Raw genomic sequence first — 227,239 nt, 5'->3', positions numbered from 1 at the left:
GTTATAACGAACTCCAAGAGACCGGAGAAATCAGTTCGTTATAAAGGAATTCCAGGTTTTTGTATTGTTTCTATGTGACTTTATCTGGTGGATTAGAAAAGTGCTCATTGAAACGAGTTTTTCGCTATAACGGTATTCGTTAAAACGGAATTCGACTGTATAATTACCGGATTGATCATATTTACCGTAACATATACTTTGTTCTGATAATTTTTACGGTACTTGAGACATGGTCTCATATTTCCATCATATTATAAACTTAAAAGCTCCGTTATCAAACGATTAAATAATTAGAATAGTTGCTTCAGTTCCAGCTAACTTTAGTTATAAAAAAAATACTTTTTTTATACCGAGTCCTACCGCCATGAGCAATTTACTACCGAATGAGTTATTCCACCAAAAGTTTGAGTGTGTATAGCTTTATACCCAACAGCTTGAGAGTGTATCTTGTGTTGTGTCTGATTTTTCGTTGCTGCCATCTACATTTCAGATTGTGAGTGAAATGTAATGATTGAATATTTGTAGCATTTCATGGTTGCTGTCTCTGGCGAAATCTTTTTAACGGGAAGATCGGCTTGAATTTGGGAGCCACAGAAATATAACTTCGGCCGACCACCACTGCGTCTCCAGTGGGGTTCGAACCCTGGTCCTCGCAATGCGAGCCCGTCACTATGACTACTCGACCATCAGAGCAGTGAATACTTCAACTGAAAAGTTGGAAAGTTTGTTCAACTGTTTCAGTGACAATGACGCGATATTTCGCCCCCTTAAAATCCTCATTTCGGCGATAGGATAAGTCCCAGATGTTTTCGTATAACGACTATCCTATGTGTCTTTCCTTCGACATGATGACCACCCGATATTACGTCGGTTTTCAATGGAACTATGAAGAGTCGTAATAACGAGCGTCGAGTTTATCAACGGATAGCATTATCATCAAACATCCCCAAATTTATGCTATTGCTGGCGTCTCTTCTAAAATGGCGTTGTTATTATACCGTGAAATGATTTATTCGATACAAAAAAATTCTAATTAATTTGTGTGTTGATTCATAAAATTAATTTAGTTGTTTCACATGTTGTAAAGTGGTTTGCTGTGTGATACTTTTATGTACTACACAAAAAGTAGCTATGCGGCACCCTCGAAAGATAAAAAAAACTAGTGAGGAATTTGAAAACATATTTTAAGGTGATTTTGAGCGAAATATAAAAAATATTGTTGTAGCACTTTCAAAATCTTTTATCCACCTTGCTGGACGATTCGCCTGTTGCGGCCTTTGTGTTTGTATTTGAAAATTTATCGTTGTAGAGGGATTTAACGCGTAGTAGAAATGATATAGTTGTATCGAGAGGAGTTTAACATTAGACTATAGGCAATTCCAAGCGAGATTAGATTAGAAAAATATCGCTGTAAAGGGTTTTATCGTTATATCGAGTATCGTTGAGGCGAGGTTTTACTGCATTAAGGTTTGATATGAATGTGATTTCGGGAAAAAGTTTAGATTGGCTATAAACGAAATTAATGAATGTAGTTTCCAGTGAGGTTTCATGATAAATGGTGAAACTTCCCTCCGAAAATCTCGGCATGAGTGGGGAAAAAAAAGCCATAAATAATTTTTGTTTGATGAAGCGTAATGCCACTTGGATTATTATAAAAAATGTGATAGGATTTTTGTGACTCAAAAAACTTATCTGCGGGTGTTCCCATGTTTTGTTCGTGAGGGCGTTATTGCATTCATTAATCAACTTTGCAACCGAAAAAAAAAATATGTAGAATAAATCACCAAAATACTAAATATTTTTTTTCATTTATTTCATTTCACTTTTACTTAAAATAAATTTTCATTCGTTCGCATTAGAAAAAAAAAATTCTTTCAACCATTTCTCTTGATAAAAAAAACTTCCAAAAGACGAAACAGCAGAATTTAATTAACTGAAATAAATATAAGCTCGTTTGCGTGAAGAAAAAAATAAATTTATACTCAAGATTCATTTTTCTGAGTTGCGAACACGGAAACAGAGTAAACACGAATTACCAATAAAAACCCATAATACAAACACCGATGTCCTGATTTCTCTTAAATTTCGTATAGTTCATTTCGGGGTTTGCTAATTTTTTCGTATTCAGTCACTGCTCTTAAAATTCATTTCAGGCGAATGGCGTTCTTTAAAAGCAAATAAGCACCCCCTTTCTCGGAAAACGAGTAAAGTAGAAGGGAGAAAAAAAATATGTTCCAAAAGTGCCGTTTGCTTACGGAAATAACTACATGTACATAGCTAATGAGCTATTATTTCAGACTTACCACATCATTTTAGGGTAGTAAACAAACCATCTTAATGATATCCGCAAGAATATAACGCTAGAAAAAAATTTGGAAATTGGGTTGTTGTTTTTTTTCTTCTTTTTTCGGCAAACTTGACGATGTTATTTGCGTTATAATTTCTATTTTAATTGCTTGCTTAGCATTATAAGATTTTTTTCCACCCGTATCGGACATTAGCGAGACTCTTAAAACCATAAAAAATAATTTCCACTGTCAGAACTAGTAAAAAAATATTGGTATGCACAACTTTTACAGTCAGCAATAGGAAAAGTATGGAACTAATCTCGGAAAATAAATTGAGTTGGAAGATGAAAAATAAAATTTAAAAAAAAAAAAAAAACACTGGTGACTTTTGAGCATAAAAAATAAACGTAAGTATGAACAATCGTCGTTGGAACGTGCGTTGTTTTTTAGACGTTCTCAAAGTATGGAGTTGAACACGCACTTAAGAGTGTTTTTATGGTGACGAAATTTCATTTTTCACATTTAAAAACCAAGTGATTTTGTTCCTTGAAAAAATAAATAAAAATTGCACACAAATAATTGTTCACAAAAAAGTACACGTCAAATAAAAAAACCATTTTTTTTAGAAAATTTATTTTTTTTATTTAAAAATTGTATGTATTCTTTCAAAAAAGAAAAAGGTTACGATAGTGAAGATGAAAAACTGAAACTTTCATATATTGTCACGCGATTCCGTAAATAAATTGAGTGCGATGGTAATCCTTTTTTTTATTTCTTTTTTTATTCCTTTACTTCTTTTTCAGTTTAATAATATTATCGAGAATTAATGATGGAATATTTCGATTTATTGAGTTGTAGTTTGTCATTCCATGTTCCCTACTGTGAAAATATGGAGGTGATAAATTTATTTTCCTTTGAAACCCAAAATTTACTGAGTTTTTAATTTACAGAATAATTTACTAAACTTGGGTGTTTTGTATTCCATGAAAGGGCACGGCAGAGATTATGCTTCCAGAAGCAGCAAGCTTAATAAAGCTAGTAGTTCAAAATATAACTATAAGAAATTAATCATAGAAAGAAGAGCTACTTAACCTTTGATACGATTTTAGGTCCATTAATATTGGAACTTTTAAGTATCTCTCAGTTCATCGAATTTCTAACTCACTCAAGATTTGGAATAATTATTAACTATTTATACTAAGCATTTCATAAATATGCATATATTTTTTAACAAATGCAAAAATGAAGAAAAATGTTATATTCAGATTTTTCCATATCTTTCTTGATCCTTTATCTTCTTTTCTTATTTATATTATATTTTATTTTATTTTCCAGTCACCTTGTCGAATAATTTACCTGTTGTAGCTTCAGATTTTTGTAATTTTATTTGTACGTATATAGTCAAACTCGGTTGTAATGACAACGGCTGTAATGACAACTTGGCTATAACGTCAATAATTAGCACTCCGGACCGATCCCCATAAACCAGGATCTCCACCTCGGATATAACAAAACAAATTCCGTCACTTTTGTTTCCGTTTCAATGACGTTTTCGCAAGAAATTCTTAAGATTAGAGATGATCACCAATTCCAGAGAATGCTGTGTCTGTTTTATTCACTTAACGTTGAAAATAAATTTAATTACATGTTTGACGCTCCGACTAGCTCATTGACATGACCCCACAATGCAAAGCATTTCCTCCCCAACTTTTCTCATAAAAATGTCCTGATATTTCCACGAATCTTGATTCGATTCCAAATCTTTACTAGAATCAGGAATGCGGGTAATTTGCGTCTTACAAATTGTGTAAAAACGAATATGACTATAAATATTCGTCTCGCTTATTTGCAAAGTTTCATTTTTCTTCCCCGTGAAATACATTTTAACAGACTTGTTGTAGCACTGTATTTCTCATCAATGGTTATTTATGAGCAATATTTGGCAATATCGCCAATAATAATTGGCACTATCGTCGACAATAATTGGCAGCAAGTTGAGCGAGAATCGGACATGTCCTGTACTAATTACGCCAATTTACAGCATTTTTCTCGATAAAATATCGTCACCTTAATCATAAGGAGATTAAAACAGTATTTGATTGCCTCTGATTGTATTTTTAGATGAAAAAGTCTTAAAAACATCAACCTCGGATATAACGACAGAATTTCGTGAAATCTTCAATGTCGCTATAACCGAGTTTGACTTTATCTGTTTAAAAAATGAGAATATATTTATCTTTAATATGGTATATATATTTTTTCTTAGTAGCCAAGTATGGCTTTTCCTTTATTTAAGATTTTTAAAACACAGTTGCAGAACATTTAGTGTGTGTATATATATATATAAATATATAATATATATATATATATATAAATATATAATATATATATATATATATAAATATATAATATATATATATATATACACACACACACGCACACACAAGGGGACCTCCTAAATCCGCGGACAACTTTTTTCCGACTGGGGACTTCTAATGTCTTTTCTTTACTTAAATTCTGTTTTGGCCATTTCTATAATACAGTGGTCATTTTATTTCTTTTTTTTGTACCACGTATCGTTGGTATCCAGTGCGATTTTTATCTTCTGGGAAACAATGATGGCTACTGTGTGTCTTTATAAATGTAATTAGTCAGTTTTTTCTTTCTTCATTTCATTTCTCCGAACTGTACAATTAACCTTGGTGTTTTAGAACTTGTCCAACGCTCTATTTTTTTCTGTTGAATTTCAAAGTTGATTTCTGAACGTGCCGAAAACATCAAGTGATGTGGCAGTCACAAACTTCAAACGGAAACATCATGCTTTATGTACTATATGAAACTTTTGAAAAGCTAGAATACAAGTACGAATATTGTGTGGAAAACATGAAATATCGGAAAATCTGTCATTTACGATCTTCTGAAAGAGAAAAAATATCATTCATTTCTTTTTTTCTTTTCGGATCCGAGCAATGACTGCAAAGATGTTTGAGAAGAATAAGATTTTTCCCCTATTTATAACAAGTAATGGTACGTAAATTATAGAAATAATGGTTTTAATTAAATTATCTATTACTTTACGCATATATTTTGCTTTATTAATTTCTTTTTCGAAGGAAAATATGATTCCAAATGCTGAAAGAGGTACATTACTACTTTAAATATGAAAACTTGGGAAATAAACAAAAATGGATTCATAATCCGGAATCACCAAGGTCCCGAGAAGTCCGGATTTGAGTGTGGTCCTACTGTATAACATTTATTTAATCATATTTGATGCTTTTATCGGCAAGATGTTTATGCTGATAGAGTGCTTTTTTCGATAAAAAGTCGCAAAATGAATGATAATGGTAATATTTTTAATTACTTTTTATGGCATTTTAACGCTTTTTATGGCATTTCGTGTTCATACTCACACGTTGTCGTTGTGATGAGTGAGCTTTTCCTCAAAATACCGGTCTACAATGTGTTCAGCTTAAAATATTCTATGATAAAAGATTTTAAAAAATTCAAACTCAAGAAAGGGATCGTGGGGTTTATTTTCACTTTTCCGCGCGAATAAATTGAAATTGAATTTTAAAGAACAAATTTCTTTCTTCTTCAAAGCATATATATGTTCGAGTAAAGGCTAGAAAAAAAAATTGGTCGCTCGTGGCACGTAACCTATCTATTACTGCTGAAAACCACCCCGAGGAGTATTCTCTTCAGTAGAATAACTACTACTGCTACTTAACTGTACATGCAACTCGTACATATTCCTCTGCGGAATTTCTAAAATCGGCACATGCCGGAATTCGTGTTCTGAGTGCATGTGTGGCCCCTAAGGTATTTATGTTGTTGAGTTACGCTTGTTTATTGTTCATGCTGCAATCTGTCTTCCATTTTCTGAAGTAAAGATGGAAATGCTTGTATTTTCATGTTATACTAGTATCGTGTTGTAGGTCTGCCTGCTCTCTGCGGAGAGACTTTTTCAAATAGGAGACCTTTCATTCGCACCTCGAAGCTGGAAAACCGCAGAAAATCAACTTCAGTCGACCACCGCCTTCAACGGGGTTCGAACCTGGATCCTCAGGACGATGTCCAGTACGATGCCCATACGACCGCACAGCGGCCAGTAGAATAACTGACAAAGAATGAAAAATTGATGCTTGGTCTACAGTAAAAGTGTTGTTTTCGTTTTATTAAATGAAACTGTATATCAGACATCCAACTTTCAGTAATATGGCGCCTAAACATGATTTTAGAACTCTGAATAAAATGAAAATTCATTCCAAAATATATGTGTATGTGTATATATTCAATCTTCCTTTTGAATATATTTTCTCACCAGTCTCATAAACCTGAAGCATATGAAACTGCTACATATATATTCCAAAGACCAAAGCAAAAAAAAGAAAAATGTTCTGCGGTCGAATGAAGTTAACCGCGGGAAGCAAAAGCAAATAGACTTTATAAATTGCCATACACTGCTATATAAAGAAATATAATAAAACAATTTTTGAAATTTAGATTGAACTGTCACTGACATGCAGCGAAAAATATATAGTACGAGAGGATTTTTTTTAAAGTATACATTTTTAGGTGAACAGTGTTCATGGGTTATATATAGTCAAGAATATGCTACCTGATCTGAAAAATGGATTTCTATAGAAGACGAACTCCTTTTTTTTAAGGATTATATGTATATAAATAGACTATTATTTTTCTTTCGGTAAAGGAGGTTACGAACACGACGGAATATCCCGTGTTAATATTTTGCTATCCCTTGATCTAATAACGGGAATAAATGTTTGTCAACATAGTCGAAGAAAACGGTCCCGTATCAATAAATCCATTTCTTTCAAAAGATGCATCCAAGCAGAAATAGGACACTGAACTATTTTCTGAGATAGCATTGTATACGATTAAATGATTATATATTTTTATTCTCGATGTAACAGACTGTCTCATATATTTGCACAACAGATATCTCTGCAACCGTTGACTTTGGAAACATACTTTCAATTACAAAAAAGTTTTTAAATATGACGTGCAGCTACTTAAAATCTCAAAATTTGTTTGAGGGTTCGTATGCATAAAAGAAATAAATTAATTAATTTTTTATAATATAGTTCCCTGTATAAAAAGTTACTACTCCCTTGTACTAAGAGTTCCGGTTATTTTAATGTCATCTGCAAAAAAATTCATATTTTTAAAATCAGTATTATCGAGATATTAAATGCATAAAATCACTATGTGCTGGCAAGTTTTCATTGGCTCAAAAGTTGCCATATTTAAGGATTTTCAACAGAATGAACTAAACCATTTTATTTTTCTATTCACAGTAAATTTTTTAAAAACAAATTTGAAATTACCGAATTTTTACAACTTAGAATTTAGCTTATATTTCACAAACTGTGAACCGCACCCTCAGTCATTGGTGATAAATGCTGAAAATATCAGTCAAATATCTCAGTTGATATTACATTTAAAAATATGCAATTTTTTGTAAATGACTTGTAAAGAACCACATTTACATTTCACTTATTAAAAGTTTTAGAACACGGGGTCTGCATAAAAAATTAATTTTATATTTTTTTTATTTATACGTCCCCTTGGGAAATTTAAGACATTTTAAGTAACCGCACGGCATTTGAAAACTTCTTGTAATTGAAAGTATGTTCCTCAAGTCAACGGTTGTAGTGATATCCGCTGTGCAAACAATTTAGCCTGTATACAGTGATTGGAAAAACCTAAGGGGTCACGCCAAAAATTACGATTGAAAAATATACAATTCAGAATATTTTTTCAAAACTTTCTTCAGAGATGAGGAATACAAGATGAAACATAATAATTGAAAAAAATCATACGACATTTCAAGATAACATTAAAAGTTTCTAAATGTCCCACCAGGTGACGCTCTAACCTTTCTTATGTGGTGCGTACTGGTATTGTTATACCACTACGCTGCTTTCACGATTCTATTAGCCATATTCCAGGAGCTGTTCAGTATTATGTGATATTTCCAATATTCTTTATTTCTCTCATATTATCCTTTTGCTCCCAGGCATCCCAAAACGATTCTTCGATGTTGAAACGATTGGAAGAGGCTGCGCATATGTCATTGTATACGGGATCTTTAAGTGGTAATAACTTTTGAACGGATGAAGATAGAGCGATGGAAGAAGTGTCTAGGTATTCTAAATCGCACATATATGAGCAACACGATAATAATAATCGAAATGCCACCTGGTGGAAAATTCTTAATCTTTTTTATCTTGTTGTGACAAATCAACGGAGCTTTGAATAAAATTACAGCTTAAAAAATTTGTGAAAATTGAACCATGAATAGACAAGAGCCACGGGTGAGAAAAGTTTGGGAATCACTGTGTTACGGGATGAATTTCTATCGGTTTTAAATTGAGAGTTGAAAATTTAATCAATCTGCATTTTTGACTGTGAATTGCATAAAATCTTTGATTTTCAAGTTTCTTCAAGTTATTACTTCAAAGAGGTAACACTATTACAACTGAATCAAAGTTGATAATTTTGCATATGTATTTTCAATTCTGGAATTCCAGATTTTAGTAACTTTTGGACACTCACTAAACCTCTTTTATAATACGTAAGTACATAATTGCTGCACTGTTACTGTAATATCAAGATTATATTGGGTAGAGGAATGATTGCGGCACCGTGGACAACATTTTGATACACATACAGGGCCGACAGCATCACGTAGAGACCCCGGGCAAAGAGATGTTTTAAACTCCCTTCCAACGTCAAATGATTTGAGGTACCACCGACCAATTCACACATTTCTTGAAAATCAGAGCCAAATTCATGAGAATCCTTTGTGTACCTGACAATCCCCTCCATGGCAGCATAAGTTGAAATCAAAATGACTCATATTTCTTGGGACCTTATGCACTGTCTCCCAATTTTGGCCATCCCGACTTCTTTTCGAAAACGTCTCATATTTTCAACGAAGCTCACTCTCGTAAATTTTATTCTTCACTGAAGTCAAAGATTGTTTTCATAAGTTCAATGAAATTTTTATATTAATGTGATAAGTATTATGACTGTGAATACGAATGTTTATCGGTTAGAGGAAACTTTGCCTACGACGTTTCTTCCCCGGCATTTGGGGCGTCCAAGTATTACGTTAGCAAATTTTTAGCCATTTTTGACCCCCACCCCTGACAGCAAAAGTCAGCAAAACGCTGACGCCCCCCCCCCTTGTCAGCAAAATTTCGTCATCAGCTCTGCCCCTCTGAATCCTAACGCATATTGGTGGGATCAGAGACGTACACAGAAGGTGGGCATAGGGCCCCGCCCAACGATCAAAAATTAATTTTTTTTAATGAAAAAAAAAAATTTTTTTTTGAATTGAAATTTCGGAAGAAAATATTTTTTATGTTATTATGATCAATTTCTGTTAATTTCAGTGCTAATTGAGAATGCTATGAAAACAAAATTTATATTTAATAAATTCAGGGCGATCCACCTTCTAAGCCATAGATAGACACCTTCTACCCATACATAGTAAATCGCATAAAGGCCTTCCTTGGCCCGCGACCAACATATTTATTTATATATCTGATGCATCCTGCTCTCATCAAACCTAATTTTGTAAAAATTAACTAAGCGGCACATTTACAGATCGCTTAAGTTACTCGTGGTACAATTCCAGAGCATTTGAGCGGCCCGTGGCACATTTTCAGATCACTTAAATGACCCTGGACACAGTTCCAGAACACTTAAGCGATCCGTGACACAGAGATCACTTGAGTTATGCGTGGCACAGTTCCAGAGCACTTAAGCGGCCCGGACACATTTCCAGATCACTTGAATCCGCGATACATTTAGAGATCACTAAAGTGGATCTGCAGAGCACTTATCAATAGGGGGAATGTTACTTCAAGTGCCCAAAAACTATCGAAAGGTTTTTCCCGTTTTTGGCGCACCGAGTAAGATGAAATTAAGAATACAGTCAAACCTCGTTAGTTCGTCACCCGGTTAAAACGTCACTCCGCTTACCGAGTCACTTTTTGAAACTCCCAATTTTCCTCAGGCAGGAATTGGCACAGCTATGGCTTACTCCGTTTAACGAGTCACTCCGCTTACTAAGTCATATTTTTGCTCTCCCAAGAGTGACTCATTAACGAGGTTTGACTGTATTTCACATTTTCATAGAGTGGTTGATGATGATGACTTTTGATGACAATTGTCATCAATAGTTAGTAAATCGGAAACACCCCCTCCCCTCATCGATGCTAACGTAATACTTGAATGGCCCTTTTCGTCCCTGGCATTTTGCCCGCCCTGAAAGTACGAGTGATCAAGTGGGGGGGGATGAGGAGGGATTTCGTCTTTACTGACACTCGACCACTCACTATGTCAATCGTTCAATCACACACCTACTAACTTTATCATTAATATGATTACTCACTCACTTTGTCACTCATACGGTCACTCACTTACTTATTTGGTGTCTCATATACCCTCTCACTCGTTCACTCAAACAGTCACTCACTCACGCACTCAGTCACACACACAGTAACTCACTCCCTGAGTGATACGGTTGCTCATTAACTTGGTCACTCATATGGTCACTCACTTGATCATTCATATAGTCATTTACTCAACCATACAGTCACTCCCTTAGTCACTCATACGGTCATTCACCTAATGACCACGCGCATGGTCACTCATGGCAGGTGAAATGTTCGGGACGAAACTTTGAGGTCGAAATTTCAGGATCCCATATTTATCTCACATTTGTGATGGTGAAACTTTCTTTTTTTGTGGAATTCATTTTAATCGACTGCGATTCACAATTGCAGGTGTGCAGTGGTGTCGAAAAAGTGTTTTGAAACCGTTGGTGCTTGGCTTGAGTTTCATGTGGGATATTCTGATTTCTAAATTAGTTCTGGGGATTCCCGAACCCGTTCTACAAATTTCAGCGAGTGCTCAAGCTCCCCCGTCTCCGACGCCACTGCAAAAGTGCCTCATTTCCCACAAATACAGTATCCCGTCTTCCCCCCCCCCTCCCTTTTTTTTTCCAAAGAGATATGGTCAACTTCTTTATTGTCCACTTCTTCGATAGTTGATGTGACTGCCAATAGGTAGCGCAAACAACGTTTCAAAAGAAATCAGGGAAATGACAATTTGGAAAGAGTTGATGTAATCGTTTTTGGCAACAGCCGGGCGGTGCAAGCTGTCGTGTACATTATTTTGTTGTCATACTGGATGTGAATAATCTTGTTTTGCTTCTCCCGAAACGTTAGTTCATTCTTTCGCTTCGTAATTAATGCGATCTAGTTATTGTAATTTGTCAAAAAATTCCGTATTATTCATCCAAATATTTATTTGTTGGTTATGAAATAGGGGAGTCTAAAATGTTAATAATATATGTTGAATATGCCGGATTGAATTTGATCTTTGTTTATTTCACTAATCTTAAATCCATAAAATAATTCAGTGTTTGCTTTGATGTATTCATGTGCATGAAGAGCAATAAATTCCCCATTGGGCCTTCCCACCAGGCCTACAATTAAGCGGGTCTGGTACCCCGGGCGCTGGACTGTGGGGCGCCGAATTCATCCTTTAACTGCCCTTTCCACATTTCAACGGGGTGTCAAAATGAGTTTTCCTCGGGTACCTAAGTATTTAGTTGTGCCCCCCCCCATCCCGGGCCCGGGTGCCAATGTTGATAAGTTACATCATAAATTTGCTTTTGAGAAGCCCATGAAAAATCCTGGCCTAGTGGCCCACAAAATATTCCAGCCAGGGACCTCTGATTTCCCCTCATTGTGTGATATATTACATTTACATAATTTATTATGTCACTTATTGATCACAATTTTTTTGTGGCCGAATGCAGTAGGCTCTCGCTGATCTGGCACATATCAAACCTCCTGATGGAATCATGATCCCCCCCCCCCCACTCTGCAGGGATCTGTCCAGGCATTTTATGTAGGGTCCTGTTTTTGTGACGAGAATTTTTTTTACTTTTGTGAAATGATCATTAGTTTTGTGGAAAGTGAAGCAGCCTATTTAATTGGCGATAGTCCAGATTTGTGCTCTGTTTAAAAGAAAGTCTATTTAATTTGTCGCCAAAGAAATGAAATGCCATATTTATGGTTTGGTTAATTCGTATTTTGTGAAAGGTTTGTTTCTGTGATTTTGGTGAAGGGTCTGGAAAAGGGATCCAAATTTCGTCTGGACAGCCCCCGGCTCTGTCTCAATGGAGAAATATATGCAAACAGGTCAGACCAGGGTTGCTAGAATGGGAATAGCTATAGTAAAATCTGTTTCATCAATTTTTTTGTGAGAGAAACACCTGAAAGCATGATGAGAAATCAAGAGTGAAATTAGTTACAAGCCCAGAGCTCTCGCTCAAGACAGCTTCTCTTCTCCTCCCAGGAAGTTGAATCGTGTCAGAAAGCATCTTCTATTTATTCAACAAAGCGAAACAATTATATACAATCTGTAGAAACAATCCATTAGAGAACATTCAACACAATAAAAGCAGGATTAACATAAAAGAAAAAATAAAACAACCTAAGGGAATATTACCAAAGACTAATTTATTATACATGTCCAATTTACCTCTAGCTGCTATAATTGGGATGTGGGGATCTCCATGGAAGGAAAGGCTGTGCCAGAGTTTAGCCACGCATGTCGTCTCAAGACTTACTATAAAACTACTCTTACTGATGTTCCAGTGCAGAACATTTTCAAATCCATTATAAGCCATAATCTTGTTTTCAATAAGCAGCTAGTAACATTTAATGTCTGATATGTTGTAGTTTTGGTTTTTGACATGTGTATTGGTTATTAACCCCTTCTCTTATAAGCAAATTGACAAGAAATTTGAATACTCTATATTTGACAAATCAGCAATAAATATAATAACCTTGTCATAACTGAACCGCATATTAGAAAAAGAAAAAACACAAATAAAAGAGTAAGACATTATAAAAGATAAGATGATAAGCATATAGATACAAAGTTAGATTTCTTTTCACCCTCACCCCACCTATTATCTTTCACTCTTATAAGAAAGGTACATCATATGTGAAGAAAAAATCACTATCAGGTATACGAAAAACCAAAAGGAAAAATATTGCAAGGTTACAACAAAGCTTCAAGATGATCAGGAGAGAGAGGGAAAAAAGCAAAGTGAACTTGCCTGAATTCATTCCACTGGCATTTGGATGCAATATTATTCTCTTTGATCGTAAAGTGGTTAAATGGCAATTGATCAACGTTCATAATAGCTCATTTCTAAGAACCATTATTCAAGGTGTCAGATCAGCCTGACTATCATGCACACTGGAAGGGCTGCCTGAATAGATTTTCACCTATTCCTGCGTCTTGTGATCATTGGATGTTGGCTGGGAATTCTCGTCTTGGTTCTGAAGTGGAATATTCAGAGTCATTGAATTCAAGTCATCATTCCAGTTATTCAGCCATCTGAATTCTTTTTTTGCAAGTTTTAAGATTTTTCACAAGTTTGATTATGGTTATCAAACTTTTGATGATGCATCGTTTCCAGAGTATCAGCTTGTTGATTAATCTTGAGCACTCTGAAATGAAATGAAGGTTGTTTCCCTTTTTTTCGCAGAGGCAAAGACTACTATTCTGAATTTCAAATCTTACCAGATAGGCCGGGAATGGTCTGTGTTCTATGAAGAAAATGGTGATATTCTCTCCCTCCCCCGGGCCATGGCATGTGGTGTGTACTGACTTTCGGTAGAATTTCATGAATCTTGCTCCCCATACTTTTGGTGTCCCATCTTTCTTGCCAGTTTTGTGGCATTCGTTGTGTCAATATTAGTGAAATGAACATGTTAACAATATTCAAAAAATTCCCATTGAATGTGAATATTTTGATAAGGGAGTATCTCTGGAATTTATTAGCATTTGTTTTCAGTGGTGCCTCTTGGCAATAAGCCACATTATGCTTTGTAACAACTGTGAAACACCTATAACAATACTGAAGCTAAAGGGACTGGAGAAACACATGGTTATAAAGGAGTTTTTGTTAGAATATAGATGGAATACACATTAAAACCACAAAAAGTGCATCGGGACCAAAGAGTAATATTGTTATATGATCAATTATCATTATAGAGAATATCCTTATATAGGATTCTTCACAGCATTGAAAAAGTATTTAAATTTTTTAATTCAAAATTTTTTTTTAAATATTGTTTTGAATTATCATCTATTTTTGTAGGAACAAGATGAGTGCTGCTGAGCAGATATCTTATACGTTGATCGCGGCTCCTAGTGACACTGAACAGCCGAGTGAAATGCAGCTGAAAACCGAGCTTGGTGAGTTGATTGTGTTTACATATGGGTCATTCTCACAAAACCAGCAGTTTACATTAAATATTTTTGACAAAGAAAATTTTTTCTTATTTTCTATTTATATTACAATTTCTAAAATGTTGCCACTCAAATGTTTATAGTCAAATGAAGACTTTTCCCCCAGCTTCCCCCCATTTGTGACACTTGGAAAACATTGGTTCGTGTCCTACAAAACCAGTTGCCACCTATCAAATTTTGTGTTGAGAAGGTTAAGGAGAATGTAGCCATAGCTTGAACCTCCTTTTAAATCAAATTTAAATTAATTCACAAACTAGGTTTATTCAGGGAAAAAAAGAAGCAAGTGCTTTTATTAAATGTCCTTCTCCTGATTACTTTTTTTGTGAGAAATATACAGGATTTTCTGTTAATGAACCGACAAACTCAGGAACTCAGGAGTGTTAGTAGACATCAAGAGGAGCAAGATTTACAGAGAAATGGATTAATGATTATTTAAAGGTGAAAATGACATAATACATGGTAAAAAAAAATCACTATTTACACATAATTTTTGTAAATACCATTACTAGAAAAAATGACCTTTTAAAGAGTTCATTTGTATGTCTTGTTGAAATATTTTGTAAAAAACAAATGATAATTGGCCCAACAATTTCACATACACACACACACACATTAATTTTCCTAAAATTTATGTGTTACTTTTTTTTTCAGAAAAAGGTGATGTTCGAGCCAAAATTGAAGCTCTGAAAAAGACTATACACTTGATCTTAAATGGGGAGAAGTTCCCATCTTTGTTGATGACCATAATCCGTTTTGTATTGCCATTACAAGATCACACCATCAAAAAGTTGTTGCTTATATTCTGGGAAATTGTACCAAAGACTACACCTGATGGGAAACTTATGCAAGAAATGATTCTTGTGTGTGATGCTTACAGAAAAGTGAGTTTGTCATCCAATATGCTTCTTATGTTTCCTTTTAAGGGCAATAACCAAAATTATTACAAAGGAAATTCGCTTAAAATGTTCCATGTTTTTGTGATGTTTTCCCATTATCATCAATGGAAAAAAATTTCATCAAAAGTTTTTATTTTTAACTCGAATGTTAATTCTTCTGAAACTCTTTTCAAAGGATCTTCAACACCCTAACGAATTTATTCGTGGATCAACTCTGAGATTCTTGTGCAAGCTGAAAGAGCCTGAATTACTTGAACCTCTTATGCCTGCTATTCGTAGCTGCCTCGAGCATCGTCATTCTTATGTTCGTAGAAATGCTGTGCTGGCCATTTTCACTATCTACAAGTAAAATTTGAGATTTATTGTTATTTATTAAATTTTTATGTCTCCATCTTTGGTTTCAACTATTATCATTATCTGTGTTCATTTGCTATAAAAGATAATAATAGAAGTGAAATTACATTCAAGTAATTGGTAGCTATTGAGCATAAAAGGCTTTTCACAGCCATCCTCCATATCATAGCAAACATTCTTAGATTTTCGGATTTGAACCAAGTGTGAATGAAAAAGGTATGAATATAGGTGTGGTTGCTGGTTCTCATAGTTCTATTTGATGCTTGTCATTTAAAGGATGGAATATCCAGAGGAAAACCAACAATCACAATATACGGAACAATTTTTTCAATTCAAGATGCTGTCTTGAATGAGTTTCTTTTACCAAGTAGTCATTGTCATCTTTTGTAATAATTTTATATACTACTTTTTCGTAAGGTGTTAACCATAAGTAATTTTGATGTTATCATTTTAAACAGGAATTTTGACTTTCTGATACCAGATGCCCCTGAACTGGTTGCTAATTTTCTGGAGACTGAACAAGATATGTCTTGCAAGCGTAATGCTTTCATGATGTTGATCCACGTGGACCAAGAACGTGCTCTCAACTATTTATGCTCATGCATGGATCAAGTTCATAGTTTCGGAGACATTCTGCAATTGGTCATAGTTGAACTCATTTACAAAGTTAGTATGAATCAAATGTAAACAAATATTGCAAATTATATTGCAATACAGTGGACTCACTGATCTGGCACATATCAGATCAGGGTGTCAGATTACCAAAATCGCCAGCTTACTGGAAAATTAATTGAAAAAGCCTATTTAAATATAAACTGCTCAGAGACATGCAGTGGCACATTTTCCTCTTCTATACTAAAAAATGCCGGGTCAGCTCACGATTGGATTATTGAGAATCTACTGAATTTGCAAATGCAAATATTTTGTAACAGGATGTTTTCATTTATTTTGTGTAAGATATGATACTTGAGACATTGACTTGAGATATACTTGAAACATTCAATCCTAAATCAATATTTAAGTTTTTAGTTCAAGAACACATAAAACACCAGCTTACGTTTCTTTAAAAATTTTTATTCAGATTGATATATTCACCATTTTGTGTTTTATCCAGTTGAATCACTTTGTAATGGCCTGTTGAATCAATCAAAGCTGAAACTGTAGAAAGCGAGCACTATCTCTATTACTGAATATATAAACTGTATACCATTCTGATCTATCACTTACTTTATATTGCTAATAGTGCATGCAGAAATTCATGTTTTGAAATATTTAATTTAAAAAAGCCTATAGAATTTATTTAAATATACATCAAGCTCTGTTTTCTTTATGAAACATTTCAGGAGAAATGTGAATCAATAAAGCTACTGTTTCACAGTTTTGCCGACTGGTAGTTTTACAAAAATCATCTCCTTGCAGGGCCATTTAGTTGCTATTGGGAAATCTACTCCTTTTTGAAATTTTCTTGTGTAGTTGCAGTCTAGTTTTATTTTTCCAATAATGTGTATCTTAATATGGTAATTTATTGCTCTTGAAACTTATATTTTATATAATTTTCTGTGATTCCAAGTTTGGGATCTTCAGTCACCATATATACTTGTGTATAAGCAGAGATTTTTCATTCAAAAGTCTGTTCCTATATTTGGGGGGGGGGGGGGAGAGGAAGTTGACTTATACAAATGAGTATATAGGTAGTTAAAACTCTGAACACAAGTTTTATTTTTTTTTACCATAATTAAATTATTGGTTCACTGTTTTATTCCACAACAAATTTTTCAGGTGTGCCATAATAATCCCTCGGAGCGATCACGTTTTATTCGATGCATTTATAACTTGTTGAACTCAAGTAGCCCTTCAGTGCGATATGAAGCTGCTGGGACCCTTGTGACTTTGTCTAGTGCCCCAACAGCTATCAAGGTTTGTTATTCTGATTTTAATTTATATTTTACACAGTTTGTGAATTTTTCAGTTATCTAACATTATATTGGTAGAATAATTGGTTATAATAACTTAATGCCATTATAGCTGTACATGAAAAACTAATTAAGTCATTATGACATGAATGTCGCTCTCCACTTGTTAATACAAGATATATAGAAGACTGGATGTTGTGAAGATATTTATTATTTGAGATGTTACTTTTTTAAGGAAGGAAAAAACTCATCTCTGCCTCTACCGGGAGTCGAACCCGGGTCCCTCGATTGTCGGACGAGTGCTCTGACCACTAAGCTACAGAGGAGATAGAGATTTTCCTTCGCTAGAGCGTATATATGCCGAACGGAACCGTGCAATGGACGGTGAAACCAATCAGCTAATAGCTCATGGACGACGAGCCACCAGAGGGCTATATATATGACATGAATGTCGCTCTCCACTTGTTAATACAAGATATATAGAAGACTGGATGTTGTGAAGATATTTATTATTTGAGATGTTACTTTTTTAAGGAAGGAAAAAACTCATCTCTGCCTCTACCGGGAGTCGAACCCGGGTCCCTCGATTGCCGGACGAGTGCTCTGACCACTAAGCTACAGAGGAGATAGAGATTTTCCTTCGCTAGAGCGTATATATGCCGAACGGAACCGTGCAATGGACGGTGAAACCAATCAGCTAATAGCTCATGGACGACGAGCCACCAGAGGGCTATATATATGACATGAATGTCGCTCTCCACTTGTTAATACAAGATATATAGAAGACTCCTAATCGAGGGACCCGGGTTCGACTCCCGGTAGAGGCAGAGATGAGTTTTTTCCTTCCTTAAAAAAGTAACATCTCAAATAATAAATATCTTCACAACATCCAGTCTTCTATATATCTTGTACTAACAAGTGGAAAGCGACATTCATGTCATATATATAGCCCTCTGGTGGCTCGTCGTCCATGAGCTATTAGCTGATTGGTTTCACCGTCCATTGCACGGTTCCGTTCGGCATATATACGCTCTAGCGAAGGAAAATCTCTATCTCCTCTGTAGCTTAGTGGTCAGAGTACTCGTCCGGCAATCGAGGGACCCGGGTTCGACTCCCGGTAGAGGCAGAGATGAGTTTTTTCCTTCCTTAAAAAAGTAACATCTCAAATAATAAATATCTTCACAACATCCAGTCTTCTATATATCTTGAATTAAGTCATTATCTTTATTATATGTTAGTATTTTGACTATTTTTTCCATGAAATCTAATGTCTGTTTTAAATTCAACCATTTTTAAATATTCATATTCAATCTTAAGTTTTCTAGCTATGAATACAAAAAAAAACTTTTGATGTAAGTATATTTTATTTCATTAATATATGCATCGTTATTAGTGCACATCAAAACTTCAGCTTAAAATGGTTTAGAAAAACAGTATAACAAATTGGTAGGTGAAAGAGTTCAATTTAATATTTATATTTTAAAATCTTTCAAGATATCACTTTTTTTTTGCTGAAAGATAATCAAAACACTCAAGTAATGGATATTATAGTACTTAAGTGAAGGTTTAAGTAAGATTTAATTTCTTTTTACATATCAAAATCTTCTGTAATTTATGTGGGGTTTTTTTTTCATATCATGTTTCAATTTCTCATATTCAGGCTGCAGCAAGCTGCTACATAGAATTGATTGTGAAAGAGAGTGATAACAATGTAAAGCTCATTGTTTTGGATCGTTTAATAGCTCTGAAAGAGGTTCCAGCACACGAGCGAGTTCTTCAGGTCTATTAAAATATTGCTTTTCCTAATTTTTTTTTTTAAATTTTTGTGTCTTTGTGTGAAGAGATATTGAATTAAAGCTGCATTAAAGGAATAGCAACCCCCCCCCCCACACGTGTTGAAAGCAATTTTATACATAGGATAATTATTTCAATTATAGCTTCAATATTCAATAAGACATGCTTATTATTTTGCTTTTCATTCATGCTTTCATTTTTTTATGGTTTTGCATGGTTAGAAATTGCTATATGTATAACTTTCAAGGTTTGTCTTTTGTCTCTCGTATGCCATGGCTAATTTATTGAATTCTTTTCATTGGTATTCTGTCATATATCTGTCCTTTTAGGCAATGTACTCCTGGCAAACCCTCGCATAAGTGTCAATATTCAGTATTGGAAAGTTTTGCAAAAAAAATGGTAATGGCCAGCAAACACCTCAAAGTAACTTCCATCGTGCAAGCACTCAAAAGTTAACATTAGATATCTCCTGGATACATCTTATATTTTTTCTCTTAAATGAGTTATCACGTAATAAAAAAAAAATTAATTAATTTAAACTCTGGGTAAAAGAAGGTGAATTATGTAAGTGTAACAACAGCTGGCATCCATTATATTCATACTTCTTTTATGAATAACATTCTGGAAGCAAATGATTCAATTAAAATTCAAACCTTTTTTTATCAATAAAACAATTATAATTTTTATGAAGACAATAAATAAGCATATTATTGGCATATTTTTTTTTGTTTTGTGGTATTTTACCAATGTTTTATTTATTTTTCTTACCTAAGGATCTTGTGATGGACATTCTCAGAGTCGTAGCAGCATCTGATTTGGAAGTGCGCCGAAAAACATTGAGTTTATCTTTGGATCTAGTGTCATCTCGTAATGTAGAAGAGGTAAGAAAAAATTTTTGTTAAAATTTTTTTTATTGAAATTACTGTGATTAAAAAGTCATGTAAACAGTTTATTGTTCTTTTAGAATTGGCTGTATGTACAGAAGCAAATTTAAATTATTTATTTAGATGGTGCTTGTGTTAAAAAAAGAAGTAACAAAGACTCATAATACTGTAGAACATGAGGATACTGGAAAATATCGTCAACTGCTTGTACGTACACTCCACTCTTGTTGTGTTCGATTCCCTGATGTCTCATCAGCCATTGTTCCAGTTGTAAGTATAGTTCTTATTTGTGAGAGAATATTTAATAAAATACTGATAATCATTTCTGACAAGCCTTGGTATGTAAAAAAATAGTTTTGTCTTAAAGAAGATATGAAAAAATCTTTTGATGATTTCAAAAATTTTGGGTATTGATGTTTTTTCTGTAGCTTTTGGATTTCTTATCTGACAATAATGAACAAGCAGCTGCTGATGTGTTAACTTTCATCAGAGAAGCAATGCAAAGATTTGAACAGCTGAGATCACTGATATTGACAAAACTTCTGGAGGTGTTCTCTTCCATTAAGGCATCAAAGTAAGATTAATTTCAAGCTAAAATGACATTTCTTAACTTTTTGCTATATACCAGAATTTATATGTTTGTATATAATGCAATTCATATACATGTGTATAGTTCTGAATTCCATCTGGTAATGTTCCTGCAATTCTAATAATTTTTTTTTAATTTTTCAAAAATCTTAGATTAATGTGTTTCTATGCATGCATTAATGTGTTCCCATAGACTCATTGAGGTGTTCTTAATGCAAGAAAGTTTATACTTTATACATATTAGATGAATTAATTAGTGAAAGATTTTTTTTTATAGATTTTTGCATTTTATAAATTTTTATTTACATTTTTATTGCCTGAATAATATAATAACATTAAAATTAGAAGCGATGTTTCGTCCAGCATTGTTTTCAAACATGTTGAAAATCATGTCATTTCATTAAGAAAATCATTGAAGATCATAAGAATTTATTTTATTATTTGCTGTTAACCCCCTAGTCCCTGGCAACCAAATGTAGCATTTCACATATTACATAAAATTCCACAGGTAGACTATTATTGTATTTTATATATAGTTTTCAGTATATTTAAGCATCAGGAAACATTTTCCTGTTGAATGTATTTTATTTTGAAAAGTGTCAGAGTTGTTTTTTTCCCCCATTTCATCCTGGATCCTACATCTTGTCTACAGAAAGATTTGATGAGTATTGCCATCTCATCTAACAGTCTCCATTCAATTCATTTATTATTTTCCAAAAACTTTACACAAGACTTAAAAGATATTTTTGGGGGATTTAGAATAGACATTATTGAAGGGATTTTTGTGAAAAATATCTACAAAACGTCCCGTGATGCGTGCAGGGAGATATAAAAACAAGATTGGTAGAAAAGCACTTTATATCCTACATTCCTCCAAATCCAATCAAAAAGTAACAAAGATATGCAGATGGAATGAAAATACGGAGAGAAACAAGAATCTGGTGTGAGGATTGCAATGTTAATTTGTGTATGGAACCTTGCTTCAAGTTCTGCATCATTGTACGCTAAATGTTAATTAAAATACAAGTCTGTACTTCATTTTGTTTTATATTACATGAATATAATCTGTATAACTATTAAAATTAGCAGATAAAAATGCTGCACATTTTATAAAAAAAAAGAAATTCAAAAACCGCCTGTGGCAGGAGGATTAATTAAATTTATATAAATATTTCTTAAATTTATTATACAATTAATTAGTGGCAGATTTTATACAATTTCCATTCAAACTTTTATTATTCATACAAATAACAAATATACATTCTTGCACTTGTATTGTTTTCATTTTCTGAAACCATCATTTCCTTATATAGCTTTGAAACTAAATTTTTAGCATTGTATTCAATAACTTTTTTTTGTGGATATTCTGACTAAAGGATTCTGACAAATTTTTATCACATTTTTTTATGTATTTGCTTTTAATACAGCTTTTAAAACTAATTTTTTATTTATTGCTAAATTCTCACAGAAAACTTAGAACATTAAATATACTTAACATATAAGGCATATAAAGATTAACATGTGGAATTATTTCAGCTAAATGTAGGTGTTTTTTTCAGTTCCTAAATGAAAATTAACTGCAGGGTATATAAAGATAAAGCTCATAAATTGTTGCATCATATCCATGAAAGGCTATTTACTAGAAATGGTACTTAATTTTAGATCTATTTCCTCTTTTATTTTCAGGATTCATCGCAGCGCTCTATGGATTTTGGGTGAATATTGTTGTAGCATGGAAGATATTCAAAGTGTAATGACCGAGCTGAGACAAAGCTTGGGAGAAGTAAGAAGTTGCTTAAATTCATTGCAAATGTTTTTTTGTTGTGAAGTATTTAGGAGTGAAAGTATGAATTTTATAGAAAAGTGCTGTCTCTTGGTAAAAGCATAGACCTATTTTTTTTGTCTAAAGATTTAAAAATGAGTGTATGAAAGAAAAAACATCGATGATTATTATGAGAATTTATTTCTTAGTGACAAAAAATCATTGACTTATTCCTAAAGTATGATTTTTGTTCATATTGTTCTCACTATTAGTGTTTTTTGAATTCAAGATCCCAATAGTTGATGATGAAATGCGAAAGGCTGCAGGTGACACCAAAGACAACAAAGAAAATGATGCAGCCATGTTAGCACCAGTGCAGAAGTTGGTTACAGCAGATGGCACTTACGCTACTCAGAGTGTCTATAGTACAGCTGCAATTGCTGCAAAAAGTTTGTAATTTTTGTAACTTTTTAGTGCAGTTTCTACATACACAAGCAATACCATGAATGTTAATTTTATAAACTTTTGTAATAATGCTGCAGAAGCAGGCCTCACAGCGCTCCTATTTTTCATACTTTTCTTATTTTTTAGAAATATCTTCCTATTTTCCTACTGATTAATTAATTTATTTTTAGTTGTGCTATTTACATTGTTTTTGTGTAATCCCACATTCTGTGGAAATGAAAGATTTTTAAACTTGTTAAAACTTGAGTTTCTTGAAATATTAATAGTTAATACTATAATTCAAATATATAAGGTGTAAATCTCTCAATGGCACAACATTTTTAATGCTATGCTAATTTCAGAATTCCATTTTTTTTTCCCTACTATTTTTTTCCTATTTTTGTCAATGGTGTTCCTATTTATCTGATTTTTTTTTCAAATTTTCACTTCTAAGCCTGCTGAAGCATATTTATAGCCTATTTAAATTTTTAAAGAAATCTTCATTTATATGCAGACTTGAGGTTATTTTTTACATAAAATTTTGCATCATATTATTTTGGTTTTATGACAAAATTTTGTCGTTGGTTTGCACATAGACTTAATTGTACTAAAATGTGCAAATGTTTTTAATTTATTGTATTTGAATATCTACTGTTAACACTTTGTTCTTTTTTTCTCCCTTCAGAAGATCAGAGGCCTCCTCTTCGCGGTTATTTAATGGATGGGGATTTCTTTATTGGAGCTGCATTAGCATCTGTACTAACAAAGCTGGCTTTGCGGTACATGTCTTTGACTTCAGATTCTAAAAAACAAAATGTGAGTATCAAATTAAGATATTTAATAAAACCAAAGTAATACAACTACCAATGTCATTTATTTTTCTGGTTTTCATCTGAATAGAGGATATTAAAATACCAAATTTAATCATTAAACTATCAATTATTGCTGAAATTATCTCATCAGTAATATATATATATTGTTAAATGTATAAAGTCATAGACATCTCCTGAATTTCTTACCATGTATGAATTTTTTTTTTTTGTTTAGCGAATAGTGCAAAAAAACCAGTTTATTTCATCTTAGTTCATGACTAGTGTTTAGGGGGGCTATGTTGATGTTTGTGTAATTTATTTTCAGGCTTTTATAGCTGAATCCATGCTTATAGTTGCTTCAGTAATGCATCTCGGAAAATCAGGTCTATCATCAAAAGTGAGTGATATGAATTTTGTGGGTTTTTTCTTTTTTAAATTAAAATGTAAAAAAAATGTTTTATTGCATTTTATATTTTTTTTATTTCCTTGATACAATCCAAACATTGATATAGCTAATATATGTATTTTTAATTGTTTTTCAGCATATTAATGATGACGACTTTGAAAGAATGGCTCTTTGTCTGAAAGTATTAGCTCATAGATCACCTGTCATGGTTGATGTGTTCAATAGAGAATGCCGGAAGTCTCTTGCTGCAATGTTGGCTGCTAAACAAGAGGAAGAGCAAGAAAATGTTAAGGTAGTAGTTTAAAATGTCCAAAATAATTTGCATGAAAAATAAGTCATTTAAGCATAACTTTGTATTGTGAGGGTGATGATCACTCTGTCAATTGATAAAACAAATTGTATGTTTGTTAGGAGAAAGAAAAATGTGTCACGGTTCATGCTGATGCTCCTATCACATTTGGGCAGCTAGTTGCCAAGAGTGATTCTACTGGAACTGAAGTAAGTTATTTTTCTTTCAAACAGTCTAGTGATTTGCTGCCTGTAAATTATTGGCAAATTACCGTGCATGAAAGTTTGTGCACATGAACTATTTTTGCCATGAAATCATGAGCTAAAGTTTCATTGGTTTAATTAGGTATATCCCTGTATCATGTTTTATGACCAATTAAAATGTTTTCATACTAATTATTTTGCTGATTCTCATAATTGTTTAAATTCATTTCTTCTTATTTCCTAGGATGAGCTTATTATTTTTTCCCTTCTTTCGTTGAAAAATCTAATACAAGAATGTTAATGATTTTTGTGAAACTTTTTTGAACAACTCAGTTTTTGTTGTAATTATATTTTAACCTTTTAAGTCTATATGTGACTGTATCATATTCTGAATTCCTTCTTTGTCTTTCTTTTATCTCTTTTTAAAATGCACCATATTGTATATTCAAATAAACTCTAGTAGCGAAGTACAAAAAGTTGACAGTTTTACACTTTTTTATACTTAAGAAATTTGGGGGGAGGGAATCCTTAAGACGAAATCGATATTCTCAAATTTACAGATTTATTCATTAAGTTTTTTTTAATCAAGTGCATCAAAAATATTTTAAAATGAAATTTTTTTTTTTTTTTCAGAACATGTTTGAACTTAGTCTTTCACAAGCAATGGGAATGACAAAAAAAGAATCTGGAGCTGATTTGTCATCATCAAAGCTCAGCAAAGTAACACAATTAACTGGATTTTCAGATCCTGTTTATGCTGAAGCTTATGTTCATGTCAACCAATATGATATTGTCTTGGATGTGCTGGTTGTCAATCAAACTGCAGATACTTTGCAAAATTGTACTCTTGAGTTAGCAACACTTGGTAAGTGAAGTAATATTTTGTATCAAATCCTATATATATATGTGTGTGTTTAATTACATTTTTTCGCATTATTATTATTATTATTATATGCATTTTCTTTATTTAAGGTTTCCTCTCATATGTATATAAAGGGAAAATAAAAGTTCCTGCTCCCATCATATTTTTTTCAAAGCAATTCTACATTTCTTTAATGCATCATATGCACGAATCAAATTCAATTAATCAAAAACTTTGGTCAAAATGATAAATTTGTATGATAAAAAACAGGGGGAAGCTATGATCTTGATTATACAGTAAAACCTCCCCATAACTGCCTCCTTTGAACAATAGTAACTTCTGAACATTATTAACTTCTGAATTGATATTATGTACAGGTGATTTAAAATTGGTAGAAAAGCCATCTCCTGTTGTTTTGGCGCCTCATGATTTTTGCAATATTAAGGCAAGTGTTAAAGTTGCTTCAACAGAAAATGGCATCATTTTTGGAAACATAGGTAAGTAAGTTTTCATTTGTCAAAGAAATGGCAAGAGTGTTGCAATAACTTATAATCTAAATTTTTTTAACTTATCTCGATTATTATTTCCTCATATGCAGTTACGTTAATATTATGAACAAAATTTTTGTTTTTTCTTTGTTATTTCAGTTTACGACATCAGTGGATCAGCTAGCGATAGAAGCGTTGTTGTTTTAAATGACATTCATATTGACATTATGGATTATATTGTGCCAGCAAGTTGTACAGATCAGGAATTCAGACAGATGTGGGCTGAATTTGAATGGGAAAATAAGGTGAAGTGAATAGCAACTGAAATATCAACCTAAAAAAATATTTTTTTAGGTTGATATTTTGTAAGTAAAACTCATTATATTACTTCGTGCATCATTTGCAGTTATTAACTTCATCTTTTGAGCTTTTTCCTGTTTTGTAACTAATAGAAATCAAACATCAAAATTGAATACTTAAAACATTGTTTCTTCCTAAGGTCCATGTGAATACACCAATCAATGATCTACATGGGTATCTAAAGCATCTTATCAATTTTACAAACATGAGATGTCTCACTCCAGAAAAGGTAAAGACTTGTTCATTTTGGATAATTCAAATCTGTTTAGTTAGCCAAAAGTTATCAATAATGTATTTTATGGTATGGAAGTTTCATTTTTTTTTTTTATAAAATAAATTTGTATGCCAAATTATTAAAACTTGTGTTTAATTACCTCAAGCATTTAATGGGTTTTTTCTTGCAAAACAGGCAAAAAAAAGTTAATTTTATTTTTAATGTTAGAAACACTGTTATACCTACACTGGTGAAATAAATTAAGAGAATTTGCATATTTTATCAAATTTCATGAAAAGAACTGAACTGAATGTAAAACCACTGCTTCAAGACAAAAATGCATCTTGTACGTCAAATACGTAAGCGTACACATGTGTAGGCAGAGCCAGTAGAGAAACAGGCTTTATAAACGCAGGCGCATTTCGTTCGCTAGCACACCTCGGCTAATTTCTTGGTGTTATTTTGCAGCAATCGGTTAATTTCAAATTGTAACAGTAAAAATGAGTAACCACCAACGTTTAGATGATGGAATGAGGTGGTGAATTGTGAGGAGGATAGAAGCAGGCCAATCTCAAGTCCAGATTTGTATAGAGTTCAATTTAACGCCCAGCGTCATGTGTAACTTATGGAAACTGATCAGGATATCGGATCCATCGAGAGAAAGCCTGGGCAAGGTCGTCCAAGAGCCACGATGGCCAGAGAAGATCGCCATTTGTCGATTATAGCGAGGCGTAACAGGAGTGCTACAGCTTCTCAGCTCTCTCGTGACTTGTATGCAGCCACAGGAACCCGTGTATCAAGGGTGACTGTTTCCAAAAGACTTCATGAGAGAGGGTTGTTTGCAAGAAGACCTGCTGTTTGCTTCCCGCTCACTTGTATGGACAGGAGAATCCGTTTATCATGGTGCAGAGAGCATAGAGATTGGAGTATGGATCAATGGGCGACCGTTCTCTTCACTGATGAGTCCGGTTCAGCCTAAGCGCCGATTCTCGCCGTACGTTCAGATGGAGAGAACCAGGAACCCGCTACCTATCCTCCAATGTCCGCGAAATCAACCATTATGGAGGAGGAGGTTTAATGGTCTGGGCAGGCATCATGTTGGATGACCGCACACCTCTCCATGTCTTTGAAAGAGGCTTTGTGACTGGTGTGAGGTATAGGGATGAGGTCTTGGAGCCCTATGTTCACCTTTTCAGGGGTGCAGTTGGCCTGAGTTCATTTTAATGGACGATAACGCGAGGCCACGTAGAGCTCTTCTGCTCGACGATTTTCTAGAGAGTGAGGATATTCGCCGGATGGATTGGCCAGCCAGATCTCCAGACCTTAACCCTATAGAGCATGTCTGGGACGCTCTGGAGATGGCAATTGCAACTCGCAACCCCCCTCCGGGAACCATCCAGGGAATGAAAACAGCGTTGCTGAACGAGTGGGACCAATTGCCACAGGAAATGATAAACTGCCTTATTTCAAGTATGAAATCACGCTGCGAGACCTGTATATCTGTAAGAGGGGACCATACCCCCTATTAACCCTTTTGTTGTTTATTCTGCAACCGCTGTTTCATACCTTCCTACTCCAACGAGTGTTACGCATGGTCATCCGTGTGTATTACAATTATTGAATGGTTATTTGTTTTGTTTTGTATTGTATCGATGTATGTACATATCAAATTTCATTAAAATCGGTACAGTAGTTCTAGAGATAATCAACCAAGTTTGCAAATTCTCTTAATTTCCTACACCGGCGTAGTAGTCACTGTATATTTCAGTACATTTTAATTTTGAAGCTATCCAAGTCACTATCTAGTATGAGCATTAAAATGTTGCATTTATGCTGTATAATTGAAAAATAATTTGGTAAATCAAAAAACAATTGATAAACAATTACAGTGTATTCTTCTTATAACACTTATAAAAAAACTATTATGAAAAATGTTGTGCCTGGGAAAATGCTTTGAATGGAAAATCTCTGAGTATCAGTAAAATATGGGACCAAGAAAATGAGTCGTGCTAAGAGGTGGAAAACATTCTAAGAAGGATCTACTGTAATCATAATGATATTGGTAACCATAATGAAATGTTTTCTTATGAGAAAGTGTGGGAAAAATATATATAAAATACATATATCCGAATACACTAATAACTTGGCTAACTAACATGATTTGTTCCGGAATCACATTTGTTAGCCAAAATCATTGTTAACCAAAACATGATTTTCCTTAGGTTTCTATGGAAAAAATTTTTTTTTTCCATTCAAGCTCTTGCATGAAATTTAGAGATAAGTTTTCTGAAACACTAAGGAATGCTGTAAAGAAAGACAAAAGCTGATTAAAGGCTAAAATGAAAAGCTGCAAAATTGGATAAATAAGAATCTACAGGAAGATGAGAAATGTTGAAGATCTTTGTATTTCCAGGATGTACACAACCAACACCAACTTTAGTGATGGTGTTGACACAACCCAACTGAGTTTGAAGGTTTCCCCGTCCATTTGTGATTTGGTCAGCTCATTTTTGTGTCTGATATATGCAGAGAGAAAAGATGAGTTCCTAGAGAATGTCCAGACTATGTTCAGTTTCAAACTCTAAAAGAAAGGCACCCTCTGAAAACACAAGCTCTATTTTTAGCCAATGCATTTTTTATTAGCTTACATCAAATGGTTCAAAAACTTTCAGAAAGAGAAGTGGTTGTACATCTGGAAAAAGATTGAGGTGAAAAAGAATTAACAAAATAGTAACTTTATAAAAAAAAGAGTTATTAGAATTTTTAGCAAGCAATTACATCACTCCCACAAATGAACTTCTTCAATTAAACATTTTTCCTTTAAGACATTCATACTTTTCGGATCCATACTTATAATAAAAAAACCAATTCTCTTTACCTCTGAACTTGTCAAGAACATCCAATAGACATAATTTTATATACGGGATGCCCCTTACTTCATAAAACTATTCTCAAAAAACATTTTAGCTTTCTCATTTCTAAATTGTATAGACCAGCGGTTCTCAACCTTTTTTGACTCATGGAGCCCTTTTCAGTACATAATTTTTATATTGGAGCCCTATTTGACTCGAGGAGTCCTTTTTGTATATAATTTTTATGACAGAACCCCATAGGCCTCTTTTTTTCATTTATCTGTCAAATTTACTCAGTTATTTTATTTTCCTTGAGTCACAGCAGAGCCCCTGAGAAGTGCACATGGAGCACCGGTTGAGAACCGTTGGTATAGACGTTTTAAATTTTAAAAAAAATATCTTAAACAACACATGCTGCAAATTTTCAATATTAAAAATTACTTTTGATTTCATGCTCAGATTCACAATCACTCTTTTTTTACTGTCTTTCCTCCTCCCCAATAAAATTCTTAGGGGTCATTCAAGTATTATCTCAGCATCGATGGGGGAGGGGGTTTCGGGTTTGCTGACTTTTGATGAAAAAGGGGGGAAAGGGGCGATTTGAATAATGCTTACGTCATCAACCACTCTTTATAAAAAATATGAGACATTTTTAATGGCATCTTATTTAGTGTATCAAAAACTAGAAGAACCTTTCGCTAGTTTGTGGGTACCTGAACTAACATTCTTCCTATTGATAAGTCCTTTGTGGAACCACTTCAGCAATCTCTAAATGTCCAGCGGGTAACTTGAGTGATGCAGAACTGCACTGCGGGCCACTTAAGTGCTCCAAAATTGTGCCGCATTCCACATCAGATGTCTAAATGTGCCACAGACAATTTAAGTGTTCTGTAACTGTGCCGTGGGTCATTCAAGGGATCTATAGATTTGTCATGGGTCACTTAAGTGATCTGTGAATGTGCTACAAGTCTTTCTTGAGTGATCTGAAAATGTATCACAGGCCACTTAAATACTCTGGAATTGTGCCACGAATCACTAAGTGATCTGTAAATGTGCCGCTTAGTTCATTTTCACCAAAATTAGGTTTGAGGTGGCAGACCACATCAGATATCTCACAGGGCCACAAGTTTGGTATTTGTGGCTTAGAGAGTGGGTCGCAATGAATTTCTTAAAGAAAAAATTTTGTCTTCTTAGCTTTCAAATAGCATTGAAGTTAACAAATTGATTATAATAACATATAAGGTATTTTCTTCCCAAATTAAATATTTTTTGCATCAAAAGTTTTTTTAATTTTATCATCGGGAGGGTGGCATGAGGCCTACTATGCCCCCCCCCCACGCATACATATCTGATTCTAATATGCGTTAGGAGGTGGGGGGCTGCTGACGAAAATTTTCTGACCGGGGGGGGGGGGTTCAAAAATGGCTGAAATTCTGCTGACATAATACTTGAATGACCCCTTAATTAAAAATACCCTTGTTGTCAACTCTGCTCTGTCAGTCCAATTCATGCATAATCTTATGTTGATTTATATATATATTTTTAATAATCTTGCTAAAGCATTTCCCTTCCCCCCCTTGTTGCATTAGTATTATTATATATAGATTTTTTTTTAATATTATTTTATGTATAACATGTGTTGATGTGATTGCCCCACACACAATTCCCTTTCTATTTCAATTTCCTTTCATAATTTTTTGTTTTTTGTTCTCAAGAATTGCTAAATAATGAAATTTTATTTTATATTGTATGGAAATTCAAATGATATTGTGTTATTCACAGCACATAAGATTTGGTTTAATTACAATCACACACACAAAGTTATATACATTATTGCATAGGTTAATTCATTCTTGTCCACAGAGTAGAGATTTTCATTTGTATGATAATGCGCGCTGTTAGTAGCAGACTTCTAGTGAGTGAGTGTGTGTGTGTGTGTGTGTGTGTGTGTGTGTGTGTGTGTGTGTGTGAGAGATATATATATAAAACGGCTCTTGGCAAGTGCCAGGTTGCCATGGTGACTAGAAAATCTATATAGGCACCTAGAATGTTTTACATGTGATTGCTAAATTAGTCTAAGGATGACATGAAATTATCTGGTTTCATGACAGTGCAGTTTTTAATGGAGAGAAGATTAAGTTCTAGTTAATGGGAAAAAAAACAATTTAGGACCATTTCTCTGTAGCAAAAACCATACTTGGCTCCTAAAAAATCTGACTGGCACCTAAATTTTTTTTATATTTGTCAAACTCTGACGTAAAACTGTAACAGATTCTCTTGGTGAAACTAGATAAATTGAAAATTATGCTACTTATTTTCAAGGCTCTTTCTGGTGAATGTGGTTTCATGGCTGCAAATCTTTATGCACGATCAATATTTGGAGAATGTGCTTTGGCGAATGTGAGTATTGAGAAAAATCCCATGAATCCAGATGCACCTGTAACTGGACACATAAGAATAAGGGCGAAGAGTCAGGTATGAATTGCTTGTTCAATTATATAGCTGTGTATTTGTTACATTGGCCTACTCTTTTGACTAAAATAAGTTGTGTTTCCTATTTTTAATATTTTGTGATTTTTTTTTCTTATATATATAAATTCTTTAGGGTATGGCTTTGAGTTTGGGTGACAAGATAAATCTGACGCAGAAGTCTGTGGTTAAAGCTGGCGCATGAAAATTGTGCAAATAAGAACTATACTTTTTATATGTGTATCATTGATTCTCTATTCAAATTGAATTCGGTTTACTATGAACTTTTTGTTAATCTGTAGGTATAATTTTTTTTGTGTCTCATTTTAAAATGCATTGTTCAATAAAAAACAAAAGGAAATTTACTTGCACTTATTATTTGTACCTTCGGTTTTTGACAACTAAATTTTTGTCCTCCCAAAAGGCTAAACAAATATGCCTATTGATAAAGCTGTATTGCTTGCTCAGAGCTTTAGTAATCTTCATCACAAAACTTCGCCGAACCGGTCACAAGACCAAAAATGGTAAACGCAGTAAGTTCCAAAAAAAAAAAATTTCTACACCAAAAACAGTAAATTCCAAGATTGTAAATCTGGGAAACGATATGTGTCCAACTTGCTCTAAGTATGTGAAAAATGTATTGATAGAGATGTCGCTTAACACATTGGTCTATGGCGCCTGAAACTTGTTTTCTGTTCTCGTAAAATTTGTGATTTGGCACTTATTGGTCTTCACTTGTTGAGACACTTTGAGTCAAATGTTTTGTTTTTTATTTCAAAGAGGTGGCAGCCAAATGATTGATTCCAGCCCCTATTAGCGGGATTCCTATGGCTTTGTCTTTGGTGTACTGAAGGATATAAGCAGATACAGGCCCGTCAAACGAGAATGGTGAATCACTGAGAGTGTGTAGTGGGGAGGGGCGAATATCCAACTCCACCCTCCCGCCTATGCCAACAATGCAATTTTTTTGCTGAATGAGGGGAATCGCTCTTTTTGCCCTTCTGCTGTATGTGCTCCGTGGCTCGATTTTTCAGTGTTCCTTGCTAGTGAAATTGGTTATTTAAGTGAATTGGCTCAGACCTAACTATTGAGATGAAGGCAATAAAAAAAAACAACAGATAAGGTTTCCAGAGCCATATCAGTCTCCCTTAGGAGGTGGGGCATAACTTAGTTCAGCCATTAAATGATCTCTTCTCCCCCCCCCCCATGAGAAAATCCTGCATACGCTACTGTATATACATATTAGATATTAGATAAACCACACATGTTGGGAGTGGTATTGTTCCTCCCCATCTCGTTCTCCACCATGCCAAAAATAATGAAAAACCATAATAAATTAAGGGCATGCGCTAAATAAATTAAAGACAAGAATTCATCAGAAAACTGAAAATATTTTATATAGATTTTATAGAAAGAAAGATTCTAAACAATTTTGAGACTCAAATGTATATAGGCATAAAGTTATTGGAAAAGGCTCAGAAATATTGAGGGGCTCAGATCTAACTATTGAGATGAAGGCAATGTGTTGGGGGGTCGTATACGGGTTTATGCCTATGGAAATCTTTCCACTATAAACAAAGCATATGAGACCCCCCCCCCCCCATGGGTGGAGATTGAAAGGGGAGAGGCATTCCCCCCCCCCCCCGAACAAAAGATGTATACGGGTAATCTGTATACAGTGAAACTTCGATGTAATGATATTCTGTGGGCCAAGAAAAAAAAAATTGAGAGATTATCATTAAATCAAGGGGCAGAGAAGTTTAACATTAATATCCAAACGGCTCTGACTCATACAGAGAAAAATATCCTATGCTGGGAATTTGCTGCCATCTATGGCTCAAAAACAGTACTAGTTTGTTTTTGTCCTATTTCTTCTGCTTATGATCTATTAATGAAGTTCTCAAGTTTTCGAATAGATGGCAGCAAAAGCTGCAGTATATTAGAGTTGCCAGATTGGCGGTTTTCCCGCCAAATTGGGCTGGTTTGAAAACGGTTCGGCGGGAAATTTTTGGCGTTGGCGGGTGGCGGTTTTTCCAAAATTGTTCATAGCGAATTTCTCCCTATTTTTCTTTGCTTGAAGGAAAGAAGTTTTTCTTTTTCCCTTCAGTCCCCACTTCATGTTGTGTTTTCTTCCTGACAAGGCAGAAGGGGGTAAGGGGCATCTCACCCAACTATGGAAAGCAAGAACTTTCAACCATAATGCCTTTGCCACCCAATAATTGAAGGGACCGTAAAACAAAAACTTGGGAAATTGTCCTAGGCCCTAGATCAGTGGTTTTCAACCTTTACCACGGCCAATCGGTTATAATATATAAAGGAAGTAGTATATCCAACATTATAAGGGGAATGGGAGACTTCAGTGACGTCACGAGCTTCGTGCGGAGGCCTTCTGCTATAGAAGGTGTTGCTCCGGCCCGACGGTTGGGAAACACAGTATCTAGACCCATGCCCCCCCCCCCATCCTGAAGCAGGACCCCGGGCTGCGAGCTTTTGCGGGGTCCCTGACAACACTTCCACGGGCCCCCTTTATGATGAATTTATAGCGTGAAAAAAAAAAAATGTTGAAAATCCCGGGAACCAGTTCTGTCTTAACACATGAGCCCGGGGGCCTCAAGAGAAGAGGGGCCTCAGAAAATCGAGAGGTAGTTGTATTTTTCGGGGATTTTCCATGTAGGGAATCATAAAAATATTGGCCATGATGTTCTTAAAACGACCCTGCACCCAGAAGAGTTCTTAACTTTTTTTGTTTACTAGACCGTGAAAAATCTGGTCTGGGACCCATACCTAATATTTAAAATCATTGTACCAAATTTCGTAGACACCAATGCACGAAGGGAGGCAGTGCCGTCTTGACGCATGGGCCAACCCGGGGGCACGTCACGGAGGCCTTGAATGAAGAGCGACGGGGGGGGGGGGAATTAAAAACGAGATATGGTTAAGATTTGCGAGATTAAGCATGTGAATTGGTAAGTAGGCATTTGCAGTGTGGATAGAGGGCTGAGCAGAATCAATTTGCCCAGGGGGACCATGATGCTTTTAAGACGGCCGCGACTCCAGGCCATCTCTGGGCCGTTTTTCCAGGAGAGAAAATGTGTAGCCCTGACTTTCGCAAATTTTCAAAATCAATTTATTCGGTAAAAAAAAAACATATTTTTTACGAAAAAGTGAAAAGTGGGGGGGGGGGGGGGTAATGACTGTAACAAGAAAAGAGCTATAAGCCACACCTTTTCAGGCTAGAATATCGTGAAACTGTAGCTCGCTTGTTGCTTCATAGATGGCAGCACGAGTTCAAATATTTTGGGCTATTTTTTGGCTACTTTTGAAGAGGATTTTGGCTGGGAATTTTTGAAGGACCTGGCAACTCTGCAGTATATAGACGGATTTCGAACACTGAGCTATAAGCTCACTGGGGGTCCCAGTCCTTTTGCTGGCTAATGGCCCTCATTTATAGGGCCAGACACCATCGTAAAATTCTGAGTCTGGTCTGAGCTATAAGTAAAGTAATAAATAACCATATAGCTATAAGTAGAGCTATAGCTCAGTGGCAGTGATGGTAACTCGTGGGAAATTTCCCATATTCGTGGGAAAAATTGGCCAAAATTGGTCCATATGGGAAATTTCTTGGCGTTTGTGGGAAATTTTGAAATTTGGTCAAACAAAAGAATTTCTGTTGAAAAAAAATATATAAATGCCAAACAATGCTTTTCTAGTGTAAAATAATTGACTACATATTTCCACCGATAGATGGCAGCAAAAACTTCGGAATGTGTGGGAAAAATTTAGTCAAAAGGGAAATTTTTGAGGGAAATTTTGCTTGACGAGGTTACCATCACTGAGTCAGTGGCTATAAGTAACCATATTTACTTATAGCTCAATGATTTCGAATTGCATTAGTACAAATCTGACCATATTAAGTTCAAATATTTCGGGTTTTCTTTTTGGCAAAGACTTTTGGCAACACTGTAGCGTAGCGATGTTTGGAGGTGATTGTTTTAGTGATGGGCAAAACGGTTCTTTTCCGTGAGCGGCTCTGAACCGCTCACTCACCAAAATGAACCGCAGCTCTTACACGGCTCTTTTGAAGAGTTGATCAAGAGCGCCATCTAGCGAAGGATTTTATAAACTCTTGTGATTTACCTTCCTTCTCCCCCCCCCCCCCCGCAAACAATATCTAGATTTTTTTTTTCAATTACAGCACACTGCGTTTACGCTGCAGTTGATGGACACGCGTTTCGTTTCAATTAAAAAATCAACCAGAGAAATATGCAAAAAGTCAAGCTTTTGTCTCTCCCTCTCATTCCAAAAATAATAATAATAAACTTTTTCCATTGACATTGATATAACGTGTCGGTTGGGGTCCCGGAAGCCACTGTGGTAGTGGTCCATACCCCCTTCATCATTTCTCCACCATCTGTGTAGCGGTTAAAGCGAGTAGCCATAGCGTTGTTACAGATTAATTATATATAAAGTTGTTCTCCTTATGAGAACTGGCGCCCCCTAGCGGAGGATTACAACGTTCAGAATGTTAGTTTCATCTTACAGCGTGGACAGTGTGGACTAATATAGCAGTGGTTGTTTGCCATGATCGTTGGTTTTTTGCCTGATTCCGTCGCCCTTAGCGAGGGGTGGGGGGGGGGGTAGCTTTCCCGAGTCGTGACCTTCCTTAGGAAAAATAAAAACGGGTGCTTCTAAGGGCCCAGGTGTTATACACCTGTTTGATCTTGTTCATTTGCGGTCGTTCATTTGAGTTCATTTATATCAATATTTTATTTACAACATTATTCCCACCACCAGGGTATATATGTTACAATCGATGGATACAAGAGAAATTCAAATTCAATGATTAGGTAGAAATATATTGCGAGTATTTACAAATTATTTACTATAAAATTCCCGTCACCTATAGTTTCAAATATATTTACATTATTTATAATTTATGTACACCGACTTACGTCGGGGGGTTCTAGCAGGGGGGGGGGGAGGGAGAGAAGAGTTCTCCTCTGCTCTCTTTCCTTCCCTTTCAAGAGTATATAGGCCGTTCCTAATCTCGCCCAGTGGGTGGGAGATGGGGAAGGGGGCCCTGTTATCAGTTGTTCTTTAACACTTCTCCTTTTGTGTATCTTCTATTGCTCCTATTGTCTGGTGCCGCGCTGCTCCTATTGTTGGGATGCGATTTGCTCCTATTGAAGCGTGAGCCTCGCTCCTTATCTAATGCTCTTCTTTACCCTTCTCTTTACCCTTCTCTTCTCAGATTTGTGAGTTTTCTTTCCTCTCCTCCTGTGCAATCGCAGAGTTGGTGAGGGGGGGGGGGAGGTAGTTTCGTTTTCGGGTGCGAAGCAGAGTTCGGTTCCTGGGTCTCTTGTTTACAGACCCGGAAGTTCGGGCCTTGTCATGTTCAGGATATTCTTGGGTCGTCTCCTGACCAGAAATTCTGCACTGTCGTAGTCAGAAATTTGTGCTAAATGCTGGTGCTCGGAGTTTTCCAGCGAGTCGAAGAATTTTGTGGCCAGTCTTTGGTTGTAGTCAAATATGGTCTCAAGTTTTATGTCGTCCCTGATGTTACGATTCCTGACATACCAGGGGGCTTTTAGTGCTTTTCGGATAAATTTATTTTGTTCCCGTTCTATTTTTATAATGATAGAATCCCGGTTATAAAACCAACATATGGATCCGTAGGTCATTACTGGTCGAATGGCCATTTTATAAAGTAAAATCTTATTCTTGGTCGATAGAGCAATTTTGTGGCGGATGATCTTGTTCATGTCGCTAATCGTACGAGTGGCCCTTCTGATCGCTTCGTTGCAATGGTGCGTAAATCTGAGGTTTTTGTCGAGGACAATTCCAAGGTATTTGGCCCTTGAGGACGGTTCAATTTGAGTGCCGCTGACGGTTAAAACTGCGCCCTGTGGCAAGTTTTCGGGGCGTACTCCTGTGATCCAGAGGAAAATCGTTTTTGATGCGTTCAGCTTGGTTCTGCTGTTAATGCACCATCTTTCTATCTCTCTCGTCTCCTCCTGAAGGGCTTCCAATGCCTTCAATGGGTTCCAGTGGCACTGGGCGACCGCGCTGTCATCAGCGTAAAGAGCCGTGAGTCCCGTGGGACTTACGGGGAAGTCGTTCATGTGATAATTGTGAAGTGCCGGTCCGAGAACGCTTCCTTGGGCAATTGATGCCCTTAATGGTCGCTCGGACGAGTAAGTTTCATTAATTTGGACTTTGAAGGTTCTTCCTTCAAGATAATTTTTTGTGAAATTAATTAAGCTGCGGGGTAAATCCATACCAATCAGCTTGTGCAATAGCCCATTATGCCAGACCTTGTCGAAACTTTTTGATAAATCGAACATGGCTATTGCAGCGGTTTTACGATGCATTCGGACCCATTGAAGGTATTCGATGACCCTCAGGAGCTGTGTCGTGGTTGAGTGCCCACTTCTAAAGCCATGCTGTTCTGGGATGATGATGTTTCGATCCTCGTTGAATTTGTGGTATCTTTTTATTACTATTCGTTCGAACACTTTGCTCAGGCAACTGAGCAAAGATATCGGACGCCAGTTGGATGCGAAGACCAGGTCCTGCCCAGCTTTGGGGATCAGCCTGATTACGGCAAATTTCCAGGACGTGGGGTAGTATTGATGGCGTAACATTTCGTTAAAAAGTCTCGTTAGGGTGTATACGAAATTTGGCGGAAGCTCTTTTATTGCACGGTTAGTGATCGTATCGTAGCCAGGTGCTTTCTTAGTTTTCAGACCTTTGATTATTTTCTTTACCTCTTCTTCATCTGTTGGGTACAGCGCTGTGCCATACTCGAAGTTGGCTGAGGCAAAGTATCTATCGACGCTTCTATTGATCTTAAGTACCCTTTGCATAGGGGTATTATCGTTCGGGCTGAACTGGTCCTCAAGGGAGTCCGCAAATACCTCGGCCCTGTCCTCGTCAGAAACAACCAGACCGTTGGGGCCGTGTATTGCTCTCATTGATTCGGCCTTTGGCTTACAAATTTTATACACTTTGAAGAAAGAGCCGTCTTCGCAGTTGGCCTCTTCGATGAAGTTTCGGTACCGTTCTTGTACAAAGTTTCGTATTTCTTTAGTCACTTCTTTTTTCAGTTTCGTATAGTCTCTGTAGTTTTGTCGTGTTCGGGCATTTTGCCAAGTTCTACGCTTTCTATTCTTTTCTTTGATCATGTGTTTCAGCCAGTGGGGCAGAGCCAGTGGGTTTCCGACTCGGGAGGGGATCTGCGATGCGTTATCAACGGCATTTTTTATGGTTTCTGTAATGTTGTCCACAGCTGTGTCAAGTTCTTGGGGGGTTCGGAACCAGCAGTCTGGCCCGGGGAGGAGCGCAAGTTGGCGCTTATATACCTCCCAGTTTGTGCGTTTCTTCGGTTTGTGGCCGTCGGGCAAAAGAAAGTCGATCTCCATGATGATCGGGATATGATCCGAGGACAAAATATCCTTAACCTCGATCGACATTGCTACGTTGAGATTTTTCGTGAGGGCAATGTCGAGTGTGTCGGAATACATTCTACGATTTTCCGGGTGGTACGTGTGGGCGACTGTGCCAAAGGGGCGAATATTTTTGCTTTTGCAGTATCTTTCCAGAATCTTGCCGTGTTTGTTATAACCTCTACTATTCCAAAACTTCGACTTGCAATTGTAGTCACCCGCTAAGATGGCTGGGTGTCTACAGTTGAAGAAGGTATCGAGGGGGACAAAGTCCAAACTGTTTTGCGGGGGCTTATATACTGCTCCGAGTCTGATCACTTTGCGGTCTTTACAGTGGATGTCCACGGCAAGGGTTTCGATGTGGGTGGAGTCCGGGAGATCGACAACTGTGTAGGCCAAATGCCGTTTGATAATTATCGCGACCCCTCCCCCGTGTCCGGAGACTCTATCCTTACGGATAATATCACAATTGGCAACTCTGATTGTGTCGTGGGGGCGAAGCCAAGTCTCGTTTACTAACAAGACGTCGATGTTTAATTGCTCTATCGACTCTCGAACCTCGACCATGTCGTTTTTTATACTGCGGGCGTTCCACGCCATTATCGTAAGGTTTTTAAAATTTTGTATGTTTCTATTGGCCATTAAATAAAATTTTTTGGATTTCTACTAGGAATATGTTGAAGAAAATATTAATTTTTTCTTCTTTTGACTTTGCGAGTGCGATCTTTAAGAGACAGTTTGAAACTGTGGTCATTAGGGACCCGATGGGGAAATCGTCGGCTTTTCCCGTTGTGGCGCTGGCGTCGATTTGTTTGTCGGCACTGGCCTTATCGCTAGGATCGGTTACTATGGTAACTTCGATTTCTTTTTCCTTCCTGACAGCAGGAGGAGGCGGGCTCTTATCTGCTCCGGTGTCTTGGGCAGTGGCTGCTGGTTGCCAGGCAACCGTTCTGGCGGAGCGCGCCGGGAGGGGAGGAGGCGAAGAGGAAGAAGAAGTCGAAGTCGAGGGGAGGGGAGATGCTATTGTTTGGTGCTGTTCGCACTCTATTGTCTCCTTATCGCTGTTTCTCTCTCTCTCCCTCTTTCCCTCACCTCTCCCCCTCGCGGGGGCTCGGTTCTTTTCTCCCAACTGTTTCGCGCCAAGGGTTGCTCCCTCTGGGTTTCTTGGCGCTTTTTCCCTTAGGGGTCATTCAAGTATTACGTCAGCATCGAGAGGGAGGGTTTCGGATTTGCTGACTTTTGATGACAAGGGGGGAGGGGGGTTTGAAGGTTACTTACGTCATCAACCACCCGTTTCTGAAGATATGGGGGTGGGTCAGTGTTTTGCGACTTTTGCTGACAAATGGTGGGGGGGGGGGGAGTCAAAAATGGCTAAAAATCTGCTTACGTAATACTTGAATGGCCCCTTATAGAAGATGGTTTCGTGCACTAAACCAGACACGTAAGATGGTCAGTGCCGTCTCAAGGCATGGGCCCACCCGGGGGTCTCAGGAGAAAAAAAGCCTCAGAAAAGTCATTTGGCCCGGGGGCCCATGTTGCTCTTAAGACGGCCCTCAAGATGGTGAGAAAAAAATCTCCATATTACTGTATTTGCATGAACATCCATGTTCTCATTTACGTAACAATCGATAAACGATTTGTATTCATCTCCTGTGTCGTCTTCATGGGCGGAGATACGGGAGGCGTGGGGGGGGGCATTGCTCTTCCCCAGCGTCAAAGATAGAGTCGACTGATCTAATGTATAAATGTATATGTGAATTGACATCATCATCATCGTGCCGCCCTCCCCCCTCCAGACTTCCAAGTCTATCTTTGCCTATGGTCGTCTTTTTTAATACGCCGGACAGCTTTTGATGTAGATTTTCGAGACATCTCACATAAAAATAAGCAATCACCGTTTTTTTTCTCTCGCACAAAAGTCATTTTGTAAGGAGTCGCGGAAGGTTCTCGTACGGAATACAGCCTTTATACCTAGCTAGGATATAAGATCTTTCAAACGGTTGTGGAGTTCGTCGAAGGACGACACAGACATTCTAAAATAATTGAAGAATTTGTTTTCATCTGCTCTTAATTCTGAAAACAATGTGGTGAATATGCCCACCACATCTCTCCTTTGATTGATTGGGTGCACCCAGTGAGCACGGTTGTATCGTTTTCTATACCGTATACGACGGTATAAGAGCCACATCGCTATAACACGCTTCTTCCGATCCATGATAAAACTGAAAACTAAATGAAAAAAAGAAAGAAATTCTTCGGTGCAAACAACCCGTCCGGCAGGAAATCGGGGTGTGTGAAAGGAACGAATGGACGACACGATTTTTGGACGACACGACAAAATCGTTGCGTGTGAAAGGGGCCTAAAGGTGTAGACTACGACACATTAGGAAAAAAATACTTCGAGAGTGCGGGTTGGGTTCACAAGGGGTTACGTTGATAAACTTGAGTGATAACAACTCCCCCTCCAGTTCACAAAAAAAATGTATTGGTACAGGCCATTGTTCCCACCCTTTTTTTGTCCCAACGGCCCCTTCTTCAGAAATTTTGTTCTCCCATCCCCCGACAGACCAGTCACGACCCAGGCTCTGTCCCTCCCGGGATATAAGCCTTTTACCCTTGCGGGTTGGGTCGCGCTGGGGAGTCTCCCATCCCCCCCCCCCCCAACGCAATCTAAGCCATAGGATCCTATGTTATACCCGTAGCTTCTACCGCCCCCGGAACATTCCATCGCCCACGTTGGGAATCACTGGTATAGTCGCAAAGGAAGAGGTCGACAATCGTCCCCCCCCCCATTTTCTTTTATTCATTATAATAACGACTGAAATTACATACGAAATTTTAATTGAAAAAATCACAACTGAAACAACAAATTACATTGCGGTTGAAAGTTATGAATGCAGGGGCGACTGTTCAGCCGCGTGATCCGTACGTTCACATGGGATATCGCAGTTAGAGAGATTAAAAAGCAAAAAAAAAAATCTTATGCACCCAAAAAAATTAGAGAAATGGTGTCTGTCCGCTCTAGGTGGGGTGCTAAATCCATGATGAAAGGGCAAAAACAAATATTATTGACCAAAAAAAAATTAGGGTAAATGATTTGTCTGCTCGTAGGAAAGACATCAAATCTGAAGTGAAAAGTCGAAAAAAAATTAGGGGACATGATTTCCGTCCACTGTAGGAAGGGGTTGGGGCAAATTTGTCACGATAGGGCAGAAAAAATTTATTGACCAAAAAAACAATTGGGGAAAATGATTTTTGCTGGAAGCCAAATCCGACGTTGAAGAGCTAAAAAAAATTTATACTGGTCAAGAAAAGAAAAATTAGGAAAACGATTTCTGTCATCTCTAGGAGTAGCACCCCCCCCCCCCCACCAATCCAGGGATACGCACCTAGATACTTTTTAAGCCGGAACAAACTTGCATTTCTGTGCCCCGTATAATGTAGAAGGAGCAGTTAAAAGAGGTGCATTCCTCTCCCCCACTAGTCCAGCGCCCGAGCCCCAGACCCCCCCCCCCCTAGTTGTGGCTCTTCTCTATCTGGCTAAAAATTACTGCCGATCAATTCAAAGTACTCCGAATCTTGGAAATTTGAACATCTTATTTTCAGGAGATCTGCCTCTTCTACACCTCTCCTCCCCGCGGACGTGCACTGGTGAGTAGACCAAATAACAATAATAATAACAACGAGAATGAGATTCCTTCCCCTTCAAGAGATGCATTCAATCCGAGGTAAAAGAGCAAAAAATAATAGTAAATAAAAAAGAACGCAGCGAAAGGGGGATTGTAAAAGCCTTTTGTGCAAAAAAAACCTTGCAAAAGGGGGAAAAAGAAAGCGTGGCCAACGTCTTCTTAGAAGGGAGGGTGGGGACTTGGGAAGAGACTAGTTGTTAAGTTCTGCAGAACAGTGGCAAGCGAAGCGGCTCCCGGAGGCCTTTTAAAAGGACACGGCTCATTTGAATTTCTGCGGCTCGCGGCTCGTCACGGTTCATTTGTAGCCAATAGGAGCAGGCAACACAAGCGAAAAAAGAAGCGATTCACGGCTCATTTTCGACCAATTACAGGAGGCGTTTTAACAGGCAACGGTTCACTTTCATTTCTGCGGCTCACGGCTCTTCACGGTTCATTTGTAGCCAACAGGAGCAGGCAACACAAGTGAAAAAAGAAGCGATTCACGGCTCATTTTCGACCAATTACAGGAGGCGTTTTAACAGGCAACGGTTCACTTTCATTTCTGCGGCTCTCGGCTTGTCACGGTTCATTTGTAGCTGAAAGGAGCCTGCAATATGAGCGAAAAGTTCGTATTCCGCCACTCCCCCACTGGGAAAGGGCTGAGTTCGCAGTTATTCTTACCCGGACCGTAACTAGAGGGGGGCAGGGTGGAGGGTGACGGTCCCGGGCGGCAGAATTTAGGGGGCAGTAGTTTTAGGCGGGGCAGGGGCGTAGCCAGAAATTTCGTTCGGGGGGGGGGGGGGAACCACTTTCATTTCGGGGGGGGGGGAACCAAAGTGACAGAACAATGGATTTGGCCATCTTTTTCCCCTTTTTTCGGTCATTTTCTCACATTTCGGGGGGGGGGGGGACCAGACCCCCAAGTCCCCTCCCCTCACTACGCCCTTGAGGCGGGGGTACAAAGAACACCATTACAAGATAGTCGAATTTTATCATTATAAATCGTTGTCTGGCACCGAAAATGATGTTTGCCCCGGACGGCATAAATCCTAGTTACGGCCCTGATTCTTAGTTTTCTACTTTCTAACACTATAAATTAACTATAGAGGGGGCCTTGAAAAGTCCCGGTCGGGGGGCTTGCTACAGGATGGGGGGGGGTCAGGATGATAGACAGATTTATGGTTTTTGACACCCTTTTTTCCCCAATCTTTTCATACTTCCAATCTCCCAGTTTTGAAGCCCATTTGATGAATACGTATAATCAGGGCCGTCGGAAGTGTTTCGAACCTGTGGGTGCCCGTCTTGAGATTCATGTAGGAAATTTCGATTTTTGAATCAATTCTGTGGGTGCTCGAACCCGTTCTACAAACTTCCGGGGGTGCTGTGGGTGCTCGAGCACCCACAGCACCCCCGGCTCCGACGCCACTGCGTATAATGTATAATTCGTGTCTGAAACTTCTTTTGGTCTGGGCCGATTTCTGCATTGACGAGAGGGTTTGCCCAGAGCCCCTTAATTATGTTGGGCCTCAGAAAAACCACTTGGCCCAGGGTCCCATGAAGCTCTTAAGACGGCCGGCCCTGTTAACGAGTACAGGCATCCTGGAAAGTTAGAATAGCCAAAGTTTTTAATGAACCACGCCTTTATAATTCCTAATATATCATGCTATCATTTTTATAATATATAATAATAATAATTTTAAAATCAATAACGCGACGACCATGTGAAAACCATGTAACTGACATAAAATGTGCGGAAAGCCATTGTTAAAACCAAGATGATAAGCATACTATCGGGGCGTAGCCAGAAATTTCGTTCGGGGGGGGGGAACTACTTTCATTTCGGGGGGGGGACCAAAGTGACAGAACAATGGATTTGGCCATCTTTTTCCCCTTTTTTCGGTCATTTTCTCACATTTCGGGGGGGGGGGGACCAGACCCCCAAGTCCCCTCCCCTCACTACGCCCTTGAGGCGGGGGTACAAAGAACACCATTACAAGATAGTCGAATTTTATCATTATAAATCGTTGTCTGGCACCGAAAATGATGTTTGCCCCGGACGGCATAAATCCTAGTTACGGCCCTGATTCTTAGTTTTCTACTTTCTAACACTATAAATTAACTATAGAGGGGGCCTTGAAAAGTCCCGGTCGGGGGGCTTGCTACAGGATGGGGGGGGGTCAGGATGATAGACAGATTTATGGTTTTTGACACCCTTTTTTCCCCAATCTTTTCATACTTCCAATCTCCCAGTTTTGAAGCCCATTTGATGAATACGTATAATCAGGGCCGTCGGAAGTGTTTCGAACCTGTGGGTGCCCGTCTTGAGATTCATGTAGGAAATTTCGATTTTTGAATCAATTCTGTGGGTGCTCGAACCCGTTCTACAAACTTCCGGGGGTGCTGTGGGTGCTCGAGCACCCACAGCACCCCCGGCTCCGACGCCACTGCGTATAATGTATAATTCGTGTCTGAAACTTCTTTTGGTCTGGGCCGATTTCTGCATTGACGAGAGGGTTTGCCCAGAGCCCCTTAATTATGTTGGGCCTCAGAAAAACCACTTGGCCCAGGGTCCCATGAAGCTCTTAAGACGGCCGGCCCTGTTAACGAGTACAGGCATCCTGGAAAGTTAGAATAGCCAAAGTTTTTAATGAACCACGCCTTTATAATTCCTAATATATCATGCTATCATTTTTATAATATATAATAATAATAATTTTAAAATCAATAACGCGACGACCATGTGAAAACCATGTAACTGACATAAAATGTGCGGAAAGCCATTGTTAAAACCAAGATGATAAGCATACTATCGGGGCGTAGCCAGAAATTTCGTTCGGGGGGGGGGGGAACTACTTTCATTTCGGGGGGGGGACCAAAGTGACAGAACAATGGATTTGGCCATCTTTTTCCCTTTTTTCGGTAATTTTCTCACATTTCGGGGGGGGGGACCAGACCCCCAAGTCCCCTCTCGCTTCGCCCTTGCATACTATGCTGCATTATTATTATTACTTTTTTGACATTTTCGGCAATTCTATCTTTCAAGTTGAGTCTTGTTTTGGTACATGAAAAATTAGTCAATCATTAGAAAAATGTGAACACCAACGAAAACACAACACACACACACACTCCATAGCCTTTTTTTTCTATACATTTATTTACAGAAGTTGTGGGCAATCGGCAAACTTTTTTCTCATAATTCATAAATAAAAAATACATAAAAATGAAATGAAATACATGGAGGAACAAACCCCTGCTTGCGAACTAATCTAGCTCACTTGAAAAAAATGTACCCATGAATTTCGAAATAAAACATTATAATTTGAGAAATTATGCATTACCAAGTGAGGTCGAAGAATGTGTTCGGAATAGAATCATGTTATGCATTATACATTTTGTTGCGATTACAACCGTGAAGAATTTAAGTCAGTACGACATCATCATAGGCGTAAAATAATAGGAAATGTCGGGAGCAGTAAATAGTGGTTGGGGAGGGGTGTTCAAAACTCAATATTTGTGTAGAAAATTTAGGAATCACGGAGATGCAATAAATTTAGAAAGGGCCGTGACAGGTGGTTTGGACTGCTGCAGAGAGCTGAGAAGAAAAATTAAGGTGTGAAGAAATAATGCTTTTATATTGACTATACACTTGCAGAATCCAACGAAACCAGGGCCGTCTTAGGGCATGGACTCACCCGGGCCTCACCCCCCACACTTTGCAGCAGGTTCCCTAGGATGGGGTTTTTCGCAGGCCTCCGGCTACATTTTTCACAGACCCCCCCTCTCTATATTAAATTTAGTGGGAAAAACAAAAAATGATGAAAACCATATCAGGCCCTGGGATGCAGCTCTGTCAGTCCCACTGTTGTGAGGGTTCATGCCCGGGGGTCTCATGTACACAAGTGACTCCACCTTATGATATTTTGTATAGTGCAATAAATTTTTAAAATAAGTAGGAAATATGTAGGCTGTTTATTTCCTGCTAAGTATAGGACTACCATAGCATCACTTTGCCTGAGGGGCCCATGATGTTGATACGGTCCTGAATAGAATTCGGATTAGTGGGCAGCTCAATAAATTCTAAGCCAGTGGTCTGGAGGCCAATTTTATTTGCAAAAATTTTCATTCAGTATAAATTCACTGAAAAAATCAAATCAATACGTATAAACGATCTTGCTTCTAGATGAGGGTCGAAGACTCAGGGGCGCCACGAGAAAAAAAATATTCGAAGGGGGCGACGGGCAAAAAAAAAGGAAAGAGAAACGCTGCTTTATATCATAACATGCGCACAAAAAGTGCTTAACTAGTTCTTTTGTGTAGCTTATAGAGTGTAGAAAGAAAGAGTAGCTTTTTGTTTGCAGGCCTTTATGTTTTTTGTTAAGTTTTTTGCAGTTCACCACGACAACTTTACTCACAACAGAACCATTCAGTGCTTAACAACAGTTTTAATTGTCCGAAATACACGAACGATGTTGTTTGTTCACTACATCTTTACCGCGGGATATGTGATTGTGGTATTTCTCGGACACAAAACTAAACGCATGGAAACGGAAAGGTGTCAAAAAAGAAAAAAAAACCGCTCTTCTGTGCCTGCCACCCGTGTTTTTGTGCACTCATTCGCCATATGAATATGCATCTTCTTTGCGTCGTCATATTCCCACAATAAGCCGGAGAGCTTTCATGTCATTTTCTTCGTCCCCACATAAGTAGTTAAATATACTGTGTCAAGTATCTCATCACAATAGTTAACAAATCCCTGGGAACCTTTCATTCTTCAACTAGGGAACTTCAACGCTAGTCTAGACTAGCGTCCCTCAGTCGGCATCCACACAAGCACCCCATGTTAAAACCTCGATAGGATAAAGAACTACTGAAGGTAGGACACAAAAGCAAATATTTACAATGGCTCCGTACCCGGGACCATTCCTATGCTCTTTCCCCCTTTGAAGCCAGTTTTTGATTTTTAAAAGGCTTCGAGTTGGAGTCTGCTGGTCGGTTCCCCAAGGGTTTTCGTCGATTAACTTGTCTCGAGAGAACTCCCAAAATATAAACGTCTTGATCAGAAATTTAAGCTCATCTGTCTCTAAGTAAAAAAATACATTAAACCAATATGCAGTGTCTGTTAGGGTAAATTTCATCTATGCGTTGATTATGCATAATCGCCGACCATTTTGATGAGTTTGATAAATTTCGTTCAAACATGTATTCCGAATTTATCACATTCACCGTAACACATACATACTGTAATATTTTAACTTTAAACGTTCCTATTTAGCACGGATGGAATATATTAGAATTCTACATCAACAACAATCAATACAGTGTACTCAGTACACGCATACTTAGAAATAATCAAAATATTAAGAAACTAGTAGGCAGCAGTGCCAATTGAGTCACTGTTCATTTCGAAGTAGATTTTAGCAGGAGGCAAAGAAGACCGGGAAGGGGGGACTAAAAGGGAGTCACCAATGAAATTCTTGTGGGGGGAGGTGGAATTAAACAGTAAAGAAAACTTCTGAAGAATTTCTTTTTGCGATCCAAGCAACGTCTATATAAAACCCTTAAGCCAGTGGTTCTCTAAAGCTTTTTTTCGCCTTCGACTCCGACTCAGTGTCTATCCGCGACTTCTCAAAGCAGTCTGAGAATCGCTTCGAAGCACTTAACAAGTACACATCAATAGCACACCAGCTTTCCGCGGCGCCCACTTTGAGAACCACTACCTTAAGCAAATGATTCGTTTTTCTTTTAGTCACCTGAAAAATCAAAAATAAGTGACGCACATTACATTTCCTTCCGTGGTAAGTTGGTATGATTGTCAATTGCTTCAGCATAGTCTCCCCACGTTTTTTCTTTTACCGCCCTCGTCTCAGAGAGAAAACTTTCCTCACTGATCCTGAAACTCCTCACAGAGCGAAATTCACTATTAGAAAAAATAATTCTATACAAATCCATTTTTTCGACCCACAATGCTTTACGTCTCATCGGTGTTCGCCCACGAACGCAAACTAAATATAAAAACCCTGCAAGTGAGACAAAATAAAATCCTTCGACAGCTAATAAAAGCACTGGTTCCTTCGTTACATCAACATATGAACGGACCTTCAACTCTCCCATATTTGGTCATCCGTACAAGAATTAAACCTCAATCAATTTGACAGAATGGGCAACTCACAACACCAACATATAAGAGACGTTGGGGACTACGACATGATGAGATTTGGAAATTTCGAAGGCCCAAACAAATTTTGGACCTCCCTTGGAACGAACTCTAATTCAGTTCCACTGAACACAAAATTGCAAATAAATGTGTTCAATCAAGAAATACATTTTTAATCAAACAAAAACAATTCTTTTAATCGTCAACCCTCTAACACAGGAGTTCTCAGCCTTTTTTGACTTGCGGAGCCCTTCTCAGTATATAATTTTTATTGCGGAGCCCTGTATGACTTGAGGAGCCAGATTTATATATAATTTTTTATGGCGGAACCCTTTATGCCTCTTTTTTTCATGTATCAATCTAATTTACTGATTTATTTTATTTTCTTTGAGTCACCGCGGAGCACCGGTTGAGAAACGCTGCTCTAACAAAAAGAGGGTAGCCAACAAAAACAGCTGTCTACATATAAAAAGCCCCAACTGAAGGTACGAAATTTTTGAAAAAAAAAATCCATTTAAAAGAAATAATAATAACAAAAAAGTAACGCACTTGCTGACAACAGGAGAATAGCACTTCGCTCGTTGTCAGCGGATCATCGCCCATGAATTCTTCCTCAACAAAGGGAGCGGATGATCGGATCGCAGAGACAAATTTATTATTATTAGTTTACAATACAACATTATTTAGTTTACAGTACAACAATAGTATCGATGGCTTTCCCTCGATGCACCAAAAAAGGCTTAAGTAAAAAGGCTTAAGTTGTAATGTTGTCATCCGTGGATGGCTCTCCCACCGAGACCAACAATTCAAGCACTCTTCCGCGTCAGAGGGCCCTGCAGAATGAGAAAGAGTTCTCTCCTATTGTAAATATATGCTTAATCAAGTTTGAAATTATTTTACCCAGGAATTTGTTGAACTTTGCTCAACATGTATATAAAATTTTTTATTGTGTCAACAACAATATTGCCCCAAAAGGCCGACATCATTGAACCATGATATCATAAATTGCTACTTCATTAAATATTTTTGAAGCAAAAGCGCATAATTTTTTGTTACGTTTGATTTGTCACTGGCAAAATTTTCACCCCCTCCCTTGACATCATCTTCCCCCACTAACAATAACTAACCAAATTTTCCTCCTATATATTCACCCACCTCCCACTTTTTCTTCTATTTCCTGAAAATGACCAGAAAAAAAAACTTGTCGAAGCTCGCATTAGTGAGTACATGATGGAAACTTTCTCCAATTGTCTTTTCGACACCTTTTTTTCTCTATTCTCTTCCAAGTGTAAACATTTTTAATAGAAGGTTGGGGAGCGTTTTATCTGCAAAATTGTGTTAAAAAGTGACAGTACCAGACAGTTACCCGGATTTGACAAAATCTTTCTCTTTTACACAACCGCACTCACATAATACACACACACACACGCAAATACTCACTTGCCTTTCTCCTCACACGTAGTCTCCACGAGGCTACAATTTGTAAGCCCACAGTTGACCCGTAAGGGCCAGTACCAGGAGGCAAAATTTCATTCTGGTTAGGTCTGAAACGTTTGGAACGACCCCACAGAAAATATTCTCCATCGCAGTTTTTTTCAACCTTCCTGAAAACAAGGACCAGTAAAATGTCCGAAACAAATTTACGGACCAATTGTGTCCCGTATTACACACACACAGTGTTTTCATTATATTACACTACATTACGATAATTATGGAAAAAACTTGTAAATATTTATCTGGCATATTTGTCAGGTTTATACATAAAAGGCCAGTATTACACTATAAAAGTTTTGTCAAAGTGCTTGTATAAAACTTGAAAAATGCGACCAATAAACTGATCGATTGCATTTGCTCGAATGTAATCGATCAGCTTATTCGTTGTATTTTTCGAGTTTTATACAAGCACTTTTACAAAACGTTTATAGTGTAATGCCGACATAAAACAATTGATGATGTCCCGTTTTATACAGATTATTATTTAAGATGCCAGTTTATACCGAATTTTATTTTTCTCAATGAAATATGATCATCAGGTCATATTTGAATATTTTTTTCGTGAAATACATTTTTGTTTACTGTGATTTGCAGTAGCCCTTTATTTCCACACCATTCAGCAATTTTAGCAGTAATTAGCAAATTACACTTGAAGCAATGAATTGCGACTTTCGACTAAATGTAGTGATATCTCGTGTTCATGATTGCAATTTTGTTGCATTCCCCCTCGATGATGTGAGGAACCTCGGTACAAAGGTATAATTTTATTTGAAGCCGTATTGTAATTATTAACGTCTATTTCAAAGGGTGAATAATTTTATCGAGTGTCCATGCTGACCACTTATGCCATCGTCGCGGACCAGAGGTTCAGAAATATTGCTATATTGTATTCGTAGCTATGAACGCCCCACTAATACGTTTCATAACCCCCCACCCCACCCCCCGTCATTTCATGGGAAGGGGATATCACCCACTCATGGAGAAACTGGTCAAAAATGCCAACAAAAATAAGAATAAAATTCTTATTTTTGTTGGCATTTTATTGCGGAAAAATTCCTGAATAAAAAAATGCAGTCGATCCCGCTTATAACATTCCAACTTACAATTTTCTACCGCTTCGTACGACTTATTTTCGTGGTATCAACATTAAGTAATTCCCGTGAAGATTTTTCCTGTTTAAAGCGTTTCTTCACTTACAACGTTTTCTCATGACAATTTTTTGAAAAACGTTATAAGCGGGATCCACTGTAAAAACAAATTCTGAATGATTTGACGACTTGTAAAATGGAGTAAAATTCAAGTTATGAGGGAAATTTCAATAGAAAAAAACAAATATGTGAGATATTGTAGGGGTGAAATGGGATATTGTGTTAAACTGTAATTTTAAAAATTGTGAGTGAAATATAAGTATAATTAAGCATGAAACTTGAAGACGACAGAAATTTCAATGAAAATTATATGTGGAATTGTGACTAAAAAAATTATGAGTATGAAATTATAATATAAATTATATATATATATGCATGTGAAATTTCAATAAAAAAAATCACGATTAAAATTTCAATTAAAAAATCACGATTAAAATTTCAATTAAAAAATCACGATTAAAATTTCAATTAAAAATTATGCAAGGGCCGCTGGGTTGCACAACCGTACGACCACAGGAGGCGCCGCTCTAAGAGGACGCCAAATCAGAGGTGAGAGAGCGAAAAATATTTATATTGATCAAGAGAAAAATTAGGGAAAACGATTTCTGTCAGCTCTCTAAGAGGGGCAATAAATCCGAGGTGAAGAGCAGGGCCGTTTTGAGAGCATCTTGGTACTCCCACCCCAATGCAGAGCAGTAACTAGATACCTTTTGAGCCGGGACAAGCTTACATTTCTGTGCCTCCGTGTAATGTGGAAGGAGCAGTTAAAAGGTGGATTCGGCTTCCCCACTAATCTAGCACCCGGGTACCGCACCCGCCTACTCCCCCTCCCCTTTGTTGCGGCCCTTCTCCATCTGGCTAAAAATTTAGGCCTACCTCTTGCCTACGTCTACTATTAAAAAATGTAACATCTAATTTTCATGAGACTTCCTCTGAGGGACCTCACGAACACCCCCCCCCCCCTCGGGGACGTTCCCGGGTAGGCCCGTGCGTAAGACTGCACTGGTGAATAGGCAAATAATAATAAGGAAAAAGATTTCGTGTTCCCTCCAAAAGGCGCACCATATCCAAGGTGAAAGAGGGAATATTTTAAAAAAAACAAAAAAGAAGAAAATGATCTCTGTCCACTCTAGGAGGGGCGCCGAAATCGTGAAGAAAGAGCAAAAAAAAGTTTATTGACTGCAAAAAAAATTAGGGAAAATTGTTTCTGTTCGCTTAGGAGGGGCACCAAATCCGAGGTGCAAGGGTGCAATTTTAAAGAACGACGCAAAAAATTTGGGAAATGATTTCTGTCCGCTGTAAGGGGAGGGGGGGGGGGAGACAAGACCGAGGTGGAAGAGCTAAAAAAAATTAATATCGATCAAAAGGAAGAAAAATTGGGTAAAATGATTTCCATCAGCTCAAGAAGGGTAACAAATCCGAGGTGAACAGCAGGGCCGTATTGACAGCAATCCTGGGACCCACCCCCCCCCCCAATCCAGGGACGCAATTAGAACTTTTTGAGCCGGGTCAAGCTCGCATTTCTGCGCCCCCGTGTAATGTAGAAGGAGCAGTTAAAAGGGTGCATCCGACTCCCTCACTAGTCCAGCGTCCGGGCACCAGACCCACCTACTCCCCCCCCCCCGCCTAGTTGCGGCCCGGGTTTATCGGGCTAAAAATTCCGCAAAACTTTTGCAAATATTATTATCTCATTCTCACGAGGCCTCTACATCTGAGATCCTCCGGGGATCGCCTCATAAGACTGCACTGGTTAACAATTAAAATAACAATAATAATAAGGAAAATAATTCCGTCCCCTCTCCAACAGGTGCACCCAGTCCGAGGTGAAAGAGCAAAAAAAGAAAAACGTAAAAAAATAAAAATATATGTAACAAGCAAAAGGGGAAGGGGAGAAAGAGTGGCCAACGCGTTCTTACTTCTTAGAGGGGAAGGTGTGGGACATGGGAAGAAACCAGTTCTAACAATCACAGAAGGCCTTTTAACAAGATACAGCTCATTTGAATTTCCACGGTTCATTTGTAGCCAATAGGAGCAGGCAACACAAGCGAAAAAAGAAGCGATTCACGGCTCATTTTCGACCAATTACAGGAGGCGTTTTAACGGGCAACGGTTCACTTTCATTTCTGCGGCTCACGGCTCTTCACGGTTCATTTGTAGCCAATAGGAGCAGGCAACACAAACGAAAAAAGAAGCGATTCACGGGTCATTTCTGACCAATTACAAGAAGCGTTTCAACGGGAAACGGTTCACTTTCATTTCTGCGGCTCTCGGCTTGTCACGGTTCGTTTGTAGCCAATAGGAGTCGGCAATATGAGCCGTCTGCCGTCACGGTTCTTTTCATAACGTTTTCAAAAGCCTGCTTGTTCTTGGTAGTTTCTTGTATGCGATGGAAGTGTAAGAGCCGCGGTTCTTTTTTCAAGAACCGTGGCTCACTCACTCTTTGAAAAGAGCCGCTCTTCTAGACGGTTCATGAGCGGATCGCCCATCACTAGATTGTTTACTGAATTACAACGAACGTGCAAGTTGATTGCGTAAGTTTGATCAAAAATAAAACTCGCCCCCACGGGTTAGGAAATAGTGCATTAAATTCGTCGTGTCCATAGAGGTGAGTTTCGAGGTGCTCATTGTGATTGTGGTTTTGTCGACAAGTAATATTTTTCGTAATTAAGGCGTAATTGTAACAACTTTGTTTCCAGAGAAAGTCGTTCACGTCGGAGACAACAACGACCGATCGCGAAGATGAATATCCTCCCGAAGAAGAGTTGGCATGTCCGCACCAAGAAGAACATCGAACGGGTCCGCAGAGACGAAGCCGAAGCACTCGATAAAGAACGGAAGGAGAAGAAAAGGAGCCAAGCTGCCGAAAGGGAAGCCAGGATCGAGCTGCTGAGGAATAAAAGGTTCAAGGACGTCGATGGAAGCCAACGAGACGCCAATGTATTAGGCGACTTGGAGAAAAGTTTGAGCGGCGCCAACAAAGAGCACGAAGAAGAATGTAAAGCCGAGAAGGAAAAATTCGAGAAGAATATCGGGTTACTCACATATCTTGGCCAGAGCGCCTCAAGCTCAGCGAAAGCATGGTACTTGGACTCCCATGAAAAAAGAATGGGCAAAGTCGATGAAAAATCAAATGCGAAGGACGACGCATCTAAATCACGATTGGATCCGTTGTATAAAATGAACAAGTATGTAGCAATAAAGAACAAAGATTCCATTCCAAACGAGGGCGCTACTAAAAAGAATGCTGCGAAAAGGACTCATCTGGGAACGAAATCGATCGAGGACTTGCGAGCAGAGAGATTGGAGAGGGAGCGAATAGAGCGTGAAAGAGCCAAATCGTTAATGAAGAGGTTGTCATCTTCTAAGAACTGAAAACCGCGAATTTTTTGTGAAAATATTTCAAACTCCTTGTCACGGTGTGAAGATATTTTCTTTCAAACACAATATTACGTCATTTCATGTTCGCATTAATGCTGTCGAGTCTGAGGACAACACAATTTTTAGTAAATTCCCAATATACGGTATACCATGATTTGGCTACTTTTTTATCACTAAACCCGCTTTGGCACTAGAGTTACTGCCCCAATACCAAAAAACGATTAAAACTTTGTGAAAATAAAAAATGTATGTAAGGGGCCATTCAAATATTACGTAAGCAGATTTTTTGCCATTTTTGACCCCCCCCCCCCCCCTGCAAATTTTCAATTTGCAAAATTTCATCAGCAGCTTAGAATATTTCATATTTTCAAAAAGGGGTGGTTGATGATGTAAGCAACCTTCAAACCCCATCCCCCCGTCGATGCTGACGTAATACTTGAATGACCCCTAATATATTATAATAATAGTTATTTAATCAATAAAAATCATTAAACACCTGTAGGCCATATATCGTACGGCGCATGCCTGGGATGCTTAAACAGCTTTGCATCGATGAGAGGGCCCAGACCCAAAATATTGACTTCGGACCATCACAACACTATGTCAACGTACTATGCACTAGGGCAGCGGTTCTCAACCGGTGCTCCGAGGAACCCTTGGGGCTCCATGTGCACTCTCCAGGGGCACGCCCAATCGAGAAAAAAAACAGTAAAATTAAAAAAATAATTATAAATGCTTTTATATAAGTAGTGTGAAAATAAATCAATAACTTCAATGAATAATTAAGAAATGGACCAACGGGGCTCCGCCGTAGAATGTTTTTACTAAAACGGGCTCTGCGAGTCAAAAAAGGTTGAGAACCGCTGCGCTAGGGTTACTGCCTGGCCCATCTTCATACAGAAGTCTATAACACTTCTCTGCCCTCCAAATTCTGGCCGATGCAGATACATTAAATCTGCACAATCAATCATAACACTTAAAAAAAGCAGGAAATAGTGTGAAAAGAAACGGCACTGAAAAAGCGAAGCCAGCTTTGAGCAAAAAGGATAAGTAAAATGAAATGGCAACAATAAGCTGGACAAGAAAATTGGGTGCAGTGGTGCTATCTATGTTTTAGGACATGGAAGAATTATATTAGCACATACAAAAATTTGGCGACAAAACGGTATACAGTATATTAGGAATTGGCCAGGTTTTTTTGAATTTATGTAAGTGTATCACAGGGATGGAACAGCTGTCATATAATCCAGAGATTGGCTACTTTTTTCGGCGCCAAACATGATCGGCCAAAAGTCGCCAAGGTCGTAACTGAAGCTACAGATGCCGAAAAAATTGCTAGTATAATAATAGAAATATCAATTTCTAGACAACATCAAAAGGACCTAAGGTCTGTTTACTTTTAAATAAATAACGGTCCTTAATAAGGAAGGTTATAACCTTATAAGGAATAAATAAATATATTCAGTATATAAAACAATTAAACCCAGATTCTATTTTTAAAGAATAAACTAATATGACAATAAAAAAATTATATATAAGAACAATACAACCTAAGCGACAGGAAAATAATGCTCAGCTACTGATGCACTGGAAAACTAATGATGAAACGGCTATTTCAAATATTAATTCTTGAATACTGACTCTATGTTTCTGAAATGTAGACGTATAGGCAGTTAACATAGATTTTATTTTAGTTAGTATTCAAGGCTTAAACAAAGAGGAACCTATTTCAAAAGCCGCCTGAAATTGACCATTCTAGAAAGCAAGAGAGGAAACAACGACTAGCACCAGCTGGGTAGAAAGATTTATACGGCAACTCAGTGCCATTACGTCAGTCTTTCGCCTAGTGCCTGAGTGGTGCAGTGGTAAAGATGCTCATCTTCCACTATGAAGGTTACCATCAAGGTCCATGGGTTCGAATCCAGGCATAGAACATCAGAAGCAAGTTTTTTAACTACCGAGCCTAGGGCGACCACCTATAGATGGAGCCTTCATTTCCCAACCAATTCCACTGGTTGGAAATTGCTGTATGCCGATATATATGACCGGAGTTGGTGTGCGGTAACGTAGTCTTTCACCAAGAGAATATCTGGATTATGCTTTTCTTCCTAGTCTGTGATGGTCAGCCATTTTCTTTGTTTGTTTCCCCCCCCCCCCAGCTTTTATTATTATTCCTTTGGCTTCTGGGGTTGCTGTTTTTTTCCCCTATTAGATATTGTCTGAAGGTGATGTCACCTTTAGAGGTCGCTTGTAATGATATGCTTTTGTATAGTGCCTCATTTGAATTGAGTACATTAGCATTTTAGATATTTTTTATTTGTTCATTAATATGTTGTATCATATATACTGTTTTCCCAGCATCTCAATCCTTTATTTAGTCTAAGAATGTCGTTTTGTTATTTTTTAATTTCAACAGTCATAGTGTTATACCATTTTGGCGATGTGTTGGCAGTTTTTTCTTTGGCAAGAATGATGTCTGAAAGCATGACTGTTTCACTGTTGGCAACTTCTTGTCATGCTTTCGAGTGTTTTTCCAGCCAAAAAAAAAAAAAAACTCTAAGGCAGTGGTTCTCAACTGGTGCTCCGCGGAGCCCTTAGGAGTCAAAAAAGGTTGAGAACCGCTGCTCTAAGGGATTATACTATAGCTGTTCCTTTATATAAGTGTATCTCAGTGATTGACATATCCTAGGTGCCAGGTCACCATTGTGACTAAGTTAGTTAGGATGCAAAATTTTTCATGGGTGATAACTTATTGGAGTCTGAGGAGATCTTGTTTTCTCGGAAAAAAAAATTTAGCTCCTGAAAAATTGTTTTGGTGCCTAGATTTATTTGTGAATTGCCAAGTATATATATGCTATACTTTGTATCGATATTTTTCAAAATATAAAATCAAGTCTTAATTGCTGTCAACAAATCTAAAATATTTTTTTAATTCAGTTTTTCTTGAACTTGATTTGTCAGTACTATCATGAAATATCCATAGATGACATTACTCTCTACTATTAATGCAAAGCTGAATTCAGGAAAAAAAAAACAACTGAATCTGCGTTGTATGAACCCACATCCTCTCGCTTGCTGAGTGAGTGTGCTAGAACATTACACTACAAAGGCAACCGCTGGTTCTCTGCAGAGACAGTTGAATTTTCTTTCTAGAATGAATTTTCACATAAGCCAGCTTTTGAAACCTTCGTAATAAATGTGGAGAGTGATGTCATGTACATATAAGTCGCCATCTGGGGGCAGTGTGAGCAATTGTGAGCTTTGGCCTGAGTTAGGTCTGACTGTCCATGTACCCTACACTCCCATTCTGCGCACAGGAGCTCTAAGGAAATAGGTTGTGTTGCCTTTGTAGCATAGTGGTCTAGCACGTTCACCCAGCAAGTGACAGGATGTGGGTTCATTTCCTCGCAGAGGCAGTTGAATTTTCTTTCCTCAATTCATCTTTGTATCGGCAAGCTGTTGCAACCTTCGCATCATGAAATATCCCGAAATCGTCATCATTTTGTCATTTTAAGTCCCTGCAATTATATTGATTCCCCCAACCCAGTAGTTCTCAATCATTTTTCACCTGCAACATTCTTTGACTTGATCTGCATTTATCCATGTCCCCCCCCTCCCCAGAATAATCTTACAATGAACCTTCCAAACAGCCAAACACGAATGCTGTAACAGTATTCGTCAATATGCATCTAGATCATAGTTTCCCAAACTTTTTGTTCCATTGCTCCCAACTCAAGTGAACCCATAGGATCCTATGTTAAATTCTTAACTTCTATCGCCCCCCCCCAACTCAAGCTAACCCATAGGATCCTGTACAAAACTGAAAGATTCTACCGTCCCCCCTGGACCATTACATCGCCCCCCCAGGGAGCAATATTGCCCACTTCAGGAAACAATGATCTACAAAGCAGAATGTGCCAAAATCTGTGATGTATGTCGCAGAACAATTTGGAAGAATTTTAAGAAAAAAGTGCAAAAAAAAACATGTACTGCAGAACATTTTCAGTCAGCTGAGGGCTCGTTGCAGAACAGTGCTAAACATTCGGCTTCGGGGCAATAATCTAGATCAGTGATTCCCAACAGGGGTGTTGATGCCCCTTGGAGGGCGATGGAATATTCCAGGGTGATGGTAGAAGCTATGGGTACCCATAGGATACCCAATATTCCATACATGGAATCTGCTTTGTGAAGTAGAATTATTTTCCCCCCAGCCACATGGGAAGGTGAGGTGTCTATATGTTTTAAATTCTCCTTAAACGTGAAAAAATGAGACATGGCCCTTTTTTACATTCAGCGATTCATATAAAACTGGTTGAATTTTTTTCTCCCAAAAAGCACCCATATATAGGCCACGGCTTAACAAATCCCAGGCTGCAGGTTGCGATACCAAAAAAATTGCCATACTGATATATTATATTGGTATTGGTGCCCAAAATTTTACATGTGTGATCACTAGCTCGGGCAAAAGAAATACTCTATGCTCCTAAAAATATTTGATTGGCACCTGGATTTTTTCTCAATTTGCCAAACACAGATATAATCCGATCCCCACCTAATATAGAAGAAAATTTTTTTACCAAAAAAAAACCCTGGTTTATGTACATGAGTAATAGAGTGGCCCTTACTTTTCAACTTTTTAAAAGTTTAGCTCCCACACTCCCCTCCCCACCTTGTTTCAATCAATCAACAAAAAAAACTATCTGTGCAAAATTTTAGCTCAATTGGACAACTGCTAGGCAACCCTCAAAAGTGTTGAACATAGTAAATGAATTGTATTGGGGCAGTTTTTCTTTGGGGGGGGGGGGGATTTAATTTAGAATGCTTTTATACAATTGCTGGGGTTGCCTGGATTTATCCTCATAAATTTCTTTAAGAAGGGGAAATATGGTCGAGTTAGGGAAAAGTATATTGGTTTCCAAGAGAGAGAATTAATCACATGATGCATATAGGGAATTAACATTGCTTACTATGTTCCAACTTCAAGGCATTTGAGGATCATCTAGCAGTTGTCCGGTTGAGCTACAATTTTGCACTGGTAGTTTTTTTTTTTGAATGGAACAGGATTGGGAGTAGGAGCAGCAAAATTTTAACGTTTGGAAAATTACCTATAGCTTATGGCCACCCTAAGAAATATATATGGCAAGGCTTGACAAATCTGAAAAAAAAAAAGTTAGGCGCCAACAAAATTTTATAGTTGTCCAGTAATTTTTTTTCCCTGACAAAATCGGTCCAAATTAGTATTTTTTGGCTTGTCCAGGATTTGCGGACCACTTAATATGCTAGCAGACAGGCTCTTCATTAATTTCCAATAATTTTGTGCTGTACTCAAATTCAATTTAGTGGTACATAAAAAATATTAGGTGCCAATTCCAATTTTTTAGTCAACCTGGCACCTGGAATTTGTTCAACCCTGATATACAGTAATTCAAAGTTGTATTATTTGTGTTTCGATTGTGTTTGCTGTGTATGGAGCACATGAATAAGTTAACTATTTGCATGCTATACAAGAAATGCTTGTTTATTTTAATCTCTAATTACATTATTGTGATCATTTTTTGTATGATATCATAACATTAAGAAATGTTTCTTTTATTTTATATTGTTTCTGGAAGTTTTCCCATTTTCTGTGTTTTCTTTTATGTAGATGAGAATTTGTTAGATGATGGAAGCGACAGATATATGCAAGTCGGCTTGGTTGAAAGCGTCCACTGACAATGAACGTTTTGCTGCTCTCTTTGTCATCATTAAATTATTGAAGTCATCTGGAATCACTGATGTGCATCGTAGAGAGATATTCGAAACTATCGGTTTTAACTTTTTGCGCAGGCTTTTAGAATCAGAATCACCAGAAAGATGCCCTCCAAACATTCTGAAAACTGTGTCGGTATCCATTTTATCTTGCTTCTGTGCTGATGCAGAGATAGCTGCCAACAGTAAGTTGGAGGACTTCGTTGATCCTTTGAAGCGTATTTTAGAAAAAAATTCAGCAGCTTCAGAAGACGAACCCATGGTTGTTGAAACATTGAATTGCCTCAATGGATTGATTGTTCATGAATACCACAGAAAAAGAATGGTTGAAAGAGGAATGTTGAAAACACTAACTGAACACTATTGCAATGGATTCTTTGGTTCTTCTCAGACTGTTCATATTCTAATCCCTTTAATCATGCAAACGGATATAGAACTTACATTGGAGAATTCGGGCGCTATAAATAAGATGTTGACAAAAATGTCCAATGAGTTCAAGATCGACAACACAATTAAAAAGTTTGAATTATGCGAACAAATATTGCTAATGTTGATTAAGTACAACGAGCTTCAAATTAATGATTCCTGTGGCGTTCACATAAGGGAAGCAGTGACAGACATTTTGCAAAACAAGTTGATCCGAGAACATAGGGACACTGCGATCAAGTTGGCAAGCTTGCTCATAGACAAGTTCTGGTCGCAGTGGCTCTCGGACGATGACGAAGGATCGCAGAAGTTCTTTGTGGTACTCGTGCAGATAATCTGCGTGGAAGTGAGAATGCTTTTAGAAGATAAGTCCATAGATGATCTGGCTGGTGATGCTTTCCTTCTTACTGCGTGCTATCGGATACTAGAGTCTGTAATATCTACCATGATAAACGAAAGCTGGTACGAATCCAACCGTGAATATGCGTCACAATTGTTGAACTCGTTGAAGATGGCCATGGAAGCAATATTAGATTTTGTACAAAATTTGTCAGAAAAACTGCAATCACTCAATTTTCTCTCGTGTTTGAGATCAGATCAGTTCAGTAACGAGCAAATAGTTCTGGCTTCAATCAGGATTCTTTGTTTTTGGCTTGCCGAAGAAACTGCTGCTTTTCGAGATAAAGTTCATAAAATTTTACCGTTTTTAATTCATGTATGTGCAGAGTGGTTCAAGCAAACACATACAATGGATGTCAACTATGACTTGGATCCGGTATACTTTTTCATACCACCTCTATGTCACTTCACCACCGATAACGAATCAAGGAAAGTCCTCCTGGACAATAACATTATGGGTGTTCTCTTTAAATTCATGGAACATAATTGGAACAGATTCGATAAGGGCAGGCGCTTTGACATTGAAATTCACTTGATATCAATGTGCGGTGTGTTTCTAAATCTTGTAATGTATGAACCACTTGCTGTTGCCGAGAAGGAAGAATTTTTTGCTTTGTTGAAATTACTCATAAATGCCTTGCCCGTTCTGTCAACTGGTACAGACCACCTTATTTTGAGAGCTAATTTCTCAGTCTTAGGTTTATATATCACCAAACAGTGTCATAAAAAAGTGGAATCGTGTGAAACGAGCTTCTATCGCTTTCTGTCGGCAAGCATCAAGTTCTTATGGGATGCACATCATGTAGAGAGAGAGAATGATATTGCTGTGTTTGTTGTTGCTAGACCCTATCGGGAAGTGTGGAGTGACATCATGGAGCAGTGGTTTCTTGGAATGGAAATGCTCTCTTCTCTCTTGCCACTCATGCCATGGATCGCTGGGTTTCTAGCTGAAACTGGATGGGTGAAGATAATTATCGACGCTTTAGAGGCTGTCAGTCCAAATGAAATAGATGAAAACATCAAATTGTCATATCAAGCACTTCTATGCCCTTTGGTAGAGATGAGTAATGATGTAGCTCTTGCTGTCAATGAACATAATGGTGTAGGGATTTGCCGGAAACACAGATTGCATGATCTCGAAGCTTTACTGTTGCCAAAGAATGTGTAGTAGTTTTGATAAAGATATTTTTTTTTGATGGAAATTATCCATTTTTTTAATGTTTGATTTCTTTCATAAGTTGAATACATGAGCAAAAAGTTTTCTCTTTTTTGTGAAAAGTATTATCTTGCTTTGCATTTTTCATTTGTGTTGTTGAATTTAATTTTCATAGCAAATGTCTGTTTTGCTGTTTTTGTATGTCGTGAGAGATGCCTTTTCTGGATTATGGATCCCAGAAAATTTGCTTGATTAGGGCTTTTCGAACTGTAAGGCAGGTCTTGACAAATCGCAAAAAGATCCAGGCACCAGAACAATGTTTTAGGCACCAAAAATTTTTTCTGACAAAAAAACAGGTCAAAAATAATATTTCTTTTGATTTTTCCAGGACATAGTTACAGTCTTTATTATTGATAGATACCAGGGTTGGGTTTTTGCCTGGACAAAACCAGGCAAAAATTTATAAAAATGTCAAAAATGAAAAAAAAAATTTAAACAATATAACATTATCAATGTCGTATTATTATCAATCATTAGAACTACAATTTTGATTGATATAGTTTTCAACTATTTATTCTCTTCATATTTCTATTATAATATTGAAAAGAATAATATTAATAGTACTATCACTTGTGGTATTAATTATTAGTACAATATTTGTGCAAGTGTTGTGTATTTTGAGCAAAACTGTTTAAACATGGTTTCTAACAAGCTCATTTCCATTAACAACAATAACGGGAAAAATGCTACATGTAAAAAAAAGACCTTTTTGCTTCTCATTCTCAGTTGTCCTTTAGTTCATAAACTTATTCAAAGTTTGTTGGACAGGTCCATTGGCGTATGCAAAGGAAGGGTTGGTTTTCTAAACCACCCCCACCCCCCATGAGCCAAGATTATGGTGTTATTTTTCAGGAAAAACTTAAACCTGAGAAAACTTTGTGTATGCCTATGGACAGTTCTCATATGAAGTGGCGAATTTAAATTAAATTTGGTTGTTGCGATTATCAGTTTGAACAGCAGGGAAAAGATTATAATACTATACAAAACAGGAATGCAAGGTTTATAATTGTGTTCTTTTAAAAGCTTTCACCCTGGCTTTTATCCAGCATATATGGCCGAATTTCCCACATTTTGCCACCTCTTTATAATCCTTGGAAATAGCCTTTATATCATCTAATGTTAAAATAGCGAACTATTTTAATTGAGACAAAAATCTTTTAACATAAAGTTTGAAAATTAAAATACTGTGGACTTAGTCAATGATGGTGATCTGTTTACATATTACCTATCTTTGGAATGCAACTTTGTGGCAACAACTTCACTGACCCTTATCAAAACTAATGAAATGAGAAGGAATTCTCTACTCTGATATAGCTTGTATCAATTCATGCTATTGGGTTTCATTAAGAAAAGACATGTGCTTTATGTACCAGATTCCAATTTAGTACCCACACATACTAATACCAATAGTAATCTCTTAGTTATCATGGTGACCTGGTTCCTGTAGTTTATTCAGCCCTGCTGTAAAGCACATCCCTTCCTGTAGAACCGCAGGAAATTGTTGGTGGTAGACATAAAAAACTTGAATGTTTGAGATCACTGAATAATAAGTTTTAGCCTTGATAGAAATAGATCACTGGTAGGTGTGTGCAGATTTTTGGAAGCTCAGGAAAGCTGCTGTAGTGAAGTTTGAAAACCGCTGCATATCTCTGCAAGGCTTGACCAGGTAGCCATGATGACTAAAAAAATTGATAGGGCAGATCACAAAAGTTATGTATAGTGAATGGGGGGGCAATTGTCCACCTGCACCCTCCATCCTCTGCCAATAATACAAATTTTTGGGTTAACGGGCGAAAATCATGTTCAGTGTGTCTGCTAGCGTGGAAAGGGGTCTTTATCAAATCCCATTTGTCATGTCACCATGGTGAATATGAAATCTTTATTGGCTCCTAAAATTTTCTATATATATATGATTGCTATTTAAGTCACTAGCCTGTTCACATGGGAAATTTTCGCCAATGACTGCTCTCCATTTCTTTCCATACGAAGGAAAAAACTCGTCAAGCGGGTGTTAGAACTCCCAATGCCACCGCAATATTTGCACATGTGAACGGGGCTTATGAGTGACACAAAATTTTCTGGTTTTCTGTCTTTTAACCTAATAAACGAATATAAAGTCTCGGAAAAGTCGAAAAAACACATTACTTAGGACCATTTTTCTTGAGAATAAAATTATTCTTGGGGTTCCTAAGAAATCTGGCTGGTGCCGAAATTTTTTTTTTTTTCGATTTGTCAAGGCATGCTCAATATCTTTTGTAACTTAGCTCAATGACTTTTCACCTTTATGAATTTTGGAAAGTTTTATGTGTATGTGATGTTGAGGCGATTCTTAATATATCGGATGTTTATGATGATGCAAACTTTGTATGGTAAGTGAGATTATTAAATAATGAAACATCATGGTTGTCGTTTATTGTACCAATGCCCGACGTTACTAGATATATAAAGAGTACGGCGGAATAACGGTCTATATGGTTTTTTTTTAAACTTTAGAGGAGACATAATAAAGCAGTCATTCTCTTTAACGATATATTTTTCAGCACACACCTGAAAATTGATAGAATCATTAAGTTTGTGCCTAGTTGAGCAGTTGAAGGAAACATTAAATGATTTAATTCCATAGATTGATTTGGTTGCCATACATTTAAAAAGAATTGATGATAAATAGTAATATGGAATCATTTCGAGGTTCGAAACATTTGATTTAGAGCTCCATGAAATAATAAACTGACTCATCGGTCATTTTTGAGCAAAAGTAAGACGTCAGTATTATCGCTATGCTCTTCCTATCCCGCTTTTTATCAATGATTTCCGAGATAACAGCAGCAGCAAACCTGTTTTTTGCACGAATTTGGATGACACGTTCATTCTTTTTTATGGGGAGGGGGGGGGGCCTTAAGACGCCTTAATGTACTTGGTATATCAAAGGGTTCTATGGGATATTAATTTGCTTTGGATATGGTGACGTAAAAATGAAATAGAATTAGTGTACATCGTAGTGACTCATGTTGAAAATTGAGTTATGAACGTCGCCCATATTGGACAGTATCAAAGGCACCGATATGAAGAAAATATTGAGGGGAAGCTCAAGTCGAAAGTCGTTCCGTGTATATGGGACTCAAACTCATACGTAGGAGGGGGAGCGGGTGCATTCATTTTGTATTCTTAATTATTGGGAGGGCAGTAAAGCAGTGGTTCTCAAAGTTTTGCTCTCTGGCTATAACGTTTATCCACGGCTTCCCAGAATAGCTCAAAAAGAACCAATTCTGAACATGTATATATATAAATGTAGCCACCACGATACTCTTGACAAATTTTACGAATTTAACTATACCTTGATAAATTAATTTATCATGTAAAATAGATTAATCAAGATCTTCACATAGAGCTTGCAGAGGAGCGAGACAAAATTTCGGAAGCTCGTAGGAGCCACGGCTGCAAAAAGTTGGAAACTACCGATTCAGGTCATCGATCTGGGTAAATATGGGGTTCCGGGGTTTTTTTTTTCTTTGGGGGGGGGGGGGGTTGGCGGTGGGAGGTTCTATTTTATTATTGCATTAAAAGCTGCGCAATTTTTCATTTGTGCAACAGCAATCTAAGTAGTATTTGTATTAAAGAAATATTCAGGTTTGGTTCGGCTCCGTGGGGCAATCTATCAACGGCTCTGTGACATAACACGTTAGACACACTGGCCAATTTGGGCCATTCAAGTATTGCATCAGCTAAGGTAGTTGTAGGGGAGAATGGGGGTTTAGATTTGCTGAGTTTTGATGACGGGGGGCAGGTTGACTGATGCTTATGTCAAACATCAAAAATATGAAATATTCTTGAGGGAATCTTTACTAGGAATGAGAATAACACGTTTCGCTGGTTTGTGAGAACGAACCTGTGCTGCGTGCCAGCAGTGGCGCCGGGGGTGCTGTGGGTGCTCAAGCACCCACGGTAATTTGTGACGGATCCGAGCACACCCAGAATTGATCCAGAAATTAAAATTTCCGATATAAAACTAAAGACGAGCACCCACAGTTTCGAAACACTTACGACGCCCTTGCGTGCCAGTGCATAATTTCCACGGTACTATTCAGGTTTTACCGTGGGGATTTCCCTTCAAAAACTGCGTGTGGTTGCTCCACGTTGTGCCCGGCAAACAAGTCGGGAAATAGTAAGGGAGAGACAAGGAACTAGAATGGATTATGAACCGAACTTCGAGACACTTATTGGGGATCCGAAAGTTCATAGTACCGTATGTACCTGCAGCTGAATAAAACTGCCGAGAGTAACTGGCAACTTCTGCCGATCGAACAATAAATATTTGGTGCGAGACCGGCGCTAAGTAAATTGCAGAAAGTACGACTCGATCGGGCCAGAGGGTGGAAACCTTTCGTCGCTGCTGCGGGCCAGCGCTGCTTTTGCTCGGTGCTGTTCAGGTTACCGTGGGGATTTCCCTTAAAAAACTGCTTGCATTCAGTTACAGGTTGTCCTCGGCAAACAAATAGGGTATGGAAGTGACAAAGAACCAGAATGGATGATAAAGTGAACTACTAGACTCGCCGAGCTAGCACTTACAGGACATCCTGTATAAAAAAATCACAACACAAATGAATAGAAAGGTAAATGTATCACAGCACAATCAATAGTTCATTTATCGGCGTCTGACACGTGCTTCGTTTTGTATTGCATTTATACTGGGCATAAGGAGCATCTCTCACAATATTGTCCAATACTAGTCAGCCAGCATCGAGGGTGACCATTTTCCATGCCAAAGTTGTTTTATGCGTGCCCCCCACTAAGAGCGGGGCTGACAGGGCTTTAGCCCTGGGGCCCGGGAACAATTTTTATCATTTTTCTGCTCTTTCACGCTATAAATTAACTATAGAAAGGCCCGTAAAAAGCCTGACCGGAGGGCCCGCTTAAGATCCCACCCTCGGGGTCCTGCTCCTGAATGTGGAGACCATGGTTCCGTGGTCCTTATTTATTTTTCACCACACTATAACTCTTAAAGCACTTTTCAACTGTTAACAGAGTAGTATCTCCAAAGTGAGGCCCAATAAAACTTTTTCCTTGGTGAGATATTCGTGTTCAGCAGTTTCAACAATTAGGAATTTTCCCGTCGGATGCAATTTCATTGTCGTCCAGTGTTATTCAAGATGATTGGTTCACTCATGAACTATCATTTTTAGTATTCTAGAAATATAGTACAAAATTGTTTTTTTTTATTCCCATAATTAAAAAACATCAGTAGAAAAGTCCGCACACAGTATATAAACGAATTGGTTTTATTAAATAAATAATTACATGAAATTAATAACGGGATCGTAGGATCACAAAAACCTGCGCATGGTCTGATCGTCTCCGTATTTCAAACTTCTATCGATCATCGATCTGTCCTGCGGTGAAATAATGTAACAGTAAATGCATGTGTATATATATATATATATGTGTGTGTGTGTGTTAATGCCAAAGCCCGAAATTGGCTAGTTCGAGAACTGGCCGCAATCCGGGCTTTGGCCGGCTCATATATTGATCCTTACATATCCCTATACAGAGTGTTCTGTTAATGGACCGACAAACTCAGAGGGTTGTTAGTAGGCATCAAGAGGAACAGAAATTCCAATGGAACATGGTGTCGCAAAACACGTTGAGAGGGTGAAAATCGCGAAAAACGCATGCAGGCTCTAAGTCCAGAGGAGACGAAAGATAGATGTCAGTTTTTACGTCGTTGTAAACTGTGCAATGACGGCAGCGGCTGCCACTTCCAACAACTCTTGTCATAATTATTCAAATAAATCTTTTTGTAGTTATTACTGTATACTTTTTGTCGTTCCAGCGTGGCGTCGAAACCTGCATGCGTTTTTCGCGATTTCCACCCTCTCAACGTGGTTTGCGACACCATGTTCCATTGCAATTTCTGTTGCAACCTCTGAGTTTGTCGGTTCATTAACAGAACACCCTGTATAAATCGATCTCTAAAATATTGATATCCCAATTCCTTTTATCAGTAAGTAGGGTTGCCCTAGTGAACTATAATTATAAATAGTCATAATTGTCACAGAAAAGTACGTCAAACTCGTAATGACCACGAATCATAGGGATCGATATATAGGGTCCGGCTAAAGCTCGCCGAAAGCCCGAAATTGGGACATTGACCGGATCGACTGGGCCTATTTCGAACTTTGACAGTCACCTATACAGAGTGCATAGCAAACAGGGGGGTATGACATTTTACTGGCAAACCGTTGATCCTAGATGTATACTTACTTCCACACAGAAAAAGTTTAAAAATAACGAAATACTCAGATATGTCATTTATATTGCAAAGGGTTGAATAATTATCAAAATAAATAAATATCAAACAATATCTTTGTCATTTCCAATCGTATCCTCTTGTATAGGCCCCAGGGCCAACAATATTGTACAAATAAATAAATAAAATTTTATATAGTCCCCCGTGTGCCCCAGAAACCCAATCAGAAAGTTGTTGCCCTGTCTCTCCTGATGCCAACAAAAAAAATTTCATGTTTCTAAGTGGATATTATTATTCAATATTCACTGATAGATTAGGATTCGAAAAACAGAAAATTCGGGGGGAAACAGCATTAAATGGGTAAAACAGGTTTTCCGCATTCAGAGCTGTTTTTTCTCCCCGTATTTTCCTCCGTTTTTCGAATCCAAAAGTATCTCAGTGAATATTGCACTTAGAAACGAGGAATTTTTTTCATTGGCATCAAGAGAGACAGGGCAACAACTTTCTGATTGAGTTTCTGGGGCACACGGGGACTGTATAAATATTGTAATTATTATTATTTGATAATTATACAACCCCTTGCAACGGGAACGACATATCTGAGTACTCCACGTTATTTGGAAACTTTTTTAACTGGAAGTACCTCTAGAATCAACGGTTCGCCAGTAAAATGCCATACCGTGTGTTTGCTATATTGTTCCCTGCATATAATGTTGCGTAAACATGTAATTCAATTTCTAATCAATAAATACTACAGAACTTGATTTCAAAAAATTGCGTATTAATAAATTCGAAGAAAGAGTCGGAATTCGAATTCAAACGAATGAAGAAAATGTTACACAATACGATATTTGTCAGCGCATATTTTTGTAAGAACTCATACCTGGACACATATACCAGGCAGCTGATAGTATTTCGGATGAGGCATGCACATGAGTTCGTTTCCGCATTGGCCGGCGTGATTCAGGAGCCCACCGCATGGCTCGCCTATTCCCTGAAGAATATGGTTCAAAAATATAGTATGTGAATTTACTTTATACTTGTGACAACAAAAAATTAGGACGAAACAAGATGGGGTTTATAAAATTTTACTTTCTACAGGATGGTTATAAATAAACTAGCACTACTCGGATGTATGTAGCGCTTATTCTGATAGAGTTTTGATGAAACTTCGTACATACATATATATGTGGACCATGGAGTAAAAGAAAGATTCAATAAAAAAAAACAGTTCAGGTTTTGACCACCAGGTGAAAAAGTAACGCCTTTTTCTCTCACCAACATGCCAGCTTCTTTTTCTTCTTTCTTACCCACAAGTCTTTTCGACACTTCTTTCGAAATCTCAGGCTGTGGTCTCCGGCCCTTATGTGCCACTGGGCGCACGTGCAATTTTTCTCCCTAGTCATTGGATTCAGTCACCCATTTTTGTCAAATGGCTTGTATGTTGCATTGAGTTGATGGCTGTCTTCATGGGGAAAACGACGCGAGTGATTCGAAACTTTCGAGCAAGGGGAGCCACCACTATAAATTTTTGCCAACTTTTCCGACACAACTCTGCCTCTTTTGAGGTAACAGAAGTAAGGTGCTTTGTCACCGGGGTTGTGAGCGGTTCTATCTATCAATATGCAAAATTGATTTTCTGTATGTCTGTCAAGTTTCATCAAAATACTTGCATCAGAATGAGATGACAACGACATACATCTGAGTAGTGTCAGTTTATTGAAAAGCAACTCTCTGTATTTCACAGTGTTAGCTATAAATGCAAGAGCTAAATTTTATATAAACATTATATGAAAATGAAGCGATTGTTATGAGAGCGGAATTCGCAGCAAAGCATGCTCTCTTCATGGTCAATTTTTTCTTTTTTTTCTTTTAGAACAGTGTTTCTCAAAGTGTGCGTCACGGTCGACGGGGAGGGGGGGGGGTGTTCTCCAACTTTTGTCAGAGGCGTCGCATCGAGCTGAAGATATTGATTTGTGTGCCTATTTACGCTTTGAAGTGATTCTTTTGTAAGGGAAAATATATACTATAACTGGGTAACCGCAGATGAGCTGAATCATGCAAGGCTCAACATTTCACGCATAGGTGACGTTTTACTACAAAAAATGACCAACAACAACAAGGAGAGTGGATTTATGGCTTCGCCACCTGAAGGCTATTCAAATTTTGCCACTCTTCTCCCGTTCTAATTAGTTGTTCTTGATCTACAACTACTGCAATTTGCCGCTCCGCCGAACTTGCCGCTCTGAGCTACAGCCCGCTTAGCCCATCTATAAATACGTCTCTTACAACAACCACAGAAAACATTTGACTCAAACAGGGAACTACATTAGTAGTACATATCTCCATTACATACTTGTACGCGAAGCTATGCTGACCAAATTATATCGAGAAAAATGCGGGGAATAAAGAGATATCTTAACTATGCTTAATATGCTTGTTAATTGCATTTTTAATTGGGTCGCTGTATTTTTAAATACATGACATCCATATTTTTATGGGCATCTTTTTCTCAGCCACCTCGTGGAGCATTTTGCCTGTTGTGGCTTTGTATTTGGCCGCTGTGGTGGTCGAGTGGTTATAATGCCGGACTCGTGATGCGAGGATCCGGGTTCGAACCCCACAGTGGTGGTCGGCTGAAGTTGGTTTTCTGTGGTTCCCAACTTCAAGGCGCAAATGCGAGCCGATCTCCCCGTTAAAAAGTCTCGCCACAGAGAGCAACAGTCCTACAACGATAAATCATTCAATCATAACACTTCACTCATAGTTAGTAAAACTGGGGGCAGATGACAGCACTACACATAACAAGCATTACACAGAAACAAAACTTTACGTCAGGTTGCACTACACGTACACGCACATTCCCGCATGTACCGATTCGTTGGGGGGTTCCGGGGGGGGTGCATGTGTGGTGTAGCAGTAGTAGGTAGGGGCTCGGGGATCCATGATGTTCTTAAGTCAGCCACCTCGTTGGGCAATTTGCCTGTTGTGGCGTTGTATTTGTATTTGTATTTGTATATTTACAGGAAAATATCGAGCATCGCCAAAAAATTCGCCAAAAAAGTTGTGTAAAATTACTAAAAAAGTGGCATTGGCAATGGAATGCAGAAAATCGCAGTGTATTGAAATGTCAAAACACCGAAATTCACATGTATAATACCGAAAATATCGAAATTCAGTGTATAATGTTGTATAACAAATTGCCTTTCCGCGCATAGAAAGTGCAAATCCACGCAATTAAGGTTTCCGACTACCTTCCACTTTTTTTATAAAATGGTTCTGAGCGGAACGTTAATGCCATATTTTTACAGGTGGTGTCTCGAAATGGCGAAAACAATAATAAAATTTTGACTACACGTGTCATTTTCTATGAAAAGTCATTTTTATGTCAAATTTTAAGCGAAATTTCTGCAATATTCGAAACATGATTACAAAAAAAAAACTATGATGTTTCGTTATTTTCACAGTGCATTCAGCTAGTAATGATACAGGTTATGAACTAAAATTAACATTACTCGTATGGTATGCTGATAAGTTACACCCCAAATCTGTTGATGTATGTGTGAATTTTTTGCCATTCCATAATATTAAAACTGTAAGATATAATCGATAGATTTTTAGAAATTATGTTTTCAAACTCATTTAAAATGTCAAAAATACCACGTAAGCTTCGTAAAAACACGTTTAAAGTTTTTATTCACGGGTTACTTGTATGCAGAAAAGCAACGCTAAAGTAGACGTAACTTTGGTTCTAAACATCATATAAACAAAACAAGGCCTCAAGGAAACAGTTATTTTCCGGATATGATGTTGAGGCGAACTCGAAAGAAAAGTCACTACGTCACCGCCGGCACTCGAACCCAGGCCCTCTTGTATACCGGGCAAGCATGCTACCATCTACACCAATGGAGACATGACCCTGCCTCACTGTGCTCACTGAATAAGCTTTATAGAACGAGTAACTTCATAAAAAAAATTTTTGAGAAATATTCGTAGTATTGCACTTTCAACAAATACAATTGATATAAGTGTAACTACAATTTTTCAAAAACTATGAACTACTTTTCTGAAAAAATTTTATTTGAATGTTTTAAAGTGATAAAGAAAAGCCATATTTGCATTCTTAAAAATTTCCAGGAAGATGAAGGGGGAAAAAAAAGATTACTATTTAACACAAAAGATGGCGCGTTCGCTTGTTCAGACAGACAGCGGTTCTCAACCGGTGAGCCCTAGAAACTCCGTGTGTACTTCCCAGGGGCTCCATGGCCACTTACGGGAAATAAAAAAAATTAGTATAGTACTTTAGTACTTTTTATTTTAAATAAATTTAAAATAAAAAAAGATGATCCGGGGAGGATTTTCTTTTTCGCGTCCTATTGAATAATGAATTGACATTTCTATTTCCCAGTTCCCACCTTCATGATACTAAATAATAAATTCTTAAAGAGATATTGAGCAATTAGTCTCACCTTAGCACAAACCATGCAGCATCCGCAATTGCCAATTACAGTGCCGTAACTACAGTGGTTGATGTCGGGACATTCGAAATTCTCACAATTGAAATCATCGCATAAAACCTCTTTTTCACTCACGAGTTCACTGCAAATCAGAATTGAATTAAGAAATGACAAGGAAAAAAATTAGTACGTATAAGGTATTTAAAGGAAATGACCTTTCTTATAAATTGAAAATAGCACGTGAATATCGACACGTCGTAATTTTCACACAATCAATAGTTTATTTTTCTTACCTTTCATTCGGAGAAATTGAAGCGAAGATTACGGCAGCCGAAACGCAAATCCACAAAACTGCCTAAATAACAATCCGCATAAATGAAAACAAACAAGGAATTCAATTTGCATATAAATTGAATAATATGATTTATCAGGTTGAAAATTTTATAAACCTTTGATAGATTTTTTGGTACTGATGTTTATCATTTAAATTATATGACAGTTTCAATAAAAAATAGTCTTCGTAGTACAGTCATACTGCAGGGCCGTCTTAAGAGCACCATGGACCCCTGGAGAAAAGTGATTTTTCTGAGGCCCTACCAATCAAATTTACATGCATACTCCTCGAAAATTTCAACCATATTTCATTTTTGTGAGGCCCCTGTTCTCTTGCGGCGTGCCTGGGTGGGCCCATGCGTTAAGATGGCACTGTCATCAGTGTCTACGTAATCTTGTCCTAAAAAGTGATTTTTTTTCCTCGATAAGACGCATTTTGACCAAAGCTTTTTCAAGCTTTCGCTTTTAGAGCGAAATGTTTCCAAGAGACAATCGTATTAAAAAAAAGGACAGATAGAAAATAATGAAGAAAAAAAATCTTTCAAATTTTTGCCTACTTTTCCTTCCTGAGGAGGATGGGGCATTAGCATTGAAAAAATTCTTCCTCGACGTCGTCAGACGTCTTGGAATGAATTACTCACGTAAGTCGAGGTATGCAGGGTGGATACTATCGACCGCCCAATAATTACACTCGTGATTCCTTGTGGAAAAACTAATATGGGAAAATGTTTTCAGTTTTTTTGATTTGACCAATAATCATGGAGTTATAGCGTATTAAAAATTGATGACGTCACTTTCTTGAATCCCGTCAAATTCTCCGAACGTGCACCAACTGTATAATATGGCGTTTTTAAGTTGATAGTAATGCTATAACCCTGACAGTAATCAAGAAAACTAAAGTTATGTAAACCAAACACCAACTCTGGCCATATCGCTATATTGCAATTTACTGCCACTGATGAGTTGGGTTGGGAACGAAGGCACCATCTGTCGGCGGTCGCCTCAAAATCGTTAGGAAAATACCTAATTCATCCCTGGGTTTGTACCTGGGACAGTGAAGGTTGCCTTTTCCACCACCACCACGCCACTCGAGTGTTCAGATTTGTTGTTTCTCAACCTGGGGCTATATGGCCCTTGTGGTCCTGAGATACTCCAGGGGAGAGGGGCCTATGTGCAAAAATTAAGTTGATGGAGGGGGGGGGGGGGTCATGACATGCTGCTAAATGGGATGGGGGCACAAAGAACTGTGAAAAAAAAATTAGATGTAAAGAAATGAAGTTTCAAGTAAAATATAGTGGTAAAAAAGTGGGTTTTTTTTCAGAATGAAGCAGAACTGCCCGTAGAACCAAGGACATCTCAACATATGCGCCCACCTGGGACCTTCAGTACGTAGGAGGATCCCACGATAATGAGATTTGATTCAGGCATTGTCCTGAGCCTGATGTCAATAGGGTGAAAGGGGGGGGGGGTTCCTACATGATGAGATCTGATACTATGATTGGCGAGAGAAACAATCGGGTTATGAATCCATTTGTTGCACCACTGCTTCCAGTTAAGTAAGGAGCTCCAGAAAACCTTTTTACCCGAGAGCCCATGGTGTTGAGACAGCACTGCATAGAACTCTCCCACGAAAACCTTCACTGAATCAGAGGGTCGACGTTACTCAAGAAATTTTTTTTAATGTCAATTTGCTAAAAAAAAAAGGGGGGGGGGTGATCAAATGAATAAGTAAGAAGGGTTTCACCCCTTGATGGGGCGCTGTATAAAACAAGGGAGGGGGAGCACGAGAAAAAAAAAATTGGGCAAAGAGAGCCATGGGCGAAAAAAAAAGTTAAGAAACACTGCTCTATATAAAACTCAACATTGCTATCGAGGATATTGACATTCCCTTCCCTCCTAGAAAAGATCTTAAGATAAATAGACATCTGGGAGAGTATGAGACTTTCGGTACGAAAATTGTTCAGTTATGGTACAAAGAGCACTTACCTGAGACATTTTCGGTTCAAGTAGCACATGGTCAAGCGCAACTTAACACTGCATTATTTAAATGATTAATTTTTTCTTCGTCTGAGTGACGTACCAGAATTAGCGCGCGGACCGCGGAAGTGCCGATTTCCTACGAACTTCCTTTTTCCGGTGCAACTAATTCTCATGTACTTTGTAGCTTTAAAATCAGTCCACTTGTATACAAAACTTATTTACCCGAGTAATAATCTAATATATTATAGTAGTAGTAGTAATTTAAGCAAAGAGTTGTGTACGCGTACGTGCGAAAAACGTCATGTGAAATTCGGCGACGTCAACGTTTACCCCCCTTTCCGGCTACGCATTCGTTTCCTGTGAATGACAACTTCTTATAATACGTCGACCTAATCCATGGGCGTGTGGCTTGAGGTCAATTTCTTGACCTTTTTACGCAAACAACGATCGAGGTCAAGATTCTCATATCCAGTAATCGAAGGCTGGAGTCCAGGCGCTCTCAACCTATGGGTCGCGACCCAAACTTGGGTCACAGGAGCTACTGAGATGGGTCGCACGAATCCACTTACAATTCGGTTACAAATCCATTTGTTGCACCACTGCTTTCAGAGGCGTCTAAACGATTTCGGTGGCCTGGGTTCACCCATCAGCTTTAGCAGAAGTGAATGTTATAAACCTAGTGTTGCCTGCGCTTCGACTCAGACATTTTTATGAGGCCCTCTTGAGCCATGATTTATACCGTACATGCTCACCCTATAACCCACATGGCCAAATGTGGCTCCCCTGAGTTATCTGATGTAATCAGCGACCGACCTCAAACCTAATTTTCTAAAAATGAACAAAGCAATACATTTCCACATCACCCGTGTTGTCCGCGACACAGTTCCAGAACGCTTAAGTGACCTCTGGCACATTTCCAGATCATTTGAGCGATGAAGGACCACATTTCCAAACCAATGAAGTGGCCCGGACTCTCTGAAAGGTTGAGTACCCTTGATTTATAGTGTTTTGGAGAAAGATCGGCATCCAACATGGCATGACATTATCACAGGAATGCTGAAAATTATCCATACCTAATATGAACAAATTAACCATTAACGGAAATTCAGGCGTGGTGAGAATTCAGAATTTACAAAAAATAACTAAAAAATTAATGAAAAATAACTGGAAATTTTAATACGAAAAAAATTCTAGAATATACGAAAGTAATAGCTTTAGAATATGTGACAGCTTTGCCCCAGGTCCCTAGGAGATCAGGCCCTGCTCTAGACCACCTGTTGGGACATCATGAACTGGTTTAACTTGTTACGAAAACTGAACATTTTGTGTTAATCAGAGAAACATTTAATAAGAATTTTCCAATTTAAAGTAGACCGATGGGCCGCGAAGTTGATCATGTCGTTAGATTTTGAGTCACGGCTGAAAAAGATTAGGAACCCTTGCTATAGTCATTATGGTCCGAACATGGTCCTTGCGGTTCCAAAACTGTTCCTAATCCATGAAATTCCATTTAATAAAATTATGCAAAATAATTTTTTTTTAATTCATCAGATATTAAATCCCGAATAGTGAAGAGGGTGGGATGTTTGTCCCGCTTTTGTGGAAAAAATGTCGATTTTTTCAACTCGCATCTGTTAATCGTCAAAACAAAAATTTCCCGGCACATACTCTGCCCTCAGAAATTCCTTTTTTTTAACGTATGATCTGCAGATTTATACGATTTTCTTGTATAAGTCTCGCCACAGACCTACAACGGTACAATTATTCAACCATTGACTTCACTAGTAGCTAGAAAAAATGATGGCAGATGGCAGCACTGCACATAAAAAGCATTACACTAACAAACTTCACATTAAATTCCGCAGAGGAATGTGGACGAGGTGCATGTATGGTTTAGTAGCATAGGCGGAGATAGACTTGGAAATCTGGGGATGCACGATGATGATGTCAATTCATATATACATTAGATCAGTTTACTCCACCTTTGACGCTGGGGGCAATCCCCCCACCCCCGTATCTCCGCTCATGTTTAGTAGATTTATATACGCGGGAAAGTTCTGTACAAAAAAATGTTTCAGTTATTGTCGTGTATATTATCCTAGAGAAGCCGTTCTTGTTCAGAGAAAATTATTTCCAAAAAATTGAAATTTAATTCCGTTCAGAGCAGTTTCCCCAACTTCTTTTTGTCCCATCGCAATCCTAACCCATAGGATCCTATGTTATACCCGTAGCTTCTACCGCCCCCCGCAACATTCTATCACCCCCAAGGGAGTTAACGCCCACGTTGGGAATCACTGGCCTAGTCTCCCTATTCCAATTACTAACAAGTTTTACGTATTCAAAGAGAGATTTCTCATGCACGACGTACAACGTCCCATAAATTCGTAATTAGTTTTAAAAAAATCAGAAAAAAATGGGGGGGGGGGAATTAGTACATTTTCAAATGGGATTTGCGAAAAAGTTATTTTCACGAAGTTTTAGTTAGTTTAGCTCTATAGAAGGGCACTGCATGAAATAAAATCACTAGAAATAACAAAATCTAGAAAAGCAGGATGTATGATTAATCGATTTCTGAATTTTCCTGTTAGTGACGCTTACATAGGATACTCATTGTGATGTTGACATTGGTGCATAAAGCACAATTGGTGAAGTTGTTTTACATCAGCCGGCGCGGCGCGCCGGTTGAAGCTTTACGAATGTCTGGGACGCAGAAGAGATTGAAGACTGTTGAGAACCCCCCCCCCCCCTGCATAATTTGAATCGGAAGAGATTGAAGAAAGGTTCACAGAATCAAAATTCTACGATTCGCAATTGTGCAATGTCCTCTATCGACAAAAATTTGAACTAAAATTTTTTTTGTTTCCAAAAAAAAAATCCCTCGTCGTGAGAATAACTTTTTTTTCGCAAACCGCATTTGTGTGAATATACCAATTCCTTCACAATTTGTTTTTATTTTTTAACTGTTCACGAATTGATGAGACACCCCTCATAAAAAAGAATTCATTCCTTTACGACTACCAACTGACATTATGTGAATTTCTTGAATTACAAGCGAATTCCTTCTCAAAAAAGCACATTATTCTAGCCGAGACCTGTATAAAAATTTATATCCAATAACTAGAGCTCGGATCTTTATGACGCAGCGACACTTATTTGAGTCTTAAAAATCCGAACCCTCTACAAATAACCAAGATCTTTAGAATTCATTTAATATGATAAAATCGAGAGATACGATAATATGAGCTGCTAGTAAAGATTTTTGAAAAAATTAAATTACACAAAAGTACCTATTTCAGAGGCGTTGTATTGATTATGAACCATTTCTCATTTTAAAAACAAAAAGATGGATTTTTTTTTGGTTCTACACTATTCAAGTTTTTGAAACTTATCTAGATGCATAGCATGGACATGAAAATACTAAAGGGAAAAAAAAAGAAATAAGACACAAGGTAAATCTTTCAAATTAAGTATTTTAATACACTCGTACAAACACTGTATGTATCCTTTACTCAGTGTAATTGACATCCAGGCGGACATACCCCGACGCGCGTATATTCTACAGCAACAAGCAGACAATACTGCTACAGGAGCAAGATTATGTATATCATATATATAATATATATATATTGTTTGCTACTGTATACATTTGTTTTTAAATATATATTCAAGGAATAGTAGACCACAGGTTTAACGGCAAAAAGAAAAAAAACAAAGTATTCATTCAGGGTCGTACAAAAAACAACCTGATGTAAGGGACAGTTTCGATTTTTCTAATGTAATTATTTTTCCACATGTACACAGAAATTTCCCCGATAACAAGTACATTCAAAAAAGAAAAATCAATTTTTTCAACTCTTTCTTGAGAAAGAGATGGACGAGGTACAGTGAAACCACATATTTTACATGGCATTTAATAAAATGTTTTGCACAGAATTTCTTTAAATGCAGGGCAAAATGCTCTCAACTACACTTCGATATATTCAATTACATTTATAACTTTTTTTTTTACTGCTATGAGATACACAAACGTGTGATGAAGGCACTGCTGAGGAGTTTTATTAACAGAAACAGGTCGATGTGTGTTTCCCCTTTGTAATTGTGTTCTCAATTTCTCCGCTACAATTTTAAAAATTACAAAAATCTTTACTATTCTAGACTGAGTCAGATGTTACTGATCGAAGTAGAAGTTCCTAAGAATTATTGTCCTACCCACAGACACCAAAAAAAAGAATATTAAAAAAAAATATTCCAGAGTACGATAATGTGAGTCTGGACTATTTTGCCCCCTTAGCAATGGGTGTAGATGTTTTGGCTATATTGAAACTTTTCAGAGGTTGATCAATGGACGCGATTTTCTAAAACCAGAAAAGGAAAAAAAATATGAGACATATGAACCAAGGATACAGAAATTCGAGCCACTTTTCACAACTGGAAACTGCCATGGAATTCAGAAATTAATTATAAATTGAATTGTAACTGAATAATTCAGAGGAAAAAGAGGAAATAATGAGATATTAAAGGATAAGCTGATACACGCAACAAAATACCATGTCATGGGTGTAGCTCAGGGTTGGACAAATTGGTATTGGCACCTAAAATTTTATATTCATCATTGCTAAATTGAAGTGTATGTATGACAAAAATTTGATTTCTTAATGTGTCTTCCGAAATGAAAAGGGGTTATTAAGTCCCGGAAAAGTGAAAAATAAACCCCATTATTACTCCTTATCTTGGCTCCTAAGAAATTTGGCTGGTGCCTAAATTTTTTTTCGATTTGTCCAGCCCTAGTGTAGATATTTTGGGACTGGCAAATATTTTTGTCACAAATTGCTACATGATTTGACTGTGTGATACCGAGCTAACTGGAATTTATCAGTGTCAGTAATTTTGAAAAACCACAATGGAACAAAGCTGAAAATACAGAAATTTGACAAACAATTTTAGAGAAAAAACTGTCATGGATTTCTGAAAATTATGGGGGGGGGGGGGAAGTGAATAATGAAATAAATTCTGTGTAAACAAATAACATAGATGAAAGACAACATAAATAAAATAAAGGGTAAGCAATAGAATAACAAAACAATTTAGACATTTAACCACAGCCGTTATCTTCTGATCAAAATCCTCCATTAAAATGAATCTATTTCTAATCTCTTCCACAGCATCAATGAATTTTAAAAGCATTCATCAGTGGGGGAAGGGGGTGTATCTCATTATTTTATAATTACCTAATTAATTTTTACTTTATTAATTTAATCGAACAATCCTTTATTTATCGAGAAATCAAATATGAAATAGAAAGGACTCATGAGAAAAAGAATTTCTGATCGTTCTCTGCTCATTTACATCAAAATACTCTTCATTTAAACTTCATGCGGACATCAAACTAAATTAAATGAAGAGGGAAATAATAAGTAAACAATTTACAAACCCCTTAATGACATTTATACAACATTATATACAGGCTATCCAGGTAACCAAGGGAAAGAAGAGACACTGAAACATGATTCAAATAGTGAGTGATTTTCTTTTTCCAACTATTTCTTACAGCCCCGTCGTCCCTTTAGAAAGTAAATGACATTCAAACACAATATCAAGACTATCAGAAGTCTTCATCGGAAAATGTTCAAAAATTTTAATCAACTTCTAAAAAAAAAGACAAATATATCACCTCAAACACATGAATGGAAAAAAATCTTTAAAAATATCACCAAATTGAATAAAAATACAGATTATCGACAGATCGAGATTCGCCAGATCTTACAATTCGACATATTAAAATGCCTAAGTTAAAATCAATAAGATTAACAGTCAATTATTACATATAGAATCACACATTTATATATATAATCCAAATCATTCGTAAGTTGTTGCTGCTTTATTGTAATAATCACTCGTTAAATTCCCTGAAACATGCATGAGAGTATCGATTAAGTAGCTTTGCTGATATATATATTTTTTGTCATCCCGTAGTTGATTTGTTGCTCCTCAGCTGATTTAACAACCTATCCCAAATATTTACAAATAGAATCTACATAATTGATATTTTTTTCTCTTACCCCCAAAAAAAAGCTTGATATCACCAGCAACAAATTTTTTTTACACAACACGAAAAAAAAAAAAAAAAACGGAAAGGGGGGAAAAAAGCATGAAGTGAGGTATGACACAACCAACAAACATCTCGAACTTGTAAGCACCCATAAAACTAGACAGAAATGAATTTTATCGCTATTAAAAATTCAGACTGAATTGAAAAGATCAATAAGTAGAATTCACTCGTGAAAATTATTTTGATGTTTAAGATGCCTTCCTGTTGCAGTTATCTCAGTTAAGCTATACAAGCGATATCAACTAAGAATATAATAGCCTAACACAGAGTAGGCAATGGAATGATCTGGGAGAAAGGGAGGGGTGTATATAAAGCTATTGGCTTTATATACACCATTGAATCCTATAGGTTAGCTCAAGTTGGGGGTGATTAGAACAGAAAAAATATCTGAAGAAGGGAATGTGGTAGAACAAAAAAAAAGTTTGGGAAACTGGTCTAACATAAAAGCAGAATTTCTAACATTAAGGCTAGAGAACATTTCTAGCTCCCCACGAAATTGAACCAGATTCAATTTGGACTGTGTGTGTATGGTGAGGGGGGGGGGGGTAACTAATCTTTGATTTGCCTCAAGTGGATGTTCTAGATATTTAAGGCCAGTGTCAGATGAGAACAATTATCCCTGTGTGTGAAAATTCACACAACACACAAGCAGTTGCCAGATGAGTGCTATTTTACGCTCAGAAACCGGTTTCATAGCAGGAAACCCCCCCCCCCCCCATCTGCAAAATGCCAAGAGATTTTTTGTCTGTGATCATATTTCTGGCACACAACTCCAATTATTCTTCACCTCTCAAAGCATGCACAAAAATCCTGTATGTGTAGTAACGCTTGTGTGACATCTGCCTAAACATCCCAGTGAAAATTTATGTTCCCTTAAGACAGGCATCTTCACCCTGTTGCTCCCTGAAGTACCCACAGTGCTCAATGCTCTTGTAAGATTTTGTGCTCGCCAGCACTTGATCAACATTCCAACTAAACAGCTTGTACAATTTGCAAAGGACAATGGAAATCATCCTAATTTCATGCATTTGTATGTCAAACTTGTTGCAAGGGTGCTCTTCTTTTGATGATGGGTACAGCCAGTGCTAGTGACTGCAAAACGGTTGAAGATGTCTGCCTTAAGGCCACAGATTTCCTTAAAATATAAGATGACTGATAACCCTAAATGAGAGCAATTTTTTTAAATGGTACTAGCAAAAACTTATATGTAGCCAACTGGTTCACTTTCGGAATCTCAATATTGGAACAGGCCAAAAAAAGAGTTGGCCACCACTGGCTTGTGCAATACATTGCGATAACACACTTCAAAGGTATTTTTCTCACAGCAATTATAACATATAGGTGATGCCTTTAGTAGCTACTGAATTGCCCATTGATGATTTCAGATTTGGATGGGAGGGTGGAATGAATTTTCCTCTTGTGTGTACAGAGAGGTATATCTGACTAATTCATAGTTCAAGAAGCAAAAATCAGTGACTGAATCCATGAATTTTAAGTCTGAAGTTTTTTTTTTTCCCTTCCCAACATCACATATTTGTTTGGATACGAAATAAAATCACAACTATATTTCATTGGAACGCTGCTCAACTTGATTCAGATAAGTTAATCAAAACACTGATCCTTTTAGGAAATTTCATAACTGATTAATTGGCAATATAAGATCCATGATCATTAATTTAGTCTATTCTGAAATCTACATTCCTTGAATTCAAAATTCAAATAAACCGTCAAAAGCTTAGGATTATTTTCCAAATTACCATGAATCGATAAAAAACCTAATGACAAAAAATTGGAAACAAGTAGTTTTGTGAAAAGTTTGAAACATTTTCACATCAAGAATTTTTTAGCACGCCATTTACAGAATTATGAAAACTTAAATTCATAATAAACATGCAGGCAATTCACATTAAAAAATAACATGAAATAAGTAAGTTACGTGCACATTAATATGCATGACCAATGTGGTTCATAAGTATAGCATCCAACGCTGTATTTAACCCATTTAAGAAATACTGAAATAAAGAGAAAAAAAAATGTTTTTGAAAACATCTTTCACTATTTCAAAATAAGTACCATAAAATCTGGTGAAACATCATTTAAAAAAACCATGATTACAGATTTCAATCTCTCACGATACATTCGTTAATCGCACAGCATCACATTCAATAAAATTCATCAATCACAAAAATTTAAATTGATTTGACACAAATAGATGAGTTTTCTTTCTCTTTGAATTTCACATAAATATAGTGAGCAAATTTTCTCTCTTAGCGTGCGAATAGAATTTCATTTATCCTCTATTTTTCAAGCCAAGAATTATCTGGCTTATAAATGCATTTCATATATTGAGGTATAGTGTTATTGTGTATATTTACACAATTTCATAGAGGTAATGCGCTTTCATATTTTGTGAAATATGGATGATAAAAAAAATACAAAACAGATTTCTACCAGGCATGCTACTATCATACTTTATAGTGGTTAAAATAATTAATAAACGTGAATTAGATAGGAAAGAGAGAATTTCTAAAAAGTCTGTGAATCAAAAAGATGACAATAGATCATGGCAGACAGAACAAATGAATCATATTTCAACACTGGATGGTAATACAGTCAAGAGTTCAGTAACAAACATGGTAATCATACTTGAAATTTCTCCTTAAGATGGTTTCACTCAATTTCAAGATAAAACTTCTGTGAAATTTAAGACAGATTTTTTTCCCTTGAAATTTTCATAAATGGTATTCCAACACGAAGCAAAGTCTTTTTTCGGAATATATTATGGAAGGTGAACTCAAGTCTACTAGTCTCTGCTGGAATCAAGCCCAGTCTTCTTGCAATCAGGAAAATCATGTTATCCATGTACACACTACAGGAGCCATGACCATTCCTCCCTTACTTACGCTCTGTAGCATGACATGCTCAACTAGAGACATAGTAGCCCCCCCCCCCTCTTTAACTTTAGTAAATAGCTCCCAGGAGGCTACAGTAGTGAGATAGACATAATTTTTGATTTTTTTTCTCAGCCCAATTACATGAGGGCTACCATGGCTCTACATTGGCACGTCACTCGACATAGCGCAAATAAGGAAGGAATGGTCATGTTGTCTCCTATGGTGTATGTTGATAGTGTGTTTGTCCAGATTGGAAGAAAACTGGGTTCGATTCTCGATGAAGACTATAGACTTTCCTTTCCAAGTTCACCTAGGCATAATATATCCAGTCTTTCTTTCATACAATTGTACTGGGGGGTGGGGGGAATCAAAAATCAGGTATCTATCTAACATGCCCCAAAACAGAATACACGGAAAATTGTGACAAACGTCACAGAAAAATCTCAGGAAGAATTTTAAGGAAAAAAACTATTCTGCATAGAAAACACTAAAAAGGAATTTTTATGGCAGAAAATTTTTCAGTAAGCCAAGGACTCATTGCAGAGCAATGCAAAACGTTCTGCTTTGGAGCCAAAATGCAACTAGAAATATGCTTAGTCCAATTCTCTCATCCGCCATGATACATTGCTCATCTTTAAACAATTTTTTTTTTTTAATTATTCGACATGGAATCAAAAAAAACTTTCTCACAGAAAGTTACACAGCTATTGTAGTTCAACGGGGAGAAAAATCTTACTGATTGCAAATGTTCTTGAGGTCGCTGATGGTCGGAAATTTGCCTGAGTATCTTTGCCCTCCTCCTCCTTATAGCATAGAGAGTCAGAGAAAGAGTGAGTGAAAAAATTTTTAAGAGCCTGGGCAGTATTTCAATATTTTTCACCCCATCTTAATATTAAAAATAAAAATACCAGTTCAAAAATACTTTGTACGTATGTACAATGCTAAAAAAAGCTAAAATTAAACAATTCTAAGTTTGTTTGTTTTTCTTTCTTCACATGGAAACAGTTTTCAAGAGTTCAAAACACTCTAAATAGCCTTTACAGCATAAATTCATTGTTGTTCTTTTTTTAAGTACAAGTTTGTTTAATACTACAGCACAACCCCTGCAGGAATGTTGCATTAACCAACATCAAGCATGCGGCAACGTAATGGGATATTGATGTTTGTTTTTTTCACAAAGATAACACAAAATAAATATGGATTTACATTCTTAAAAAACTTTCATATCACCTAAATAATTTCCTTAAGAGCAAATGAAACACAAAAGCCACATGCGGCTGGCAAATGATTCTCAAAATTCATTTCGTAAAGATATGGAATTACCACCAACAGATCACTTCTTAAGTTTAAGAGAAAAAAAGGGAGGGGGGAAATACCCTTATGCGACAAAAATAAGAGATAAAAACTCTGAGTAACAAATCAAAATGACAATTAAGATTCCAATGCACACAAAGCGAATACACAACCAAAATATGATGATGCTGCCATCTACATGTGAAAAATGAGAGCGAATAACACACACATTCAAAGAATAAATAATGCTCCAATCACAAATACTTTGCAAACAATGGGAAAAGGGGGGGGGGATATAACTTGCACCCAAGTCACACACAAAACACGTAGCAGCAGTCGGGTATTCCTTGTAACTACTGTAACAGTTTTCTTGCTGCGGCACTCATCATGAGTGTTGTTGTCGCAGCAAAAGAAGCTTATGTAGCGTCATAAATAACTTAAAAAGATGCATCACAGTATTATTATTAATATGCACACCTACGGAACTCTGTTACCTTGTTTTACAAAAAAATAAATTACAAAATGAAAGCATGCACTAAGATGTTTTGCTTTCAGTGTCTGTACTATCGGATGCAGGTTCATCACTCACTGCTTTCAACTTTCTACTAACTAATGCTTCAGACACCCTAAAACTACTCTTTGATACACTTGTACATTCAGATTCACTCTCTGAAGCCTTCGTTGAACTTCTCCCTGCGCTTGCGGAAGCAGGGCTCTTTTTCCCTGAGGAATCTCTGAAGACATCGCCATCACTGTCTTCTTTGTCCAGATTGTCATAATTGGCAGACTTGCTTTCGTCCAGATCATCGTCATCGTCGTCATGCATACCCATTAGAGACTTCAGACTCTCCTCATCAGTGTCCTGAGCTTCGGCCATCGAACTACGAGACGGGGAAGAATGCTTGTGACTGTGTACCGAAAGACCAGAAGACGCAGTTTTATGAGGTGATAGTGTGGAAGAGGCTAGTGACGTTAGGGAATTCGAAGGAACTGTCATCGTGAGAGCGGACGACACTAGAGATGTATTTGCAGAAGTGTTCATCGTGCTTGTTGTGATTAAGGGACTTGAAAGACCCAAACCATTAACAAGTCCGCTCTGGGTGAATGAAGGGAAAGACGCTGGGAGATTCGGTGGTAAAGTAAAGCTGCCCAATCCCAATGGGTAGGGCAACAATCCGGGAGCTGGGTATAAAAATGGTAATGAGGTAGCTGAGGGCATACCAGTACTTGAAAGCATGCTGCTGACGGAAGCACTACTAGTAGAGACAGCTGTATTTTTACGTGAAGACAAACTCCCGCTATCAGATGTTTTATCCGACTTCCTGCTGCTTCTTTCACTTTCTTTTGGCTGGTCTTTTGTGGTAGAAAGACCTGTGCCACCAAGACCTGTACCAGATAAACTAGGGAAGTTGAATCCTGGGAAGCCAAATAGCGGGTTGGTGAGACCCATCCCAGCAAGACCACCAAAAGGTAAGAACAGGGGTGGATTTGAGGCACTCGTCACAGTAGTTGTGGTGCTTCCGGACGTCAGCGTTGATGTTATTTTTGGACTATCCTTGAAAAAGTTCATGTTTGGAAATCCAGTGAGCATACTAGTGCTCGCAAAACTCAATGGGTTAAGACTAGAGGCTGATGGAAAAGACATTGTGGAAGGTGGAGTAACCAGATTCTGATGAGCACTGGCAAGTAATGATGCAGCAGTCCTCCTGCCCCGTTTTTCAGAGGGTGTCACTATGCGGCTCATCATGCTGTTTGGTAGATTACCCTGGAAAACAAAAAATATAAATCAATATATATTATGAATACATTTTTCCCCTATAGTGATAAACACTGTGTCTGGATATAAAAGGTTCCTATAACACCCTTCAATTTATTTAACTAGCAACTAATACAATGTAAATCAGTACTTTCCAACTTTTTTTTGTCACAAATCTCCTGAAATGAATGTTGATGCATTGTCCCCCCCCCCCACTGTCCCCGTAAAATTTTGAAGGAAAAAAACTAATTAACACACCAAAAGGGGGAAAAAAATTGAAGTCATAAATTACAATTTTACAGCTGACAACATTGGAGAATGAGAATTAGGGAGAATTTTGTGCAGATCTGAACTCTATACAAAACCATTTTTGAAAAACTGAAGGAATTTTTCATTAGTAAACGTAATTTAGTAGAGATTTTTCCCTTTACAAAAACATGACATCATGCAAGTCATAACAGATTAGCATCAAGTCACCAATCATCACAATCCAGTAGGTATAATTACCTGTCATTACTTACTCTCAAACCAAATCAGACCAATAAAAAATTTCCACCGGCCCAAATACAAAATGCAAAGTGAAACAAGTTATTTACAATAAATGAGAGAGGGGGGGGGGATTTAATCTGGTTACATCCCCTCCTAAAGCTTTTCAACTCTTGGCAATCCAGACGTTTTTTCTGCACTTTGTTGGACGCACACACGCACAGCTTATGAGTTCTGCTGAGAAGCTGAATTCACATGGGGGGCATTATAACAATGAAGTATCATTATTATTTCCAGGTGCTGTCCTATGTCGAGTCAAAAGGTTAACTGTCTTGCGTCACTAAACATCAATGAGGAAACAAGTTTCCAAGTATTTTAAAAGAGAATTATTCTGCACACCCAAGATTCATAGATTTATGATGTTTAATGATGAAAATGGGTTTAGAAACTTCACTTTTGGCTAAACCAGTGATAGGCAAACATTTTTAGGAGTGGGCCAGATAAAACTTCTAAGTGAGGCATAGTTTGCCTATCACTGTGCTATACCATTTCAAAGGAGAAAAATTGTACAACAAATAAATTTTTTAAATTACAAAAATTCTGATTTATATTAGTTCTCTGTTTGCATATTTTTCTTTATTTTATCAATTTAATAAGTTCTTGGTTATGCACAGGGCCATATAACTAGGATTTTTGCCGCCCCCACAACTTTAAATTTAATAATTTTACAACTACCAAACCGTGCATGCACCTTGTTCATAATCCTCTCGAAAACTTCTAACAAATTGATACATGTTGGAATGTGTGTGTAGTGAACACGAAAGTGAAGTTAGTTTCTGTGTAATGCTTGTTATGTATAGATCTGCCATCAGTTTTTAATATATAATTTTGCAACTGTGTTTTTTGTTCCACCCCCCTAAATTTTGTCACCTGAGTCAGTTGCCCCCTCTAGTTCCGACCCTGGTTATGCACATCAACTTTTGTAACATAAAATTTTGATATATAAAATTAGAATGGTCTTCTCTCGAAAAGAAGCATAAATTCCTTCTAATACAATACAACAAGTACGAGCTACTACTTTTAATACATACACAAACTATGAGCATTGAAAGAATATATTTGTTGAGGTAGGTAAATCTGGTTATTTTTCCCCCCGACAGAGCATTTTGTTAAGTTTGATGAATTTCCCTAAATTTATCAATTTTATCAGCAATTATGTATAGTACCCAAGCATCGTTGGTAAATTTAATAAGTACTGAAAATATTATCGCTTTTGCTGGCGAGTATGCATAATAGCGAACCGTCGCGTTGTTGGTAACTATGATAAATCATACTGTATGATATAGTATACATGATAATTCATAGATATAAATTGTATCATTATAATCATGGTATGATCGATCATAAAATTTTTTATTATATCGGGGTCCGACTATATTCATCACACATACTAGACTAATTTGGAATATTTTTCATATTTATCAAATTCACCAATTACACTAAGGCATTATGCAAAATCACTGATAAATAACTAAAATTTATCACCATTATCTAATTTACTATCTACACATGGTTATTATGCATAATCATCGGTAAAAGTGATGACTTTTTTGGTATTTATCAAATTCACCAATGACACTTGGGTATTATGCACATTCACTGGTAAAAATTATCAATTTAAAAAACTTACCAAGACAATTGGCAAGTATGCATAATAACCAATTTATCACATTTACTGTAGCATATATATACTGATGAAAATCTAGCTACTTAATCTTCAAATGTGTGCACTCCTTTCCCTGCACTGCATTAAAGCATTCAAAATATCTTGAATATATACCTTGAACCATTTCAAAATATTTCTGGAACCAATATACTGTTCATATATATTTTCATGCTTTATTACTATGGTTGTATTAGTCCCCTTGTTCTCTTGATTCATCATGAAAATAATGATGGCGATGTCCTCCTTAAAACTGAAATCCCCCCCCCCCCCCAACATCAGAGATGAAACATCAAACAAAATATGATTTCTCAATTACTTTAAACCAGCCTAATTTAATGAATATAAAGAAAAAAAACCAGATAATGAGATAATTTAAATTACAGAATAATGATTGAAAAGTAGTGGCATTACTTTTTCACGAACCAGAGGTCCCCATTTAGGATCAACATCAAACATTGGATTTTTGTCCAGCCATTCCGCAAGGTGTTTCAATGGTGGTGCTTTGCTTCCTGTTATCTGTTGACAAAAGAGAGCGTATAAAACCAAATTTTAAAAACATGAAAAATTCAAAAACTTTTATGAAGCATCTGAATTAAAACAAATATAAATACAAAACTAATTCAATGATATATCTATGGCATCTTTATATACTCAGTAACACAACAGAACTGAATAAATCAACAGGAACATCATGTGAATTGATGACGATTTTTGGAAGATCTCAAACAAGTTTCAGCATGAAACCCACACCTATGAAAGTTTTATGGCATGAAAATTCATGTGTTTATGATTATCACATAATTAAAACTCCATTATACGTAAAATATTTTTTTGCTGATGACTTCCAAAATAAAAGTTAAACTTCATAAAGTAGAAAATCATTTTTCATAATAAAATCATTTACACAATCACTTTTAGAATCTGAAATGATTGGTAAAAAACACTTTTCGTATCTTGTCCAAAAATTCTATAACTCTTCACCTAATCAACTCCTTAAGAATAACACTTCACTTCCAACCTTCAAAAAGAACCTTAAATGCTGCCTGTTTTCAATCAATAATATTGAAGTGTTTTTTCAAGTTAAAATTTTCCTCCTGTAGAATAACTCTTTCCTTCTTTTTATTACATATGGACATATGTATAGTTGAACTTTTTTCTCTCTCATTTTATTTTATATGATTAAAATATCATCACCAAGTGACTTTGGCCACAATGACTTACTAATATTGCGTGTAGTTTTTTTTTTCCATTCCTACTTACTCGTGTTATGTTTTTTACTTACTTATTACCTATAAGCTGCAATTATCATACTAAATTGTAGATTATTATCACCAGTAAGAGCTACATGGCTCCTTGGTAATTTATTTTCTCTCTCTATGTACTCAATATATCTTACTAATAAGAAATGTTGTTTGTTGTTAAAAAAAATTATACAACTTTATGTCGGAGGGAAGCGATACTATGTCCTTATTTGTTAATATTGGAACGCTATTAATTTGTTGTATTTAATAGGTATAGGACCTAAGTCCAATTTTAACAAATAACAGAGATCTATATATATATATATAATTGATTTTCTGCATGTGTGTGTGCTCCCTATATAAATCTACAATTTTAGATCTACTGTCACCAAATTTTATATGTATACTGAACGGGACCTGACTTGAACGATAACTACTTTAAAAATTTGTAAGAGCTAGATAAATACCAGAAATGGGCAAAAAAACTGTCGGCCAACAATGGTTCCTGAAAATTAACAATAACTTTTGGAATGCTTACTTTGGTTACCATGGTTCCCTAGCAACGCGGTTCAGATATGCATGTTTTTACAATGGTTTGTCACTTTTTTAATTATCCCAGTAATTGAAAAAAGCACTGGGTAGCCAGAACTTTATAAAATAAGCAAGCTGTATAGAAAGATAAACAAAAAAAAAAAAAAAAAAAAACCCTTCCAAACTGCTCTCCTATAAAATTTCTTTTTTTGTGACATGGTGTCCTTTACCTCTGGTATTTAAATATACAAATATGATTCAAAATTGCTATACCAAAAACTACTCCTCCAGTAACAAAAAAAAAGTTTCATGTGGCAGATTGCATATAACACAAGAAATACTGTAAATGATTCAAATCAAACATTGATGTAGAAAACCTCAAAATTAGTATTTTGTCACACCAACACAAGGAGATAGTGACTTGCACTCAAGATAGCATCAAATCAGCAAGTTTGGATGACTATCTGATAGATGTGGCACTGGCTATTTTATGTACCTGGGATCCATACAAGACGAGATTGTGAATGATAGGGTGTACATTATGGCATAAGGCATTTTATGGCCAGTATGGCACTTCAAAATACAGCTTTCAAGATAACTCTCACAATTATACAAATACAAATACAACGCCACAACAGGCAAAATGCCCAACGAGGTGGCTGATAAAAAGATGCCCATAAAAATATGGATGTCATATGTTTCAAAAATACAGCAACCAAATTAAAAATGCAATTAACACAAATTATAAACAATATATACACATGATAAAATATTATACAATGCCCATAAAGAATACTTATGGTTGTCTTATTCTAAGAATGGATAGCCTCTCGATTTACCCCAACATGTTTATCGTATTTCTTTTTAAACGTGTCAATTGTGTTACGATTTACTACCTCCGGGGGTAAGCTATTCCATTTATTAACAACTCTATTAGAGAAAAATTCCCTGCGACACCATAACCTTGCATTGTCCCTCACCAATCGATACTGGTGTCCCCTTGTAAAAGCGGTTGATTGGCGGTGTACTAAAAGTTCATGGTCCATCCTATCCATCCCATTGAAAATTTTGAACACTTCGATCATATCTCCTCGACACCTGCGTTCATCCAATGTAAACATATTCAAAAAATGAAGTCTCTCTTCATAACTCAAGCCCTGTGTGCCAATAAGGACACGCGTAGCTCTTCTCTGCACCCCTTCAATCAAGTCTATGTCCCTCTGTAGGTATGGTCTCCAAAACCTTACCGCATACTCCAGTCCAGGACGAACTAAGCCTCGAAAAAGCGGAAGAATGACTTTAGGAGAACGCGAAGAGACCTTTTTGAAAATGAGACCAAGCATTCTATTCGCTTTTTTGACCACCGCTGAACAATGTTCAGAAAACTTAAGTCGCTCGTCAATGAGAATTCCCAAATCGGTGACTCTAGTTGCATCCGGGATAGTGACACCATCAGGGTACAACCATCAGGGTGCAATAAATTTAGCCTGGATCCATCTGAAAAGGCAATTTGTCTTCATTCAGTCATCCCGTGGCTTCATTCTTTGCTCCATTGCATCATTAACATTAGAGTGGCCCAAAGTTGTGGAAAAGGATGTATGGTGCAGCATAGCGGAACCAATTAAATGCCTATTTTCATGTTCTGTCACTTTTTCCGTTCCAGAGTGAAGATGTACACACACCCTCTCTCTCTGTATTCTTTCAGAGTCTAATTATTAGTCAATTCCAGTATGTTCTACTTAACTTGCAAATTTAAAATCAATCTGAACAGCCCTCTCCAATGTTGCAATTTTAAAATCACTTTTGAGTATATAACTAAATAAAATTCAACTATGTGAATATATACAATTATTGATTACCTTTTTTCCAGTTAGCCTATTGATCACAGATACATTCTCCTCCCCGGTTACTTTATCGTAGTCTAACCTTGAAGGATCAAGTCGAGGTCTTCGACCTCTTCTTCTACCTTCTGGCAACTCCAATAACTCAGTCTGAAATGAGAAATAGACCAAAAAGTCTGAATATATGGCAGTAATATTCAAGTAAAATACATATATGCTACAGTAAGAACTCAAGATTCTTTTTGTTAACCATTTCCTTAACCATGATCCCCTTCCCTCCATTACTTTGGATAATTGAGGGTATGCTGTATTCAATACAAATAACTTTAAACAATATTACCAACTGGTCATATATTATAGTCAATTATTAACCTCTCCAATGTTTCTGACGTAATATTACATCAGAAGTTCCATGCAAGTAATAATACAACCATCATTATTTTGCTTGCCAAAGTGTGCATTGATTTGAGATAAGAAGGTAACCTTGGGAATTTGTGAGAGTAGGCAAAAACACATTTTTTTTTTCACTCAAAATCTTTTCTCTTTTCTTCATGCTTGTCTTTGCTTGAGAGGTCGTGCATTAGAATAATTTTGTAGAGAGAGGATTAAAAATTGACAAGTATGTCATCAAATTAGAAATGATATCAAGTACAACATACAAAGGCATGAAGTTATTGAAAATATTGGATGAGCTCAGAAATATTGTGGGGAAAGGGATACAATAATAATATTTTTATAGATGTTGTCAAGATGGTGGCAAATGTTGAGTGGGATCGGGCATAGCTGCCAACTTTTGAAAATGAAAATTCGGGAGATTTTCGCGCAAACCCATATTTTATGCTTAAACCACTCCCTAATAATAATAAATACAATTGGGATTTTTCCAAATAAAATAGGGATTTTTCAAATAAAATAAGGATTTTCCAAACATCAAAGTTAAAGCGTAGGGAATAAAATCCCTACTCAAAAACTGAAGTTAAATTGAAATAGGGATTTTACAAACATGGAAGTTAAACCCTTGGTAATAAAATTCCTACGCGGGATTTTTTTAATGAAGTAGGAAATGTTTAGGGACAATTAGGGATTTTTCTTGATTTTCTTAAAAATTCGGGAGATTTAAGAATGTTTCGGGAGGTCGAGTGATGAAGCTAAAATTCGGGAGATTCCCGAAAAATTCGGGAGACTTGGCAGCTATGGGACTGGATACAAGTATATGCCTACAATAATCTGGCATTCTATGTAGTTCACTAACAGTTTTGCTGACATTAATATTACCTGTCCATAATAAAATACCCAATAGCTCTTTTTTGATAAGATATTAAACTTGAGAATTACTTTCCAATTTTTTATTTAATATATCAAATGCTGGTGACACTTTTAGGAGCCGTGTCACGCACACTACATTGGAACGAATGTAACAAATAGGCTGATTGGTTGCTTCTCTAAGATTTGTAAAAGACCTTTTATCAAGCATTTATAGTGCAATCTAAGTCTTAGACTCATCGGTGCTCATCTTTCAATTTGGTGCAAAAATTCTATTTATAAATCCTTTCTGGATATGCTCAGCATGGTGCTGCAAAATACAATGGTTGCTCATAAATTCGTAGCACCCTTGACTGACTCCATTGCCACTGTTATACCCAGGATCGCAACTAGATGCTTGATCAGCTGGGGCAAGCATTTGTTTTGCTCCCCCTTGTAATGTTGAGGAATAGGTTAAAAAAGAAATTTGCATTCCCTCTGGTCCATTGCCCGGGACATCAGACCTGCCTGATTCCCCTTAAATGTGGCTTTAGTTACATGGATGTAGCCAGCGAGTAAACCATCCCAAAAAACTGTTCAGAAACCAAAAAATATATTTGAAAAAAATTTAACTAGAATAATCTTTTTCCCCTGATTCCTCAACGATCATGAATTTTCCACTTTTAGTGAATATTTGCTAGGGAAGGAAAAAATGCATTTCACTGAAAAAAGGGGGAACTAAAGAAAAATTTCTGGGGTTAATTTTATGAATGATTCAGCCCATGTGTTCTGAAAGAAATTAATAGTCATGATGCTCGTAAATGTTCCTATTCAGGATTTTGGACAACTTATTTCATAAATTCTAGATTTTACCATTACACATAAGTTCGTTTTGGAAGCAGTGAATTGAATATCAGTATTTGAATACTCCGGTATTTGAAACAATAGAATGCAATGTAGTAAAAAGATTAAAAACACAAGGGTCAAAACCTGATGAAAGAATTTATGGATTTTTATTATTTTTAAGCAAAAAACATTAAAATTAATGTCTGAAATGTTTGTATAGTCGATAGTTCTTACATGGGATGGGAATGGAGGAAGTGGGTTGAAGGACATGGCAGCAGCTGCAGCAGCCACCAGGTTTGGATTTGTTGCTAAGAGTTCAGGATGCTCCTCCAGCCATTTCTTGAAATCATGGTGCATAAGACCAGCAGAGTGATCCAGGATGGGATTGCTAGAAGTGGAAGATGAGTGCTGCTGATCTTCGTGTTTTGATCCTGAAAGATAGTTCAAAATGAAATACATTTTAAAAAAAACTAGAAATTATATTGGGAAAAACTAAGCAAAACAATTTCAATGAAATTGAAATACTAATAATCTATACAAATACGAAGCCCACAACAGGCAAATTGCTCAATGAGGTGGCTGAAAAAATATACCCATAAAAAATATGGATGCCAAATATAACTAAAACACAGCAACCAAATATAAAAGCATACATTTCAATAATAATATATAATACACTGCCCATAAAAAATATTATGGTTGCCTTATCTAAGTAAGGATAGCTTGCTCATCGATTTATCCCAATATGTTTATCTCAGTTCTTTTTAAACATGTCAATTGTGTTCAAACTCACGACCCCAGGAGGTAAGCTATTACATTTATTAGGGAAAACTCTCTGCAACATCATAACCTAGAATTATCCCTTACCAATCGATACTGATGTCCCCCTTAACAAAGTAGTCGATTGACAGTACATAAATAGCTCATGGTCCATTTTATTTATCCCATTGAAAATTCTGAACACTTCAATCATAATATCTAAGACAGAAAATTTTCCTAAATCACATTGACAACTAATATTGAAGCATGAACTGTGCAAATAGCTTATATAAGAACATTTATTTAACTCGAATTTTGCCAAAAGAAAACATGTTTTAGTTAATTGAGAGATATTGCATCACTATAAGTGGGTCCCAGAATTCATTGATCTCTACCAATAGCATAATGAAATCTTTTTTTAGAACGTTGGGACACCCAGGCTCTGTTCGCAAGAAGCAATGTAAGTACTTCGCTCCCCCCCCCCCCCAGTGGGGGGAAGGGACCAGGGCATCTCCGGCAAAACCAAAATTTATTGATACGTCAAAGATTGCAAGAGTGCAAGGAAATCAAAAATTATGTAAATCGAAGAATCAAATTAATCAAGTCAAAGTGCAACGGGCACGGATAATAAATAATCATAGAAAGCATGGGCTCTCCACTAATTTAGGACTTGAAATTTAAATAAAATATCTTTGTTGAAAAAATTAGACATTCTTTCCCAAGTTGAAGTCTTCCATTTACTTTTCCCTGCCCAGGATCCCTCCACTAAGTCAAAAGTGTTTGAGATTACTTTGCAGTTGTATCATGAACTACTGATGAAGAATTAAATTTGATGTCTATGTAAAATTAATGTGCAATAGAAAGTTCTATTATGAAGAAAAGCTACTTAAATCTTTAGACTAACAGTTGCTCTGTTAGTCTAAATTAAAAATTACTAGTATAAATCAAAGTGTACAGTACATTTTACCACAGTAATTTAAGTAATTGGAGATAAAAAAGGTAAAAAATTGATATTATTTTTTCTTTCACGATCTATAAATTTTATTAATATTGTTATTTTGATTCATACTTTCATAAATTTCATATTACTTTAAATTTATACGATTTTCACAACATTGCACATTGAAACTGCCGGCACTCCGCTTAAGCCGTCATAATTTTTCGATAACTTGCGGTGATGACTTATCGAGGTTTTACTGTAATTCTACAATTTGGGTGTGGACACCCAATCACAGGAACGGCTGAGCTATAATTCAAGTTGTTACTTAAATATGTTAAATATTTATAAACCAGAGCTTATCCATTCATAAAGGATTCATATTCTAAACATATTTTGTCACAATTCATCTTAACTGAAATTAATCTCCCATATTCACATGTTCAAAGGTTTGATTAGCTCAATTGTTGGATCTCCCTATTTTGACATTCAGACATTCAAAAGCTGGTCACCACAAAATTAAGGCATGCGTAATTCAAGCAACATTTACTCTGCACAAGCACTTACCTTGTGAAAATAAAAATGTCTAAATTCTAATTATAAATAATACCAAACAAATGATAACAATATAAAAACATTCTATATGTTTACCTATGTGCATTCCTCTACTACTATTACTGCTTGACAACCCAGAAGATAAAGCAGAATTGAAAAAGGAAGAATGAGCCGGTGGAGCAGTTCGATTCATTTCAAAAGCTCGATTCAGAGACTTTCTCACAGCTTCTTCACTGAATTGCAACTGAAAGAAAATTTTTTACATCATTACGAATGAACAGAATATGGTGTTAAACTAACCTAAGGGTTGTTCAACTTACAATTAATAAATCAACAAACAAAGCATGGACAGAACACACTTTTAAAGTCAATTTTTAAAGCAGCTGCAAGCAACGAGTTTAAAATATTTAGACATTACATTATTAGATTTTACCATAACTAACCTTTCCTCAGTAATTTAATTCAATATAAGAAAATTATTTTAAAAAGTTAACTTTGATTCATAACTTTTTGTTAGGATTGAGACATTCTAATTTTTGGTAAATTTAAGTTTTCTGAAAATGCAAATTGATTTGTACTTTTTGCATTGCTCAAATAATGAAGAAACTCTATATAGTCTGTTATAAAAATTATTCATTTGTTAATAGAACATTTTTAAAATATATACCCTTTTTCTCCTGAGTTTAGCTTCTTCTTCCTCTATATTTCTCTTCTCTGGTAACAAAGATGGAATATGATGCGATTGGTGATGGTGGTGTGAAGTATTCCGGTTAGAACTCATCTCTTCAGGCTCACTCGCCTCCTTAGTTTTCTCTGCATGCTCTAATAGGTGACTGTCACCTGGAACAGAATGATGCTGCTCTTGCATGAGCTGCTGCTGCTTGCGAGCTTGCAAGTTGAGTGCTAAGGCATCAATTCGACTGCCACCTCTAGACGATTTCCCTTCCCCTTTGGTCTTTCCTGATTTTGTAGCACTACTGGAAGTTGAACCAGACACTTGAGCATGGCTTTGCACAGAAGACCCTCCTGAAGCACTCAAATCTATTGGAGACAATGGAGACTCAACAGTTTTTGATAAATCTTCTACCACTGGAGTAGGCGGCTTTGGTGGTTGTAAAAGAGATGCAAAGGATATCGGGGGTGTGACGCTCGACTTCACTCTCAAATCAAGAGAGCCGAGACTCGTTGAAAGCCGTGGAGAAGAATTTTGGTGGGCTGGAGGTGGAATGCTGGCGGAAGATGCAGCAGATGTTGTCACTGGAGGGAGAGTTGTTGATGAAGCATGAACAAGCGATGATGGTGTTGGTGGCACAATCGGTACAGGAACTTTTTCTTCATTGTGATCATCCCAAATCTTTCCACGAAGAATGGATGATGCATTAGAAGAAGTCAAAAACTGCTGCATGTGTTGCATCTGCTGTTGATGGTGATGCTGCTGTTGCTGAATATTGTGTGACAGTAACTGACGTAATTTTGCTACAAATAAGAATGATGAAATTTAATAAATTATTCTAGAACAATAAAAGCAATTCAGAGCATGAATTTTTCTAATACAGTGAAATCTTGATATGATGATACATGATACTCTGTGGTTTGAAAAAAAATCATTGTAGAGGGATTATCATTATATCAAAAGGTAGTTGTTTAACAAAGTCCATCAGCGTTTCCAAACAGGAAAAACAAAATATTGTTGTAGAGATAGTTATATTGAATAGGCTATTATTGTAGTGAGCTTTCACAATTTTTTTCCTTTTTTTTTGCTAGAATTACATATGCTAAGCAAGATGGCATGGGTGGTCCTTAATTGCATATGCTGCCCCCCCCCCCCAAAAAATATTTATATCTGTTAATTTTCACCTGATCCACTAGAGTAAGTGAACTCAACCCAACAAACTATTACTAGCTTCTTGTTCAAAAATTAACACCACCAATCAATCTTATTTGCTCACCTAAAGATGTTAAGCAAGAGAACTCGCTCTGGTGAACATTTGAAGACTGGAGTTAAAGACTAATTGCCATTTTACCAAAAATTGTTCTTTTCCTCAAAAAAATGTAATTTCCAATGCCAATGCAATGAAATAAGGCTGAAAGTTTCCTGACAATTGGTTGGCTAGTTGTAGCTCCCACTAGGTAGCATTTAATGTATCTCCTAATTTAATACATTGTTTCCCTTTACATCACTTCTCCCCTAAATTTACATTTTGGCACTTAGCCTTTTTTAATTCCAGTCTTCATTTTATATTATACAAATGAGAATTCTTACATATTCTATGTGTCTAGTATTGCGTGTATAAGATAACTGATGACATGACATGGGCCCTCTGATTGCTTCTAATGTAATAGCAATAGAAATAGATAGGCTAGAATAGATCTCAGCAATGGGATAAGTCCAGCGGCAGAGTTTTTGGGCACTCAGTCATCCAATCATAAATTATGTGCACAAAAAAAACCCCTATATTTTTCTTTTCTAAGCATTTATATTTGCCAAAAAAATTCATAACCATTTAATTAAGAAATCTGAAAATAATACATACCTCTTTCTGCTTCAATTTCAAATCTTCTCCTCCTTCGTCTTCGCCTATGCTTGGTGAAATCACTTCCAGCCTGCGTAAAACGATTTTTACTAGTTATGTAAAAAAAGTAATAAGTAGTTTAATGAAATAATTGTTTTGCTACTAAAATTTAAAAAAAAATTATAATTTAAAACTTACCGGACTAACAGGAAGAGGAGATGGTTGAGGAAGTTGAGGCAAAACTTGAGGCATTGGACTCCTGTTTCTGAGCTCAAACTCTGCAGGCGACAGCTGTATATCTGGGATAACAGTATCTCTCATGGGCGGAGACTCTGGAGTAGCTAAGGGTGTTGGTTCTCTGCTGTGTCCCTCACGACTCGTCACACTGGGTGCTGGTGATGACCTGTGTGGAGATGGACTGGCTGTGACAGAAGTACTGGGTGTGCTAGGAAGAGGTACCGAAGGAGGTGGCGGTGGAGGAACTACTGATACGGAAGATGTCTGCATTCCTACACTAGGGAAAGCAGGCAAGAATATTGGTCGGATTACTGGCCATTCATTCTTTTCAATGGCCTGTACAATATGTTCCAAGCGTATCTGCAACACTTTGTCCTGCATTGGATTGAAGAAGAAAAAAAGTCACTGCATGTATATAGATTTGTATACAAATTATAACCTATTTTATTGCAATCATAGATTTAATATAATTATTCATCCACATGACTATTTTTATAATGTGTATATGAAACTATAGTTTGCAATGATTAAAATAAATAAATAATTGACAGTTTATAAATTACATTTAAAACAGATAATAAAGAGTCGAATATCTCTTCAAGTCGGGGGTTTTTAACCTTTTGATTTTCATGGACCCCATGTAACAATAAAATAAAGGCCACAGATTCATTTGCGGACTAATAAGCAATGTAAAAACAGTGAGTTAACAGTTTTCTCATCAAAGATCACAGACCCTTTGAAATCTCTCCAAGGATCCCTGGTTGAAATCAAAGTTTTAATGTCCATTCAGAATATTTGGCATTATTCAAGTATTGAAATTTTTCCTTAGCTCAAAGTGTTCTTAATTCCAGCTGAATTTTTTGTTTACAAGGCATTTATTATATAAGTGTAGTGTTGAAGGTGTCTCTGCTCTTTGTGAAGAGACTTTTTCAAATAGGAGATTAGCTTTTATTTGCGCCTTAAAGTTGGAGAAGCTATATAACAATGACCTTTGACAATCATCTTAGCCACCTATGCTTGCAAATCTTTTGTTGCACATCTGATCATGTCAAAATCCCAATTTTATGATTGTGTGTGATTTTTCAAAGATTCTGAAGTGAACGTTTTAGATTTAAAAGAAAAACCAATGAAGCAAAAAGAAATCTGAACCTTAAAAAATTCCTCTGAGACACCCTACCAATGATTTGAAACGATTCGGGAAACTATTTGCTCAAGATCCTTTTTAAATGTGAATCGAAAATATAAAAGGTTTACGCCTTTCAAGAATATGGAAGGACTTTGCTGAAATGATTCCAAAAATGTTGGATGCAACACATTTGGATAAGCGGATTGATGTTCCATTAATTCATCCCTATCAACTTATCTCCAGTATCTTAAATGAAAAATACTGCATTAAACCACTAAGGCAGTATTCATAAATACAGTCCTACCCAGATATAACTGTGATTTAACAAATTCCTCGATTTAATGATTTTTTTCCTTCTAAAATTCTGACTAAAATAAAGATTACACCCCTATTTAACAAATTATAATCCTTGATACTTCTTAATAGTTAATTAATAATTATTTTCAAAATACAGTAATACCTTGGTTACCATCGGTTTCAGTTTTCATAAAAAATGCCTTGGTTTTCATTGGCCTATGGTTTCGTTGCCTTGCTCACGTGACCTCGTTGCTAATTTTCGTTCTCCTGTTCAGTGTGGCGTTGTTTCTCATTGTCTGAGTATCACCCCTCATGTCTAGCCAAACAATTCCATTTGACTAAAGAAAGTTTCCAGAGCCGACAGCCCTTTCAAGAAGGCTGCAACTTGTTTAATGCTAATGGCAACTCATTTTAGGCAAATCTTAAAGAGGTAGAAAAAACAGAACCCCACCCATCCTGTGGACAGGTTTTCTTGTACGACATGTGTCCACTGACTCTGAAGCTGGTCCTAGTGCCAAAAGACCAAGAAGGGAAGTAACCGTAGACAGTGCCTTGATACCTAAAGGTTTTAAGGAGGGGGATTCCCCTTTCGAACAATGCTATCTGCACCTCTCTCTCCCGCCCTCCTCCATATGCCACGAAGAGTCTTCAGAAAGGTATAAAAATTCAAATGCATATTAAATGTTCATTTTATTCTTTACATTAGTCTTTTATACTCATTTTATATTAATTTCTTATTGTTCTTAGTATTAAACACTATATTTATTCTCTATAAGTTGTGTTTTTGGTATCATTTTGAAGTTTCTAGAATGAATTAATTGGATTTACAGATTCATATGGAAATAATTACCTCTATTTTCATCGGTTTTGGATTTCACCGATTGTTTTCAGATTATCAATAAAAACCGAGGTATCACTGTATCTTTTTTTTCTTATTTCTTATCGCTGACTGATCAGATTCTGCTTTCCAGGATCTGTGACCTTCAACTCTTCTTTAGGGATAAACAAAAAAGGAAACTGGAATCTGTTCCTTTTTGAGTACAGTAAGTAAAAAGCCATTTTGTGCCTGGGAAAGTTTCTATGGCCACCATTATGCTGTCCTAATACTTAGATTTCAGTAGAGAAACAAAGTTATTTCATCAGGTTTAAAGTTTGTAGTACTTGACAAAGTAAGAATAGTGGGTCATTTGAAAATAAAGCGGTTTTGAGTTGGCAAAAAAAAGACGATTTTGACAGAACTTAATGAAAGCATCGACATACTAAATCGAAATGCCCAATAAAAATTCTATCAACTTTCCATGCATTCTGATTTTATTTTTAAGGTTATATATTTTTTCAATCATCGTCAGAAGTAAGTTGTAACAGCATGCATGTGAACTTTGGAACCAAGCCTCTCCTCCGTAGTGGCAATGCTCACAGACAGGAGGGCCCCCCCCCCAAATCCCCCATAACATTTTTAAAAATTCATATCAATTTTATTTTCTTCAACTTGACTATATCGGGCATTTACCCAGCTCTGACGAACATTTTAAAAGTAGTCTTTTGTTTAACTTTGGTCCTGTTTGCCGTGAATATTTCTCACAAAATCAGGAAAGTTCTTAGATTTTTTGGAACACAAGCTATCTCTGCTGCGTCATCGAAATCCCTCTTCCTTGTACGAAAGTTATCCATGAAAAATATTATGAAGAAACTTGATAAATTATTAAACTTCTACTCATTTGTTTTTTTTTTTTCTACAATTCAGCAATTAAAATGTTTTTAATACAAGACTCAAAGGCCACCTGGAGGATCACCTTGCAGATTGTCCGGACAATCAAACAAAACAAACCTTTACAACAACTATCAACAACAAGATTGATTCACTTCATTTCAAATTCAGCTCGATATTTCTTCTTTGGAGATGCAGTACCACTGTGACACCATTTTGTAACCAATAGGAATGATAGGATAATACAGAAAAATCTCCAATAAAAAAACAAATATTTTTGAAAAAAACAGACTTCCATAGCTTTTTGCGATTCACTGCAATTCCGTATTTTATGGCAGAAAATATATAAAACTATGGACATTCTATAATAGTTGGCAAGTATGTAACAGCAACACAACGTAAGTAAATATGACGTAATGTCAACTTTTTATTACTGTTTTAAAATTTGTGGCATCAAGTGTGTGTGCTCCTGATCAGGTTGACCTGAATTAACCATATAAACAGGGTTCAATTGTAATTCTGCATTTTAGAAAATCTGTTTTTCTACTCCCTAAAATGAGAAGCTTTTTGTCACCCCTGCATATTCTTTTAAGCAAAAGATTTCATTTTATTTTTGAACATTTACCAAAAAATTAGTGTATAGTAAATTAAACGAATAGTATAACTGCATACACTACCCAATAAACCAAATTAACTGACTTCTATAAAAATCTACTGGATATCTCTACTACAGCGGTTCTCAACTTGTGCTCTGTGTGCACTCTCCAGGGGCTCTGCAGCCACTCGAAAAAATTAAAAAAAACTACATTTGAAAAAATAATTATAAATATTTTTAAATAATAAAATTAAATCAGTATCTTTGATGAATAAACAAAAAATAGGCCCACAGGGCTCCCGCCATAAGAATTTTTTACCAAAAAAGGCTGTGAATCTAAAAAGGTTAAGAACCGCTGCTTTACTACATTAAAAACAAAGATAAAAATGAAAAAGACATCCACAGCTCACCTTTGGCCATCTCACAGTGTTCCCCGAAGTCATAGCGAGCAGTTGAGCTACTGTGGGCTCACCCAGTTCTGTGTCCAGATTGAAACCAGCATGATTCATGATCTCATCAGTTTGAGAAACACATTCCTGAAATAAATTTTATGTTATCAGAGATATGGTAAGCTTTTGCCCCTATTAATAAAGAAAGTGATTTGAAGTTGGAGGGGAAAAAAATCATGATTTGTGTGTGTGTGCGTGCGAGTGCATGCATTTAGCTTCAAATTTAATTTCGAAAAATTCTACAAGAAGCCAAACTTCGCTTTTCTCGATCAAGTTGAAAACAACAAAACTTTAAAGACAAATTTAAAGACAGAATTTTCAGAAAAAACAAAATTCTGTTTTTTCTCTCTTTCTCTTTTTGATAATTTAATGCCCATTTTAACATTGTTCAGATGGAGTGCATCGAGAACATACACCACTTGATACCGATTATGTTATTCAACCTACAGATCAAAGTATACCATTCAAAATTGAATCTTTTTCAGTATGGAAAGTACAAATTGTAATACGTTAATGAAATGTATATTTCCTTGATACCATGAGAATGATACGCAAAATTGGGAAACAGTTTCATAACTGATGATCATGAACTGTTTCTGTAAATCAGGCTTTGAACTTGATGGTTAAGAAATTCTGTAGTGATGCTGATTCCAGAACAGTGGAACAACTTGGCAGCTAAGATAAATTATTGTATAATTATAAATTATCAAAATTTGGGTAACAATTTACAACTGACAAAATTTTAATGATAGAAAATTATTATCCTACGTGAATGTTGATGTTTAAGTTGCAATTTGTAATCATTTTGTGGATCAAGGATAGATTAATTTGATAATTTGAATTTTGGATGATTCAAACTTTTTTCCAGTGACTTTGGATTTCGAATTAACCATGTTTGATTGCATATCCTTCAAACTTTTGATGTACTGCATCAACATAGCCAGGATGGCTTTATAACTATGATTTTAGCCAGGATGGCTTTATAACTATGCCTGGCACTGCCTACATATTTTTTTTCATGGAGAAAAAAAAAGATGGTTAATGTTAAATATAACTGTTTACTGCCTAACATCTATGTTTCAGCCAAATAGTTAGGCAATTTGCCTGCTGTGGCCTTTGTATTTGTAACACTTGCTATAAAAGAACAGATTAGTGACTCTCAGCTGTCAATAATGCAGAATCTAGTTTACTACCAATCAATGTATGCAACAACTTATGCTTACCAAAGAATCTTCAACATTATGCATTTCTTCCTTCACCTCTTTGATAACACTCTCGCTTCGTTCCACTTTCACTTCAGTCTTTGCAATGGCTTTACTAATGCTATCCAGAGTAGGAGCTGCAAATTCTGGTATCTTCCGCTCAATATCTGATTTATCCTCTTTGTCTGTTTCCTCACCACCAGTCTTGCCTTCTTGTTCTGTTTCAGATTCAATTTTGAGACTGTGTTTCTCCTGCTCTTCTACGAAGGAAGGTTTGGGAGTTTTCGACTCTATATACTTCACCACATCAACACTAGTAATCACTGGAACTGGTGCAGACTCTTTCTCTGATTCATCATCATCTTTTTTTATGTCCATTTCTATATCAGTCTCCTCATCCTTGTCTTCATCTATTTTGACATCTGGATCAGGAACACTTTTGTCTTCCTTCTTATCCCCTAAGTAATCTACTTTATTTATTCTATCTGGATCTGTGGAATCAGTTCTCTCATCTACTTCCATACTTGTCTCATTTCTTGAGCTTTCAAGAGTATCATCTACAGCTTTTTCTTCATCATCAGTAGCTATATTACTTTTGATAGGATTATTTTGTTCCTCATCAACCTCCATTTTAATATCCGCACTCTTCTCCTTTTCTTCAATATCTATGCTCTGTTCTTGATTTTCATTCTTAGTTCTAGCCTTTTTATTTTCTTCAACATTTACACTCGTTTCTTCAACTAAAGTACTCTCTTTATCATGATCTGTGATATCTGTACTCTTTTCTTCATACTCTTTGGCATCTTCACTCTTTCCTTTAAGCTCTTCTTGATCTCCATTATTTTCCTCCTGTTGATCGATTTTTTCATATTTGTCATCTTTGCTCTTGTCATGTTCTTCGATATCAACACTCTTTTTCTCATGTTCAATATCTGTACTCGTTTTTTCTTCCTTGATGCCTTCAGTCTTTTCTTTACATTCTTTAATATCAAGACTGTCTTCTTGTTTAACTGAACATTCACCAATCATTTTATCACATTTCTTCTCTGTAAATTCAGATTTTTTGATTGGAATCATTTCCCCTACTTCCAGATGAATTTCCTCAGCCTTCTCTGACTCTGAATGGATTTCTTCTTTCACTGTCCCACAACTGATTGAAACATCTTTTACGGATGCCTTAATTCCATCTTTAAAAGATTCAGGCAAAACTACCATGCTGGTGTCTTTGCCCAAAGCATCTGGCAAAGTAGTAATCGGACTTGAACAACCTGCAAAATCAATTTGAATATATAAATATATATACATATTCAATTTATTCAGTGAAATTAGAAAGTTACAATTCTAGCTCAATGTATGGTAATGGCAAACTATATAACTATATACACAAGCCAGTTAAAAGTCCTATACACACCAAGTTAGTTAAAAGTCCTATACACACCAAGTTAGTTAAAAAGAACTACAATTGAAGTAAAAGAAAGCAAGAAAAGAAACTGCTATAGTAACCATCAAAAACACAATATACAGCAGAAAAATAAAATGAGATTTTTATAATGATATTGCATTGTTGTTGATTTTATTATAGATTTTAATGATTAAATCATTTAAGTTTGACATAAGTTTTTCATTATTAGCAAAAAAGAAATTTAGTTAGGTTAGTTAGGAGGTTAAAAACACAAAAATCTGGAATTAACAATTAAAATCTTTTTAGAATTGTCATTAGCCAAAACTCTTACCTAGAGGTGTAGGAAAATGACTACCCATTTGAACAATTTTGGCTTGAGGATGATTCTTTAAAATTTCTGCGAATGACAAAGTGTTATCGTGCAACAGATGGTAATCCATTCTACTCAATCCATGCCTGGAAAGACAGACAAATATTATTAATCTATTCTGAATGTTTGTTATATATTTTTAACCCTTTAAGTGACAGTATAAATCACTGGTACTACTGTTTTATTACAAGTTTATAATGACAAATAATGCAACAAAGGGGGGTCAGAAATGTATTAGTATGAGTGTGTTGAAATGATTAATTCACCAAATATTTCGTGTGAAGACAACAAAGCATCACATTATAGAAAAACAGAATTCAAATGAATGCTGCACAATATAGAAAAGTCTGATAAATCACTTTAACAAATTTGGTATTTACAAAACCTATTCAAATTACTTTTCATAAAGATAAACATTTATTATTTTTAAAAAAGCATATGAAAAATTGTTTTTCAGACCTGGCTGCGCCTAAGAGAAGATCTTTGTCATGTTTACCACATATCCACCAATCTGGTAAATCCATAGATGGCTGACAAAGTTTCAATCTCTCATCTAGCTCAGGGTGGATAAGTATTTCTTCTCGAATTTTATGTAGAAGATCTACCCTTTGCAAACATCGGCTAGCTCTTTCTTCCGATATAGGATCCACAACAAAAGACAGTTGCTCTGCAATAAAATTATATTAAACTGGTGAGATAATCATGTTATTACAATAATCGTCTTATAAAGATTTTTTTTTTTTTCAAAAATAAATACAGTAACACTTTGGATTACAAGTGTTTTGCAAAAGTGTGAAAATTTTTAAACAAATTTTGACTTGATTAACAAGTGATGTCTCGTAAAATGAGCAAAAATTTTGAAAACGTTTCAACAGATTTTGACTTAAGCTAGCAATTTCTTGCAATACAAGTATTGACTTATTAGAATTCAAAATGAGTATTAAATATACCAAAGCCTAGGAACTAGTCTATAAGCCTTGTCTGTCGAGCATCACATAATCACAACTGTCTTAACGAGTTCAGAGGCAAATCCAAGCATTATTCAGGACTGCTTTTATTTTAATAAAAGAACAAATTGAGAAAAAAATTATATTCATATGTGTATTGATAAAACATTCAATGTTTAGGGCCCTTGTTTGATTTGGGCAACATTTGTTAATATGCCACTGATTTGTAATAAATTTCAAATTACAGGAGTGGCATTCTTAACGCAAGCCCGTGAAGGACTTTGGCCTCTTTTCACGTGTTAATGGAAACATGAATTTCAAAGTGAAGCCCTAATTTTGAGAAATTCATATGCCTTAAATTTAAAATATAAAACAAGCTACCCTGCATTTTGTGGCAAATTTATTACATTATCTTTGAAAAGAATCATGATGGATGTAAGGGAGACTGTTGTAGAATAAATTATTTTAGTTTCTACTATTTCTCATGGGGAAGTTTGATTCAATGTAAAAGTGTTTTGGATTACGAGGCACATTAACGAAATGAATTATGCTCAGGAACAAAAGTTCCACTGTAGACCATTATTGTCATCAATTATAGCATTTACACACAAGTGGAATTTCCATACAAAAATTAGGTAATCAATGAAACGAACCTTCTTCTTCAGTCAACTTTTTCCCGCATACTCTTTTGCACATGGCATAAAAAGATTTGTAGTATTCTGCCAGTGTCTCATCATACTTTCTTTCCAAGCGAGCAATATTTCTAAATCGAGACCAGTTGTAATCTTTTTTATCTTCAGTATACTCAATACCAAATGAAGATATGGTGCGATAGAAATCTGCTTCTTCTCTTCTCGACCATTTTCTGCAAATAAAATTAAGAAATATTTATACATATATATAAAATATACAACTGAACCCAGCTTATAACTAAAAAAAATATATAAGCTTTTCTCATATTAGATGGGGTGATACAGCACAAACCAAATATTCAGTTTCTTCAAGTTAGTCATAACAGAGCATGACTGCAGTTTACCTCCAGTTAGCAGATATTCAGATTTTGAAAATTATATACGATTGCGATACTATTAAAAATTCAGACTTTTAACCCTTTACGTAGTAGCAGAAATCACTCAATCCACTATGCAATACCCTCATATTTTTTTTTTTCAATTTTAGCTGGTTTTTTTATCTCCCACTTTTTTTTTTCTCTTTTTACCCTTTTCACGTCACCCTTCTATGTGACTTAGGCTTGTTTTTCAGGTTTCCACCTTTGATGAGATCTTTCATTTTCTTCCTCGTCCTTCACAAATCCAAAGCATACCATACTCTCTATCTGGGTCATCTTTGGCAATCTTGGACTTTAAAGAGATGAGATATCTTGTCTCCCAATGCCACTTTTAAATTATTGAAAAGAAATTTATTGAAGTTGCTTGTTGAATAACAATACAAGTATACAGTGATATCTTGGCTAATGAAGATAATTCGTTCTGGAATCATGTTTGTAAGCCGAAATCATCGTTAGTCGAAACACATTTTTTTCATAGGTTTCTGTGGAAAATTAATTCGTTCCAGGTACTGCCCAAAATTTACAGATTAGTTTTTTTTTTTTTTTTAAATACCATAGAGCGCTATAAAAAAAAGAAACTGGCAGAAAGGATAAAATAAACTTCAAAATTATGTAAATAGACATTTAAAGGAAGATAAGAATACTAAAGACCTTTTTGTTTTACACTATCTACACAACCAATGCCAGTTGTTTCTACTAAAACTGGCGCTAGTCTACTAAAGCTATTTTTCTCCCCAGCATGACTCAACCCACACGGGTAAAAGGCTTATATCCCAGGAGGGACAGAGCCTGGGTCGTGTCTGGTCTGTCGGAGTCTACTAAAGCTACTAACACAACCCAGTTGAGTTTGTAGGTGTCCCCATCCTCCATTTGTGATTTGGTCCCAACTCATTTCTGTATCTGATTGACGCAGATGGAAAAGATGAGCTCCTAGAATGTCTAGACTCTGTTCAGTTTTATGCTTAAAGTCTTGCACTGAAAGAAAGCATTCTCTGAAAACATATAGCCATCTTTTAACACATTTTCTATTGGCTAAATCTTTCATTTTAAAGGAAATTATTCAAAAATTTTCAAAAAAAGAAAGGGAGATATATCTAGAAAAAGATTCCAAGGTGAACATGAGTTAATTGAGCTCAAGTAACAGTAATTCTTATGATGATAGACACTAAAATTCAGCTTACAATGCAGCTGTTTTATGATAGTGCATGCATCCATATCAGCAAAAATATGTTCGTTGGCCAAGGCAGAAAAGTCATGAAAAAATTTTTGTTAGCCAAGATATCACTGTTTTTGGGGCCAAAATAGCTTTACATTATGGGAGAGCAAGGGCGCAGAAGAAACACAATTTTAATTACGTAATATACAAGCAAGACATGCATGCGTGTCAAACGAATAGAATATACTAATATATATAAAAGGAAAAGAAAACAAGCAAAAAGTTTCATGGACGGACAAGTCATGCTATCTGGAGGTGACCAGAGGGCTTACATATGTGAACTTATATTCTCAACAACTGTACTATGTATTGCTTTTGTAAGGGAAATGATTTTTATTACTGAATAGAATATATTGAAGTGCACTTTCAATTATTTGTCCATTTGATCATTTCTGTCGTACCACAGTCATTTTCTGCATACAAGGGCTAATTAGATCGGGTCCTACAATTTATTGCTGATTCCAAATGGCAGGCTTGTTTTTTTTATACTCATCGAGAGGTTGGTGTGCTAACCCCTCGATGGGGTACTCCATGTGGTAGCAACTTTTTCTGCAGTCATGTCGCCATTTCTGTTGTACCCCTGTGTCAGGAAAGTTTTCTGACAAACACGAACTGGGTATCGAACCTCGCAACACCTATAAACATCTTTCGGTACTCCAGGCAAGTACCTTATCGTCCTGGGCTACCGCGCCCCTTCAATTATTTGTATGAAACAAATTATAATGAAAACATCTATTATTCTGCATGAGAAAATTTTTTTTCGTGACAAAAAGTTTCATGATGCAATTAACTTTAGCACAGCTATATCTGTAGGTCTGAAAATGACCTATGTGGGGACGGTTCAAGACAATAATACATATTGCACCAACATAAAATCTTGTCAAATCCTGCAAAAAATTGTAATTGCATTTGAATCAACATCCACCTTCAGCAATATATTCAGACTTAGAAGATGAATAAACTAATAAATACAATGACATAATGACACTAACATGATGACATTTCATTTCCTTCCATCTTATACTTTATGTTAATGGGTGACAAACTTCGACTTATGGGCCATATTTCATCTGTAATTACTGACAAGGTTAGCCCTTCTATGTCATATTTTTAAATTATGGTATGTATATCATTTAAAAATATGACATAGGATGGTTAAATTATGAAATACTTATTATAAATTTATTTTGTCAAGATAAAATTCATGAATGGGACAGATTTAGCCACAAGTTGACTTTGTAAACCCATGCTTTTTAAACAACCCAGAAACTTGGGTCAAGAAAGCTGTTCACCGTCCACAGTCAACCATGGATATTGCAGCCTTATGGTATAATATACAAAGAAAGAGTATTTTTTTATTAGAAACATTTAGTAAACCTGAAAGATGTTTAGTAGAATTTTTAAAAAGACTATTCACAACCATTTCCTTTTAAATGACTACCAATTTATGGGTATATAATTAACATTGTAGAGTTCTTAACTACATACAGTTGAACTTGGAAAATTTGAAATCCAAAGTCATTGGAAAAAAGTTTGAATTATCCAAGTAATTTATCCTGGACCCACAAAATTTCTACAAATTGCAACTTAAGCATCAATACTAAGTTACTAACATAGGATAATAATTATCAATTATAAAAATTTGATCATCAGTTATGAAACTATTTCCCAAATTTTAGTAATTGATACCTGTATCATTTGTACTTTCCAGTAATTTTCTTACTCTTAACATGACAATAAAATGTTTCAGATTTTGAATGGTAGACCTTGAACATAATTTGTATCAAATGTTCTTGATCCACTCACTCTCGCTGAACAACGTTAAAATGGAAATTAAATTATCAAAGAAAAAAAAACTTAAAATTTACAAATTAACATTTTGGTACTTTCCTATACTGGTAATTCATATTTGAAATAGTTCACTTGTTATGCAAGCACTTTTGTTGGATTCATTCAACACGGATAGGTTTTTTATGAAATTAGATCACAGAGTTTTGTCGTGTTCCAATCAACAACAATAATTGTTTTTGCTGAACTGCGTATCTAAACAGATGAGTCTGACGCAAAAAGCAAATACAAAGGATGCTATTTTCAAAGTAGTACTTGTTTTCTATCAAAAGTCTATCATAAAACCTGGGTGCATCTTCAGGACTGGTTTCACATTTCATGTTGCTCGGCAGACAGAATATTAGCATGACAGTTTGAACCAGAACTCTAGATTGAAAATAACAGAATCCATAGTGTGCTGAAATTACGTCAGAATTTTCAAATTATGTATTTTTGCTCTTCTTTTAACCAACTTGGTCGAAAGAAACAAAATCTGACTGCTCACAGAATTTTTCCAAATTGAATTTGTTCATACAAAATTCATGATTTTTTCCCTCCAACTTTGAATTATTCAAAGCATTTGGAAAAAGAATTGAATTAAACAAGAAATTTTAGCATTAAATTAGATAGAAAACTCAAGTAGAGCTCGTAAAAGTTTGAAGTATCCAAAATTCAAATTAAACCAAGTTCCACTGTATAGTTACTGAACAATAAACTCACAGACATTGTATTCATACACACCTTTGCTGCAATTCCCTTTTTTTGAGTTCCCTTTCCCGAATTGCTGCTTCAAACTTTTCTCGTCTTTCCATTTTCTGCAAAAAATTAAAAATAAAATAAATAAATAAATTTCCCACAATTTGACAAGACTTATAAATTAGATAAATAGATTTAGATGAAACCCATTTTGAAGCAGAATGTTCAACGCAACCACTTCTCCAATTTAACAAACATTACTGGATTAATAAATTTCATGTCAAACATTTTTTGACCGACAGAAAGCAACAGAAAATAACAGTATTTAAACAATTACCATATAATTAAATCAATGTTTTTATCAATTGATAAATTCAATATCAATATATTTTGAATCAATGAAGAATGCTTCAGATATAAATGCCTATACATATATTAATGAATTTGTAGATATGGTTAAATTGCAAAAGAAACGTGTTGGTAGAGAAATTCAAGATCTGATTGAACAAAAGTTTTAGACTAAAAAGCTACGTCTACATGGGTACTATAGAAGTAAATCTCTAAGTTCAATGCAAGATTTGCAAAGGAGTAAAATGCACTTTACTTGCATAAAATGTAACTTTGGAAAAATGATAAGCAAAGTTAATAAATCTACATTTTTTTTCAACCAATGGAAATATTTCTTAAGCAGTTGATTATTAGTTCTTTCTACTAAATTCCTACCTTCTATATCAAAATACAATTCATTCAATCTAGCAATAAGTAAAAATTTTACTTTTTATACAAGAGATCAATCACACAGTAGAAAAACAAATCTTTCTTTTCATTTTACTATAATCACGATCGCAAAAAATGAAAACAAGATAAAGTCTAATTAAAATACACAGAATAAGATAGGGGGAAAAAAAAGAGCAGACACACCATAACCTGGTGAAAGAGAAGAAACGAAGGTGCAATAGCTTACCGCACATACCCTTGCTCTTTGTGCATTTTTAATTTCCATTTTCTTGTTGTTTCGCTGGTAGGCAGTGATGAGTCTTCTAACCCTAGTATTCACATCTGTAACTGATGGGAATACTGGTATTCCCATCATCATGGCTATAAATTTTTTGAAAAAAACTTCGTAAGATATTACTCAACTTTTTTCAAATAAGTATACTGATAAAAATTCACAAGGTTTAGACTTTTTTCAATTTTCTCAGGCAAAAAAAACTACCCAGGAAATAGGGGAATGTATATGCTAATGCAGGTTTTATGATTCCTTTTGTCATCATCACCCACATAGAGAAACCTAAAAATTATGCATGCTTACGTAAGCAACACGTACTTGACTGTAATTTTCATTTCTTAGGAAAAAAAGTTTTTCTTTGAGAATGTGTGAAAATCTGACAAGTAACAAACAAAAATAATGATGAAAATGCTTGAAAAAGAGGAATCATTCACAAAAATTGAGTAAGAAGTTTCAGGCATTGCCAACTGCTCACCCAAAACTAAAACCTCAATATATAATAATCATTTATGACAGAGAGGAAGAAACAAAGTACTGCTTGATTACAAGGAATCATCTCTACTAATTAGGCCAGGATTACACTATAAAAGTTTAATAAAAGATCTTTTATAAAGAAAAAAAAACAGCCAATAAGTATCGGTTACATTCAAATACATGTAATACAATAGGCAGATTGTTTTTTTTCGAGTTTTGTAAAAGACCTTTTATCAAACTTTTTTAAATTAATCCCACCTTAGAAAGGTGCATGGCATGGATGAAAGATGCAGACATGGGAAGGAAAAAAATTTACCATACTTCACAAAATTCATGTTTGTCAAGAGAAAAATAGTTAAATATTAATAAAAATGTTGAATTAACTATTAATATAAATTGTGCACATGCAACATAACACTTGCAGCTTATAAATGGCTTCTTCTCAGCCCAACATATCAAGGAAACAGTTATTTTCCGGATATTATGCTGAACTCGGAAAGAAAAGTCATCTTGTCTCTGCCGGGACTCAAACTCAGGCCCTCTTGCATACCGGGCAAGCATTACCATCTACACCACTGGAAACACAACCCTGCCTTCCTTATTTCACGCACTGTGGCATGAGGCCCTGAAGTAGAGACATTAGCAGCCTCTTTTAACTTCAAGAATTGGCCCCCAGGTGAGGCAGTTTAGGCAGGGTCGTGTCTCCAGTGGTGTAGATGGTAGCATGCTTGCCCAGTATGCAAGAGGGCCTGGGTTTGAGTCCCGGCAGAGACAAGATGAATTTTCTTTCCGAGTTCATCTCAGCATAATATCCAGAAAATAAAATATTTCCTTGATATCTTGCGCTGAGAAAAAGCCATCTAACTCTCTAAGATCTCAAATGTTTTTATTTTTCTAGATTCATTCAATTAAATGTGCTTCTTAATGTTATAAAGAAGAGAGATATTAAGAAAAACTAGCTATGCTTATTATTAAATGATAATGTATTAACAAATACTATATCCTAAATGGAAAGACAGTAATTGTCAACTTATCAAGTCACGTAGGTATTTTGGTCTGAGTAATAATTGACTACTTCTGTAAAACAGAAGTGCTTCAATTTTGAAGAGTTTTTTCTTTCTTATCTATAAGACTATCATCATACTATAATGTGTTGTTATCTAATCATGATACAAACTTTTAAAAAAATGAACATTACACTTCAACCAACATGTGATGTAAAAAATGTTTTTTTTTTTTTTTTCTTAAATAAAAGTACCATTATATTTTTCTGGAGAACTATTAGCAGCAAGTTGAATATTGTCTTTTGACATCTTGGAAGACTGGGATTCACTGGATGGCGACATTGGCTCCATTTCATCCATCTCTTTATCAAAGTTGTATTTTCCTTCTTTATCTGGATCCTCTTGCAAAGTAGGCTCACCCAAATCTTCTTCATTACTACAAAAAAAAAACAAAAAAAAAACCGAATTTCAAATGAATCCATTCAATTATTTTCCCAACTTGAAATTTTACTTCTTACAATAGTTACAAATTATCTTTAAAAGTAACAGATAAGAAACTATTATAAAAAATGAACTTACAATTTCAGTTCTCTTAATAAAGCTTCACCATCAGGAGGACCACAGCGTGATAAGAAAATCAAATTTGGGTCTTGTCTCATGAGATTATACCTCTCAAAACCTTCAAAAGAAAAAAAAATTGTTTAACACTTAATATTAAAAACATAAATAGTATGAAAATTAGTAAAAGAAATACTTTTCAAAAGCAGGCAGCATTATTTAAACGATGGAAGAGCAAAAATATGATTTTTTTTTTGTCATGAGAATATTTTTTACAATTGCAGTGAAGCCTCAATATAACTACACTCTGCGAGATAAGAAAAATGTTTTAAGGAAGTTCTTATACCGAGAGGTAGCATTACCATCAGGCACCGCCAACTTTATGCTGTTGTTGAATAAAATTATGCTATTTATTATGCTCTTCTGAATTGGATCTGTTATTACCACCATAAAATGTATGAGTTTTTATTCATTGCAAAAAATTGTAATTGAGTAGTGAATGAATAAAACCCAGATGGTGGTTTTTCCTGGAAAGCAGTTTACTGCACAACACTATTGTATACTACACAGAAAGTAGCTTCACAGCAACTTTACTAACACATTTGAAGGGTTGATGGTGCAAAATACCAATACTATTAGACAAACTTGAAATAACAAAAACTGGTGAACAATTTCAAAATATATCAGAGGGCATTTTGAGTAAAATAAAAAATATCACTAGCAGTTTTGAAATCTCCTAAAAAAAGTATCATTACAGAGGGATATATCTTAGTAAAGGATATCATTGCATTGAGAGGAGTTTGGCATTAGACCATGGGCAATTACAAATACTATTTGAAAAGATATCATTATGGAGGGATTGATCATTGTATAGTGTGTTGTAGCAAGGTTCCACAGCACATTAAAAATCTTATTTTACAAGAAATTTAAAATATATCAAGTAGGCGATTCTCTACGATCAATGCGAAATTAAAATTACGGTAGATTCTCAACAATACGTCCATGCACTAGTCTGGCCATTCAGAAATTCATTGATTTTATGCTGGTTTTCTTAGAGTATTTGAGAGGAAACCATGTATATGTGCAAAAGTTTATATTATTCAAATGGGTCTTTTCAATTAACTTCCAATAATCTGGCACACCCTGGTCTGATATAAGCAGGATTAGCAAGTCTACTGCATTGATTATTAAAGAAAAAATTAAAAAAAAAAATTTCTTTTCATGATCATCTCATTAACATAATTAGATATGGAAAAAAACTTTTACAGAATACCAACCATGTTTGTATATTCCAATAAGCAGGGATTTATCTACTTCTTGGTCCCACCATGGAGCTGGTGGTTCTCCATCTGCTAAAGGCACTTCAAGAGGTATCATACTAAAACAGTATCGATAACATTTAGTTAATAACAAGAGAAGGGAAAGGAAATATCTGTGAATTATAATATTTTAAAAAGAACTAAAGCATAATGAATGGAAATTAAAAATATCAAAAACTGACCTAGCTGGAATGTTTGCAAATACTCGATCATGCAAATCTCGTATGATCTCATGTTTCAAGTAATACAGCAGTCTAACTCTCAGTAAAACTCTGAAAAAATAAAACACACACATTTCAAACCCATCGTTTTTACATATAGAAAAAACGTGACTAATCATTTAAATGCCAAACTATGAACAAAGTTACTTTTTGCTCTAAAATTCAAGATTCTTGGTCATTTTATATGCCTATTCATAGATCCATTTTGAAATTTCAAGAAAAAAATGTGTATTCGTTTTCTACTATGTTCCATAAATGGAACATTAAAAGGAACATTGGTTCTTGAAAGCGGAAGAGGTGAGGTGAAAGCGGAAACTGATGCTACCTGTAAGTTATATGTACATGGTGATATTTTTGGAATATCATTATAATAAGGTATTTTTTACTTCACATCACCAATTCAGAACACATATTTGTTTTATTTATCCCAAAAAAATTTACAGATTTTTCGTGATTTATTTCTAACGCTTGTGATAAGATGGAAACACTTTTTTTATTTAACTCAAAGTTCTTAACTCATTTTTTACTTAGCTAACACATTCAATATTTTTTTTGGTGCACAGTACACTGTCCTAGCATTGTAGACATAATGTAATGTCCATCAGGTGATTTGAATTCCATTCCAGTAAAAGCACCACTTTATGTAAATATTCAAATTCTTTTTTATTGTAGCAAAGATTTATAACTTCTATTTGAAATTCCAAATTGAAATATGCAAACACCTGGCCCAATTCTCGCAACTTTTTTTGTATATCCAACACGACATAAATGGCATGTTCAAAGCATTTTTGAATAACTTTACCACTATTTATTGATTTTTAGTTGCTCCATAACTCTCGAGAAGTTTGTTAATTATATCAAAACACCACTTATTCCTTCGTTACATATTTTTTAATATTTGTGGTTTCAGTATGTCGGTTTGGCTTTTGTGAGAGTATGACTTTGTTCTTACATAGACCAATTTGTGGTTCATGAGTGATAATTTGATGCAACATAACTGCCACCCCAACCCAGAAAAATGTATATACTGAACCAATAGATTTGTAATCATCTTCAAGTTATCTTTTTTCACACTTAATCCTCGTCATCATAAAATATATAAAGCATCAGCAAGTGCTTTGTCACCAAAGCACAGCTTGTGCAGTGTCCATTTATGGAACATTGGCAGTAAACTGATTGATGTACAAGAAATGTGCACGACAAAAATATTTTCTCATGCTTCATAGATAATGACATAGCAGGCAGATATTAAAAATATATTTTAAATGGTATTGAAAATTAGAGAGAAGTAGTACAGTAAAAATCCCTCTCAACGGAAACCCCTCAGATGCAGCCTTTTTACAGCCAAATTATATAATTTTCCTCTTTATAATAAAAGTATGCATTCAAAACCCCAGATTTACATAAGAATTTTTTGTCTCACCGGTGTCTGCAAAAGACAGGTTTTACTGTATAATGACTTTGCAGAGGTTTTTGTGAATATTCAAAATTCTTTCATAATCCCTTGAAATTGAAAGGATCCCACAGCATTATACAAAATTAAACATACCAGTACAGTATTAGCAAATGAAAATAAGAGCTGTTCATAGCAAAGGCTAAGATGTTCATAGCAAAGGCTAAGATGTTCATAGCAAAGGCTAAGATGTTCATAGCAAAGGCTAAGATGTTCATAGCAAAGGCTAAGATGTTATCACAGCACATAAATATGGTTACATCAATGGAAGTTTTATGAAAATAATTTTTTTTTACTTGTTCGCGTGTCTGTTAAGGTGTTTTCTATAAGCTTCATCATTCAGTAAAATATCAGGATTGTACTGCTCCTCTTTGGCCCATTCACTCTCTTCAATGACTGTATCCACAGCTTTTACTTCTTTTTTTATTTTCTTGCCCTTTCTCCCTCTAGGAACAGGAGCTGACAAGCCTACAAAAAAAGAAATAAGCAATAAATGCCTCAATTCAGTTGGGAGAGCAAAATTGGTAAAAAAAATTACTTTCCACTCTTCTATAATAAAGGATCTTAAAATATCAAAGACTCAATACTTGTATGTGCCAATTTTGATACTTTGAAGATCTTCCAGAAATGAATATGAATTCAAGTTATCAATAATTTGAGCTACAGAAATCAGACTTGATGGATTAAAAATTACTTGCTCCAAAAATTTTACATTCACATTATATACATGCATACAAAATGACTTTTATATAACTACTTATTTTTAACACTTATGCACTGATTATAACAGATTAGCAACATGGAATCCCGATAAAAAAAAATTGCATGATGGATGGTGTGCATCCATAAAGACTGTCCCCATTTATAATATAGAAATTTAGAATTACTACTGGTGAGGAAATTAATTCAATAAGGATTTATTATAATGATAAATCTGGCACAACCATGATGATGATCTATTTGGAGTCCCTACTAGCCCCGTTTACATGTGGGGTAGAATTGGGAGGTCTGGTACTCACCTGACAACTTTTTCCCCTTGTAGACAAAGAGTAGTAGAAACAGGAAAGGAAATATTTATACCCTCTTCTATGAAGATTCTTGCAGTGCACACATACCCCCCCCCCCTTTCCTATAATCCTTTGTGATTTTTCCCTATTGCGGAGTGAAGGACACCATATTTTTCATTTCCCTTGTAAACACGGCTACCGAGATTTCTAGCCCTTCTAAATATACAGCCCCACCTATTCTATACTCAAGATAAAGTTATTACACGAGTACACTGATTAATGTTACAAAATACCAACCCTCTAATTATACAGGATGTCCACTCTTTATTATTCAATAGCTAATCCTCTAACATCCAATTAAAAAAATATTATAAATGCTGTCATGCATCATCCTAGAAGCAGTCAAATCAGAAAAAAATTCTTGAAATTTGTGAAATATTTTTTTAAAACTGTACTTGAGTCCCATAAGTCATATTTACAGAACCATCATTGTGCCCAGACATGCAAAACAAAAAATAATTACTCTTTTACCAAAACTAATGTTATTATGATGAGTTATAACAAAAAAATTTGTATTTTAGGCACCTTCCTCTCCTTAAAAAAAAATAATTACATCATTCCTACCAAGCTCTCGAATCAAACATTAAGGAATAATATTTTTGACTTAAACAACTTCTAAGCGTGACAACATTTGAAAAATTTCTTGTAAGAGGAAGTTCTCTCTAAAATTAATGGTTTAGGAATTAGCTGTAATATGACAATATGTGTGAACACTCTGCTACTTATGAAAACCGAGATTTGGCAGTATATAAATCTCAATAATTAAATCCAGAAAATATATATTACTTGATAATTAATAATCATCATGCTTTTAATAAAATATCATCCAGTTCAAAGCAAGGTCCATGCACACATAAAATTAATCACATATCAAAAAAAAATTATGTAAAAAAAGTAAATGGGTAAAACAAAGCATTTGAAGCATCGTGGAGGATAAGAAGGCAGGAATGAAGCAATTTTCGTAAGATGCATTATGGGTCACAACAAAAAGAAAAAAGGGGATATGAATGAGGCAAAGTCAGGGCCGGTATTATAACACTTAAATGACGCGTTTCACCGATTTCAAACTATGAAATAGTTTTATAACCTAAAACTAAAATGGGGGGAAAAAATTTGGGTAACAAAATACAGATAAAAGAACATTTAAAAACAAATAGCACAATACAATTAATGGCATGACCAGTTCTGAAGAGATTTTTTTCTCCCTCAGGACAAGATTATCAAAATTAAAAGAGCGAGAAACCGAAAGAAAAAAATAATAATAAAAAATAAATTCACGCTATTGCTGCTTTGGATTTCAAATTGACATTATTTATATTTTAAAGGTGAATATGTATTATAAAAACCTTTCCGATCCTCTTAAGATTTATCAATTCCCCCCCCCCCCAAACCTCTGTATGACTATCTCACAAGCTTGAAGGTGGAACATATAAACCTCATCTATTAACTTTTTGCCAACAATGAATTGAACACTGAACGAAGAGGAAAGAAAAAAACTTTTTACTCAAATTAAACAGAAGAGTAATCTCTCTTACTCAAAGCTGATTGCCAGACATAAAAGCTTTTATACTTTATTTCATGTAAATATGGTCATATTCAAATTTCAAGGCATAACGATTCCCAAAAAAAAAAAAATTTCCAATAACAATTTCCTGAATTACAAAGTTTTTGTATGTTTTTTATCTGAATTAATGAAAACATAAATTACTTCAATTATCTGATGCTAAAGATTACAAAATTTATTCCGTTCATATAAATATACTATTTTATAGAAAGTATCACACACCCTCTATATGTTTGAATTCCACTGTACACGAGAGAAAAATTACCATACAGTGGACCAAACTTTTGCTGCAATACGATAGCAACCATTATTATTTAATTAGACAACAATATCGGAGACCTTGCCGCTGACATAACTAATAAATACTCATTCACTTTAGTTATAATTCTTGAATTTCGATTTGAGATGAAAAATACAATTTAAATAGCTACGACTAAACTAAACTGAAAATTGAAGTTTGATCAAAATTGAAGTTTTAAAAAACCCAATGCATGTTTAGAATTTTCAGACTTTGTGTTTTGAACACAAAGTTTCAACAGACTAAAAATAAATGGAATAAAGATTTTGTAGAATAAAATGTGAAAGATGTATTCAAAATATCATATGAAGTATGAAAGGTTCCATGAGAAAGTGAATGATACATGAGTACTAGCAAAGTTGTCACATAAGTTCACAAAAGCACCGAGCTATTTATTTATGAATTTTATTTTCAAATAGTGAGACTTGTCCATGTCATAATTTCATAACAAATACGTAATAGGTCAGATTATTTTTCTATGTAAAGATTTATCACAGGGATACCTTGGATACCGGCCCCAACGCAAAAGCAGAGGCATGGATATGGGCAAAAAGGGAGAAACGAGAAAGCTGCAAGCCTAAATTTTATTTGCAGCAGCACAGCAGCATCATCACCATTCAGATGCGATATTCTTACCCTTTTCGTCTCCAGACATCCCTTCACCAGACCCATCCTTCTCAAGTAACATATCCACTTCTGAATGCATAAAAGAAAATCTGGGTCATACATAAACACAAAAGATATGACCTTCAAATACTGAAAATATGCATATTTAAAAAAACTAAAACCTTTGTTTTTCCTAAAAAAAAGGTGAGAAAATGGTATAAAATATGCATAGGTTGGTGCCCAACCCTCACTGCTCAATAAATACCTGCAGTAAGTACAAAAGTTGAATTTTTTTCTTTAATTTATAGCTTGATAACAGGTGCACAGTTTAGACAATTTTGGTAGAAAAATTTTATAAACACTGCTTATTTCACAATTCAAATTTCAGCTAGCATTTAAACAAGAAAATATTTTGCTTCTTTAACCTTCAATGATGAAGTTTTTTGTCGGGAAAAAATAAATGTTTCATTCAATAATTTTTGGCGCACTCATGTCAGTTTCTGCACAGAAGAGCTAATTAGACTAAGGCCTATGGATTAATAATGGATTCTATACAACTATGTTCTACATTTATTTTTAATATCCCTTGATGAAAAATTAATGTGCAAAACCACCTGATAAAAATATTTGTAATTATCTTGGCATTGTTTCTTTTCTGTGTAAGGAAGTATTCTGGCACACACTAATCGTGACATCATTTAACATCCTTTGGCACTGTAGATAAATGTCTCATGCCACATAGGCTATGGCAAAACTTCAGATGCATTCAAAAACATAGTGAAAAAACCTGTTCCTCATATTTAGTAGCATTTTTTCTGATTTTTTTTATTTTTAAATTTAAAAACATCTTTTCAACTAAGAAAAAAAATTACAAAGTTGCTTTTGAAAAGAAAAGGGAGGCAAAAAGCCAAATGTGAACCTCCACTCTAGATAATGTATTCTGAATAAATTCAAGAAAACTTCTGCACAATTCAACCTCCAGTAAAACTCAAGAAAAAGACCCAATAATTTTTTCCCCTTCATATTAATGGCATAGATAAAATTTTTATGGAAGTTTGGGTTATGTATGTTTGTTTTCTAGTTATTCAAGCTATTAATGTAATACTGAGAGAATAAAACTTTTGTTTGATGATAGAATTTCCTTACATTTTGGACATGGGGGAAGGGGAAAATTAAAATTTGCATAATATTCATATTTCATATTATGATGGAAAAAAAATTGGGAATCAAAAAGTAATTTATTTAGATGAAATAGGACTCGTGTCAACTAAATGCACATCAAATATCATATAAAATGTTTCAAGAAAGCTGTCAAATGTAAAAAAATAGAATTAAAATGTTCATACCGAGCATACCTGAGTGGTTCCGATGAATAGGCTCCTCCCCATCATATGTTGGACAAATCAAATCCCAAATAAAACTTTTGATTTTTTCATCACCTTTATAATGCAATAAGCAATATAAAAGCTAGAAAGAGAAAAACGATATATGATCAGCACCATGCTCGACATCAAATTCAGAAACTATAAACTCCCGGGTTATGAAAACAGTGAGAATATGTTTGGGACAAATTAAAATCCAAATGATAAGATAAAACCTGACCCTTAAAATTTTTTGTGGTTCAAGTTTTACAGTCAAGATATTGTTTGAAAATCTTACATACAACTTGGGACACACTAACCCAAACTGAGTTCAGAAAAGCTTGATTTGTTATTCTGGCACACGTCCCCCAATGTAGTTGAGGCTTACAAGTAGAACAGACTCTGGCACTGCAGATTAATCAAGTATGATAATTCTGCTTTTATCAGAGATTGACAAATATACCAAGCACGAGATATTGCCATGGTATGGCAACTTGAAAATTGGTATTGGCTCCTGAAGTTTTCTACATGTAAGTACCAAATTGGAGTTTAAGGACAGAAGGAAAATTTTTCAATTAAATTTTTTATGCCAATGTAATGAAAATTTATGTCTGTGTGCTTACCAAGATGGAAAGATGTCACTAAGCATCAGAAATTAAAAAAAAATAAACATGTGTGTCTGCAGAGCCTTAACTAGAAATCAAGGTCATTTTTGTTGGAGAGGAAGCAAATGCAATTTTGCTACCCCCTATAATAAAAGTCACTATTATAAAAGTGTTTTTGTTTCCTTAAAATTTTAACAAAAACTTTCAAAATTTGTTTATATAAAACAATCATATAAAAAAAATTCTGTTTGAAAAACAGATCTAGAGATCCCATTATATGGTACACGATGATGTCTTATGCATAAAATATATTCATTTTAGCTGGGAAGTTTAAATTCATGAAAATTCCGATGTATTTATAAATAAATTAAGACATACAAAACCAGTACATTAAAAAAAAAGAAACCCATAAAAACTTACTATAGTCCTAGAAATGTGTTCACAATCTTTATGTGTAATACGTCTTCTGAATTGGCCTATAGCAATGCATTCATCCCAGCGACCCCAACTGCAATAAAACAGAAAAATTATAATTTTATTGAAATTGGTTTCTTTCAATAAAGAATGCTCATGTCAGTTGTACACAACTGAATTTCAATTCTTCACATTTTCTTTAATTTATCATTACCAAATTCTGGTTTTTTTTGCAGCACTTGTCATAAATCTAGTGTATCTCAACCTTTTAGTATTCACAACCCAACTTTCTAAATCACAATTTCAATTATGCACTCCCTCTTCTCATTGTCTTATCTTTGATAAATTGGGTTTTCTGCAGTTACTGCATTGAAGTCAAAATATAGGAGTTTATAATAACGGAAAATAAAAATTCACATATTATTCCACTTTTGGATTCAAAGTCTTTAATACATAATTTATCATCTAATGAAAAGCTTTACCTGAGGAGACATGCTCAAGTTAGCCACTTATTCGTTATTGAATGTTGAATAACTGATAAATATTTTTCATGGCACATCTATGTATGTTTTAGCTATCTAAGAGGATTAATGTTTCATTTTGTACAATCAGAATGAATTTTTATCATTTTTGTTTCAATGATTAGCTATTTTACCGCACACCTACTCCAGTCATATATTGCCGTACAGCAATTTCCAAACAGTGGAGTTGCGTGGGAAATGAAGACACCATCTATCAGTGGTTGCCCCAGGCTTGGTAGGTGAAGAGCTTGTTTCATGTTCTTTGCCCGGATTTGAACCCGTGGACCTTGCTGGTAACCTTCATTAGTGGAAGACAGCATGCGCCACTCAGGCGCTTCAATGATTGGCTGTTTTCTATTTTAGACATTTTATTTCCTTAGTGCCTTCTATTTTGTAATCTCACAACCCCTTTAACCCTTACAGCGGCAATCCCAATTTCAGGTTCTTAAAAACCTTGCAAAACAGCAATCCCAAAATATTTCGGGTTCTTAAAACTGTCATTTCGACATTGACAAGCCCAAATAGCGTGGCAAGTTTTCTTCTCATATCATTTCCTTTTCCCACCCCTGTCCTGCAATCAATTGTCAGTGGACAGAGACGGCTTCTGTTCAAAAACTGACAACGGAATGAGGAAAGAAAGGATGTTTTTCCTTTTCCTTTGTGGTTGTATATGTTTATGCTCACAGCATTAAATAACAAATTTTTTTCCCCTTCCTTGTTTTTTTAATTAATATTTACATTTGCAGGTGGGGGGGGGGGAGCTGAATGGAGATTAGTGGAAAAAATTCTTGAAAATAGGTAGCAATTTCTAGAAGATTTAGTGATTTTCACTGAGGCAGTTATGATACAGATCAGGAAAATTTTAAAAGCCACTCAAAGGGTTAGAGGTGGTGAATTACCACATAACTCTTGATTATTCACATAATTTCTTTTTTTATATAAACATATATTTTAGGGCATTTAAGACCAAACAATTTTCTCTAAGGCTGGTATTACACTATAAAAGTTTGATAAAAATTTTATTTTAAAACTCGAAAAATATAACCAATAAGCACACCTGTTACATTCGAGCGAACTTATCTGCCTATTGGTTGCAATTTTTCAAGTTTTATAAATGAACTTTTATAGTGTAATGCCAGCTTAACATGCACCTAATACTTAAAATAAAACTAAAAAAATGTAATTTTCACAAAACTCGTACTAAAAAATTACAAAGACCAATCAGTTGCTTTGAAGGTACAATATATTGCATATATAAAAAAATTAATATATTTGAAACCAAGAATACTAATATCAACTCACCCAAAGGTAAGTAAGCCTTTCTCAACTTTGAAGCATTCAGCCCTAGTCCAGTTACCAGGAGCAATTTCTTCCATATACTCATCGTCTTTCTCCCGATCAAGTGCACGGCCCCTGTTCTTCGGTCTTTTAGATAATTTTGAAGAACGCTTAGATGCCCGTGTACGAGCAGAGATTGACTCATCATCCTCATCACTAGTTTCAAGATCAGTGAGATCCAACATATGATCATCTGTGCCAAATCTTCTTGTTTGCGTCCGACGTCTTGGTTCTTGTATAATTAATTCATTCTACAATGTAAAAATTTCAAACATCAGTTTTAATCAAAACAAGATTAGCAACTAATTTCAAAAAAAAAAAAACAAAAAAAAAAAAAAAAACTATTCCCACAGATCAACAATATTTTATTTACATATTGAAAATCTCTGGAATTAAACAATTACTCATGTCCTTTCACAACATGCTTTCAAGCACATCACATCAAGTACAGATAGTCACAGGCCTATGACCATGATTGGTCTGAAATAATCTGATAATTACCACCATTTATTCTAGGTCATTTATGTCCATTACCTTACATAAACTTTCATTTTCTAATTGTTCATTTTTACATCAATAGAGTTATTACAGTAAATATATGAAGTTACAATATACTACTGCACTGTTAAACCCTTCTTTTGCAGATACTGGAGGGGGGGGGGGAACTAAAAAAAATTGGTCTGAGTGGTGACAGTTAATCAGGGGTTTGAAAAAAATGCATACTTTTATTATACAAGAGAAATTATTTGGTTGTAAAAAAGGGCTACCATTACCCAGTCAGCTAGCAAATTAATTTCTCCTTTTTATAAAAGTCTGAAGATAATAAAATATATTTTCCTTATTACAATTTTTTCTGAATACATTGAAACTGACTTCATGTTCTTGACTGTTTATTTAAATCAACAAAAAAAAAATTATGATAATTGAAATAATTACTAAGTTTTAATAACAAATAATTACTTAGTTTTCAAAAATTAAACTAATTACTTAAAAACTGAAGTGACTGCATATGCCATTGTAACCAACTGATTTAGGCGATTTTTATTGTATACATGAAAAAAAAAAAATTTCTAAAAAATGGAAAAATAATTTAACTTTTTAGGTGAATATAAACACCAACATTATAAGGGAGGGGGGGGGGAAGTTGTTCCGAATGTTGTTCAAAACTTTTTTCAGTCATTTTCCAGCAAATTTTTCAATATTATTTTAGAGAAAAAAGTTGAGCCTCTTACCATGGCAAATCAAGCCTATAACAAAAGAAATTTGTGATCCTATCCCAAATGATGTTCTCATATTAGATCTGATATAGCAAACCAAATTTTGGATCCCCCTAAAGTTTATTACAAGGTTTCACCATATATAAATTTTTCTAATTTTTTCTTCATAACAAAACAGTCATAATCAAGTCACTATCTAAATATGTATCTCATGCTTTATTTTTAAAAACATTGGTTTCATTGCCATAAATAAACTCATCTTATATAAATATTTCCCTAAAATAGCAAAAACCTATGAAACTATTTATAAAAAGCTACACAAAGATTTTAAATTAGGAATAAAAAACATACTCTATTTTTCAATTCATCGACATCCAAATTGGCTTTTTTAGCCCATTTCTCCCAGAAGTTAGGATCATCTATTTCAATGTCAGATCTAGTACTTGCTGATGCAAAAGTGGCTTTTGAAAACGTAGAACCCTGGACGCCACTTTCCACATGAATCACTTGCGTACGTCGCAAGAGAATCTGATCAATGTCTTCCTCACAGAACTTGTCACCAGCATTATCATCTTCCATAAGAGCTCCATATGCACCTTTTCGAAGCAGGTCTTCTATTTCTTTCTTTGACATCTGTTGATTCTGTTTAAGAAATGTATGGACAAATTACAACTTTTGTTGAAATGCTGAAATTTAATAATTTGATTTTGATGTGAAAATTCCAATTTCACAAGGGTTTATATATATATGTGATGTGGTAGAAAACCCTTTCATTGCATTTAAACATTCCTCAAGGCCTACAGATTTTCAAGTACAACTACACATAAATGTTTTCATCCCTCAACTATCAGAAAAATTTGTGATGGAAATCTAAGGGGCATGTGTGTTAAATAAACTTAAGCATTTCCTACAATTTCTGGCAACTTGATCACTTTTGTTTCTTTAAAGAATAATTTATAGTGTTATCTATATAACCATAAATAGAATCGAGAAAATATTTTCTGTCATATATATATAACTTCTCTTCCAAATAAAAATGGTCTTCCCTACTCATAAGGTATGCCCAGTGATTTTTGACTATATTTTTGGACTTTTTAATTTATTTTTTACTTTTTCATAATTTTTGTAAAATATTCCTTGTAATTATTGTATTCCTGTGACTTTGTATATATTTTTCTCATGCTTCTTTGAGCTTTTAATCTGAAGCTTTGTATATATCAAGTTCTCAGCCACCATGTTCTCAACCACCTCGTTGGACATTTTGCCTGTTGTGGCGTTGTATTTGTATTTTTAAAATATTGTATTTTTTAACATTTTTTCATTGTCTTTTTTTCGTCCAACATGTTTTTGAGGAGGCAGGCATTGGGGAACAAGGGTTGGCAGTTTTAATGCAATTAGACATAGAGAACCCTTGAGAAACGCCTACACTTTTCAAATCACGCATGGGGTTCCCCTGATGACGACCCACTGCATAGGTTCTATTTCACTCTCATAAAACTCATTTTTGTTTTCCTTTTTCTTAAAATAATTTTTTGGCATATATATATATTAATGTTGTTTGTACTACTTACCATTTGATACCTTCAAAAAAATTGTCAATAATTTAAATATTTCTATAATTTAAATTCTTGTCTTAAGATTCTTACAATTTTATTAATGATTATGTCTGAGAATATATTCAGTTTCTAATTAAACCTCCAGCAAAATAAACAAGTGATGAGTGTTGTATACAAATTTCTATGCTTTTGAAGTTATATCCACCCAAGGCCGAAACTAGAGACTAGCGAAGAGGACAACTGCTCTGAGCAACAAATTTAGGGGGGGGGGGTGGACAAAAAAAAAACACTGCTATAAAATTATATAATTTTATGGTAGAGAGGGCAAAATCATGTTTGTCACCCTTTACAAGAATCCTAGTTATGATTTTGTATTCACCAATCATATATTGGTAATAAATACAGCAAACTCAATCCTACAAGCAATGCTGTTGAAACACAAAAAAATATCAATTTCAAAGTAAAAAGATATTTCCACACGAAACAGATGAATTTCCAGAAAAGGAAAACAATTTTTTACTTACCATGCCAACACCATCTTTGGATGGGCACATTGATTGCAAAACAGCTTTGTCCAATCCAAGTTTCAGACTAGCTTTATCAAACATTTCACGCTCATAAGTATTGCGACAGATTAGCCGATACACTTTAACTGCTTTCGATTGTCCAATCCTGTGGCACCGAGCTTGAGCCTAATGTGGGGGGAAAAATGTGAATATTTTCCACATAACAGGAAAATGAATGATGAATAATGACAAGATAAAATTTAAGACATTAGTACAAAAGTTCACAGCTAAGATTAGTATATTCACAGACATTTTCTAAGATTGAGACTGATGCATTTTGTTACTGATAATAAACAATGTTAAAGATTGAAATAAAGATAAAGATAATTATATAATAAATAAAACACAACCCATAACATAAGTCTGTTTATAGTAAAACTTTATCATCAAGCTCACACTGCAGTGATTAGTGATTTTCAACAAATGTGACACGGCTTGAAATGTGGTGCCAAAAAATGGCAAACCATGGCAAAAAGACCACAAAATTTCAGAGGTACCTCTCTAATCCAGACGGATCCATAATTTGGACACTTCTGCCAAGAATTTTTCTCAACCGAGGACCCAAACATTTTTTGCTTTACCCAAATCCTGTTTTTGGCTTTTTCTATTACATAGGCCAATTACTATACTTTTCGTACCACATTTTCGCAATGTATTGTTGGTTTCTCCACTGTGGTTTTCGGGCTTCTGGGAAAGTTAAACAATGATGGCACTTGGCCAAATTTTGATGAAAAGAGAACTTTTCTTGCTTCATTTCATTTCTCCATGCTGTGTAGTTAACCTTATCATTTTAGAACTTGGCCAGTGTTTTTTTTATTTTCTATGATTACCTAAATGAATTTCTGAACACGCCAAAAATGTCAAGTAATGTGGCAGGTATATGCTGCTAATTGCAATGAAAAAGGTATAATGCAGAACACCAATATGAATATTGTGTGAAGAATATGAAATCAGAAAATCTGAATTTTACAATCTTCAAGGGAAAAAAATTAGTTTTTTCAAATTTTCGCAATTCCAATGAAAAATATATAATGGTTAAAGGAGACTTATTTATGTATAAATAAAGGGATCTTTTTACTCCTAATGTCATGTAATTTAGAAAAATTACAAAATTAAATTTAAATTATAAATTCTTTATCACATATTCACATTATACATATATACTGTACATACATATATATATATATACACACACACACACACATATATATATATATACACACACACATATATATATATATATATATATATTGCTTTATTAATTTCTTTTAAAGGAAAATAAGAATCAAAATGCTCAAGGGCACATTACTGCTTTAAATATAAAAACTTGGGAAGTAAACAAAACTGGATCCATAATCTGGAATAACCTAGATCCCATGAAGTCCTTATTTGAGAAGTTCTACTGCACATTTTTTTTTCACACACAGACTTTGCAAAAAAATCATTAATTGAAACACGTTGGTCTAGCCCATAGTTTTCCAAACTTTTTGTTCCATCGTTCCCTTCTTCAGAGAATTTTTTTCTCTCATCGCCCCCAACACAAGAGAACCCATATGATCCCATGTTATACTCTTAGCTTCTATCCCCCCCCCCCCGTTCCTTTCTATCGCCCACCAGGGGGCGATATTGCCCACTTTGGGAAACACTGGTCTAACAGCCTCAATCAAGCCATGCTCAAGGATTATTCATCCATAAGTAAAAATGATTTTTAAAAAATAATGCATGTTGTTCTTTATTAAACAAGTGCTTTGTGAAATGATTATATAGGTCATGGAATTTATAGATGAGGAAAAACTAATCATATTTATTATTTTAAAGAATCTAGATCTTAAGTTTTAAAAAACTGTTTTTTTTCAGTGAAGAAACATTTCTGACAGAACAGATTGGCTGTTGAAATTTTGCTTCTGAAAATAATATCTTGTCACAAACAAGCAAATTGGAGAGGATAATGAAAAATTAACGAAAATTATGAAAAACTAGAAATGTAAAAATTTAAAGAATGCATTCCAATTTAATCAGAAGCTCAAAGAAAATACTCACTTGCAGATCATTCTGTGGATTCCAATCAGAATCGAATATGATCACAGTATCAGCAGCAGTCAGATTTATACCCAATCCCCCAGCTCTGGTACACAGAAGGAAAACGAAACGATCTGAATCTGCAAAAATAACAAATTTGTCATGAAATTTACACTTGTATTTATTTATTACTTGTATTAGACTTTCATTATTGTTCAATTGTTAAAACTACATTCACACTGAACCATTTTGCTTGATCACATAAGTTTAGTTGTAACATACTTCATCAGTTGAAATATTTTTTAAAAATGCAAATAAATCCATCATTTATCAATAGATCTTTGATGAATGGCTACACTTGAATACAGTCATCCCCCACTATTCACTAGGATACATTCTGGGGGATGACCATGAATGCAAAAAATTTGTGAATAACCAAACCATAAGCTTTTTATCCTTTATGCACCTCGTTTGTATCTGCTTTGTGTGACATAAGTAGAAGGGGAGCATCTAGTGATTCTAGGCGATGTTTTTTGGAAGAACATCCTGTCTATTAGCCATTTAATTGAATAATGACAACTATGGTATGAAAGTCATACAATACATAACTTTGCATACCTTTTTATCACACCCCAGAACAAAACAGCACTTTCTACAAGAGAGGCATGTGAATCCAGGGGTATATAGTAGCAGATGTAGCTGCAGCAACAGCGGATACAATTTCAAGTTCTTGTTTCTCTATATATCTGACTGCAGATTCACTGATGCCATAATGGGAAATGACAGCAATGAAACTAACCTTTGCCAGTGGTATATAGTAGCACTGGCAATGTGTGGTTTGAGTTTCTCTCGCTAGTTTTTCACTTTGAAATATTTAAACGACTTTTAGAAATATTTTCAGAAATACCTTCAAAATTAGTTTTTAAAATCTTCAAACAAGTACAACTTATATTTTGTTCCGATACGAGAATTATCATTGCAACAGTGTTTTCTAGAAAACTGGGGCACAAATACAAAAACGGGAATACCAAGGGCTGACTGTATCAAAGAATCTAAAATACTTAACTTACAATACGTAACTAAAATACGTAACTTACAATAATTTAGAGAGATAGATGGCTTTTTTCTCAGCCCAAGATATCAAGGACAATTCTTTTCCGAGTTCACCTCAGCATAATATCCAGAAAGTAAAATGTTTCCTTACAATAATTTAATTCTTATTGTACAATCTTTAAATGATTAAAAACCTATAATACGCATGCATTGACTTACCAGGTTTGCAGAAACGATCTATGGCTGCTTGTCGAAGATTGCCTCGAACTCGCCCATCAATTCTCTCATACGGATACCTAAAATTCGGAGGAAAAAAATTCTTCCAATTTTATTTTTCTATTCAGTTGAAAAAGAATAATATGAAAATATTTACTCTGTGTTTCTCATATGGCAGAAACTATTCTAAGCATTGAAAAAATAAAAATACCTATATTTGCTTGCAGAATTATACTCAGGTTTAGTTCTTATATTTTCAATTTATTTGACATGCAGTGAATTTAGAACATAAAAATAGGAAAGATTAATATAAACTTTAAATTAAAAAATAAATTAATGAAAAATAATAAATACAGTAGACTCTATAATCTGGCCAGTCCAGTAATCCAGCATTTTTAGGCAGATTTTTTTCGAACATAGAGAAGGAAAACATGTCACTGGATCTCTGCGCAGAAATTTCTTTTATTTAAAAGGGCTTTATCAATTAACTTCCAGTAATCCAACACATGCTGGTCCGATATATGCCAGATTAGCAAGAGTTTACTGTAATAAATGAAGAATGAATAAAATGAATTTTAAAAAAACCACTTGCCTTTTCTGTACTATATAATCTTCAAGAATATCCAAACACTTGACCATTTGAGAAAAGACTAAAACACGATGTCCATCTGCTCTGAGACGAGGAAGCAACTTATCAATCAACACCAATTTTCCAGAAGCTTGGACCATAGCATTGAGTTGTGCTTCTGTGCAGTCCTCGTGTTGACTTTTGTAATCATTGATTATTTGCTCTTCAGCTCCTGAAAATGTGGGATAAAAGCTTATAGGAAATATAAGATATAGAGTTGAACATTTACCAGTTTAACTGGTTTCATTGGAAAAAAAAACTTAAATCTACAATCTATTTCTTGGAAGCATTGGTACAAGGGGAACGAAAACATTATGCAAAATATATACCAGTGATTAAGAAAGGATGAATGCAGCATTTTCGGAGTTCCATCATAGTATTCATAAGATTTGGAATGTTTGAATAACAGTTGCCTTTAGTGAGAAATGTGAAATTCCTCTCCAGAATTGCTCTATAATATTTCTTCTGTATGTTTGTTAGTTCCACCTAAAATAATAAAATAATTCATGTTAACTATCGATGAGTGAAATTCTGCATATAACCTGCAACAATCTCCTTCATGGTTTAATTTATAATTTACATCAGGTTTTGAATTGAAAAAAAAATATTTTGAAAGAACTAAATCTCATGAAAAAAAAAAAAAACTAATTCAAAAAAACATCTTAGAAGCTGTTTCTTCACAAGTACAGCTCACAGACTACTTTGCACACTAATTAGTGGCAATCTTTGAATGAAGAGAAATTATACAGGACTATACTAGTTATACTCCACTAAAGGGAAAAGAATTAACCATTCAAACACATCACACTAAGAGAAATTGAAACTATTCTCACTAGTATGGGAATTTAAATTTGAAACAGAGAAAAATTAAATCCCTAAATCAAAAATATCAACCTTCATTCAATATAAAACTAGGTATCATTGCTAATGCCACAAGATACATGCATTACTTACTTCTATCACAGTTTCTTCTTTAGGAGCTAAACTCTTCTCAACATCCTCTTTCAAGCGCCGCAGCATCATAGGCTTGAGTAACTATAGAAAAAAAAGCAGACAATAATTTACAAATTTCCAATAGAAGCTTAATTTAGTGGGCATAATTATTAACCCTTTAATTAATGGAAATCTGTTCATAAGCAACAGATGCATAGATAATAAGTTTAGCGGAAAAACAGTAGAATCTTTTATCCAGCTCTCCTTAAGATCTTTCCCTATGTGTGTACAATAATTCATAGTATGTTATTTTCTATTGGCTCAACAGAATGCATCCCAATTTTTATTTTTAATTTATAAGTCTAATCTTTGAATAATATCCATTTGATGTAATATTTATCTATAAATCGCATACCAAGATTCAACATACAAATGCTTCATTTTATGCTGGTTTCAATCTTTCTAAAGAAAGCAAATTTTCCTTAAATGATTTTAGCAATAAGTCCAGATATCTTTCGAGGCTTTCTCATACAGTTAAACCTCTCAGCAACATTGACAAGATATCACACTTTCTTAAAACCTTACACAAGAAAAAAAATCATTAAAAAAAAAGTTCCTCTATAATACTTGAAAAATGTAACCGATAAGCTCAGTGCCTGTGCAGGTGCAACAGGTGCACCAGCACAGGGCCCACTTGGAACGGGGGACCCAGAAGGGACCTAAAGGCAAATTCTTGCACACTGCACAGGAATGGCTAGTTACAGCACTGAATAAGCTTATGGGTTAGGCCAGTACAGAACTATAAAAGTTTTATGAAACATCTATAGCGTAATACTGGCCTTACATTTGAGCAAAAGCAACCAATAAGCTTTTATTTATTTATTTATTTATATATATATATATATATATATAAAATTAAGATTTTATAAAAAAGACATAGTGTTAGTGTAATACTGGTATTATTTTAGCAATGACAAGCTCAGATATTATGCGAAGCTGATTTCTCAGAGGAATACATTCTCTTATCCCCCCCCCCCTACTTTGCACTTGCTGAAAATTACAAAAAGTTCACTTCATAAAAAAATAGGCAATTTTACAGGGAGTTTGGTAATTTCTGCTATACTGTTTAAAGAGTTAAATAAAACCCACTACCGAAGGAGTTAATCCATCTAAACCTTGGTCTCATTTGCACTAAATAAGAGAGGTCCAACTGTACTAAATTTCAGAGTCACCCAAGTCATACTTGGATAGGAAAGGGTTAATTTAAAATTTTTATATACAAACACAAGGCCACAACAAAATGCCCAACATGGTGGCTGAGAAAAAGAAACCCATAACAAATATGGATTTCATATATTTCTAAAATATAACAACTCAATTAAAAATGCAATTGTAAAAACTAAAAACTACTCATACATGATAAAATATTATACACAATGCCCATAAAAAATATCTATGGTTTTCTTATTCTAGGTATGGATAGCTTCTGGATTTAGCTTAACATGTTCATCATATTTCTTTTAAACGTGTTAAGTGTGCTAGAATTTACTACCCTCGAGGTAAACTATTCCATTTACTACCAACACTATTAGAGAAAAATTCCACAATGCAACACCACAACCTAGAAGTGTCCCTTACCAATCGATAGTGGTGCCCCTCGTCAAAGCAGTTGATTGGCGGCGTATTTAATAATTCATGGAATTCTTTACTAATGTGACATTACGCATTACGAACAAATATTTCTATACTTACAGCTTTTAGTTTGTCAACTTGAGCTTCTGTTTTCAAATCACCAAATTCTTCCAGAAAAGCTTCTGTAGATGCAAACCTGTTGGGTTCTAAGAAATTGAGCAAGCTGAAAAGTTCTTCAACATTGTTTTGTAAAGGAGTTCCGGTAAGCAAGACTCTGTGCTCCTGAAGATAAAGAAAACAATGGCCACATAAATTTATGCCAATATTTACAATCACCTCTAATTCATAAAGTTTCAATTTGTTAATTTAAGGAAAATTTAATTCACAATTTGAGGGATATTCCACTAAGAAATGAATCATTCATAATAAAATTCACTTACAGTATTGAGAAGACGGAGTCCTTCCAGAAGTTTACAATTCCTATTTTTCAGCCTGTGAGCTTCATCAATAATAACTACTCGCCAGGGTATTGCTTTGAGTTCCATGCAATCCGTAAGTATTATCTCAAATGTAGTTATAAGAACTTGAAACTTGTAAACCTCTTGTATACGCTCACCCTGTTAATTAAAAAGTAAAATGTTTCAGCAGAAGACAAAAATAAGAATGTAAAATACCATTTAAAAAAAGGTTCGTGAAAAAAAATGTGAAAATTTATATCTTTCAGGTTCTTACATTTTCATTTTTCCAGTACATCTCGTACTCCATAATCATGTTACGGCTAGGGGAACTATAAAAAATGGTATAGCAAGTTTAATTCAACAGCTTAAATAGACATATGTAGAAAGGTATTAAAAAAATTCATAGTACAAAATGTATCAGTAATCTCATTTATGTATGTATTGATTCACAGCTCAGTAAAACTGCATCTATTTAACTCTTCACTTGCTCAAACATCTATCGATTGATACAACATTGTAAAAAAAATATTCTTAATAAAATGAATTATGCAACATCTTATTAAAATTGATTTGCTGTGTGTGTATGTCTTCTCTATACAAATCTACAATTTTAGATCGATCGTCACCAAAATTTACATATATACTAAAAGGGGTCCGACTTGAATGATAGGCTACTTCAAAATTTCCTCAGAGCAGGGCCAATGCCCCAAATGGGCAAAAAACTGTCGGGCAACAATGGTTTTTGGGCCTTAACAATCACTTTCCAAATGTTTACTTTGGTTACCGTGGTTCCCTAGCAATGCGTTTCAGACATGTATATGCCTTTGGAATGGTTTGTCATTTCTTTAACGATGGCAGTATATGTATAATAGTTTATGCCTTTACAATGGTTTGCCGCATTTTCAATACTCCCAGTAATTAGGGTTTTCGAATAGATGTCATAATACAAGATATGCGGAAGACTGGATGTTGTGAAGATACTTATTATTTGAGCGACATTCATGTCATAGATGTCATAATCATCATCAGCATTGCTTTGAGGATCAGGAAAAGGGTGATCCTCATAGAAATCTGTGTTAAAATTGCCAATTTTACTGTAGAAATGCGGAAATTTTGTGGGGTTTTCTGTCACATCAATAATTTTAAAAATTGTACAGAATTCTCGATTTTTGAAATATTGAGTTCACTTAGAGATATACAAAGCTCAGAAAATTAAATATAAAATAATTAGCAGGACCTACTTTTGAGTTGGACATTCATGCAATAACATTGATTTCAACTTTTTATTTATATCTTCTCAAACATGAAAATTAATGTCTTTTAATATTCAACTGCATAAATTCATGTGGGTTAGGATATTTTAAAATTAATTGTAGGCCTGTAAAAAGTACATCTAAAAAATTCCTCCACAGCTTTAATTAAGCATTTTTGAAAGCTGAAACAGGCAGATGGATAACTTGAAGTTCAGGTGGGGAGATCAAAATACTTAGCGCCCCTTAAAAAGGAGAAAAATATATTCATTTCTACGTTTGTGTAAATCTAGATTTCTAAATTTCATGAGTCACGGAGGAAGTCCCCATATTGGTTAACTTAAACACGGTTTGCATGTCCCTCAAAAAAAGAGGGTGATATCACGTGAGCGAAAAAGCCTCATTAAAGAAAATCCAGGCAGCGCCGGGTATTATAGCTAATAAGTTATATAGCTAATATATAAGTTATATTGCAATTCACAGAGAGATAACGATTCTTGATGTAGACTTTTTTCTGAACGATACTTCTAATTATTGGCACCTTGTTTCTTCTATTTAGTGGTTATCATAACTTTGTGAAATCTCTTAAAACTTTGATCAGTCAAAATCATACATCAAGTGGAAACAAACAAGTAATTATTCAATTCATAATTATTAGTTTACTGTTTGAACTATTTCTGCATGTTAATTACATAGTTTTTTACGTAATAAAATATAAACATATTATGTTTGTTGGGGTAACACTAGGACATAGCTATTCAAGTTTTGGTAATTGTAAAATACAGTGGAAGATTCTACCCTGCAAAATAAATAAAATGTGTGCCTCTGAATTTGAACTAAATTGTATGATAACGTCAGGAAAATATTGGAAGTGGCCAAACAAACAGAATATACTATGTTACTCTTCTACGAATTTGATAAAAGAAATTCCAACACCCAAAAAAATTAAAGGTTGTTTGTTTCTGATCAACATGAAAAAAAATAGGTTTAATTTAATCTCAATTAATGTTTGTACAATTTTTACCTATTTTTAAGTTCCAATAAAACCTTGTGAATAAGTGAAGAATTTTCAATCTTTTACAACTTCCCATCACCTGTATTTTAAGTAGATGCAGCAGCTTAAAACTTGACTTATTATTTAACGTTTAATTCAGGTTCATTTTTTTAACTTAATTGTAGAAAGCTTAAAGGAAATAAAAATTCTAGTCCTCCTTAAACTTTAAAAGAACAAAGAGAACTTAACTGGGAGAAAAACTAAAAAAAAAATTGTTTTTAAGAAACAAACTAAAGAGAAATGACCATTTCTTCATTGTAAAACTCTTCTTGTACAATGTCTACATACTATTACTGAGAGTAATAATCAGACAAGAGTACTGATACCGTTCAGAGTAGAAAAGAAGGTGTGTCCTAAAGTTACCCATATCGCAGAGTAACTTTAGGAGAACAGAATAGCATTATATGATTTCGTCTTATGTGCTCATTTTGCTGAATCAATCAATTGCGTAAAGTGAGATACACCCTGTATTAACTTTTATACCATAAAATACAATCTTGGTGAAGTTAACAAATTTCTCTATATACAATATTACATCAGAATATGATTACAGATTAGAATGTGTTTGCAATCTATATTAAATATCGTATAGAAATTTCTTGGAATTCTCTTTGTATTTTTAACAGACAAAATTCACTTGAAAAAGTCAAACCAGTTGTAATGCAGTGACGCCCGAGTGGCGTGGTGGTAAGATGCTCGTTTACCACCGTGAAGGTTACTGTCATGGTCTCGCGTTCGAATCCGAGGGAAAACATAGATAAGATATTTTCCCTAATGAACTTAAGGCGACCACCAATAGACAGCGCCTTCATTTCAACTTATCTCTTTAATGGCAGTTAATTGCAATATAGCGATATGGCCAGAGTTGGTGTTTGGTGAAGTAAGTGTAATGCAGTGTATATTGCTTTAGTATTGCAATGTCTATAATTTTTTGGCATAAAACTTTTAGATCATACCATTCAATCTCTCTGAAACACAAGTTGTACTTATAGAGCTTAAAAAATTTTGTAAATGAATAAATTAAGAGGGATATCCAGAAAAAATTTTTAACACATGGTTATTCTTAAAACTTACAAATGATTCACAAATAACAGAAAATCATGTTGAAGATTTATGAGCCAATACATTATGAAACTGTATTTACTTTAAAACTTTTTTTTACCTTCCATGATAAGTTATAGCATTGATATTAGTCCATGTTTCGAATTCTCTCTGCCAGTTGCCAATTGTTGATAAAGGAGCAATAACTAGAAAAGGACCTGATATTCCATACTTATCCACCTCATGTAGAAAGGCTATGGACTGGATAGTTTTCCCAAGACCCATTTCATCAGCCAAAATACAATTTTGCCTAAAATATGAGTATTGTATAAAATTAAATGTCATGAAAGAAATAAAAAAAATTCATACACTCAAATAGGATCTAAATTACTTAAAAGAGGGATTTTGATTCAACAAAACTCACATGAAATTAAATGAGCTATTAGTATACAATATTTTTTTCTAACACATTTTATAAGCAATAAAAGTGAATTGTCTGCACTAGCTTTCTATAATAGAAATCAACAAAAAGTTACTCACCCATTATACCAACAGAATGTTAACCAGTTCACTCCTTCAAGCTGGTATTCTCGTAAGGTATTTCCACCTTTATATACTGGTGATTCATCAAGTTTATCCCATTCTGAAGGTTTAGGTCTCTTCTTAGTCTATATAATTTCACAATGAAAAATTTTAAATATTTTAATGGGATTTTTTAAAAAAATACAGTAGCACCTTGATAACTCGATACATGAATAACTTGACATTTATTATTTTCATGGCTAGCATAATACTAAAGTAAATGGGAAGAAACCTCTTGAACTTGACACAAAATAGCTAAACCTCACTTAAGTCAACAATGATTTGCATTTTTTTACAACTAATTTTTCAAAGTTGCCCATAATTGGCCAATTAATAAATTTTCATGACATTTTTCTCGTATATTTCACCAACTTTGTTTCTTTTTTTTGTTATTAGTTGTACAAAAATACTTCATACTTTGGGAGCAAGGTCAATTTCCCTGTTTGGAGCTTGGAAATGACCTGTGGACTATGACAGTCCAAGGTAAGTGAGGATGATATCTGAAATTTTTGAGAGAGAGATGATTCAAAAGCTAAATAAAGAGTTTTTTTTGGACTGAAAAATTTTTAAGTTAAAAACTGAGTTTTCCCAACTTTCAGCAATCACAGAGCTTATTGGCAAATAACAGATATTTTGATACTTGTCTTTTTTCATCATAATTCAAGATTATTCGGAAAAGTTTTGTAGAAAATTGCAAATATTTTTTTTTTTAGCTAATTTATAGGTGATGGAATGGAATTGTTCAACTATATACATGATTATAAGTACATGTACTAACACGAATGATTTTTAGAAATTGGGAGGGTGAGATCAAATGCAACCTCACTAACTTAACATCTGCTCAAGTTGACATGTTCATCATACTTTTGGAGTGTCGAGTTATCAGGGTTTCACTGTATATGAAACGACAAATAAGTTTCAACATAGACTAGAAACTTACAAAATTTGCAATCAAAATTTCTTGTTATGCACCATTTATCAAAAGACGATTTTATATAACTAAATTGAAAGGATTTGAAATAATTACTATTTCACCTGCCACCATTTTAATTTCATTCAAATCATGCTATATCATTTATAAAAAAGTTGGAGAAAACTGTAATGAAATACCTTCCACTTCTCTTTAGGTGGTGGTTTCTGAAATCTCTCAAATTGTTCAATCTTACTCCTATCCACATCTTCTTCAAGCTCCCATGTGCTTTCTTCGTATGTCAGTGCTCTCCATTTAACCAAATAATGCCTTACTCTCTTGCATTTCGGCTTTTCCACTTCAGAAACATCATTTTCTTGTTTGATGGTAACATCCTCTTCTTTGTTTGTGTCGCTATCCTTTTGAACAATGTCGCTATCCTTTTGAACAATGTCGCTATCCTTTTGAACGATGTCGCTATCCTTTTGAACGATGTCGCTATCCTTTTGAACGATGTCGCTATCCTTTTGAACAATGTCGCTATCATTTTGAACAATGTCACTGTCCTTTGAAATGATGTCATTCTCTTGTTTAATGTTGTCACCATCCTTTGGAATGGTCTCAGTTTCTATTTTGATGGCATCAAAATGTTCTTGAATGGCATCATTTTCTTGTTTAATAACATCATCACAATTTTCTTTAATATCACTATTCTCTTGTTTAATTGCATCATCAGTTTTTTGGATGGTGTTGCTATCTTGTTTGATGATACTGATTTCCGTAGAGGCTTCTTCGATTTTGTTAGTTTCATCCTTTGGTATAACAGGTTCTGCCTCCAACTTTGGTTTGATCTCTGGAAAAGTCTCATCCTCGACAGTTTGTTTTTCAGTGGCAATTTCTTCTTCAGTTTCTGTCTGCAGTACCTGCTCGCCTTCAGACTTTTCAATGTCATGTTTTGGCTCCTCATTTTTGATATCCTCTGCAGCTGCAGCTTCATCTTTAGGATCATTCAGCTTAACCTCCATATTTTCTTCGCTTATGCTTTTATCGACATCATTCTTAATAACTATCTCCCCCTCAGTAGTGGCAGCTTTAGACTCTTTAGATTCCCTTTCTGCTTCATGACTGCTCTCCACAGGAACGCCAGCTTCATCTGGATACAGAATTGGTTCAAGGATTTCATTGACATCCAAAACTCTGTCAACTTCAATATAATCTGGGTTGAATGGCTCATCTTCAAGCTATAAGTAAGAAAAACTTCAATGAGAATAAATGTACAATTTATGTCTAACTTAATTGCATATAAAAGATAGAGCCTGAACAACAAGTTTTAAATTTTACAGTGAGATTGATTTAATATGTCAACCACAAAATAAGTTTGGAAACAGAAAATTTATATGGATAGATAAATAGTATTATATAGCATTCTGCCAATAAAATAAAGGCAACCTTTATTCACAAAAAAATTATGGTGATTACTGAGATGAAAAAATATATATGATGTCAAATATATTCAAAATGCAGCAACCCAAAATAAGCGATCAAGTGGCATGGTGGTAAAATGATTGTCTGCCACCGTGAAGGTTGCCACCAGGTCCCTGGTTTGAACTGGGGTAACAATAGCAGATAAGGTATTTTCCCTTAAAAGTTTGAGGCGACCACTGATAGATGGTGCCTTTATTTCCAACTCAACTCGTTAACGGCAGTAAATTTCAGTATAGCGATATGGCTAGAGTTGGTGTGTAGTGAAGCAACTTGAAATAAAAGCATATTTAAAAAAAGAAATTAAAATGAGAAAAATGTAATATACTGCCCATAAAAACAAAGGCTGTCTTCAGAGGTAAAGATAGTTTCTCTGTTCATTTTCTAACTCTTGAAGAGTTCCTTGATACAAGTTTCAAGCCATATGCTATTTTTATTGGGGTTTTTCCCCCCATGATCATTCTTCTGGTCACTTGTGTCAGTGAGTAAAAGAAATTTCCACACACAAATAACTCAGATTCTTTTCAGGAATAAATCCATCAAAAAGTTCCGCCCCTTTTGCATCAACAGAAGTTCAACTGCTTTTAAAATTATAGAATGCATCATCAATGATATGATAGAAGGAATTTGAAAATAAAAAAAACTTACAAAGTCAAAGAAATTGAAATCTGCTTTCTTTTGTTTGTAACGCTTGAGTTTTTGCTGGAAACGCCTATCTCCTTGTTCTAGTTCATCAACAGTTTTCCATTCACAGTGAATATATGAACTGAAATAAAGGGAGGGGGAATTACTTTATAGAAGAGTTTCTTTTGTACTAGTGTGTGTGTGTGTGTGCAAATAATTTTTTTTTACATTACTCTCTTAACAAATATAGCTTAAATACTAACTACCAGGCTGGAACAAATGTCAAGTCACCATGGCAACTAACTGGCATTGGCACCTAATTTTCTTTGCATAGTTACTAAATTTCAGGCTGAAAGCAGCACAAAATGTTTGGAATTTGTAGCAGAATATATGCCAACATGAAAGATGGGTCACTATGCCCTGAAAAAGTCAAAAGCAGCATAATTTTGGGACTTTCCTTTCCGGTAAATTTTTTGGCACCTAGTTTTTTTGCGATTTGTCCAGCCCAGCTAACTACAGACACTAAGAAGCGTATGTGTCTACACACAAATCTGCTATGCCATCTAAATTTCATTTTTGACATCTTACTGACGGTAATTGGAAATAAACTGAACTCATTGAATTTTTTGAATTTTCACATAATATGTATAAGAAATTTAATGATTCTACTAAAAATTAATAAAATAATACCATCAAGAGAAACATTAATTTTTTGATAACATAGCATAAAAAAATATCATGAAAGTATAAAGATATCTCACATTGGATCAGAGATGCCACTGATGCTCTATACCAAAATTTCAGAAAAAGATGCATAATTTGGTGGTGGTAGTAGTAGACAGTAAAAATAAAAGAACCTAGTCATAAGCTGGTATATTAATCGTTTTTTACAACCTTTGGGTTGAACATGTTTTTAGAAATGAATTATTTATTTGATTCAGAGGGATACCAGCAAATGATATGGGGGGTACAGAAGGGGTCATACTTTACTTTTTTTCGAGGAGAACCCACTTCCACTTAAAAGGACCCAGATTTGGCCAATAACTCGGATCCCAGGTAAATCAGAGTACAGCAGCATCTCTGTGGGATAGTGATCAAACCAAAGGAAAGACATTTTTCTGCTTTGAAAAAAAAGACTTGACTCATGCATTAAGAACTTCGTCTCTTTTTTGTGTTGTTGTGCGTAAGTTTTTTCGTTCTTGATTTTTTATCTTTATGTTTTTTTATTTGACATTGATAATTTTGTCTCGTTTATGTGGTATGTCTTTTTTTTAATGTTTCTGTTCATGTATGTTTTATATATTTTATTAATTAATTATCACATGTAAATTTTCAATTATCCGTACAGGCATCACAGCTTCTGGATGATAAATATGCTTTAAAAAACTAATCTAAATATCTGTATGTTGAAAATGAATAAATTTGATTTGATTTGAAAATACTTACAGATTTTTATACTTGACATAATACTCTTCTGTCTCTTCCTCTGGAACTGAATTATTATTTTCATTTTCAGCCTCTTGTTCAGTTTTAGGTTGTTGCTGAAATACATTTATTTATTCATTTTTAAATTATAAAAAAACAGTGACATAATATAAATTGACAAAATTTGTTTTCCGTGTAAATAAAATATTTCACTGGAAAAAAAAATAAAGTAGAGCATTACACTTCCTGTTAGATAAATTATCTAAACAGGGAAAAAATATGTACTTGCTCATTAAAAAGAAATTTAAATTTGAAAAATTCTATTCTAATCATCCCATATACATATACAGTAGCACTCAAAAGTCTTTTGACAACCATAAATGTAAGATTCATCGAAAGACTGGTTATTTGTGGAGATGAAGATTACAAGGAAGAAAATTCATCACGGCCCCCATGGGGACTCGAACCCCGGTCTCTCGCTTGCTGGACGAGTGCTCTACCATCTACGCTATGGAAGCAGATAGAATGTTTCAACCTTGGAGCGTATATATATATGTTGAAAGGCACCTACATGGATGCCGTCAACAATCAACTAATAGCTCGTGAATGACAAAGACCAACCAGATGGCCATATGCATATAGAAATGTCCTCTCCACTTGTCAATACAAGATTCACCGAAATTTTCGATGAATCTTGTATTGACAAGTGGAGAGGACGTTTCTATATAACCATAAATGTATTTGCAAAATTTGTATTTGAAATTTTTAATGAAACCTATCCTGTGAAGCAAACACTGAGTCTCATTGCAAACTATTTTGAACAAAAAATTTCTGCATCAAAACTTTTTAAATTCAGAAAAATATTAATTTTCCTTTTTTGTTGGTTCAAAAGTCTTTTGATACAAACAAGAAAGCAAAAAAAACTACTAAATAATCCAATGTCTTGTATTGAGCACGAGAGAAAAGTAGAACAAGTTGGCATTTCGTTGAAAGCAGATAAGTTTGTAAAACTGCTCGTCATGTTTTGGCATAGGCTCAATAAACTTGTTCCGTGTGATCTGTGAGCATTTTTTTTCTATTCTTTTTTCACACAATTGGAAAAACCAGCGAATTTACATCATTTCTGGCATGACTTGTCTGTCGAACTCAACTCATAAATGGTTGATGGTATTCAAGTCAGGGTTCTGACTTCTCACCACTCATAAAACTCTTATTTTGTTGCCTTTCAAGTAATGTGTAACAACTTTTGAGCTACATTAATAGTCATTGTCATGCTGGGATATCAGTAAGAGTGGCATGTGCTATGTCATAAAGGATGACAGGGTTATGAAACTAATTTTTGTAAAGAAACAAGTCCCTTGTTGTGTTTTTTCAGAAAGTGAAGAAGGAACTACACATTTAGTAGAGAAGCATCCCTGCTTTAACCTTTGTGTTTAACAGTAAGAACCCATAATACCTTAATATATAATTACCTTATAACTACCTAAAATACCTCATATGTGTGTATTGATCATTTTGATCATTTTTGTCACACCACGGTCATTTTCTGCACACGAGGGCTAATTAGACCGGGACCTACAATTTACTGCTGATTCCAAACGGCAGGCTTGTTTTTTATACTCACTGAGAGGTTGGTGCACTAACCCCCTGATGGGGGACAATTATCACATGTAAATTTTCAATTATCCGTACAGGCATCACAGCTTCTGGATGATAAATATGCTTTAAAAAACTAATCTAAATATCTGTATGTTGAAAATGAATAAATTTGATTTGATTTGAAAATACTTACAGATTTATGTGTATGTATGTATGTATGTTGCTCCCCTGCGGTAGCAATTTTTTGCTGCTGTCAAGTCGCCGTTTTTTGTTGCACCCGTGTCAGGAAAGTTTTTTGACAAGGACGAACCAGCGACACTTCGGGTATCGAACTAGCGACACTTCTAAACATCCTTTGGTACTTTAGGCGAGCATCTTATCAACCGGGCTACCGCGCCCCATATGTATGAATTACATATTATATATGTACCTTGGGTTGTTTCTCTTGCCAATAGGAAGATTGTCATAATTCTCCCTTTGGCTTGCCCTTCTGTAATTAAGTAATAATGATTTTTTTTTTCGCTTGGAAGCCAACAAAACAAGCCTACAATGTTCAGCTGAAGTTTTACCAGTGATACACTCACATCGAGTCCGTGTTTCAAATGAAAGTCATCTGGGTTTTGGCCTAGTGGACGTTTCGAGGATCTCAGATATAATAATCAAAATGAGAGCAAACTATCTCATCTGTTACCTTCTTTGGCTGTATCAAAAGAAAATTACTTTTTACATATGTTCCCAAAATTATTAAAAAAGGTTTTACAAACTTATGAACTGTCTTGAAATGCCAAAATGACTTGCCACTTGAGCTGGACTTCAGCCTTAATTATGCTTTCCCAAAAAAAAAAATTCACCAAATATTTTTTGTTTCATAGTTTTATTATGTGTTCTGCATAATCCTACTATATAAATTGATATTAAATAACAATTAGTTGCTTCCACATGTGATTAAACTGCATTTGTCAAAACACTTTTGATCCATCCAAAAACAAGAATTGGACAATAAAAGCAAAACCCCAAACAAGTTCCATCTACAGGTGTCGATAAATATCTTCCTTCTGCTTTACATATCTCAAGGTTAAGGCAGTGCATGCAAATGAATTGACAAAACAAATATTATTGCATTTGTCAAAAGACTTTTAAGCACTACTGTATGTGAGTTGCTATATGGCTTTGGTACATCAGAAAATTTGTTGCACAGAATATTTATTATATATTATTGTATTATAATTACATGGCTTTATTTTTTTAGCGCTTGAATTTCTAGCCAAATGAAATATGAATTTGAAAAGCCACATCGAACACATGGGAAGTTGGTGGAAAAAAAAAACCTATGAGGAAACCAGAATTATACTAAATTATGAAATACTGTTCTCACCTGTTTTGATGTACGTGTAGCTAATATTTTTTCTACAACCATATGATCCTCATTATGAGTGTCCTGAAAACACAAAAAGCTGCATTAAATATCTATTGAAATTCAATTTGATATGATAAGGTATATATAGCTTCCAAAGTACTCTCTTTACCATAACAACTTGAACAACTTTTCCTTCGTTGTTAACAGACTGGCCTAATTCCATTTCAATTGTTTCATCACTAAGATGCAAATCGATGTCATCAGTATACTTCTTTCTATCTTTGTTCCTAGCTGACCTACGTTTCTGTGAATGCAAAATTTCTAAAATCAAATCACTTATAAACTTGATTACAAGTTTAGCATAACATGCTCATAAAGCACAGCACTAAGAATACCAGACTAAAAAATATTCCAATAATGATTCGTCTTATTATGACTCGTATTTTCAAGGTTTTTTTTTTAATGTGTTACAAATTTCAAAAAAAGTATCTCATAATTTGGATTTGTTTGATATAAGCTTTTCCCCTGAATTATTTCATTTCTTTTTTGCTACTACTACTAATTAACTCAAATCTGAATAGACTGAAAAAATCTGGTAATAAAACCACTTATCTTTTAAATCATTAAGACAATAAAACTAGGTTTGGTAAAATTGAGAATTATCAATTAATCAAACTTGATCTAGATTCAAGGAAAATTTTCTTACCTGAATGCTACCTTCAGCATCTTCTGGAGAAGGTGGGGGAGTCCGCTCAAGATCAGAATTATCTGGTGAACCTATGCGCTTCTTTTTCTTTTTCTTGCTGGTGAATTTCAAGGCAATTCTAGCAATCAATGTAAAGAGATAAAATGTGACTGAAACATGTAATGAAGAACCTTAATTTCCTACAACAAATGTCCAACACAAAACATATAAATGCAGAAATAAATTCTTGTAATGTGTACTGCCCTTATCTCTTCGATGGGCGGTGGGACAAATGGGTGTCCAACTTGTTTTCATACTTTTCTATAGGTTTTGAAAAAATATCTGCCCTTCAAAGGGTTATATGATCGCTAAGCAAACCCATAAAACACATCGTATCACAATACAGTCAAACCTTGTTAGTGCGTCACCCGGTTAACACGTCACTCCGCTTACCAGATCACTTTTTTGGAAGTCCCAATTGTCCTCAGGCAGGAATTGACAAGCTATGGCTTACTCCGTTTAACGAGTCACTCCGCTTCATACTTTTGCTCTCCCAAGAGCGACTCATTAACGAGGTTTGACTGTATTGCCTACTTTGAGAAACACTGATCTAATTCACAGTCCCCCATAGAACTTATTCACAGACAAGTACAAAGAAACATGAATGGAAGTTTTTGCATAGAGCATGATCTTATAAAAAATTGCAAACATAAGTATAACAATGAAATTCTAGCCAGATGGTCAGCTGAAACTGCCATGAGATCCAACAAAGTGAAATAACTCTGGGAGAGAGAACACTGCAGCAAGGTAGTAGTAAACTGTGGATTTGACTACTACAAAAAAAATTGACCATGCACAAACTGAAGATTCAGACTCACATGGATAAGCTGTTTCACTTAATATTTAAATTACAAAAAAATAAAATAAACATGCACAATTATCTTCTCTATACATCTCACAAGAAAGTTCCATTGCCTTTACACACAAATAAAATAAAACCCTTTATGATTTGAGAAATTTTTAAGATTGTGAAAAACGTCATGCACAAAAAAAACATTTTTATTTTTCTCACTTGGGAAGCTTTTTCTTGGGTGTTGACTTCTTGCTCTCTTTCCCGGAACCGGACTTCGGAGATTTACTCTTTGATTCTTTCTTATCAGATTTCTCCTCTCCAGTAACTTCAGTTCCCTCTTCTGCATTTGTACCAGCTTCAGTGGATACCGCAAGCTCACCAGCCTCATTAGGTTCCTGAGCTGCCTCACCTGCATTTCCTTCATTTGCACCTTCAGCAGCATCTTTCTTTTTCTTTGGAGATTTCTTCTTGGACTTCTTAGGTTTTGGTTCCTTATCCCCGGGTGCTTTATCATCATCTGTGTTTTTTCTCTTCCTGCCTTTTTTCTTTTTGTCTGGCATAGAGACGACATTCCCTTCTGGATTCGTTATGGTCACTTCAAAGATCCAGTCCTACGAAATCAAATGAAGTTTATCAAGCCAGAAAAAACAATATACTGTATTTTTGGAATATAATTATTACAAACTAATGTATTGAATATAAAAAAATTTAATTTTTTTAAATTACTTTCCTCATCTCAAACTGCTTCAAAATTTTGAAGATAACAAGAACTATTATTCACATATTCAGCAATATATTTTTATTCAGAGAAAATATCGAGTACATTTTTAAGGCAATTATTACTCATTATTGGTTTTGGCTCTGCAATGGACAGCTGTCATCAGAACCTAATAATACATGCATAATAATAATTATAATATGCTGCCCTTTCTTGACATTCTCATTAGAAGACTGAATTTCATACATTTGTGTTTAATAAACAATTCACTGAACATTAAAACTTTGCAGCGATTCAGCCTTCCTTCAGAACAAACTCAATCTCTTTTGTTGAATTGCTTCCGATCGAGGTTTTTCACCTTATATCATCAAGACCCTCAATAAAATTACCTGCACACCCACCACCAACTTGCTCCCAGCTGACTCAAAAAAATTTTTCCAATATCGTTGTTCTTCCATTCCATTTTTCCAATTTCAGTCTCTCATCCACCTTTAAGAAATTTGACTTCCATACAATATTCCAGACAGCAAATAAACTCCTCTTCTCTCAGATCAAAGATCCCATCACACCCTTCAAAGAATCTGGTGTATCTTTATCCCATGCAAGAATTGTGAAAGGGGGATATATTGGCCAAACTAAGAGAAATCTACATATTTGAGGTACTGAACACTGAAAGCACATTGAAAAGGGACAAACTAGTAGTTCAGCTATTGCCCAATATCGTTGGCCACTTTTGCATAATTTTGAATTTGAGTGTCTGCTTTCAAAAAAGCAACATACATACAATTCCAAACTGAATTTTCTCAAGGAATACTTCATCACAACTTGTCAGGATTTCCTTCTTAATGATGAAAGGAATGCGCTATATCCTCAACTTACACAGGCTTTATAGACAGTGGCCGAGACAGGATTTTCAACACTTGGCAACAGATGGCACCCCTAATTCACATTCAAAGACCACTCAGGCTTAGCAAATACAAAGGCAAACTCTCCAGATGACCAGAAGTAAACATAATTCTCCCCCCCCCCCACGTTCAATAGTTTAACTTATGTGTGGTTTCTGGCGCACAAGGTTCTGATGATTGCTCTCCATAGTTTTCGCCAAAACGCAAGAAAAAAAACCAATAATTTATCTTAAAGTTATGTTCAACATTTTCTGTCAATTAAAATCAGGCAAAGTTTCTATTTTTTGGATAATAAAGGTTATTTTACACAATTGATGAGATTTGCAATCCTTCATTGCTCCATACTTACCAGAAATCAAACAAATATCTTGTTAAAACACTTATGGAATCAATATCCTATTTACTGCTTTTAAAAAAACCTTGAATACTTCAATCGCATTGGACTTAGCTCTACGTGATCTTTCAAGGCACACATATTTTAAATCTTTATGGTTCGCCCTTAGAAGAAAGGTGGTGAAAAAATTGTTTCCTTTTTCACAAAAATAGTATTAAATTGGTGCTGTAAGCATATTTTCAATTGAAACAATGCATCAACAAAGCAATTTGATTAGGGAGGATATGTTACTTAGTTACAATGGCAATTAAGGGTAAAGTATAGTTTTCCTTTTTTCTTATTGTTATCTATGAACAGATAAACTCTTGCTTAATGAAGTTCAATAATTCTTAATCTTGAATTTCATTGCGAACCTCTTCAATTTTGAGTAATTTAATGAGTTTCTGAATACGTAAAATTTCATCAGAAATTCACAATTAACAAATTAACAATGACAAGGAATCAACTCTTTCTAGACAAAAAAAAAAAAAGTATTTTGTAGTTATATTGCTGTATTTTGTACTGAAATTATACCAGGCTGTACTTTTTAAAATACCAAAAAAATTGAGAAAAAAAAATTGGTGTAATGGGTTTTTTTTTACCATGTATTATTCAAAATCTATATTTAGATATACACAGGACCATAGAGGGTTCATCTCTTTCCATAGCTCAAGCCATAAATACAAGCATGTATTTTGTGTGACGAGAACTTTAGTAAGATTTATCTCTGCAACCATTTCAAATGCATTAATTTTAATTAATAAATTCTGGTGTACAATCAGAGTTCACAGAAAGCAACTTAAACCTTGAGAGAGATTTTATCAACATGATTAAATTACAAAATACCACTGTAAAAGATCAATTTAGTATCAGAGTCTCACCTTTGCATCCGTTTCCTCCGATATTTCAGGAATCTGTCTATTAAACCCCTCTTGCAAGGGTCCGATGAATCCTTTGCAGAATGTTTCTGTGCCTTCGGTCTTTGCTTTCTTTGGCTTTTTTGGTTTAGGTGGCTTCTTTTCTTTGGGTGGTTTAGGTTCTTTAGGCTCTTTGGGTTCTTTAGGCTGTCTACGTTTTATCTTCTTAGGAGGTTCCTCATTAAAACTCAATTCATATGGATCCACGGGTCCGGCCGATGCAGCAATAGAAGGCATTCCTTCAGGGACACCACATGGTGGGGGATAGCCAGTATCAGGAACACTGTTAGCCTCCACAGGCTCCTAAGAAAAGCAAATGTTGAAATTCACATTTAAGGATACAACACCAGATTAACTTCAATTTTGTAAGAATTCAAAAAGATCCATGAAAGAACATTATATACAGGGATTTCTCACTTATATGTTTGTCCCAATTATAAGACGATTTTCTGCACTCCCGGTCAAAGATATAGCAAAATAATGAAATTGACTTATATGCCTCTCTCACTTATGCATAATTTTTTTCTTGTTTCCTTGCACCAAACATGTAAGTGCAAGGCAACTGTATACAAATACATTCAAAAGCATGGGAGGATGGCATGGACTTTAGATATCCTACAGAAAGTCACAAAATATAGCACCTTGGTTAAGTTTATTTTCCCTATCCTTGCAGCTTCGACTGGATTTTACTGTCCTGTTTGTCTGTTAGAGTTTTTAACCAGCTAAGTGAAATAATAGTGATAATGGCATCGTAATAAAAAATGCTTAAATTTTTTTTCTGATTCAATCCAAATGTGGTCCAGGGGCATCAAGATGACAATAATAACGGCTCACGAAGGAAACGCCCAACAAAGCTTGGCACGGCCATCATTTACTGATTCACAAATATTCCAACACATTTGCATTGAAGCTGCTGCATTTCTTATTAATTTTTTGAATATTTATATTTGGGGGTGAGGGGTATGACAAAATTGAAGTGAAATCACATCTATGGTTATAGCTGTAGCAATTTTATGTTCCCTCTTGTGTCTCATTTGCATATTCACATGCATGTATAATTGGACGAAAAATTTTCTGCACTGTTGTATTGCTGAAGTTTTGAGGTTTGTATCATTTCGCTTTCATTGCACAGCGATGCTGCTTCCTATTCTGCTCGCAATCGTGTTTTAGCAATGATTTTTTTCCATTATATATACTGTGTTAAATTGCTTCTGTTGGGCAACCCAAGGTCTTGGTACCCAATAAGGGTACCTACACTCCGTTTTCACCACGTTTTTTCACCACGGAGTTTAAAAGAAGCAGTATATCAAATTGTTTGTGTCTAGTATGTAAAGCGTTAGGTGGTTGTCATTTATCATCAGAATATGCAGAGAAATCTCTGCTCGTATGAAAAGAGCATCAGCTTTAGGGTGATATGCCCAATCAGTGGGTGATTGTTGCAATGTTTCACATAATTAACATGTAATGGTAGTCAAGTAATTAATTTTTTTGTTTCCTTACCGACTCCATTCCAGCGCAGGAATTGGAACTACCGCCATATACATCAGTCATTACATGTTGTGGCTGTGGTCCCAAAATAGGCATTGGACGTTCTTGTTGGATTGCTGGAGATGGCGCCTGTGTACTGTAATGCATTCCTTGCATTGCCTGCTGCTGTTGTTGATGCTGCTGGTGCATGAAGGACATAGGTTTGCCACCGCTATACGACATTTGTGGTCTAGGATACTGAGGTACACTATTGGGGACACTTGGTATCGGTACATTCATGGACATAGGGTTCGAAGAAACTGTTGGTTCAAGAGCCTGACTTTGCAAGTACCTTAAACGATCCTGCAAGTTCTTCATCTAGATTACAGAGAAGAATAATATTAGTTCACAAAAAAGTTCAATAATGTTTAACAGCATGCAAAAACTGGCGAATATATGAAATATTCTTCATTCCAGTGAAGTAAACTTCACCACCACCCCCCCCTTTTTTAGCTCAAGATCCCAAAGCCAAATGTTTTGCATGCATGCTCTGCAATGAACCCTCAGCTGATTGGAAATGTTCTGTGGTAAACATTATCGAAATGGTGTTCCCTATTCTTTTCTTAAAATTCCTTCCCAGATTGTTCTGCAACGCACCTCACAGTTTTCAGCATATTCTGCTTTGGGAATTCCAGAGCTTAACTTTTTCAGTTCAGACAATAATTTAAAGTACCACCAACTTCTAACCCTTGTAACACCCATTAAATACATTGTTGGGAGTTAGGATTATGAAGTATGAAAGCTGTATAAATACTTCACAATTACCAGACCACAGCAAATGTGAGGAACTAGTTTTTAAATGCAATAGATTTATGAATAAAAATTCCCTTTCTGGGTTCATTGTAAGCAGTTACAGTTGCAACTTCGCAGAGGCGTAATACTAAGGAAATAGTTGAGGTTAATGCTTTTTTTTTCTTTACTCATTATTGATCCACATTTTGGTTCATGTCAGCACTTATATAAAATAATACCCATGTTTCTCAAATACTAAGCAAATTTGTGTGTGTGAGGGTGACTGGTACTTATAAGTACCATCAGTACATGTCATAGCTGCCAACTTTTGAAAATGAAAATTAGGGAGATTTTCGGGCGGACCCGTATTTTATACTGAAACCACTCCCTAATAAATATAAAAGGGATTTTTCCCAAACAAAAGTTGAAGCGTAGAGAATAAAATCCCCACGGAAAAAACAAATGAAATTGGAGGCCAAAACTTCAATGGTGATCTAAAAATATATATATATTGTGTTCAATCAGAAACAATGTGGTCAAATATTCTGCGCGAATGACCCCAAAATCATCGGAAGATAAAGGAAAAAAAACTTTAATTTTTGAATAACACTGACTTTTTGTGACACTTGCTTGATGTTTTTTTTGATTTCACATGGGTGATTATGTCAGTCTTTCCACCATGACTGATGTTCATGTCCGTAACACAGCTTGTACAAAAAGAAATAATAATATCCTCAATATTATCCTCACTCGGACTGACACTATGCTGTCCAGGTTTTCTGGAACCTTTGATGAAAGGAAATTCATCAGAGAATAAATATCTTTCAAACTGATTAGATTTTTTATTTCTTATTGGTATTCATGTTTTGTTATTGCACCATAATCTTCAATTATTATCCAGGACTATTGGCTGCCATAAAAAAAAGGCTATTTCTCTGCACAATAAGGCAAACAACTTTTGTTGTTACCCCATCAGAGGGTTTGTAAAACTTCCTTAAAAAGGAATTTCCCACTCTTCCCCCATTTACGACGTGTGACATCATTTCGAAAGAAAAAAAAAAAACAGAGGCAAAAAGAGTTTTGCCCCACAAGAAATTCCTTAGGGATTGTTTTCAGAAGCGGGATTTCTTTACAGATGAAGTTGGGAATTTTTAGGAACAATTAGGGATGTTTTGTGATTTTTGTAAAAATTCGGGAGATTTAACAACTTTTCGGGAGGTCAAGAGATGAAGTTAAAATTTGGGAGATTCCCGGAAAATTCGGGACAATAAGGCAACAATAACAATTGGCAGCTATGACATGGTGAACTGTAACTTATGGTGAACTCAAATTCAATTATAATTTGAATGTTTAGTTTTTGAAGGGGTGCAAAGAAAAGCTACACGTGTCCTTATTGGCACACGGGGCTTGAGTTATGAAGAGAGATTTCATTTCTTGAATATGTTTACATTGGATGAATGCAGGTGTCCAGACGATATGATCTTCAACGGGATGGATAACATGGACCATGAACTTTTAGTACACCGCCAATTGACTGCTTTTACAAGGGGACACCAGTATCGATTGGTAAGGGACAATGCAAGGTTGTGGTGTCGCAGGGAATTTTTCTCTAATAGGGTTGTTAATAAATGGAATAGCTTACCACCGGAGGTAGTTAATTGTAACACAATTGACACGTTTAAAAAGCCATACGATAAACATGTTGGGGTAAATCGAGAAGCTATCCATACTTAGAATAAGACAACCATATTATGGGCATTGTATAGCATTTTATCATGTGTATATATTGTTTATAATTTTTGTGATTGTGTTCCTGTATTTTTTAAATATACGACATCCATATTTGTTATGGGCATCTTTTTCTCAGCACCTCGTTGGGCATTTTGCCTGTTGTGGTGTTGTATTTGTATTTTGTTTTTAGAACTAATAAATGAAATCTTGGTATAAGGATACTGTGTGGACTAAAAAATCGTTAATGGAACTACCATGATTAAAGATTTTTGTTGTATCAGGAGGCAGACCATCATAATAGTGCACCACCAGATTTATGCTGCATTCTTGATTTATTTTTCACATCCAAATTGTACTTTCGTTAGTATTGATTTGCGACTGAAAAAATTATAATTAATAGATTAGTTGATAAAATTCAATTAGGAGTTGCACCCCTGTAAAAGTGTTTACTGCATTAGACACTTTTGCATACTACACCCCTCCTACAAAGCCGGGGCAAATCTAGAGCTCGCTGCTGAGAGGTGATTTTACAAATCGCTAAAAAATTAGTCACAGTATGGACTGACCATATGTCCCACATTTACCGTGCCAGTCACGTTTTTCTATTTTTCTCTCTCCATCCCGACTTTCTTTAAAAATACCCTTCTTCCCTCTTTTTTTAACAAAGTTTGCGAATTTGTGTTGCTGCAATATTGTCATATAGAAGTTCTGAAAACTTCATGAAATATCACAAATCTGGTGTCATTATGGGAGGGGGGGGGGTGAATCTACCAAAAAAAAAAAATTATGTGATAATTATTCAAGTTTTTCATAATATGGTACTGATAGGGTTAAAAAAATGAAAAACTGCTGTTACTTAAGTGTTCCCTTCCCCCATATCATCTTAGACTCCATCTATGTGAGTATAAATGAATTTAAAAGGTTATTTTTTTTAAAATAAGGTAATTCCAAACATAATAACTCTTATGTTAGAATTTCAAATATAACTTGCCTTTTCTTGATTTTCTGGAGATTGCGACATCGTATGAAGCTGCTGGATCTCTTGCTGTACCTGTTGTATTCCGTAACTTACAGGTGGCATTGATCCTTGATACACTATCTTAGGAGGCAAGTTGTGCTGCATCGAATGCACTGGGGCTGAAGTCACTGTATTCACAGGAGGTGCACCACCCATATGGTTCGATGGGACCGAATTAGATGATGGTGAAAGGATATTATCCTCACTCGGACTGACACTATGCTGTGAAGAGACATTAGACGCATCTGGTGTCATTATGCTTTGTCCGCCCATGCTACCACTAATCGGAGAAGCAAAATCCATGGAGGATGTGCATTCCTGGTCCAGAATGCTACTTTCATCCAGTGGCGAATTAGAGTTTGTCAACGTGTTTATTGCAGATAAAATTGGTGGAACCGGTTGTGTATTTGGCACGTTACTTACACTGGAAGTATGTTGAGGTTGCTGCTGTGGTGGTGGTGGTGGTTGTGATGGCGGTTGCTGAGATTGTTGCTGTAAATGAGGATGTGGCTGCTGTTGCTGCAACTGTTGAGGTTGTAACTGAGGAGGTTGTTGCTGTAACTGAGGAGGTGGCTGTTGCTGCAAATGAGAAGTTTGATGTTTTGGAGTTTGACTGTGAGGTGCCTGTTGCTGAGGTTGTCCCACTGATACAGGCTGCCTAGGATAAGGATGCGAGAGTGTTGGTGGTACTGCTTGAGTAACATTGTGTGTCAAAGGTGAAGTTTGAGTAGTATGCAGCTGTGATGCTGAGTGAGACATAATCGGTGCTGATGGAGGATGACCCTCATTTGTTGGAGGCATATGAGACAGTTGCGACTGCTGCTGTTGTGTAGATGGCATATGATGGCTGTAATAACTTCCAGGGACTGATGAGCTACTGTGGCTGACTGTGGCACTCGATGATGGTCCTGAATTTGCTGCAGAAGCATTCGATGTAGCAGAAGGTGCAGGACCCACATGAGGCATCACCATCTGTTCCAAATGTTGTAGACTACTGGACGGAGCATTAGAGTTGCCTGGTGAGTGACCATGCCCTGGACTAGCCATGTGGGTAGTACTGGGACTTGGAAAATTTCCCTGAGATTGCGGTACTGGTGTTGTGTGATGGCTTCTGTCTGGAGTACAAGAGGAGGTGGGTGCAGATGCTTCTGCGGGAGGAGTTGCAGCCAAATGCTGAGGAGACTGAGTTAACTGTGATGGTGGATATTGTCCTCTAAATTGAGGGCTTGTTGGAGAATGAACTACAGACTGGGAGTAATGAGGCAAGTGAGGAGGAGTTGCAGTTGCTGCTTCACCAGCAACAGACCTTGGAGAGGGCTGAGCAGATGTTGAGAATGCCTGATTCGGAGAAAAAGGAGCATGGTACTGCTGAACTCGAACTGGGCTACCAGGCGGTAATCCTGCACTATGCTGCTGCTGACCTGAGTTGATTCGGGAGGAGACCGGAGAATACATCTGATGCAGCGATGGCCTCATACCCATCATTGGTTGCTGGCCAACCATATGCTGTTGTGGCTGTTGAGCCTGCGATACTGTACTAGCTGCTGAATTGGAAGGATTATAAAGAGGTCTACTGGACACAGACTGTGTCTGCGATGCATAATGTCCCTGAGGATAAGTCATTCCCTGCTCAGATTGCTGCATCGAGCTGTAGCCCTGAGACATCCCACTCTGAGAAGAAGGTCCAGCCTGGCCCATGTGTGTCCCATTTTGGTTGACGGCCGAAGAGTTCATATTATACATAGATGATTGTTGCATCTGTACTGCCTGAGATGATGGATGTTGAACAGCATACTCCTGCGATCCTACATATTGGTTTTGACTCTGAGCCGATGGTTTCTGGCTTTGCATTGCTAGTGAACTATGAGATAATGAGGCATTTCCATGAGACTGCTGCTGCTGCCCCATCATCGGCTGATGTTGAGGATAACTCTGTGTTTGGGACATGCACTGGCGAGACATCTGGGTATTGTTCATAGATCCCTGCCATAAGTCAGTATTTTGATTCACTTGTTGCATTGAATGTTGCTGGTACTGGTGATGAGGTAAAGAGACATACTGGTTAGGATACTGAGCTGGAGCTTGTGAAATCTGGCTTGGAGATGCACTTGCATGAACCATCTGTTGCCCGTAATGACCCCCAGACATACTCCTGTTCTGGTAAGCCATCTGAGGATTCACCATGTTCCGAGCAGTCTGGGGCTGCTGTTGCTGCTGCTCCGAAGAAGCTGATGCTGACATAGACTCCCCCATGTGATGAAGTCTTGGTCCTCCTGACATGTATGTTGCTCCAGCATTAGTGGGTGGCATTTGGCCGCCACCACCATAAGCGTTATATTGATGGAGTTTTTGAGGCACTTCACTTTGGGAGAAACCATGCACAGTTCCTTGGTGATATGAGCCCATGTTGGTGGGCGGCAACTGAGTACTAGTCTGTGCTGGAGACTGTTGCTGCATCGGAACCATACCTTGCATCATGGCATTTGGATTTTGGGAGGAAGCCATTGATATGTTCTGGGACATCATCCCAGATACATTCATCGGAGCACCATGCCCATAGCTCCCTGCATTCACCATATTCGGTGACTCTTCCATCAAATTGTTGCCAGCAACATTGTACATGCCGTCGCCCAACATATGATAATCTGCCATAGTCTCAATAGAGGCTATAATGCATAGTTATCAGCAAAGTGACCGAGTGCTGCAACAGATCAGACTGCTGCACATCTCGTCCACATCCTCCATACTGCAATTTCACATGGCTAGAAAGAAAAGAAAAAGACAATAAAACATCAGAAACACAAATTCTAAGTTGTTTTTTATATTTGAAGAAATAAACTGGAAATTGTTTTCAGTGATTTCAACTTTAATTCTACACAGAGTGTGTTTCAGACTAAACATGTAACTACTGAACAATTTTAGAATATTGCTGATAATACTTAATAATCCAGCTGTTTGTCCTTAAAAAAAAAAAATAAATAAATACAGTAGATTCAGGTTTATTAACGCATTTCCTGCTTTCTCATTCACATGCCAACTTTGGAGAATGAGAATTAGGGAGGCTTTCGCATGGATCCAAATTTTGTGCAAAAATAAATATAAAAAGGGTTTTTGAAAAATATAGGGATTTTTTATTAATAAAAGTAAAATTGTAAGGATTTCCCCATCCAAAAACATGATATCGTGCAAGCCCTCATCGATTAGTGCCAAGTCACCAATCATTGCTAACTAGTAGGTTAAATTACGTGTCATAACTACTCTCAAATCAAATTACATCAACAAAAAATCACTGTTGGACAAGAAATAGGACATATGGTCAAAGCACACACAAGTATAAGTCAACGCGCCAATTTTGGATGTCGAAAAGCATTGTTTAGCAAAAAGTGACATTGTTTAGTAAATTTAGTCTCTTCCCCCCCCCAAAAAATGGAATAATTTTTTATTTGACACAATGGCAACAATTTACATCAGCTCGTGAATTTATTTTGGGGATTAAAATGAAAAGGTAACTGCTTTTTTTCCTCCAGAGTAAATTGTTTGGGAATTATTTTTCACCAAAAGCACAGGTTTTTTTACAATCATGGTCGAAATTCTGGAGAAAAGGGAATTTTACAAGAGACCATGAGATGGAGTAGAAATTCGGGGGAATCAGCAGCTATGACATGGTCACAATATGCTGGTTTATTTTTAGTAAATAGCAATAAGATACTTTCTTTTCTTCATTAATAAAATAAATACCTACTAGAGAGTTCCACTTATCAATTAAAGAGTGTTCAATGAAAATTTTGTAATGCACATCAGTTTATGCTTTCAATAATGCATTTTATTAAGCTTTCATGCGCTTCGTAAACTCATATGAAAATTTTTTGTCCATGATACGCGCTAAGTTTTTCTCGGGCTAAGGAGTCATCACGAGTTGAGTTTTCAATCTATATTTTCCCAACATTAGCGGTTGAAGTTATTAATTAAATAAAACTGACTGAGCAGAATTAAAATTATTGCTAGCTTCAGTTTATTGCATCCAGCAAGAATAGTTTTGGTTTTGTTCTGTTCTTTACAAGTCAGTTTCATCTGATATTTTCTGATCTTGCTGTTTGAGAAACGTTCATAAAAGCACTCAAACTCATGCTGGCCCATTAGACTTAGACATAGGGCGTAGGTAGTCCCATAGGAACCTAAAGCGACCACGGGTCTATTTTACCAAAGACCTCACTAGAGATCTGCAGCTGAAGCAAAGAGCCGCAAAGAGCTCTCATCAAAGACTCTTACAAAATTAAGATTCCTTATAAGATAACAGTGCTCATAGGTATGACAGCCTCGGCTCGAGAGAATCTTATTCATATAACGATAGCTACAAAACAACAAATCACTACTATAAGTTGTCTTACTGCTATAAATATGCACTATTACCATAATACTGAAAATTATGCTGTCTGGGATATATTCCAATATTAGGCTACTACTATAAAATTTGACAAATTATGGATCTTCTGTGAATAGAGTAAAAAATCATCATCACTTACAAAAACAATTGTTAAAGGTTTTTTGTAATGAAATAAGAAAGCGATATAACAGTTGATTTCCAAACTTTGTGTTGCAAGACTAAGAAAATCTCGCAATATTTTGAATAAAAAATTTTATTTCAAGCGACAAAATTAAATAGGTATAAATTCAGTTTCATTAAGTGAATTTAACATGTCCTTAAAAAATACTTTACATAGATTGAATAAAATAGAATTGAAATTCTAACAAAGGTGTCTCAAGTTTTTTTTAAATCTCATTTTCTTTTCATCAAGGTAACTTCATGCCACAAAGGCTAATTAGAGCGAGACCAACACTTTTTAGCCAATTATGAATAACTTTTCTTCACATGCCATTCACTGAGATAAGCTAACTGCTAGCATTGAGACTTCCTACAATAACAACGTTGGGGGGGGGGCGGCGGCTCATCTCCAGTAACATCTTTTTTTTTCTTTCTAAAAGTGACAGCAACACCTCTGTTTTGTCTCTCTCTCTCTCTTAAGAGTTCTTTTATAAACTTGAAAATACAACCAATAACCTTATTGGTTATATCCAAAGCAAATGCAACCAATAGGTTTATTGGTTGTTTTTTCATGTGTTGTAAAAGATCTACTATCAAACTTTTACAATGCAATCCTGATCTTTCAGTAAAAGTTCCAACAGAAGGATATTAAACTCGTGAAGCTTCAGAAAATCTTGCTTTATCAAGAATTTGGTTCCGAAAGGTCACTCCAAGGAACTTGACAAAATTTTTTGTCACCTTAAGTACACAATTAGAAATTTTCAGGTTTCAATAACAATATTTTAAACATTGTGACAATCCGAGATTCCTTCAAGCCTTGTAATAAATTTTTTTGTTTAAGATTTTCAAGTACTATAATTTCCGGTAAATAAGCTGCTGGGATGTATAGCCAAGGTGAAGCAGTGGTAAAAACCGCAGAAAAGGCCATGGAAAAAACCAGCTGGAAGAAATAGATTTCTTCCACTGAATACCAAATAAATAGGATTTATAAACGAATACTTTATTTCATAGGCATGCCATCATACTTTACTGCAGGTACTAGAGGAGTTTAATAGCAGTATTTTCGAATAACAAGCCTGCTATGAATAAACTTTAAATTACTTTCATTGACAAGAAATATAGGCCTAACAGTTTTAAAATTAATTTTTCCCCATTTTATAAGTTCAGTGCAACATGGTGTAACAAAACCTTTTTCATTATAGCAGTCAGTTGGCTGTTCTAAAGTTAAGAATTCGAAAAAAATAAAAAAATATTTTTGAACTTGCAGAACTTAGTATCATTTCAACACAATCACAGCTTTTTGAAAATTTCAGATATTTAACATTTTTTCCCCACCATATTACTGGATTAAAATTACTTCAAATAGTATCCCCGAAGTAAGTTTTTGCACATGCAGTTAAAAAAAAAAACCACAAAAACACAAGTACTATATTTCGACACAGGTCCTTACATCTTTTTGCTGTTCAGAATTTAATATTTGAACCAAATATTCAGAATGGATAACGCATGCAAGTAAATGATGGAAGTGGGGAGGGGAGGAAGAGGACCTCTTTATATCTTAATATTATGACTTCAAAATGAGACATCAAGAATCATTTTGAAAAAACCCCATTCATTCGTGACAAAAATCAGAGTATTTGCTTAATCTCTCTGTAGCTGATACATTGAGTACAACAGAAATGGGGGTATAGTTGCTTCACTTAATCTTTGAACTGCTCATGCAAATTGCAATTTCTAATTATGCCTACCTCATGAAGCTAGTCACTCACAATGATTGAAAACATTATGATTAAAAAGGTATCGAAGCATTTCCACTGCTGTTACAATCTTTGTCTTTTCAACAGCTTTGGTTTTATTGTATACGGAAAGTGTCTCAACCATACACCAGTCTCATGATGATTCCTACTTCAGTTACCATGTGACATAATACTCTTGAGAGAAACTATGTCACTCTTCTCTGTTTACAAAATACAAAACACTGGAACCAATTGGAGATGAAGATGAGTTTCGGAAAGAAAATTCACATGCCTCTGTGAAGAATAAAACCTCAGACTTCTTGTAATTCAGACAAGAGCTCTACACCATTAAGCTACAGAAGATGTGATTTTTTTTTTCTGAAATTCACCTTCATCTCCGCTTGGTTTCAGTCTTTTGCTCTTTGTGTAGCCTAACACTTTTCACAGGTAATATTGCCAAGTAATTATAAAAAAATGTGATGAACATCCAAAACTAACTCGTGGAGGTAGTGATCAGACTTTTAAAGTTAACATATTTTTACCATAAAATTTTAATACAATTATTTTGTGCACAAAAATATGTATTATATTTAAAATTATATATTTTCCATAATCAGATTAATATACTCGATGTTATTAAAATAATTTGTTTTAATACGAGTGCTTTACTGGAAAATGATATATTGCACATCCTGGTCAGATATCTGTAAAAAAACTTTCCTAACAAAACTATAGAAATGCCCCATGTATCTGCATGACAGCTTGGTAGAGCTAAGTATAATTTTCATTCAAGAACTCACATATATTATGCTGGAACCCCAAAGTAAAGCATTGTGCAATAAGGTTTAAGCTGACTGGAAATTTTCTGTGTGCTAAGAATTCAGGCATGATTCTTCCTCTCTTCTCTCTACCACAATATCATATTTGATTACTGCAGGAATTATGCACAAATTTTTACAACAATTATTTACAGTACTAAGACTTCATTGTAGAACAATGTGAAACTCTGCTTTGAGATTCCAATATTTGTGTGAGTTTTTGAATGAAAATTACTTTTAGCTAGCACAAAGCTGCATTGTGTAAATTGCTGGGAATTTTTTTCCCTCCAGTTACTTTTTTGGAAGCAACTTATACATCTCAGATGAAACCCAAAAGCTGTGTTTTGCGTTGTTGTACAATAGGGTTGCGGCTGAAAATGTTCTGCAATAAAGATTTGAGCATAATTCCTTGTACTACACAGTATATTTGATTCATAACTAGTTTCAGTATTATTTGTATAAATTTTTTTAGTACTTTTATAAGATTTGATATCTTTATTTAATTTTAATTTTCCATAAAAGTTGAGAAAACATTGGGATCAGCTTTTTTTTTTTCATTAAAATTCTTTAACAAGATTGTTCTGAAATGGCAGATTTTTTCCCAATGTACTACTTCACCAAACACCAACTCTGGCCATATCGCTATATTGCAATTTACTGCCATTAGTGAGATGGGTTGGAAGTGAAGGCGCTGTCTATCGGTGGTCGCCTCGAGTTTGTTAGGGAAAATATCTTATCTATATCCTCCCTTGGGTTCAAGCCCGGGACCTTGACAACAACCTTCACGATGGTAGACAAGCATCTTACCACCATTCCACTCGGGCACTACCCAATGTACTGGCAGTCGAGTGGTTAGGGAACAAGCCTTTCAATGTGCAGGTCTGGGTTCAAATCCTGATTCAGGCATGGATGTTTACTAACACTAACAAATTCCCTGGATGAATCATGCTGATCCCTTGGGAATATGTGAGCGGATCACGTTATTTAAATATATATATAATGATAGGCAGCATCCATTACTGATGTGATATACACACAGTAATACATATGTAGCTATTATAAATAAGCTAATTATCTCATACCTGATTTAAAAATCAACAAATTTTATATGTAGGCTTATGTATATTCCACTGTTTATAAATACACACACACTGTGCATTTTTATTACCTTAAAAGGTAAAATGTTACAATAATAGTTGGAGAAAATAAAAATGAAGAGAAGTCATGAAAAATATTGTTGCAAGTAAGAGATGATCCCCAAAGCAGATTGTTTTGCATTGCTCTGCAACAAGCTCTCGTCTGACTTGAAATGTGTTCTGCAATAATAATTTCCATAAAATTCTAATTTTCTTAAAATTCTTCCAGATTGTTCTGCTATACGTCGTAGATTTCAGCATATTCTGCTTTGGGGGAAGATAAGTTGGCAAGAGGAAGTTAGCAAGCTTTAAGTGATAGTGATTACAGTCATTAGCCTATGTTGCAAGATCTGATATTAATAGTGTATTAATTGTATTATCATAGATCCTCCTATAATCTTTATTGATAACTACAGCTGATTCACACTCATGAAAACCTGTTACAAAAGCTGAAATCAAAATAAATAGTTTTTATTGAAAAAAAAACCTATCATGGATTTTTTTTATAGACAATAACATGCAATAGCCTAAATATTTTTTAAGGAATATGAATATTCAAATCAAAGTGAAGGTTAAATCAATACAAGGTCCAATCAATACATGAATTGACTGATGAAGATAAATAAATAGCTTCAGTTAACATAGGCCTATACTTAAAACAAATTTAATTCCAATCTATAATCCCGAAAGAAAGTACTGCTAAATTAAGCATTGACAAGCTATAACCCCTAACATTCCAATGAAAAAGAAGTTAAATACATTATATGTCAATTGATTTACAAAAATAAATCCATATCATCAATTAACATACATCACTCAAAATAAATTTCTTAACCTGCGAGAACATGCAAGGGGGGGGGGCAATTTACACCTGACCCGAATATATGCCACAAATTTTCTAACTTTTCCTTTTTAAAAATGGGTATGACCCAGCATAGCTGTTTCTACGGTCATCTTATAGTAGGGGGGGAACATGTACGCTGCAAAATTCTGTCATTTGTTCAGTTAGATGTAGCTACTAGGGTGTTTGGCACCCCCTTGCACATTCTGGCGTTGCTTTACTTGCATGAAAATGTCTCTCAATTGGAGTCACGATGAGATTAAAAGTTTACAAAAGTGTTTGAAGATGTTCCTAGAGGTGAAAAATGTAACTGAGTCAGATTGGTATATCTCAATGAGCTATCACATGATCTGAAAAAGATCATGCAAAGATGAGGTACATATTGTAGATGAAATGAGCGTTCCGTTCTATATTCTACTGCTAAAATTTCAAATAGATGGTCTATGATAATATTTTTTGCATTGCTCACCATCGTTGCAATCAACGCAATGGTTGTTATCAATGAAAGAACTCCCAAATGAATAAAAAAAAAAGGAAGGCTCTCTCATCATAAAGGCTCCAGCCCTTCAACTAATCAGATCCCAAACAGTAAAAGAGTCTGTACTCCAACAGAAAGAGAAATTCAGAACAAGTTTTTCAGCTGCCAAACAATTTGCAGAAAAGCTAAAGACTTCATACAAATGGTGTTATTTGTGTGAGCGAGAAAAAGACAATAAAAAATGAGCTGCTCATGTATATATAGCAAGAATATTTGTCAAGAACATAATGTCAATCTTCATGCGGGGTTGTGGAATATAATGGAAGTTTTCATATCAAATAAATGCAGGTATTTGCAACTTTTTCCATTTTAATTAAATGTTGTTTTCAAGATATACAGGTATATTTATTAAAATTTAAATTAAAAAGTGTTTCATAAGAAATTAAGTAGTGGAGTGCAAAGCACCCCCTTGTGCACTCTTGTGTACTTCCCAGTAGTGAGAGTTCTCGAGGATTAATTTGAATCTGTAAATCTTGAAACAAAATATTGTTTAATTAATCATTTAAATATTAGTGAACTATAACTTAAACTTTGTGTAATGGATATTACAATCAAAGTGAAGATAAATCTATCAGTTGACGAAGATAAAAAATCAATCAATAGCTTCAACCAATAAACACAACTCTAAACAAATTTATGGATAAACAAAACAAATTCATAATTCAAAAACAAAATGCCAAATAGTCAATCATTTAAACAATAACAAAGAAACAATACCATTTAACTATCATGACTCTAGTACTCTATCCAATATTTATGATCTATTTCAAAAACTAAGTTTTTCCTCATTTTGATTCATGGATTCATAAAAAAATACAAAATAGCAAACTTAAAGTTAGTAAAAAATAATAAAATTTATTAAACTTTCTAAAAGTATCAGTAGTGAATATATAATAAAAAAAAGTATGATACTATAACCAATTTTGATAATTACACATGTCTACTAATTGTATGACAATTACAATAACATTTATTAAATACAGATAAAAATCACTAATTTGAAAATAATTAAAAATCACCACGAGGCTTAATACAATCACAGAAAACAAAATTGTACGAATTCCTATCTGTTTTGTATAACAGCCACTTGTGCAATATGACCCACAAAGCAAAATACTGAAACTTTGTGCAAATGATATTCCAATCAATGTGAAGGTAAATCGATCAATTGATGAAGATAAAATTAACCTTCAACCAGCAAAGGCAACTCGAAACAAATTTCTTGGATAAACAAAGGAAATTTATAATTCAAAAATAAAATACCAAATAATCAAACATTTAAACACTAACAAGCTATGACCTAAACTTTATGTAAAGTAAAGGCAAATCAATCGACTGGCAAAGATAAAATAGCTTCAACCAATAAACACAACTCGAAACAAATTTCTTAATTTGAAAACACAGTACTGAATAATCAAACATTTAAACAATAACAAGGAAAGGATAGCGTTAAACTATCATGTGAATCCAGTACTCTATCCAACATTTATGACGTATTTCAATAACAAAGGCCAAGTTTTTCCTCAATTGCATTTATAAAAAAATACAAAATAAACTTAATGAAAGGTTAATGAACAAAGTTGATGAAAAAATGAAATTTAGTAAACTTACTAAAAGTATCGGTATATATAAATGAAATAGTATAAAGAATTTTGATAATTACACACATCTATTAATTATAACAATATCAATTAAGTTACCTGAAGTTTAATAAATACCAATTAAAATTACTAATTTGAAAATAAAAGTCACAAAGAGGCTTAATAAAATCACCTCAAATAAAATCGTATTCATTCGTATCTTTTTATATAACAGTCACTAGAGAAAATTTAATCACCTTCAAAACAAGACAAACATAATCCCAAAACAAAATACTGTTTAATCGATCATTTAAACATTAACGAGCTCTGACCTAAACTTTGTGTAAAGGATATTCCAATCAAAGTGAAGTAAACCAATTGATTGACGAAGATAGAATCAATAGATACAACCAGCAAAAACACAACTGGAAACAAATTTTTTGGATAAACAAAACAAATTTATAATTCGTAAACAAAATGCATAATCAAGTATTTTTTCACTAAGGAGGAAACAATAGAATTAAACTATCATGACTCCATTACTCTATCCAACATTCATGACCTATTTCAATAACAAAAACCAAGTGTTTTTCCTCATTTGGATCTATTAAAAAATATAAAATAAAGTTAAAGTTAATAAAAAAATAATAAAATTTAGTAAACTCACTTTTAAAAGTATCAGTGTATATATAATTATATAATCAATAGAATACTATAAACAATTTTTATAATTACACACATCCATTAATTAAAACAATTTCAATTAATTTATATTAAGTATAATAAATACAAATAAAAATCGCTAATTTGAAAATAAAAGTCACCAAGAGGCTTAATAAAATCACCGCAAACAAAAGCGTATCAATTCGTATCGGTTACGTAACAGCCGCTTGAGAAAAATTAAATGACCCACAAAACACAACACATAAACAAACCGGATATTATAATATACACCACAAAAATATTATTAAAGTTTTTTGAAATATATTTAATAAAAAAAAAAGGCTTACGTATATCCCTACAATAACCAACCTCAAGTCCTAATTCGTACGTCTAAATATAGAAACGCTTTTGACACCATAATTTGTAAACAAATAAGAAGTCCCAACAATCATAATATCCACACAAAAATTTCTTTACAGACAAATAATATATCCTTTCGGTTTTCCTAATCCTTTAAAAATAAAAGAAAACAGACGCGTAATCCGTAGACTCGAAGACAAAAAAAAAATGGTCAATAAGTGACACCAATAGCAAATCAATTAATACTTAACCAGATATTAGAGGGATAATTTTCTGTCTGGATGCAATATTCCTTCGATTTCTTTTGGGGGAATTATTTCGAGCTAAATAAAGAATAAAAACACTCGGGAAAAGAACTAAATAAATGTCTGGGGGCAAAAAATTATGTATGAAATCACCTGATTCACATCGGCATAGGGAATAATAACAACACACGACACAACCGCCGCTAAAGAAATTTTCGGTTTGATGGAGCTTCTTATTAACAAGACATCCTCTCAGAACAATGAACACACGGACGGACAGAACGCCATTTTCAAAGCATCGGGAACATCATTCCAACATTCGGTAGATCGCTGCTTTGGCGTCGTGCCAGGTGATCGGTTTCATCTTCCCCCCTTTTAAATCCGATATTTAGTTTTCGTATTTTTTAGAAAACAAACACACTCGATTTTTAGTGTTTATACTCAGACATTATATACAGAACTCTCATATATACCTTCACATACCCGCAGCTGTGAAACGGCATCGAAGACACATTTTTTTTTCCCCCCCGACCAACACGCGTTTCAGGCACAGGGGCACTCTTTTCTTGCTTTTTTTTATTATTATTATTATTTTTCTTCTTTATTATTATTTTCGTTTTTTTTTTTATTCTTTTTATTTTTTTATTTTTCCCTATGCACTCACTCACAGACATTAAAGCCTCAATGAGCAACCATTGGTAGGTCGGCTCTGATTGGTTTAATTCTCTGTCAATTTTGTCGCCGCAAAACGCTAAGTTTAACGCCCTATCAACCTTTCCTCCTCCTATCAGCTTTTTTGATTAGGTCTTTTAATGAAGTTAATGATTACAATATTTCGATAATTATTCAGTAAAGACATTGGAAGGATCTCCCGTCAGAGAATATCATCCAGGCATTGTTTTGCGTCAGTTCTATATTTTTCTTCTTGTGAGGAAGTCCGGACTGGCGGTGTCCATCATGTTGTGACGGACCAATAGACGCCTCAGCCAACTTTTGGAGCACCCTTTTATATTGGCGTTTTTTTTCTTCACTTTCTCAGGTGTTATTTGGTTGCCATTCCATTGACAAATGGACACAAGCTGTGCAAAAGCCACGGAAATACTAGTTTCATACTGAAATTGCGATATGCTTTTTTTTTTTTCTTGTGGGGGATGTGAGGAAATTGGTTGCGTTTATCATGTCGTGGTGGACTAAAGACAACTCAGCAAACTTTTCAAGCACCTTTCAAGTTTAGTATTTTCTTTCTTATTTCATTCGGATATTCTTTGGTTGCCATTCAATCGACAAGGGCATCTGTAAAACGGTCAGTGAAGTCTGTTGGATCTTCTCCCTCAGAACTTTATATTATTGTTTTTTTCATATGACGAAGTAGAACACTATGACACTGTGGCGGACCAATTGACACCTCAGGAAACTTTGGAGTACTTTTTTTTCTTTTTGGAGAATGGCGTTTTTTTTCTCCTATCTCTTCTTTTTTCCATATGTGATTCAGGATCCTTTGGCTGCTGACAATTGTTCGACTGACAATTGGACGTGAGCCGTGTGAAAGCGACCATAAAACGCTAGGTTTGGTATCATGATCATTCATCACAGTTGAAGGATCTTTGACCTCAGAACTTTTTATTGTTTTTTGTTTCTTGTCAGCAAATAAAAATTGTCGGAGCCCATCATATTGTGACGGACCGCTAGACGATACAGCCAGCTTTTGGAGCACCTTTTTATGGTGTGTCCTTTTTTTTCTTTACTTTTATGGTGTGTGATTCAGATATTCGGTTGCCATTCGATGAGGATGAAATTTTGCTAAACACCGTTGAAGGATCTATTTTCCGTCAGAATTTTTTTTTTTTTTTTTTTCCTTCTTGTCAGGACATCCAAACTGGAGGTGGTCTTGATATTGTGACGGACCAATATACAACTCAGTAAACTTTTTGAGCGCCTCTTCAAGTTGGTGCTTCTTTCTTTTTCAATTTGGATATTTTTTTGGTTGCTGTTTGATCAACAAAGAGATAAACGCCGTGCAAAGACAACCGTAACACCTTTAGTAAAATCTGTTAAAGGATCTCCCGCGTCAAAACTTAATATTGTTGTGCTTTGCTTGTGAAGAAGTTCCTCTGTCTGTGTCCATCATGCTGTGACGGACCAGCAAACGCTTCAGTAAACTTTTGGAGCCTAGCGTTTCTCTCTCATCTTTTTCCATGTATGATTCGAGTATCCTTTGGGTACCGTTTTTTTGACAAATGGGGCAGATGCCGTGTAAAGGCAACTACTACTGTTTAACCGTACATGCACCTCGTTCACATTCTTCAACGGAACTTCTAAGGAATCGACATATGCCGGAATGAGTGTTCTGAGTGTATGCGTGTCCCTAACGCATATACGTTGTCGAGTTTCATTTGTTTTGTGTTCGTGCTGCCATCTGTCTTCCATTTTCTGAAGTAAAGATAGAAATGCTTGGATTTCCATGTTACGTCAGTATCGTGTTGTTGGTCTGCCTGCTCTCTGCGGAGAGACTTTTTCAAGTGAGAGGCCGGCTTGCATTCACACCTCGAAGCTGGAAAACCCTAGAAAGCCAACTTCAGCCGACCACCACTGTGCCGTCAATGGGGTTCGAACCTGGATCCTCACGTGTGAAGGCAACTGTAAAATGCAACGTTTGATACCATAATCATTCAGCAAAGACTGTCTAGTACCGTTGGCGTCTGAGCTTGACTACTGAAGGATCTGCCGCGTCAGAACTTTGTATTGTTGTTTTCTTCTTGCGCTGAAATCTAAACTGTGGGCATGATGGGGCAATAGACACCTCAGCAAACTTTTGGAGAATGTTGTTTTTTGCGGTCCACGATTCTTCTTCCATATATGATTCAGGTATTATTTGGCTGCCGTTCGATTGACAAATGGACGTAAGGTGACCATATAAACGCTACGCCACACAGTGCCGTCTTAATGCATGGGCCCACCCGGTCACGTCCCGGGGGCCTCAAGAGAAGAGGGGCCTCAAAAAAATTAAATGCGGTTGAAATTTTCTAGAATTTACCAGGTAGGGCCTCAAAACATCACCTGGCCCGAGGGCCCATGATGCTCTTAAGACGGCCCTGACGCCACATACCATAACCATGCAATAATGGCTACAGCCCGGAAGTGAAATTGGTCAAAATAGGCAGGCACTAAAAATGCCTAAAATGGGCATCAAAAAAGGCGAGTAATTAAAAGCTACGGTATTAAAGGTCCAAAATCAGGCAAAAATTGACGCAACTTACTGAATTAATTAATTACTGAAATTAATCTACTGTTTCAATAATAGATAAAAATTGGCGTGGAAATAGAAAAAAGGTATAGAAAATACTTAGAAAATATATATACAAAAATAGTAAAATAGAAAGTCTGCACCGATGAAAATGGTACAAGAAATTTACAATGCGGAATAAGTTCATAATCACGAGCCAGAAGATTATCTCGAGACAAATAATAGTCGATCCGGCTTATAACGTTTTTAAAAAACCATCATGAAAATACGTTGTAAGCGGGAAAACATTTTAAACGGGAAATTTCGATGAGTAGTGGAAGTTGGGGCCACAAAAATGAGTCGTGCTAAGTGGAAAACGTGCAGTGGAAACGTTATAAGCGCGATCCACCGTGTACAGTGTTGCCAAAAGAAAATCGGTGTGAAGTCTTTTTGGGAAATCATCCAAGTAGAAATCAGTGCTTCTCGTCATTCCGAAAGTATCAGGGTTAAAGACTGGGAATATATAGTACTGTATACAGAAAATTTATGTATTGAGGTAAGCGAATGTGAAGGAATATAAAAAGAAATTAAGCCCGGTCAAACGTTTTACATTCCCTGGGCATGTCGAGCCCAGTTTCTAGTTGTTTAAATTTGTCTAGCCCTTCCCTACATTCAAAATTACACTAGAAATATATTACAATGAGCTTTAACCTTCTTAATATTATTTTAATAATTCAGGCTCATGAAGAAACATCGTATTAACCGATATTTCACTGTATCCGATTATTTTATAAATGACCACAACTTATCAAAATAATAAATTATACTGTAAATTATTGAGAAATTGATTTCTCTGATAAAAAAAAAAAGCAATGGAATGTGAAAAAATATCACCAAAATTCATACGTTTAAAATTAGAAAGTAATATTTAACGTCAAAGATAGATGACGCTAAAACACAAAACTAATTTATTTAGGCACGCCCAAAATCAAAACTTAAACTGACTCAAAATGAAAGGAAATTTATCCACTGCCCAAAATATGAAATTAAAAAATTATATTAACCGATATTTGACTGTATCAAATTTCTCTATATATATAATTGAGTTCAACTAAAATAAATTTTATCAAAATTATAACTTAAAACATAAATTTTTCCAAAAAAGACATAAACACACACATATATTTCTGTAATATTCATTGATTCAGAAATTTAAGTTTCAGGTCAACAGCAGAGGACGCTAGTAGCAAATTTTTTTCTTTTTTTTTTTGTCGTTCTTTCATCAAATTGCATAAGTTTTATACGTCGATAATATTGACATAAGATTGCTGATCGAAATAGGAATTTATGGCAGGAAAAATTCAAAAAAGGAATTTTCACAAAAAAGTTTGAAAATAGGCAAAAAAAAGGCATTTATGGCATTTTGTATTGAACTTCCGGGCTCTAGTAATGACTGTCTAGTAATGATCTTTGCCATCTATTGCTTTTTTATATATATTAATCTAGGCTGGTGATGCACATAATGTGATGGACCAATAGATTTTTCTACAAACTTTTCGAGCACCTTTATATGTAGGCAATTTTTTTTTCTTTGACTTCTTCATGTGTAATTCGGACAGGGCCATAACTGGGATTTTTGCCTCCCGGGCTGAAAATAAAACGTTATTTTGTAACACCCACAGCTTTAAAACTCGATAATTTTGTAATGTTGTTCTTTGTTTTCACCTAAAACTGCCACTCCTAAATTTTTCCGCCCGGGGCACAGTTCCCCCCAACCCCCGCCCCCCTCTAGTTACGGCCCTGGATTTAGGTATTCTCTGGTTGCCGTTTCATTGACAAATAGAATAAGTTTAACGCTAAAGTTCATGGAAAATTATTAAAGAACCTCAGCATCCAATTTTTGTGTGTATTGTGCCCCCTTCTTGTGAGGTTGTTCAGGACTGGTGGGGTCCATCATGTTGTGACGGCTAACACCACGGCAAACTTCTCTTGTGAATTGATGTTTTTTTGTTTTTCCAATCCGCTTTTGGTTACTGTTATCGATAAAAGGATATTCGATATATCCATGGTTCCACGGGGGAGGAGGGGTGGCTTACAAGGTTCCAGCCCTAGGGCTCTGGGCAATTACCATTGGTTTTTTGTTTTTTTATGCTACAGATTCACGAGAAGGGCCCGTGAAAAGACTGGCTTAGGGGCCCACAAAGATCTCAGGGTGGATATACGCTGTGCAAAGGCAACCATAAAAGATTCAGTAAAGACTATTGAAGAATCGCCCGCTTCAGAACTTTGTGCTGTTGTGTTCTTGTGAGGAAGTCTAAAATGTTGGTGTGACGGACCAAAAGACGTCTCAGCAAAATCTATTGTTTTGGCCAAAATCTGTTGTTCTTTCACTTTGGTTCCCCCCCCCCCCCCCCCCGAACGAAATTTCTGGTTACGGGACTGTAATAATATATATCTTTAGCATATATCAGCGTTTCTCAACCTTTCTGAACTCAAGGACCAGTAAGATGTCTGAAACAAATTGGCGGACCACTTGTGTCCCGTATTACAAGACATTCCTGTAATTTTGGTTGCACCGGTTTTTCTACATCTGTCTCGTTTTTCCTGTTTATCTAAATTTGTAATATTTACTAAAGTAGTGAATAAATGTCGTTTTCATAAAATATAAATTATATTATGATAATTATTGTAAAATATATAAATATGTACCTCCACATAAACGTAAAGAGTCCAACGTTTTTCCCACTATTTTTCAGCAATTTTAATAACCGAATAGTGATTATGTCTAGTTCTGGTTCGGTTTTTTGATGGCAATTTTCCATGTCTCGTATTTAACTTCTTTTTAGAGATTCCAGTTCTACTGTATTTTTCTCAATGAAATAAGGTGGTCTGTTCATCTGAATAATTTCTTCTTTTTTTTGTACACTACATTTTTTAACTGTGATTTGTGTAGCAGTCGTTTAATTCCCCACACTTCAGCAATTTCAGCAATTTGCATTTGAGGTAACAAATTGCATTTTTTGGAAAATTTTAGAGATATCCTGAATTTAAGATTGCGTTTTCCTCGATGATGTATGGTGAACCTATATACATCATTATTACTACATGCTATTTTGTTACATGTTTATGCGTTATTACACGTAACATATGAAGGTATAATTTTTATATAAATCCATATCGTTATTACTAATAGGCCTACCAACCACAATGGGTGAATAATTTATCCTTCAGTTGGAATTAAATTATTAAGTCTGCCTGCGGATCACATACGCTATCGTCGTGGACCAACTCTAGTCTACGGACTATAGGTTGATAAACGCTGGTCTATATGGCTTTGCAAAGGTGACCATAAACTGTTCGGTGAAAACTGTTGAAGAATCTCTCCCATTAGAGGTTTGTATTGTTATTTACAGGGGCGGCTCTAGCTTCTGCGACCCATGTGGACGCACCCGTGCCAAATAATAATTGCAGAAAAATTTCAAGAAAGAAATTTTGTCTGCAAAATTCAAACTATGAATGCATTGGATGGAATAATTTGCAGGTAAAGATTCAATTTTTGTTGCCTACGCCTAGTGTATACAAATTTCCAAGTTTCCGGGTCATTTTACAGTTGCGGCTTATACGCCGAAGGGCACTGGAAAGATGTCTCGCACGGGTGAGAATTGTGTCTCGAGCCGTTCCTGGTTGTTGTTTTTTTTCTTCTTGTGAGGAAGTCCCAACTGGCGGTGTCCATCAAGTCGTGACGGACAAGTAGACGCCACTCAGCAAATTATAGGAATCCTCTTTTATTTTTGCTTTCGTTTTCTTGTTTGATCCATGTCGTGTTTTCTGTGCGTATCAAACATTCTTTGGTCGTTGTTCGATCGGCAAGTGGATATAATCTGTGAAAGCAGGGCCGCCATTACTAGACGTGGCGCCTGATATGAAAATGGTAGTGTGGCCTCCCCTTCACGTAGGGCCGGAACAAGAGGGACGACGGAGAAGGGCAACTGCGCGGGTGACAGAATTTAGGGGGCGGCGGCAGTTTTGGGAGGGAACAAAACCGTTACAAAATTAACGAATTTTAAAGTTGTGGGGTTGGCAAAATAATGTTTGCCCTGGGTGGCGAAAACCCTAGTTACGACCCTGCCTTCGGACAGAGGTGCCTTAACGTTCGAGTCAACAATGTCCTGGTGGAGGGTCCCTAATCAAAGTGGGAAGGGACTCCTCAATTATTAAAAGCTTTCATGAATTCTGAAATTATTTCTTTCATAAATTCGGAAAGCATTTCTTCCATCGAAATTTTCATTGATTCTTAAATGCTTTCTTTCAACAATTCTAAATTTTCATTTATTTGGAATATATGTAAATATCTCTGTTAATTTGTACTTTAATGGTATGAATTACATACAATTGTATGTGTTCAAATTTTTGTACAAATATTTTTCGGCGTTCGTGTACATTCTGCAAATATGTAGTTTTTGCCTTTTTTGGATGTCGAGACCAACCCCTTGCAAAAAATTTATGAAATCCGGTTCAAAGTGGCTTCCAAAAATGTTTGGGTCTTGGACCCTCGTGTGTGACTTCTTAACACATGGGCCCACCCGCACACTGCCCACGGGGCGTCAAGAGAAGAAAGAGCCTCACAAAAATTAGATCTGATCAAAATTTTCGAGAGTAAGCATGTAAATTTGTATAGGCAAGCATTTTTAGCCAGAAAACTCACTTACCCCAGGGAGGAGGAGGCCCATGATGCTCTTAAGACGGCCCTGGACCCTCGAAATCGTTTATGTACCTGAGTTCGTTGGACGACTGACGAGCTTATTCTGTGTATCCCTCACCTTTTCATAAAACATTTTCATTGCTGAAGCGTAGCCACCTTGTGTTATTATAAGCAAAAGAAAATATGTCTTCAATATATTTTTTTTAAATTTCTGTTATTACGAGTGCGGGGCCAGGTGCAGCCGCACTAGTACAACACCTTCTAGAGCAAACCTTCTGCTTTAGAAGGTATTGACTAGTAGCACACCCCCTTGATGACTCTGGGCCAGCCCTGAAGATAATAACAGTGGATATTTATGATACGACAAATATTGTTCAGTTTCTCCGCAGAAATGCACAGCATGATTTTTCTCAGTTTTAGAATTTACCGCACACAATGTCATGGAATGTTCTTGTAAGACGTTGGTGAGGATGAAATAAATGTCTAGTGTGATGTCATGTTTGTTTTACTAAACCTTCTGTCCCTTTCTTGCTTTACTAAGAAACTACCCATTTTCTTTTTTTCTTTGCCTTATTCTTCCCTCGATGAGTTCCAAGTACATACGATGTATAGAAGGTTAGCACTAAGAGTCCTCAACCAATATGTATGTCACTTTTACGTTTTTACCCCCTGATCCATAGCTTTGCTCTGTCCGTTAAAGAAAAGCATAGATTCTGCATCCAGTATTTCATCGTTTGGATGCAGTTGTTGACAAAAATAAGGAGGAGGAAAAAAATTGTTGCAGGCTGTTTATGTGCCAAGAATCATTCCAAACGGAATTTTAGGGGAGAACTCTTAATTACGTGGTGACAGTTAAATGAAAGTTCAGCAGCAAGTGAAATGTTCCCTCTGGCTGAAGTCGTTTTCCTTGGATGCTGAGACACGTGTTCCTTTGAGACACGTGTTCGTAAGTCTGTGAATTCCTAGACTGACTGAGGTGGGTGGGAAAAGGGGGATCTTGGGCAGCCCAAATTTTAACCTTTCACAGGCCAACTTCAGATTCGGATTGGTTTTCATTGTTATTTCTCCCACTTCTCTTTTAGTTTAGCGGTAACAACAAAGAAATACACACACACGGAAAAAAATTTCCTGCCTATTTTCTGGACTCGCGCATGTTCATAGAAACAACATTCAAAAATAAAAAAACAAAGAAGTTATATTTCATTCTTCTCTGAAAATGAATGATTTAAAAAATTAAATTCATGGCATAAAAAGTGCTGAAATGAACGAAATGTTTCTAAATCAAGTTTGTAATCTCACACCTTCAGGAAAAAAATTATGTGCTTTCATATAAACGAAAAATATGTTATTTGCTTCAAGGATGTCCAACCTTTATGAGAATGCGGAACATTACATTGGTTTGAAAACGTGTCGCGGGCCACTCAAGTGATTTCTAAATGGGCCGCGGATCACTTACGTGATTTGCAAATGTAACCGCGTGCCGCTCAAGTGCTCTGGCATTGTGCCGCTGGTCACTCCAGTGATCTGGAACCACACCATAAGCGGAGACAGACATGAAAGACTGGGGGGGGGGGGGCACGATAATGAAAGCTGGGGGCATGATGATGATGCCAATTCATATATATGCATATTATACAGGCTCTGTCATGAACGCTGGGGGAGGGGCATTGCCCGTCATGCCCCCACCCACCCATCTCCTGGATCTTCGCCTATGAACCACGCAGCAGATGATCTGGAATTACACCATGGGCCGCTTGAGTGCTCTAGAATTGTGTCGCTGTTCAATTAAGTGATCTTTAAATATACCACGAGTCAGTTGAGTGATATGCAACTACACCACGGTTCGCTTGATTGATCGGTAAATGCTCCGTGGGTTACTTGAGCAATCTGGAACTGTGCCGCGGGATCACTCGGATGATCTGTAAATATCCCACAGGCTCCTTAAGTGATCTGAAAATGTGCCACGCGTCACTTAAGGGATCTGTGAATGCGCAGCTTAGATCTTTTTTTTAAAAACTACATTTGAGGTCGCGGGACACATCGCATGACTCCAAGGGCTACATTTGGCCCACTGGCCATGAGTCGAGCATGTATTATTCAATTAATGGAAGTGATGCTTCTGATTGGGTACATTTGCCGTTAAAAGGTTAAGAAAAGTTCACGTTAATACGTTTACTCTTATGTTGCATTAGAGATACCGGCATCTTTAAGTACAATGTTCCATGCAAATACAAGCCCAACGTCTGGAAATCTATATTACACGAAATGAAAGGAAAAAAGGCAGAAAAACTGCCTTGCATTGAGCTAATGATCCCCCCCCCCCCGTCAAATTATCAACGTCGAAAGTTTGCCTTATTGTCTTCCATTAATTAACTATTGCGCAAAAGGTTTTCAGTCCAGTCACTGCTTTTGAAACAAAGTTATACATCACGGATGTAATGATTGGTAGTCCGCGGGCTACATGTAGCCCCCAAAGAAAACTAGCCAGCAAAGTTACAGTTTAAAGAAAAACGTAACAATATATTTATAAAGCTCTAAATAATCTTAAGATCAAGATTAACCTGATGTCAATATTTTTGCATTAAAATTATGGTTGTAATGCTCAATGTTGATTGCTCTCAATCTTTGAGTCAAAATCTTGACATTATGCTGGTTGGTGAAAAATTATCAGAAAAACATAATTTATGCCAAGTTTTTAAAATTGCTGCAATTATATTCATTATTGCGAAAAAGAGAAATTTATGCATCCTTTAATGATCAAAAACCAACATTTATTTTGATTAAAATTAATGCCAATAATTAATTATAATCAATATTAGTTAATATTTAATTATAATTAATAAATTAATAATTATTAATTTAATGAGATAATTTAATGGTTCATTGAAAATTATTCTTTTACTTATCCCCTATTCAATTGAATGCAGTTTTTTCCTTGAGTTTTAGATGTGAAATGATAAAAGATAATAAATTTTCGGCCCACATCTCATATGATTCTGAAGAAAATGGCCCGGGGGTGAGATTGAGTTGGATACCCTTGTTATACACAACAATAAAACCATCTTTTCGGGGAACATCAGAAGCTCCTCAAAAAAACTGGGCTTTTCGGAGAGATTGATACACACCCACACATACAGAGGAAAGCTAAATATGCAAATAAAAATTTCGGACCATAAAAACTTGGCCCTATCGTGAGATCAGGCCCACCCTTATAAGACGCGGGGCCCGGTGAGAAAATAATTTCGGGGCTCCTCAGCCACGATTTTATATAATTTGTGGGGGGAGGGGAATCTGTGCATCCAAAGATTCATTAATTATCGCAGAACATACAGGGTTGCCGAAAAATATCTACTCGCCAATGAAAATTCAGAATTAATCAAAGAAAAAATTCCAGAATTGATAGAAACTTAGAACAAATGAGGAAATTATTCCAGAGTTGATGGGGAAATGCTGGAAATTCAGTACTTTTAAGAGAGAAAAATCCCAGAATTTATGAAAATTCAGAATTTAATGACAGAAAATATTCTATAATTGACGGATATTCAGAAATAATAAAAGAAAATACATCAGAAACGATGAAAATTTAGCATTGATGAGAGAAAATCCCAGAACTGATGGATATCCAGAATTGATGGGAGAAAGAATTCAAGAATATTCATGGAAATTCAGAATTAATGAAGGAACATTTCCCAGAAATGAAAGAAATGTTTGATGGAAATTCAGAATTAATGAGAGAAGAAACAAACCCCAGAATTGATGGAAATTCAGATTTGATGAAAGAAAAAATCCGAGGATTAAAAATATATTTGATACAATTATGGGGTTTTTTTTCACTTCCTATTATCGTAAGTACGGGGCTTCCCCCAAACCACGGGGCCCGGTGCGATCGCACCCCGTCTCACACCTCTAGGGGCGGCTCTGCGGGAGATAGCGTTCAAAGAGGTGTTTTGCTGCTGTTTAATTTTTTTTAATTGGGTAAATTTTGCTGCAACGAGTCATGATTTCATGTTATTCTCACTTTTCTTTATTAGCGTTCAACCCCCCCGTCCAGAGTTAGCTGTGTCGGTATTAAAGCCCATTTATTGAGGAGCCTAACCTCCTTATATTTTATGCAAAATGAATTTGTGAAACAAAAAAAACATACACAATAAAGAAATTCTGACCCTTTCTTCTAGTGAAGAGGGTCATAATATGGTTTCATAAAAAAGTGCATAAGCTACTACTGTGTATTGAACAATGAGAAGCAAACCAGTTTTCTTCTTTGGCATGACGAATTGAAAGATAATAGTAGTATACTGTAATTGCGTGTGTGTGTGTGGATCACATGAAGTAACGTCACAATGATACGGAAATCACTGAAATTCGTCTCTGTGACTAGCTAGGCATAAATAGTCGTCTGTAGCGGACAAATTCGGGCGGGAGGGGGGGGGGGGAAATCGCTGACCACCACAACTATACGAGAAAATACAGTCAAATTCGGAAATAACGACCTCTATATTGGAATGATACCTCGGCTATAAGCCTATAACAGCTGCCTCGACTGGTTTCTATGGAAAATAATGTTAATGTGAAAACCGTCGATTAACGTAAAGAACGTAACGACCTCGGATATAACGACGCATTTTTCGCCACTTTTGTGTTTCCGTTTACCGAGAAATTCCTCTAGAAAATTTCAAAAATATATAAATATTGGCCAAGCTTGCTCTAATTCATATACTGAAATCAGGGATGGTGATCATTTGCATAATTTATAAATTATATCCAAAGAATATGATTATAAATGTAAAAGTCCTTGCATATTTGTAGTGTGGAACGTTTTTATTTGCTGTAAAAATAATTTTGAATTCCTTGCAGACTTGCTGTAGCACTTTATTTCCAGCCAAGAGTTATTTATTTAAGGCAATGATTAGCAATTTCGCCGAAAATTGACAATATTTTTTAGAGAGAATTGGCAATGTCCGTTGTTTATGATCACAATTCCCGTCTTTTTTTCCAATAAGATATGGTCACGCTAATCGTAGTGGAACTTCATTTTTGTTTTTGATTACATTTGAATATATTATTCACATTTAAAATGTCTAGGAAAATATCAAATTCGGTCATTACGACAAAATTTTAAGAAAATCTTCAAATCTTCGATACCGTTATAACCGAGTTTGACTGAAAGATGCATGTGTTTAAAAAAGGGGTGAAAGGAATCATTATGAAACATTTTTAAATTTAATACTTTTTTTTCGAGAGTAAAGGCAATGAACTGGCCTACAACAATGTATCCCAATCCTTATTTGGGTAATAAGAATTAAATATATACGGTATATATTACTGCCACAAAGCCGGCATCTGAATACCGATATCCATCCCCTAAGATATCTATTCCTTTGATCGTTAGGATTGCCATCAGGACCGTCTCAAGAGCATCATGGTCCCCCGGGCCAAGTGGTTTTTCTGAGGCCCTACCTGATAAATTCTTGAAAATTTTTATCACATCTAATTTTTGTGAGGCCCCTTTTCTCTTGAGGCCCCCGGGCCCGGCCCAGGTGGGCCCATGCGTTAAGACGGCACTAATTGCCATAACTATAATCATAATTATTAATGAAATTAATCACAAAATTATCACAACAAATACGCCAAATTGGCGATGATCCGGCGTCATGCTTTTTTCTTTGGGCGGGGATCTCCAGCCACTACATGCACTGGCTGGCCAAAATCACTTCCAGACATTGTCCCGACTGAAAGTGATAGGACGTGGGTTCGATTCCCCGCAGGGGTAGTTGAATTTTCTCTCTTTAAAAAAATATATCTTCGCATCAGCCAGCTGTTAAAAACCTTTGTAAAAAGATTTAACCTGTTTAAAATTGCAGGATTAGGGTTCTCTTGCTCAGATGCTCAGATAGAGTGACTATTCATCTTTATTACCTTATCTCTGTTCCGATATTTCATTTTCGCGGCTTTCAAAAAGAAAATCTAATTTCACATTACTTGAAATTAACAAATATAGATGGCAGCACCAGCAAGAACACGAAACAAGCACAACTCTAACAACACGAATACCTTTGCGCCATGTATACACTCAGTACACATATTCCGGCATATACCAATTCGTTGGAAATTTCGCAGAGGAACGTATACGAAATGTATGTACGGTCAAGTAGTAGTTCAAATTAACAACATATGTATCTCTTTCTCTCTCGATTGCTAGATCAAATTTTGATCTCACATGACGTTTTCTAAAGACGGTGATTCATTAACTTTTGGTATCCACGACTCTCTTGCCCAAAGGATGATTTATCATCGGTTTCTTTAACCCGATGATAATTTACCCTCGGATCCCTTACCCTCGTGAATATTTTCCCATGGCCCCTTTGCCTCTAGTGATCATTTGGCGGTAGCTCCCTTTACATGGTGGTCATTTATATGCATATATATTCAAGATCCTTTACACTAGTGGTCATTTAACCCCGTAGCTCCCTTACCCTAGCGATCATTTTATCGCAGCTTCCATGTACTGGTGATAACTTATCCCCCACTTTCTTGTCATTACGAGCATATACCCTTGTCCCCAGTATTTCTCAAAGTATGCGTCACTGCTCCTAGGGGCGTCACCAACCTTTATCAGGGCGTCGCTATGAGCTGGAGATTTGCGTGCTTCTTTAGGCTTTGAAGTGGTTCTTTTCTATTTGAAAAATATCTATTAAACTATTCTGAGAAGCCGCAGACAAACCATGCATCGAGTCATGGCCCCCACAATGGTGGGGCTGACAGGACTCTAGCCCTGGGGACCCTGGGAGAATTACCATAATTTTTTTTTTTGCTTTTCGCGCTATAAATTCCCTATAAAAGGGCCCGTGAAGTGTGTCACCGAGGGGGGGGGGGGCCCAGCCTAGGGGTTCTAGTGCCCGAGTGGCATGGTGGTCAGATGCTCGTCTACCATCGTGAAGGTTGTTGTCAGGGTCCCGGTTCGAACCCAAGGGAGGATATCGATAAGATATTTTCCCTAACGAACTCCATGCGACCACCGATAGACAGCGCCTTCGCTTCCAGCCAATCTCACTAATGGCAGTAAATTGCAATATAGCGATATGGTCAGAGTTGGTGTTTGGTGAAGTAGCCTAGGGACTCTAGTCCAAGATGTGGGGGCTGAAAATCGTTCAAAAAGAACATAAAACTAATTTTTAATCATTATCACGAATTTAAAAAAAAATGTAGAACTTAATAATAATAATTATTATTATTAATTACTCATCCATTGACCAGCAATTAACTCGGTACGATAAATTATATATCAGTATTATAGTCAGAGAAATGGCTTCTGATTAAATTAATCAACATTAAGAGCTTGAATGAACCGAAACTAATTGGCAAAAGAAGAGAGAAATGATTTAAAAAATAAAAAATCCCCAATTTCTTTTAATTAAATTCGCATTTCTCGGTGATTGGGAAACATCTCTTGTTTTCTATTTTCTGCTCAGACAGGGAACAAGTGATGTGTGTTATGTAAAACATGAATCCGACTGCCAAAACCTACAGCGAAATGCGGATGACGCTTAAGAAAAAAATGAATAAAAAATATATATTGTAAGACCAGTTTTTAAAAAAAGAAAAATAGAAACCAATGAAATAAAAAGACAGCAATAAATGAGAGGAAAAAGAAGAATTACAAATGGAGAAAAATCTGCATCGCTTCGGCAGTTAGATGTCTCGATTTTTTTGTCCAAGTGGTTATTATCTGCTGAAATGAGAAGAAAAAAAACAAAAAAAAAGGAGGAACATGAATCTCTCGACATTGGGATGATACATGTGAAGAAGTGGGGGGGGGGGATGTGAAAGAAGGAGAAAAAATTGCGTTTAAAAACTAGTTTTAGGTTGCGTGAAAAATACTAAAAAAAAAGTAAATAAAATCCAAATGTGAAGGGGATCGGGTAAGGTTCTCTCTCTCTCTCTTTTACTACCGTGGCTCTAGATACTGTATAATGGGGACCTGATCATTTTCAAAGAGGGAAAAAGATCCAAAAATTGGAGACAAAACTTATTTCATTTAGAGTAATTTTTCCCCCCTTTTTCCCCCCCGTTTCGTAACTATCAAACATGAAATTTTCAGGTGAAAAAACTCATTTTCTCACTCTTTTTTTTGTCGTCTACTTTCCCCCCCACTGAAGTTAAGTAACTTGGACTGAATTGTGGGCAGGGCAGAGCACAGATTTCACTTTTATATAGATAATGTATAAGGGTACCACGTAGAAGTCGATGATGCATAACCGTATTTAGGCATGTGCAATTACACAAAGCGATAAAATTTTGAGACTGGCAATTTTTTTTTCCGGATGCAAGTTTTTTAAATTTAGATCTAAAGTTCAGCTGAGCAGAGAAAGAGCATAAAATTTCTGACTGTACACAGGGGTGTAGGACAGTGGTAATCAACCTGGCACATTATGTCTCCCCCCCCCCTTGCGGTCCTGGGATATTCTGGGGGGGGGGGCCCGGGGCAAGGGTGAGAATCAGATTCAAAAGAGGATAAACCACATGTGGTGAAGGGGGGCCACAGAGAGATGTGAATAAAAAAATAAAGCTTTTTAAAGTGAAACATGGTGGAAAAAAAACATGATTACTAATCACATTTTTCCCCCCACCATATTTCTGAAAGTAATCACTGATTACTTTTAGAATCTAGCACAGCTGTACATGAAACTGGATCCATCTGATTCCTCGTGGGCATGGTTTGGGGAGTCCTCGTGTCACATAGGGACCCTACATGATCAAATCTGGTAAGATGATTTTCGAGAATGTGTATACGTGAGCCGTTACGGTTACTTCCAGTTAAGTATAAGAGCCACAGAACATCACTTTGCCCAAAGAACCATGATGGGGGACGGAAATACATGGAACCACCACAAAACGAAAGTGCATTGAACTTTAGCCCAGGGTAAGTTCGTACCCATAGTTATGTATCAGTGAAGGGCGACTAGTAGGTTCGATTTCAGAAGGTTGAAAGAAAAAGGAGAAACGGATCAATCAGCAGATATCGAAAATCTGTAGATCTAGGGGAAAACAAATCGGATCATTCAAGTCACTCACCTCGTTGAGTGGCCTCTTCTTCTTCTGTTTCGCTGCTAGAGTATGTGAGGTGTAGAACAAAGCACAATTGTTTTCGTCTTCATTATGCACTCCCGTACCTCGTGGTCGTCTGACTATGAGTTCAGCTGAAGACGGGGGAGGGCAGCATGAGAAGAAAATTTGGTTCACGGGGGGGGGGGGGAGCCATGGGCTGAAAAAGTTGAGAACCACTCGTGTAGGAGACCTTTGACTGTTGAGGACCACACACACCCGCTTCAAATCTCGGAAATGTGTCGAAGAGTTCCCGAAGGATGGGTGTATCCGGAAAGCTTTATTAAAAACAAAGAAACATATAGCCACCACCACCAATAAAAAAATGGCAACGAGGGAAACTAAAAAATAAATTTATACAATCATCTTGAGACATCAACAATCGTTAACCTGAAATCATATAACAGATAAATAAAATATAAACAAACTACGCGGATGGACAATTAAAATTATAAATATGACTACATATAAGGTGATGGTGTTATGATTATAATTATATAAACGGCTGTCTACACAATAAGAATCTACTAATCGTCAGCAGGGTCGCCCATAGGCGGAAATAGATTTGGAAGTCTGGGGGGGGGGGGGCACGATCATTATTGCTGAGGGGGCACGATGAGGATGATGTCAATTCATATATACATATATACATTAGATCAGTCGACTCCACCTTTGACACTGGGGGGAGGGGACAATGCTCCTCACGCCCCCCCCTTCCCCGTATCCCGCCCATGGGGTCGCCCTTACCAGTCGCGGGGCCTGGTGCGAAAATAATTGCGTAGCAGGGGGACGTCTTAACAGTTTCGGGTGTGGGGGGGGGGGGGATCGACATTTAAAAATTCATACATTATTACATAAATGCTGAAAAATATCTACATATCCAGGCAAGAAATATAAACACACAATTTAAATGTAAATTAACACAAAAATTAATGAAAACTTCGATTTGATGAAAATTCTGAACCGAAGGAAAATTTCAAATTGATGAAAAACATAATTTCTAAACTAATTAAAATTAGGACCTAATGAAAATTTGGAATTGATGATCGATGAATAAGAAAATAATTTAACAAATATATACATCTCAGTACCTATGAAAATTCAGAACTAATGAAAGAAATAATTTCAGAAATGTTAAAAATTCAGAATTAATGGAAGAAATGCTTTAAGAGTATGGGTGAAGCCTTCAATATGATATTTTGGACCCCTTTTTTTCTATATATTTTTCACTTCTATTACTGTGAGTGCGGGCTCCCCCCCCCCCCCAAAGCGCGGGGCCCGGTGCGACGCACTTCTCGTACACCAGAAAGGCGGCTCCGATCGTCAGTTCATCGAATGATCGTCGATAATCTTGGTATATAAAATTTTGAATCAAAGTGAATCAGCTAATCGGAGTCATCTGCAGTAGCGTATTCGCAGGGGGAGGGCGCACTTGGGCTTTATAGCCCAGGAAGGAAATTCCGGAGGGGCAGAAAATTTTAGGATTGAGTGGTCAAGAAAATGTGAGTACACACAATGGGACAAGGGAGGAAAACCATAAATCCGATTCCTTCTGCCATGAGATCAAGGGACTATTCCAGTGAGTGATCAAACAATGACTTTTAGGGAGTTATTGAAGCACGTGAGTGGCCAAAAAAAGTGACCTAGAATGTTTGCAAGCATGCATGTGGGATGCCCAAAACAGCGTGCAAGCGAGTGACCAAAAGAGTGACTTAGAGACAGACGTATTTATGGAATGGGGGGAACCAAGTGGATTTTATAGTACAGGGAGGCGAATTCCAGGAATGAGTTCCGAAAATCAGACTAGAATGAGGGAAGGGAGGCAAAAGTTGTGTAGCCCACAGGCAGCAAAACAATAATGCCGCCTCCGGTCATCCGTGTGTGGTCATATCCTCCAGCTTCCACATACCGTCCGATTCTCGTCCTCGGGTTCTTAGTAGTCATCAGTCCTTGTCTGTGGTCACGTCCAGTTACCACTGCCGTGATGATCGATCGTTTATTGCAAATCGTCGTCGTCATGGCCGCAAGTGTCAGTGACTCCTCTCGGTTTGCGTACTTCCATATAGTCTTGTCGTGCAGCTGATGCAAGTTCCTCTCCAGGAGCCTGGCAAGACCTGTCAGGCGGCGGAAGTTCATAGGACTAACAGGGGTCCTTATCTTCAGTGGCGTACCCTGGATCGACCTTTTTGGGGGAAGGGCACAAAAGTTTTCTTCCCGAAAATTTTTGAGTTACCATTCAAAAAACATTCAAATTAACATGCATTGATTTATATAGCATATTAAGATTATTTTCTTTCGATATTTAAATTTTTTTACCGAAATATTATTCTTTCTTCGTAATTTCTAGTCGGCTTGAACACCCGCGCCCTTTCTCCCGTCCTCTGCGTATGCCTCTGCTTATCTTCCAGGCTAAGGTACGAGAGAGAGCACTCTAGCATCTTACTAAAGTGAGCAGTGCCGTCTTTGGACTCAGCTTTGCCAGAGGGGATCCAGAAGCTCCACAATCACTGACGCGGTGCGTTGAGCGCTTAAAGCGGTTTAAGTAGATCGGAAATGGGCTATGCTCTGTAGATGTAGCATCGTTGCAGGGTAAATGGTGTAGGAGACCGGAGCAGTGTCGACTTAATGACTGAGTCCACCCGGACACGGTCCCGGACCTCAAGAAAAGAAGAAGGAACCTCACAAAAATAAGAATTCATTGAAATTTTCAAGAATTTGTCAGGTAGGGCATCAGGATAATCATTTGGCCCAGGGGGTCCTATGATGCGCTTGAAACGGCCCTGCATCTCTGTGACAATCAGCAACAGTGGCGGTGGAGCCGGGAGTAATGTGAGTGCTCGAGCATCCAAGGTAATTTGTGGCAGGGGATCGAGCAGTGCCGTCTTAACGCATGGGCCCAGCCGGTCATAGTTCGGGAGCCTTATGGAAATGAAATGTAAAAATTTCGAAGTGTAAACATGCAAATTAAAAGGCACAAATTTATAGCTGAATAAGGGAAAAAAAACACTTTGTCAGGGGCCCCGCGATGGTCTTGAGACGGCCTTGGGTCCGAGCACCCACAAAATTGATTCAGAAATCAAAAATTTCCTGCAAAGTTCTCAATACGAGTGCCCACAACTTCGACACACTTCCGACGCCTCCATTTGACTTTTTCATGGTCACGGTCTTATTTGTGACATGTTTTTTAATTTTAATCACCCGTATTTCCTCTTTTAAAATATGGTCAGAGTGACCTCAATAGTCACAGAGGTCACATGCGTCGACAACAAAAAAAACAAAAATTTCATTTCACCTCCTGTAAAAGAAAAAAATAAAATTTCTCGTATAAAAATTGTTGCCAAAAAAAATTATAAAGTTTAAAGAGTGATTCAGATAAAATTGAAGCAAAACTTTATCTGATTAATCTATTTGATACGAACGCGATTCTAAAACATCGATCAATCACAGTGCACCTCTTAAACAAAAAGAAATAGTTGCGTGATATAAAAGTCGTACGCTCATTCGCTGAAACATCCAATGCACCCGCCCACACGGATACGCGATTTCACATACCCATCCATTTCTCCCTTCTGCGATCCAGGGAGTATTTTCCCGCCTTTTTCGTTTCTGTATCAATCCGCGTGGAACAATCGAAATATAGTGCCCGGTCACGGAGACTACGAATTTGAGTGTAAGGATCGATTAGCCGATGGAAATCGAACCGGAACATTTCAATACTGATCGAAACGGTAATTAATTCACTGGCATTGAGGTATTTCGGATCAGCTGGAACGTTTCCCCGACGTCACCCTCATCGCGGAAGAGTACTAGGAAAGAGTTCAGCTGATTGATAAAATTTCCCGCCACTCCCGTAGCTGCAGCAAAGCGGCGGCCGCCTCCTTCCCTTCTCCCCCACCCAACCCCCATCGTCACTCCATGTCGATTGCATGTTGTGTTTGTGTGTCCCGTGAGAAGAGAGAGAAAAAGTCGTCGCGTTTTTGATTTTAGGAATTACTTTTTTTTTTTTGTTTGTGTGTTTTATCGAATGATGTCAGATACGAAAATGAAGTCTCCCGATCAACACGTAACAGAGAGGTTCCACGATTTGTGCAACGACTTGAATTTGGACAAAGATGCCGCCGAAGAAGCTTGGCAATCGTTCGAGAGGATTGGTAACAGCTATACGCTCGAGGTAATTATTACGTGATGATAACACACCCGCATAATCACCTAATAATGGTTATCGTCTAACCAACAATCAATCGTGATCAATTGTTGGAGTCCGGTTGCTGCGAACGACGACAACAATCGTCGCCTTGTGTTCTTTCGATTGTTATCTACTTTGGTCACATTATGTGTGATCAGTTTTAGTTCCCATGTTGATATTTGGTACTTTTAAAATTAAGAAGTGTAATGGATGAATTTAAACACCCCCTTGCTGTTTTTAATTGTATTCGAACTATTGCTTTAAAGGGGGGAAAAAAACTATTGTGAGTTGTGTGCGAAGTTCTGCAGACATTCTCGTGCGCTCTGTAAACCATTCTTTAGGTTTCTCGCTGACCTGATACCCCCCCCCCCCTCAGCTGCCCTTAATCACTTTTTATGTCCCGCACACTCTCCGGATCACTCTTTTGGCAATTTACATTCTTGCACACACACGCGCTCTACATTCACACTCCTTCGGTTGGTCCGTTGCTCTCTAGGTCATTCGCATGCTTCCTTCCACACTGTTTTAGCCACTCCCATGCTTACATATTTTTCGGTCATTCACATTCTTACAGGATTTATAGTTTTGCCGCTCTTCTCCAAATCTAGTTCATTTTCTCTTGACCACCACATGGGGCTATAGCCCTTTTAGCCTCCGCCCCTGTAAGTAAATATGTCTCTGCCTCTAAGTCACTATTTTGGTCATTCTTATGCTAAGAGCTATCTTAAGGGTATCATGAGCCTCCCAGCCAGCCAAAGGGGTTTTCCTGAGGCCCTACGTGGCAAATTCTCAAACTTCAACCAGGTCTACATTTTATGAGGCCCTTCTCTTCAAGGCACCCCCCCCCCCCCGGATGGACCCATGCTTTAAATCAGCAGTGCACATGCTCTCACACACAGGAGTGGATCCGGAGGGGGAGGGGGGGGGGTGATCACCCTTCCCAAGAACAGAAAATCTTATCTGTCCTGTAAAATATGGGACGATTTAATATACCCACACAATAAATCGTGCTGGATTTGTGCCTGCTCACACACACTCTTGGTCACTTCCATCTTCATACACTCTGTACGCCACTCTTGGTTTCTCGTTGACCTGATACCTAGCTCCCCTAAATCACTCTTTTGGTCACGCACACTTTCCAGTTCATTTTTTTGGCCATTTACATTTTTGCATACACGCTCTCTACATTCACACTCCTTCAGTTGCTCACTGGCTTGGTTCTTTGCTCTCTAGGTCATTCACATGTTTCTACACTGTTCTAGCCTCTCCCATGCTCATATACTCTTTTGGTCATTCAAATTCTTGCAGACTAAAATATGTAACGAAGATTCCATGATTTGCGCAAAGACCTGTTGGTAGGTCTTGGTTATGATGTGTGTGGTATGATTGGCTTTGATTAATACCATGCAAATATGCAATCTTTTTAAATTAAGTGTTTCTCAAAAAATTTAAGCATTGAAGTTTGTGGAATGGGTAAATTTAAATATGCTTTGGTTTGTTTTATTCAAATTATCACTTTTAAAAAAATGACTTGTGCAAAGTTCTACAGTTAAGAGGTTGGTTTATAGTTTGGCTGCCTTTCTCATGTTCTAGTCTAATTTTCTTGACTCATTCCTGTAAATACATCTTTCTGTAAGTCACTCTTTCGATTTTGCACATGCTTGCATGCTATTTTGGTGTCACTCCCATGGTCACGCACTCCCATCTTCATACACTCTTTTGGTTGCTCACTGACCTGATCTCTTGCTCTCTAAATTGCCTTTGGTCATTCCCATGCTCATGGCCCCCCACATTCTGAACCAGGGCCCGAAGTGAGACTTTTCACGGGCCCTTATATAGTGAATTTATTGCATGAAAAAACACATGCTCAAACATTCAGTAGGTCATTCTTTTGGTTGTCTACTGACCCAGACCCTCTCCCTCAACACCACTGTTATGGAGATTCACATTCTTGCACACAATCTACAGTTATACATTTTTGGTTGCGCACTGACCTGGTTAAGAGATTGGCAATAGTTCAAGAGGATTGGTAACAGCTATAAACTCAAAGTATAATACACACACATTCCGTAATAATGGTTATTGTTAAATCTCTCTCCTCATACACACAACAATTGCTGATATAAATATCATTGTTGAAATTTATTGTTGGGATCAATTGTTTCAAACAACAATCGTTGCTTTGTGTTCTTCCAATTGTTATCGACCTGTTGGTCTTGGTTATGATGTATGTGGTACGATCAGCTCTGGTTAATACCATGAAAATATGTGATCTTTTAAAAATTAGTGTTTCTCAAAAAAATTGGAGAATTGAAGTTTGTGGAATGAATAAATTTAAAGAGCTTTGGTTTTTTTTTTATTTGCACTGAAATTATCTCTTGTAATAAACTGTTGAGTTGTGAACTTCTATGGTCAGAGATGGATTCACAAAGGTGGAGACATTGAACGAGCAATAGTCCAGGGTGTCAAATTTGAGGAATGGGTGGGTCAAGATTATTTTATTCCCCCCCCCCCCACTCCTTTTCCCTCTACGAAAATTGGGTCAGCTTCATTGTTGAAACCTATTGTTGGGTTAGATTGCTGCAAACAATAATCCTTATATCTTTGTGTTCTTTAAATTGTTATTTGCTTATTAGGTTATAATAATTAATACCATGTGAATATATATGATCGTTCCAAAAATATAAATTGCTGAAAAAGTTAATTAACAAGGAAATTAAATTAGAAGGAATAATTTTTACATGCTTTTGTTTTTTTTCTAATTGTGTTGAAATTAACAATTAAGGGAAAAAAAACTGTTGAGTTGTATGAATTTCTACAATCAGAGGTGGATTTATAGTTCTCCACCATAGGCTATACAAATTTTGCCGCCCTTCTCCCATTCTAATCTAATTTTCTTGACCACTAATTCCCCAAATTTGCCACCCTGGGCTATAGCCCTCTTGGCCACTGTCAATATGTCTGCATGTCAAAGTCATTATTTTGGTCACATATGTTTGCACACTTTCATGGTCATTATTTTGGTTGCTCACTGATCTGGTCCTTCACTCTCTAAATCACTCTTTCTGTCATTCACGTTCTTGCACATGATCTAAATCACTCTTTTGGTCACTCACTAACATGGTTTCTCGCTCTCTCTCTAAATTTTTTTTTATCATACTGACCCTCTTTCATGTTGGCAGATATGCTGCTATAAAGTCCAAACATTTGGTGCTCCTCTCAACTTGCAATTTAGTAACTACTGCTGAAAGAATATTTTAGGCATTAATACTGATTTTTTAGTTGCCATGGCTACCTAGCGCCTGGAATTTGTCCAGCCCTGGTCACTCTGCTTGAGCTCACTTGGTTTTGTTACTTACTGATTTAATCCCTTGCTGTCTAGGCAGAGACAGATTTATGGCATAATTATGCACAGTCATTTCTCCAGTTCTATCAACCTTGACTACTCATTCCTCAGATTTGCAGCCATTGGCTGCTATAGCCTACTTAGTTCCCCCCCCCCCCCTATAAATAAGCCTTTGTCGGGGGCCTGGCAAATTACAAAAAGATCTATGTGCCAGAACTATTTTTTAGGTGCCAAATATTTTTTTTCACAAAAAACAGGTCACAAATATTATTTCTTTAGACTTTCCAGGACATAATTACCGTCTTCATTATTGATAGATGCGCTGGTATGAATTTTAAAAATGTATTGTCCTCAGATCAGATTCCAATTTACAGTGAAAACCCCTCTTAACAGACACTCCTCAGATACGGTTACCCCCTTTTTCATGGCCAATTAATAATTTCCCTTTTATAATCAAAGTATGCTTTTAAAACCCTGACTAACAGGCACCCTTTTTTTTTACAGACAAATATTTTTGTCCCACCGTTGTCTGCAAAAGGGATGTTTTACTGTAGTAACCATTGATAGAAAATTTTAGATGCCAATATTAATTTCTTAGTTGCTATGTCGACTTGGGATTTGTCCATGGTGCATGTACAGGGTTGGGCACAGAAATATGGCTCACCTAACTGGGAGAAATTTGTTCCATAATACTATGATAGTCATGTGATGTCTGAATGGTGAGTTCCGGCAATACTGATTACTTTTTCACATTTTTTTTGTTAAGATTTGTCGACATTGAAAGTTGAAAAGTATGACTACATAAACATAATTTATTTGTCCCCAGTCAATTACGATAAAACTAAACCATTATAAACACCACTAACTAGTTATTAACACCATAATGATTGAAAAATGCTCATTGAGACACTCAAATGTAAGCATCATGTTCCCAATGTTTTCCGTGGTGACATGTGGATTTCGTTAACAATTACTTTTTTCAGAATCCTCATAGAGGAATGAAATCCTCTTCCGCATCCGCATGAAAAATGCATAAGCTTGTACCAGCTTGTATCTTTAAGATAAAATATCAAAGTTTGTTGTGGAACAGGATTACATTTTCTCTATGGTATTGATTTCTTGTGCTTATCCGGTGTTTTTTCTTTGTACCGGGTGTTCTCGTACACATTTTTGTTTCAAAGTATTCCCATGTAATATTCTCTCCAGAGCTGGGTGAACCATTCAGCAGTTTTGGTTAATTGCTCAACTAGGATTTCGTTTGTTGATTTTGGAATCATATTTTTTACTTGCTTTGTGCACAAGCTCTGGTTTGCTTGTTTTTTCCTGCTACGTGGATGGGGGGAAATTTTTGGTGAACACCGGTTTGGTATTGCATTTATTAGGGTTCATAGAAAGGGTGAAACTTATCCCATTTCCCCCACCAATTTAGTACAGTGGACAAAATATAAATTAATAATAACATTTCATATAAATTTAACTAATATACACATTGTCTGACAATATCCTCTATTGGGTGGACTTGAGCATTAATGCATAACCTTTTCAGTCTGTTAGCCTACGAGATTACTGCCATATCAACTGAGAACAGTCCAAGCTACATCGTCTATTACTCATGGTTCCTTTCTTACTGCAGGGTGCCCAAAGTTACTACACTAAAAATCAGGCTGTTAGGGAGTCCCTGTGGCAGTCTGCCAACCCAACTCCTCCAGCAACATTGTTTTTAGCTTTTGGATGGTTCTGGGAGAGAGGTAACAAGCTGCAATTTTCCTCCCAAGAATGTCCCAGGTGTGCTCAATAGGGTTTAGGCCTGGAGATATGGCTGGTCACTTCATCTTCACTTTCCAGAAATTTGGTAACCATATTAGCCCTATGGGGACGTGCATTGTCATCCATTAAAATTAAATCAGTGCCAACTGCACCCTGGAAAAGGCAGACATAGGACTGCAAGACGTCATCCCTATACCTGACAGTGGTCACAGATCCTCTGGAAAAGACATTTAGGTCTGTGCACCCCTCCAATATGATACTTGTTCAAGCCATCAAACCTCCGCCACCATAGTGGTCTGTTTCTCTGATGTTGGGGACAGCTAGCAGGTCTCTGATTCTCTCCAGATAAATATATATTGAGAATCAATGGGGTCTGAATCAGAGAAATGGACCACTAATGGCAGCAGAGTTTAATGGTTTGGGTATCAAGGTGTATCTAAAAAAATTATAAGTTATGTATGAGATTTTATATACAATGATGTATGTTTTTCTCATGATATTTATATCTTTTTATTTCAGGGAGATGCCTTGCACTGGCTAGCCTGTGCCTTATATGTAGCATGTCGAACACAGCATGTACCTACTGTTGGTCGGGGTTTTGTTGAAGGAAACTGTGTTTCTCTCACTAGAATGTTGCGGTCATGCAAATTGAAGTGAGTCTACCTTTTAATATATGATTGTGATGACGAATAAAATCTCTTGAGTCACTTTTAAATTCTGCATGTTGATTAAGGAACATGTTGATCATTATACAAATAAACCTTTTCAAAAATGTAAGTCACTTGTTTGCATGCCTAAGTTTTTGATATTTGATGGTGTTCAGTGAAGTCACTTATAGTGTTTCAAATGCCCAGAATTTCAGAAAAGTATGTATATAAATTTTATCCATACATTCTGCTGGACACTTTTACTTGGTAAGGACCTACCCCAGATTTTCTCAGCTCTGTGACCCAGGCAAATTATAATGTAGAGATTTTACTGATGTTTCAGACTATTGTCACATATTCATAAGATATCTCGTACAAGGCTATCATTGCAAAAAGAAATCTTACACGAATGTAAAATATTTTTGTTGATAAATTTTGGTTTGAGGACAACAAACAATATTAGTGATATAATACTAAGTGATGGCTGTGGGCCAAGAGATTTATATACATCAACAAGGTAAGCAAATGAAATTAATTTCATGCTCGACCCCCTAAGAAATTTTGCTGATGCCTTAATTTTTTTTAGATTTGTCTGGTCCTGGCTTAAATGTGAAAAAATAACAAAATTCCCACCAGAAAGAAAATATTATTTCTGGTCCTTAAAATTAATAGGTACACTATTTCCTTTTAAAATGTATGATATTTTCTATTAATATGTTTCTTTTTGACAACTTCTAAATTTGAAATCCCAATTTGAGACTAGTTCAAATCAAATTTTTATTATTAGTCAAATAAAAAAACTGATAATACTATAATACTAGAATAATTGTTATTAGGGCCAGGAATTTTATGACCTGAAAACTGATGGAAAATGTTCTATAAAAAATGTATTTATGCCCTAAAAAACTGAAAATATGTTCTGAAAATGCGCTCTAAAAATATGCTCTATATAGGCAAAAAAAAAAAATCATAGATTTTTTTCTGTGTATTTTTGGTTACATTAATTTTAGCAAAATAATGTAAGAATGAGAAATACTAATGCAATTAATACTAGTAAAAGAAATTAATTTGTTTTGAATGAAATTATTCAGTTTACGAACTACCACATACATATCACATAATCGGTGGACTATAAGTGACATGGGGGGAGACTTGAGGACAAGTTTTTACCCCCTTGCCGGCTATGGTATTGTTCAAAAACAACAGAGTATGTGCAAATATTGAGGCCATTTTATCTTCCTGATCTTGCTGAGAATCAATTAGATGATGAATCAATTTACAGTCAGGATATTTATTATTGAGAGATAAGAGGACAGTGGGAGGGGGCCTTGAGGGATCACCAAGCAACCTTGGGTAAAAGACTAGCTTGCAACAAGTCTACTTCTGAAATTTTATCTCCAGCTTGAAGAATGAAGAGAACAGATCTGTTATGGCAATAGGGAATGGATATACAGATATCCTGAATGCCAAGATTACCTCAATTCCCTCATAAGTCTTCACGGGGTAGGGGGGACCTATTTTCATTAAAAATACTGAAATATGCAAAACAAATGCTTAAAAAAATATGAAGAATATCCCTTAAAATGACAGAAAATCATGAAAAAAATGTTCTATCACATAAAAATAGCTAAATATGCAGTCATTGAAATTCTAGCTCTAATTACTCTCAATAACATATGAATATAAATATATTCTTATATGTTGGATAGCTTAATTGTAGCCACATTGTCAGTATTCTAATATTTCTGCTCATTTCACTTGTTATGTGTAATAAAATCAGAGGGGAGGAATGGAAATTGTAACATTTCATATTTTTATTTCATAGTTTAGTACAGTTCTTCAGTAAAATGAAAAAATGGTCTGACATGGCTAATCTGCCAACTGAGATGAGAGACAAAGTTGACAGATTGGAAAGGAGCTTCAATGTGTCAACTGTGATTTTTAAGAAATTTGAACCAGTCTATCGTGATATTTTTAAGGACCCATTCAAAGACCCGCCTCGACCTGTGAGGAGCAGAAAACAGAGGCAAGTAGATAGGTGTTTTTTTTTTTGTCATGATTATTCATCTTTTACTTATGCTTCTAAAAGTGACCATGAATAACACAAGAAAATGTTGGTTCACAATTTTTTAAACAACGTTCTTGAAATTTATTTTTCAGGCGACTTCCATGCACTTCATCTGAAGTGTTCTCATTCTGCTGGACATTGTTCATCAGAGTCAAAGGTTCGTATTCTGTATAATTCTAAAACTAAACATATAAATGATATTGAAAAGGGATTTGAATGGATAAAAAAGCAAGAGGATGCTTCTAGTTTTCTCATGTTTATCTGCATAAGTGTGTATCTGATGTTCATTTGAACCATTTACAGTAAAACCTAAATTATCTGACGAAATTGGATAATCAGATATGCATTGATTCAAAAGCCCAGTGTCATCTGTATCAATTATAATTGAATATACATTTAACATACATGTTGACAATTCACTCATTGTTTGCTTTTCAGCTGTATCACACACACAAAGTTTTAAATTAAATTATTTCTGATGAGTTTTAATTCTTCTCCCACCAAGCAATTCCTTAAAAAGCATCATCCAAACGTGGTGCTGTATATTTTCACTTGCAGTCTTTTTTGCCCTTGTAAACATCCATATTTTCATTGGTAGAAGAATTTTTAAATTTAATAATTTCTTTATCACTAAGGAAACTGAGATTCAACTGTAATTTATATTACGCTGCAAACAGATGTGGATCACCCAGTGAAACTGGATAGGCAGTTTTATAAATAGTGATAATGCTTGTAATTTCAATAATTATCTTAAATGATCAATTACTCAGCTGATCTAATGAATCAGAAGAAATGCAGTTTGATTCAATGGTTCTATTTATTTAATTTATCACGATAATAATAATCATCACAATAGAGCAATGACAGCTCTCATTGGACTAGACAAGTGGTTGCTAAATTTCAAATTTCTTACAAGTATATTGACATTTTAGTTAAAAACTGCTGATTCATTGTATTGAACATGGTGTTATGTAGAAATTAGTATTCTGTTTTTAGATGTCATTGCTGAAATGATAGATTGGATTTTGGAAAACATTGTTTTTCTATTTTTTTTTTACCACAGGAAATTTTCCTGCCATATCAGAAGACCTTGTGAATTCCTTCCATTTGTTACTGTGTTGTGTAGATCTAATGTATGGCAATGCTTTATTAGCTGGCAAGAAAGATATTTTGAATCCAGATTTTATGGGTATGTGAGAAATCAGATGAGATTGTTATTTTCATGATTTTATTAACATTTATAAAGGAAGCCATTTTCTACACTGATAATTACAGATAATGGAAACAGTTAAAGGGTTATAAAAAAAAATATAATTAAATTGAATAGCCGTGTAAAAATGTCTGGTATGTTTCCTTATACGAGAATAATATTTATACTTTATTGCAGGATTGCCTGAAAAGTTTAGTACTGAAAATTACACTTCACCTAGTGAACCACCTTGCATTATTGATTTGCTGTGCATGAAGCATCAAGGCATATCTGTAGAGGCGAAAGGCATCAAGGAACATTGGTGGAAACCATACATTCGTAGGCTCATAGAGAAAAAGGTAAAAAATGCTGCTATTGTTGAAATTTTCTGAGTTTTAGTTCACTGTTGGATTTATAATTTATTGGTAATAAGAGAACATGTCTGACATAATGAAGTTAAATGATATTCTGATAGTTTTCTTTGTCTGGTTCTTGCAGATTTTAAAAGGGAAAGCGGAAGTTTTGACATCATTATTAGACCTGAATAATTTTGAGCCAAACAGGTTTGTTTCCATTCCTTCCCCCGCCCTTTTTCTGATATCTTATGCAAAAAAATTATCTGATCTGTTTAAAATTTGAGTTTTTGACGACGGTATATGCATACAACAGGGTTTGACAAATCCCTGGTCACCATGACCATGGAGAAGCAGGGTTGGACAATTTCTTCTGAAGCGGAAAAATCTGTCCTGAAGAGATAGGATTCTTCCAAGCACAAGAAACTAGTTTTCCTTCAATAATTTACCATATAAGTTAGAATTTATGCTTTAGATATATCAAATGTGTGTTTTTATAATATTAAGTAAATTTAATTTCTCTTATTTAATTATGTATGCAAATTAATAACTACATCAGCCTTTTGAAATGTTTAACAGTTTCTTCGGCTTGGAAAAAAAACTGCAGAGCTTGCTTCTTCCAAGCAGAAGAAACCAGTCTTCCTTCCGTATTCATCATTTGCTCTACAATGTAAGATATGGCAAATATATTTTAACACTTCTAATAAATTTCAATTAAGCCTATGACAATTTAACTGCATATGTAAAATGAATTATAAAAAATTCTATTGGTCCCCTTTGACCAAGATCACATATCTAGCTGAAGCTTTTTATCAGATCTATAGAAATTTCATTGAAAGTTTAAAATCCATTCATCTAATTTCAATCTAATTGACAACTTTAACTTTTTTAAGCAACAAAACAATTAAACATTATTTATAAAATGACACTGATCTCTTGTACTATTGGAAAATGAAAATTTTCATCGTATTTTAGAGATCATTAGAAACATATTACAAACAATAATTACAAAATATCAGAAAATATTATAAAAATCATCATTTTTCTCACTGCAGTGCAACATTGAAAACAAATGTTTTTAGCAGTTGTATGCTGTAATCAATTTCTCGGCTCAGATTGAATTAATGCAAAAGAGAAAACTCTAGTTCTACAAGATTTGAAAGGGTGCTTAAAAGCATTTTGACATATCTACGAAGTTCATCAGGTATGTCGCTGCCAAGATTAGGAAGCTCCTTCCAAGTTGGAAAAAACCATGAAAGAAAAACAGGAAGAAATAGGTTTCTTCTTCCATTAAATAAGGAAGAAATGTATTTCTAAAAAATTACTTCCTTTCATCTCATGCAATCATAAGCTTAATTTACAGCTGTTATCGGAGGATTTTATCAACTGTAATGTTAAAGGTTTTTATTACTTGTATATTTGAATAAAAAGTCCTTTATTTATGAACTTCAAATTACTTCTATTCACAAGAAATATAACCATTTTAAAATTAATTGTTCACTTTCATCGGTTCAGTGTAACAAAACCTTTTTTTTGTTGTAACAGCCATCAGGCTGTTTCAAAGTTGAGTGGGAGAATCCAAAAACATATATAAAATTCTTTTAAAACCTGCTGAATTTGCAGAACAACTTAGAAGCATTCGAATTCAATCACAGCTTTTTGAGAATTTCAGATATTTATCACACTACTTCTTTATTACATCTTTCTTCGCATAATACTATATTGAAATTTAAACAGTATGACTGAAGTTTTGCACTTGCAGTTAAAAAAAATCACAAGTTATTATACTTTGCCACAGTTATCTTTTATCCTAACATTCAGTATTGATAAGACATGAGAAAAAATGATAGGGAAGAATATTCTCTTCACATATCTTAATTGATGCCTTACAAATAAGGCATCAAGTCAGCATTTTGTAAAAAGCTCCATTCATTCATGATAATAACCAGCACTATTTGCACAATCGCTCTATAGCTGACATATTGAGTGCAATTTAAAATTATGTCATGTATGCTTCTATCCACCTCATGGAAATAGTCACTCACAATGATGAAAAAACATTAGGATTAAAAATGTTTCTAAGCATTTCATTAGCTGTTATATCTGATGTCTCCCAGCAGGTTTGGTCCTATTGCATAGAGAATGCCTGTCGATCATACACTAGTCCTATGATAATTCCTAAAATACTTTTACATTTTTGTTAAACGCGTCATATTACTTCTTATAGTTATATATTGCCAAATAATTGATAAATGTGCTGAACATATGAAACTAATTATTTTCTACTAACATGTTTTAATTATACTTTAAATTGTATAATATTTTTTATACTCAGATTGACATTTTGAGCGGTAATTGAAATAATTTGTTTTGTGTGCTTTATTGGAAAATTAAATATTGCACGTCTTGGTCAGATATTTATAATTAAATGTTGAAAAAATATGTATTGTTTTTAAAACATATTTGATATTATTTCACAACCAATGAGGTGAAATAACAAGCATTAATTATGTGTACTTCAACTTAGTAAACTGTAATTAATGCACATTCCAGTTTCTTCTGGTTTTTTCAGTTTCTTCCACTGTCCCGGAAGAAACCCAACCCTGCCCATGGGGACCAAAAAATTTATATTAGTAAACTTTGGATGTGTAATTACGAGCTTGGGCAAAAGAAATATGCTTATCTCCTAAAATATTTGACTGGCACCAAATTTTTGCTGGATTTATCGATCCCTGGCATAAAGCAGCATCATGATGTACCCTAATCTTCATCTTTGTTAAGCATAAGAGTTTATGTAAAAGTCATTTGCATAATTTATTTTGAGTAGTATATCTTTGCTACCTATTGCAAAAGTATTATTCATCATTGTATTAAATGTTTGTATAACTTCCTTTGTGTTTTATTCACAGATTCTTAGAAATTATGACTTTTTATTTTCATAAATGTTTATTATAAATCCCCATTGTTGAATTTTTGTTCTGTAGCAAAGCTATTAATAAGGAGTATGAAGAACATGTATTGAATGTTGGTGATTTTGATGAAAGAATTTTCCTTGGTGAGAACGCATGCGAAGAGATTGGTACTCCTGCTAAGCAAAATCTTGGTATTTCTGATCTTGCTGAGAAAGTGCATTATAGGACTTTGCAACAACATATGGAGGAGGTTTGTTAATTTTTTTTTTTTTTTTGGAAATAAAAAATGTTTTTTTTTTTACTTTGTTTTTCAAATTTAGCAGATTTAATTCATTTATATATATAATTTCTTGGCTATGATTCTGAAATTAAGGTTCTTTGCAAATTGATAACTTCAGCAAATTTCCTTTATGATTGCTATATTTTCACTTCATAAGTTACACAGTTAGATCCACATTTAGATGTGGTTAGATCTACATGCTGAAAAATTTAATTTACATATGCATATTAAACTAAAGATAGAGAAAAACTTGAAATCAAAGTTCTGCTCCCGCCACTGCAGATGGCGAAGCTGTGTGTCACCATTATCGCGCGCGTTATTCTTTGGTATCCCAACTGGGAAAAGCTTAGTCAATTTTGCCCATTGCTCTGACACCAAGTAGTATGACACGAATTGTGGGTGATGTAAATGTGAAAGGCGAAGTTGTGCATACTATACCAACTGCATGAAGTTAACTTATATAAACGACAGTGGTGTTAGAAATCAACCCAGATGACTAGTTAAATTATATGAGTATTTATCAATTTTATTTTCAGACAAAGTCTTTGCTACCTCTGACTCCTCTTACTGGTCGAAAATATCTGAAAGATAAAGAGAGTGCTCATGTCACCCCAGTATCAACTGCTACCCAGAGTGTCAGTCGCTTACAATCTTTGTTGGCTGGACGAAAAGCTGCTCCCAGTGATGCCCTTCTTGAAATTTTCAGGTGCATATTATTTTTTTATTTAAGTTATTTTTATTGAAATATAATAATGAATTATTGGTGAACATGGCAGCTGAATTGAAAAATGAGCTAAAAGTTTTGTATTTTTTTATGTAGGGAATGTAGTGTTAATCCAGAAGATAAGATACGATCAAGAGTGAAAGAAATGGGAGAGACATTTTGCACTTGTTATGCTATGGTGAGCAGCCATTCAATTCCCATGGTTTTCCTTACTTATGCACTTATAAACTATGAAAATTATGATTTTCTTATATTTCTTGTTGGTAATTTTTTTACTTTTTTTTCAGCCTTCAGAAGATCATCCTGGCTCACATATACAGTTTGCAGAGAAACGGCTTCATCTCGCAGAGAACCTGTATTACAAAGCTTTGGAAAATATTATGGTCCAAGAAAAGAAGCGCCTGCCTGCCAAAACAGATTTTTCAGTAAGAACTGTTTTTGTACATGTATATAGAAATTGTGTGATGATTTTTACTTTTTTTTTACTTTCAAATTTTTTTTTCCTTCTTGTATATATTTGAACTTCTTTCCCTCTCTTAATTTTCTTGCTAAATACAGACTTTCAACTAAAAAAGTTTTAATTTAATATATCTTTTGTATTTTGGCATATATTCCACCAGTAGAGTTTTGATAAATCAAGGTTCCTGATAATCTGAGGTGCTGGGATTTTTCGAAATTTCCTTTTAAAACTACTGTTTTATCCCAAGCATAAATATCATTTCATTTTGTCCCATTTTTTCCCTAGTGGGATAAATTTCAGTTGGAAGAGGCCTTAATCCTAGACTGGAATTTCTGGTGGATACTCGGACACCCCTATGGTAAACTTATAGTTCCCAAAAAATTTATCTCTCTCCCTTCTCCCAGAGTCTGGGAAGGTTGTTTTTTTTAATTTCTTTTCGGATAATCTGAGTTTTCCATAATCTTCAGTTTCTCTAGATTATCAAGACTCCATTGTATAATAATACAGTTTCTGCTCGTTATAATGACCATGCATTATTGTAACCATCCCATTCTAATGACTGGTATGATAGGGTGCAAAGTTTTCCACATTCATCCCATGTTATTTTTTATCTAGTATGAGGACCTACAAAAACCATTCAATCCAATACAAAATTCGAACTCGGCTCTGTCCCTCCTCTTTTTTCAAAGAAATATAAAAAACAAAACCTTTTTTTTTCATTTGCCAAAATTGTGTTTTATCTTCACCTTCAATACTTGAGAATTCAATAAGTAAGTGTGTGCATGTAATTAATTTGATAATCATTAATAATGATTTCGCCATTATTTTATGACCTGATGCACTTTAATCGAAACTGTTTAGACAAAATGAATTTATAATATAATTTTTTATTTAATTCAATATGAATTCTCTTAAGAAGTAAATTTTTTTTCTAGTGTTTGATATAAAGATCTTTGAATATAGCATCTATTTTCCGTGGAACAAGAGGGGTCGTTATAATGAACGAAACTATGTCTTTATATAGACAGACAAAAAATATATCTTATTTTCAAATCTCTACTGATTTGCCTTTTAACAAATGCTATATACATAATTTTTGGCATATAATCTGCCCATCAGGTAATATGCAAGATAAAAATATTCCTTCAAAAATATAATTACGCAATTATCAGACGTGATCTTGTCTCATTGCTGTATTTCTAGAATCGTGTGGTTCCCCTATTGTTATGTACCACATCTTACCCTTCTGCCATGAAAACTTCTCAAATTGTTCTCTTTATTTTATATGTTTGTTGGAGTTATATTTAGGAATGGGACGAATAGTGATTTGGCCAAATATAAATTTTCTTATGTGAATAAAATTGAAAATAACATTGGTAATGTCAAAAGTTGATATTTGATCAGTCGACTCCACCTTTGACCCTGAGGGGAGGAGCAATGCCCCCCCCCCGTATCTCCGCCCATGATTTTAATTATGCAATTTATTATTTAAATAAATATTTAAAAAAGTTGAAATATTTTTCTTGCCATGACAATCAAATTTAATGATGATATATTGTATTTTAATATTACTTAAGAATCAATTTTTTCAACGCTTATTACAATTTTACATCTTATCACAATTATTTACTTTCGACTAGTAGTGCATCATGAAATTTGCTACTTATTTTCTTATTTTTCCTTTTTTAGATTTTCTTTGTCTTTTTCAGTAGCTTAATATGTATAATGTGCTGGTAAAGCCTTTAGTTGATGAACTTGTGCATATAATTTACACTCACTTCCACCTTATTGCAATAGGATTCTATTTTCAGTTTTGTGTTTACTTTATCCTAGAAATTCTGCCTGACATAACCTCTTTTACAGAAAGGGATATACACCATATGTGTGATAAAATATAATGTGTGTATCTCAACCAAACAATATTGAATAAATAAAATAATCAGTAAATTTTTAATTTATGGGGAAAAAAATTCCAATTAATATAATTTTTTAAAATTAGTTTGTTGTGCATAGATTTACACAGATATGCAGCTAAATACCTAAGCAATATTTGGCCTAACCAAATATTTGGGAAAAGAACTGAATAGCAGCCGAATATTCGTTCCATCTCTAGTTATTTGGAGAGTTTACCAATTGTGCAAAGAGTTGTATTTAATAAGGTCTTGGTGCATGCAAAAAATTAAAAATTATGGTTAAGTTTAAAGCTTAATCACATAATTTTCTGGGTCCTCCATGGGCTGAGTATGCATCAGCAAAACATCTTGGCATAAATTCGTCAAAGCTCAGGTGGAATAACCAATCACGAATCTTGATGAATTCTCTTCAGCTTCCTTTTGGTGCAAGGTTTGTTTCATTCTGTATATCATTTTTGACCATAAGGAGATGTAATACTCCAGCAGGTTTGGTTACATGTCATATGCATGCTTTACAACCGCTGCATGGTTTGGAGAAAACAATTTTTAAGTGCTTCTGTGGGTTTTCAACTCTGAGTATGAATACAATCAAGAATTTGTGCCAAGTTCTAAAAGAAAAGTGTGAAAACACAAGCATCTCACTAAAGTGTCTCATCTAAACTCTTAAGGATTCTTGGACAGCTATTTTAGCCAAGCTTTCCCAAAGATACTTCTAAAGCATGTGAAAAAAATGTTACTGGTGTGTACATAGCCAAAGGAAGACCCACAAAATTATGATTAATCTTTGAATTCCTATGCACACACATTTATTTACATTATTATTTTGAGCGCTGCTTGCAGAAAATAAGAAAAAGATTGGTGTTCAAATATTGTTCTTAGAATGTGCTCTAAGTAATAAATGTGATTTTTTTTCTCAAATGCTTTCCTCCAGTTAGCATTTTTAAAATCTTTACCTTTTTTTGCTTTATGTTTATTGAATTTTCTTTTGTTTTTACAGATTATGCTGGACCATGACAGTCTCCACCGTTCTCTATTTGCTTGTTGTTTGGAAATTGTTATATTTTCATACAATTCCCAAAGGTGACTTTTTTTTCAATTTAATTTTTTTTCATTAACAGACAAAGTAATAAATTTTATTTGTCCAGTATTTTATCTCAAATATTTTTTCCAGGTCTTTCCCATGGGTTCTGACTATTTTCAACTTACAACCGTATTGTTTTTACAAAGTCATTGAGTTGCTCATAAAAGCTGAAGAAGGCTTATCACGTGATGTTGTGAAACATCTAAACCATGTAAGTTAATTCAAACCTATATGAACTCTTTCTATTGCTAATATACAGGGTGAATTTTGCCTACTCTGCCAAATGAAAGGATGCAATAAAAGAACCCATGTAAAGCATTAAACATCACAGCAACCCTGCGTCTCCAACTGTTTGGGAGTTAGGGTCTGTAGAAGGAAAATGCTTCAAGTCTGAAAAACCCCTAATTTTTTGAAGTTTCTAAAAGACCTACATCCAAACTAAGTATATATTTGGAAAGAGCAGAAAAAATCGTATAAAGTGGCAATAATAAGTGAAATTTATCTTGCATTTATATCATTGTGATGAATTTGGAAGGGGAAAAAATTCAGGAACAATCTTTTTTCAGCTTGGGTAAATGGAATTGAAAATTAAGTTTTTGGTTTGTAATAAAAAGTTTTAAAAACTAAAGTATCTAAAACACTCAATTTTATTGTGGCTGTTAAATTTTTATCTCTAGTGGTTATTGTTGCCAAGGTAATAAAAATTTATATAAAATTAAGGAGAGTGTTTTAGCAATGTTTTACAAGCATAAGCACTATGACTTGGATATTGTGAAGTTTTGTATTAATACAATCAATGCTTGCTATAACAACAGTTCATCATAACAACTGGTCCCAAGTATTTTCCCGTATTTTTTTCTTTTTATCCAATATGAAAACAGGAAAATACAATGGAACCTGTATTAAACGGAAACCTGTCTTCAACAAAAGAAAAATCATGGTCCTGTAATTTCAATGTAAATACACATTAAAAAAACCTGGATTAAATGGAAGCTGTCTAACGTGGAAATGTAAAAGAAAATTGTATGCTCTTAATGGAAAATTGTATCCTTTAACGGAAAATGCCACACAAACCACTAAGTGTTTGGCGACCAATAGAGCAAAGAATCATAGAAAATGTTAAAGTGCTCCACCACACCACCACAATTTTTTACTCAATCTATGCTTCTGAGCTCTACATCATTAACCCCTTAGATTAGCAAAAACCATTTCTGTATTTGATGCTGTGGTTTTGATAAGCCATATGTAGGGAAGCAGTTGCTTTCTGAAATTGTAACAATTTTTTGGAAAAGCAGGCTTTCCCACGGGAGAAATCAGTGTAAGGGCTGACTTTCCAAATGATATGCAAGACTTACAGAATTACATGCAAGCTGTGTGCATTCTGTGATCGCAGGTCCAGAATGAATAGAAGGGGGGGGGGAAGGAGCAAAATTTAGGGGGGGGGGATGGAAAATTTTAGTTGGGAACATAGTTATAAAATCATCAAATTTTACAATGGTAGGGGAACGGAAAATCATGTTGCTCTTCTCCTCACAAAATTCCTAGTTACAATGCTGATGCTGAGGATTACATAAACATAGACGATAATGTACAAACTGAAGCTGACCTGAAAATTAAAAAAAAACCTTGTTAGAAAATTTTTAAGGAAGTTAAAAAAAATGGTAAATATTGTTATTTTAGAAGAAAAACTTGGTAGGTAGGAACTTTATACAGATGTGGCCATAACTTAAATACAGTATTTAGTAATTGTACACTAATTGTTCATTTATTTATATTTAATTATTTTAAATATAATTTTATTTTCTATTTTTAAAAATTACTTTATTTTCAATTAATTAATGTTTATATTGTATTTCAATTTTAACGTGATCGTTACATAATTTTACACATTGTGTCAATTGAATCTTTATTAAGCAGAAAACTGTGTTCAATGGGAAAAAAACTTGGTTCCTTGCAATTCTGTTGAAGACAGGTGCTTTTACTGTATCATTCAATCCATTACAACTGAACTCGGCTCTCCCTCCCCCAGTTTTCTTGCAAAGGAATGGACAAAATCCATTGTTGAGTGTCAGATCTTGACCTTTGTTTGATGTTTACCTTATTTTAAATTTTGATGTAAAATTTTACTTAATTGCACAATGAGAGAACACACAGGCAAGTGTACTTATTATTTTGTTGCATGTAGTTAAAAAATGAATGTACATACACAGTATTTTTGTAAGTACAATGTACACATACTGTATAATGCATTTAAATTTTGGTTTTTTTTCCAGCCAAATAAGTTTTCATTGCGAAATTGTAACAAAATGAAAAAAAGTTATTCTATCAATGCAATAGACAAAATATTTACCAGAGAAGCTAACCTTATGATTTTTCAAAACGTTCGATATAACGACATCCCAATATAGTGTCTGTTTGCTACGGAATGAAGAGGCTCATTATACTGAGTATCAACTGTATATGGGTAGTGTTCAGTATTATACTGTATAATGCATTACATATAATATAATGCTTTTATATACCTAAGTTTTATATTTAAGTTTCTTTCTCCTTCGTTTGCAGATTGAAGAGCAAATATTAGAGAGTCTTGCTTGGAAAAATGAATCGCCTGTATGGAATGTTATTGCTTCATCTGGACTGCCAGTTCCGTCTTGTGAAGATGTAAGCAGAAGTTTAGATTGTATATATGCTACTCCGCAAAGTCTGAAATCCAACATTCTATAAAATGTTAAAGGATTTTAGGCAAAGTATATAAAGTACAATGTTTGCATTTAGAGCAATATAATATGAAATTTGTAAAATTAACTTTACACACAGTAACATGTACAAAATTGCATTTGTACAGTTTATACCTCAGCTGACTAACATTTTCATGGATATGGATGCACATGCTGACATATAACAGCCACATCACAAGCTGAATTTTAGCACAATCACCAGAATTACTGTCCATTGAACCTGGTTAGCTCACATTGAGTGTGGAATCTTTTTCCAGATGTACCTCCATTAATCTTTCTAAGAGTTTTTGAAGTGGTTCATGTAAAATATTAAATATTTAGCTAATAATAGAAAATGCATTGCCAAAATAGAGCCTGTGTTTTCTCAGAGCATACATTCTTTCAGTGTAAGACTTTTAACATCAAACTGATGAGTCATGGTATTCTAGGACTAGGATCTTTTCCACCTACATGTATAAGACATGGAAATGAGCTGACAAAATCACAAATGGATGAGGACACCTATAAACTGGACTGGGTTGTGTTAACTACAGCTTTACTAGAATGAAGCTGGTGTTGGTTGTGTACAATTTTAAAACTGTTTGTTTTTAACCTTCGATCAGTTTTTGTCTTTTTTTGTAGCGCTTCTGGGTGTTTTGAAAAAACAAACAAACTTGTCTTTAGATTTTGGGCTGTAACTGGAACAAATTAAACAATTTCCTGTAGAAACTTATGAGAAATTATGTCTCTGCTAATGAAGATTTTGGCTAGCAAACGTGATGCTGGAAAGAATCACTTTCGTTAGTTGAGGTATTGCTGTATAATTGTAGATTATTATTCATTAATTATATATGTAATGTTAACAAGCAGTACAGTGAAACCTTCCTGCAGCAGTACTTGATATAGCGATAAATCTCTCTACAAGAATATTTTTTCTTGGTTCACAGAGTATCATTACATCAAGGTTTTGATGTGTTTTATACTTTGCTGGTTATACCAAACTAGAACTTTACTTAGACTTGTATCAGATATATTCATTTTAATTATTGATAAATATGTTTTTAATTTGTAAGTGCTTTTACCAACATGTTCTTTTGTTCATTCTAGGTCACATTTCCTAGGGCTTTGTACAACTCAACAAGTTGCACTTCACAATTGATGTCGTCCCCTATTGCTCATCCAGCAATTCACCGTGTTGCTTATGAGAGAATTAGAAGAGGTAATATCTTTGTATTGTTTTATGACCAAGAATTAAGAATTTTAGTCCAAATGTGTTTCCAATGTAACGTAATTTTATTTTCATTGTTGTTCTTGATTATGTATTTATCCATGCAGTAGTTTTGAATTCAACATCCATTTGATTATTTGATTGAAAACTTGAAGCATTATAGAAAATTTCTTGTTTTGCATTCATGAAAAAATAGAAATAAGATTATAAAAGAGACAAATAGCTTAATGGTTATGTATCAATTCAGCTATATAATTTACAGAATAAATATTTACAAGGCGAAAAATCTATGATTTTTGGTCTTGTTTTAATATTTTATCATGATTCTTTTGTTGATTATTAACAATTTTCTGACTGGAATTTTAAATAATATCTGTTTGTACAGATGGCCAGCAATCTCCGATGGTGACTGTGATGGATAGATTTCAATCTCCTGCAGCGGGTTCTGCTAGGAGAAGACTATTCACAGCCAATGCTATCACTACAACAACTTCTGTGACAAATTCTACAGATTCACCATCTGCTACATCAAATAATTCTGGAGAAACAGCCACAACAACAGCGTCTTCAACAACCCTGAGCACCATTAGTGTAACTAGCAACAATAATAACATATTGAGTCCTGGAAGAACACTGTCGATAACCCTTCAACGTAAGTCTGACCATTTAATTTATTCATTGTAATTTGTTCAAAATTATTTTGAAATTGATTAAACTTTTATTTTATTTTGAACCATGAATTATTTGAACTCTTGAGCAGTATATCCATATTATATTTGGCATTATGTTTGTAAATTTAAAACACTCTGCTTAATTTAAATTGAAAATTCTTAAAAAAGTTGGTAATAGTAAGTTACTGGTGAAATTTAAGAATTAAAATTAGCAAGGTTAATAATTAGGGGACCTGGTGTGTATGAAATTATAATGATTTCTTTCTGTGTACTCATACTTGTTTATCTACTTTTATAGCTGTTCAAAGTGATAATGGAATAACCTATTATGTGCCAGCACAAATAACCCGTTCGCCCATTAATCAAGCTACAGTTCTAAATGCAACAGTTCTTGGTGCTGCGGATTCTCGATCATCAGGCCAAGGAGCTCAACCTCAGAAACCAAAACGTACAGGATCTCTGGGGCTATTTTTCCGAAAGGTAACTTTCCCCAGGAAATATATCTTCAATTTTCCATTGTGAAGTTTTTAATTCTGTGCAATGAATTGTAAGGATCAAATCTGTAATAATGAGCCATATTTGTATATGAACTCTGCATCTTCTACTATTTTTCTTATGCTGAAGTTTCACTTGTAAAGAATAAGGTCATAAAAAATAAATTAACTTGCTGAAGTATTTTTTAGAGGGTATGCTTTACGTTTTGTTAACAGATTCAAAGAGATAAAAGAAAACACTGGTTCTCTCTCAGTTGAATGATTTATTTATCAATTTTTATGAACTGGGTGAGACACCAGAAATATATTATGGCTTTGCATCTGTTCATATCAAGCAACATATAAGTATTTACTTATAAGGAAATTATATTAGTACACAAGGATATCACACATGGAGATTGCTATTTGTAGGATCAGGTGGACATAATTAAGCAGGTCCATTTGTTTTCCATTGTTCCTAATAAATAGGATTTTTCTTTTTCTTTCGTCTAATTACAAAACTACAATATTTACTATTTTTGTTCAATTTAGGTTTATTGTCTAGCTGGAGAGAGAATGAGAGAGCTTTGCGATCGTTTAGGGATCATTGATGAAGAATTGCAGCGAAAAATTTGGACTTGTTTCGAGTACTCTTTGATGCAGCATACGTATCTTATGTGCGATAGGCATCTGGACCAGATGATTATGTGTGCTGTTTATGTGATATGTAAGGTAGGCATTTCAGTGAGAAATGGGATGTTCTTTGGTAGTTTTTTATATTTTCTTGGTAAATTGCTTGTACAGACCAATGTAATAATCAAAGAATTTTTTTCCACATACATCTTTGATTGTATTTCATTCTGATTTTGATAAATCATTGTATTTGATAAACTATTAATTTTCCGATTGTGTGTTTTCAACTTCAATTCTGAAACTTTTCCTCTTGAATTTGATTGTAGAAAATTTCATACAATTTTTTCCTGCAAATGGGATGAATATTTTTTCTGTTAAGAGTAATATAGTATGTAGTAAATACTTTTATAATATTTACAGTTGAACAATGATTTAATGAATCCGAGATGTGACATTTTTATATGCTAAATCAAAAAAAAATGTCATAGTGAGGTTGAAATGCGCACACACAAAGGTACACATAGCGAAGTGTAAAAAATTTGTTAAACCAACAGAATTTTTTAAATCAGCGTTCAGTTGTAGGCTATATGCAGAACAGAAGGAGCCGAGTATCACCAGGCCCCGTCACTTATGCGACATAAGCTCATTGCCCTGGATGATGTGGTCACTTTGGAAAAAATTCGGAGACAATTTCTTAAATTACATAAGTTGCTAGCTCTGTAGCTCTCTTCATTCGCAAAGTATTTCAGGTCTTAACGACTTTCCTATGCACCCTGCATATATTATTTCTAACATGTCCTGTATGTTTTTTTGTCAGTTTGTCTCACTCAGTCTCACTGTATTGTGTTGTTAGGTAACAAAGGAAGACAGAAGTTTCCAAGAAATCATGCGCTGTTACAGACAGCAGCCTCAAGCTGCTAGTCACGTAAGAGTTTTTCCACTTTTCTTGTCTACTTTTATCTCTGCCAAAGTACTTATAATAATTTTATATGGTAAAGAAAAGCTGAAAGTTGAAGCTGATTGGCTCAGAGAATAATCATATTTTATATTTTATTAAAACCACATGCTATATATTTGAGAATTATGTATCCTTTTTTTTAAACTTATAAATTGTAAAATTTCAGTTCTTTTTCATAATATAATTAGAAGTGGCTAAGAAACATAGTAATACGGTGAAACCTGTACAAAACAGAACAGCAAGAAACTAAAATAATACTCTGTTTTAGACTGATTTCCATTTTACAAAGGTGCAAATCAAAGTGCTAGTCATCGAAGAGGCTATATTTTGATTCTAATTTAAACAGATTTCTGTCTTGTACAGTGTTCGTCTCTTAGACAAGTTTCACTGTAACATACCAGGTGTACAAGTATGAAATGCAGATTTTTTTTTCAAAAAAAACACGTTAAATTCCGAAGAATGATAAAAAGTGTTTTATTCAAAGTATGCCCCATTGCTTGTTATACATTTCCCCCATCTTTCCTGAAATTTGTGAATACCACGCCAGTAAAAATCTTCCCCTTTTGCTGCGAACTATTCATCGAGCTATTTTTTCACATCTTCGTACAAACCAAAGCGCTGCTCAGAAAGTGTGTGACCCATCAATGCAAACAAGTGGTAATCGGAAGGAGCCAAGTCTGGTGAGTAAGCTGCATAGGGTAGAAGTTCCAGCTGAGTGCTTCCAACGTGCCGCGAACCACTTTTGCCGTATGTGATGGAGGATTGCACATTGACCATTGAACATTGTCCAGGAGCATTTCACATTGTCATGGGGCATTGCGATTGGAAACTTGTTGACTAACGCCCAATTGCTCTGCGAGTTGTTTTGTGTCTGTGTAGTATCATCTTCGTCCAACAATGCTTCCAATTCCACATCATCTTTTTTTTGGCGATTTTCCATGTTCCTTGTCTGCAACATCGAAGTCGCCACTTTTGAAACACTGAAACCATCATTCACATGTATCTTGCGATGGAGCATGTTCACCATAAGCTTCTCGAAGTAATCGGTATGATTCAGCAGCAGTTTTCTTCAAATGAAAACAAAAAAATTAATGCTGTCCGCGAATGCTCTTTGTTCAGTATAACTTTCGACATATTGAACACAACAATCCAACACTATGCACCCACTTTTCCAATTTATCACTCGTGCGCATCTGACACTTGTTGATGACACAACAAGATGGCGCAGTGTCAAATCTTTATAGCACAAACTGCATTGGTGTACCATCTGTTTTCTGAAATCCGCATTTCATACTTGTACACCTGGTAAAGCCATAACTGCTTATAACATTCCCACTTAATGTTTTCTCACTTACAAGGTTTTTTTCATGATTTTTAAAAAAATGTAAGTAAGATCCACTTATAAACATAAATCAATTACAAAATCAGGGGGGAAACTTTTTAAACATGTTTTTGTCATCTTATTTATTCATGGTATGAAATATTGTAATGCATCCAGGAATTTTAGCATACATTCAAAGGTGAAAAGACTGAAAAATACAAATAAAAAGGCCATAACAGACAAAAAGCCCACTGAAGTGGCTGAAAAAAGATGCCCATAAAAAAGAAAATATTCATGTTTAATGCATGGTAATTATAATAGATGCTAGAAGATTAGCAAATATATTTATTTGCTTTATAATCGTTAGAATTTCTGTCCTGAACTTCTTGGCATTGAATGAAATAAATTATATATATTGAAATACTTATTTTAAAAATGTGAACTTTAATTCATTAGAAAGGTTTGTATCATCATAGAGATTTATGTGTTTGTTTTTTGTTCATAAATTGAAGCCGGTTTCGTGCTTGCAGGTTTATCGTAGTGTGCTTCTGAACAACAAAAAGCGGAGAAATTCTGGTAGCAGTGATAACAGTAAAAATGGCTCTGGCTCTAGTTCACCCGTGCCATCTGATAAAGAATCGAAAGTAGACAACAATTCTGAAAGCAATGATAGAGGTGAGCAGAATAAATTTTTGAATTTTCTCTGGATGAGTATGAATTGAATTTAAAACTTATATCATATTCCTGTGACTAAAATCAAACTTTTTCCTGACACTTATGCAAACTTCATATCTATGCATGAGATGAGCCTTGTAAAATGAATTTTGAAATTTTTCGAAGACGAATTGGTGTATTTATTGAATGTTTAACTTTTCAGCTTGTGGGGCCGTATAAGAGCCCAAATTACTTACTGAATAGCCCAATCCAGTTGAACTCAGTTTAAATCCAATGAAACATTTGGCCCTGTTCCATTTAAAGTAACTTTTATTAGTGGATCAAATTGTGTCTGTCCTTGCAAGTTTTTCGAAACAGTTTAATTGTATAGATGAAACCAATTTAAACAAGCTTGATTTGATTGGTGCAATGGTCTTTATGAACATTAGTCTCGTACAGAGATTTCCACACAACATATGGCCTACCAACCTCTTTGAAGACACAGATTTAGTATGGTTAAGTAGCCAGGGTTCAATAAAATGTTCAATCCGATTATATTTTGTATATATATACACTAGCTGTTACCTGCAGCTTCGCTCACGCGGATTTGGTAATCTGAAAATTGCTCGGCAATGATTTCCCCCATATAGTATTTGGTTGAATTTTTGATGGGTGAATTTTCATAAATCCTGTTTTAGTGAGTCTCTATATTATAAAATATAATACTGACAAAATTTCACATTTATAGCTTCAGATGTTTCGGCTCGGCTATGATGAATCAGTCAGGACATGTTATTTTATATGCAATAAAAACTTAAGTCGTCATTCACGTCATCGAGAAATTATGACGACTTAAGCAGAGTGCCATCTATTTCAATGTGCAATAAAAACTTAAGTCGTCATTCACGTTATCGAGAAATTATGACGACTTAAGCAGAGTGCCATCTATTTCAATGTGAAATATTGTGGAAGTATAATTCAAAGTAATATAAAATTTATTAAAATATGAATTAAAATTGTAATATTAACAAAATTTATAGATTACAAAAGGAAAAGAATGAAATTTTTACCTTTTTTTAGCCCTTAGTATTTTACTTATATGCTGAAATAAACTTGTACATTTATCAATAATTTATGATGCAAATACAAGGTAAACTCAAACATGGGACACAATTTTGACTTGGGGGGGGGGGGTCCTGGGCAGGGCAAAGCAGACACTAGAAGGCCTCAACTTGGGAAACAATGTCTGGCTTTTCTACAAATATATTTTGTTTAAATTTGAAGCCTTAAACTAATGGGGGTCCTTGCAAAAATTAGGACCAACTTGAACAGTCCTAAAAATTCTAGAACTTTTGTTTTTTAATCGGCAAATGAACTAATGAACTCCCTCAATGTAACTTTTGTTACTAGAGCTGTTCTGCTTTGGTACATAAGGCTTTTATGGTCACTTTTGAACATACGGCAATGCTGTTATCAAGTTCTTTCTTTAAAGGTAGCCATATAGAAATCATCTGTTTCTCTCTCTCAAACTTTTTAAGTGACGAGTAAACAAGAGTTTAATTACATTGTTATCTGTGAAAACTAGATGGGATCGAAGAAAAATGCTGACTTCACTGGAGTGACCACTTATTAGGGTGATGTGTTAACGAGATTTTGCTGTGTATATATATATAGATTGCATCTCTTATTATCATACAGTGAGTCTCAAAATGAGTAGTGTATGAAAGAATATAGAATTTAGTGTATGAAGGACATCAAGGAACTAAAATAATATTCCACTTTTGAAGAATTTTCTGTTTTATAAAGGTGCACATCAAAGCACTAATTAACGATGGAATTATCTTTTGATTTGGTTTGAGACAAGTTTCCTTCTCATACAGCGTCTATCTTAGGTTACATGTGTCATATTTGGATGCAATGAAATATTTTTATATTGCTCTTCAATGTGGATAAAAATCTAGAAAGCTCCAGATTTGCCTGTGGGCGGAGTTTCTGCACGCATGATTTACATTATGCATTACTAAAACCATGTTTTTTGAAGGTTTAAATTATGACCAATATGAATTTAGTGTAACATTAATCTGTAACATTTTTCTTTTTTTTTTCTGTATAGAATCTAGACGTGCTGAGCAATTGAGTACTATCCGGTCATCGAGCACATTGCCTGTGCCTCACCCAAGCAGCCAGCCGCCCACGCCTACACGACTTGCTGGGACAGGAACACATTTTGAATTTGAAGAAAGAGGCGATCTCATTATGTTTTACAATACTGTATGTTTTTTTTTGTTTTTTTTTCATTTGTTTTTTTTTTAATTGGTACTGTAAAGACATACATATGCTACATCAAGAATTTTTGAATGCAATTTTTTACATATGATCTATTATATTTTTCTAGGTTTATGTGCCAAAAATACAAAAATTTGCTTATCGATTCTCACCTTCGTCAAACATAGTAAGTACCTTCTTCAATTTGAATACACGTTTGGCTTGATACTCTTTATGTGTCTCTAAGTAAATGTTTTAAGTTGTGGAAAAAATATTGTCTAATTTTTGTTTCCTCATCAGTTGGAATCCCCACCACTGTCCCCACTGCCAAGACTGAATGCACATCCACAGTCTCCAAGGAGACGAGTTTCTTCAAAGCACTCTCTTTTCATCTCCCCGCTGACAAACAGTAATACTATCTTGCCAGCATCTCCAAACCGGCCATTGTCCTACAGTTTCAATCGCAGTCCAGCAAAAGTGAGTTATAAGCATACATATATCTAATAAAGGGAACCCTAGCTTTATGCGGTTTTGCTGTATGCAATTTTACTGAAACATGATTTTAGGAATTTTAAACCCATGAGATTCGGCATGGAGTTTAACCTTAGTCCTGGAAATGGGCTTGCAAATTGACGATATATACAACATAGTTAAATCCTTTGATGACGACATACGTTGGATTTGATGATGTAAATATGAAAAAAATTCTCAGATACAACTCACCAGATCTGACTGATGAATAACATTTTGTAACACATTGACAATACCATGAGAACTTTAATTGACAAAAAGCAATTTCAGTCAAACTAGAATTTTTATATTTGCAAAAAATATGCGGAATTCTCTGGATTTGCTATTAAAGTTTTTATAAGGAGAAAAAAAAATGCTGCTTGTGTCAGCTGAATCTTGACTGCTTCATTAAAAAGAGTTATCAACCTGAGTTCAGCGGGTGGTCAGGATCACCATTGTTGGCTAAATTTGCAGGATTTATTCTTAAGTTTGAATAATTAATTTACACGGTGGGCAAAAAGTCTGTAGAAACTTTAAATTCATGAGAAGCAGAAGAATAACCAAAATAAAAAACGGTTTGCAAGGTTAGCATCGCTAGGTCACGGAAATTTTTTTTAAGACAGGGGAAAAAATCTAAAAAAAACAGCTGATAGATGATGCTGGTACAAGTGACTTGTGTGGAAATATGCAAATGAGATGGTTATAAGAACTTGTGCTCCTAATCCACAACTAGTTCACCGTTGTAAACCGTGTATGTGAACGAGGATGCTGAATGTAAAGGATAAAGTTTTGTTGGTGAAGTTGTTTTACGTGAACCAGGAATCAGCGACCATTGCCTTGCGTAAATTCCGAGTTCAGAAGAATGTTAGGACTGGAAAAGGGCCTTTAACAGCAACAGGCCTTATAAAGCTTGTTTAGTGGTTTGAGAAAACTGGAATGCTGGAGGGTTGTGTAAGAGCTGGAGGACCATGTTTAAGGAAGGCAATGTTCGGCACGTGTTGCAGCCGAAATGGAAGCGTTAGCTTCTGAATCAGCTGCAGGGACCAGCAGTGCTCGCAAAATTGCCAGACGCTTGGTCTTACCACCATCCTCGGTATGCAATATTTTTCATGCAATCCTTGATCTGTACCCATAGAGATTGCAGTCGTGCCCCATGAACCACCCTTTATTCAAAAAAAGTTCCTTTGCCCTTGGGTTCAATTTTTAAACCCTTCTAAAAAAAAACTAACTCCTATCTTTCCCATGTTAAATTCAACTCACTTTACAATTTTGTCTTAGGCCCTCCTTACACGGGGAAACTAAAATTGAGCTCGAGTTGCTTCAACTTGAGAGTTGAGTTGACTAGAGCGAGTCGAGTTGCTCATTCTCCCTCACACAGCGCTACTGAAAAAATATTCAGAGCCCGGGAAACTGAGTAAAAACAGCACAGTCTATAGTTTTCCTTCTTATCTTCCGGTACTATCTTGTTAGCCGGGTTAAGAAAAATAATTTCTATTATACGTGAACTTGCTACACAGAATTTCAGTTCACAGGTAAATACAAAATTTCATTATTTAAATTGATATAATTTTGAAATGACAATAAAATGGTAAAAATTAGATAATTTTTTAGTATAATTTCGTTTCATTTGGAAAAAAAATCCTTTTTCTCCTCTATAAATATGCCTTTCAGTACCTATATATGTTGGATTACATATTTTATTAATACATATTTTTATTGTTTATTAGTTAAAATATTGTCACGCAGAATTTTAAGTAGTTTCATGAAATGAAACGACGAAAGCTGGTTCCTAGAGGCAAAAAATAAACTATAGGCACAAAACTAGAGATAAACAACACATGAATTGTTGTTTATGTTTCAGGGAATGATTTTCCCCAAATACTCCCACACACAGATGTGCGTGTACGCGACCTATATATAGATTAGACATTCCAAGCAAGGGGGAAAATCAGGGACCATCCCTATGGAACACGTGGTTGTTTAGGTACAAGTAAAAGTAGACAGTGTTTTGAAATTTTCTGGAGGTTCTTATCCAGGGCCGTCTTAAGAGCATCAAGGGGGGACCCAGCCATGTATTTTTTTTCTGAGACCCTAATTGGCGAATTCATTTGGTTATTCCTGCAATTTTTTACCAGATCTAATTTTCGTGACGCTCCATCTTCTTTTTAAATCGCCCCCGGGGAATGCCCAGGTGGGCCCATGTGTTTACCACAGACCCGTCTTCTGGGAGGATCGGGGGGGGGGCATTTCCCCCGGCTTTAAAAAGTACACTAGAAATAGTATATATATGTACATACAGTGAGTATATGTTCTTTGCCCCCCCCCCCCAAAAAAAGTTTAAATGACAGTCCTGGTTTACCATTTCATTCAGAGCCGTCAGAGACAGGGGTGCAAGCTCAAGCACCCACGGTAATTTGTGGCATGGATCCGAGCACCCCAAAATTGATTAAGAAATTAAACTTTCCGATATAAAACTAAAGACGAGCACCCACAGTTTCAAAACAATTCCCATGCCCCTGATTTCATTATAATTTCAAAATAATATCAATTTAAATATAGAAATCGTGTATTTACCTGTAAACTGAAATTCTGTAGAAATTTCATTATATAATTTCAACTGATAATTTATTATATATATATACTCTGGATTGCTTTTCAATTCGGGTCCAAACTTGCATGACGAAAATATGAAGAAATGCTATAAAGGCAGTTTCTAGTTTCTTCAACAAAAGTTGGGGGCAACTAGCATGCCAGTCGCCAAGTGATTGAGTCGCGTTCAATATTTCGTCGCCAAGACGCTAATTTCTTCGTGTGAGGTCTTCTACAACAATATGCGTGCTGGTTTTCAGGAAACGGTTTCTCTTATCAGTTGCCAAACTTTAGTTCCCCCGTGTGAGGAGGGCCTTACACAACTATTTTGGAGAACCAATTAATCGTGTAAAGTGAGCAACATCTGTATTCCAGTTCTTAATAGTAAACAGTTCAAGTTTGTTTTCAACAATGACATAGCATTGGCCTAGCAGTGCTGCTGAGATTTTTGAGGCAACATTATGGCTGAAGTTTTTGTATATGGTTTTTGGTACAAAGGGAAGTTTATCTTAGAGTGAGAGTAGCAACCCAGAACAGCATTGAAAGAGTTCAAGCTTTGCCCAAAATTTGAATCGTATATTTTCCTAGTGTTTTCCATCTGAGAGTCGAGTAGCATTTCTTAACTTTTTATATATGTTTTTGCCTTTGAAAAACCCCTTGAAATAGCATACATGCTTTAGGGAAATATGCCTTTTACATTCCCATAGTATTACCAGAAATATTTTCCCCATTCCCATAGTATTACCAGAAATATTTTCCCTTACATTGCTGTTGCTCATGTAACCCTAATTGTTGGGAAACACGGGGCCTAGAGGGTCACACACCTGTCACCATTTACTGCATAGTTACACTATTCACTGAATTCCACAGCATGAGGGACAATTCCACCACTACTGAGCAACATTCCCTCAAATTTTATGTGTACAAGCCTGTTTCTTCTGTGTGCGTGGAATGAAATTATGCAGTGGCATTGGAGCAGGGGGAGGAGTTCTCAAGTACCCACAATATTTTGTGGCATGAGCCAGAGCCTCCCTAGAATTGATTACAAAATGTAAGAAATCACTAGCATTATTTACATGTGAGAGAAAACATGCATCTTTATTTTTAAAATCGCTTTTTCCTTATTTTTATTATCAACTCTTTGTTAATTTTCTTTTTTCTTGCCGAATAGGATCTGAGAGCCATCAATAACTTTGTCAGGTCAAGTGAAAAGAAAGTAGGAAAGCGTATCCTCCAAGATTCGGATAATGAGGAGCAACCAGCTGCAAAACATTTATGTCAGGATCCAACACTGCGGAAAATTCAAAATGTCATGACAGAAAGACAAGGACCTGGCAACAACAATGGATATGCGGAATAATTCAGACAAAACTTGTTTTTGTTTTGTTTTTTTTAGTTTTTTTTTTTATTTGTTTATTTCAAAAAAGGGGAAAGAAAAAAACTCAAGTGCAGAGAACTATAGTTTTTTTTTTGTGCCGTTCAATCACTAGAAGTTTTTTAAAAACCTTTTTAGGTTAGTGTGCATGTGTGATTACGTATCATGAAATGGTTTATATATATATCATAGAGTTCTTTTCCCGTTCATTCGTCAAGAACTGTTTTCTTTAATGAATAAGTTGCGTAAAGTATAAAATGTACCGTAGTTTCTGCGAGAAATTTTCCCCATAACAATGTGATTTTGATTGTTCACCCCCCCCCCCTTTCGGAGCCTGCATCGAGATTCATTTGCTCAATATTCATAGAAAGGAAAGAATTCAATTTTTGGTTACTTTTTTTACCCTTTCACTTTATTGTGTATCCAGACACAATTAGGATTTTTTTTTGGAGAAATTCTCTGATTAATGTTTGCTTTATTGATGATACTTGACTCCTGCGTTCTCCCATTCTAAAGCCAGTCTGGTAACTGAAGTTAGTTGGACCAAACAAGCAACAAGAGTCCTGAGCACAAGTAGTAGCAATTTTTTTGTGAGTTTTTCACTGCAGAAATTGCATGTTCAAAAACTTGGTTTGGTTCATGTTGCCATTATGATGATAGATTTATTCGATTTTCTCATGCTTGAATGTTTTTGGTTATGAGAGAAATATCAAAATCTATTGCTGTAATTGTTGGGAAAACTACAATGAAGCCTAAAAAGTTCTTGCTGTTTGTGATCGTCAGAAACAAAAAGAGTATACAACAAATGTTGCGTGAAGTTCATTCTCGGAGCACACACTTTTTGCCAACGTGCCTCCAGTTGTGTGATGCCATAGTGATAAAACCAAGTTGTCGTTGGCTGTAAAAACAAAAAAGCAACAGGGATGTGTCATTTGTGGTGAAGAATTTCCCGTGAAGGTAGTCTTCCATGGAACAGAATAAGTTATAATTAGTTTTCCCGTCATCCGCCATATTCTCTGAATCTTTCACCAATAAGTATTACTACTATTTCCAATTCCACAGATGGGAATGGACCATCGTGAAAAACCTTTGTCCATGGATCTTTGTGTCAAAGATGTCAAGCTAATAATGTCAGAGCATTCTGGAAGCACGTTAAGGTGCTGGTGTTCGTTTGGTGAATATGAACTTGGTAAATTTTTTGCCACCATAGGGAAAAAGGGATGGAAAAATGTATACCATTTTTTTCTTTTGGGGGGGGGGGGGGTTCATGCTACCTTTCCCATAATTCTTCGAGATTTCTCCCCATTACTAGTTAAAATATGCTAGCTTTTTTTATCCCCATGTAAAGGGCTTTTGAAGACTGACAGTATAGAACATTTGCTGTATACCTTTCTGTTTCTGACGATTGAAAACAGCAAGAATTTTTTCTGGTTACCTTATAAAATTGCTCGGTATCATGTACAAATATATTTACTTCACGTTTCGCCACACACACACACACATGCATATATGAAAAAAGTAAATCTAATGGTTTGGTTTGTTTCAAATTTATTGTTTTTTGCTTTTTTTTCCCCTCCCTTGTATATAGTTGAATTATGTTTTAGATATCATATGGGGGGTCTATGATTGCATATAATGTGTAATCGTTTGTTTCATCGCCTACTGCCTCATTTCCTTTTGTTGTTTTGTTCTCTCGTTTGTTGTCTGTTCCCTATGTTATATGACAAATCATGAGTAACTGTATCGAACTTCACCAAAGAGAATCATGATAGAAAATTTCTAGACTATTTTGTTTGTTTCTCGAAGAAGTTATTAATATCAACAATATATATATATGTGACGGCTATTTACTCCCTTGATAGACGTTGTTTTTCCCTTTTCAATGAATCAGAGTCATAAAACAAATATTTTTTTTAATTGATGGCTGTCATAATGAGCGACGGCTTCTCTTTTTGTTTTATTGTTTTTATTAATCATTATCATTGTTTTTTCGGTGTTTATTATTAATTTTTACCAGTAGTAAAAATTGAATTGGATGAGTGAAAAAATAAAAAATTTCTCATGTTAACGATGTTATCTTGCGCCAATGTTTTGTTGTTGGCTATCACTCAAAAACATTTTCACTGTTTACTCCTACTCTAAAGCAGTGGGTAGAATAGCATGGCATTATTGGCTACGAGTGACGAAGATGGCATTACGTCACGAGTTTTAAAACTGAAATTACCGTATTTACCTGTGTTGCGTAGAATCTGCAGAGTAAGGTGCTGAAAAAAAAGTTTAAGGACAGTCGAAAAACTGCTATATCTGAAAAACTTGGGCTTGTAGGTGCATGAAAGTTGAGTGAAG

The 227,239-nt window shown here is 35.5% G+C and overlaps 6 protein-coding genes and 1 non-coding gene across 13 annotated transcripts; 4 read left to right on the top strand and 3 right to left on the bottom strand.

Moving 5' to 3' along the window:
* Positions 1-11,456: 11,456 nt before the first annotated feature.
* Positions 11,457-32,614, top strand: betaCOP (coatomer subunit beta). Its single transcript, XM_089246067.1, has 22 exons — positions 11,457-11,549; positions 14,512-14,609; positions 15,315-15,544; positions 15,735-15,904; positions 16,372-16,579; positions 17,693-17,830; positions 19,487-19,606; positions 20,394-20,501; positions 20,628-20,774; positions 20,933-21,078; positions 22,779-22,875; positions 23,144-23,303; positions 23,984-24,114; positions 24,436-24,507; positions 24,653-24,808; positions 24,928-25,014; positions 25,642-25,873; positions 26,248-26,367; positions 26,518-26,663; positions 26,858-26,947; positions 32,107-32,259; positions 32,390-32,614. The coding sequence occupies exons 2-22, from the start codon at positions 14,519-14,521 to the stop codon at positions 32,456-32,458; spliced, it is 2,871 nt and encodes a 956-aa protein (XP_089102193.1). The 5' UTR covers positions 11,457-11,549; positions 14,512-14,518; the 3' UTR covers positions 32,459-32,614.
* On the bottom strand, positions 18,081-18,152 carry TRNAV-GAC (transfer RNA valine (anticodon GAC)). The gene has a single exon. It is a non-coding gene; the product is annotated as a tRNA-Val (tRNA).
* A 22,050-nt stretch (positions 32,615-54,664) lies between the features above and the next one.
* LOC149089770 (leukocyte receptor cluster member 1 homolog) lies at positions 54,665-61,268 on the top strand. 2 transcript variants are annotated; one of them, XM_089245972.1, is made up of 3 exons: positions 54,665-54,767; positions 54,859-55,578; positions 61,185-61,268. In XM_089245972.1, the coding sequence occupies exon 2, from the start codon at positions 54,902-54,904 to the stop codon at positions 55,532-55,534; it is 633 nt and encodes a 210-aa protein (XP_089102098.1). In that variant the 5' UTR covers positions 54,665-54,767; positions 54,859-54,901; the 3' UTR covers positions 55,535-55,578; positions 61,185-61,268. The 2 variants fall into 2 exon arrangements, with proteins under 2 accessions (XP_089102098.1, XP_089102167.1); XM_089246041.1 differs by having other exon boundaries at positions 54,859-55,512; positions 61,185-61,254.
* Neurochondrin (neurochondrin) lies at positions 61,200-65,729 on the top strand. The gene has a single exon (XM_089245852.1). It carries the CDS (start codon positions 61,200-61,202, stop codon positions 63,279-63,281), a length of 2,082 nt encoding a protein of 693 aa, XP_089101978.1. The 3' UTR covers positions 63,282-65,729.
* Positions 65,730-68,591: 2,862 nt separating this feature from the next.
* Positions 68,592-76,474, bottom strand: cmpy (crimpy). The gene is made up of 5 exons (XM_089235363.1): positions 76,350-76,474; positions 74,324-74,385; positions 74,043-74,172; positions 70,457-70,567; positions 68,592-68,716 (listed from the first exon to the last, which is right to left on the bottom strand). Exons 1-5 carry the CDS (start codon positions 76,356-76,358, stop codon positions 68,651-68,653), a joined length of 378 nt encoding a protein of 125 aa, XP_089091489.1. The 5' UTR covers positions 76,359-76,474; the 3' UTR covers positions 68,592-68,650.
* A 3,319-nt stretch (positions 76,475-79,793) lies between these two features.
* Positions 79,794-172,110, bottom strand: kis (chromodomain helicase DNA binding protein kismet). 6 transcript variants are annotated; one of them, XM_089245579.1, is made up of 47 exons: positions 172,020-172,110; positions 159,060-161,848; positions 155,579-155,923; positions 154,043-154,381; positions 151,385-151,776; positions 150,334-150,451; positions 149,797-149,931; positions 149,646-149,708; positions 146,693-146,787; positions 145,271-145,388; positions 143,341-144,381; positions 142,189-142,316; positions 141,770-141,958; positions 138,578-138,632; positions 138,286-138,462; positions 137,966-138,127; positions 136,235-136,315; positions 135,610-135,766; positions 135,245-135,452; positions 134,656-134,732; positions 133,405-133,523; positions 131,323-131,490; positions 129,594-129,884; positions 127,990-128,276; positions 126,173-126,260; positions 125,133-125,253; positions 123,817-123,876; positions 120,548-120,719; positions 118,760-118,849; positions 118,536-118,636; positions 117,280-117,379; positions 116,955-117,136; positions 115,178-115,311; positions 114,259-114,332; positions 110,059-110,270; positions 108,918-109,125; positions 108,420-108,544; positions 106,708-107,954; positions 105,446-105,571; positions 101,271-101,684; positions 101,094-101,163; positions 99,227-100,035; positions 98,656-98,803; positions 96,543-96,739; positions 94,239-94,370; positions 91,019-91,123; positions 79,794-88,404 (listed from the first exon to the last, which is right to left on the bottom strand). In XM_089245579.1, exons 2-47 carry the CDS (start codon positions 161,736-161,738, stop codon positions 87,175-87,177), a joined length of 13,569 nt encoding a protein of 4,522 aa, XP_089101705.1. In that variant the 5' UTR covers positions 161,739-161,848; positions 172,020-172,110; the 3' UTR covers positions 79,794-87,174. The 6 variants fall into 6 exon arrangements, with proteins under 6 accessions (XP_089101705.1, XP_089101696.1, XP_089101724.1 ...); XM_089245570.1 differs by having other exon boundaries at positions 171,700-172,089; XM_089245598.1 differs by having other exon boundaries at positions 115,187-115,311; positions 171,700-172,089.
* Positions 172,111-192,420: 20,310 nt separating this feature from the next.
* Positions 192,421-226,961, top strand: LOC149089766 (retinoblastoma-like protein 1). The gene is made up of 24 exons (XM_089245558.1): positions 192,421-192,744; positions 198,392-198,525; positions 200,345-200,545; positions 200,680-200,744; positions 201,651-201,776; positions 201,975-202,135; positions 202,275-202,339; positions 205,114-205,291; positions 205,858-206,027; positions 206,142-206,223; positions 206,333-206,470; positions 209,416-209,498; positions 209,590-209,710; positions 212,062-212,160; positions 213,324-213,435; positions 213,830-214,096; positions 214,414-214,595; positions 215,141-215,320; positions 216,075-216,146; positions 218,031-218,175; positions 220,268-220,425; positions 220,550-220,606; positions 220,720-220,896; positions 224,690-226,961. Exons 1-24 carry the CDS (start codon positions 192,598-192,600, stop codon positions 224,876-224,878), a joined length of 3,309 nt encoding a protein of 1,102 aa, XP_089101684.1. The 5' UTR covers positions 192,421-192,597; the 3' UTR covers positions 224,879-226,961.
* Positions 226,962-227,239: the final 278 nt, after the last annotated feature.

Source organism: Pholcus phalangioides, unplaced genomic scaffold (genome assembly GCF_987345545.1).
Source record: "Pholcus phalangioides strain wild (caught in Gottingen) unplaced genomic scaffold, Ppha-v1.0 ptg000001l_1, whole genome shotgun sequence".
Taxonomy (NCBI): domain Eukaryota; kingdom Metazoa; phylum Arthropoda; class Arachnida; order Araneae; family Pholcidae; genus Pholcus; species Pholcus phalangioides.
The sequence above is the reverse complement of the archived record's forward strand: the minus strand, read 5'-3'. Positions and strand labels throughout refer to the sequence as shown.

Bases quoted from the DNA above. Each gene is read 5' to 3' on its own strand.
- betaCOP (XM_089246067.1), top strand. From the start codon at position 14,519: ATGAGTGCTGCTGAGCAGATATCTTATACGTTGATCGCGGCTCCTAGT. The intron at 24,508-24,652 runs GTGAGTGATATG...ATTGTTTTTCAG, and splicing joins AATCAGGTCTATCATCAAAA to CATATTAATGATGACGACTT. The intron at 24,809-24,927 runs GTAGTAGTTTAA...TATGTTTGTTAG, and splicing joins AAGAGCAAGAAAATGTTAAG to GAGAAAGAAAAATGTGTCAC.
- LOC149089770 (XM_089245972.1), top strand. From the start codon at position 54,902: ATGAATATCCTCCCGAAGAAGAGTTGGCATGTCCGCACCAAGAAGAAC.
- Neurochondrin (XM_089245852.1), top strand. From the start codon at position 61,200: ATGATGGAAGCGACAGATATATGCAAGTCGGCTTGGTTGAAAGCGTCC.
- cmpy (XM_089235363.1), bottom strand. The intron at 70,568-74,042 runs GTGAGACTAATT...CATATTCTTCAG, and splicing joins GCTGCATGGTTTGTGCTAAG to GGAATAGGCGAGCCATGCGG. The intron at 68,717-70,456 runs GTATGAGTTCTT...ATTTCACCGCAG, and splicing joins TGCCTGGTATATGTGTCCAG to GACAGATCGATGATCGATAG.
- kis (XM_089245579.1), bottom strand. From the start codon at position 161,738: ATGGCAGATTATCATATGTTGGGCGACGGCATGTACAATGTTGCTGGC. The intron at 129,885-131,322 runs GTAAGTAAAAAA...TTTCTTAAACAG, and splicing joins CCAAAGATGGTGTTGGCATG to AATCAACAGATGTCAAAGAA. The intron at 110,271-114,258 runs GTGTGTATGAAT...TTTTATTTGCAG, and splicing joins AAAAGGGAATTGCAGCAAAG to AAAATGGTCGAGAAGAGAAG.
- LOC149089766 (XM_089245558.1), top strand. From the start codon at position 192,598: ATGATGTCAGATACGAAAATGAAGTCTCCCGATCAACACGTAACAGAG. The intron at 209,499-209,589 runs GTGACTTTTTTT...TATTTTTTCCAG, and splicing joins TTTTCATACAATTCCCAAAG to GTCTTTCCCATGGGTTCTGA. The intron at 218,176-220,267 runs GTGAGCAGAATA...TTTTCTGTATAG, and splicing joins TTCTGAAAGCAATGATAGAG to AATCTAGACGTGCTGAGCAA.